At 46.0% G+C, this 214,433-nt stretch overlaps 2 protein-coding genes across 8 annotated transcripts; one reads left to right on the forward strand and one right to left on the reverse strand.

Annotated features, from left to right (window-relative positions):
* Positions 1–10,229: 10,229 nt before the first annotated feature.
* LOC145348241 (cilia- and flagella-associated protein 45-like) lies at positions 10,230–123,143 on the reverse strand. Its single transcript, XM_080196442.1, has 12 exons — positions 123,102–123,143; positions 120,878–121,084; positions 110,763–110,902; positions 110,397–110,541; positions 95,678–95,848; positions 79,130–79,308; positions 78,530–78,659; positions 55,805–55,951; positions 32,131–32,244; positions 25,887–26,080; positions 10,586–10,810; positions 10,230–10,339 (listed from the first exon to the last, which is right to left on the reverse strand). Exons 1-12 carry the CDS (start codon positions 123,141–123,143, stop codon positions 10,273–10,275), a joined length of 1,761 nt encoding a protein of 586 aa, XP_080052568.1. The 3' UTR covers positions 10,230–10,272.
* A 659-nt stretch (positions 123,144–123,802) lies between these two features.
* Positions 123,803–198,230, forward strand: henmt1 (HEN methyltransferase 1). 7 transcript variants are annotated; one of them, XM_080195059.1, is made up of 8 exons: positions 123,803–123,871; positions 135,071–135,139; positions 135,628–135,981; positions 142,637–142,749; positions 149,907–150,041; positions 165,368–165,550; positions 171,064–171,235; positions 197,495–198,230. In XM_080195059.1, exons 3-8 carry the CDS (start codon positions 135,895–135,897, stop codon positions 197,930–197,932), a joined length of 1,128 nt encoding a protein of 375 aa, XP_080051185.1. In that variant the 5' UTR covers positions 123,803–123,871; positions 135,071–135,139; positions 135,628–135,894; the 3' UTR covers positions 197,933–198,230. The 7 variants fall into 7 exon arrangements, with proteins under 7 accessions (XP_080051185.1, XP_080051184.1, XP_080051188.1 ...); XM_080195058.1 differs by having other exon boundaries at positions 135,865–135,981; XM_080195062.1 differs by lacking the exon at positions 135,628–135,981.
* Positions 198,231–214,433: the final 16,203 nt, after the last annotated feature.

Here is a 214,433-nt window from a genome sequence, read left to right on the forward strand (position 1 = left end):
GGACTCTCGCTAGTATTCCGGAAACACAGCAGGCCATGACATTGGGGCTTGATAACTTAGCCCAGGCTCAGAGGGCTACTGCTGGGGGGCTGCAGAGCCTGGCTGGCTCACAGAATGCTGTAGTGGAACAGCTCCAGAGCTCAGCCAAGTCTCAGAAATGTGGAGATGCCAGCGTTGAACTGGGGTAAGCACAGTAAGAATTCTCACAACACCAGGTTAAAGTCCAACAGATTTATCTGGTAAGAACACAATAAACTGTTAATTGTTCCAGCTGTGAGTAATGTGTCTCTCACATTACCCTGCACCTCACCCTTACCCACCCCCCACTCACACCACCAACGGTCTGAGTGGTCCTTATTCCCATTCACAGAGGTTCTGTCTGTTGTGTCTTGGGAGACTCAGCCATATGTTGGGGAGTACCTGCCCTACCTTCCCCAATGCCCATCAGACCCTTGGTGCAAGTGCCCCCTCTGCCTCTACATCCACCCCCCAACCTCACCCTCTATTAGCCAAAGAATATGTGTCCCCAACCCTTGCAGCTACATGGGCCAGGGTGGCAGTGTGCATTCAGAGTGCAGGTAGGGGCAAGATCCCAGGTGCACAGTAGCGAGTCTTCATTATCCTCCAGTCTTCAACCAAGACTTGCAACCATTGCCAGCCCAGGCACATTAACAGGTTTGGACAGTAGCGCAGTGGTTAGCACTGCTTATTCACAGCTCCAGGGACTTGGGTTTGATTCCCTGCTTGGATCACTGTCGGTTGGAGTTTGTACATTCTCCTGGTGTCTGCGTGGGTTTCCTCTGGGTGCTTCAGTTTCCTCTCACAGTCCAAAGATGTGTGGATTAGGTTGATTGGCCATGCTAAAAATTGCCCTTAGTGTCCTGAGATGCATACGTTAGAGGGATTAGTGGGTAAATATATAAGGATATGGGGGTGAGCCTGGGTGGGATTGTGGTCAGTGCAGACTCCATGAACCAAATGGCCTCTTTTTATACTGTAGGCTTTCTATGATTTCTAGGATGTTTCTGGAGGATAGGGTAGTGGGATGAGAGAGGCTAGGGAAGAGTGATGTGGTGGTTTGATGGTCCAGGTTGGTTTGGAGGGGGAATAGCGGCTGCACTTGCTCCTAGGGTGTGGTTGATGTGTGGTGGTTGTAGCCTCCTCACTGCACAGCACCGCTAGGTGAAGCAGACTGCAATCCAGGCATCCCTCACTGCCCTTCTCTGCTGGACACCTGCCATTTTCCTCCAGTTCTTCATATGGTGGGGCGCCCACCTCACCTCCTCACTGCTCCTGCTCCAGCTAGTCTCCCCACTGCTGGGCAATGTGCAGAACGCAGCAAATGGTGACAATGTGTAAATGACAGGGTCATACTGGAGGCCCCCACTCATCCTACCTCCACAGCGGTCCAAGCAGCGGAACCTCATTTTCAGCGGCTGAAGCACTTCTCGAGGTGGACTGGGTGGCTGCATGACACCTCTTGTAACAGGTCTCTGCCTTGATCTGGGTCCTCCGCATAGGTGTCATCGGCCATGACCTTAGCATGTAGTCCTTGTCACCAGTAGCCATCTTGGGAGCCTGGGCTGGTCTTCAAAGAGCCCAGGGATGTCTGACTGCCTGAGCACAAAGCTGTCATGGACACTCCCTGCAGAAGGCAGAGAGTGGTTGTGGATGGGTCTTTTTCTGAATGGAGGTCGGTCACCAGTGGAGTGCCCCAGGGATCTGTTCTAGGGCCCTTGCTGTTTGTCATTTGCATAAATGACCTGGATGAGGAAGTGGATGGATGGGTTAGTAAGTTCGCCGACGACACAAAGGTTGGCAGTGCTGTGGATGGTCTGGAGGGATGTCAGAAGTTGTAGCATGACCGATAGGATGCAAGACTGGGCGGAGAAGTGGCAGATGGACTTCAACGCAGATAAATGTGTAGTGGTCCATTTTGGCAGGTCCAATGGGATGAAGGAGTACAATATCAAGGATAGGAGTCTTAGCTGTGTTGAAGAGCAGAAGGATCTTGGGGTCCGGGTCCACAGGACTCTTAAACCAACCTCGCAGGTGGGGGATGTAGTCAAGAAGGCGTATGGTGTACTGGCCTTCATTAATCAAGGAATTGAGTTTAGGAGTCGGGAGATAATGCTGCAGCTGTTTAAGACCCTTGTCAGACCCCACTTGGAGTACTGTGCTCAGTTCTGGTCACCTCACTACAGGAAGGATATGGGAGCCATTGAACGGGTGCAGAGGAGATGTACAAGGATGTTGCCTGGATTGGGTGGCATGCCTTATGAGGATAGGTTGAGAGAGCTCGGCTTATTCTCCTTGGAGAGAAAGATGAGAGGTGACCTGATGGAAGTGTATAAGATGTTGAGAGGTATTGATCAAGTGGATTCTCGGAGGCTATTTCCCAGGGCTGAAATGGTTGCTACGAGAGGACACAGGTTTAAGGTGCTGGGGAGCAAGTACAGAGGAGACGTTAAGGGGTAAGTTTTTCACTCAGAGGGTGGTGAGTGAGTGGAATTGGCTGCCGCCGGTGGCGGTAGAGGCGAACTCACTGGGGTCTTTTAAAAGACTTCTGGATGAGTATATGGGATCTAATGCCATTGGGAGTTACAGATAGTTCTATGGCTTGGTAGGTATAGATGTGATCGGTGCAACTTGTGGGCCGAAGGGCCTGTTTGTGCTGTAGTGTTCTATGTTCTGATCGCCTTACTACTGGAAGGACGTGGAGACCCTGGAGAGAGTGCAGAGGAGGTTTACCAGGATGCTGCCTGGTATGGAAGGACTGGGTTATGTGGAGAGATTGGGCAAATTGGGGCTGTTCTCCATAGAAAGGCAGAGAATAAGGGGAGATCTAATAGAGGTGTATAAGATTATGAAGGGTATAGATAGAGTGAACAGAGGTAAGCTTTTCCCTAGGTTGGATACAAAAATTACGAGGGGCCACGGGCTTAGGGTGAGGGGGGCGAGGTATAATTCAGATGTTAGAGGGAGGCTTTTCACACAGAGGGTGGTGGGGGCCTGGAATGCACTGGCAAGTAGGGTGGTGGAGGCAGGCACGCTGGGGTTGTTTAAGGCTTACTTAGACAGGCACATGAGCGGACTAGAGATGGAGGGATACAGGAGACCATTCTAAATAAGGATCAAGAGCCTTGGGATGTCCCTGGGAATCAATTGACTCTTATGGACCTTCCAACATATTTCATGGCTCACTTGTCTTACTTCTGAGCTTCTGGGGATTCCGTAAATGTCTGTTTAAGTTTTGTATGTTTATTGATGTCTTTTCTTTTACTTCACAGGTGATTCGGTCCGCCTTGTTGTCCAACAAGGGGCATACACGCGGTGGATCGTGCGAGGGCTGCTCTTGGATGTTGCTTCGAGAGTTGCCTAGTGCTTCATGTCGTTAATGTACGCTTAAACTGGACCAACTGACAGGCAACATGACAGCTCAGTGACTATCACTGTTTGCTGTGCAGATACGTGGACCTGGGTCGGATCTCCGACTTGGGTCGGTGTCTGTGGGAGTTTGCACATTCTCCCTGTGATTGCGTGAGTTTTCTCCGGGTGCTCCGGTTTCCTCCCACATCCCAAAAACGTGCTCTCAGGCTGATTGGTGTAACAAATTGTCCCTAATTTAGTCTTCCCTCAATCTTCCCCAATAGGCATAGACAAAGGTCATGGGTAAAGGGGGGTACTCATAATGTTAAAATGGCGGCGCGGGCTCATTGGGCTGAAGGGCCTGTTTCCCATGCTGTGTTGTTCTTTGTTCTTTATTTGTCAAGAAGCCCCTGAAAATTCACTACCGTATCTGCTTCCACTACCTCCCCCGGCAGTGAGCTCCAGGCACCCACCACCCTCTGTGTAAAAAAAACTTGCCTCATACATCTCTTTTAAACCTTGCTCCTCGCAACTAAAACCTGTGCCCCCTAGTAATTGCCTCTTCTATCCTGGGAAAAGCTTCTGACTATCCATTCTGTCCATGCCCCTCATAATCTTGTAGATTTCTATTGGGTCGCTCCTCAACCTCCGTTGTTCCAAAGAGAGCAAACCAGGTTTTTCCAACCCTCCCTCAAAGCTAATGCTCTCCATACCAGACAACATCCTGGTAAATATCTGATAGAGGTGTATAAGATGTTGAGAGGTATTTGTCGAGTAGATTCTCAGAGGCATTTTCCCAAGGCTGGAATGGCTGCCACAAGAGGACACAGGTTTAGGGTGTTGGGGAGTAGTGCAGAGGAGATGTCAGGGGTAAGTTTTTCACTCAGAGGGTGGTGGGTGAGTGGAATCAGCTGCTGTCGGTGGTGGTGGAGGCGGATTTGATAGGGTCTTTTAAGACACTTTTGGAAGAGTACATGGGATTTAGTAAGATAGAGGGTTTTAGGTAAGCCTAGTAGGTAGGGGTACATTCAGCGCAACTTTCAGACCTGGGACACCAGTCCAATTTATGGAAAGGGAAAAAAAACTACCCAAGTCCCTTTGCAAACTGCTTCCGGTTTCCGGTATAAAATTTAAAGAGAAAACTAGCAAAGTTAGCTTTAAAAATCGCTTTAACTTACCCTCAAGCTCTCCTCTTACAAATCGCTGCCTCTCTTCAGTGCTCCCAAGGAACAATGAGGTCGATTCCCTGAGGTGAGTAACTTTTAAATGGGGGGAAAAAAAAACTACCCAAGTCCCCTTTGCAAACTGCTTCCAGTTTCCGGTATAAAATTTAAAGAAAAAAAAACTAGCAAAGTTAGCTTTAAAAATCGCTTTAACTTACCCTCAAGCTCTCCTCTTACAAATCGCTGCCTCTCTTCAGTGCTCCCAAGGAACAATGAGCAGAAGAAAGACCAAGGAACAAACAGAACTGGACGCAGTACTCCAAATGCGGGCGAATCAACGTTCTATACAACTGCAACATTAGACGCCAGCTTTTATACTCTATACCCCTCCCTATAAAGGCAAGCATACCATAGGCCTTCTTCACCACCTTCTCCTACTGTACTGCCACCTTCACGGACTTGTGTACTTGCACCCCCAGGTCCCTCTGCATTTCTATACTCTTAATAGGCCTACCATTTATTGTGTAACTCCCCCCTACATTATTTCTTCCAAAACGCATCACCTTGCATTTATCTGGATTAAATTCCATCTACCATTTATCTGCCCAAAATACCAGCCTATCTATATCCTGCTGTATTGCCTGACACTGCTCCTCACTATCAGCAAGTCCAGCCATCTTCGTGTCATCTGCAAACTTGCTGATCACACCACGTACGCCCTCTTCCACGTCATTTATGTATATTACAAATAGCAAAGGTCCCAGTACTGAGCCCTGAGGCACACCACTAATTACAGACCTCCAGCTAGAAAAGGACCCTCCCACTATTACTCTCTGTCTCCTGTTACCAGGCATGATGTGGGTATGCCGGCGTTCGACTGGCGTAAACACAGTAAAAAGTCTGACAACACCAGGTTTTAGTCCAACCTATTTATTTGATAATATACTCACAAGCTTTCGAGGGGACTGCCTCTTCGTCAGGTGAATGGAGAGTTCTGGCCTCAGACAGAGCATATAAAGCACAGACAGTTTAGAGATTACTGATTAAAATGTGAATCCTTACACCTAACCTGCTGTTCAAGACCTGAAGTGGCTGATAATGTGAGTGGAAGGAGCACTGATCACAGTTTAAAGAGATGTGTATTGTCTCCAGACAGTACAGTAAGTGAGGTTTTGCAAACCCAGGCAAGTCACGGGGGTTACATGTCGCACTATCTGTAACCCCCGTGACTTGCCTGGGTTTGCAAAACCTCACTTACTGTACTGTCTGGAGACAATACACATCTCTTTAAACTGTGATCAGTGCTCCTTCCACTCACATTATCAGCCACTTCAGGTCTTGAACAGCAGGTTAGGTGTAAGGATTCGCATTTTAATCAGTAATCTCTAAACTGTCTGTGCTTTATATGCTCTGTCTGAGGCCAGAACTCTCCATTCACCTGACGAAGAGGCAGTCCCCTCGAAAGCTTGTGAGTGTATTATCAAATAAATAGGTTGGACTAAAACCTGGTGTTGTCAGACTTTATCCTGTTACCAGGCCAGTTCTCAATCCATCTAGACATCTGTCCTTGTATCCCATGAGCCTTAACCTTTTCCACCAACTTACCATGAGGGACTTTGTCAAACGCCTTACTGAAATCCATGTAAACGACATCCACGGCTCATCCTTCGTCGACCGTTTTTGTCACCTCCTCAAAAAATTTTACCAGATCCGTAAGGCACAACCTCCTCTTAACAAATCCATGCTGCCTATCACTAATCAAATTGCCCCACTCTAAATGCGTATACATCCTATCTCTAAGAATCCTTTCCAACAACTTCCCTACCACTGACGTCAAACTCACCAGCCTATAATTACCTGGGTTATCCCTCATACCCTTTTTAAACAACAGTACCATGTTCGCTATCCTCCAGTTCTCTGGGACCTCACCTGTGTCCAAAGAAGAGACAGAGATTTGTGTCAGAGGCCCAGCAATTTCCTCTCTCGTCTCCCTAAGCAGCCTAGGATAAATGCCATCAGGCCCCGGAGATTTATCAGTTTTAATACTACCTTTAAACCCTAACATTTCCTCCCTCGTAATAGATATTTCCTCCAACGGGTCTACAACTCCCTCCAAGACAGTACCGGACAACAAGTCCCTCTCCTTCGTGAATACTGACGCAAAGTATTCATTCAGGATCTCCCCCATTCCCTCAGAGTCTAAGCATAGTTCCCCTCCTCTGTCCCTAACAGGACCGATTTTTCCTCTAACCACTCTTTTGTTCCTAACATAGGAGTAAAATGTCTTTGGATTTTCCTTAATCCTGTCTGCCAAGGCCATTTCATGCCCCCTTTTCACCCTTCTAACTCCCCGTTTGAGCTCCTTCCTTCTCTCTCTGTATTCCTCCAATGCTCTCTCCGTTCCCAGTTGCTTAGACCTAACATACGCATCTTTTTTCTTCCTGACCAAGTCCTCAATCTCCCTAGTTATCCACGGCTCTCTAATCCTACCTTTCCCATCCTTCCTCTTAACCGGCACATGTCTTTCCTGCAACCTTTTCAGTTGTCCCTTAAGACTCCCACATGCCAAATGTGGACTTACCCTCAAACAGCCTCTCCCAATCAGTATCTATAAGTTCCTGCCTAATCACCCTCCCCTTTGGACAGCACTCACCTTCTTCCATTAGTATCCTGAAGTAGACAGAATTGTGGTCACTTTTTGCCACATGTTCCCCTACTGCAACCTCGACCACCTGACCAGGCTCATTTCCCAGAACTAAATCCAGTATAGTCCCCTCTCTAGTCGGGCTAGCTACATACTGCTCCAAAGAGCCTTTCAGTACACAGTTTACAAATTCCTCCCTGTCCGGACCCCCAGCCTTAGGCACCTTCCAATCCACCCCCGGGAGATTAAAGTCTCCCACTACAACAACCTTATTTTTTCTACACCTATCCAGGATTTCTTTACATATACTTTCTTCCACTTCCAGTGGGCTGTTGGGTGGCCTATAGTATACCCCTAGCATAGTGATCGCTCCCTTCCTATTCCTGAACTCCACTCACAGCGACTCAATTCCCGACTCCTCTAAATTATCCTTCCTCTGCACCACTGTAATGTGTTCCCTAACAACGCCATTCCCCCTCCTCTTTCTAACCCTCCTCTGTCGTGCCTGAAACACTTATACTCAGGAATATTTAGCTGCCAGTCCTGCCCTTCTTTTAACCACATCTCCGTCACTGCAACCACATCTAAATATGGTTGTGTGGGTTTCCTCCGAGTGCTCCGGTTTCCTCCCACACCCCAAAGATGTGCTCTTAGGCTGATTGGTGTACCAAATTGACCCTACACTATTCTCCCCTGAATCTGGTTACAATAGGGGTACCATTAGCATACACACGGGTCAAGGTAGGTGTAGGAAAATGCTTTTTAAGATGGCGGTGCAGGCTCGTTGGGCCGAAGGGCCTGTTTCCTGTGCTGGGTTGTTCTTTGTTCTTTGTTCTAAATTCCTTGCAAACATTAAGGCCTTAAGTTCATCCGTTTTACTCATTACGCTCCTCGCGTTAAAACAGATGCACTCCAGACCTCCAGGCCCACTCGGGTCCTCCTTCTCCCGGATGATTTTCCTCTCGTCTAATCGTACCCTGTCACCCAACTCGCTCCCAATCCCAGTGCCTACTGAGCTTTCGGTTTCATCCCCACCCCCCCCCCCCACATTAGTTTAAACCCTGCTAACCTCCCAGCCAAGATATTTGTGCCCTTCCCATTTATGTGTTCCCCATCCTTCCTATACAGGTGCCCTTCTCTCACGAATACTTCCCAATGATTTACAAATGTAAAACCCTCTGTCTTGCACCAATCCTTCAGCCACGCATTCAGTTGAAGGATCTCAGTATTCCTAGCCCCACCATTACTAGGCACTGGTAGCAGCCCAGAGATTGCCACCCTGGAGGCCTTGTTCTTCAGCCTGGCACCCAACTCCCTAAACTGCCTACGTATTTCGCCCCTGCTCTTCCTTCCTACTTCCTTCTCACCTATATGCACAATTACATCAGCTTGGTTCCCTTCGCCCTTCAATATTCCTTCTACCCTCTCTGAAACATCCTGTACCCCTGCTCCAGAGAGGCAGACTACCATCCTGGAGTCTTGCTTTTGCCCACAGAACCGCCTATCTATTCCTTTAACCCTCCCATCCCCCACCACTATCTCACTTCTAGTCCTCTTCCTTCCCTCTAAGGCAACCCGCTCCTCCTGTCTTCCCTCTGGAAGATCCCCTCCCCCATTTGTTACCCATGAGTACTACATGAATAGGATGGGAATAGAGGGATATGGTCCCCGGAAGGATAGGGGGTTTTAGTTCAGACAGGCAGCATGGTCGGTGCAGGCTTGGAGGGCTGAAGGGCCTATTCCTGCCCTGCAATTTTCTTTGGTCTTTGAAATCACTACCTTTGAGGTCCTACTTTTCACCTTGCTTCCTAGCTTCTTATATTCTGCTTTTGGAACCTCATCCTTTTTTTACTGATGCCATTTGTACCAAAGTCTACTATAACCATTGGCTGTTCGCCATCCCTTTTCAGAATGTCCTGCAACATCTTTGAAACATCCTTGACCCGAGCACCAGAGAGGCAACATACCATCCTACAGTCTGGTTTACAGCCACCTGACTGTACCCTTCACAATTGAATCCCCTATAACTATTGCATTCCTAACTTTTTACCCCTCCCCTCTGCAGCAGAACCACCCATGGTGCAACAAGTTTGGCTGCCGCTGTTTCCTCTAAGAGGCCATTCCCCTTAACAGTATCCAAAGCGGTATAACTGTTTTGCAGGGGAATGGCCACAGGATATTCCTGCATTACTTGCCTGTCTCTCTAGCTCTGCCTGGCAGTCACCCATTCCCTTTATGTCTGTGGAATCTGAGCCTGTGACCAAATCTCTATATGTGCTATCCACGATACTATCTGATTTACAGATGCGCCACAGTGTCCCCAGCTGCCACTCCAGCTCTGAAATGTGAGCACATGCTGGCTCCAGGCATTTGAAATGTTCCCAGCCTCCCACAGGGAGATGAAGATCTGACCATGGCTAAGAGATCTCCTGTCATGTCTTACCTCTTTGAATTAAACTTCTGAAAGATGTTCTGTTTCAGATTATGTCCAATTCTCTTTCCTGTTTCTCGTTACTACTGAATATAAAACATATAAGATGATTAGAGGTTTAGATAGGGTGGATAGTGATAGCCTTTTTCCTCTGATGGAGAAATCTAGCACGAGGGGGCATGGCTTTAAATTAAGGGGGGGTAGTTATAGGACGGATGTCAGGGGCAGGTTCTTTACCCAGAGGGTGGTGAGGGACTGGAATGCCCTGCCTGCTGCAGTTGTAAATGCGCCTAGTTTGGGGGCGTTTAAGAGATCCGTGGATAGGTTTATGGACGAAAAGGGATTGGTTTAGATTAGTGGGTCATTGTTTTTTAACTGGTCGGCGCAACATCGTGGGCCGAAGGGCCTGTTCTGCACTGTAATGTTCTATGTTCTATAACCTTTACAAACTATAAACCACAGAAATGACCTCTGAGATTACAAATGCTAGTATTATTAAATACTTACCTGACTTTCCATTTACCAAGCAGATTAAGACATTTTGCTAATTTTGAGAATGACAATGAGTCATATGATGTTTGATTTTTTTTACATGTTTTAATGACAAAATTACATATCAAGCGCCAAATCTCTGAGTGTAGCCATCATGTTAATGAAACTTGTCCCTACGCTGTGACAGCTGCCAATCTGCGCTCAATCTCCCGACAATACTTCTCAGGAAGGCCGACAGTTCTGCAAAAGAGCATCAGAAGAGATACAGAGACTGAAACTGAGGCTGATTCAGGATCAAAGCACTTCCCGCTCACTCCCGCACATATCCAATCCCTTCCTATTCACTCCCACTTACGCAATCTCAATAAACCTAATTTATTCCATTGTATGTGATCCCAATGGATCAACCACCTTCCGCTCCGAATCCAATGGAGCCAAAACCCTTACCCATTCATTCCCACTGTACATTATTCGCATGAGCCTGACCTGAGCTCCTCGAGTTTCTTGCGTTTTATTTGGTCGAGTCGAAGCCGTCGTTGATAAGCTTCCTCCTTCAGACGCTTGCCTTCCTCAAAGAATGCCGCCCTCTCTGCAATGTGCTTCCGCTCCCTCTCACCAATCTGCTCCCGAAGGTCAGTGGCATACTTGGTCCTTCCATGTTGCTTGTCGTCCTCCTCCTTCTTCTCCCTCTCGATCTGCTCTTTCTGTATCCTGTGAAATTAATCCCATTCATTTCTGTGACAACCTATAAAGTCCCTTATTTTGATTTCTTCCCCTATACAATTGACAATCTATATAAAATACAAAGAACAAAGAACAGTACAGTAAAGGAACAGGCCCTTCAGCCCTCCAAGCCTACACCGATTATAATACCTGCCTAAAACCGTATGCACTTACAGATTCCATATCCTTCCATTCCCATCCTATTCATGTATTCATCTAGTTACCCCTTAAATGTTGCTTTTCATACCTGCTCCCACCACCTCCCTAGACAGTGCATTTCAGACATTCACCACCCTCTGTGTAAAAAACCTGCCTCGCACAGTTCCTCTGAACTTTTCCCCACGCACCTTAAAATTATGTCCCCTAGTACTTGACTTTTTACCCTGGGAAAGAGCATCTGACTATCCAATATCCAGTAACTCCTTTGGTTAACATCTGCAGAACCTGCCAACAAGAAGAAGATCCAAAGGAGCAAGGACACTAATGGACAAACTATGAACGCCTGCCCACCACCCCCCTCAACACAGAGTGCTAACTGTAGAGAGTGAAACATTGAGAGTTACACAGAAACATTGAAACTAGCAACAAGTGTAGGTCATTCAGCCCTTCGAGCCCGCTCCGCCATTCATTCTGATCGTGGTTGATCATCAAATTCAATATCCTGATTCCATCTTCCCCCCATATCTCTTGATTCCTTTAGCCCCAAGAATTATATCTCATTTCTTTTTGAAATCAGACAATGTTTTGACCTCAACTATTTCATCTGGTGGTGAATTCCACACATTCACCAGTCTCTGGGTGAAGAGATTTCTTTTCATCTCAGTCCAAAAAGGTTTATTCCTTACCCTCAAACTATGACCCCTAGTTCTGGACTTCCCCACCATTGGGAACATAAGAACACAAGAACATAAGAAATAGGAGCAGGAGTAGGCCATCTAGCCCTTCGAGCCTGCCCCGTCATTCAATAAGATCATGGCTGATCTGAAGTGGATCAGTTCCACTTTCCCGCTTTCTCCCCATAACCCTTAATTCCCCTGTCTATCAGAAACCTATCTACCCGTGACTTAAATATATTCAGCGAGGCAGCCTCCACCACTTCAACGAGCAGAGAATTCCAGAGATTCACCACCCTTTGAGTGAAGAAGTTCCTCCTCAACTCTGATCTAAACTGCCCCACCCTTATCTTGAGGCTGTGCCCTCTAGTCCTGCTATCCTTTCTAAGCAGGAAGAATCTTTCTACCTCTACCCTATCTATCCCCTTCATTATCTTATACGTCTCTGTAAGATCCCCCCACAGCCTTCTAAACTCCAATGAGTTCAGTCTCTCTTCATAGGCTAACCCCCTCATCTCCAGTATCAGCCTAGTGAACCTTCTCTGTACTCCCTCCAAGGCCAATATATCCTTCCGCAAGTGCGGCAACCAAAACTGCACACAGTACTCCAGCTGCAGCCTCACCAATATCCTGTACAGTTGCTTTTATATTCTATCCCCCTCGCTATAAAGGCCAGCATCCCATTCGCCTTCTTGATCACCTGCTGCACCTGCAGACTGGGTTTTTGCAATTCATGCACAAGGACCCCCAGGTCCCTCTGCACCGTAGCATGCTGCAGCTTTTCGCCTTTTAAATAATAATCCCTCCTACTATTATTTCTACCAAAGTGGATAACCTCACACTTGCTAACATTATACTCCATCTGCCAGGTCCTCGCCCACTCGCTCAGCCTATCCAGATCCCTCTGCAGACTTTCCACACCCTCCACACAATTTGCATTTCCACTCATCTTTGTCTCATCAGCAAATTTCGTCACCAGATATTCAGCCCCCTCCTCTATATCATCTATGTAAATGTTAAACAGTTGAGGCCCCAGCGCCGATCCCTGCGGCACTCCATTAGTCACCGTCCACCAACCAGAATAGTACCCATTGATTCCAATGAACATTCTTTCTGAATCTATAAGTTTCCATGAGGTCACCTTTCACTCTTCTAAACCACAGTGAATATAATCCTAACCAATTTAGTTTCCCCACGTATGACACACCTGCCAGGAATTAGCCTGGTAAACCCTCGCTGTACTCCCTCTACAGCAAGAACACCCTTCCTCAGATAAGGACACCAAAACTGCACCCAATATTCCAGGCATGGCTTCACCAATGCCCGATACAGCAAAACACCCCTATCCCTACACTAAAATTCTCTCGCTATGAAGGCCAACATACCATTTGCCTTCTTTATTGCCTGCTATACCTGTTTGCCTACTTTCAGCGACTGATGCACAAGGACACAAAGCTCCCTCAATTTAAACCCATTCAAGTAATAATCCGTCTTCCTATTATTGCTCCAAAAGTGGATAACCTCACATTTATCCACATTATACTGCATCTGCCAATCATTTGCCCACACACTCAGCCTGTCCAAATCACGCTGAAGCATTTCCGTGTCCTCCTCATAGCTCACACTCCCATCCAATTTTGTATCATCTGCAAATTGGAGATAATGTATTTAGTTCCCTCTCCCAAATCATTAATAGGTAAAATGAATAGTTGGGTCCTAGCACAAAACCCTGTGGTACTCCACTAATCACTGACTGCCAATCAGAAAAAGACCCATTTATGCCAACTCAGCTATTTACCATTTATATAGATGATCTGGAGGAGGGAACCGAGTGCAGGGTGTCAAAATTTGCTGATGACACCAAGATTGGGGGAAAGGCAAATTGTGCGGAGGGTGTGGAGAGTCTGCAGAAGGATCTAGATAGGCTGGGCGAATGGGCCAGGAAATGGCAAATGGAATTTAATGTTGGCAAGTGTGAGGTGGTTCACTTTGGTAGGAAGAATGGTAGGAAGGACTATTACTTACGTGGCGAAAAACTGCAGCAGGCGACGGTGCAGAGGGACCTCGGGGTCCTTGTGCATGAGTCGCAAAAACCCAGCTTGCAGGTGCAGCAGGTGGTCAGGAAGGCGAATGGGATGCTGGCCTTCATAGCGAGGGGGATTGAATATAAAAGTAGGGAGGTCTTGCTGCAGCTGTATAGGGCATTGGTGAGGCCGCAGCTGGAGTACTGTGTGCAGTTTTGGGCGCCACACCTGCGCAAGGATATTTTGGCCCTGGAGGGAGTGCAGAGGAGGTTTACTAGGCTGATACCGGAGTTGAGGGGATTGAGCTATGAGGAGAGGCTGAATAAACTAGGCTTGTACTCGTTAGAGTTTAGAAGAATGAGGGGAGATCTCATTGAGACGTATAAGATGATGAATGGGATGGATAGGATAGAGGTGGAGAGACTCTTCCCGCTCAGAAAGGACAGTAGGACTAGGGGGCACAGCCTCAAGATAAAGGGGAGGCGGTTTAGAACGGAGTTGAGGAGGAACTTCTTCACTCAAAGGGTGGTGAATCTCTGGAATTCTCTGCCCGTTGAAGTGGTGGAGGCTGCCTCGCTAAATATTTTTAAGAAGCGGGTTGATGGGTTTTTGATAAGAGAGGGGATTAAGGGTTATGGGGAGAGGGCGGGAAAGTGGAACTGAGCCACGACAGATCAGCCATGATCTTATTGAATGGCGGGGCAGGCTCGAAGGGCTAGATGGCCTACTCCTGCTCCTATTTCTTATGTTCTTATGTTCTTATGTTCTAACTTTGCTTCCCATCTGCTAACCAGCTTCCTGCCATCTCAAGTCACTATCTGCAATCTCATACGCTTTAACTTTACGTGGTGTTCCGCTATGTGAGATATTATCGAAAGCCTTTTGAAAGTCTAAATAAACCACATCCACTGTTTCTCAAAGAACAAAGGGACCAAAGAACAGTACAAACAGAAACAGGCCCTTCAGCTGTCCAAGTCTGTGCCAATCTTGATGCCTTAACTAAACTAAAAAAGAACCTGCCCTTACTCGGACTGTATCCCACTATTCCCTCCCAATTCATGCACCCATCTAAATAGAACATAGAACACTACAGCCCTTCGGCCCACAAGTTGTGCCAACCATATCTCTACCTACCAGGCCTATCCATAACCCTCAATCCCATTAAATCCCATATACTCATCCAGAAGTCTCTTAAAAGACTCCAGCGAGTTCGCCTCCACCACCACCGACGGCAGCCGATTCCAATCACTCACCACCCTCTGAGTGAAAAACTTACCCCTGACATCTCCTCTGTACCTACTCCCCAGCACCTTAAACCTGTGTCCTCTGGTGGGGACCATTTGCCTCTTAAATCTTGCCTCTTAAATCTTGGTCAACTCAACTAGTTACATCCCCAAAAAATTCCAATAGATTCATCAAGCATGATTTCTCATTTGTAAATCCATGCTGACTTTGTCTGATTAGACAACTGCCTTCTCAATGTATTCAGCAGGAATTTCTCATTCAGTATGTGATGGCCCGACTAGAGAGGGGGCAAATCTTGAACTCCTCTTGGGAAATAAGGAAGGGCTGAGAAGGTGACCAAAGAGGTGGATAGGGGTAAAGCAGTTGATGTGGTGCATATGGATTTTAGCAAAGCGGTTAATAAGGTTCCCCATGGTAAGATACTGCAGAAAATACAGATGCATGGGATTGAGGGTGATTTAGCAGTTTGGATCAGGAATTGGCTAGCTGATAGAAGACGGAGGATGGTGGTTGATGAGAAATATTCAACCTGGAGTTCAGTTACAAGTGATGTACCTCAGGGATCTGTTCTGGGGCCATTGCTGTTTGTCATTTTTATAAATGAACTAGATGAGGGTGTAGAAGGATGGGTTAGTAAATTTGCGGATGACACTAAAGTCAGAGGAGTTGTAGACAGTGAGAATGGATGTTACATAGAACATAGAACATAGAACATAGAACACTACAGCACAAACAGGCCCTTCGGCCCACGAGTTGCGCCGATCACATCAACACCTATCTATAACCCCCAATCCCATAAAACCCCATATACTCATCCAGAAGTCTTTTAAAAGACCCCAGCGAGTTCGCCTCCACCACCACTGACGGCAGCCGATTCCATTCACTCACCACCCTCTGAGTGAAAAACTTACCCCTAACATCACTTCTGTACTTTCCTCCCCGCACCTTAAACCTGTGTCCTCTCGTAGCGAGTTTGCAGAGGGACATAGATAAGCTGCAGAGCTGGGCTGAGAGGTGGCAAATGGAGTTTAATGCGGAAAAGTGTGAGGTAATTCACTTTGGAAAGAGTAACAGGAGTACAGAATATAGGGCTAATGGAAGGACTCTTGGTAGTGTCGGTGAGCAGAGAGATCTCAGAGAGATCTCATGTGCATAGATCCCTGAAAGTTGGCACCCAGATTGATAAGGTTGTTAAGAAGGCATACGGTGTGTTAGCTTTTATTGATAGAGGGATTGAATTTCGGAGCCGTGAGGTCATGTTGCAGCTGTACAAAACTCTGGTGCGGCCGCACTTGGAGTATTGCGTACAGTTCTGGTCGCCGCATTACAAGAAGGATGTGGAGGCATTGGAAAGGGCGCAGTGGAGGTTTACCAGGATGTTGCCTGGTATGGTGGGAAGGTCTTATGAGGAAAGGCTGAGGGACTTGAGGTTGTTTTCGTTACATAGAAGAAGGTTAAGAGGTGACCTAAATGAGGCATACAAGATGATCAGAGGATTGGATAGGGTGGACAGTGAGAGCCTTTTACCTCGGATGGTGATGGCTAACACAAGGGGACATAGCTTTAAAATGAGGGGTGATAATTATAGGACGGATGTCAGAGGTAGGTTCTTTACTCAGAGGGTAGTAAGGGCATGGAATGCCCTGCCTGCAGCAGTTGTGGACTCACCACCTTTAAGGGCTTTCAAATGGTCAGTGGATAGGCATATGGATAACATTGGAATAGTTTAGGTTAGAGGGTCATTAGATTGGTTCCACTGGTTGGCGCAACATCGAGGGCTGAAGGGCTTGTACTGCGCTGTAATGTTCAATGTTTCATGTTCTACTTTAGGACGAGTGACCATAATCTCATTAGTTTAAAGATAGTTATGGAGAATGATAGGTCTGGCCCAAAAGTTAAAATTCTAAACTGGGGCAAGGCCAATTTTGATGGTATCAGGCAGGAATTTTCAACAGTTAATTGGGGGAGTCTGTGGGAAGGCAAAAGGATGTCTGATAAGTGGGAGACTTGCAAAAGTGTCTTAACCAGGTTTCACCGTGGAACCCCTGGATGAACCAATATCTGGAGTAACAATTGCAGATGTCAGAGCAGCTTTCTCAAAGGTCAACCCACGAAAGGCAACTGGCCTGGATGGGGTACCTGGACATGCACTTGGACCCTGTGTGGATCAGCTGGTGGGGATATTTACAGACATCTTCAATCTCTTTTTTTACGACAATCTGAGGTCCCTATCTGCTTCAAGAAGACAACCATCATTCCAGTACCTAAGAAAAGCTAAGCAGTGTGTCTTAATGACTATTGGCCGGTGGCTCTGACATATCATCATGAACTGCTTTGAAAGACTAGTCATGGCACGAATCAATTCCAGCCTCCCACTATGGCTTGCTTACCACTTCAACAGGTCCACAGCAGACGCCATCTCCCTGGCCCTGCACTAAATCCTGGAACACCTAGATAACAAGGATTATTTATTGACTACAGCTTAGCCTTCAACACCATTATTCCCACAAAACTCATCTCCAAACTCTGTGGCCTGGGCCTCAGCACCTCTCCTTGCGACTGGATCCTGAACTTCCTAACTCATAGACCACAAACACTAAGGATCGGCAACAACTCTCCTCCATGATCATCCTCAACATTGGTGCCCCACAAAGCTGTGTTCTCAGCCCCACTACTATACTCCTTATACACCTATGACTGTGCAGCCAAATTCCTCTCCAATTCCATTTTCAAGGTTTCTGCTAACACCACCGTAGTGAGTTGGATCTCAATTATGAGATAGAGCACAGCAATGAGATAGAGAATCTGGTGAACTGGTGCAGCAACAATAATCTCTCCCTCAATGTCAACAAAATGAAGAACAACATCATTGACTTCAGGAAGCGTAGAGGAGAATGTGCCCCTGTCTACTTCAACAGGGATGAGGTAAAAAGGGTCAAGACCTTCAAGTTGTTAGGTATCCAGGTCATCAACAATTTGTCCTGATCTTCCCATGCTAACACTATAATTAAGAAAGCCCACCAAGACATCTACTTTCTCAGAAGAAATTTGACATGTCAGATATGATTCTCACCAACTTTCACAGATGCACCATAGAAAGCGTTCTTTCTGGTTGTATCACAGCTTGGTATGGGCTCCTGCTCTGCCCAAGACTGCAAGGAACTACAAAAGGTCGTTGATATTGCACAATCCATCACACAAACTAATCTCCCATCCATTGACTCTGTCTACACTTCCCACTGCCTTGGCAAAGCAGCCTGCCTAATTTAGGACCCCACACACCCCGGACACCACTTCTTCCATTGGGATAAAGATACAAAAGTCTAAGGTCGCATACCAACCAACTCAAGGACAGCTTCTTCCCTACTGCTGTCAGACTTTTGAATGGATTAACCTTGCATTAAGTTGATCTTTCTCTACACCCTAGCTATGAATGTAACACTACATTCTGCACTTTCTCGTTTCTTTCTCTACGAACGATGTGCTTTGTCTGTATAGTGCACAAGAAACAACACTTTTCACTATGTTAATACATGTGACAGTAATAAATGAAATAAAATCAACAGATGTGTTGAGTATAGGGCTAACGGGAGGACTTTGAATAGTGTGGATGAACAGAGGGATCTAGGTGTATGTGTACATAGATCCCTGAAAGTTGGGAATCAAGTAGATAAGGTTGTTAAGAAGGCATACGGTGTCTTGGCGTTTATTGGTAGGGGGATTGAATTTAGGAGTCGCAGCGTCATGTTGCAACTGTACAAAACTCTGGTGCGGCCGCACTTGGAGTATTGTGTGCAGTTCTGGTCCTCACATTACAGGAAGGATGTGGAGGCTTTGGAGAGGGTGCAGAGGAGGTTTACCAGGATGTTGCCTGGTATGGAGGGGAGGTCCTATGAGGAGAGACTGAGGGATTTGGGGTTGTTTTCGCTGGAAAGAAGGCGGCTACGAGGGGGCCTTATTGAAACATATAAGATGATTAGAGGTTTAGATAGGGTGGACAGTGATAGCCTTTTTCCTCGGATGGAGAAAGCTAGCACGAGGGGGCATGGCTTTAAATTAAGCGGGGGTAGTTATAGGATGGATGTCAGGGGTAGGTTCTTTACCCAGAGGGTGGTGAGGGATTGGAATGCCCTGCCTGCTGCGGTTGTAAATGCGCCTAGTTTGGGGGCGTTTAAGAGATCCGTGGATAGGCTTATGGACGAAAAGGGATTGGTTTAGGTTAGTGGGTCATTGCTTTTTAACTGGTCGGCACAACATCATGGGCCGAAGGGCCTGTTCTGCGCTGTAATGTTCTATGTTCTATGTTCTAACTCAGGGTAAGCACATTCCTCTTAGAGTGAACATAAAACATAACAGCGCAGTACAGGCCCTTCAGCCCTCGATGTTGCGCCGACCAGTGGAACCAATCTAATGACCCTCTAACCTAAACTATTCCAATGTTATCCATATGCCTATCCACTGACCATTTGAATGCCCTTAATGTTGGCGAGTCCACAACTGCTGCAGGCAGGGTATTCCACGACCTTACTACCCTCTGAGTAAAGAACCTACCTCTGACACCCGTCCTATAATTACCACCCCTTAATTTAAAGCTATGTCCCCTCATGTTAGCCATCACCATCCGAGGTAAAAGGCTCTCACTGTCCACCCTATCCAATCCTTTGATCATCTTGTATGCCTCAATTAGGTCACCTCGTAACCTTATTCTCTCTAATGAAAATAACCTCAAGTCCCTCAGCCTTTCCTCGTTAGACCTTCCCACCATACCAGGCAACATCCTGGTAAACCTCCTCTGCACCCTTTCCAATGCCCCCACATCTTTCTTATAATGCGGCGACCAGAACTGTACGCAATACTCCAAGTGCGGCCGCACCAGAGTTTTGTACAGTTGTAACATGACCTCATGGCTCTGAAATTCAATCCCTCTACCAATAAAAGCTAACACACCGTATGCCTTCTTAACAACCTTATCAACCTGGGTGCCAACTTTCAGGGATCTATGCACATGTACCCCAAGATCTCTCTGCTCGTCAACACTACTAAGATTCCTTCCATTAGCCCTATATTCTGTACTCCTGTTACTCTTACCAAAGTGAATCACCTCACACTTTTCCCTATTAAACTCCAACTGCCACCTCTCAGCCCAGCTCTGCAGCTTATCTATGTCCCTCTGCAAACTGTAACATCCATCCTCACTGTCTACAACTCCTCCGACTTTGGTGTCATCAGCAAATTTACTAATCCATCTTTCTACACCCTCATCAAGGTCATTTATAAAAATGACAAACAGCAATGGCCCTAAAACAGATCCCTGAGGTACACCACTTGTAACTGAACTCCAGGCTGAATATTTCCCATCAACCACCACCCTCTGTCTTCTATCAGCGAGCCAATTCCTGATCCAAACTGCTAAATCACCCTCAATCCCATGCATCTGCATTTTCTACAATAGCCTACCAGGGGGAACCTTATCAAACGCTTTGCTAAAATCCATATGCACCACGTCAACTGCCTTACCCTTATCCACCTCTTTGGTCACCTTTTCAAAAAACTCGATAAGGTTTGTGAGGCAAGACCTTCCCTTCACAAAACCGTGTTGACTATCCCTAATCAATTTATTTCCCTCTAGATGATTATAAATCCTATCCCTTAGAATTCTTTCCAAAACTTTGCCCACAACATAAGTAAGGCTCACCGCTCTATAATTCCCAGGATGGTCTCTACTCCCCTTCTTGAATAAGGGGACAACATTTGCTATCCTCCAGTCTTCTGGCACTATACCTGAAGCCAATGATGACATGACGATCAATGCCAAAGGCTCTGCAATCTCCTCTCTAGCCTCCCATAGAATCATAGGGTAAATCCCATCCGGCCCAGGGGACTTATCTATTTTCATACTCTCAAGAATTGCCAACACCTCCTCCTTATGTACCTCAATCCCATCTAGTCTACTACCTGGTATCGCAGTATTCTCCACGACTACACTGACTTTTTCCTGCGTGAATACTGACGAAAAATACTCATTCAGTGCCTCTCCTATCTCTTCAGGCTCCACGCACAACTTCCCACTATTGTCTCTGACTGGCCCTAAACTTGCACTAACCAATCTTTTATTCTTGACATTGAAGGGCAAGGCTGGTAGAAGTAGGGAACCCCGGATGACTTGAGATATTGAGGCTCTGGTCACGAAGAAAAAGAAGGCACATGACATGCCTAGGCAGATGGGATCAAGTGGATCCCTTGAAGGGTATAGAGGATATAGGAGTAGAGGTAAGAGAGAAATCAGGAGGCCAAAAATGGGACATGAGATTGTTTTGGCAGATAAGCAAAGGACAATGCAAAGAGCTTTTATAAATACATAAAGAGGAAAAGAGTAACTAGGGAGAGAGTAGGGCCTCTTAAGGATCAACAAGGTCATCTATAAGCCGATCCCAAGAGATAGGTGAGGTCCTAAATTAATATTTCTCTTCAGTGTTCACTTTTGAGGAAAGCATGAATGCTAGGGAGCTTTGGAAAATAGACAGTGATGTCTTGAGGAGTGTACACATAACAGAGAAGGAAGTGGAGGGATGGTTTAATAAGTTTGCCGATGACACGAAGGTTGGTGGTGTTGTGGGTAGTCTGGAGGGATGTCAGAAGTTGCAGCGAGACATAGATAGGATGCAAGACTGGGCAGAGAAGTGGCAGATGGACTTCAACGTGGATAAATGTGTAGTGGTCCATTTTGGCAGGTCCAATGGGATGAAGAAATACAATATCAAGGGTAGGACTCTTAGCAGTGTTGAGGAGCAGAAGGACCTTGGGGTCCGGGTCCACAGGACTCTTAAATCAGCCTCGCAGGTGGCGGATGTGGTCAAGAAGGCATATGGTGTACTGGCCTTCATTAATCGAGGGATTGAGTTTAGGAGTTGGGAGGTAATGCTGCAACTTTTCAAGACCCTTGTCAGACCCCACTTGGAGTACTGTGTGCAGTTCTGGTCGCCTCACTACAAGAAGGATGTGGAAGGTATTGGGAAGGTGCAGAGGAGATTTACAAGGATGTTGCCTGGATTGGGAGGCATGCCTTATGAAGATAGGTTGAGGGAGCTAGGTCTCTTCTCCCTGGAGAGACGAAGATTGAGAGGCAACCTGATAGAGGTTTATAAAATGTTGAGAGGAATAGATAGGGTGGGTTCTCGGAGGCTTTTTCCCAGGGCTGAAATGGTCGCTACAAAAGGACACAGGTTTAAGGTGCTGGGAAGCAAGTACAGAGGAGATGTTAGGGGTAAATTTTTCACTCAGAGGGTGGTGAGTGAGTGGAATCGGCTGCCGTCGGTGGTGGTAGAGGCAAAGTCATTGGGGTCTTTTAAAAGACTTCTGGATGATTACATGGGATTTAATGGGATTGAGAGTTATAGATAGGCTTGGTAGGCATGGATATGATCGGCGCAACTTGTGGGCCGAAGGGCTTGTTTGTGCTGTAGTGTTCTATGTTCTATGTTGTCTGTCTCTACATCCTTCTGGTAGTGTGGCGACCAGAATTGATCAGTGCTGTGTCCACTGTTATTTATCATTTATATTAATGATTTGGCTGAGAACTTAGGAGGTATGGTTAGTAAGTTTACAGATGACACCAAGATTGGTAACATAGTGAACAGTGAAGAAGGTTATCCAGGATTGTAACAGGATCTTGATCAATTGGGCCAGAGAGCTGACGAATGGCAAATATAGTTTAATTTAGGTAAATGCGAGGTGCTGCATTTTTTCACACAGTGGGTGGTGAGTGTCTGGAACAAGCTATACAATACAATCTATTTTAGTGTCATCTGCAAGCTCACTGACCATGCCTTGTACATTCTCATCCAAATCGCTGATATAGATAACAAATAGTAATGGGCCCAGCACTGACCTGTGAAGCATACCACTAGTCACAGGCCTCTAGTCCGACAAGCATTCTTGCACCATTACCCTCTGCTTCCTACCATCAAGCCAATTGTGTATCCGGTTTGCCAGCTCCCACTGATTCCATGTGATCTAACCTTCCAGAGAATCCTACCATGTGGAAATTTATCAAAGGCCTTACTGAAATCCGTATAGACTACGTCTACCACCCTGTCCTCATCAACCTTCCTGGTCACATCATCAAAGAGCTCTAACAAGTTTATAAGGCATGATCTCCAATGCACAAAGCCGTGCTGACTGCACAAGTCCTGGTAGCATCCTGGTAAATCTTTTCTGCACTTTTTCTAGTTTAATAATATCCTTTCTATAATAGGATGACCAGAACTGTACACAGTATTCCAAGTGTGGCCTTACCAATGTCTTGTACAACTTCAACAAGACATCCCAACTTCTGTATTCAATGTTCTGACCAATGAAAGCAAGCATGCCGAATGCCTTCTTCACCACTCTGTCCACCTGTGACTCCACTTTCAAGGAGCTATGAACATGTACCCCTAAAACCCTTTGTTCTGTAACTCTCCCTAGTGCCTTACTATTAACTGAGTAAGTCTTGCCCTGGTTCAATCTACCAAAATGCATCACCTCACATTTATCTAAATTAAAGGTTAAGAGAGGTTGGAGAAACTTGGTTTGTTCTCGCTGGAATGACGGAGGCTGAGGGGCAACCTGATAGAGGTCTACAAGATTATGGGGGGCATGGACAGAGTGGATAATCAGAATTCTCCCAGGGTCAATTACTAGGGGACATAGGTCTAAGATGCGAGGGGCAAGATTTAAAGGAGATATACAAGGCAAGTTTTTTTTAACAGAGGATGGTAGGTGCCTAGAACTTGCTGCCAGGGGTGGTAGTGGAAGCAGATACAATAGTGGCTTTTAAAGGGTGTTGGACAAGTATGTGAAGAGCAAGAGGATAAGACGTGAAGGCACAGGACCTATCAAGTGTGATGGTGGGAAAGTTTGTATGGAACCGATAGAAATAGCAGGGGTACTCAATGAATACTTTACTTCAGTATTCACAGTGGAAAAGAATCTTGGTGGTTGTAGTGCAGACTTGCAGTGGACTGAAAAGCTGCAGCATGTAGACATTAAGAAAGAGGATGTGTTGAAGCTCTTAAAAAGCATTGAGTTAGATGAATCGCCGGGACCAGATGGGATGTACCCTAGGTTACTATGGAAGGCAAGGGAAGAGATTGCTGAGCCTCTGGCAATGATCTTTGCACCATCAATGGAGATAGGAGAGGTTCCAGAGGATTGGAGAATTGCGGATGTTGTTCCTTTATTCAAGAAAGGGAGAAGAGATAGCCCAGGAAATTATAGACCAGTGAGTCTAACCTCAGTGGTTGGTAAGTTGATGGAGAAGATCCTGAGAGGTAGGATTTATGAACATTTGGAGAGGTATAGTATGATCAAAAATAGGCAGCACGGCTTTGTCAAAGGCAGGTCGTGCCTTACGAGCCTGATTGAATTTTTTGAGAATGTGTCTAAACACATTGACGAAGGAAGAGCAGTAGATGTGGTTTATATGGACTTCAGCAAGGCGTTTGATAAGGTGCCCCATGTAAGGCTTATTGAGAAAATGAGGGGGCATGGGATCCAAGGGGACATTGCTTTGTGGATCCAGAACTGGCTTGCCCACAGAAGGCAGAGAGTGGTTGTGGATGGGTCTTTTTCTGCATGGAGGTCGGTCACCAGTGGAGTGCCCCAGGGATCTGTTCTGGGACCCTTGTTCTTTGTGATTTTTATAAATGACCTGGATGAGGAAGTGGAGGGATGGGTTGGTAAGTTTGCTGATGACACAAAGGTTGGAGGTGTTGTGGATGGTGTGGAGGGATGTCAGAAGTTGCAGTGAGACATTGATGGGGTGCAAGACTGGGCGGAAAGTGGCAGATGGACTTCAATCCAGATACGTGTGTGGTGATTCATTTTGGCAGGTCAAATAGGATGACAGATTATAATATTAAAGGGTAAGGCTCTTGGCAGTGTGGGAGATCAGAAGGATCTTGGCGTCCGGGTTCATAGGACACTCAAAGCAGCTTCGCAGGTAGAGATTGTGGTTAAGAACTTGTGGGCCGAAGGGCCTGTTTGTGCTGTAGTTTTTCTATGTTTCTATGGACAAATACATGAACAGGATAGGAATAGAGGATTATGGGCCCCAGAAAGGTTGGGGGTTTTAGTTCAGTCAGTGCAGGCTTGGAGGGCCGAAGGGCCTGTTCCTGTGCTGTAATTTGCTTTGTTCTTAAACTCCATCTGCCATTGTCAGTCCACCGGCCCAATTGATCAAGAACCTGTTGCAATCAGAGATAACTTTCTTCACTGTCCACAATGTCACCAATCTGGGTGTCATCTGCAAACTTACTAACCATGCCTCTTATATTCCACTCCAAATTATTAATATAAATGACAAATAACAGTGGACCCAGCACTAATCCCCGAGGCACACCGCTGGTCATAGGCTTCCAGTTTGAAAAACGATCCTCGATAACCACCCTCTGGCTTATCGTGGTGAATGTGTGGAATTCACTCCCACAGAATGTAGTTGAGGCCAAAACATTGCTTGATTTCATGAAGAAATTAGATATAGCTCTTGGAGCTAAAGGGACCAAGGGATTTGGGGGACAGGGGGATCAGAATATTGAATCTGATGATCAGCCATGGTCAAAATGAATGACGGAGCAGGGTCAATAGGCTGAATGCCCACCCCTCCTTCTAGTTTCGATGTTTCCATGTGTCTATGTCCCTGACCATCCGAGGGCGATTGGTACCTCCACACCACCAGAAAGCTCATCAATTCTGGGGCAGGAAAAATTTCAAATTCAGATCTCACTGGCTCAAATCGCATTTTTGACTGCTCATGGGATTTAGTGGCCAATACAGATTTGCACCCATATTCAATGGGACCGCTAAATTGCAGCCAATGGCCTGAATGGTCTCATTGTCTACCTTACAATCCTAGGTACACGGTGAAAAATGGAGGCCCCAGCTTGCATTTGAAGCCCAGGGCCCAGAACATTAGTGACATACTTGAGGATTCTCTCAAATTCCTGTCGTTCTTTGGTTGCCTGCACTGCCAGGAAATGTTGCTTTTGCCGGATTTGATCTGACCGAGATTTCTTCAGCATCGCTGCCACCTCCGACTTCTTACGCTCGTCCTCCAGTTCCTTCCGGCGCCATTCACGCTCCGCAGCCTCCTGGCTCCTTTTTGCCCGTAGCGCATCCTGCAAAAGAAAGGGAAAGGAGAAGCATGGGTTGAACCAGTCTCTGGGTGAAAGATCTGTGCATTGACTGGTGCCTCTCTGTTCCCCACCCGTCCCCTTGTTCCCTCCCCCTCCCCGTTCCTCCCCCTCCCTCTCTCAGGGAGGTATCTGTACACTGAGTGTACAGAGCCTCTCTGTAACCACCCACACCCCCCCTTCCCCCAGCCACCGTCGCACCCCGCCCACCGCCCCCCCCACCACCGCCCGCCCCCCTCGCCCCTCCCCTGTCTCCCCCCAGGGAGATACCTGTACACTGACTGGTGTCTCTCTGGCCTTCTCTCTCACGGAGATACTTAAGGCCCTTTTAGATAAGTAGATGAATATGCAAGGAAGAGAGGGATATGGACTAATCGCAGGCAGATGGAATTAGTTCCATTTGCGCCATGTTCAGCACAACATAATGAGTCAAAGGGCCTGTTCCTGCGTTGTATTGTTCTATATTCTTTGTTCTAAGATCACCTCTCAATCTTATAAAGTGCAATGGATACAGTCCCAGTCTGTCCAACCTTTCTTCCATACATTAGCAATGAGGACTTCGCAGTGGATAGGTTGCAATGCAAAAGATGCAGACACAAACTAAGGGCTAATGGAGCTTGGGTAATATATTAGGTTGGACAGAGGATTGATAATGGACAGGAAGCAAAGAGTAGCATTAAACAAGACAGCTTCAAGAGCACATGGAATGTTGTAAGAATTGGTGCTTAGGCGTGCATTCACATACTGGGATATGTTGTATTGTCTTATGAGAGATTGAGTAAATTGAATCTATATTCATCAAATTATGGAATTGTTACAGGACTGAAAAAGGTCATTTGGCCCATTGTGTCGAGCTGGCCAATTTTCTGGAGTTCCGAAAAATGACCGGTGTATTTTATTGAATCATGCAAGATTCCAAAGGTAAAATAAGAAAAATACAGCAGATATTAGAATCTGAAACAAGAAGAGAGAATGCTGGAAAATCTCAGCATCCCTGGCAGCATCCCTAGGGAGGGAAAACAGAGTTAATGTTTTGAATTTGTTTGGCCCTTCATCAGAACTGACCACAACCTTCCTGTTGTTCTCCTGCATACATGCTGTCCTAGGCCTGCTGTAATGCTCCAGCGAAACTCAATGCAATCTGGAGGATCAGCATCTCATCCTGCGATTCAGTATGTTACAGCCCTCAGGACTCCTCATTGAGTTTAGCAACTTTAGCCTGCAACCCTTCTTCTCTATCTCAAGCCCAATTTTAAATATCCTATACATAGAACATAGAACACTACAGCACAAACAGGCCCTTCGGCCCACAAGTTGCGCCGATCACATCCATACCTACCAAGCTATAGAACTATCTGTAACTCCCAATCTCATTAAATCCCATATACTCATCCAGAAGTCTTTTAAAAGACCCCAGCGAGTTCGCCTCTACCACCACCGACGGCAGCCGATTCCACTCACTCACCACCCTCTGAGTGAAAAACTTACCCCTGACATCTCCTCTGTACCTGCTCCCCAGCACCTTAAACCTGTGTCCTTTTGTAGCGACCATTTCAGCCCTGGGAAATAGCCTCCGAGAATCCACCATATCTATTCCTCTCAACATCTTATAAACCTCTATCAGGTCTATCATACATTTATTGTCTCAATGCAAACTCCAACTTATCTCTCCCCTCAACCCCTCCACCAGCCTATTTGTTATTTGTTCTTAAGGTTGCTACATCTTGTTAATAAGAACATAAGAGCTAGAAACAGGAATAGGCCGTCTGGCCCCTCGAGCCTGCTCCGCCATTCAATAAGATCATGGCTGATATTTTTGTGGACTCAGCTCCACTTACCTGCCCGCTCACCATAACCCTTAATTCCTTTACTGTTCAAAAATAGGTCAGCTAGTTTAACGTCTGTAGTTGGAAAAATGCTTAAATCCGTCATCAAAGAAGAAATAGCGAGGCACCTAGAAAAGAATGGTTTGATAGAGTAGACGCAGCACGGATTCGTTAAGGGGAAGTCGTGTTTGACAAATTCATTGGATTTCTATGAGGATGTGACTAGTGCGGTAGACAGAGGGGAACCGGTGGATGTGGTGTTTCTAGATTTTCAAAAAGCGTTTGATAAGGTGCCTCATAAAAGGTTGCTTCAGAAGGTTAGGGATCATGGAGTTGGGGGTAAGGTGTTAGCGTGGATAGAGGGTTGGTTGTCTAATAGGAAGCAGAGAGTTGGTATCAATAGGTGCTATTCTGATTGGCGGTTGGTGACTAGTGGAGTGCCGCAGGGATCAGTGCTGGGGCCTCAGCTATTTACCATTTATATAGATGATCTGGAGGAGGGGGCTGAGTGTAGGGGAAATTTGCTGATGACACGAAGATGAGTGGTAAAGCAAATTGCGTGGAGGGTGTGGAAAGTCTGCAGAGGGATCTGGATAGGCTGAGCGAGTGGGTGAGGACCTGGCAGATGGAGTACAATGTTAGCAAGTGTGAGGTTATCCACTTTGGCAGAAATAATAGCAGGAGGGATTACTATTTAAAGGGCGAAAAGCTGCAGCATGCTACAGTGCAGAGGGACCTGGGGGTCCTTGTGCATGAGTGGCAAAACCCCAGTCTGCAGGTGCAGCAGGTGATCAAGAAGGCGAATGGGATGCTGGCCTTTATAGCAAGGGGGATAGAATATAAAAGTAGGGAGGTCTTGCTGCAACCGTACAGGGCACTGGTGAAGCCGCAGCTGGAGTACTGTGTGCAGTTTTGGTCGCCGCACTTGCGGAAGGATATTTTGGCCTTGGAGGGAGTGCAGAGGAGGTTCACTAGGCTGATACCGGAGATGAGGGGGTTGGACTATGAAGAGAGACTAAATAGACTGGGTCTGTACTCGTTGGAGTTTAGAAGGATGAGGGGGGATCTTATAGAGACGTATAAGATAATGAAAGGGATGGATAGGGTAGAGGTGGAGAGATTCTTCCTGCTTAGAAAGGATAGCAGGACTAGAGGACACAGCCTCAAGATAAGTGGGGGGGCAGTTTAGATCAGAGTTGAGGAGGAACTTCTTCACTCAAAGGGTGGTGAATCTCTGGAATTCTCTGCCCGTTGAAGTGGTGGAGGCTGCCTCGCTGAATATATTTAAGTCACGGGTAGATAGGTTTTTGGTAGACAAGGGGATTAAGGGTTATGGGGAGAAAGCGGGAAAGTGGAACTGATCCACTTCAGATCAGCCATGATCTTATTGAATGGCGGGGCAGGCTCGAAGGGCTAGATGGCCTACTCCTGCTCCTATTTCTTATGTTCTTAAAAATGTATCTATCCTTGCCTAAAAATCATTCGATGAGGGAGCCTCAACTGTTTCACTGGGCAGGGAATTCCACAGATTCACAATCCTTTGTGTGAAGAAGTTCCTCCTCAACTCAGTCCTAAATCTGCTTCCCCTTATTTTGAGGCCATGCCTCCTAGTTCTAGTTTCACCCGCCATTGGAAATGACTTCCCTGCTTCTATCTCATCCATTCCCTTCATAATCCTATATGTTTCGATAAAATCTCCCTCATTCTTCTGAATTCCAATGAGTATAGCCCGGGTCTACTCAATCTCTTCTCTTGAACCAACCCTCTCAACTCTGGAATCAACCTAGTGAATCTCCTTTGCATCCCCTCCAGTGCCAGTATATCCTTTCTCAAGTAAGGAGACCAAAACTGTACACAGTAACTCCAGATGTGACCTCACCAGCACCTTATACAGCTGCAACATAACCTCGCTGTTTTTAAACTCCATCCCTCCAGCAATGAAGGACAAAATTCCATTTGCCTTCTTAATTACCTGCTGTACCTGCAAACCAACTGCTTGAGATTCCTGTACAAGGACACCCAGGTCCCTCTGCACAGCAGCATGCTGCAATGTTTTATCATTTAAATAATAGCCCATTTTGCTGTTATTCCTACCAAAATGGATGACCTCACATTTACCAACATTGTACTCCATCTGCCAGACTCCTGCCCACTCACTTAGACTATCTATATCCCTTTGCAGATTTTCAGCGTCCTCTGCACACTTTGCTCTGCCACCCATCCTAGTGTCATCTGTGAATTTTGACACATTACACTTGGTCCCCAACTCCAAATCATCGATGTACATCGTAAACAATTGCAGTCCCAACACTGATCCCTGAGGCACACCATTAGTCACTGATCGCCAACCAGAAAAACACTCATTTACCCCCACTCTTTCCTTTCTGTTCGTTAACCAATCCTCTAACCATCCTAATACGTTACCCGTAACACTGTGCACCTTTATTTTATGTAGCAGTCTTTGGTGAGGCACCTTGTCAAATGTCTTCTGGAAATCCAGATACACCACATCCACAGGTTCCCCATTGTCCTCTGCACATATAATGTTCTCAAAGAATTCCACCAGATTAGTCAAACATGACCTGCTCTTCATGAACCCATGCTGCATCTTATCAATGGGACAATTTATATCCAGATGGCTCGCTATTTCTTCCTTGATGATAGATTCAAGCATTTTCCCTACTACAGACGTTAAGCTAACCAGCCTATAGTTACCTGCCTTTTGTTTACCTCCTTTTTTAAACAGTGGTGTCACATTTGCTGTTTTCCAATCTGCAGGAACCACTCCAGATTCCAGCGAATTTTGGTAAATTACCATTAGTGCATTTGCTATTTCTCCCGCCATCTCTTTTAGTACCCTGGGATGTATTCCATCAGGACCAGGAGTCTTAGAACATAGAACATAGAACATAGAACATTACAGCGCAGAACAGGCCCTTCGGCCCACGATGTTGCGCCGACCAGTTAAAAAACAATGACCCACTAACCTAAACCAATCCCTTTTCGTCCATAAACCTATCCACGGATCTCTTAAACGCCCCCAAACTAGGCGCATTTACAACTGCAGCAGGCAGGGCATTCCAATCCCTCACCACCCTCTGGGTAAAGAACCTACCCCTGACATCCGTCCTATAACTACCCCCTCTTAATTTAAAGCCATGCCCCCTCGTGCTAGATTTCTCCATCAGAGGAAAAAGGCTATCACTGTCCACCCTATCCAAACCTCTGATCATCTTATATGTTTCAATAAGGTCCCCTCGCAGCCGCCTTCTTTCTAATGAAAACAACCTCAAATCCCTCAGTCTCTCCTCATAGGACCTCCCCTCCATACCAGGCAACATCCTGGTAAACCTCCTCTGCACCCTCTCCAAAGCCTCCACATCCTTCCTATAGTGTGGGGACCAGAACTGCACACAATACTCCAAGTGCGGCCGCACCAGAGTTTTGTACAGTTGCAACATGACGCTGCGGCTCTTAAATTCAATCCCCCTACCAATAAACGCCAAGACACCGTATGCCTTCCCAACAACCCTATCTACTTGATTCCCAACTTTCAGGGATCTATGTGCACATACACCTAGATCCCTCTGTTCATCCACACTATTCAGAGTCCTACCGTTAGCCCTATACTCTACACGTCCATTATTCCTGCCAAAGTGAATTACCTGACACTTTTCCGCATTAAACTCCATCCGCCACCTCTCGGCCCAGCTCTGCAACTTGACCAAGTCTCCCTGTAGACTAAGACACCCTTCCTCACTATCTACCACACCTCCAACTTTGGTGTCATCAGCAAATATCTTCACTGACTACTGTCATAGTCCCTGCTTATCAATACACTGACTGCTGTTGTTGCTCATCACAATCTTGCAGTACTGCCTTGTCCCTTCTTGTTAACTTTCTAAATCTCCAGTCAGATAAGCCCTCTCACACTGCTATTTAGTTTAAAGGCCTCGTAACAGTGCTTTATGCTATGTCAGGCTACAATCAGTGGAGGGTTTTCACCCTTAATTTTAATTGACTTCAGTTTTGCTAGAGCTCCTTGACATCACACAGTCAAAAGCTATCTAGGTGTCAAAGGTAATCCCTGTCAACTTACCTCTGTGCACAGACTGGTGTCTCTGATGCCCTCCCTCCTCTCCCATGAAATATCAGTTCAATGACTGATGTATCTCAGCCCTCTTCAACAGGGAAATATCGCTCACCCACCTGTTCTGCCTTGTGATCATGGGCTCGTTCTTGCAGAGCCTGTAATCGAGCCACTTCGATAGCTTTTTCTCGTTTCAAGTGATTCTGCCGTTCCTCAAACTCAGCTTCTCTTTTCTGGGAAGAAAAATACAGGTACAGCACGGTTAGTTACTGAGTAAAGTTCTCTCCCCTCTTGCTCCCTAACCCTGCCAATCCCTCCCACTCTACCATCTCTCTTCCTCCTTCTTGTTCCCTCTCTCTCTCCCCCTCTCTAATTTTCTGCTTCTCTCTTCCCCCTTTCTCTTCCACTCCTCCCACCCCCTAGAATTTGAGGATCTGGATCAACTTGGATAAAATATGTCTTTAAGACAGAAAGGGGCAATTTATTTTTCAGACTGGAGGATGGTGGGTCCCATGAGTGAGTATCAGAATCATTCTTTCTTTTGATATTGTGAGGGGAACTTACCCTGTATGTTTTTCTTATAAAATATGCACAGATCTACACTCATTATTCTCTCTAAAATTTTAATCTGGAAAAGACCTTAAAATGGTTGAATCCATGTCTATCTGTAACCCCGGAACAAAAGGAGCTACCTGGCGGAATAAGAGAAACTTGTATCTCAAATCCCTGAAGATATTCAAATGACTCATCTGTGTGATGCACAGAACAAATTCAAAACCAGCATACATTTCATAATCCAGGGTGGCCATCCAGAGTCTACTGATCTGCTAGGGCAAAGGGCTCCACAACCCTCTCCTTTCAATTCTTAATGCATGAGGCATTTAACTATTTTGAGGATCCAGACACAAGACACGCATCCTTTGTCAAAGACAGCAGAAAGAGGTGGGAGTCAAAGAACAAAGTGCAAAGAACAGTACAGCACAGGTCCTTCGGTCCACCAAGTCTGTGTTGACACACGACGCCTGGTTTTGTGAAGGGGAGGTTGTGTCTCACTTACTTCATCGAATTTTTCGAGGAAATGATGAAGATGATTGATGAGGGTAGGGCAGTGGATGTTGTCTACGTGGATCTCAGCAAGGCCTTTGACAGGGTCCCACATGGCAGACTGGTACAGAAGGTGAAGTTGCATGGGATCAGGTGTGAGCTGGCAAGGTGGATACAGCCAGAGTCTACTCAGTCTCTCCTCATAAGCCAATCCTCTGAACTCTGGAATCAACCTAGTGAATCTCCTCTGCATCCCCTCCAGTGCCAGTATATCTTTCTCAAGTAAGGATGTTGCAGCTTTATAGAACCTTAGTTAGGCCGCACTTGGAGTATAGTGTTTAATTCTGGTTGCCACACTACCAGAAGGATGTAGAGGCTTTGGAGAGGGTACAGAAAAGATTTACCAGGATGTTGCCTGGTATGGAGGGCATTAGCTATAGGAGAGGTTGGAGAACCTTGGTTTGTTCTCAATGGAATGACGGAGGTTGAGGGGCGACCTGCTGGAAGTCTACAAGATATGAGGGGCATAGACAGAGTGAATAGTCATAGAACATAGAACATTACAGCACAGTACAGGCCCTTCAGCCCTCGATGTTGCGCCGACCAGTGGAACCAATCTAATGACCCTCTAACCTAAACTATTCCAATGTTATCAATATGCCGATCCACTGACCATTTGAACGCCCTTAAAGTTGGCGAGTCCACAACTGCTGCAGGCAGGGCATTCCATGACCGTACTACCCTCTGAGTAAAGAACCTACCTCTGACACCCGTCCTATAATTACCAAACCCTTAATTTAAAACTATGTCCCCTCGTGTTAGCCATCACCATCCGAGGTAAGAGGCTCTCACTGTCCACCCTAGCCAATCCTTTGATCATCTTGTATGCCTCAATCAGGTCACCTCGTAACCTTCTTCTCTACAATGAAAATAACCTCAAGTCCCTCAGCCTTTCCTCAAAAGACCTTCCCACCATACCAGGCAACATCCTGGTAAACCTCCTCTGCACCCTTTCCAATGCCTCCACATCTTTCTTATAATGCGGCGACCAGAACTGTACGCAATACTCCAAGTGTGGCCGCACCAGAGTTTTGTACAGTTGTAACATGACCTCACGGCTCTGAAATTCAATCCCTCTACCAATAAAAGCTAACACACCGTACGCCTTCTTAACAACCTTATCAACCTGGGTGCCAACTTTCAGGGAGCTATGCACATGTACCCCGAGATCTCTCTGCTCGTCAACACTACTAAGAGTCCTTCCATTAGCCCTATATTCTGTACTCCTGTTACTCTTACCAAAGTGAATCACCTCACACTTTTCCATATTAAACTCCATTTGCTACCTCTCAGCCCAGCTCTGCAGCTTATCTATGTCCCTCTGCAAACTGTAACATCCATCCTCACTGTCTACAACTCCTCCAACTTTGGTGTCGTCAGCAAATTTACTAATCCATCCTTCTACACCCTCATCTAGTTCATTTATAAAAGTCAGAAGCTTTTTCTCAGGGTGGAAGAGTCAATTACTTGGAACATAGTTTTAAGGTGGGAGAGGCAAGGTTTAAAGGACATGTATGAGGCAAGTTTTTTACACAGAGGATGGTGGGTGCCTGGAACTCGCTGCCGGGGGTGGTATTGGAAGTAGATATGATAGTGACTTTTAAGGGGCTTCTTGACAAATACATGAATAGGATGGGAATAGAGGGATATGGTCCCTGGAAGGGTAGGAGGTTTTAGTTCAATTGGACAGCATTGTTGGTGCAGGCTTGGAGGGCTGAAGGGCCTGTTCCTGTGCAATAACTTTCTTTGTTCTTTGTTCCAAACTAAAGAACTTTTGCTATATGCAGGCCATATCCCTCTATTCCCTGCCTCTTCATGTATTTGTCAAGATGTCTCTTAAACATTGCTATTGTAACATTTTCCACCACCTTCTCTGGCACAGCTCAAGTTACTTTCACTCCTATCCAGAATCAGGATAGCAGGGTAGCAGGACTCGAGGGCACAGCCTCAAGATAGGAGTGGGGGGTGGGGGGGTGCAGTTTAGATCAGAGTTGAGGAGGAACTTCTTCACTCAAAGGGTGGTGAATCTCTGGAATTCTCTGCCCGTTGAAGTGGTGGAGGCTGCCTCGCTAAATATATTTAAGTCACGGGTAGATAGGTTTTTGATAGATAAGGGAATTAAGGATTATGGGGAGAGAGCGGGAAAGTGGAACTGATCCACTTCAGATCAGCCATGATCTTATTGAATGGCGGGGCAGGCTCGAAGGGCTAGATGGCCTACTCCTGCTCCTATTTCTTATGTCCTTATGTAATCATCTTTGCAATTGTTTCCTCTGTATCTCTGGAACTTTTCGGAGGCCTGTAGAAAACTCCCAACAGGGTGACTTCTCCTTTCCTGTTTCTAACTTCTGCCCATACTACCTCAGTAGACGAGTCCTCATTAAACATCCTTTCTGCCACCATAATACTGTCCCTGACTAACAATGCCACACCTGCCCCTCTTTTACCATCTTCACTGATCTTACTGAAACATCTAAACCCTGGAATCTGCAACAACCATTCCTGTCACTGCTCTATCCATGTCTCTGAAATGGCCACAACATCGAAATCCCAGGTACCGACCCATGCTGCAAGTTCACCCACTTTATTCAGGATGCTCCTGGCATTGAAGTAGGCACACCTCAAACCACCCTCCTGCCTTCCGGTGCACTCCTGCAACCTTGAAACCCTATTCATGACCTCACTACTCTCAACCTCCTGTCTATGGAGCTACAATTCAGGTTCCCATCCCCCTGCTGAATTAGCTTAAACCCGCCTGAAGAGCAGTAGCAAATTTCCCCTCCAGGATATTGGTACCCCTCTGGTTCAAGTGTAGACCATCTGTTTATGGAGGTCTCACCTACCCCAGAATGTCTTCCAATTATCCAGGTACCTGAATCCCTCCCTTCTGCACCACCCCTGTTGCCAGATGTTCAACTGCTCTCTCTCGCTATTCGTCTCCTCACTGGCACGCAGCACGGGTAACAAGCCAGAGATAACAACTCTGTTTGTTCTAGCTCGAAGCTTCCATCCTAACTCCCTGAATTTCTGCCTTACATCCCTATCCCTTTTCCTACCTATGTCTTTGGTACTTAAGTGGACCCCAACTTGGGACTGGTCCCCCTCCCCGTTAAGGATCCCGAAAACACGATCCGAGACATCACAGACCCTAGCAACTGGGAGGCAACACACCAAGCCAGATTCTCTCTCGTTCCCACATAATCTCCTATCTGCCCCCTAAGTATGGAGTCCCCAATGACTAATACTTTACTCCTCTTCCCCCTTCCCTTCTGAGTAACAGGGACAGACTCTGTGCTAGAGACCTGTACCCCATGGCTTACCCCTCGTGAGTCTTCCCCCCCGAACAGTATCCAAAACAGTATACTTGTTAAACAGAGAAATGGCCACAGGGGATCACTGCACTGATTGCTTCTTACCCCTTCTAACAGTCACCCAAGTATAAGAACATAAGAACATGAGGATCCAAAGTATCCTCATTTCTAAGAGTTACTACTTCCGTATGGCTTTTTTCTATAACTGTCTCTGTCTCCCAAATGATCCTGAGTTCATCCAGTTCCAGCTCCTGTTCCCTAATACAGACTTCATTTCTATGATTTCTATGATTCTATGTTTCTAAATGGTTTTGACCTAATTGTTATGAGAGATATGATTACAAGCTGACCAAGGCTGGAAAATCTATATTGCAGGTTATGCAATATTTGAATAAGACAGACAGAATGCAGAGGGCTGATTGTAAAGGACATAAAGACATTAATGAGGAAGGGTTTTGACTGTGGAGGAGAATCAGTATGGTTAGAGATTAGGAATAGCAAGAGTCAGTATACACTGGTTTATAGACCAATTAACAGTAGCTATACTTTTAGACAGGACATTAAACAAGAAATTATTGGAACATTTAACAACAGCAATATAGTACTTGTGGGGGTGCTAGTCTTTGTCAGAAAACAGAGAATAGTGATAAATAGTTATTTTCAGATTGGAGGAAGATTTATAGTGGAATTCCTCAGCGATTAATGTTGGGACTTTTGCTCTTGCTGATATATATTAATGACTTCGGCCGAGGTGTGCAAGGCGTGATATTAAAATTTGTGGATAATATGAAGATTAGAAGTGTTGTCAACTATGATGAAGATTTTCTTGTGCTTCCAAAGGACACAGACATATGAGCTGATGGGGCAGACAAATGACAGTAAAGTTCAATGCAGAGAATTATGATGTCATTCGTTTTGACAGGAATAATGGAGACAATATAAAACAAAGGGAGAAACGAAAGAAGGTGCAGGAACACAGGAACCTTGGTGTATATGTATGTAAGTCAGTGAAGGTCGCAGGGCACTTTCAGAGAATAGCTGAGAGAGATAGTATTTAAGGTTTTATTAATATGGGCATTGGGCACAAGGGTAAGGAGATGATGTTGAACATGTATCAGTTAGGCCTCATCTGAAGAATGCGTCCAGTCCTGGGCATTATATTTGAGGCTGGCATAGTGGTACAGTGGTTAGCACTGCTGTCTCACAGCGCCAGAGACCTAGGCTTGATTCCCGGCTTGGGTCATTGTCTGTGCAGAGTCTGCATGTTCTCCCCATTTCTGCCTGGGTTTCCTTCAGGTGTTCCAGTTTCTTCCCACAGTCTGAAATACGTACTGGTTAGGTGCATTGGCCATGCTAAATTTTCCTTCAATGTACCTGAACAGGTGCTGGAGTGTGGCGACTGAGCATTTTCACAGTATCTTCATTCCAGTGTTAATGTAAGCCTACTTTTGACATTTAAATAAATTTAAACTTAACTACTAATCCAGAAATTCAGCTAATGTTTTGGGGACCCAATTTCAAACCCTGCCATGGCAAATGATGGCATTTGAATTCAATAAAAATCTGGAATTAAGAATTTACTGACGATCATGAAATCATTGTCAATTGTTTGTAAAAAAAAATCTAACGTCCTTTAGGGAAGGAAATCTCCGTCCTTACCTGGTCTGGCTTACATATGACTCCAAAGCCACAGCAATGTGGTTAACTCTCAACTTCCCTCAGGAAACTAGGGATGGGCAACAGTGACACTCATATCCCATGAAAGAATTTAAAAAAGTGAGGATTTCTTAACTTGTACTTTCCCTCTCTCAGTAGACTATTAAAAACATGGCATCTCCTTTGAGATCCAGAATTCTCTCAACATTGACTGTTGAACTTTCTCGCAACTTATCTAAGAGTTTTAGACATAATTTTGTCAACTATCTGCTATTATGTCCAATTAGAGAGATTTAAACTGTCCCATTCACCTTAGGGCATAATCATCAATTAAAAACTTTTGTTCTCTCCTTACAGAATATAGAACATAGAACACTACAGCACAAACAGGCCCTTCGGCCCACAAGTTGCGCCGATCACATCAACACCTACCAAGCCATAGAACTATCTGTAACTTCCAGTGCCATTAGATCCCATATACTCATCCAGAAGTCTTTTAAAAGACCCCAGCGAGTTCGCCTCTACCACCACCGACGGCAGCCGATTCCACTCACTCACCACCCTCTGAGTGAAAAACTTACCCCTGACATCTCCTCTGTACTTGCTTCCCAGCACCTTAAACCTGTGTCCTCTCATAGCAACCATTTCAGTCCTGGGAAATAGCCTCTGAGAATCCACCCTATCTATTCCTCTCAACATTTTATAAACCTCTATCAGGTCACCTCTCAACCTTTGTCTCTCCAGGGAGAAGAGTCCTAGCTCTCTCAACCTATCTTCATAAGACATGCCTCCCAATCCAGGCAACATCCTTGTAAATCTCCTCTGCACCCTCTCAATAGCTTCCACTTCCTTCCTGTAGTGAGGCGACCAGAACTGCGCACAGTACTCCAAGTGGGGTCTGACAAGGGTCCTATAAAGTTGCAGCATTACCTCCCGACTCCTAAACTCAATCCCTCGATTAATGAAGGCCAGTACACCATACACCTTCTTGACCACATCCTCCACCTGCGAGGCCGATTTAAGAGTCCTGTGGACCCAGACCCCAGGATCCTTCTGCTCTTCAATCCAGCTAAGACTCCTACCCTTGATATTGTACTCCTGCATCCCGTTGGTCCTGCCAAAATGGACCACTACACATTTATCCGTGTTGAAGTCCATCTGCCACTTCTCCGCCCAGTCTTGCATCCTATTTATGTCACGCTGCAACTTCTGACATCCCTCTAGACTATCCATGACACCACCAACCTTCATATCGTCGGCAAACTTACTAACCCATCCCTCCACTTCCTCATCCAGGTCATTTATGAAAATGACAAACAGCAAGGGTCCCAGAACAGATCCCTGGGGCACTCCACTGGTGACTGACCTCCATGCAGAAAAAGACCCATCCACAACCACTCTCTGCCTTCTGCAGGCAAGCCAGTTCTGGATCCACAAGGCCAAAGGCCCTTGGATCCCATGCCCTCTCACCTTCTCAAGAAGTCTTGCATGGGGGACCTTATCAAACACCTTGCTGAAGTCCATGTACACCACGTCCACCGCTCTTCCTTCGTCAATGTGTTCAGTCACATTTTCAAAGAACTCAACTAGGCTCGTAAGGCATGACCTGCCCTTGACAAAGCCGTGCTGACTATTCCTGATCATTCTAAACCACTCTAAATGCTCATAAATCTTGTCCCTCAGAATCCTCTCCAACAACTTACCAACCACTGAGGTCAGACTCACCGGTCGATAATTTCCCGGGCTATCCCTGTTCCCTTTCTTGAAAATAGGAACCACATCCGCAATCCTCCAATCCTCCGGAACCTCTCCCGTCTCCATCGACGATGCAAAGATCATTGCCAGGGGCTCTGCAATCACTTCCCTCACCTCCCACAGTAACCTGGGGTACATCCCATCCGGTCCCGGCGACTTATCTATATTGATAGAATTTAAAAGTTCCAACACATCCTCTTTCTTAACATCCACATACTCAATCTTTTCCGTCTGCTGCAAACCTGTAGTACAACCTCCCAGATCACTTTCCACTGTGAATACTGAGGCAGAGTACTCATTAAGCACCTCTGCCATTTCTTCCGGTTCCACACAGACTTTTCCCCCTTCACCTTTTATAGGTCCTATCCCTTCTCTTCTCATCCTTTTACTTTTCACATATTTGTAGAAGGCCTTGGGATTCTCCTTAATCTTACCCGCCAAGGCCTTCTCATGACCCCTTCTGGCTTTCCTAATTTCCTTTTTAAGCTCCTTCCTACAAGCCTTATACTCGTCTAGATCCTTAACATCTCCTAGCTCTCTGAACTTTTTGTACACCTTTCTTTTCTTCCTGACCAGGTTCACCACAACCTTTGTGCACCACAGTTCCCACGATCTACCAAAACCTCCTTGTCTCATTGGAATGTTGTCGTGCAGAGCTCCAATCAAACATTCCTTGAAAATCCGCCACCTTCCTTCAGTACTTTTCCCCAAGAACACCTCCTTCCAGTTTACTCGTCCAATTGTCTGCCTGATATCATCATACTTGCCCTTACTCCAGACAAACACCTTCCTAGCCTGCCTGATCCTATCTCTTTCCAATGCTATCGTGAAGGAGATAGAATTATGATCTCCATCCCCGAGATGCTCTCCCACCGAGAGATCCATCACCTGTCCTGGTTCATTAGCCAGCACCAGGTCAAGTACAGCCTCTCCTCTCGTAGGCTTATCCACATACTGTGTCAGGAGACCCTCCTGAACACACCTAACAAACTCCTCCCCATCCAAACCCCTTACCCTAGGGATATTCCAGTCGATGTTTGGGAAATTAAAGTCTCCCATCACGACAACTCTGTAGGATCTCTCTAGGATCTGTTTCCCTATCTGCACCTCAACTTCCCTGTCAAAGAAAGAACAAAGAGCAACACAGCCCGGGAAACAGGCCCTTCGGCCCAACGAGCCCACGCTGCCATCTTAACAATGTGTTTTTCCTCCTCCACCCTTGACCCATGTCTATGCCTATGGTACCCCCATTATGGTACCCCATTGGTACCAGATTAAGGGGAGAATAATTTAGGGACAATTTGTTACACCAATCAGCCTTAGAGCACATCTTTGGGGTGTGGGAGGAAACCGGAGCACCCGGAGGAAACCCACGCAACCACAGGGAGAATGTGCAAACTCCCGCAGACACTGGCCTAAATCCATGTATCTGCGCTGTTAACAGTGATAGTCACTGAGCTGTTGTGGTGCCCATCTGCTGCTCCAGTTTTGAGCAAACACAAATGACGCAAAGTCCTCGGCTACTCTCAAAACATCCAAGAGCAGCCCACACACAACCAACCGTGTACATGCCCCTCGTTAGACAACAAAAGAGAAAAACATCAACACATATAACAGTTGATTTCCAGGAACGTCCCGAGGCTCTGATCCTTATTTAAAACAGTCTCCTATAACCCTCCATCCTCGTCACTATTGGGCGGCCTATAGAAAACACCCAGCAAAGTTATCGATCCTTTGCTGTTCCTAACTTCTACCCACAGAGACTCCGTAGACAGTCCCTCCACGGCATCCATCTTCTCTGCAGCCATGACACTGTCCCTGACCAACAGTGCCACTCCACCACCTCTTTTGCCTCCCTCCCTGTCCTTCCTGAAGCATCTGAATCCTGGCACCTGAAGTATCCAGTCCTGTCCCTGAGACATCCAAGTCTCCGTAATGGCCACCACATCACATTCCCAAGCAGCAATCCACACCCTAAGCTCATCTCTTTGTTCACTACACTCCTGGCGTTAAAATAGACACACCTCTGACCCTCGGTCTGGGCATTTCTCTTCTCCATCACCCGTCTAACCTCCCTCTCATACTGTCTACAGTCCTTCCCTACCCGGGAGCTAACCTCCTTGGTCTCAGTCTCCTGATCTCGATTCCCTCCCCCCAACCTTTCTAGTTTAAAGTCCCCCCAGTAGCCCTAGCCAACTTTCCCGCCAAGATATTAGTCCCCCTGGGATTTAAGTGCCACCCGTCTTTACTGTACAGGTCACACCTGCCCCTAAAGAGGTCCCAATGATCCAGGAACCGGAATCCCTGCCCCCTGCTCCAGTCCCTCAGCCACGCATTCACCCTCCACCTCATTCTATTCCTGCTCTCACTCTCCCGCGGCGCAGGCAGCAATCCTGAGATTACTATCTTCGCGTTCCTCCTTCTCAGCTGTCTACCTAATTCCCTATAATCCCTTTTCATGACCCCTTCCCTCTTCCTGCCTATGTCAGCGGTACCTATATAAACCACAACCTCCGGCTCCTCACCCTCCCCTTTCAGGATGTCTGGGACGTGTCCAGAGACATCCCGGATCCCAGCTCCAGGGAGACAAACCACCATCCGCGACTCCCGTCTGTGTCCGCAAAAACGCCTGTCTGATCCCCTCACTATGGAGTCCCCTATTAACACTGCCTTGCTGCTCTCTTTTTTAGTTTTTTTGAAGTTCTGGGTCAGGCTCAGCTCCAGAGACCCGGCCACCGCTCCCTCCCCCAGGTGAGCTGTCCCCCCCAGCAGTACTCAGACAGGGGTACTTATTTTGAAGGGGGACATCTACCGGCGCGCTCTCCATCACGTGAGCTTTCCCCTTCCTAACCGTTACTCACTTGCCTTCCTCCCGTTGCCCCGGTGTGACCACTTGCCGGTAGCTCCTGTCAATTACCTCCTCATTCTCTCTAATGAGACGAAGGTCCTCGAGCTGCAGTTCCAATTCCTTAACCTGGTCCCTTAGGGACTGCAGCTCCACACACCCAGCACAGATATGGATGTCTGGGAGACCAGGAGCCTCCAGGACCTCCCACATATTGCATCGGCAACAACATATTGGCCTCACACTCGGAATTGCCCTTTTTAGAAATACAGAGAAAAAAGTAATAAAAACTTATAAACTTACCTTGCCTCACCCTTTTCGCTTAGGCCCTGTGAGTCAAAGCCCTTCCAGCTCACACACAAAAAAAACAAAAACAAACTTACCTGTTCTCACTCCGAGCCCCTCTCTCTCTCTCTCTCTCTCATTTTTAGGTTAGAGGAGGTGGGAGGGTGGGGTACTCTACCTGCGTAGAGTATCGGGATTCCTCACTAATCCAATTTATGGTAAGGAAAAAAACTACCCAAGTCCCTTTGCAGACTGCTTCCGGTTTCCGGTATAAGATTAAAAAAAAACTAGCAAAGTTAATTTTAAAAATCGCTTTAACTTATCCTCAAGCTCTCCTCTTACAAATCGCTGCCTCTCTTCAGTGCTCCCAAGGAACAATACAGCACAGTACAAGCCTTCGGTCCTGATTTTGTGCTGAGCTATGTCCGAATCCAAAATCAAGCTATCCCACTCCCTATCATTCTGGTGTGTTCCATGTTCCTATCCAATAACCACTTGAAAGTTCCTAAAGCGTCCGACTCCACTATCACAGCAGGCAGTGCATTCCACACCCCAACCACTCTCTGAGTAAAGGATCTACCTCAGGCATCCCTCCTCTATCTCCCACCATAAACCTTATAGTTATGCCCCTTAATAACAGCTACATCCACCCGAGGAAATAGTCTCTGAACGTCCACTCTATCTATCCTCCTCATCATCTTATAAACCTCTATTAAGTCACCTCTCATCCTCCTCCACTCTAAAGAGAAAAGCCCCAGCTCCCTCAACCTTTCCTCATAAGACCTACCCTCCAAACCAGGCAGCATCCTGGTAAATCTCCTCTGCACTCTCTCCAATGCTTCCACATCCTTCTTATAGTGAGGTGACCAGAACTGCACACAATATTCCAAATGTGGTCTCACCAAGGTCCAGTACAGTTGCAGCATAACCCCACGGCTCTTAAACTCAAACCCCCTGTTAATAAACACTAACACACTATAAGCCTTCTTCACGGCTCTATCCACTTGAGTGGCAATCTTCAGAGATCTATGGATATGAACCCCAAGTCTCACTGCTCCTCCACATTCCTCAGAACCCTGCCGTTGACCCTGTAATCCACATTCAAGTTTGTCCTACCAAAATGAATCGCCTCGCACTTATCAGGGTTGAACTCCATCTGCCACTTTTCAGCCCAGCTCTGCATCCTATCAACATCTCTCTGCAGCCTGCAAGAGCCCTCCACCGCATCCACTACTCCACCAATCTTAGTGTCAGCAGCAAATTTACTAACCCACCCGGGTACTCCAGTTTCCTCCCACATCCCGAAAAACGTGCTCTTAGGCTGATTGGTGTAACAAATTGTCCCTAAATTAGCCTTCTCTCAATCTTCCCCAATAGGTGTAGACAAAGGTCATGGGTAGAGGAGGGTACTCATAATGTTAAAATAGCGGCGTGGGCTCATTGGGCCGAAGGGCCTGTTTCCCATGCTGTGTTGTTCTTTGTTCTTTCTTTGTTCCTTCAGCCCCCTCTTCCAAGTCATTGATAAAAATCACAAATAGATATAGGACAGATGTCAGAGGTAAGTTCTTTACTCAGAGAGTTGTAAGAGCGTGGAATGCCCTGTGTGCAGCAGTAGTGGATTCGCCAATATTAAGGGCACTTAAATGGTCATTGGATAAACATATGGATGGCATTGGAACAGTGTAGGTTAGATGGGCTTTAAATGGGTTTCACAGGTCGGTGCAACATTGAAGGCAGAAGGGCCTGTATTGCGCTGTAATGTTCTATGTTTTATGTTCTAAATTAGAAGCACGACTAGGCCATTCAGCCCGTTGAGCCTGCTCCGCCATTCATTTTGATCATGGCTGATCATCGAATTCAATATCCTGATCGCTGAATATGGGATCCTCCCACATCCCTTGATCCCTTTAGCCCCAAGAGCTATTTCTAATTTCTTCTTGAAATTACCCAATGTTTATCTCTATTTGTGTTGCTTGTTTATCTATCTTATTGCTGGATTTGAACAAGGTTGACAAGGAAAATCAGTTCCCATTAGTTGATGGTATAAAGACTAGAGAACACAGATTTATGGTTTTGAAAAATAGAAAGATGGAAGGTAGCAGCAGGAGGAGGCCACTTGGCCCTTCGAGCCTGCTCCGCCATTCATTACGGTCATGGTTGATCGTCCAACTCAATAGTCCAAGAAAAATAGGGTGGTAGTAGTCGGAGATTTAAATTTTCCCAACATTGACTGGGGCAGCCATAGTATTAGAGGGTTGGATGGAGAGAAATTTGTTGAGTGTATTCAGGAGGAATTTCTCATTCAGTATGTGGATGGCCCAACTAGAGAGGGGGCAAAACTTGACCTCCTCTGGGAAATAAGGAAGGGCAGGTGACAGAAGTGTTAGTGAGGGATCACTTTGGGACCAGTGACCCTAATTCTATTAGTTTTAAAACAGCTGTGGAGAATGATAGGTCTGTCCCAAAAGTTAATATTCTAAATTGGAGCAAGACCAATTTTGATGGTGTCAGGCAGGAACTTTCAAAAGTTAATTGGGGGAGTCTGTGAGAAGGAAAAGGGACATCTGGTAAGTGGCACGCTTTCAAAAGAGTGTTAACCAGGGTTCAGGGTAAACACATTTCTCTTAGAGTGAAGGGCAAGGCTGGCAAAAGTTGGGATGCCTGGATGACTCGGGATATTGAGGCCCTGGTCAAGAAGAAGAAAGAGGCACATGACGTGCATAGGCAGCTGGGATCAAGTGAGTCTCTTGAAGAGGAGAGAGGGTGTAGGAGTAAAGTTAAAAGGGAAATCAGGAGGGCAAAAAGGGGACATGAAATAGTTTTGGCAGATAAGGCAAAGAAAAACCCAAAGAGCTTCTACAAATACATAAAGAGCAAAAGGGAGAGAACAGGGTCTCTTAAGGATCAACACGGTAATCTATGTGCGGATCCACAAGAGATGGGTGAGATCCTAAATGGATATTTCTCATTAGTATTTACTGTTGAGAAAAGCATAGATGTTAGGGAACTTGGGGAATTAAATATTGATGTCCTGAGGTGTGTACATATTACAGAGAAGGAGGTGCTGGAAGTCTCAGAGCACATCAAGGTAGATAAATCTGTAGGACCTGATGAGGTATATCCCAGGACGTTGGGGGAGGCTAGGGAGGAAATTGTGGCTCCCCTCGACGAGATATTCGAAGCATCGATAGGTCGGATGAGGTGCCTGAAGTCTGGAGAGTGGCAAATGTTGTGCTTTTGTTTAAAAAGGGCTGCAGGGAAAAGCCTGGGAACTACAGGCCAGTTAGTGTCACATCTGTGGTGGGTAAATTGTTGGAAGGTATTTTTACAGTCAGGATCTACAGGCATTTAGAGATGCAAGGACTGGTTAGGGACAGTCAGCATGGCTTTATGAGTGGAAAATCATGTCTTACAAATTTATTTGAGTTTTTTGAAGGAGTAACCAAGAAGGTTGATGAGGACAGTGCAGTTGATGTTGTCTGCATGGACTTTAGCAAGGCCTTTGACAAGGTACCACACGGTAGATTGTTGCATAAAGTTAAATCTCACGGAATCCAGGGTGAGGAATCTAAATGGATACAAAATTGGATTCTTGACAGAAGCCAGTGGGCGGTTGTAGAGAGTTGTTTTTTAAACTGGAGGCCTGTGACCAGCAGTGTGCCTCAGGGATCAGCACTGGGCCTACTGTTATTTGTCATTTATATCAATGATTTGGATGAGAATATAGGGGGTATGCTTAGTAAGTTTGCAGATGACCCCAAGATTGATGGCACGGTGGGCAGCGAGAAAGGTTACCTTCAACTGCAGCGAGATCTTGATCAAGTGGGTCAGTGGGCTGACGAATAGCAGATGGAGTTTAATTTAAACAAATGAGAGGTAATGCATTTTGGTAGATTGAACCAGGGCAGGACTTACTCAGTTAATGGTAGGGCACTGGGGAGAGTTACAGAACAAAGAGATCTAGGGGTACAGGTTCATAGCTCCTTGAAAGTGGAGTCACAGGTGGACAGAGTGGTGAGGAAGGCATTCGGCATGCTTGGTTTCATTGGTCAGAACATTGAATACAGGAGTTGGGACATCTTATTGAAGTTGTACAGGACATTGGTAAGGCCACACTTGGAAAATTGTGTGCAATTCTGCTCACCCCATTACAGAAAGGATATTATTGAGCTAGTAAGAGTGCAGAAAAGATTTACTCGGATTCTACCAGGACTTGATGGAAGGACTTGTAAGGAGTGGCTGAATAGATTGGAACTTTTTTCTCTGGAGCGTAGGAGGCTGAGGGGTGACCTCATAGAGGTCTATAAAATAAAGAGGGGCATAGACAAGATAGATAGCAAATATCTTTTTCCCAGAGGTAGGGGAGTCTAAAACTAGGGGGCATAGTTTTAAGCTGAGAGGGGAGAGATACAAAAGTGCCCAGAGGGGCAGTTTTTTCACACAGAGAGTGGTGATTGTCTGGAACAAGCTGCCAGAAGTAGTAGCAGCGGGTACAATTTTATCTTTTAAAAAGCATTAGATAGTTACATGGGTACGATGGATATAGACGGATATGGGCCAAATGTGGGCAATTGTGATTAGCTTAGGAGTTTTTAAAAAAGGGCCCGAAGGGCCTGTTTCCATGCTATAAACCTCTATGACTCTAGTCTAATCCTGCTTTTTTCCCATAACCTTTGATCCCATTCACCCCAAATGCCGTATCCAGCCCCTTCTTGAATACATTCAACGTTTTGGCATCAACTACTTCTTGTGGTAATGAATTCTACAGGTGAAGAAATGTCTCCTCACCTCTGTCTTCAATGGTCTACTCCGAATCCTCGGACTATGACCCCTGGTTCTCAACTCCACCATCATTAGGAACATCCTCCCTGCATCTACCCTGTCTAGCCCTGTTCGAATTTTAGAAGTTTCTGTGAGATCCCACGTCATTCATCTGAACTCTAGTGAAAACAATCCTAACCTACTCAATCTCTCTTCATACATCAGTGCCTCTATCCCTGGAATCAGCCTGGTGAACCTTTGTGGCTCTCTCTTGAGAGCAAGGACATCCTTCCTTAGAAAAGGAAACCCCAAAACTGCACATAATACTCTAGGTGCGGCCTCACGAAGGCCCTCTACAAAGGACAAAGAACAAAGAAAATTACAGCACAGGAACAGGCCCTTCAGCCCTCCAAACCTGCATCGACCATGCTGCCCGACTTAGCTAAAACCCTTTACCCTTCGGGGGATCATATATTCCCATCCTTGCATAATTGCAACAACACATTCCTACTCTGTACTCGAAACCTCTCGCAATGAAGGGCAACGTGCCATTTGCCTTTTTCATTGCCTGCTGCGCCTGCATGCTTACCTTCAGTGACTGGTGCACAAGGACACCCAGGTCCCGCTGCACACTCCCCTCTCCCAATTTACAGTTAGTCAGGGAGAAACTTGCCTTCTTGATTTTGCTTCCAAAGTGAATAACCTCACATTTAACCAAATTATGCTGTATCTGCCATTGATTTGCCTACTCACCCAAAATGCCCAGATCGTTCTGGAGGATTTCTGCATCTCATCACAGTTCACCCTCCCATCCAACTTGGTATCATCTGCAAACTTTGAGATGTTACATTTTGTTCCCTCACCAGCAGATGGGCACCACAACAGCTCAGTGACTATCACTGTTAGCTGTGCAGACACATGGATTTGGGCCTGTGTCTGTGGGAGTTTGCCTGTTCTCCCTGTAGTAGCGTGGGTTTCCTCCAGGTGCTCCAGTTTCCTCCCACACCCCAAAGATGTGTTCTTAGGCTGATTGGTGTAACAAATTGTCCCTAAACTATTCTCCCCTGAATCTGGTTACAGTAGGGGTACAATTCACATACACATGGGTCAAGGTAGGTGTAGGAAAATGCTTTGTTAAAATGGCGGCGCGGGATCATTGGGCCGAAGGGCCAGTTTCCCGTGCTGGGTTGTTCCTTTTTCTTTATACATTGTCAATAGCTGGGGTCCCAGCACCGATCCCTGTGATACCGCACTAATTACTGCCTGTCATTAATTCCTACTCCTTGTTTCCTTTCGCCAACCAGTTTTCTTTCTATTTCAATACACTTCCCCCAATCCCATGCGCTTTAATCTTGCACGATAATCTCTTGTTGTTGGACTTTGTCAAGTGCTTGCTGAAAGTCTCTTCTTTGGACACAGGTGAGGTCCCAGAGGACTGGAGGGTAGCTAATGTGGTACCGCTGTTTAAAAAGGGCAGTAGGGATAACCCTGGTAATTATAGGCCGGTGAGTTTGACGTCAGTGGTAGGAAAGTTGTTGGAAAAAATTCTTAGGGATAGGATGTATTTGGAGCGTTGCGATCTGATTAGGGATACGCAGCATGGCTTTGTTAAGGGGAGGTCTTGCCTTACGAATCTGGTAGAATTTTTTGAGGAGGTGACAAAAACGGTTGACGAAGGACGAGCCGTTGATGTCGTCTATATGGATTTCAGTAAGGCGTTTGACAAAGTCCCTCACGGTAGGTTGGTAAAAAAGGTTAAGGCTCAAGGGATACAGGGACAGGTATCTAGATGGATTGAAAACTGGCTGGGCAACAGGAGACAGAAAGTAGTAGTGGAAGGGTCCTTTTCTAGCTGGAGGTCTGTCACCAGTGGTGTGCCGCAGGGCTCAGTACTGGGACCCCTTCTATTCGTAATATATATAAATGACTTGGAAGAGGGCGTATGTGGTATGATCAGCAAGTTTGCAGATGACACAAAGATGGCAGGATTGGCGGATAGTGAGGAGGAGTGTCAGGTGACACAGCAGGATATAGATAGGCTGGTATTTGGGCAGATAAATGGCAGAGGGAATTTAATCCTGATAAATGCGAGGTGATGCATTTTGGAAGGAATAATGTAGAGGGGAGTTACATGATAAAGGGTAGACCGATTAAGAGTATAGAAATGCAGAGGGACCTGGGAGTGCAAGTACACAAGTCACTGAAGGTGGCAACATAGGTGGAGAAGGTTGCAACGAAAGCTTATGGAATGCTAGCCTTTGTAGGAAGGGGTATAGAGTACAAGAGCTGGTGTCTAATGCTACAGTTGTACAGAACGTTGATTAGACCACATTTGGAGTACTGCTTTCATTTCTGGTCACCTTACTACCGGAAGGACGTGGAGACCATGGAGAGAGTGCAGAGGAGGTTTACCAGGATGCTGCCTGGTATGGAAGGACTGGGTTATGAGGAAAGATTGGGTAAACTGGGGCTCTTTTCCTTAGAAAGACAGAGATTAAGGGGAGATCTGATAGAGGTGTATAAAATAATGAAGGGTATAGATAGAGTAAACAGTGGCAGGCTTTTTCCTAGATTGGAGACAAATATCACGAGGGGTCACGAGCTTAGGGTGGGGGGGGAGAAGTATAATTTGGATGCTAGAGGGAGGTTTTTCACACAGAGGGTCGTGGGGGTATGGAATGCACTGCCAAGTAAGGTGGTGGAGGCAGGCACGTTGGACTTGTTTAAGGTTTACTTAGATAGACACATGAGTGAAACAGGGATGGAGGGTTATAGGAGAATATTTTAAATAAGGATCAGAGCCTCGGGACGTTCCTGGAAATCTAATGTTACATGTGTTGATGTTTTTTCTCTTTTACTCCACAGGTGCATCGGTCCACCTTGCTGTCTAACGAAGGGCATGCACATGGTGGGTCGTGCGTGGGCTGCTCTTGGATGTTTCGAGAGTGGCCTAGTACTTGGTGTCGATGTGTGTGCTTAAACCTGGACCAGCAGATGGGCACCACAACAGCTCAGTGACTATCACTGTTTGCTGTGCAGATACATGGATTTGGGCCGGTGTCTGTGGGAGTTTGCGCATTCTCCCCGTGCTTGCGTGGGTTTCCTCCGGGTGCTCCGGTTTCCTCCCACACCCCAAAGATGTGCTCTTAGGCTGATTGGTGTAACAAATTGTCCCTAAATTATTCTCCCCTTAATCTGGTTTCCAATGGGGGTACCGTAAGTACAGACATGGGTCAAGGGTGGAGGAGGAAAAACACATTGCTAAGATGGCGGCGCAGGCTCGTTGGGCCGAAGGGCCTGTTTCCTGTGCTGTGTTCTTCTTTGTTCTCTTTGTTTATATTACATAGAACATAGAACATAGAAAAACTACAGCAGAAACAGGCCCTTCGGACCATAAGTTGTGCTGAACATATCTCTCTCTACTAGGCTTACCTATAACCCTTTATCTTACTAAGTCTCATGTACTCATCCAAAAGTCTCTGAAAAGACCCTATTGAATCTGCCTCCACCATCACCGCCGGCAGCCAATTCCACACATCCACCACCCTCTGAGTGAAAAACTTACCCCTGACATCTCCTCTGTACCTACTCCCCAGCACCCTAAACCTGTGTCCTCTTGTGGCAAAAAGCCTCTGACAATCCACTCGATCAATACCTCTCAACATCTTATACACCTCTATCAGGTCATCTCTCATCCTTCGTCTCTCCAAGGAGAAAAAACTGAGCTCTCTCAATCCTATCCTCATAAGGCATGCCACCCAATCTAGGCAACATCCTTGTAAATCTCCTCTGCACCCATTCAAAGGCTTCCACATCCTTCCTGTAATGAGAACAAAGAACAAAATCAGCCCAGGAAACAGGCCCTTCGGCCCAACGAGCCAGCGCCGCCATCTCAACACCACCAGCCCCCCTCTCCACCCACGACCCCTATCTAATGTTTTATGGCCATCCAGATTGAGGGAAACTGATTTAGGGACAATTTATTCCTGCCAATCAGCCTAACAGCACATCTTTGGGGTGTGGGAGGAAACCGGAGCACCCGGAGAAAACCCACGCAAGCACGGGGAGAATGCGCAAACTCCCACAGACACCGGCCCAAATCCATGTGTCTGCTCAGCAATCAGCGATAGTCACTGAGCTGTCGTCTTGCCCAGTATCTGGTCCAGTTTAGGCACACACTAATGACATGAAGCACTAGGCCAATCTCGAAAAACCAAGGCGACCAGAACTGAGCACAGTACTCCAAGTGGGGCCTGACCTGGGTCTTGTACAGCTGCAGCATTATCTCCTGACTCCTAAACTCAATTCCTTGATTGATGAAGGCCAGTACACCATACGCCTTCTTAACCACATCCTCTATCTGCGAAGCTGATTTGAGCGTCCTATGAACCCGGACCCCAAGCTCCTTCTGATCTTTCACATTGCTAAGAGTCTTACCCTTAATATTATATTCCATCATCCCATTTGACCTGCCAAAGTGAACCACCACATACTTATCCAGGTTGAAGCCCATCTGCCACGTCTCCGCCACGTCTTGCGTGCTATTTATGTCTTGTTGCAACTTCTGACATCCCTCCAAACTATCCACAACACCTCCAAGCTTTGTGTCATCGATTGGTTCCCCCTGGTCAACTCTACTAGTTACACCTTCAAAGAATTCCAACAGATTTGTCAAGCATAATTTCCCCTTCATAAATCTATGCTAACTCTGTCTGATCCTGCCACTGCTTTCTAAATGCTCTATGAAGCCCTTGATAACAGATTTGAGAATTTTCCCCACTATCGATGTTAAGCTTACTGGTCTACAATTCCATTTTCTCTCTAACCATTTTTTTGAATATTGGAGTGACATTAGCTACCATCCCATCTGCAGGTCTATGGAATCCTGGAAGGTGACCACCAATGATTCCAGTATTTCCAGAGCCACTTCCTTAACTACTCTGGGATGTAGATTATCAGGCCCTGGGGATTTATCCATCTTCAATCCCATCGATTTCCCAGCACCATTTCTCTACTAATTTTGATCTCCCTTAATTCTTTCCTCTCATTAAATTTTGAATTCTCCAACATTTCTGGTATCTGATTTGTGTCTTTTGTGAAGACAGAACCAAAGTATGTATTCAGTTGCTCAGCCATTTCTCTGTCTCCTCTTAAAGATTCCCCCGTTTCTGTCTGTAGGGGGCCTACATTTCTCTTCACTAACCTCTTTCTTTTCATGTTTCTATAGAAACTCTTAGTGTCCGTCTTTATGTTCCCTGCAAGCTTCCTTTTGTACTGTATTTTCCCCTTATTAATCAATCCCTTGGTCCTTCTTTGCTGAATTCTAAACTGCTCCCAATCCTCAGACCTAATATTTTTCTTGGCCAATCTTTCTTACATTGGATACTCTAATTTCCTTTGTAAGCCATGGATTGGCTTATAAAAATAGATACAGCAGTAATGTATGGAAGAACTTCATCACAGGGAGTCATCGTAGCTTGGAACCCACTACCGTTCCATTTTATAAGCAGAAACAATTCAGAGACAATCTAATTTCCTCATGGATATCCGTCATTGCTCCACAGAGAGCTGCCATTAATTTGATAGGCTGAATGGTCTCCTTCTGTGGGCTAAATGATTCAATGACACCTCCCCTGCTTTCCTGGCCATCTCATAGAACATTGAACGTAGAACACTACAGCACAAACAGGCCCTTTGGCCCACAAGTTGCACCGATCATATACATACCTACCAGGCCACAGAACTATCTGTAACTCCCAATCCCATTAAATCCCATATACTCATCCAGAAGTTTTTTAAAAGACCCCGGCGGGTTCGCCTCTACCACCACCGACGGCAGCCGATTCCACTCACTCACCACCCTCTGAGTGAAAAACTTACCCCTAACATCTCCTCTGTACTTGCTTCCCAGCACCTTAAACCTGTGTCCTCTTGTAGTGACCATTTCAGCCCTGGGAAATAGCTTCCGAGAATCCACCCTATCTATTCCTCTCAACATTTTATAAACCTCTATCAGGTCGCCTCTCAACCTTTGTCTCTCCAGGGAGAAGAGACCTAGCTCTCTCAACCTATCTTCATAAGACATGCCTCCCAATCCAGGCAACATCCTTGTAAATCTCCTCTGCACCCTCTCAAAAGCTTCCACATCCTTCCTGTAGTGAGGCGACCAGAACTGCGCACAGTACTCCAAGTGGGGTCTGACAAGGGTCCTATAAAGTTGCAGCATTACCTCCCGTCTCCTAAACTCAATCCCTCGATTAATGAAGGCCAGTGCACCATACGCCTTCTTGAGCACATCCTCCACCTGTGAGGCCGATTTAAGAGTCCTATGGACCCAGACCCCAAGGTCCTTCTGCTTCTCAACACAGCTAAGACTCCTACCCTTCATATGGTACCCCTTCATCCCATTGGACCTACCAAAATGGACCACTACACATTTCTCCGGGTTGAAGTCCATCTGCCACTTCTCCACCCAGTCTTGCATCCTATCTATATCACACTGCAACTTCTGACATCCCTCCAGATTATCCATAACACCACCAACCTTCATGTTGTCCGCGAATTACCAACACATCCCTCCACTTCCTCATCCAGGTCATTTATGAAAATGACAAACAGCAAGGGTCCCAGAACAGATCCCTGGGGCACTCCACTGGTGACCGAACTCCATGCAGAAAAAGACCCATCCACAACCACTCTCTGCCTTCTGCAGGCAAGCCAGTTCTGGATCCACAAGGCCAAAGGCCCTTGGATCCCATGCCCTCTCACCTTCTCAAGAAGTCTTGCATGGGGGACCTTATCAAACGCCTTGCTGAAGTCCATGTAAACCACATCCACCGCTCTTCCTTCATGTGTTCAGTCACATTTTCAAAGAACTCAACTAGGCTCGTAAGGCACAACCAGCCCTTGACAAAGCCGTGCTGACTATTTCTGATCATTCTAAACTTCTCTAAATGCTCATAAATCTTGTCCCTCAGAATCCTCTCCATCAACTTACCAACCACTGAGGTCAGACTCACCGGTCGGTAATTTCCCGGGCTATCCCTGTTCCCTTTCTTGAAAATAGGAACCACATCCGCAATCCTCCAATCCTCTGGAACCTCTCCTGTCTCCATCGACGATGCAAAGATCATTACCAGGGGCTCTGCAATCACTTCCCTCACCTCCCACAGTAACCTGGGGTACATCCCATCCAGTCCCAGCAACTTATCTATCTTGATAGAATTTAAAAGCTCCAACACATCCTCTTTCTTAACGTCCACATACTCAATCTTTTCAGTCCACTGCAAACCTGCAGTACAACCTCCCAGATCACTTTCCACCGTGAATACCGAGGCAAAGTACTCATTAAGCACCTCTGCCATTTCTTCCGGTTCCACACAGACTTTTCCCCCTTCACTTTTTATAGGTCCTATCCCTTCTCTTCTCATCCTTTTACTCTTCACATATTTGTAGAAGGCCTTGGGATTCTCCTTAATATTACCCGCCAAGGCCTTCTCATGACCCCTTCTGGCTCTTCTAATTTCCTTTTTAAGCTCCTTTCTACAAGCCGTATACTCGTCTAGATCCTTAACATCTCCTAGCTCTCTGAACCTTTTGTATGTCTTTCTTTTCTTCCTGACTAGGTTCATCACAACCTTTGTGCACCACGGTTCCCGTGACCTACCAAAACCTCCCTGTCTCATCGGAACGTTGTCGCGCAGAGCTCCAGACAAACATTCCTTCAATATTCGCCACCTTCCTTCTGTACTTTTCCCCAAGAACACCTCCTTCCAGTTTACTCATCCAATTTTCTGCCTGATGTTTTCATATTTCCCCTTACTCCAGACAAACACCTTCCTAGCCTGCCTGATCCTATCTCTGTCCAATGCTATCGTGAAGGAGATAGAATTATGATCGCCATCCCCGAGGTGCTCTCCCACCGAGAGATCCGACACCTGTCCTGGTTCATTAGCCAGCACCAGGTCAAGTACAGCCTCTCCTCTCGTAGGCTTATCTCTCTCTCCCTCTCTCTGTGGCTCTCGTGTTCTCACAGTCCTAAGCCCCTCTCCCTTCCCCACTGTCATGGCCTTTTACCATCTTGGATTCCTGGAACTCCCGCACTTTCTGATCAGCTTCCTGGTCTTGCTTTTGCATCATCTCCCGATGTCGCTGCACCTTTTCATTCGATTCTTTGATCTCCTGGTGCCTCCTCCTCTGTTGTCGACGCTTCTCCTGCAGGTTCTGTACATGGGAGAGGTTATTGAGGAGTTGGAAAGAGGGAAGCAGCAGATCATGAGAGACAAAGGGTCAGATATCGAAGTGTGAAATGGAGGAGGGGCAAATGATGAAAGAAGAACATTGTTGAAAGAGGAGGAGATAGGGAAGAGGGAATGAGTTAAGAGGGAAGGGTGGGGAAGAGTATGGTGGTATAGAGAGGCTGAGAAAGGAGGTAAGGAAGCAAAGATGGGGATAGGGGAGAAATGTAGAGTGTGCATGGACAGGAGCAGGGGGGGAGTATAGGGAAGAGCGCAAGAGTCCAAAGAGGGTCATAGGGAGAGGAAATGGAGAGGTGAGAGGGTTAGATGGAGGGATGAGGTAGAGGGAAGGGAAAGTTAAAGGTGAGTAGAAGGACAGAGAGAAGGAGGGGAGAGAAGGGGAGGGGGGATGGTGGTGTGGAAAATAGGAGGGATTGGAAATATTTTTCAGGCAGAGCTAGGAAGATTCTTGATTAACAAGGGGATGAAAGCTTATCACAGATGGCTAGGAATGTGGGGCTGAAGATCCAGTCAGATCAGCTATGACCTTATTGAATGGCAGAGCAGATTCATGGAGTCAAGTGGGCCACTCTTGTTCCTAATTCATGTGTTCATGAGAAGTAGAAGGAGAGGGTTGAGAGCAGAGATCGTGATTAAAGAGTTGGTGGAGAGGGTGGAATGAGGGAAATGGTGAGCCAGAGTGTGAGAGGAGGGAGGGGGGAGTGGGAGAGAGGGTGGGATTGGGGAGAAGGAAGAAGAGGAAAGGGGAGAGAGAGTGGGAGGGGAGTGGTGGAGAGGGACAGATGAGGGTGTGAATAGGAGAGGGGGAGAGTGAGACAAGAGAAGATAGGAAGAGGAGAGAGAACGGGGGGAAGTGTGGGAAAGGGGAGAATGGGAGAGAAGAGGGACAGGGAGACAGAGCATGAGGAGAATGGGAAGATGCAGAATGGGGACAGCGTAAGAGGACAGTTGGAGGATGATGCTGGACAGCAGGAAGACAATGAAATGGGGCGAGGAGCAGAGAGAGAGAAAATCATGGGAAAGAGAGAGGACTGAGTTGGAACAGAAAAGGACGGGTTAAGTGGTGGCAGGATAGCGAGTTACGATTTGATACCTCTTCGCAACAGTTACAAACATAGAACATAGAACATTACAGCGCAGAACAGGCCCTTCGGCCCACGATGTTGCGCCGACCAGTTACAAAAACAATGACCCACTAGCCTATACCAATCCCTTTTCGTCCATAAACCTATCCAGAGATCTCTTAAACGCCCCCAAACTAGACGCATCTACAACTGCAGCAGGCAGGGCATTCCAATCCCTCACCACCCGCTGGGTAAAGAACCTACCCCTGACATCCGTCCTGTAGCTACCCCCCCTTAATTTAAAGTCATGCCCCCTCGTGCTAGCTTTCTCCATCCGAGGAAAAAGGCTATCACTATCCACCCTATCTAAACCCCTAATCATCTTATATGTTTCAATAAGATCCCCTCTTAGCCGCCTTCTTCCCAACGAAAACAACCCTAGATCCCTCAGTCTCTCCTCATAGGACCTCCCCACCATACCAGGCAACATCCTAGTAAACCTCCTCTGCACCCTCTCCAACGCCTCCACATCCTTCTTGTAATGCGGGGACCAGAACTGCACACAGTACTCCAAGTGCGGCCGCACTAGAGTAGTGTACAGTTGCAACATTACAAGTTCTCCCAAGTTAATTCTCATGCTCACACATGCTCTCTCTTCCTCTTCTTCTATCTCTTACACTCATGCTCTGACTTGCATTCTCTCACTCTTGTTCTCACTCACTCACTCTCACTCCCTATTGCTACTTGCTTACTCACAGATCAAGATTTTCCTCCTGTGTTATTCGGCAAGAGCAGTGAGGGAGAGAAAAGGCCAAAGTCGTGTTTTACATCAGCAGGAAGGCTTCCAGTGATTGCCCTCTCTCTCCGTCAGTGGTGGGCCATGTTTCCCACCATGCAACATTGGGAACCTAATTTCCATTAGATCTCTTTGCAGGAATCATATCCCCCCGTCAAAAAGTCCATCCACGGCAGCATGATGTCACAGCGGTACAACCACAACTGTTTTCAAAAGACATGGGCCTGGTGAACAGATCTCCAAGGGGAATTTGGAGGGAAGTACAGGGCTCATGAATTGGCTCTGCACATTCATGGGAGGGAGGAGTTGGCACCAAGAAATGGGGTGAGGTGGCATGACCCTGGGGTACCAGCATAGGGCTCAGGGGTGAAGAGGAATGGCTTGAGGGAGGCTGGGATAAACCTGGAAGACTATCGGGGTCAAAGTGGAAAGTTACTGGTATAAAACTGGAAGGCTAGCAGGAGAAAGACTCCTGACTACCAGGGTGATGATTGCCAAGTGTGACTATCACCGTTCCTGAGGCTGCCTCCTGCTGCTAGGCCCTGAGCTTCTTGGGAGGACTTCACAGAGGGAAGGAAAGCCTGGGGGGTGTGGTGAGTGGATGGCCAGTCTTCAACGACTGATTCAAATCTGACAGGGGGAGTGGGTTCTGGAGGCTCATTACTGCAGCTGAGATTGTACAGATATAACTCAATTGACGCGCTCAGAATCTAACACCACACACAATTATGTTCACTAAATGACCATTTATGTGCGTGAGTTCCACTGACTCCCACTCAGCGTTTAACTCTTGGCACGTTGACCTCCAAAATCGCTAATTGAACAAAGAACAAAGACCAATAGAATACTGGAACAGCTCTTCGGCCCTCCAAGCCTGTGCCGATCAGTGTTCCTAACTAGACCATGCGATTGTATCGCTCTATTCCCAGTCAATTGCTTTGGTTTCCCTGTGCCACTGGCTAACTGGGCAAGCAAATACACACTCTTCGCAAGTTGGCAATAACATACTGCCTGAGGACAGCACTCCGAAACCTTGGTTGTATGGTGAGGTATGTTGTGGTACATGCCCCCCATGGTCTGGGTTGCTTGCAAGGCCTTGGAGCAAAGCTCTGGACAATGTAGGAGAGTGGCCAAAGCTATGGCAAAGGCAGTGTGGAGTGTTGCCCATTCAGCAAGTGATTGAAGGACTAGGCCTGATGCCATGGCCAAGACATGATTCACTGGTCTCTGGGAGGCAGCTCCTGATGATGATTGGGTAAAAAGTGGATCTTGTAAACCACATGACAACTATCAAGTCTCTTTCTTTGATGTTGCCGTGAGGAGACGAATGATGGAGCTTATTGAACTGGCAATCATTCATCTGGCTCATAGACAGGAGAGAAGAAGGCATCAATGGAGGTGTCTGGCTTGATGTGGAGATGCCGGCGTTGGACTGGGGTAAGCGCAGTAAGAAGCCCCTTCATCAGCTGAAGGGGCCATGCTCGGAAAGCTTGTGACTTGTGCTGCCAAATAAACCTGTTGAACTTTAACCTGGTGTTGTGAGACTTCTTACGGTGTCTTGACTTGCCAGATGCACTGGCAAATCCTGAGAAAGAGGTAGCTGGGTCTGCTCCACAGGCAGAGGAGGAACCCCAGTGAATGGTCACTCGGAGGTAGCTTGCTAGATCCAGGCTGAATATATACATTTCCTGAACTCGTGGCTGAGGGGATGGTGCAGGAGGGAGGGGTTCAAGTACTTGAGCAATTGGGGCTCGTTCTGGGGAAGGTGGGACCTCTATTAGAGGGATGGGCTACACCTGAACCAGAGGGGAACAAATATCCTGGGGGGTAAATTTGTGAAGGTTATGCGGAGTGGTTTAAACTGATTCAGAGGGGGGGTGGGATCCTGAGTAGAGGGGGTGAAAGTGATGGGGGCATAGATGGGGACTGCAATGCACGGCATTGTGGGGGTGGGGCGGAGCGAGGTTTGAAATGCGTATACTTTAATGCGAGGAGTATTCGCAATAAAGTGGATGAACTTGCAGCGTGGATCAGTACCTGGGACTTTGATGTTGTGGCCATTTCAGAGACATGGATAGAGCAGGGTCAGGAATGGTTGTTGCAGGTCCCGGGGTACAAATGCTTTAGCCGGAGTAGAGAAGGAGGTAGAAGGGGGGGTGGGGTAGCATTATTGGTCAAGGACTGTATCACAGTGTCAGAGAGGAACTTTGATGAGGACTTGTCTGTTGAGGTAGTATGGGCGGAGATTAGAAATAGGAGAGGAGAGGTCACCCTGTTGGGAGTCTTTTATAGACCTCCAAAAAGTTCTAGAGAGGTTGAGGAAAGGATTGCGGAGACGATCCTTGTTAGGAGTGAAAGTAATAGGGTAATTGTTATGGGGGACTTTAACTTTACTCATGTTGATTGGAATTGTTATAGCTCTAGCTCGTTAGAGGGGTCAGTTTTTGTTCAAAGTGTGCAGGAAGGTTTTTTGACTCAGTATGTAGATAGGCCGACTAGAGGTGAGGCTATATTGGATTTGGTGCTGGGTAATGAGCCAGACCAGGTGCTAGACTTGGAAGTTGGTGTGCATTTTGGGGATAGTGACCACAATTCGATTACGTTCACCTTAGTGATGGAAAGGGATAGGCATGAACCTCGGGTCAGTAGTTTCAGCTGGGGGAAGGGTAATTATGAGGCTATTAGGAAGCATTGGTTGGACTAGGAGATTACAGGGACTGGGAACGTCCGAGATGTGGAGATTTTTCAAGGAGCAGCTACTGCGGGTCTGTGATAGGTATATCCCTGTCAGGCAAGGAGGATTTGGTAGGCCCAGGGAACCGTGGTGCACTAAAAAAGTTGATTCGTTGGTTAGGAAGAAAAAGGAGGCTGATGTTCAGATGAGGCTTGAGGGCTCAGGTAGTGCATTAGAAAGTTTTAGATTGGCTAGGAGGGAGTTGAAGAGGGAGTTAAGAAGGGCTAAAAGAGGACATGAGATGACTTTGGCTGATAGGATTAAGGAGAACCCTAAGGCGTTTTACAGGTATGTCAAGAACAGAAGGTTGGTTAGGGCAAGATTAGGGCCAGTTACAGACAGTAGAGGGAAGTTGTGTGTGGAACCGGAGGAGATTGGAGAGGCGTTGAACCAATATTTCTCTTCGGTGTTCACGCAAGGGGACATGAATGTAGCTGAGGAGGACACTGGGTTGCAGGGGTGTAAAATAGATAGTATTGCAATTGATACGGGGGATGTGCTGGATATTCTAGAGGGTTTGAAAATAGATAAGTCCCCTGGTCCGGATGGGATTTACCCTAGGATTCTCTGGGAGGCAAGAGAGGTGATTGCGGAGCCTCTGGCTCTGATCTTCAGGTCGTCGTTGGTCTCTGGTATAGTACCGGAAGATTGGAGGACAGCAAATGTTGTCCCATTGTTTAAGAAGGGGAGCAGAGACTTCCCTGGGAATTATAGACCGGTGAGTCTTACTTCTGTGGTGGGTAAGGTTTTGGAAAGGATTATTAGAGACAGGATTTATAGTTATTTGGAGAGTAATGAATTGATTAGAGACAGTCAGCATGGTTTTGTAGCGGGTAGGTCGTGCCTTACTAACCTTATCGAGTTCTTTGAGAAAGTGACCAAAGAGGTGGATAGGGGTAAGGCAGTTGACGTGGTGTATATGGATTTTAGTAAGGCGTTTGATAAGGTTCACCATGGTAGGCTTCTGCAGAAAATGCAGATGTATGGGATTGGGGGTGATCTAGGTAATTGGATCAGGAATTGGCTAGCAGATAGGAGACAGAGGGTGGTGGTTGATGGTAAATATTCATCATGGAGTTCGGTTACGAGTGGTGTGCCTCAGGGATCTGTTTTGGGGCCACTGCTGTTTGTAATTTTTATTAATGATCTGGATGAGGGTATAGTTGGGTGGATTAGTAAGTTTGCTGATGACACCAAAGTCGGAGGTGTGGTATATTGTGAAGAAGGGTGTCATAGTTTGCAGGGTGACTTAGAAAGGTTGCAGAGCTGGGCCGCGAGGTGGCGGATGGAGTTTAATGTGGAGAAGTGTGAGGTAATTCATTTCGGTAGGAATAACAGATGTGTTGAGTATAGGGCTAACGGGAGGACTTTGAATAGTGTGGAGGAGCAGAGGGATCTAGGTGTATGTGTACATAGATCCCTGAAAGTTGGGAATCAAGTAGATAAGGTTGTTAAGAAGGCATACGGTGTCTTGGCGTTTATTGGTAGGGGGATTGAATTTAGGAGTCGCAGCGTCATGATGCAACTGTACACAACTCTGGTGCGGCCGCACTTGGAGTATTGTGTGCAGTTCTGGTCCCCACATTACAGGAAGGATGTAGAGGCTTTGGAGAGGGTGCAGAGGAGGTTTACCAGGATGTTGCCTGGTATGGAGGGGAGATCCTATGAGGAGAGACTGAGAGATTTGGGGTTGTTTTCGCTGGAAAGAAGGCGGCTAAGAGGGGACCTTATTGAAACATATAAGATGATTAGAGGTTTAGACAGGGTGGATAGTGATAGCCTTTTTCCTCGGATGGAGAAAGCTAGCACGAGGGGGCACGGCTTTAAATTAAGGGGGGGTTGTTATAGGACAGATGTCAGGGGTAGGTTCTTTACCCAGAGGGTGGTGAGGGACTGGAATGCCCTGCCAGTTGCAGTTGTAAATGCGCCTAGTTTGGGGGCGTTTAAGAGATCTGTGGATAGGTTTATGGACGAAATGGGATTGGTTTAGATTAGTGGGTTAGTGTTGTTTTTTTTTAAAAGCTGGTCGGCGCAACATCGTGGGCCGAAGGGCCTGTTCTGCGCTGTAATGTTCTATACCTGGAAATGTCTGAGAATCAGTGTCACTAAAGACATTACATGTCAAGGGAATTCCCACATCTGTTACTTTTGCAGGATTTCGCACCACAAGGACTTGGAGGGCATTCACTGCCAGCGGTGCCAGAAGTCACAAAGGTGATTTTAGACTTGTGGCTTTTTCCAGGGGTCTACAGATGATCTGTCTGTCATCTTGCAAGCCTCTGCAATATGCATCCAGACAAGTTACATAATCTTCCTGAGGGCACTCAGATTCATCCACTCTGATCAGTTATCAGGAAAGCCAGGAGGCAACAGTGATGGGCTTCATACAGATGGCTGGCTTTCAACAGGTGCAGGGTGCCATTAGCTTGCTCTCCTCTGGCACTGTGATCCCCAGAGCATCAAGAAGTGATCTACATGAACAGCAAGGCCTTCCACCCACTCAATGTTGTGCGCTTGGTTCCCTGAGAGTATGCATGACTTCTAAAATCTGAAATAGTCTCAGATCACCCTCATGTTTGGGGATCTGCAGCAGCTACAGGACTGGCTTCTCTGGAACAAGGGCTACCAACAAAAGACAGCATGATGAGTTAGGCAAAGGGCCTATTTCCGTGCTATATATCTCTATCTCTATGATGTGGCTGATGATGCCTGTGCGTAGGTTAGAGAGGAAAGCTGGGACAATGAGGCTTATGTTACTACTCGCACTTCGGTGGCGCAGACCATAAGTACACTGAAGCTATCGTTCTGATATCTGGACCAGTCTGGTGGAGTTCTGCAGCACAATCCACGGGGGGCATCACTCTGGTCACCTACTGCACCCTGAATGAGGGGAGGAACAGCCTGAAAATGAGATGGAGGAGTCACCCATTTCCTCCAATAAGGAGGATGTCAAAGTGGATGAGGAAGGGGAGGTCCTCAAGGGAGAGTACGTTAGCCCTGAGCCAGTGGCGATGGCTAGACAGGCTTGGGATGCACTCATAAACATCAGATTCATGGAAGGTGATGAGGTGACCCAGTGAGGACATCCCATTATTCTCACTTTACTTCTCTGACCACTGCTCCCCCATCTGACAGGTGGCAGTGCACACCCTCAGTGGTAAGGCTCCTGTCACTGGAAGATGGGGAGGGAGCAGCTGCCTTGTTTTTTTTTAATAGGTACTTACCTTGGAGGTTTCGACCTCATTGTTCCAGTGGAGGAGGCTTTGAGGCTATTCTGGTGAGGACAGCTGGTAGGTAAGAGTGTTGATTCTTAACTTTTTTTTTCTGAGTTTTTCCAGAGAACCAGAAGTACGTCCTAGGGAGACCTGGGAAGGTTTTCTTTTCTTTAAAAGGTACTTAGCTTTGAGGTTTCAACCTCATTGTTCCAGCAAGCAGGCAGTGAGGCAATTCTGGTGAAGAGAGCTGGTAGGTACAAATGTTGATGCTTAACTTACTTTTTTTCTGGAGTTTTTCTAGACTACCGGAAGTGGGCCCTAGGGAGACCTGGGAAGGTTTTTTGCTTTTGCCTAATAAATTTGAATGGGGAGGAAACCTGAGACACTACAGTGCAGAGTCTGCCACCCGCTCCCCTCCTTTAACCTAAAAAGAAGACTTGATGTGAGAGCAGGTAAGCTTTTTCCTTTCTTTTCTTCTTTTCTCTTTCACCGCTTAGTAAGGGAAGTTAGCAGGGATGGCAGTGCAGGCAGTGCAATGTTCCCCCTGTGGGATGTTTGAGGTGAGGGACACCATTAGTGTCCTCGCTGAGCACACCTGTAGGAAGTGCACCCAATTCCAGCTCCTTGAAGTCCGTGTTAGGGAACTGGAGCTGGAACTGGATGAGAAATAGAAGAATGACCAGGGTGAGGTTAGGGCCAATCAAGGATAGTAGTGGGAACTTGTGCATGGAATCGGAAGAGAGGCGCTAAATGAATACTTTTCTTTAGTGTTACATAGAATATTACAGTACAGTACAGGCCCTTCGGCCCTCAATATTGTGCTGAGCTATGTCCAATCCCAAGATCATGCTATCCCCTGCCTATAATTCTGGAGTGCTCCATGTGCCTATCCAATAACAGCTTGAAAGTTCCTAAAGTGTCCGACTCCACTATCACAGCAGGCAGTGCATTCCACACCCCAACCAGTCTCTGAGTAAAGAATCTCCCTCGGACATCCCTCCTATATCTCCCACCATATTCACTAAGGATAGGGCACATGTTTATGAGGATGAGTGCCTGATACAGGCTGATAGGATGGAGGAGGTAAATGTTCTGAGGGACGATGTATTAGCAATTTTGAAAAACCTGAGGGTCAATAAGTCCCCTGAACCAGATGGGATACATCCTAGGATACTTTGGGAGGCAAAGGATGAGATTGCGGAGCCTTTACCTTTGATCTTTGGGTCCTCAGTGTCCATGGGCATTGTGCCAGAGGATTGGAGGATGGTGAATGTTGTTCCTCTCCTCAAGAAAGGAAATAGGAATGACCCTGGTAACTATAAGCCAGTTAGTCTTACTTTGGTGGTCGGTAAGTTAATGGAAAGGGTCCTGAGAGATAGGATTTATGACCATTTGGAAAGATGCAGTTTAATCCGGGATAGTCAGCACGGATTCATGAGGGGTAAGTCCTGCCTCATAAATTTGATTGAATTCTTTGAGGAGGTAACTAAGTGTGTAGACGAAGGTAGAGCAGTTGATGACATATACGTGGATTTTAGTAAGGCGTTTGATAAGGTTCCCCATGGTAGGCTCATGAAGAAGATAAGGAGGTGTGGGATAGAAGGAAACTTGGCCGATTGGATAAGTAACTGGCTGTCTCATAGAAGACAGAGGGTGGTGGTGGAAGGAAAATTTTTCAGACTGGAGGCCAGTTACCAGCAGTGTACCACAGGGGTCAGTGCTGGATTCTCTGTTATTTGTGATTTCTATCAATGACTTGGAAGAGGGGGCTGAAGTGTGGGTTAGTAATGAGACAGCCAGGGTGCAGAGGAGATTTACCAGGATGTTGCCTGGTATGGTGGGATGGTCTTACGAGGGAAGGCTGAGGGACTTGAGGCTGTTTTCGTTAAAGAGAAGGTTAAGAGGTAACTTAATAGCAGCATATTAAGCAGGGAGGGAATTGTGATGGGGAAACTGGGACGGAGGAGGTTAGCTCCCAGGTAGGGGAGGACCGCAGGCAGTATGGGAGGGAGGTTAGACAGGGGGTGGAGAAGGGAAATGCCCAGACTGAGGGGGTGAAGTGTATATATTTTAATGCAAGGAGTGTAGTGAATAAGGTAGATGAGCTTAGGGCGTGGATTGCTGCTTGGGATTGTGATGTGGTGGCCATTACGGAGACTTGGATGTCTCAGGGACAGGACTGGGTACTTCAGGTGCCAGGAGTCAGATGCTTCAGGAAGGACAGGGAGGATGGCAGAAGAGGTGGTGGAGTGGCACTGTTGATCAGGGACAGTGTCATGGCTGCAGAGATAGAGGATGCCGTGGAGGGACTATCTACAGAGTCTCTGTGGGTGGAAGTTACGAACAGCAAAGGGTCAAAAACTTTGCTGGGTGTATTCTATAGGCCACCCAATAGTGACAGGGAAGTTGAAGTGCAGATAGGGAAACAGATCCTAGAGAGATGTAGTAGTAACAGAGTTGTCGTGATGGGAGACTTTAATTTCCCAAACATCGACTGGAATATCCCTAGGGTAAGGGGTTTGGATGGGGAGGAGTTTGTTAGGTGTGTTCAGGAAGTTTTCCTGACACAGTATGTGGATAAGCCTACGAGGGGAGAGGCTGTACTTGACCTGGTGCTGGCGAATGAACCAGGGCAGGTGATGGATCTCTCGGTAGGAGAGCATCTTGGGAATGGTGACCATAATTCTATCTCCTTCACAATTGCATTGGAACGAGATAGGATCAGGCAGGCTAGGAAGGTGTTTGTCTGGAGTAAGGGGAGATACGAAGAAGTCAGGAAGTTACTTGGACAAATAAACTGGAAGGAGGCGTTCTTAGGGAAAAGTACCGAAGGAAGGTGGCGGATATTCAAGGAATGTTTGTCTGGAGCTCTGCATGACAACGTTCTGATGAGACAAGGGGGTTTTGGTAGGTCGCGGGAACCGTGGTGCACGAAGGCTGTGTTGAACCTAGTCAGGAGGAAAGGGAAAGTGTACAAAAGGTTCAGGGAACTAGGAGAGGTTAAGGATCTTGAGGAGTATAAGGACTGTAGAAAGGAGCTTAAAAGGGAAATTAGGAGAGCCAGAAGGGGTCATGAGAAGACCTTGGCGGGTAAGATTAAGGAGAATCCCAAGGCCTTTTATAAATATGTGAAAGGTAAAAGGATGAGAAGAGAAGGGATAGGACCTATAAAAGGTGAAGGGGGTAAGGTCTGTGTGGAACCAGAAGAAATGGCAGAGGTGCTTAATGAGTACTTTGCCTCAGTATTCACGGTGGAAGCTGATCTGGGAGATTTTGCTACGGATTTGCAGCAGATGGAAAAGATTGAGTATGTGGATATTAAGGTGGAGGATGTATTAGAACTTTTGAATTCTATCAAGATTGATAAGTCGCCGGGACCAGATGGGATATACCCCAGGTTACTGTGGGAGGCAAGGGAAGTGATTGCAGAGCCCCTGGCGATGATCTTTGCGTCGTCAATGGAGACGGGAGAGGTTCCGGAAGATTGGAGGATTGCGGATGTAGTCCCTATTTTCAAGAAAGGGAACAGAGATAGCCCGGGAAATTACTGACCGGTGAGTCTGACCTCAGTGGTTGGTAAGCCGATGGAAAGGCTTCTGAGGGACAAGATTTACGACCATTTGGAGAGGTTTGACATGATCAGGAATAGTCAGCATGGATTTGTCAAGGGCAGGTCGTGCCTTACGAGCCTAGTTGAGTTCTTCGATAATGTGACTGAACACATTGACGAAGGAAGTGCCGTGGACGTGGTGTACATGGACTTCAGCAAGGCGTTTGATAAGGTCCCCCATGCAAGACTTCTTGAGAAGGTGAGAGGGCATGGGATCCAAGGGCCTTTGGCCTTGTGGATCAAGAACTGGCTTGCTTGCAGAAGGCAGAGAGTGGTTGTGGATGGGTCTTTTTCTGAATGGAGGTCAGTCACCAGTGGAGTGCCCCAGGGATCTGTTCTAGGACCCTTGCTGTTTGTCATTTTCATAAATGACCTGGATGAGGAAGTGGAGGGATGGGTAAGTAAGTTTGCTGATGACACAAAGGTCGGTGGTGTTGTGGATGGTCTGGAAGAACGGCAAAAGTTGCAGCAGGACATAAATAGGATTCAGGACTGGGCGGAGAAGTGGCAGATGGACTTCAACGCGGATAAATGTGTAGTCGTCCATTTTGGCAGAACCAACGGGATGAACGAGTACACTATCAAGGGCAGGAGTCTTGGTAGTGTTGAGGAGCAGAAGGATCTTGGGGTCCGGGTCCACAGGACTCTTAAATCGGCCTCGCAGGTGGAAGAGGTGGTCAAGAAGGCGTATGGTGTACTGGCCTTCATAAATCGAGGGATTGAGCTTAGGAGTCGGGAGGTAATGCTGCAACTTTATAAGACCCTTGTCAGGCCTCATTTGGAGTACTGTGCGCAGTTCTGGTCGCCTCACTATAGGAAAGACGTAGAAGGTATTGAAAGGGTACAGAGGAGATTTACAAGGATGTTGCCTGGACTGGGAGGCATGCCTTATGAAGTTAGGTTGAGGGAACTGGGTCTCTTTTCCCTGGAGAGACGTAGGTTGAGAGGCGACCTGATAGAGGTTTATAAAATGTTGAGAGGAATAGATAGGGTGGATTCTCAGAGGCTATTTCCCCGGGTTGAAATGGTCGCTACGAGAGGACACAGATTTAAGGTGCGGGGAGGAAAGTACAGAAGTGATGTTAGGGGTAAGTTTTTCACTCAGAGGGTGGTGAGTGAATGGAATCGGCTGCCGTCAGTGGTGGTGGAGGCAAACTCGCTGGGGTCTTTTAAAAGACTTCTGGATGAGTATATGGGGTTCTATGGGATTGGGGGTTATAGATAGGTGTTGATGTGATCGGTGCAACTCGTGGGCCGAAGGGCCTGTTTGTGCTGTAGTGTTCTATGTTCTATGTTCTATGTTCTATATAAGATGATCAGAGGATTTGATAGGTTGGATTGGGTGATACTTTTTTCTCGGATGGAGATGGCTAGCCCGAGGGGACGTAACTTTAAATTGAGGGGTGATAGATTTAGGACAGATGTCAGAAGTGGGTTCTTTACTCAGAGAGTAGTAAGAGCGTGGAATGTCCTACCTGCAACAGTAGTGGACTCGCCAACATTAAGGGCATTTAAATGGTCATTGGGTAAACATATGGATGATATTGGAATAGTGTAGGTTAGATGGGCTTTAGATTGGTTTCACAGGTTGGTGCAACATTACAGGCCCTTTGGCACTCACTGTGCTGTAATGTTCTATGTTCTACGTAGTTCCTTCATTGCAGGAGGATTGCCGTGGGATCAGTACATAAGATAGGAACAGAAGTAGGCCATTTAGCCCTTTGGACTTGATCTGCCATTTGTTGTGATCACAGCTGATCCTGCCTCTCCCCATATTCTTTGATCTCTTTCACCCCAAAAGTTATATCTAACTCCTTCTTGAAAACATGCATCTTTTTGGCCTGAACCACTCTCTTTAGTAACAAATTCCATAGGCTTACTATTCTCTGTGTAAAGAAATCTCATTTCAGTTCTATCCTTAAGACTATAACCCCTGATTGTAAACTGAGTTTACTATCAAATAAATCGGTTGGACTTAAACCTGGTGTTGTCAGACTTTTTACTGTGTAAACTCCCCCACCATTGGAGTCATCCATCCTGCATCTACCTGTCTATTCTTGCTAGTATTTGATAGATTCCTGTGTGATGCCCCTTCATTCATTGAACTTTTCACATGAGCAGTGTGATAGAGCACATCCTGAATGAGACACAGCCAGAGTGAGGACAGATTTTAGTAATTTGGAGCATAGTTGGACTTGGGTGCAGAGTAGAAAGAGGTGTTTTTGCTTTTCTTCTTTCCTTTATAACTTTCAAATAGTCGTCTTCCCCAGTTGCAGTAGTAGAGGCTACAATGGAGAGAGCTGATTGGTCAGTAGTCAGTAAGGTCGTGCCAATCAAGTGAGCTGCTTTGTCCTGGCTGGTGTTGAGCTTCTTGAGTGTTGTTGGAGCCGCACCCATCCAGACAAGTAGAGATTATTCCATCTTACTCCTGACTTGTGCCGTGTAGATGGTAGGCAAGCTCTGGGGAACAATTCCTAGCCTCTGGCCTGCTCTTGTAGCCACTGTGTTTATGTGGTGAGTCCAGTTGAGCTTCTGGTCAATGGCAACCCCAAAGATGTTGACAGTGGGGGATTCAGTGACACTATTGAATGTTAAGGGGAAGTGGGTACAGTGTCTCTTATTGGTTATGGCCATTGCCTGGCACTTGTGTGGCATGAATGTTATTTGCCACTTGTCAATCCCAGCCTGGATATTGTCCAGATCTTGTGCATTTGAACATGGACTACTTCAGTATCTGAGCAGTCACGAATGGTGCTGAACATTATGCAATCATTGGTGAACATCCCCACTTCTGACCTTATGATGCATGGGATTTGGGGTAGTGTATTGAGATGGATAGAAAACTGACAGGCAGACAGAAAACAAAGACTAAGAATAAACAGGTCATTTTCAAAATAGAACATAGAACATTACAGCGCAGTACAGGCCCTTCGGCCCTCGATGTTGCACCGACCAGTGGAACCAATGTAATGATCCTCTAACCTAAACTATTCCAATGTTATCCATATGCCTATCCACTGACCATTTGAACACCCTTAAAGTTGACGAGTCCACAACTGCTGCAGGCAGTAACTAATAGGATAGATCAGGGATCAGTGCTGGGGCCCCAGATATTCACTTTATATAATAATGATTTAGATGGGGGAGCTAAATGTAATATCTCCAAATTTGCAGATGACACAAAGCTCAGTGGGAGAGTGAGCTGTGAGGAGGATGCAAAGATATTTCAGTGTGATTTGGACAAATTGAGTAATTGGGCAAATGAATGGCACATGCAGTATAACACTGGTAAATGTGAAGTTAAGCACACTGGTAGCAAAAACAGGAAGGCAGACTACTATCTGAATGTCCATAAATTAGGAGAGGGGAATGTGCAACGAGGCCTGGGTGTCCTCACATGCCAATCACTAAAGGTAAGCATATAAGTACAGCAGGTAGTAAAAAAGGCAAATGATATGTTAGCAAGAGGATTTGAGTATAGAAGCAGGGATGTGTTGTTCCAATTACGCAGGGCCTTGGTGAGACCACACCTGGAATATTGTGTGCAATTTTGGTCTTCTTATCTGAGAAAGGATGTTCTTGCACTAGGGGGAATGCAGAGATGGTTTACCAGACTGATTCCTGGGATGGTGGGAGGAGAGAATGAGTTGGTTAGGATTGGATTTGCTGGTGTTCAAAAGAATGAGGGGGGAATCTCAAAGAAACCAATAAAATTCTAATAGGACTAGACAGGGTAGATGCAAGAAGTGGTGGGGGCTTGGCCAGGACCAGGGATCAGAGCCTGAGAATACAGGGTAGAGCGTTTAGGACAGAGGTGAGGAGAAGTGTCTTCACCCAGTGAGTGGTCAGCCTGTGTAATTCACTACCACAGAAAGCAGTTAAAATGTTGTGGGTTTTCAAGGAGCAGATAGATGTAGGACTTGAGGCAAAGGGAGGGCAGTTAGGCAGGATTAGGTTATTGAGTTGGATGGTCAGCCATGGTCATAATGGATGGCAGAACAGACTCAAAGGGCTGAATGCCCAACTCCCTATTTTCTATGTTTTTATGGTGATGCCATGCAGTGAGTTTCACCTCTCCTGATCTAAGGTTATCATTGGTGAGCTGTGTCCTTGAGGTGCAGCGTCATGCAGACTGAGACAACTGAAATAGGCCAACAGCAGGTCAATGGTTGCAGAAAGCACATATAGGAAATGATTGGAACGTCCGATGCAAGCCTTGTAGGAGACATCCTCATTTCCAAGAGAAACAGATATGAATGATGTGTTAAGTCACTGAGAAGGGGTATCACCAATGTGCTGGTAATCTTGAGAAAGCACATGGAGGAATCACTGGACTGAGCATCTTGTCTTTTCCTGGTCCAGGAGTCCAATGTAATGATGGGGACCATAAACACAGATCAGAAAGAACCATAAAAAGGGTCCAATCAGTGAGAGTTTATTTACAGAGGTGAACACTATCTACAAGTGCTTCACACCCATGTCCATGCTGCGCAACTGGAGCTTCTTAACCTTTCTAAGCCTGCCATTATATCCTGCCACATTTCCATGGTCCATGGCGGAGATGGAGGCAGCCTTCTGTCTGCTACATCTTATTGTCTGTGATGATCGTGGTGGCCATTTTCTGGAGGGCCAAGACCCAGGTGTGTACCGACCTGCAGTGCCACCCTCCTCGGCTTCTGGAACTGCAGCTGATGTGATCACAGGAAGAGGGGTTCTGATGGGCTGGACACGAATGTCAAATGGGTAGATGGTTCTGGGGTGTGCACCAGCTGCTCCTCCTCTCTATGGATGTTTGTGTGTCCCTGGCTTCCTCCTTGGGATGGAAGGGCAGCTGGATGAAGCTCAGGAAGCCTAGCTGTCCTCTGGCGATGGCATTTATGGAACCCGACAAGTGCCTGCACCATGAGGTGCATGTGCTGCTGCAGCCTCCATGGCGACTGTCACTCACACTGTGTTAACCTCATTTCATTGAAGCTCCGGCACAATTATCTCAGATAGAAGGCATTAGAATTCCTCCCTGTTGTCTCTCACTCTGAAGAGTGTAGCTGACATCCATAGAACTATAAAACTATAGAACATTACAGCTCTGAAACAGGCCTTTTGGCCCTTCTTGTCTGTGCCAAACCATTTTTCTGCCTAGTTCCACTGACCTGCACCAGGACCATATCCCTCCACACCCCTCTCATCCATGTACCTGTCCAAGTCTTTCTTAAATGTTAAAAGTGAGCCTGCATTTACCACTTTATCCGGCAGCTCATTCCACACTCCCACCACTCTCTGTGTGAAGAAGCCCCCCCTAATATTCCCTTTCAACTTTTCCCCCTTCACCCTTAACCCATGCCCTCTGGTTTTTTTTTCCTCTAGCCTCAGTGGAAAAAGTCTGCTTGCATTCACTCTATCTATACCCATCATAATTTTATACACTTCTATCAAAATTCCCCTCATTCTTCTACGCTCCAGGGAATAAAGTTGTAATCTATTCAACCTTTCTGTGTAACTCAGTTTCTCAAGTCCTGGCAACATCCTTGTAAACCTTCTCTGCACTCTTTCAATTTTATTAATATCCTTCCTGTAATTAGGTGACCAAAACTGCACACAATACTCTAAATTCGGCCTCACCAATGTCTTATACAACCTCACCATAATATTCCAACTCTTATACTTAATACTTTGATTTATAAAGGCCAATGTACCAAAAGCACTCTTTACGACCCTATCTATCTGTGACGCCACTTTTAAGGAATTATTTAAGGAACACATTGACGAAGGAAGAGCAGTGGATGTGGTTTACATGGACTTCAGCAAGGCGTTTGATAAGGTCCCCCATGCAAGACTTCTTGAGAAGGTGAGAGGGCATGGGATCCAAGGGCCTTTGGCCTTGTGGATCCAGAACTGGCTTGCCTGCAGAAGGCAGAGAGTAGTTGTGGATGGGTCTTTTTCTGCATGGAGGTCGGTCACCAGTGGAGTGCCCCAGGGATCTGTTCTAGGACCCTTGCTGTTTGTCATTTTCATAAATGACCTGGATGAGGAAGTGGAGGGATGGGTTAGTAAGTTCGCCGATGACACGAAGGTCGGTGGTGTTGTGGATAGTCTGGAGGGATGTCAGAAGTTGCAGTAGGACATAAATAGGATGCAAGACTGGGCGGAGAAGTGGCAGATGGACTTCAACGCGGATAAATGTGTAGTGGTCCATTTTGGCAGAACCAACGGGATGAACGAGTACACTATCAAGGGCAGGAGTCTAAGCAGTGTTGAAGAGCAAAAGGATCTTGGGGTCCGGGTCCATAGGACTCTTAAATCAGCCTCGCAGGTGGAGGATGTGGTCAAGAAGGCGTATGGTGTACTGGCCTTCATTAATCGAGGGATTGAGTTTAGGAGTCGGGAGGTAATGCTGAAACTTTATAAGTCCCTTGTCAGGCCCCACTTGGAGTACTGTGCGCAGTTCTGGTCGCCTCACTATAGGAAGGACGTAGAAGCTATTGAAAGGGTACAGAGGAGATTTACAAGGATGTTGCCTGGACTGGGAGGCATGCCTTATGAAGTTAGGTTGAGGGAGCTGGGACTCTTTTCCCTGGAGAGACGAAGGTTGAGAGGTGACCTGATAGAAGTTTATAAAATGTTGAGAGGAATAGATAGGGTGGATTCTCAGAGGCTATTTCGCCGGGTTGAAATGGTCGCTACGAGAGGACACAGATTTAAGGTGCAGGGAAGCAAGTACAGAGGTGATGTTAGGGGTAAGTTTTTCACTCAGAGGGTGGTGAGTGAATGGAATCGGCTGCCGTCAGTGGTGGTGGAGGCAAACTCGCTGGGGTCTTTTAAAAGACTTCTGGATGAGTATATGGGATTTAATGGGATTGGGGGTTATAGATAGGTCTATGGATTGGTAGGTATTGATGTGATCAGCGCAACTTGTGGGCCGAAGGGCCTGTTTGTGCTGTAGTGTTCTATGTTCTATGTTGTTCTATGATTCCTGTGTTCTACTGCACTCTTCAGTGTCCTACCATTTACCTTGTATGTTCTACATTGATTTGTCCTCCAAAGTGCCTGATATTCTCAACTTTGCCTTTGGAGCTCCAGTAACTTGAGCTATGAGGAGAGGCTGAATAAACTAGGCTTGTACTCGTTAGAGTTTAGAAGAATGAGGGGAGATCTCATTGAGACGTATAAGATGATGAATGGGATGGATAGGATAGAGGTGGAGAGACTCTTCCTGCTCAAAAAAGACAGTAGGACTAGGGGGCACAGCCTCAAGATAAAGGGGGGGCGGTTTAGAACGGAGTTGAGGAGGAACTTCTTCACTCAAAGGGTGGTGAATCTCTGGAATTCTCTGCCCGTTGAAGTGGTGGAGGCTGCCTCGCTAAATATTTTTAAGACGCGGGTTGATGGGTTTTTGATAGGAGAGGGGATTAAGGGTTATGGGGAGAGGGCGGGAAAGTGGAACTGAGCCACGACAGATCAGCCATGATCTTATTGAATGGCGGGGCAGGCTCAAAGGGCTAGATGGCCTACTCCTGCTCCTATTTCTTATGTTCTTATGTTCTTATGTAACTGAGGCATGACCAGGTCCAGATGCATGTCACCTGACTGGGGCTCAGATTCCTGGCCCCCAGCAATCCTACATGTGCTGGCAGCCTGGGATGTCTCTGCCTCCACCTGGTGTTGATTAGAAAAAGTGAGATGCTCACCAGATTTTGGCTTCTCTAAAACTGAGTCCCAAAAGATATGTGTCTCTGTGTCTCTGTGCTAGTGGAGGGTGTGAGTGAAAGTTGTGGTGACTCTTCAATCTCAGCATCTGAGAAATCATCTATGCTGGTGGAAGAACTGGCCTGGCTAGAGGACACTCTGGGCTGCTTTAAACTTGCCTACAAAAGAAAGGAGATTTCATTTGTGCATGGCAGGGACCTTTAGAAACAAGAGCCAACATTGGTAGCAGAGGAAAACCTATCATAACTTGGTGTTTGTTTTTGAAGAATTACTATAACAACTGTAGAAGGTAGAAGTAAACTGGTGGGATTGGATTGTCCCCCTGTCATTTCAGATGCCAAACCATATCAACAATGGAAGGCAGAGGTGGAAATGTGGACCCCTGTCACCACAATACCGAAAAAAAAGACAAGTATGGCATTTGCTGTGTCATTTGCAATTAGGAGCAAGATAAGGAGCAAAGTATTTTCCAATTGGACAGCAGATGCTCTAAATAGAGAAGAAGGGCTACAGTTCCTGCTGCAATACTTAGATAAGTTTTACCAGAAAGATAAGCTCTTGGAGAATTATGAAGAATGGATGATTTTTGACAGGATGAGGAGACAAGATACTCAGTCCATGGAAGAGTATATCATGGATTTTGATAGGGCCGATAACAGGCTAATCTAGTATGAAGCTAATAGACAGCAAAACAGCATTTCTGTAAGACCAAACATTTCAGAGAAAAGTTTTTTGAGACCACCCAAGGAAGCAGGTAATACACAGGGACATTTGTGGAAATTGAACAAATGCGTAATGGGTTAAGTGATGCATCAAGGGTTTGGTATTTCTCTGTACGATCTGTATTGCTGAAGGCTGGCTGTGTCCAGTTAAATGCAGATCCAGCAATGTTTTACTGGGAGGCTAAAGGAAAATTAGCTGGAATTTTTGTGATGCATGTGGATGATTTCCTATGGGGTGGCACAGAATAATTTGAAAAAAAGGATAATAGAGAAGCTGATAACAGGATTTAAAGTAGGGAGTCAAACAGCTGGTGCTTTTCTATATCTTGGTCTTGATATCCAACATACATCTGGTATAACGATGACTCAACAGGGATAGCTAAACAGTATCAATCCCATTGCCATCATCAGAGAGAGGTCAATGGAAAAAGAGGAACAGGCCAACAAAAAAGAAACAGAATTGTTGAGGAATATGATAGGACAGCTAAATTGGCTGTGCACACAGACAAGACCAAATGGGAGCTCAAACATCCTAGAGCTCAGTAATATGTTGAAGAGAGATCCTGAGGGCTAATAAAACATTTAAAAGTTAAGATTAGAAGAGTGTGTAATTAAATTCCCAGCACTAGGAGAACAGGAAGATATGAAATTGGTTGTGTTTAATAATGCTTCACATGCCAATCTCGCAAATGGATATTCAAGTGGGGCCAGATTCATAATATTCCTGGTAGGTAAGGAAGGAAAATGTTGCTCTTTGTCTAGGAAGAAAGAAAATATAAAGGGTGATCAAAAGCACATTAGCGTCTGAGACCCTAGTGTTAGTGGAGGCATTGGATATGGGGATATATTTGTCAGACACATTAACAGAATTATTTTTTATGGGCACATCGGGTAAGAAAGTTCCAGTTGAGTCTTATATGGACAACCGGTCTTTATAGGACAATGTTTACTCAACAAAAAATGAAACAGAGAAATGACTAAGAATTAATTTGGTCAGCATTAAACAAATGCTGGAAAACAAGAAAGTTTCCAAACTTAACTGAGTTGGTGCAAATCTACAGGTAAAAGGGGCACAGGTACTGGAAAGTTATTAAGAATACTGGAGGATGGTTGTCTTAAAATATTTTGAGAAAAAGGGAATCTGTTAGAATGTAAACTGATGACAACTTTGTATCCGATGTAAGGTGACCAGTGGTAACATGCTGTAAGAGTCAGCTGACCCAGTAAACCATGGAACCAATTACAGAAGTATGTGATGGTCAGCTGACCAGTTGACTTATTGCAAATAAGAACCTATTGGGAATTATGTGGAGTGGCCCAGGGCGAGGCCTCAAGTTTGAAGAATGAAGTTTCTTCATGAAACCTTTTATTTGATTTATAAATTGGAGTAAGTTTTGCTACATTTTCATTGCTGCATTTGCAGAGTTCCTTCTGAAGATCCATGGTGGGTTGTTGGTTGAAAGTAATGAGAAGGTTAACTTATCTTGGCAGAATGGAGATCATTCATCCTTTTGGGGCACTTGAAGCCTATCCTCTGCATTGGGTTCTTTCCCACATTGCTACCACCACCACTCTTATTGGGTTGGTGTGCCTGCGAGATGGTCTCCTCCCTGTGTGCAGGTACAGAACATCATGCCACATCACCATTGCATCCAATAGGAAGGAGGCATCTGAGAACTTGGGGGCAGCTTTCCTTCCAGCCATCACTTGCCACCAACTAACGAGAAGTGGCTGGTGAGCAGTAGGTTGGCCTTTTAATGTAGCACCCCCCATCATTAACGTGCTGAAGTTGTGGCGGGGCGAGCGAATCAAAGACCATTCGTGCACCCTTTCTGGCCTGAATCCAGTGGCCTCATTTTTTTTCTCTAGGTGGCGCACAGTATGTTGGGAAAAGCCACCACTGCTTTTGGTAAGCTAAATACCGCTTTTACTACCCACTATTAGCCTTTGCTGATATCCAGCAAAATCTCGCCCATGGGATAGAACTTTATGAGATTTTTTTCAGTGTCTAGCAAATCTGAAAATGGGAAAGTTATTGATCCGGTTTTTGGGCGGGTTTCAGGTCCAATCTTATGCAATCTGTCTCTGAAATTTTGGGCAAGTCAATTTCAAGCCAGAGATGCTGTGGGTGGGGCTTAATTCACCAGCCAGCCTGTAGAGGGAGATATTGCACATGTGCAGATCTCTAATGCTGCACATGCGCAATAACAGTGGCAGGGGTCTGACAGAGAGAGAGCTGTTGGGCCCCTGCTACTGCAGGTAGCCTCAAATAGCTCCCCCACCCCAGTTCCACCTTCAAGGCCAACACGACTGTTCCACATTTGTGGGGAGCAGGTGTTTTCCTCACCAGAGAAACTTCTCCCAGCAAGGTTACAAAGGCCAGCGAGCCCAGACGATTGAGCGCTGGGCTCACAAAGCAGATGCAAAACAGCATCTGCATAAATTTCAATAAATTAATCAGCTTCTGGCCCATTTCCAGTGAGAAGCTGACCGCGTTAGAAATCCGGGTGCCGTAAATTGGGCACCATTCCCTCTAGCTGTTTTACGCCCAATTTTACAACATTTTCCCACCACAAAATGGGTGTAAAAAGGTCATAAAATTCCGCCCATGGTCTCTGACTCTGGCTCTTGCTCACTCACTCTATTTCTCTTCCTCTCACTGTCAGTCTCATTCTCTCAGTCTGTCTTTCTGTCTTACCTCCAGATCTTCCTGTTGCATTTTCTCCATTGCCTGAACTCTCTCTATTGCCTTCAATGCTTTATGTTCCAATTGCAACATCCGTTCTTGTTCTCTCTCCTCAATCTGCTGAATGATGTGAGCTTTGGCCCTGGGACAGCAAATGGTGGAATTAGACACAATCACTCCATCCTGTCATCTCTCTTTCCCATCCTCCTCCTCCCTCTCTGTGTCTGTCTCCCTCTTTCTCATGTTCCCTGCCCTTTCTCAATCCATGTCAGTCTATCTCTATCTCTTACCCTTTCTCTGTCTGTCTGCCTGTTTTACTCTGTCTCATTCCCTCTGTCTATCTCACTCCCTTTATCTGTTGGCTCACTCTCTGTCTGGTTTTCTCATCCTGCCCTGAGCCCATGCCTCAGCTTCTGTCTTGTTCTCAGTGTCGCAATCCATGCCTCTCTCTCCCTCTTTCTCATTCCTTCTCTGTCTTGCTTACTCTCTTTTGTTCCTTATCTGTTCTGCTCCTGTTTGTTCTGTTGTGCTCTTGTCTTCTCTCAGTCCAAGTCTTGCCCTTTGATTTCCTCTCTCAAAAGAAAGATTGTTCTTTCTTTTGCTCTCTCTTACCTCAACCTATTTTCTTTCCTGATACGTTCAAGCTCATCCTGCATCTTGATGGCTTTCTGACGATCCACCTCCATCATCTTATCCAGTCGTGCCTCCTCCTCCATCATTTCTTTCTCAATCTGCTCTTTCTCCAGAATCTGGGCATCTCGGATTGCATGACACCTGGCATCTGTGATAGTCTATAAAAATACAGGGCCATGATCAGAAATACTTTCTCTATATTGTCAAATTAAAAACTTTTTATTCTTTCATGAAATGTGAGCATCATTGGTCAGGCCCACATTTATTATCCTTTCCTAATTGCTCTTCTGAAAGTAGTTGTGAGTCACTTTGTTGAATTGCTACACTTCATTTGTTATAGGTTACACCCACATTGCTGTTAGGAAGGGAGTTCTAGGATTTCAACCAGTGACAGTTGGTAAAGTGAAAGAACTGCAACGTAATCCTGAGTCAGGATGACATGTTGCTTGAAGGGGGAGCTAAATGGTAGCACAGGTTTTTGAAGATTTGACAGAGTTAAATACAAGCTTTGATTCTTGGCAAGCAGCAAAAGAGAGCAATTTGTATGAAAGTGAAATAACCATCAAATCTGACCTTAGGTGAATTATTCTACAGCTCTCACAATTCTACACATAACACACCACGCCTTTAGAGTCATAGACTCATAAAAGTTTACAGCAAGGAAACAGGCCCTTTGGCCCAACTTATCCACACTGCCCAGTTTTTACCACTAAGCTAGTTCCAATTACCTGCATTTGGCCCATATCCCTCTAAACCATCTAATCCATGTAACTGATATGGGAACCATCCAAAGTCCAGTGAATTATGGTTAATTACCACTCGTGCATTCGCTATTTCTCCCGCTATCTGTTTTAGTACCTTGGGGTGCATTCCATCAGGACGAGGAGGCCCTAACCCTAACCCTAACCCTTCCTGTCATCAATTATTGGCATGTTATTTGTGTCTCCCACTGTGAATATCTGCTCAATGCCTCAGGCATTTTCTCATTTCCAAGTATTACATAGAACATTACAGCACAGTACAGACCCTTGATGTTGTGCCGACCTGTGAAACCAATCTAAAACCCTTCTAACCTACACTATTCCAATATTATCCATATGTTTATCCAATGACCATTTAAATGCCCTTAATGTTGGCGGATCCACTACTGTTGCAGGCACGGCATTCTAAGCTCTTACTACTCTCTGAGTAAAGAACCTATCTCTGACATCTGTCCTATATCTGTCACCTCTCAATTTAAAGCTATGTCCCTTTGTGCTAACCATCTCCAAACAAGGAAAAAGGCTCTTATTGTCCACCCTATCTAATCCTCTGATCATCTTGTATGCCTCAATTAAGTCACCTCTTAACCTTCTTCTCTCTAACAAAAACAACCTCAAGTCCCTCAGCCTTTCCTCATAAGACCTTCCCCTCCATGCCAGGCAACATCCTGGTAAACCTCCTCTGCACCCTTTCCAATGCTTCCACATCTTTCCTATAATGTAGCGACCAGAACTGTACACAATACTCCGAGTGCGGCCGCACCAGAGTTTTGTGCAGCTGCAACATGACTTCATGGCTCCTAAACTCAATCCCTCTACCAATAAAAGCTAACACACCGGGAATTTAATCCAGATAAATGCGAAGTGATGCATTTTGGAAGAACTAATGTAGGGGGGAGTTATACAATTAATGGCAGAACCATCAAGAGTATCGGCACACAAAGGGACCTGGGTGTGCAAGTCCACAGATCCTTGAAAGTGGCAGCACAGGTGGAGAAGGTATTGAAGAAGGCTTATGGGATGCTTGCCTTTATAGGATGGGGCATAGAGTATAAAAACTGGAGTCTGATATTACAGCTATATAGAATGTTGATTAGGCCACATTTGGAATACTGCGTCCAGTTCTGGTCGCCACACTACCAGAAGGACGTGGAGGCTTTGGAGAGAGTACAGAGAAGGTTTACCAGGATGTTCCCTGGTATGGAGGGTCTTAGCTATGAGGAGAGATTGGGTAAACTGGGGTTGTTCTCCCTGGAAAGACAGAGAATGAGAGGAGACCTCATAGAGATGTATAAAATTATGAGGGGTATGGATAGGGTGAACAGTGGGAAGCTTTTTCCCAGGTCGGAGGTGACAATCACGAGGGGTCACAGGTTCAAGGTGAGGGGGGGCGAGGTTTAACTCAGATATCAGAGGGACGTTTTTTACACAGAGGGTGGTGGCGGCGGACACGTTGGGATGGTTTAAGACTTATCTGGAAAGTCACATGAGCAGACTGGGAATGGAGGGATACAAACAAATGGTCTAGTTGGACCAATGAGCGGTGCAGGCTTGGAGAGCCGAAGGGCCTGTTTCCTGTGCTGTACTGTTCATTGTTCTTTGTACACTGTACGCCTTCTTAACAACACTATCAACCTGGATGCCAACTTTCAGGGATCTATGCACATGGACACTGAGGTCGGCGCAACATTGAGGGCCGACCTGCGCTGTAATGTTCTATGTTCTATCTCTCTGCTCATCCACACTACTAAGTATCTTACCATTAGCCCAGTACTCTGTATTCCGGTTACTCCTTCCAAAGTGAATCACCTCACACTTTTCCGCATTAAACTCCATTTGCCACCTCTCAGCCCAGCTCTGCAGCTTATCTATGTCCCTCTGTAACCTGCAACATCCTTCTGCACTGTCTACAACTCCAACGACTTTAGTGACATCTGCAAATTTACTAACCCATACTTCTACACCCTCATGCAGGTCATTTATAAAAATGACAAACAGCAGTGGCCCCAAAACAGATCCTTGAGGTACACCCCTAGTAACTGAACTCCAGGTTGAATATTTCCCATCAACCACTACCCTCTGTCTTCTATCAGCTAGCCAATTTCTGATCCAAACCGTTAAATCACCCTCAACCCCATGCCTCCATATCTTCTGCAACAGCTTACTGTGGGGAACCTTATCAAATGTTTTATTGAAATCCATATACACCACATCTACTGCTTTACCCTCATCCACCTCTTTGGTCACTTTCTCAAAGAACTCAATTAGGTTTGTGAGGCACGACCTACCCTTCACAAAACCACGTTGACTATCCCTAATCAAATTATTTCTTTCTAGATGATTATAAATCCTATCTCTTATAATTCTACATTGCATCTCCCTTCTGGTTATCTAAAGGACCAATGTTTACTTTAGCCACTCTTTTTCACTTTATATATTTATAGAAACATTTATAGAACATAGAACACTACAGCACAAACAGGCCCTTCGGCCAACAAGTTGAGCTGATCATATCCCTATCTACCAGGCCTATCTATAACCCTCAAACCCATTAAATCCCATGTACTCATCCAGAAGTCTCTTAAAAGACCCCAACGAGTTCACCTCCACCACCACCGACAGCAGCCGATTCCACTCACTCACCACCCTCTGAATGAAAAGATTTGCTATCCGTTTTTATATTCTGAGTTAGTTTATTCTCATAATCCATCTTACTCTTCTTTATACCTTTTCTCGTGGCTTTCTGCCGACTTTTAAAGATTTCCCAATCTGCTAGGTTCCCATTAATCTTTGCCACTTTATATGCATTTTCTTTCAAGTTGATCCCCTCCTTTATTTCCTTAGATAGCCCTGGCTGATTATCTCTTTTTCTACAGTCCTTCCTTATCACTGGTTTTTTTTTGCTGAGCACTGTGAAAGATCACTTTGAGAGTCCTCCACTGTTCCTCAATTGTCCCACCATAAAGTCTTTGCTCCAGTCTACCTTAGCCAACTCCTCCCTCATCTCTTTACATACCTGATATATACCTTATATATCTCTATACCTGATAGAGATATATATATAAGATGTTGAGAGGTATTGATCGAGTGGATTTTCAGAGGCTTTTTCCCAGGGCTGAAACGGCTGCCACAAGAGGACACAGGTTTAAGATGCTGGAGAGTAGGTACAGAGGAGATGTCAGGGGTAACTTTTTCACTCAGAGGGTGGTGAGTGAGTGGAATCGGCTGCCGTCGGTGGTGGTGGAGGCGAACTCATTGGGGTCTTTTAAGAGACTTCTGGATGAGTACATGGGATTTAATGGGATTGAGAGTTATAGATAGGCCTAGTAGGTAGGGATATGATCGGTGCAACTTGTGGGCCAAAGGGCCTGTTTGTGCTGTAGTTTTCTATGTTCTATAAATATACCTTTGCTTCTGAATAGACCATCGATGATGAAAGCACATGTAAAACTGGATATGGAAAACGATAAGGCAGCAGTTTTTGGAAAAACATTTACACAGTTGGGACACTATCGTATTCTGTTAATGAAAATAATTTTTTGGGTACAGAGGTTAAGGAAGTGTTATAGCATCCAGAAATGGAACTTTAGTTGATAAAAGGATCATTGTGTTGAAGCTGCATCAACAAATTGTGCATCCGTCTCCTCTGAGGCTGAAAATTTTATTAAAGGATGCAGACGTAAGATTTGAAGACAACACTATATACTAAGCTTATGGGACAGGTCAGTGATCAGGGTGAGGTTAGAACATAGAACGTAGAACATTACAGTGCAGAACAGGCCCTTCGGCCCATGATGTTGCGCCGACCAGTTAAAAAGCAATGACCCTCTAACCTAAACCAATCCCTTTCCATCCATAAACCTATCCACGGATCTCTTAAACGCCCCCAAACTAGGCGCATTTACAACTGCAGCAGGCAGGGCATTCCAATCCCTCACCACCCTCTGGGTAAAGAACCTACCCCTGACATCCGTCCTATAACTACCACCCCTCAATTTAAAGCTATGCCCCCTCGTGCTAGCTTTCTCCATCCGAGGAAAAAGGCTATCACTGTCCACCCTATCTAAACCTCTAATCATCTTATATGTTTCAATAAGGTCCCTTCTTAGCCACCTTCTTTCTAATGAAAACAACCTCAAATCCCTCAGTCTCTTCTCATAGGACCTCCCCTCCATACCAGGCAACATCCTGGTAAACCTCCTCTGCACCCTCTCCAAAGCCTCCACATCCTTCCTATAATGTGGGGACCAGAACTGCACACACTACTCCAAGTGCGGCCACACCAGAGTTTTGTACAGTTGCAACATGACGCTGCGGCTCCTAAATTCAATCCCCCTACCAATAAACGCCAAGACACCGTATGCCTTCTTAACAACCTTATCTACTTGATTCCCAACTTTCAGGGATCTATGTACACATACACCTAGATCCCTCTGTTCATCCACACTATTCAGAGTCCTACCGTTAGCCCTATACTCTACATATCTGTTATTCCTGCCAAAGTGAATTACCTCACACTTTTCTACATTAAACTCCATCCGCCACCTCTCGGCCCAGCTCTGCAACTTGTCCAAGTCCCCCTGTAAACTAAGACACCCTTCCTCACTATCTACCACACCTCCGACTTTGGTGTCATCAGCAAATTTACTAATCCACCCAACTATACCCTCATCCAGATCATTTATAAAAATTACAAACAGCAGTGGCCCCAAAACAGATCCCTGAGGCACACCACTCGTAACTGAACTCCATGACGAATACTTACCATCAACCACCACCCTCTGTCTCCTATCCGCCAGCCAATTCCTGATCCAATTACCTAAATCACCCTCAATCCCATACATCTGCATTTTCTGCAGAAGCCTTCCATGGTGAACCTTATCAAACACCTTACTAAAGTCCATATATACCATGTCAACTGCCTTACCCCCATCCACCTCTTTGGTCACTTTCTCAAAAAACTCAATAAGTTTTTAATAATCAAAAAAAAATAGGTTGGTAGGGAATACAGGAGGAAAGCATCACGACTGATAGTAACTCTACCTTTGGCCAGAGATTATAACAATGTTGTGGCAATGGTCTTTAAGATCTGGGATAAGGTAAACAATATATTCATTTTGCACTTTGTAGATTTAGTGACCAGATTTAGTCAATCAACAGTTCTCTGTAATAAAGAGAGTAATCCTGGATCAGATCATGGAAAACTGGAAAGGGACAGAAATGGGGCCAACGGCAAAGTTCCCTACAGACAATTGCTAACAATGAGTTTAAGGGTATGTGTGAAAACATGAATATTGTAGTCATAAATGCTGCTGCAGAAAGCCAATTTAGTAGTGGGGTGTGTGAGAGGAACCGTTCGATAAGGTTCACCATGGTAGGCTTCTGCAGAAAATGCAGATGTATGGGATTGTGGGTAATCTAGGAAGTTGGATCAGGAATTGGCTATCAGATAGGAGACAGAGGGTGGTGGTGGATGGTAAATATTCATCATGGAGTACAGTTACGAGTGGTGTGCCTCAGGGATCTGTTTTGGGGCCACTGTTGTTTGTAATTTTTATTAATGATCTGGATGAGGGTATAGTTGGGTGGATTAGTAAATTTGCTGATGACACCAAAGTTGGAGGTGTGGTAGATTGTGAGGAAGGGTGTCATAGTCTGCAGGGAGACTTAGATAGGTTGCAGAGCTGGGCCGAGAGGTGGCGGATGGAATTTAATGCGGAGAAGTGTGAGGTAATTCACTTTGGTAGGAGCAACAGATGTGTCGAGTATAGGGCGAACGGGAGGACTTTGAATAGTGTGGATGAACAGAGGGATCTAGGTGTATGTGTACATAGATCCCTGAAAGTTGGGAATCAAGTAGATAAGGTTGTTAAGAAGGCGTACGGTGTCTTGGCGTTTATTGGTAGGGGGATTGAATTTAGGAGTCGCAGTGTAATGTTGCAACTGTACACTACTCTAGTGCGGCCGCACTTGGAGTACTGTGTGCAGTTCTGGTCCCCGCATTACAAGAAGGATGTGGAGGCGTTGGAGAGGGTGCAGAGGAGGTTTACTAGGATGTTGCCTGGTATGGTGGGGAGGTCCTATGAGGAGAGACTGAGGGATTTAGGGTTGTTTTCGTTGGAAAGAAGGCGGCTAAGAGGGGATCTTATTGAAACATATAAGATGATTAGAGGTTTAGATAGGGTGGATAGTGATAGCCTTTTTCCTCGGATGGAGAAAGCTAGCATGAGGGGGCATGGCTTTAAATTAAGGGGGGGTAGCTACAGGACGGATGTCAGGGGTAGGTTCTTTACCCAGCGGGTGGTGAGGGATTGGAATGCCCTGCCTGCTGCAGTTGTAAATGCGTCTAGTTTGGGGGCGTTTAAGAGATCTCTGGATAGGTTTATGGACGAAAAGGGATTGGTATAGGCTAGTGGGTCATTGTTTTTGTAACTGGTCGGCGCAACATCGTGGGCCGAAGGGCCTGTTCTGCGCTGTTATGTTCTATGTTCTATGTGGTAATAGATGAGATTCTCCGGAAAATTCTGGCAGACAGACCAAATTGCAAGTTAATTTCAGCTCTAGCATGGGTGGTACCTGCAAAGCTTTCATTGCAGATGGTTGGGGACTATAGTTCATGTCAATTAGTATTTGGTAGAAATGCTAAAATTTTGTCCATTTTGAATGACTAGCCTCCAGCTTGGGAAAGGACAACAATTAGCTCTGTCTTTTCTGAGCATTTAAATCCATTGCTTATAAGTAGAAGAGCATTTTTAGAATCAGAAGTCTCTAAAAGAATTCGCGGAGCATTAAGGTATAATGTATGACCATCAACACTTTTTTCCAGCAAAGGGACAAAGTATACAATAAAAGAGACAATTTTAATGAATGGAAAGGTCCAGGGAAGGTTATAGGTATAGAGGACAAAACAATTGTTTTGCAACATGGTAATCAGACTGTTAGGATACACTCATCAAGGATAATGGGTACAGATTACAAACTTGCGAATTTAGAAAAAGTAGAAACATAGAAACCGAGAAAATAGGAGCAGGAGGAGGCCATTTGGCTCTTTGAGCCTACTCCGTCATTCATCAAGATCACGGCTGATCATCCAACTCAATAGCCTAATTCTGCTTTTTCCCCATAACCTTTGACCCATTTACCCCAAGTGCTATATCCAGCTGCCTCTTGAATGCATTCAATGTTTTGGCATCAGCTACTTCCTGTGGTAATGAATTCCACAGGTTCACCACTCTTTGGTGAAGAAATGTCTCTTCACCTCCGTCCTAAATGGTCTACCCTGAATCCTCCGACTGTGACCCCTGGTTCTAGACTCCCCCACCATTGGAAACATCCTTCCTGCATCTACCCTGTCCAGTCCTGTTAGAATTTTATAAGTCTCTATGAGATCCTCCTCATTCGTCTGAACTCCAACAAAAACAATCCTAACCTAGTCAATCTTTCCTCATACATCTGTCCCGCCATCTCCAGAATCAGCCTGGTAAACCTTCACTGCACTCTTGGGAGCAAGAACATCCTTCCTCAGAAAAGGAGACCAAAATTGCACACTATACTCTAGGTGTGGCCTCACCAAGGCCCTGTATTGTTGTAAGAACACATCCCTGTTCCTGTACTCGAAACCTCACGCAATGAAGGCCAACATGCCATTTGCCTTCTTTACCACCTGCTGCACCTGCACGCTGCACACTCCCCTCTCCCAATTTACAGCCATTCAGGTAGTAATCTGCCTTCTTATTTTTGCTTCCAAAGTAAATAACCTCACACTTGCTCAAATTATACTGTATCTGCCATTGATCAGCTCACTCATCCAACCTGTCCAGATCATTCTGAAGGATCTCTGCATCCTTGTCACAGTTCACCCTCCCACCCAATTTGGTATCATCTGCAAGTAGATTAAGACGATAAGGAACTGGGGTCATCTGATACTCACATAATGCAGAATTGTAAGGGCCAGTTAGCTGAAATAGACAGGGTATCTGTAGGGGAACACAATACTTCTAGGAAGCATGGTCAGTAAGTTTGCAGATGACATTAAGATTGGTGGAATGGTGGACAGTGAAGAAAGTTATTTCCGATTGCAATGGGATCTTGATCAATTGGGCCAGTGGGCTGACGAATGGCAGATGGAATTTAATTGAGACACATGTGAGGTGATGCATTTTGGTAGATTGAACCAGGGCAGGACTTACTCAGTTAATGGTAGGGCATTGGGGAAAGTTACAGAACAAAGAGATCGAGGAGTACATGTTCATAGCTCCTTGAAAGTGGATTCACAGGTAGACAGAGTGGTGAAGAAGGCATTCGGCATGCTTGGTTTCATCGTTCAGAACATTGAATACAGGAGTTGGAATGTCTTATTGAAGTTGTACAAGACATTAGAACATAGATAGAACACAGAACATTACAGTGCAGTGCAGGTCCTTCGGCCCTCGATGTTGCGCCGACCAGTGGAACCAATCTAATGACCCTCTAACTTCAACTATTCCAGTGTTATCCATATGCCTATCCACTGACCATTTGAACACCCTTAAAGTTGGCGAGTCCACAACTGCTGCAGGCAGGGCACTCAACGCCCTTACTACCCTCTGTCATATAATTACCACCCCTTAATTTAGAGCTATGTCCCCTCATGTTAGCCATCACCATCCGAGGAAAAAGGCTCTCACTGTCCACCCTATCTAATCCTCTGATCATCTTGTATGCCTCAATTAGGTCACCTCTTAACCTTCTTCTCTGTAACAAAAATAACCTCAAGTCCCTCAGCCTTTCCTCATAAGACCTTCCCACCATACCAGGCAACATCCTGGTAAACCTCCTCTGCACCCTTTCCAATGCTTCCACATCTTTCTTATAATGCGGTGACCAGAACTGTACGCAATACTCCAAGTGCGGCGCACAGAGTTTTGAACAGTTGCAACTTGATCTCATGGCTCCGAAATTCAATCCCTCTACCAATAAAAGCTAACACACCGTACGCCTTCTTAACAACCTTATCAACCTGAGTGCCAACTTTCAGGGATCTATGCACATGTACACCGAGATCTCTCTGCTCGTCGACACTACCAAGAGTCCTTAAATTAGCCCTATATTCTGTACTCCTGTTACTCTTACCAAAGTGAATCACCTCACACTTTTCCGCAGGTGAGAGGACATGGGATCCAAGGGGCTTTGGCCTTGTGGATCCAGAACTGGCTTGCCTGCAGAAGGCAGAGAGTGGTTGTGGATGGGTCTTTTTCTGCATGGAGGTCGGTCACCAGTGGAGTGCCCCAGGGATCTGTTCTAGGACCCTTGCTGTTTGTCATTTTCATAAATGACCTGGATGAGGAAGTGGAGGGATGGGTTAGTAAGTTCACCGACGACACGAAGGTTGGTGGCATTGTGGATAGTCTGGAGGGATGTCAGAAGTTGCAGCATGACATAGATAGGATGCAAGACTGGGCGGAGAAGTGGCAGATGGACTTCAACATGGATAAATGTGTAGTGGTCCGTTTTGGCAGGTCCAATGGGATGAAGGAATACAATATCAAGGGTAGGAGTCTTAGCTGTGTTGAAGAGCAGAAGGATCTTGGGGTCCAGGTCCGTAGGACTCTTAAATCGGCCTCGCAGGTGGAGGATGTGCTCAAGAAGGCATATGGTGTACTGGCCTTCATTAATCGAGGGATTGAGTTTAGGAGTCAGGAGGTAATGCTGCAACTTTATAAGACCCTTGTCAGACCCCACTTGGCGTACTGTGCGCAGTTCTGGTCGACTCACTACAGGAAGGATGTGGAAGCTATTGAGAGGGTGCAGAGGAGATTTACAAGAATGTTGCCTGGATTGGGAGGCATGCCTTATGAAGATAGGTTGAGGGAGCTGGGACTCTTCTCCCTGGAGAGACGAAGGTTGAGAGGCGACCTGATAGAGGTTTATAAGATGTTGAGAGGAATAGATAGGGTGGATTCTCAGAGGCTATTTCCCAGGGCTGAAATGGTCGCTATGAGAGGACACAGGTTTAAGGTGCTGGGGAACAGGTACAGAGGAGATGTTAGGGGTAAGTTTTCCACTCAGAGGGTGGTGAGTGAGTGGAATCGGCTGCCACTGGTGGTGGTAGAGGCGAACTCGCTGGGGTCTTTTAAAAGACTTCTGGATGAGTACATGGGATTTAATGGGATTGGGAGTTACAGATAGCTCTATGGCCTGGTAGGTATGGATATGATCGGCGCAACATGTGGGCCGAAGGGCCTGTTTGTGCTGTGGTGTTCTATGTTCTATGTTCTAAACTCCATCTGCCACCTCTCAGCCCAGCTCTGCAGCTTATCTATGTCCCTCTGCAAACTGTAACATCCATCCTCACTGTCTACAACTCCTCCAACTTTGGTGTCGTCAGCAAATTTGCTAATCCATCCTACTACACCCTCATCTAGGTCATTTATAAAAATGACAAACAGCAGTGGCCCCAAAACAGATCCTTGAGGTACACCACTTGTAACTGAACTCCAGGTTGAATATTTCCCGTCAACCACCACCCTCTGTCTTCTATCAGCTCGCCAATTCCTGATCCAAACTGCTAAATCACCCTCAATCCCATGCATCTGCATTTTCTGCAGTAGCCTACCATGGGGAACCTTATCAAACGCTTTGCTAAAATCCATATACACCACGTCAACTGCCTTACCCTTATCCACCTCTTTGGTCACCTTTTCAAAAAACTCGATAAGGTTTGTGAGGCATGACCTACCCTTCACAAAACCGTGTTGACTATCGCTAATCAAATTATTTCTCTCTCGATGATTATAAATCCTATCTCTTATAATTCTTTCCAAAACTTTGCCCACAACAGAAGTAAGGCTCACCCTTCTATAATTTCCAGGATGGTCTCTACTCCCCTTCTTGAACAAGGGGACAACATTTGCTATCCTCCAGTCTTCCGGCACTATACCTGAAGCCAATGACGACATGAAGATCAAAGCCAAAGGGTCTGCAATCTCCTCCCTAGCCTCCCAGAGAATCCGAGGGTAAATCCCATCCGGCCCAGGGGACTTATCTATTTTCACACTCTCAAGAATTGCTAACACCTCCTCCTTATGTACCTCAATCCCATGTAGTCTAAAAGCCTGAATCTCAGTATTCTCCTCGACTACATTGACTTTTTCCTGCATGAATACTGATGAAAAATATTCATTTAGTGAGGTAAGGCCACACTTGGAATACTGTGTGCAATTCTGGTCACCCTATTATAGAAAGGATATTATTAAACTAGAAAGAGTGCAGAAAAGATTTGCCTGGATGCTACCACAACTTGATGGTTTGAATTATAAGGAGAGGCTGGATAGACTGGGACTTTTTCCTCTGCAGTGTAGAAGATTGAGTGGTTATCTTATAGGGAATGACAAAATAATGAGGGGCACATATCAGCTAGATAGTCAATATCTTTTCCCAAAGGTAGGGGATCTAAAACTAGAGGGCATAGATTTTCGATGAGAGGGGAGAGATGCAGAAGTGTCCAGAAGGGCAATTTTTTCACACAGAGGATGGTGAGTGTCTGGAACAGGCTGCCAGACGTAGTAGTAGAGGCGGATACAATTTTGTCTTTTAAAAAGCATTTAGATAGTTACATGGATAAGATGGAAATAGAGGGATTTGGCAATATCCCTCTATGGCAATTGGGATTATCTTAGGGGTTTAAAAAAAAAGGGCAGCATGGACAAGTTGGGCCGAAGGGCCTGTTTCCATGATGTAAACCTCTATGACTCTATGTCTTCTGATGAACGAGAACAGGCCATTTTTCTGAAAGGACAACTGCCAAAAACTGGTACAAAAGTGACATACTTGCCTGAAGGGTCCAGTCAATGAAAGGTTGCAACTGTCATTAGAGCAGGGAAGGCGACTGCAAAGTATAAACCTTTCTTGATTGTACAGAATAAAGAATACCTTCCAAGGCAGTGCATTCCAGACCCTCCCCGCCCTCTGGGTAAAAAGGTTTTTCCTCCCATCCCTGCTAAACCTACTGTCCCTCACCTTGAACCTACGTCCCCTTATGACTGACCCTTCAACTAAGGGGAACAGTTGCTCCTCATCTATTCTGTCCATGTCTCTCATAATCTTGTAAATCTCAATCAGGTCACCTCTCAGTTTTTTCTGCTCTAATGAAAACAACCCAAGCCTATCCAACCTTTCTTCATAACTTAAATGTTCCATCCCAGGCAGCATCCTAGTGAATCTCCTCTACACCCCCTCCAATAAAATCACACCCTTCTTGTAATGTGATGACTCCAACATGACTACCCTGCTTTTGTAATCTATGCCTCGATTGATAAAGTCAGAAGTCTCACAACACCAGGTTAAAGTCAAACAGATTTATTTGGAATCACAAGCTTTCAGAGTGCTACTCCTTTATTAGGTGAGTGGAGAGTTGGGTTCACAAACATGGCATATATAGACAGAATGGCAATTGCAAGATAATGTCGACTGACAAAGCCAAGTGTCCCATATGCCTTTTTCATCACCCTACGAACATGTCCTTTTGCTTTAAGAGATCTGTGGACAACCACAGAACTTCCTAGTGTCCTACCATTTATTGAATACTTTCTTGTCAAATTAGTCCTTCCAAAGTGTATTACCTCACACTTTTCGGGGTTAAATTCCAACAGCCACTTATCTTTCCATTTGACCATTCCATCTATATCTTCTTGTAGTCCAAGACACTCTGCTGCACTTTTAACCACTCGTCCAATCTTTGTGTCATCCACAAGCTTACTCATCCTACTTCCCACATAGTCATCAATATCATTTATATAAATGGATAATAGGGAGCCCAACACACATCCTTGAGGTGCGACACTGGATATTTGCTCCCAGTCACTAAAGCAGCCTTCTGTCATGACCTTCTGTCTCTGACAACGGAGCCAATTTTGAATCCACTTTATCAAATTACCCTGTATCCCACGTGAATTTACCTTCTTTCCCATGTGGGAACTTGTCAAAGGCTTTGCTGAAATCCATATAAACTACATCAACCACACTACCCTCATCTACACACCTGGTCAGCTCCTCGAAAGATTCAATCAAGTTTGTTAGGCATGACCTCCCTCTGATGAATCCATGCCGTCTATCCCTGATCACTCTTTGCCTCTCCAAGTGGAGGTAGATGCTCTCCTTCAGATGTTTCTCTAATAGTTTCCCTGCCACTGACATGAGACTCACTGATCTATAGTTCCCTGGTTTACCTCTACAAGCCTTCTTAAGTAGCAGAATCACATTAGCTGTTCTCCAGTCGGCTGGCACCTCTGGCAAAAACTATTTTTAAAAATTGCAGGCTGAGTCCTGGTGAGGAAATATCTCTAGGGAATTCACCAGGGACTGCCTTTCCCTTTTATCCTCCTCCTTGTTTTATAAAGCTATCCCCCAGGCCAAACAAGGGTTTCCACTGGCAGGCCACTCCCATTTAGCTGACAGGCTGGCCACATGATAAAAAGTAGCATAAAACTGCCCCTAATTGGATCTTTATTTATCAAAATTGACAACCTACCTCTTTGGGACTCTCCACCTGTGCAATTTCAGTCCTGTTGTTGGTAAAATACTCCAATGGCGGGACAGGGTCAGGCAGTAGAATTTACTCAGCTTTCCCAATGTTACTGTCTTCCATGCCACCTTCTGAGGGCTTATAAAATTCACCTCTTCCACTCTCTCTCACTCTCAGGGTAGAACTTTCTGACAGTTCACACCAGTGGGCATACCCATGTCACAGGTTTCCTGCTGGTGCGGGAAGCATTCAACTGGAAACCCCATTGAGAAGGGTGGGGACAGATTTCACCGTCAGCCAATAGCAGACCACCATGAAATACACAGCGGGTTGCACAGAAAATCTTGTCCTCTCTCTTTCGCTTCTCTCACTCCACTTAGAACCATAGAACCATAGAACACTACAGCTCAGAAACAGGCCTTTTGGCCCTTCTTGTCTGTGCCAAACCATTTTTTTGCCTAGTCCCACTGACCTGCACTTGGACCATATCCCTCCACACCCCTCTCATCCATGTACCTGTCCAAGTTTTTGTTAAATGTCAAAAGTGACCTCGCATTCACCACTTCATCTGGCAGTTCATTCCACACTCCCACCACTCTCTGCGTGAAGAATCCCCCCCCCTCAATATTCCCTTTAAACTTTTCCCCCGTTGCCTTTAACCCATGCCCTCTCGCTTTTTTTCTCCTCTAGCCTCAGTGGAAAAAACCTGCTTGCATTCACTCTATCTATACCCATCATAATTTTATACACCTCTATTAAAATTCCCCTTATTCTTCTGCGCTCCAGGGAATAAAGTCCGAACCTATTCAACCTTTCTCTGTAACTCAGTTTCTTAAGTCCTGGCAACATCCTTGTAAACCTTCTCTGCACTCTTTCAAGCTTAGTAATATCCTTCTTATAATTAGGTGACCAAAACTGCACACAATACACTAAATTCGGTGTCACCAATGTCTTATACAACCTCACCATTCCAACAACAACATTCCAATTCTTACACTCAATACTTTGATTTATAAAGGCCAATGTTTCAAAAGCACTCTTTATGACCCTATCTACTTGTGATGCTACTCTTAGGGAATTATGTATTTGTATTCCCAGATCCCTCTGTTCTCCTACACTCTTCGGTGTCCGACCATTTACCCTGTACGTTCTACCTTGGTTTGTCCTTCCAAAGTGCAATACCTCACACTTGTCTGCGTTAAATTCCATCTGCCATTTTCCAGCCCATTTTTCTAGTTGGTCCAAATCCCTCTGCAAACTTTGAAAACCTTCCTCACTGTCCATTACACATCCAATCTTTGTATCATCAGCAAATTTGCTGATCCAATTTACCACATTATCATCCAGATCATTGATATAGACGACAAACAACAATGGACCCAACACCGATCCCTGTGGCACCCCGCTAGTCACAGGCCTCCACTCAGAGAAGCAATCCTCCACAACCACTGTCTGGCTTCTTCCATTGAGCCAATGTCTTATCCAGTTTACTACCTCCCCATGTATACCTGGCAACTGAACCTTCCTAACTAACCTCCCATGTGAGACTTTGTCAAAGGTCTTACTGAAATCCATGTAGACAACATCCACTGCCTTCCCTTCATCCACTTTCCTGGTAACCTCCTCGAAAAACTTGAATAGATTGGTTAAACATGACCTACCACACACAAAACCATGTTGACTCTCCCTAATAAGTCCCTGTCCATCCAAGTATTTGTAGATCCTATCCTTTAGTACTCCTTCCAATAATTTACCTACTACAGATGTCAAGCTTACTGACCTATAATTTCCCGGATTACTTTTTGAACCTTTTTTAAAAACAGAACAACATGAGCTATCCTCCAATCATTTGGCACCTCACCCGTGGATACCGACATTTTAAATATATCTGCCAGGGGCCCCTGTAATTTCTACACTAGTCTCCTTCAAGGTCCGAGGGAATATCCTGTCCGGTCCTGGGGATTTATCTATTCTGATTTGCCTCAAGACAACAAGCACCTCCTCGGCTTTAATCTGTAAAGGTTCCATCACCTCCCTACTTGTTTGCCTTATTTCCATAGACTCCATGCCAGTTTCCTTAGTAAATACAGATGCAAAAAACCCATTTAATATCTCCCCCATTTCTTCCATACATTTCATACAAAGCCGACCACTCTGATCTTCAATAGGACCAATTTTATCCCTTACTATCCTTTTGCTCTTAATATACCTGTAGAAGCTCTTAGGATTATCCTTCACCTTGACTGCCAAAGCAACTTCTCTCACCTCATTAATCTGTTTAATTTCATCCTCCTGCTCTAGGCGTAAGGCATTTGCTTTTTCCAGCAGATACAATGCCCTGTCCCGTGCTGCCTCTTCCACCTCATTAAGCTTTTCATTCTTGCGTCTCTGCAGCTCTTTTGTTCTTATGAAGCTTTTCCGTTCACTGGCCATTTCCTGAAATGAGAATGTGTTGATATATGAGATAGATAGATACAAAATCAGACAGGAAGAGACCAGGAGAGAGGGGTACAGGAAGAGAAAGAAGAACAGGGAGTGAGGGAGGCAGAAAGAGTTGGAGAGACAGAGTCCAAGAGAGAGTCTGAGAGAGGGAAAGACAAAGACTGAGAGGGATGGAAGGACAGAAAAAGAGACAGAGGGATGGAGAGCAAGAGATACAAGGGAGCTAAGGGTTATGGATGCAGGAAAGTGAAATTAACACCATAATCAGATCTTACTGGATGGTGTCACAGGTTGAAGGGGCCGAATGGCTAATTCCTGCTCCGATTTCATATGAGTCAATAAACTTCCAAAGATACAGAGAGAGAGAGAGAGATAGGGAGAGAGAAAGAGCACAGGTTGGAGAGGAAGAGATAGAGAATGAGAAAGATTAAGAGGGCAGCATTTTCTTTCCATCCCGTGACATTATGCGGCAGCAGAGGCAGCTCACCATTAGCCAGTGACAGGACCTTCAGGTGCCACCAATGTCAATGTACTTTTCCATGGCTTGAACCGTACACCATCAGTGTGACCAGAGGCCCCGTCATCATGGGATGGCTGGTACACACTGAATTGGCAAGATATTAAGAATCAAATTGTCGTACAAAATAACCCAAAGTATACTGATAACACTGATAAAGAGGAAGAGAGAGTTGTATGAAATGTACAGACAGCAACGAACACATCAGATCTCGAGGAGTATAAAAAATGCAAGAAGCTACTTAAGAGGGAAACCAGGAGGGCTAAAAGAAGACATGAAGTTGCTTTGGCAGACAGAGTGAAGGAAAATCCAAAAAGCTTCTATAGGTATGTTAGGAGCAAAAGGATAGTGAGGGATAAAATTGGTCCTCTTGAAGACCAGAGTGGTAGACTGTGTATAGAACCAAAAGAACAAAGAACAACCCGACACGGGAAACAGGCCCTTCGGCCCAACGAGCCCGCATCGCCATTTTAAAGCATTTTCCTACACCTACCTTGCCCCGTGTGTATGTGAATGGTACCCCTACTGTAGCCAGATTCAGGGGAGAATAGTGTAGGGTCAATTTGTTACACCAATCAGCCTAAGAGCACATCTTTGGAGTGTGGGAGGAAACCGGAGCACCCGGAGGAAACCCACGCAACCACAGGGAGAATGCACAAACTCCCACAGACACCGGCCCAAATCCATGGATCTGCACAGCTAGCAGTGATAGTCACTGAGCTGTTGTGGTGCCTGTCTGCTGGTCCAGGATTAAGCACACACAACGACACAAAGTACTAGGCCACTCTCGAAACCTCCAAGAGCAGCCCATGCACGACCCACCGTGTGCATGCCCCTTGTTTAACAAGGAGGTGGACCGACACCTGTGGATTAAAAGAGACAAAAACATTAACATGTAATACTACATTTCCAGTGTCGTCCCGAGGCTCTGACCCTTTTTAAAACCGTCTTATATAACCCTCCATCCCTGTTTCGCTCATGCGTCTATCTAAGTAAACCTTAAACAAGTCCAGCGTGCCTGCCTCCACCACCTTACTTGGTAGTGTGTTCCATACCCCCACGACCCTCTGCGTGAAAAACCTCCCTCTAGTATCCAAATTATACTTCTCCCCCCTCACCCTTAGATCATGACCTCTCATGATAGCTGTCCCCAATCTAGGGAAAAGCCTGCCACTGTGGACTCTATCTATACCCTTCATTATTTTATACACCTCTATCAGATCCCCCCTTAATCTCCGTCTTTCTAAGAAGAGCCCCAGTTTTCCCAATCTTTCCTCATAACCCATAAGAGATGGGGGAGATACTAAATAGGTTTTTTGCATCTGTATTTGCTGAGGAAACGGGCATGGAGTCTATGGAAATAAGGCAAACAGGTAGGGAGGCCATGGAACCTTTACAGATTAAAGAGGAGGAGGTGCTGGCTGTCTTGAGGCAAATCAGAGTGGATAAATCCCCAGGACGAGAAAGGGTATTCCCACGGACCATGAGGGAGGCTAGTGTTGAACTTGCAGGGGCCCTGGCAGACATATTTAAAATGTCAGTATTCACGGGGGAGGTGCTGGATGATTGGAGGGTGGCTCATGTTGTTCCGTTGTTTAAAAAAGGTTCCAAAAGGAATCCAGGAAATTACAGGCCAGTAAGTTTGACGTCGGTGGTGGGCAAGTTATTGGAAGGTGTGATAAGGGATAAGGTCTACAAATATTTGGATAGACAGGGACTTATTAGGGAGAGTCAACATGGATTTGTGCGTGGTAGGTCATGTTTGACCAATCTATTAGAGTTTTTCGAGGAGCTTACCAGGAAAGTGGATGAAGGGAAGGCGGTGGATGTTGTCTACCTGGATTTCAGCAAGGCCTTTGACAAGGTCCCTCATGGGAGGTTAGTTAGGAAGGTTCAGTCGCTAGGTATACATGGGGAGGTAGTAAACTGGATTAGACACTGGCTCAATGGAAGAAGTCAGAGAGTGGTTGTGGAGGATTGCTTCTCTGAGTGGAAGCCTGTGACGAGTGGAGTGCCGCAGAGATCGGTGTTGGGTCCATTGTTGTTTGTCATCTGTATCAATGATCTGGATGATAATGTGGTAAATTGGATCAGCAAATTTGCTGATGATACAAAGATTGGAGGTGGAGTGGACAGTGAGGAAGGTTTTCAAAGCTTGCAGAGGGATTTGGACCAACTAGAAAAATGGGCTGAAAAATGGCAAATGGAATTTAACGCAGGCAAGTGTGAGGTATTGCACTTTGGAAGGACAAACCAAAGTAGAACGTACAGGGTAAATGGTAGGACTCTGAAGAGTGCAGTTGAACAGAGGGATCTGGGAATACAGGTACAGAATTCCCTAAAAGTGACGTCACAGGTGGATAGGGTCGTAAAGAGTGCTTTTGGAACATTGGCCTTTATAAATCAGAGTATAGAGTATAAAAGTTGGAGTGTTATGGTAAGGTTATGTAAGGCATTGGTGAGGCCAAATTTAGAGTATTGTGTACAGTTTTGGTCACCTAGTTACAGGAAGGATGTAAATAAGGTTGAAAGAGTGCAGAGAAGGTTCACAAGGATGTTGCCGGGACTTGAGAAGCTGAGTTACAGAGAGAGATTGAATAGATTAGGACTTTATTCCCTGGAGTGTAGAAGAATGAGGGGAATGGGTTAAGGGTCAAGGGGGAAAAGTTTAAAGGGAATATTAGGGGGGGCTTCTTCACACAGAGAGTGATGGGAGTGTGGAATGAGTTGCCAGATAAAGTGGTAAATGTGGGGTCACTTTTAACATTTAAGAAAATCTTGGACAGGTTCATGGATGAGAGGGGTGTGTAGGGATATGTTCCAAATGTGGGTCAGTGGGACTAGGGAAAAAATGGTTCGGCACAGACAAGAAGGACCAAAGTGCCTGTTTCTGAGCTGTAATTTTCTATGGTTCTATAGTTCTATAAAAGCAAGTAAAAAAAGAGAAGGAAACCTGGGAGCTTATTAAAGGATGAAGTAGTGTATAATAGGAGACATCCTGTGCCCTGAAAGGAGTGAAATAACTCCATGGAGGTGAAGGTCCCATCACCCAATGCTTCTTTATTTACAACAATATTACATAACAGAGCTCTCTCTCCTTGTTGCTTCCTGCTACAGCAGGCAGAGAGTTGGAAGATCCTGAGCCGGCACTCAAGCAGAGGAAAAAACCCCTTAGGAAAGTAAACCGAGAGGATTCCTCAGATTTTGGGGGAGGAGAGTTGCTGTTTAATTTCCTCGAAGGTCCCGTCTTGGTGCGCTGACTATTCCCAGACTTACCCCTTTTTTAGCAACTGGTGCAGAGGATCCAGAATGGGACCGTGTTCTGTATGAATCTGACAACACCAGGTTTAAGTCCAACCGATTTATTTGATAGTAAACTCACAAGTTTTCGAGGTTTGCCTCTTCGTCAGGAACTTTCCATTCACCTGACGAAGGGGGAACCTCGAAAGCTTGTGAGTTTATTATCAAATAAATCGGTTGGACTTAAACCTGGTGTTGTCAGGCTTCTTACTGTGTTTACCCCAGTCCAACACCGGCATCTCCACATCACTGTATGAATTTTCCATAGCATGTCACCAATCCTAAAAATGACCGTAACTCCTGGATGGTGGTGGGGGCCAGCGCATCTTTTATTGTTCACACCCGATCCTCCAGAGGATGTAGGCCTGACTTATCTACTTTGTACCCGAGATAGGTTACTTGCGGTGCTAAAAAGACACATTTCTCTCTTTTCAAATGCACTCCCACTGCTGCGAATCTCTTGACAACTTCCTCCAGGTTCTGTAGATGTTCTGCTTTTTATTTTCCGGAATGAGGACATTGTCTAGGTAAATGGCAACCTCAGGCAACCCCTGTAGGATGCTCTCCATGGTCCTCTGAAACATTGCACAAGCTGATGGAACCCCAAAAGATAATCTTTTATACTGGAAGAGGCCTTTCAGAGTATTTATCGTGGCGAATTTTTGCGAATCCTCGTTCAGCCATAGTTGCAGGTATGCATGGTTCATGTCCAGTTTTGTGAATAAGAGTCCTCCTACCAGCTTTGCATACAGGTCCTCAATCCTGGGGATTGGGTATTTGTCTAGCTGACAGTAATGATTTATCGTCTGTTTGAAATCACCACCAAGACACAGCAAGCCATCCGGCTTTAAGATAGGCACCATGGGTGCTGCCCATTCTATGAACTGGACCATTTTTATTATTCTTTTATGCTGTGATCTTTTAATTTCTGCGTCAACCTTTCCCTTAAAGCAAGTGGTACTGGCCAGGCTTAGCAAAACTTTGGAACTGCCTCTGAGTCAACATGCAATTTCGCTTTAACTCCTTTGTTCTCAGGCCTTCCCAAAAACACCTCCGGAGATTTGCTCAGGGCTTCACCCAGGTGACCATTTCCCAGATGAAAATCGCAAGTAACCTATCTCGGGTACAAAGTAGATAAGTCAGGCCTACATCCTCTGGTTGTAGGTAAAATGTTAGAATCCGTGAACAAGGAGAAAATAGCGAGGCATCTTGAGGAGAATTGTTTGATAGAGCAGACGCAGCACGGTTTCGTTAAGGGGAAGTCGTATCTGACGAATTTATTGGAGTTCTATGAGGATGTGTCTAGGGCGGTGGATAGGGGAGAGCTGGTGGATGTGGTCTTTCTTGATTTTCAGAAGGCGTTTGACAAGGTGCCTCACAAGAGGTTATTGCAGAAGGTCAGGGGGCATGGAGTTGGGGGTAGGGTGTTAGCGTGGATAGGGGATTGGCTGTCAAATAGGAGGCAGAGAGTGGGGGTCAATGGGTGCTATTCGGATTGGCGGTTGGTGACTAGTGGAGTGCCCCAGGGATCGGTGCTGGGGCCTCAGCTATTTACCATTTATATAGATGATCTGGAGGAGGGAACCGAGTGTATGGTGTCGAAATTTGCTGATGACACCAAGATTGGTGGAACGGCAAATTGTGCGAAGGGTGTGGAGAGTCTGCAGAAGGATCTAGATAGGCTGGGCGAATGGGCCAGGAACTGGCAAATGGAATTTACTGTTGGCAAATGTGATGTTGTCCACTTTGGTAGGAATAATGGTAGGAAGGACTATTACTTACATGGCGAAAAACTGCAGCATGCGACGGTGCAGAGGGACCTCGGGGTCCTTGTGCATGAGTCGCAAAAACCCAGCCTACAGGTGCAGCAGGTGGTCAGGAAGGCGAATGGGATGCTGGCCTTCATAGCGAGGGGGATTGAATATAAAAGTAGGGAGGTCTTGCTGCAGCTGTACAGGGCATTGGTGAGGCCGCAGCTGGAGTACTGTGCGCAGTTTTGGTCGCTGCACTTACGCAAGGATATTTTGGCCTTGGAGGGAGTGCAGAGGAGGTTTACTAGGCTGATACCGGAGTTGAGGGGGTTGAGCTATGAGGAGAGGCTGAATAAACTAGGCTTATACTCGTTAGAGTTTAGAAGAATGAGGGGAGATCTCATTGAGACGTATAAGATGATGAATGGGATGGATAGGATAGAGGTGGAGAGACTCTTCCCGCTCAGAAAGGACAGTAGGACTAGGGGGCACAGCCTCAAGATAAAGGGGGGGCGGTTTAGAACAGAGTTGAGGAGGAACTTCTTCACTCAAAGGGTGGTGAATCTCTGGAATTCTCTGCCCGTTGAAGTGGTGGAGGCTGCCTCGCTAAATATTTTTAAGACGCGGGTTGATAGGTTTTTGATAGGCAAGGGGATTAAGGGTTATGGGGACAGGGTGGGAATGTGGAACTGAGACATGACAGATCAGCCATGATCTTGTTGAATGGCAGGGCAGGCTCGAGGGGCTAGATGGCCTACTCCTGCTCCTATTTCTTATGTTCTTATGAAAAATATTTGTCCAATCTAGCTGGATCTCTAATAGGCTCGGTCCTGAACCTTCCACTACCATCAATGGGAGCCTAACCAGTTGTTTCCCAAAAGCAACTGGCACATGTGTTGTACCCATCACTTTCAGTAGTTTCCCCTGTATAGGTCTTCAGCCTTGCTGAAGTCTTCATCAGGGCTAAGGGTTGGAGTCCAGTGCGTATCTTATTAAACACTGTTTCCCCGTGACTGACATGGCTGTACCTCTGTCGACCGCCATTAAAATTGGACGTCTGTTTGGTCTCACTGACAATTTGATGGGTTCTGATTTTGTCATTACTATGCACAGTAACTGTTCCTCTTTGGAGGTAGGGGGAACTTCCAGGTTGTGCATTCTCCTGTCCCTCAGACAGGAGAAATGTTGGTTTGGAACCTTGCTTTTCCTCTGTGCCTCCTGACACTGGCAACCATCGCAATGTCATTTTGGGCGGGACACTACAGGAACTGCTGTCATTCTGGGCTTAACCTGACCTTGTCTAGGGGCGGTTCTATAATGGACCTCGGCTCCCTCATATCTGAATCCTTCCTGAGGGCCGCTATGTAGTGGCTTGCCCCGCATGACAGTCCCCTAACCCAGTCTCTCTGATGTTGGCCTCTACCTCCATCAGATACCTTCGAGCTCATGCCTCTGCTTGCTGCCTTTTCTAATGACAAGGCCAGCTGTAATGCCTATTTACACTCCAGCTGGGCCGCTACCAACAGGCATTTCTGTAAAGTTATATCATTAATTCTGCATATCAATCTGTCTCAGAGCATCTCATTTAATGTCTCCCCAAGTTCGCAAGTCTCTGCCAAACGTCTTAGCCTTTCAGGAAACTGTGAATGGCACCCCCATCTCTCGGAATGTGGAGTAAAACTGCTACCTTCACAGGATCAGAGATGGCTTAGGGTCATAATATTCTTGTATTAAGTCTGACAACTCTTGGGAGGACTTTATGCCTGGTGCCCCTGGGAAAATTAAACTGCGCATAATAGCAAAAGCTGCTGGTCCACACACAATCAGCAGGATAATCCTTTGCTTCTCATCTAAGGTTATGTCGTTTGCCCTGAAGAAATACTTCATTCTTTCCACATATTGGGCCCAGTCCTCCACTGCAAGGTCAAAAGAGTCCAACTTCCCGAACAGCGGCTTGTTTGTCCAACAATGGCTTACCATCAATATGTGCGGTGGTTAAGCAAGTTCCTTTAGGTCACTCCTTTTACCTCGTCGCCACTGAAATAACTCACAGAGGCGAAGGTCCCATCACCCAGTGCTTCTTTATTTACAACAATATTACATAACAGAGCTCTCTCTCCTTGTTGCTTTCTGCTACAGCAGGCAAAGAGACTGATACACCTGCTTTAAATAGGGAGAATGAGGCTCCCTGATTGAACCATCAATTAGGACTCATCAGGGACATCTTTTGATGCCAACCAAATAAACAAAATCAAATTAGCTTCAGGACAATTCAAAAGGGGCAGCTCCCTAAAAGGAGGAACCAGGTTAAGGAGCTGCAAATGCAGCTCGAGGACCTTTGGCTCATTCGAGAGAGTGAGGAGGTTATAGATAGGAGCTACCAGCAAGTAGTCACACCAGGGCAACAGGAAGAAGGCACTTGGGTAACTATTAGGAAGGGGAAACCTCGGGTGATGGAGAGCACTCCGGTGGATGTCCCCCTTCAAAATAAGTACTCCGGCTTGAGTACTACTTGGGGGGACAGCTCATCTGGAGGAGGAAGCGGTGGCCAGGTCTCTGGAGCTGAGCCAGTAAGTCAAAAAATTAAAAAAGAGAGCAGAAAGGTAGTGTTAATAGGGGACTCCACAGTGAGGGGCGCGGACAGGCGTTTTTGTGGACGTAGATGTGAGTCGCAGATGGTGGTTTGTCTCCCTGGGGCTGGGATCCGGGATGTCTCTGGGCGTGTCCCAGACATCCTGAAAGGGGAGGGTGAGGAACCGGAGGTTGTAGTGCATATTGGTACGACTGACGTAGGCAAGAAGAGGGAGGCACTCGTGAAAAGGGACTATAGGGAACTGGGTAGGCAGCTGAGGAAGAGGAAAGCGAAGGTAGTAATCTCAGGATTGCTGCCCGTGCCACGGGAGAACGAGGGAAGGAATGGAATGAGGTGGAGGGTGAATGCGTGGCTGAGGGACTGGTGCAGAGGGCAGAGATTTCGGTTCCTAGATCATTGGGACCTCTTTAGGGGCAGGTGTGACCCGTACAGTAAAGACGGGAGGCACTTAAATCCCACGGGGACTAATATCTTGGTGGGAAGACTGGCTAAGGCTACCGGGGGGACTTTAAACTAGAAAGGATGGGGGGAGGGAATTGTGATGGGGAGACTGGGACGGAGGAGGTTAGCTCCCAGGTAGGAGAGGACTGCAGGCAGTATGAGAGGGAGGTTAGACAGGGGGCAGAGAAGGGAAATGCCCAGACTGAGGGGCTGAAGTGTATATATTTTAACGCCAGGAGTGTAGCGAATAAGGTAGATGAGCTTAGGGCGTGGATTGCTGCTTGGGAATGTGATGTGGTGGCCATTACGGAGACTTGGATGTCTCAGGGACAGGACTGGGTACTTCAGGTGCCAGGATTCAGATGCTTCAGGAAGGAAAGGGAGGGTGGCAGAAGAGGTGGTGGAGTGGCACTGTTGATCAGGGACAGTGTCATGGCTGCAGAGAAGGAGGATGCCGTGGAGGGACTATCTACTGAGTCTCTGTGGGTGGAAGTTAGGAACAGCAAAGGGTCGAAAACTTTGCTGGGTGTATTCTATAGGCTGCCCAATAGTGACAAGGAAGTTGAGGTGCAGATAGGGAAACGGATTCTTGAGAGATGTAGTAATAACAGAGTTGTCGTGATGGGAGACTTCAATTTCCCAAACATCGACTGGAATATCCCTAAGGTAAGGGGTTTGGATGGGGAGGAGTTTGTTAGGTGTGTTCAGGAAGGTTTCCTGACACAGTATGTGGATAAGCCTACGAGGGGAGAGGCTGTACTTGACCTGGTACTGGCGAATGAACCAGGGCAGGTGATGGATCTCTCGGTAGGAGAGCATCTTGGGAATGGTGACCATAATTCTATCTCCTTCACAATTGCATTGGAACGAGATAGGATCAGGCAGGCTAGGAAGGTGTTTGTCTGGAGTAAGGGGAGATACGAAGAAGTCAGGAAGTTACTTGGACAAATAAACTGGAAGGAGGCGTTCTTAGGGAAAAGTACCGAAGGAAGGTGGCAGATGTTCAAGGAATGTTTGTCTGGAGCTCTGCATGACAACGTTCCGATGAGACAAGGGGGTTTTGGTAGGTCACGGGAACCGTGGTGCACGAAGGCTGTGGTGAACCTAGTAAGGAGGAAAAGAAAGGTGTACAAAAGGTTCAGGGAACTAGGAGATGTTAAGGATCTTGAGGAGTATAAGGATTGTAGAAGGGAGCTTAAAAGGGAAATTAGGAGAGCCAGAAGGGGTCATGAGAAGGCCTTGGCGGGTAAGATTAAGGAGAATCCCAAGGCCTTCTATAAATATGTGAAAAGTAAAAGGATGAGAAGGGATAGGACCTATAAAAGGTGAAGGGGGAAAGGACTGTGTGGAACCAGAGGAAATGGCAGAGGTGCTTAATGAGTACTTTGCCTCAGTATTCACGGTGGAAGCTGATCTGGGAGATTTTGCTACGGTTTTGCAGCAGATGGAAAAGATTGAGTATGTGGATATTAAGGAGGAGGATGTGTTAGAACTTTTGAATTCTATCAAGATAGATAAGTCACCAGGACCAGATGGGATATACCCCAGGATACTGTGGGAGGCGAGGGAAGTGATTGCAGAGCCCCTGGCGATGATCTTTGCGTCGTCAATGGAGACGGGAGAGGTTCCGGAAGATTGGAGGATTGCGGATGTAGTTCCTATTTTCAAGAAAGGGAACAGAGATAGCCCGGGAAATTACCGACCGGTGAGTCTAACCTCAGTGGTTGGTAAGCTGATGGAGAGGCTTCTGACGGACAAGATTTACGAGCATTTGGAGAGGTTTGACATGATCAGAAATAGCATGGTTTTGTCAAGGGCAGGTCATAAGAACATAAGAAATAGGAGCAGGAGTAGGCCATCTAGCCCTTCGAGCCTGCCCCGCCATTCAATAAGATCATGGCTGATCTGTCGTGGCTCAGTTCCACATTCCCGCCCCCTCCCCATAACCCTTAATCCCCTCGCTTATCAAAAACCCATCAACCCGCTTCTCAAAAATATTTAGCGAGGCAGCCTCCACCACCCCAACGAGCAGAGAATTCCAGAGATTCACCACCCTTTGAGTGAAGAAGTTCCTCCTCAACTCCGTTCTAAACCGCCCCCCCTTTATCTTGAGGCTGTGCACCCTAGTCCTACTGTCCTTTCTGAGCGGGAAGAGTCTCTCCACCTCTATCCTATCCATCCCATTCATCGTCTTATATGTCTCAATGAGATCTCCCCTCATTCTTCTAAACTCTAACGAGTACAAGCCTAGTTTCCAGTCTGGATGGTTTGTTAACATAATGTGGAGATGCCGATGTTGGTCTTTGGTCAGAGGCCCAAAAGCTAGTGGCTTTTGCTACCAAATAAACCTGTTAGACTTTAACCTGGTGTTGTGCCTTACGAGCCTGGTTGAGTTCTTCGAAAATGTGACTGAACACATTGACGAAGGAGGTACAGTGGACGTGGTGTACATGGACTTCAGCAAGGCGTTTGATAAGGTCCCCCATGCAAGACTTCTTGCAAAGGTGAGAGGGCATGGGATCCAAGGGCCTTTGGCCTTGTGGATCAAGAACTGGCTTGCCTGCAGAAGGCAGAGAGTGGTTGTGGATGGGTCTTTTTCTGAATGGAGGTCAGTCACCAGTGGAGTGCCCCAGGGATCTGTTCTAGGACCCTTGCTGTTTGTCATTTTCATAAATGACCTGGATGAGGAAGAGGAGGGATGGGTAAGTAAGTTCGCTGATGACACGAAGGTCGGTGGTGTTGTGGATGGTCTGGAAGGATGTCAAAAGTTGCAGCAGGACATAAATAGGATGCAGGACTGGGCGGAGAAGTGGCAGATGGACTTCAACACGGATAAATGTGTAGTCGTCCATTTTGGCAGAACCAACGGGATGAACGAGTACACTATCAAGGGCAGGAGTCTTAGTAGTGTTAAAGAGCAGAAGGATCTTGGGGTCCGGGTCCACAGGACTCTTAAATCGGCCTCGCAGGTGGAGGATGTGGTCAAGAAGGCGTATGGTGTACTGGCCTTCATTAATCGAGGGATTGAGTTTAGGAATCGGGAGGTAATGCTGCAACTTTATAAGACCCTTGTCAGGCCTCATTTGGAGTACTGTGCGCAGTTCTGGTCGCCTCACTATAGGAAGGACGTAGAAGCTATTGAAAGGGTACAGAGGAGATTTACAAGGATGTTGCCTGGACTGGGAGGCATGCCTTATGAAGTTAGGTTGAGGGAGCTGGGACTCTTTTCCCTGGAGAGACGAAGTTTGAGAGGCGACCTGATAGAAGTTTATAAAATGTTGAGAGGAATAGATAGGGTGGATTCTCAGAGGCTATTTCCCCGGGTTGAAATGGTCGCTACGAGAGGACACAGATTTAAGGTGCGGGGAGGCAAGTACAGAAGTGATGTTAGGGGTAAGTTTTTCACTCAGAGGGTGGTGAGTGAATGGAATCGGCTGCCGTCAGTGGTGGTGGAGGCGAACTCGCTGGGGTCTTTTAAAAGGCTTCTGGATGAGTATATGGGGTTTAATGGGATTGGGGGTTATAGATAGGTCTATAGATTGGTAGGTGTTGATGTGATCGGCGCAACTCGTGGGCCGAAGGGCCTGTTTGTGCTGTAGTGTTCTATGTTCTATGTTCTATGTTCTAACTGCCCAAAACAAAAGACAAAGCGGAAAAGAACTCCCAGGGAGTTCATACTCTAGCAGGCCAACCTCATTAGCTTGACTAAAGTCATCACAGGGAAGTAGAGAGAAAACAGGGAACTATAGATCAGGGAGCCTAAAGTTGGTACTGAAGAATTTGCTAGTATTTATTATCAAGGATTTCATAACTCGACATTTGGAAGACAAAATCAGCATGGATTTATAAATATAAAATAATGCTTGGCAAATCTGTTGGAATTCTTTGAGGATCTGCAGGTGGCACAGTGGTGCAGCTGTTAGCACTGCTGTCTCACGGATCCAGGGACCTGGGTTCAATTCCTGGCTTGGAGTTTGCACATTCTTCCCATATCTGCGTGTGTTTCCCCTGGGTGCTCCAGTTTCCTCCTACAGTCCAAAGATGAATGAGTTAGGTTGACTGGCCATTCTAAATTGCCCCATAGTGTCCCAGAATGCGTAGGTTAGAGTGATTAGTGGGGTAAATGTGTCAGGTTACAGGGATAGGGCCTGAGTGGAATTGTTGTCGGTGCAGAAGTGGTGGGCTGAATGGTCTCCTTTTGCACTGTAGGGTTTCTATGATTCTATGTAATGAGTAGAGTTGACTGAGGAGAACTAGTGGGTGTGGTTTATTTAGACTTTCAGAAGGCTTTCGACAAGAACATAAGAACATAAGAAATAGGAGCAGGAGTAGGCCATCCAGCCCTTAATAATCCATTCAATAAGATCAAGGTCTCACATAACAGACTACTATGTAAAGTTAAAACACATGGGATTGCAGATAATGTCTTGAGATGGATAGAAAGCTGGTTAGTAGATATGAAGCAAAGTGTTGGCAAAAATGGGTCTTTTTCTGATTGATAGTCAGTGACTAGTGGAGTTCCACAGGGATCATTGTTAGGACCCCAACTGTTCAATTACATATTAATGATTTGGAAGAGGGAATTGAATCTATTAGCTCCAAATTTGCAGATGATACAAACTTGGGTGGAAGAGTGAGTTGTGAGGGAGATGCAGAGGTACTTCAGCTTGATTTGGACAGTCTGAGTGTGTGAGCACCTGCCTGGCAGATGAAGTATAATGTGGATAAATGTGAGGTTATCCACTTTGGTAGCAATGATAGGAAGACAGATTGTTACTTGAATTGATGTAAATTGAGAGAAATGAATACTCAGCAAGACCCTGGTGTCCTCGTGCATTAGTTACTGAAAGTAAGCGTGCAGGTACAGCAGGCAGTAAAGAAGGCAAATGGTATGTTGGCCTTCTATGCAAGAAGATATGAATATAGGAATAGGGATGTTTTATTCCAATTGTAGAGGGTGTTGGTGATGCCACACCTGGAGAATTGTGTGCAGTTGTGGCCTCCTTATCTGAGGAAGGGTGTCCTTACTATAGAGGGAGTACAGCGATGTTTACCAGGCTGATTCCTGGGATGGCAGGTCTGTCATATGAGGAGAGACTAGTTCGGTTAGGATTATATCCATTGGACTTTAGAAGAGTGAGAGCGGATCACACAGAAACTTGTAAAATTCTAACAGGGTTAGACAGGGAAGATTCAGAAAGAATGTCTCCAATGGTGGGGGAGTCCAGAACTAGGGGTCATAGTTTGAGGATAAATGGTAAACCTTTTAGAAGTGAGGTAAAGAAAAATTTCTTCACCCAGGGGGTGCTGAATGTGTAGAATTGGCTACCACAGTAAGTAGTCGAGGCCAAAACTTTGTGTGATTTCAAGAAGAAATTAGATATTGGGGCTAAAAGGATCAAGGTTCTGGGGGAAGCAGGGTCAGGATACTGAAGTTGACAATCAGCCTTGGTCAAAATGAATAGTGAAGCAGGTTCTAAGGGTTGAATGACCCACTCATGCTCCTAGTTTCCTAGTAGTTGGACAGAATACATACTTACATGCATCACTAACTGTTGATAATATTCCACTTATAAACTCTGATAAATTTAGAAAGATACAAACATAAATTGCTTTTTATACTGAATTCAAAGAATAAATTGACTTATTATTACCTGATTTCAGTTCTTCTCAAGTTAAAATACAGAATTTTGTATTTTAACAACACTCTATCAATCGGCAAGCACAAAGTAGGTAGGACCTGGGAGGGGTGAGGAAATTGGCAGCAGGGGTAGGGTTACTGGCATGAAAAGAAGCTGTTGGGATCATGGCAGAAAAGAGGTTCATGCATCAATCAGCAAACAACGAGTCACCAGGGCAATTGATCCCCAAGTGATCATTGTCGGCAAGGATGCATTTATCCCCAGGAGGACATTGACCAGATACGCAACATTGACCTACCGCAGCCTGCATTCTCTCTGCATTTTTCGCCAAACGATTGACTTCACGCTCTTCTTCACTGAGCACATGGGAAGCCTGTTTGATCCGTTCAAACTCATCAGTGCTCATGATCAGAGTCTTGCCTGAGGGATCCTCTGTGGGAATACTGAGGAAGAGAAAGAAAGTAAGTGAATGATTAAGACAGAGCAAGAAATTATAGTGTGGGGGAGATGAAGTCAGACATTGAATGAAAGACAGATAGAGAAAGAGATAATGTGTGTGATGAGAGAGACAAAGCAGGATATGGAAAGACAGAAAGAGACTGTCTCTCACACCCTACCCTTACCCTCACTAGGTTTCCGTGTGCACTGAGTGAAGATCACTTACAGCAGATCTCGGATGGTATCCTTAGTAATGAGTCTGATGCTCTTCTTGGGCTTGCTTTTGTCAGTGGTGGGATACAGCAATTTCCCGAGGGCTTCATCTGAACATGGATCCAATTCTGCATCAACCTGGGTGGCAGATTTCTGAAAGATCATGAGAGTGGACATTAATATATCATCTGTTGCTGCTCCTCACGCCACAGAATACTGTCACAGAGGGTCGATTTTGAAGTTATGGGTTGGATTTTAGGCAATACTCTGTGGAAGGTTGAAATCGCTGTCAGGATCTAATTACAGGATTCCCAACCCCATTCCTGGGGTTCTCAATTTTCAGCATTGCTTTTTATAAAGTTTATTTATTAGTTGCAAGTAAGGCTTACATTACCACTGCAATGAAGTTACTGTGAAATTCCCCGAGTCGCCACAATCGGTGCCAGTATGTCTTTCAGATTGTGGGGGGAAACGGAAGGAAACTCACACAGACACAGGGAGAATGGGCAAACTCCACGCAGACAATGACCCAAGCCAGGAATTGAACACGGGCGCTGATGTTGTGAAGCACTAATCACTGTGCCACAGTGCCACCCGAATTTTAAAGGTGTGGGCCAAATCAGTTCATAAGCCCCTATTCTGCACTCCCTAGCATGTCCTCTTTTGGTGCAATTTTAATGGAGTCAAGTCAGTTTTACAAACAGTCTGAATTCATGGCAACTTAAAAGGTGTTGTGAACCATAGTCTGCGTAAAGGAACGGTAATAAACATTGGTGATTTTAAATCTACATAGACTGGATTAATCGAATTGGCAAGAGTGGAGAGTTCATTGAATGAATCAGAGATTGTTTCTTGGAGCATTATGTTATAGAACCAACCAGAGAGAAAACTATTCTGGATTCTGTATTGTAATGAACAGGAGTTAATTAATGACCTCATTGTTAAGGATCCACGGGGGAAAAGTAATCACAGTAAGAAGAGTTCAAAATTCAGTTTCTCACCCTCAAAAAACTGAATTCTTTGAAGATGTAATGAATAGAGTTGACAAAGGGGAGCCAGTCGATGTGGTATATTTGAACTTTCAGAAAGCATTTGATAAAGTCCCGCAAAAGAGATTATCGTGCAAGATTAAAGAGTGTGGGTTTGGGGGAAATGTATTGAGATGGATACAAAACTGGTTGGCAGAGAGGAAATAAAGAGTAGGAATTAATGGGTGTTTTTCAAATTGGCAGGCAGTAACTAGTGGGATGCTACAGGGATCGGTAGTAGGACTCCAGCAATTCACAATATATATCAATGATTTGGGTGAGGGGACATCTCAAAGTTTGTAGATGATACCAAGTTGCGTGGGAGGGTGAACTGTAACAAGGATGCAGTGATTATTCAGCATGTTGTGTGAGTGGGCAAATCAATGGCAGATGCAGTATAATTTGGATAAATGTGAGATGATTCACTTTGGAAGTAAAAACAAGAAGGCAGATTATTACCTGAATGGCTGTAAACTGAGAGAGGGGATGTGCAGCAGGACTTGGATGTCCTTGTGCACCAGTCACTGAAGGCAAGCGTGCAGGTGCAGCAGGCAGTAAAGAAGGCAAATGTTATGTTGCTCTTCATTGCGAGAGGTTTCAAGTACAGGAGCAGGGATGTGTTCTTGAATTATGATGTGGAGATGCCAGCATTGGACTGGGGTAAATACAGTAAGAAGTCTCACAATACAAGGTTAAAGTCCAACAGGTTTATTTGGTAGCAAAAGCCACTAGCTTTCGAACCGCTGCTCCATCAGGTGAGTGGGATTTCAGTTCACAAACAGGACATATAAAGACACAAACTCAATTTACAAAATAATGGTTGCAAATAAGCAAGTCTTGCTTATATGCGAGTCTTAAGTATATGTGCTGTGTACCACCAAGTACACGGTATATACACTTGTAACTTGGCCAACGTTGTCTACCTGATACGCTACAGGAAAGGATGTCCTGGGGCATGGTACATTGGGGAGACCATGCAAACGCTACGACAATGGATGAATGAACACCACTCGACAATCACCAGGCAAGACTGTTTTCTTCCTGTTAGAACCATAGAACCATAGAACATTATAGCACACAAACAGGTCTTTTGGCCCTTCTTGTCTGTGCCAAATCATTTTCTGCCTAGTACCACTGACCTGCACCTGGACCATATCCCTCCACACCCCTCTCATCCATGTACCTGTCCAAGTTTTTCTTAAATGTTAAAAGTGAGCCCACATTTACCACTTCATCTGGCAGCTCATTCCACACTCCCACCACTCTCTGTGTGAAGAATCCCCCCTAATATTCCCTTTAAACTTTTCCCCCTTTGCCTTTAACCCATGCCCTCTTGTTTTTTGCACAAGGACCCCCAGGTCCCTCTGCACCGTAGCATGCTGCAGCTTTTTGCCCTTTAAATAGTAATCCCTCCTACTATTATTTCTGCCAAAGTGGATAACCTCACACTTGCTAACATTGTACTCCATCTGTAGTGTAGTGTCCATGTAGTGGACAGTAAGGAAGGTTTTCAAAGTTTTTTTCTCCCCTAGCCTCAGTGGAAAAAGCCTGCTTGCATTCATTCTATCTATACCCATCATGATTTTTTACACCTCTATCAAACCTCTCCTCATTCTTCTATGCTCCAGGGAATAAAGTCTTAACCTATTCAACTCAGTTTCTCAAGTCCCGGCAACATCTTTGTAAACCTCCTCTGCACTGTTTCAACTTTATTAATATCCTTCCAGTAATTAGGTACCAAAACTGCACACAATACACTAAATTCGGCCTCACCAATGTCTTATACAACCTCATGATAACATTCCAACTCTTACACTCAATACTTTGATTTCTAAAGGCCAATGTTCCAAAAGCACTCTTTACGACCCTATCTACCTGTGATATCACTTTTAGGGAATTATGTATCTGTACTCCCAAATCCTTCTATTCTACTACATTCTTCAGTGTCCTACCACTTAACTTGTAAATTCTACCTTGGTTTGTTCTTTCCAAAGTGCAATACCTCACACTTGTCTACATTAAATTCCATCTGCCATTTTCCAGCCCATTTTTCTAGCCGGTCCAAATCCCTCTGCAAACTTTGAAAACCTTCCTTACTGTCCACTACATGGACACTATACTACAGATGGAGTACAATGTTAGCAAGTGTGAGGTTATCCACTTTGGCAGAAATAATAGTAGGAGGGATTACTATTTAAAGGGCGAAAAGCTGCAGCATGCTACGGTGCAGAGGGACCTGGGGGTCCTTGTGCATGAGTCGCTAAAACCCAGTCTGCAGGTGCAGCAGGTGATCAAGAAGGCGAATGGGATGCTGGCCTTTATAGCGAGGGGGATAGAATATAAAAGCAGGGAGGTCTTGCTGCAACCGTACAGGGCACTGGTGAGGCCGCAGCTGGAATACTGTGTGCAGTTTTGGTCGTCGCACTTACACAAGGATATATTGGCCTTGGAGGGAGTGCAGAGGAGGTTCACTAGGCTGACACCGGAGATGAGGGGGTTAGCCTATGAAGAGAGACTAAATAGACTGGGTCTGTACTCATTGGAGTTTAGAAGGATGAGGGGGGGATCTTATAGAGACTTATTAGATAATGAAAGGGATGGATTGGGTAGAGGTAGAGAGATTCTTCCCGCTCAGAAAGGATAGCAGGACTAGAGGGCACAGCCTCAAGATAAGGGGGGGGCGGTTTAGAACGGAGTTGAGGAGGAACTTCTTCACTCAAAGGGTGGTGAATCTCTGGAATTCTCTGCCCGTTGAAGTTGTGGAGGCTACCTCGCTAAATATATTTAAGTCACGGGTAGATAGGTTTTTGACAGACAAGGGAATTAAGGGTTATGGGGAGAAAGCGGGAAAGTGGAACTGATCCACTTCAAATCAGCCATGATCTTATTGAATGGCGGGGCAGGCTTGAAGGGCTAGATGGCCTACTCCTGCTCCTATTTCTTAAGTTCTTATTTTCTTACACCTCCAATCTTTGTATCATCAGCAAATTTGCTGATCCAATTTACCACACTTTCATTCAGATCATTGATATAGATGAGAAACAACAATGGAACCAGCACTGATCCCTGCGGTACACCACTAGTCACAGGCCTCCACTTAGAGAAGCAATCCTCCACTACCACTCGCTGGCTTCTTCCATTGATGTGGAGATGCCGGTGTTGGACTGGGGTAAACACAGTAAGAAGTCTGACAACACCAGGTTTAAGTCCAACCAATTTATTTGATAGTAAATTCACAAACTTTCAAGGTTAACCTCTTCGTTAGGTGATTCACGAAGCGGTTAAACTCGAAAGCTTGTGAGTTTACTATCAAATAAATCAGTTGGACTTAAACCTGGTGTTGTCAAACTTCTTACTGTGTTCTTCCATTGAGCCAATGTCTAATCGAATTTACTACCTCTCCATGTACAACTAGCTACTGAATCTTCCTAACCTCCCATGTGGGACCTTGTCAAAGGCCTTAATGAAGTCCATGTAGACAACATCCACCACCTTCCCTTCATCTACTTTCCTGGTAACCTCCTTGAAAAACTCTAATAGATTGGTTAAACATGACCTACCACACACAAAGCCAAGTTGACTCTCCCTAATAAGTCCCTGTCCATCCAAATATTTGTAGATCCTATCTCTTAGTACTCCTTCCAATAATTTACCTACTACTGATGTCAAGCTTACTGGCCTATAATTTCCAGGATTACTTTTTGAGTCTTTTTTAAACAACGGAACTTACGCAAGGATATTTTGGCCTTGGAGGGAGTGCAGAGGAGGTTTACTAGGCTGATATCGGAGTTGAGGGGGTTGAGCTATGAGGAGAGGCTGAATAAACTAGGCTTGTACTCGTTAGAGTTTAGAAGAATGAGGGGAGATCTCATTGAGACGTATAAGATGATGAATGGGATGGATAGGATAGAGGTGGAGAGACTCTTCCCACTCAGAAAGGACAGTAGGGCTAGGGGGCACAGCCTCAAGATAAAGGGGGGGCGGTTTAGAACGGAGTTGAGGAGGAACTTCTTCGCTCAAAGGGTGGTGAATCCCTGGAATTCTCTGCCCGTTGAAGTGGCGGAGGCTGCCTCGCTAAATATTTTTAAGACGCGGGTTGATGGGATTTTGATAAGCGAGAGAATTAAGGGTTATGGGGAGAAAGCGGGAAAGTGGAACTGAGCCACGACAGATCAGCCATGATCTTATTGAATGGCGGGGCAGGCTCGAAGGGCTAGATGGCCTACTCCTGCTCCTATTTCTTATGTTCTTATGAGCTATTCTCCAATCACCTGGCACCTCACCCATGGACACTGACATTTTAAATGTACCTGCCAGGGACCCTGCAATTTCAACACTAGTCTCTTCAAGGTCCGAGGGAATACCCTGTCTGGTCCTGGGGATTTATCTACTCTGATTTGCCTCAAGACAACAAGCACCTCCTCCCCTTTAATCTGTATAGGTTCCACAACCTCCCTACTTGTTTGCCTTATTTCCATAGACTCCATGACAGTTTCCTTAGTAAATACGATGCAAAAAACCCATTTAATATCTCCCCCATTTCTTTTGGTTCCATACAAAGCCGACCACTCTGATCTTCAAGGGGACCAATTTTATCCCTTACTATCCTTTTGCTCTTTATATATCTGTAGAAGCTCTTAGGCCACTGATCTTTGGGTAAGTGTTCTCCAAGGTGGCTTTCACGACACACAATGGTGTAGAGTCACTGAGCAGGGACTGCTAGCCAAGTTCCGCACACGTCAGGACAGCCTCAGCTAGGATTTTGGGTTCATGTTACACTATCTGTAACCCCCATGATTTGCCTGGGCTTGCAAAATCTCACTAACTGTCCCGGCTGGAGACAATACACATCTTTTTAACCTGTGCTTAACCCTCTCTCCACTCACATTGTCTGTACTTTTATGACTTGATTACTTGTAAAGGCTCGCATTCCAACTATTATTTTGTAATTTGAGTTTGTATCTTTATATGCCCTGTTTGTGAACAGAACTTCTACTTACCTGATGAAGGAGCTGTGCTTCAAAAACTACTGGCTTTTGCTACCAAATAAACCTGTTGGATTTTAACCTGGTATTAGAACGTAGTAAAAAGTCTGACAACACCAGGTTTTAGTCCAACTGATTTATTTGATAGCAAACTCACAAGCTTTCGAGGGGACTCCCTCTTCATCAGGTGAATGGAGAGTTCTGGCCTCGGACAGAGCATATAAAGCACAGACAGTTTAGAGATTACTGATTAGAATGCGAATCTTTACACCTAACCTGCTGTTCAAGTCCTAAAGTGGCTGACAATGTGTGTGGAAGGAGCACTGATCACAGTTTAAAGAGATGTGTATTGTCTCCAGACAGCACAGTGAGTGAGGTTTTGCAAACCCAGGCAAGTCATGGGGGTTACAGATAGTGCAACATGAACCCAAGATCCCTGTTTACTGTGTTTACCCCAGTCCAATGCCAGCACATCCACGTCATGATTAGAACATAGAACATAGAACAGTACAGCACAGTACACGCCCTTCGGCCCTCAATGTTGTGCCGAGCTATGTCCACACCAAAGATCAAGCTATCTTACTCCTTATAATTCTGGTGTGCCCCATGTGCCTATCCAATAACTGCTTGAAAGTTCCTAAAGATCCTTCTGTAGACTCTCCCCACCCTCCGCACAATTTGCCTTTCCACCAATTTTGGTGTCATCAGCAAATTTTGACACCATACACTCGGTTCCCTCCTCCAGATCATCTATATAAATGGTAAATAGCTGAGGCCCCAGCACCGACCCCTCGGGCACTCCACTAGTCACCAACCGCCAATCCGAATAGCACCCATTGACCCCCACTCTCTGCCTCCTATTTGACAACCAATCCTCTATCCACGCTAACACCCTACCCCCAACTCCATGCCCCCTGACCTTCTGCAATAACCTCTTGTGAGGTACCTTGTCAAACGCCTTCTGAAAATCAAGAAAGACCACATCCACCAGCTCTCCTCTATCCACTGCCCTAGACACATCCTCATAGAACTCCAGTAAATTTGTCAGACACGACTTCCCTTTAACGAAACCGTGCTGCGTCTGCTCTATCAAGCAGTTTCCCTCAAGATGCCTCGCTATTTCCTCCTTGATGACGGATTCTAACATTTTACCTACAACAGACGTTAAACTAACCGGCCTATAATTCCCCGCCTTTTGCCTGGCACCCTTCTTAAACAACGGCGTAACATTAGCCGCTTTCCAATCTTCCGGCACTTCCCCGGAATCCAGCGACGTTTGGAAAATAACCACCAAGGCATCCACTATCACCTCCGCCATTTCTTTCAGGACCCTCGGATGCATTCCATCCGGTCCTGGGGACTTGTCCACAATCAGCCCCTCCAGTCTGTCAAGCACCACCTCTCTAGTAACAGTAATGTCATCGAGACCCTCCAGTCCTACCACCTTTCCATCTCTAACATCCGGCAAATTATTCACGTCCTCCTCCGTGAAGACCGAAACAAAAAAGTTATTCAAGACCTCAGCCATATCCCCATCCCCTACCACTAAGTCCCCCTTCTCATCCTCTAAGGGACCAACGTTCACCCTAGCCAGCCTCTTCCTTTTTATAAAAACTCTTGCTGTCCTTTTTTATATTAAGCGCTAGCCCAGCTTCATAGTTTCTCGTACCCTTCTTTATCAACTTCTTTGTCAATCTTTGTTGACATTTAAACCTCTCCCAATCCTCTTCTCGCCCACTACTCTTAGCTACTCTAAACGCCTCCGCTTTTAATTTAACACTTTCCTTCACCTCCTTCGTTATCCATGGCTTATTACCTCTCCTCCTACGGTCCTTGTTGACCATCGGAATAAATTCCTGCTGAGCACCAAGAAAGATCTCCTTAAAGATCCTCCACTGCTCCTCAGCAGACCTACCTTCCAACGCGTTCCCCCAGTCCACATTCGCCAATTCTTCTCTCATCCTACCGTACTCCCCTCTGTTCAAACAAAGGACGCGTGCCCGGGAACCCACTTTCTTCTCCTCCATCTGCACCAGAAACTCCACCATACAATGATCACTCTCCCCAAGAGGATCCTTCACCGCAAGGTCCCTAATTCTACCTGCCTCATTACATAACACCAGATCCAAGATAGCTCGCTCCCTCGTCGGCTCCAACACACACTGTTCCAGGAAACTATCCCGGCAGCATTCCAAGAACTCCTCCTCAAGCCCACCGCGTCCAACATGGGTCGACCAATCAATATGCAGATTGAAATCCCCCATAACTACGGCTGTCCCATTCCTGCATGCCGCACTTATTTGCGCGTTAACAGCCCGCCCCACCTCCAGATCATTATTCGGGGGCCTATAGACGACACCCACCAGCGTCTTCCTCCCTTTGCTGTTCCTAATCTCTACCCACAACGATTCCACGTTCTGCTCCTTGGCTCCAATATCATCCCTTGCTACCACCCCGATGTTATCCTTAATCAGCAGAGCTACGCCCCCCCACTTTTTCCTCCCGCCTATCCTTCCTAAACACTTGATACCCCTGGACATTCAGCTCCCAGTCCCTGTCACCCTGCAGCCACGTCTCTGTAATGGCCACCGGATCATATCCATTTGTGTCGATCTGCACCACCAACTCATCCACTTTATTCCTAATGCTTCGCGCATTCAGATAAAGCACCTTCATCCCAGCCTTCACCTGGACCTTATTTGCCGGAACGCCACCAACCATACTCACGCCCCTTACTCCCTCTATTATTTCCTGTAAGATAACTTATTGTTGGTTGAGTGTGTGCCTACTGATGGTATGGGCACAAAGAACTCCAAGTTGTCTTTTTTTTAACTGAGGGTGGGCCCGTATGCTGGTAACATTTGGCTTTGGATTGGTCATGGGGCCATGCTTAGGCCTGGCCCAGACCAAAAGTGGGGAGTGAAGTAGGGAAAATGTGAATGCATTTTGTACCTGAAGGGAAAGAGTTAATGTATTTTGTACCTAGAATATAACCCTTCATTATGACTGATCTCCTTTAGCTTATACTGATCCTGGCATGAATATAAGTTATTTGTTTGTGTCTTACATGCTTTAACTCTCATTTTTATAAAGACAGATAGTTTAATGTGGCTGTTATTTTGTAGACTTTGTAAATCTTACCTATTTGTGTTAGTTGGACATTGTTACACAGATGGTAGTTTACGATACTGGCTTTTGACAGCTGCTGATGGCAGATCACGATACCGGCTTTTAACAGGAAGAGTTCTGCTGGGACAGCCGCGATCGCACAAGTAACTTCAAAGACAGGGATGCCGGTACTGCTGCAGAAAGGTTTTGAATCGTGACCGTGTGTCATGACTGCAGCTGCCAGCTGGACTGTGAATCATGATTAAATCTGGGGCTGCATCACGACCAAGGGTGCAGAGGAGGTTTACCAGGATGTTGCGTGGTATGGAGGGGAGGTCCTATGAGGAGAGACTGAGGGATTTGAGGTTGTTCTCGTTAGAAAGAAGGCGGCTAAGAGGGGACCTTATTGATACATATAAGATGGTTAGAGGTTTAGATAGGGTGGACAGTGATAGCCTTTTTCCTCGGATGGAGAAAGCTAGCACGAGGGGGCATAGCTTTAAATTAAGGGGTGGTAGTTATAGGACGGATGTCAGAGGTAGGTTCTTTACCCAGAGGGTGGTGAGGGATTGGAATGCCCTGCCTGCTGCAGTTGTAAATGCGCCTAGTTTGGGGGCGTTTAAGAGATTCGTGGATAGGTTTATGGATGGAAAGGGATTGGTTTTGGTTAGAGGGTCATCGGCTTTTTAATTGGTCGGCGCAACATCGTGGGCCGAAGGGCCTGTTCTGCGCTGTAATGTTCTATGTTCTAAGGAAGGAAGACCCGGAGTTCTGGCCGGAATGGGAAACTTGGAATTGTGATTGACACAAAGACTCATGATGTATAAATGCCCACTTGTGTTTGTGTTCTATGAGAAGTCTGATAGTCCCACTTCTCCCAAAATTCTGGAATACCCAGAGATTTGAAATAAAAACCACTGTATTTTGACTCACTAACAGTATGAGGTATTATTTTACCGACAACAGGTCAGTACCAGATAGCATAGTATATACTTGATTGAAATTACCTGATGACGGTTCCCAAACAGACTCTCATCAACCTGAGAGTTTGAGGCCTTGATCCGATATCGACGTGAACGGCTGATATTCGTTGAAGAAGTTCCTTGAACCTCAGGGCTGCAAGTTCTGGGGCACGCTGACTGAAAGAACGTGGGAGAAATGAACTGCAAGTCTCTCACATCCACACAGCACAGAATTACATTGTATACACAACACTAAACAGGCTGCTTTGCCCATCTGATTTATGCCAGTATTTAAACATCATTGACCATCCTTCCCCCTCTCCTTCATCACACAATATAAGTATATCCTCCATTCCTTTCTCTTTTGTCTTTATCCAACTCCCCTTTAATATATCAAGGATATTAACCCCATCCAGTCCTTGTGATAGTAAGTTTCACATTCCCACTGCTTCTCAAGATAGGAAGCAGCAATAAATGCTGGCCTTGCATGAATAAATAAAAAGGAAAAATTTCTCCCAAATTCCCGATTGTATTTAATACTAACTATCTTCTACCGATGGACTCTAGTTCTCGTCTCGCTACAAGTGGAAAAATCTTGACTCCTACCCTATTGAAATCCTTTCATATTATTCCATTTTTGTATTATTCGTCTGGAGACCAGAATCATTCAGCATAATTTACGTGTGGTAACCATTTAAGAATTAAAATATAAGAGCTTGAGTTGGCTATTTGGCCTTTTGGCTCTGCTCCAACATTCAGCAAGGTCACGGCTGATTGTTTACCTCACCTGCATCTTCCTGCACTATCCTCATATTCTTTCTTTTCTTTAGTACCCAAAATTCTGTGCAGATTGCTGTCTTGAATATTCTTAATGATCAAACATCCACAACCCTCTAATGCAGAGAATTCTAAAAAGTCATAACACTCTGAATGAAGAAATTCCTGAAGAAAGTCATAAATGAACAATCCTTTATCCAGACACTTCCTCATATTTTACCTTCTCTGACCAGTGAAAATAACATTTCAGTGTCTACCCTGTCAAGAACCTTCATATTCAATGAGGTCTTTTCTCATCCATTGAATTTAGACCCAATTTACTCAGCCTCTCATCATTGGATAACCCAGCAACCCAGGAATCAGTTGAGTGAAGTTTGATACACTCTCTCTCTCGGAAATGTATATCTTTCCAAATACAAATATTTGAATTAAGAGCAGGAATATGCCGCTTAGCTTCTCAAGCCTGTCCATCATTTGATAAGTTCACGGGCGATCCGATTGTGGCCTCAACTCCGCTTTCCTGCCCAGCCTTTCTGCATTTTGACTCCTCATTAGTAAAGTATCTATTAACTTAGCAAAAATATATTCAGTAACTCTGCCTCCACCACTCTCTAGGGAAGCAGAATTCCACATTCCACCTCCTGAGAGAAAAAAAGGTCTTCTCATCTCTGTCTTAAATGGGAAATCCCTTGTTTTTATACTGTGGTCCCTAATTCTAGTTTCTCCCACAAACAGAAACATCTTCCCAGAATCCACCAAGCTGAGACCTCTCAGGATCTTACATGTTTCAATAAAATCATCTCTCAATCTTCTAAACTCCAATGGATATGGGACTTTATTGCCAGAATCAGTTTGGTGAACCTTCTCTGAGCCGATCTAATACATTTACATCTTTTCTTAAATCAGAAAACTGTACACAATATTCCTCATGTGATCTCTCCAAGGCTCTGTACAGTTGGAGTGACACTTCCCTACCTTTATAGCCCTTTATGACATTTACCTTCCTGACCATTTGCTGTACTTGCTGTTATATTTTTATTCATGCACCAGCAAATTCAGATTCCACTGTGCCACTAAATTCTGCAATCTCTCTCCATTTAGATGGTGCCCTGATTTTCTATCTCAAGTTCATACTTTCCCACTATATAATCCATCTGTCATTTTTAGCCCATTTTCTCATCCTAACCTATGTCCCTTTGAAGACTCCTTGTATCCTCTTCACAAGTTACTCTCCAACCTAGCCTGGTGTGCACAGCAGATATGGCAATCATACATTAGATACCATCATTCAAGTCATTTACACAATGAGGTCCCAGCACTGATCTCTGTGCCACTGCACGGGTCATATCTTGCTATTTGAAGAAGTCCCATGTGTGTCCAGTCTTTGTTAGCTAACCAATCCTCTGTCCTATGGTAAAGAAACTGAGTCACACACAGTGCTCCAGCTGCACTCCTCCAAAACCCAGCAATCCCACCTTCCCTCTCTACATACTGAGCCTCCGCCCTCCTCATCCCCAATATCTGCCCTCCCCATCCCCAGTATCTGCCCTACCCATTCCCAGTATCTGTCCTCCCCATACCCAGTATCTGCCCTCCCCATACCCAGTATCTGTCCTCCCCATACCCAATATCTGCCCTCCCCATACCCAATATCTGCCCTCCCCATACCCAATATCTGTCCTCCCCATACCCAGTATCTGCCCTCCCCATACCCAGTATCTGCCCTCCCCATACCCAATATCTGCCCTCCCCATACCCAGTATCTGCCCTCCCCATACCCAATATCTGCCCTCCCCATACCCAGTATCTGCCCATCCCATACCCAATATCTGACCTCCCCATACCCAATATCTGCCTACTCCATATCCCTCTTGCCCTGCTATATATGATATTTCACACAGATCTCTGCAAACTGAAGCTTCCCACCATCTTCTTTCCTTCCGCCAGTTGTTATTGTTATGCCGGTTGCTGTGGAAACTGTCGGCCTGGAAGCCGATGACGCGAACTCTCTGTTCCAATGGCGGATCCGTGTGGGCGGGGCTATCATACATCGGGGCCCGCCCCTATCCGTCATCAGCGGCCACGCCCGTCACTCACGAACAGGCCCCGCCCCACATTACATCACCCAAAAACAGGCCCGCCCCGTGCGTCACTCAGCAACAGGCCCCGCCCATTCGTCAGAAACAGGCCGCGTTCCTGTCCGCGAGTAATGGCGGTGAAGAGACTAATGTGGGAGTGAAATCAGAGCCGGAGCATTGCAGAGTGAGGCAGGGGGAGACACAGAGGGTGACAAAAAGGGCGGGGGTGGTGGAGGAGAGACACATAGGGGTGACAGAGAGGAATGGGGTGACGGGGGATGAGCGGCGAGGGGATTTGGGGGAGAGGAGACGGGGGGGGCGATGGTGGGACAGGGAGCTGGGGGAAAAGAGTAGAGGGGGGATTAGAGGAATGGGGGAATTGGGAGGGAGAGGGCTGGTGGGGGAGAGGAGTGATGGAGGGGATGGGGGGGGGGGGGGCGAGACGGTTCGGTGCCCTGGGGCAGGTGCAGTGGGTGGGGATGGTGTTTTGGGGCAGAAGGGGAGACTGAGACAAAAGGCCCCGAGGGAGCTGGAGCTGATGGGGAAAAGTCAGTAAAGGCAGCAGCTGTCAAACACTCAACATTCTCGGGTCACAGAGAGAGACAACAGCAAGGACTTGTTAAACTGATAGAAAACTTAGCTCAGTTTTTATTAACTAAATCCTGACAGAGTCTGCACTGACAATCCCATCTTTCCTATAATAGGGTGACCAGAACTGTATACAGTATTCCAAGTGTGGCCTTGCCAATGTCTTGTGCAACTTCAACAAGACGCCCCAACCCCTGTATTCAATGTTCTGACCAATGAAACCAAGCATGCCTTCTTCACCACTTGATTCACATGTGACTCCACTTTCAAGGAGCTATGAACATGTACCCCTAGATCTCTTTGTTCTGTAACTCTCCCCAACACCTTACCATTAACTGAGTAAATGCTGCCCTGGTTCAGTCTACCAAAATGCATCACCTCGCATTTATCTAAATTAAACTCCATCTGGCAGTACACAGTATCTGTATTGTGGCCCTTTTTGATTTTTGTCTTTGATTTCTCTGCCTTCCACTTTTCCTCTTATTGCCTTTTTTTTTTACCCTTTGATTTCCTGCATCGGTTCCTATCTCTCTGCCACATTAGTTTAAATCCACCTCAACAATGCTAGCAAACACTCTCCCACAGGAATGGGGAAATCATGTTGCAGTTGTACAAGACTTTGGTTAGGCTGCATTTGGAGTATTGTGTACAGTCCTGGTTGCCGGAAGGATGTTGATGCGTGGGAAAGAATGAAGAAGAGATTTACCAGGATGTTGCCTGGTTTGGAGATATGGACAGTTGAGAAAGGTTGAATGGACTTGGATTGTTTTCATTTGAGCATTGGAGGACGGTGGGGGGAGCTGATAGAGGTTTACAAGATTAAGACAGGCTTAGATACAGTGGATAGTCAGAGTCTTTTTCCCAGGGTCAAAAGGTCATTTACTCGGGCATAGGTTCAAAGTAAGGGGGGAATGTTTAAAACAGATGTGAGGGATAAGTTTTTCACATAGACGGTGGAGAATGTCTGGAACGTACTGCTGGAGGTGGAAGCAGATTCTGTAAATATTTCAAGAGGCGTCTGGATAGATACATGAATAGACAGGGAATAGAGGGATATGGACCATGTAGAAGCAAGAAAATATTAAATAGGCATGTGTCGGCACGGATCTGGTGGGCTAAAGGGCCTGTTCCTGTACTGCACTGTACTTTGTTATTTGATGAGGGCCAAAGGGCTTGTACTGTGCTGTAATGTGTCTAGGTGTGTAGATGAAGGTAGTGTAGATGAGGGTAGTTTATATGGATTTCAGCAAAGCCTTTGACAAGGTCTTAAGTGGGATCTTGTAAAGAAGGTAAATTCACATGGGATACATTGTAATTTGATAAAAGTGGATTCAAAATTGGCTCAGTTGTATCACAGTAAGAAGTTTCACAACACCAGGTTAAAGTCGAAAAGGTTTATTTGGTAGCAAACGCCACTAGCTTTCGGAGCGTGCTCCTTTGTCAGGTGATTGGGAGATCTGTTCACAAACAGGGCGTATAAAGACACAAACTCAATTTACAGTATAACGATTGGAATGCAATTCTTTACAGCTAATCAAGTCTTAAAGGTACAGACAATGTGAGTGGAGATAGCATTAAGCATAGGTTAAAGAGATGTGTATTGTCACCAGACAGGACAGTAAGTGAGATGTTGCAAGTTCAGGCAAGTCATGGGGGTTAAAGATAGTGCAACATGAACTCAAGATCCCGGTTAAGGCCGTCCTCGTGCGTGCAGAACTTGGCTATCAGTTTCTGTTCAGCAACTCTGCACTGTCGTATGTCATGAAGGCTGCCTTGGAGAACACTTACCCGAAGATCAGAAGCCGAATGCTGGTGACGACTGAAGTGTTCCCCAACAGGAAGGGAATAGTCATGCCTGGTGATTGTCGAGCGATGTTCATTCATCCGTTGTCATAGCGTCTAAGGCTGCCTTCAAGACAAAAGACAGCGCATTCTATGCTTAATGGACTATGGTGACTAGTGGAGTGCCCCAGGGGTCGGTGCTGGGGCCTCAGCTATTTACCATTTATATAGATGATCTGGAGGAGGGAACCGAGTGTAGGGTGTCGAAATTTGCTGATAACACCAAGATTGGTGGAACGGCAAATTGTGCGGAGGGTGTGGAGAGTCTACAGAAGGATTTTAGTAAGGCGTTTGATAAGGTTCACCATGGAAGGCTTCTGCAGAAAATGCAGATGTATGGCATTGGGGGTAATCTAGGTAATTGGATCAGGAATTGGCTAGCAGATAGGAGACAGAGGGTGGTGGTTGATGGTAAGTATTCGTCATGGAGTTCAGTTACGAGTGGTGTGCCTCAGGGATCTGTTTTGGGGCCACTGCTGTTTGTAATTTTTATTAATGATCTGGATTGTTGAGAGGAATGGATAGGGTGGATTCTCAGAGGCTATTTCCCCGGGTTGAAATGGTCGCTACGAGAGGACACAGATTTAAGGTGCGGGGAGGAAAGTACAGAAGTGATGTTAGGGGTAAGTTTTTCACTCAGAGGGTGGTGAGTGAGTGGAATCGGCTGCCGTCAGTGGTGGTGGAGGCGAACTCGCTGGGGTCTTTTAAAAGACTTCTGGATGAGTATATGGGGTTTTATGGGATTGGGGGTTATAGATAGGTGTTGATGTGATCGGCGCAACTCGTGGGCCGAAGGGCCTGTTTGTGCTGTAGTGTTCTATGTTCTATGGATGAGGGTATAGTTGGGTGGATTAGTAAATTTGCTGATGACACCAAAGTCGGAGGTGTGGTAGATAGTGAGGAAGGGTGTCATAGTTTGCAGGGAGACTTGGACAGGTTGCAGAGCTGGGCCGAGAGGTGGCGGATGGAGTTTAATGCGGAGAAGTGTGAGGTAATTCACTTTGGTAGGAATAACAGATGTCGAGTATAGGGCTAACGGGAGGACTCTGAATAGTGTGGATGAACAGAGGGATCTAGGTGTATGTGTACATAGATCCCTGAAAGCTGGGAATCAAGTAGATAAGGTTGTTAAGAAGGCATACGGAGTCTTGGCGTTTATTGGTAGGGGGATTGAATTTAGGAGTCGCAGCGTCATGTTGCAACTGTACACAACTCTGGTGCGGCCGCACTTGGATTATCGTGTGCAGTTCTGGTCCCCACATTATAGGAAGGATGTGGAGGCTTTGGAGAGGGTGCAGAGGAGGTTTACCAGGATGTTGCCTGGTATGGAGGGGAAGTCCTATGAGGAGAGACTGAGGGATTTGGGGTTGTTTTCGTTAGAAAGAAGGCGGCTAAGAGGGGACCTTATTGAAACATATAAGATGATTAGAGGTTTAGATAGGGTGGACAGTGATAGCCTTTTTCCTCGGATGGAGAAAGCTAGCACGAGGGGGCATAGCTTTAAATTAAGGGGGGGTAGTTATAGGACAGATGTCAGGGGTAGGTTCTTTACCTAGAGGGTGGTGAGGGATTGGAATGCCCTGCCTGCTGCAGTTGTAATTGCGCCTAGTTTGGGGGCGTTTAAGAGATCCGTGGATAGGTTTATGGATGGAAGGGGATTGGTTTAGGTTAGAGGGTCATTGTTTTTTAACTGGTCGGCGCAACATCGTGGGCCGAAGGGCCTGTTCTGCGCTGTTATGTTCTATGTTCTATCTAGATAGGCTGGGCGAATGGGCCAGGAAATGGCAAATGGAATTTAATGTTGGCAAGTGCGAGGTGGTCCACTTTGGTAGGAAGAATGGTAGGAAGGATTATTACTTACGTGGAGAAAAACTGCAGCAGGCGACGGTGCAGAGAGACCTCGGGGTCCTTGTGCACGAGTCGCAAAAATCCAGCTTGCAGGTGCAGCAGGTGGTCAGGAAGGTGAATGGGATGCTGGCCTTCATCGCGAGGGGGATTGAATATAAAAGTAGGGAGGTCTTGCTGTGGCTATACAGGGCATTGGTGAGGCCGCAGCTGGAGTACTGTGTGCAGTTTTGGGTGCCATACTTACGTAAGGATGTTTTGGCCTTGGAGGGAGTGCAGAGGAGGTTTACTAGGCTGATGCCGGAGTTGAGGGGGTTGAGCTATGAGGAGAGGCTGAATAAATTAGGCTTGTACTCGTTAGAGTTTAGAAGAATGAGGGGAGATCGCATTGAGACGTATAAGATGATGAATGGGATGGATAGGATAAAGGTGGAGAGACTCTTCCCGCTCAGAAAGGATAGTAGGACTAGGGGACACAGCCTCAAGATAAAGGGGGGGCGGTTTAGAACAGAGTTGAGGAGGAACTTCTTCACTCAAAGGGTGGTGAATCTCTGGAATTCTCTGCCCGTTGAAGTGGTGGAGGCTACCTCGCTAAATATTTTTAAGACGCGGGTTGATGGGTTTTTGATAAGAGAGGGGATTAAGGGTTATGGGGAGAGGGCGGGAATGTGGAACTGAGCCACGACAGATCAGCCATGATCTTATTGAATGGCGGGGCAGGCTCGAAGGGCTAGATGGCCTACTCCTGCTCCTATTTCTTATGTTCTTATGTTCTTAATGCTATCTCCACTCACATTGTCTGCACCTTTAAAACTTGAATAGCAGATCAGCTGTAAAGACTCGCATTCTAAGCAGTATTCTGTAAACTGTGTGTGCCTTTATATGCCTTGTTTGTGATCAGAACTCTTCACTCACCTGACGAACAGCATTCCGAAAGCGAGTGGTGTTTGCTACCAGATAAACCTGTCGGACTTCAACCTGGTGTTGTGAGTCTTCTTACTGTGTTTACCCCAGTCCAATGCCAGCATCTCCACATCAGTCGTAGGAGACAGAGGGTGATGACAAAAGGCGGCTTTAGTGATTGGAAGTCAGTGTCCAGTGGTGTACCACAATGATCTGTGTTGGACTCCCTTTCATTCATCATTTATATAAATTACACAGATGACCTTTTGGGGGGACTCTTTGCGGGGAGTAGGATTACTAAGTTTGCGGATGACACAAAGAATGGACAAGTGGTTAACAGTGAGGTGGTATGTCTTGGGCTACAAGAAAATATAGATGGAATGGTCAAATAGGCAGATAAGTGGCAGATGGAATTTAACCACGAAAAATATGAGGTGACACAGTTTGGAAGGAGTAATTTGAAAAGAAAGTACTCAATAAATAGTGGGAAACTAGGAAGTTCTATGGAATGATAATTATGGGGGATTTCAATCTGCATATTGATTGGTTGACCCGAGTCGGACGCGGTGGGCTTGAGGAAGAGTTCTTGGAATGCTGTAGGGATAGTTTCCTTGAACAGTGTGTGACGGAACCAACGAGGGAGTGAGCTATCTTAGATCTGGTGTTGTGTAACGAGGCAGGAAGAATTAGAGACCTTGTGAGGGATCCTCTTGGGATGAGCGATCGTTGTGTGGTTGAGTTTTTGATGCAGGTGGAGGATGAGAAAGTAGGGTCCCGAACCTGTGTCCTCTGTTTGAACAGAGGGGAGTACGATAGGATGAGAGAGGAATTGGCAAATGTAGATTGGGGATGCAGATTGGTTGGTAGGACTGCTGAGGAACAGTGGAGGATCATTTAAGGAGATCTTTTTCAATGCTCAGCAGAAATATATTCCAATGGTGAAGAAGGAATGTCGGAGGAGGGATAACCAGCCATGGTTATCGAAGGAAATAAAGGAGTGTATTAAATTTAAAAGCTGATGCGTTTAGAGTGGCTAAAAGTAGTGGGTGATTAGAAGATTGGGAGAGGTTTAAAAATCAACAAAGAATGTCTAAGAAGTTGATAAAGAAAGGAAGGATAGACTATGAAGTTAAACTACCACTAAATATAAAAAAGGACAATAAGAGTTTTTACAAATATATAAAAAAGAGGAGGCTGGCTAGAGTGAATGTTGGACCCTTAGAGGATGAGAGGAGGGATTTAGTGGTGGGAGATGAGGAAATGGCGGAGGCCTTAAATAAGTTTTTTGCCTCGGTCTTCACAGAGGAGGATGCGAATAGTTTGCCAGATATTAAAGATAGAAGGATGGTCGGAGTTGAGGGCCTGAATGCGATTACTGTCACTAGAGAGGTAGTGCTTGATAGACTAATGGGACTGATGGTAGACAAGTCCCAAGGACCGGATGGAATGCATCCCAGGGTTCTGAAGGAAATGGCAGAGGTGATAATAGATGCCTTAGTGATTAGTTACCAAATGTGTTGAGTATAGGGCTAACGGGAGGACTTTGAATAGTGTGGATGAACAGAGGGATCTAGGTGTATGTGTACATAGATCCCTGAAAGTTGGGAATCAAGTAGATAAGGTTGTTAAGAAGGCATACGGTGTCTTGGCGTTTATTGGTAGGGGGGTTGAATTTAGGAGTCGCAGCGTCATGTTGCAACTGTACACAACTCTGGTGCGGCCGCACTTGGAGTATTGTGTGCAGCTCTGGTCCCCACATTATGGGAAGGATGTGGAGGCTTTGGAGAGGGTGCAGAGGAGGTTTACCAGGATGTTGCCTGGTATAGAGGGGAGGTCCTATGAGGAGAGACTGAGGGATTTGGGGTTGTTTTCGCTAGAAAGAAGGCGGCTAAGAGGGGATCTTATTGAAACATATAAGATGATTAGAGGTTTAGATAGGGTGGATAGTGATAGCCTTTTTCCCCGGATGAAGAAAGCTAGCACGAGGGGGCATGGCTTTAAATTAAGGGGGGGTAATTATAGGACGGATGTCAGGGGTAGGTTCTTTACCCAGAGGGTGGTGAGAGATTGGAATGCCCTGCCTGCTGCGGTTGTAAATGCGCCTAGTTTGGGGGCGTTTAAGAGATCCGTGGATAGGTTTATGGACGAAAAGGGATTGGTTTAGATTAGTGGGTCATTGTTTTTTTTAAACTGGTCGGCGCAACTTCGTGGGCCGAAGGGCCTGTTCTGCGCTGTAATGTTCTATGTTCTATGTTTAAATTTCGCTGGATTCCGGGGAAGTGCCGGAAGATTGGAAAACGGCTAATGTTACGCTGCTGTTCAAAAAAGGTAGCAGGCAAAAGGCAGGGAATTATAGGTCAGTTAGCTTAACGTCTGTAGTTGGAAAAATGCTTGAATCCGTCATCAAAGAAGAAATAGCGAGGCACCTAGAAAAGAATGGTTTGATAGAGCAGACGCAGCACAAATTCGTTAAGGGGAAGCCGTGTTTGACAAATTTATTGGATTTTTATGAGGATATGACTAGTGCGGTAGACAGAGGGGAACCGGTGGATGTGGTGTTTCTCGATGTTCAAAAGGCGTTTGATAAGGTCCCGCACAAAAGGTTGCTTCAGAAGGTTAGGGGGCATGGAGTTGGGGGTAAGGTGTTAGCGTGGATAGAGGATTGGTTGTCTAATAGGAGGCAGAGAGTTGGTATCAATGGGTGCTATTCTGATTGGTGGTTGGTGACTAGTGGAGTGCCGCAGGGATCGGTGCTGGGGCCTCAGCTATTTACCATTTATATAGATGATCTGGAGGAGGGGGCTGAGTATATGGTGACGAAATTTGCTGATGAGACAAAGATGAGTGGAAAAGCAAATTGTGCGGAGGGTGTGGAAAGTCTGCAGAGGGTTCTAGATAGGCTGAGCGAGTGGGCGAGGACCTGGCAGATGGAGTACAATGTTAGCTAGTGTGAGGTTATCCACTTTGGCAGAAATAATAGTAGGAGGGATTACTATTTAAAGGGCGAAAAGCTGCAGCATGCTACGGTGCAGAGGGACCTGGGGGTCCTTGTGCATGAGTCACAAAAATCAGTCTGCAGGTGCAGCAGGTGATCAAGAAGGCGAATGGGATGCTGGCCTTTATAGCAAGGGGGATAGAATATAAAAGCAGCGAGGTCTTGCTGCAGCTGTACAAGGCACTGGTGAGGCCTTAGCTGGAGTAGTGTGTGCAGTTTTGGTCGCCGCACTTGTGCAAGGATATTTTGGCCTTGGAGGGAGTGCAGAGGAGGTTCACTAGGCTGATACCGGAGATGAGGGGGTTGGACTATGAAGAGAGAGTAAATAGACTGGATCTGCACTCGTTGGAGTTTAGAAGGATGAGGAGGGATCTTATAGAACATAGAACATAGAACATTACAGCGCAGAACAGGCCCTTCGGCCCACGATGTTGCGCCGACCAGTTACAAAAACAATGACCCACTAGCCTATACCAATCCCTTTTCGTCCATAAACCTATCCAGAGATCTCTTAAACGCCCCCAAACTAGACGCATTTACAACTGCAGCAGGCAGGGCATTCCAATCCCTCACCACCCGCTGGGTAAAGAACCTACCCCTGACATCCGTCCTGTAGCTACCCCCCCTTAATTTAAAGCCATGCCCCCTCGTGCTAGCTTTCTCCATCCGAGGAAAAAGGCTATCACTATCCACCCTATCTAAACCTCTAATCATCTTATATGTTTCAATAAGATCCCCTCTTAGCCGCCTTCTTTCCAACGAAAACAACCCTAGATCCCTCAGTCTCTCCTCATAGGACCTCCCCACCATACCAGGCAACATCCTAGTAAACCTCCTCTGCACCCTCTCCAATGCCTCCACATCCTTCTTGTAATGCGGGGACCAGAACTGCACACAGTACTCCAAGTGCGGCCGCACTAGAGTAGTGTACAGTTGCAACATTACACTGCGACTCCTAAATTCAATCCCCCTACCAATAAACGCCAAGACACCGTACGCCTTCTTGACAACCTTATCTACTTGATTCCCAACTTTCAGGGATCTATGTACACACACACCTAGATCCCTCTGTTCATCCACACTATTCAAAGTCCTCCCGTTAGCCCTATACTCGACACATCTGTTGCTCCTACCAAAGTGAATTACCTCACACTTCTCCGCATTAAATTCCATCCGCCACCTCTCGGCCCAGCTCTGCAACCTATCTAAGTCTCCCTGCAGACTATGACACCCTTCCTCACAATCTACCACACCTCCAACTTTGGTGTCATCAGCAAATTTACTAATCCACCCAACTATACCCTCATCCAGATCATTAATAAAAATTACAAACAACAGTGGCCCCAAAACAGATCCCTGAGGCACACCACTCGTAACTGCACTCCATGATGAATATTTACCATCCACCACCACCCTCTGTCTCCTATCTGATAGCCAATTCCTGATCCAACTTCCTAGATTACCCACAATCCCATACATCTGCATTTTCTGCAGAAGCCTACCATGGTGAACCTTATCGAACGCCTTACTAAAATCCATGTATACCACGTCAACTGCCTTACCCCCATCCACCTCTTTGGTCACTTTCTCAAAAAACTCAATAAGGTTAGTAAGGCACGACCTACCCGCTACAAAACCATGCTGACTATTTCTAATCAATTCATTACACTCCAAATAACTATAAATCCTATCCCTAATAATTTTTTCTAAAACCTTGCCCACAACAGAAATAAGACTCACCGGTCTATAATTCCCGGCAAAGTCTCTGTTCCCCTTCTTAAACAATGGGACAACATTCGCTATCCTCCAATCCTCCGGGACTACACCAGAGACCAATGACGACCTGAAGAGACGGATAAGATAATGAAAGGGATGGATAGGGTAGAGATAGATTCTTCCCGCTCAGAAAGGACAGCAGGACTAGAGGGCACAGCCTCAAGATAAGGGGGGTGGCAGTTTAGAACGGAGTTGAGGAGGAACTTCTTCACTCAAAGGGTGGTGAATCTCTGGAATTCTCTGCCCGTTGAAGTTGTGGAGGCTACCTCGCTAAATATATTTAAGTCATGGGCAGATAGGTTTTTGACAGACAAGGGAATTAAGGGTTATGGGGAGAAAGCGGGAAAGTGGAACTGATCCACTTCTGATCAGCCATGATCTTATTGAATGGCGGGGCAGGCTCAAAGGGCTAGTCAGCCTACTCCTGCTCCTATTTCTTATGTTCTTATGTAGGAACCTTGGCGTGTTTGACCACAGATCTCTGAAAGCAGAAGAGCACATTAGTAGGATGGTGAAAAGGGCATATGAGACACTTAGAAAATAGAACATAGAACATTACAGCGCAGAACAGGCCCTTCGGCCCACGATGTTGCGCCGACCAGTTACAAAACAATGACCCACTAACCTAAACCATTCCCTTCTCGTCCATAAACCTATCCACGGATCTCTTAAACGCCCCCTTTATCACTTGCCTTTATCAATCGAGGCATAGATTACAAAAGCAAGGAAGGCAACTATAATTTCTCCCTCCATGTCAACAAAATGAAAGAGATATTCATCAACTTCAGGAAGCATAGTGGAAGCCTTGTCTACTTCAGTGGGGATGAAGTAGAAATGGTCGAGAACTTCAGGTTTTAGGTGTTTAGATCACCAACAACCTGTTCTGGCCCCCCCATGCTGACACTAAGTTAAGAAAGCCCACAAACGCCTCAACTTTGAGAAGAGTAAGGAAATTTGGTATGTCTATTACAACTCACCAATTTTTATAGATGCACCATAGAAAACATTCTTTCTGGTTGTATCAGAGCTTGGTATGGCTCTTGCTCTATCCAAGACCGCAAGAAACTACAAAGGGTCATGAGTGAAGCCTAGTCCATCACTCAAAGCAGCCTTTCATCCATTGTCACTGTCTACACTTCCTGCTGTCTTGGAGAAGGTGGGAGTTCAGGTATTTCTAATGTGTCAGTGTGGACTCGATGGGCCGAAGGGCCTCTTCTGCAGCATATGGCTCTATGAGAACAATCTCACCTTCTTCAAGCTCTCCGCATAATGGAAGTCCTTCATCCCTGCTATTATTTTGCTTTGGTGGTTAGGTGCAGGCACCGAACCGACGATGGACAATGGCAGCTCAGGGACTTTCACAATAACTTCATTGCAGTGTTATTGTAAGCCTTACTTGTGACTGACAAATAAACTTTAAAACTTTAATTCTAGAAAATCTCCCGAGCAACCTCTCCAAGCCCTTGACATGCAGTTGAGGCTACCTCGTTGAATGTTTTTAAGGTAAGGATAGATAAAATTTTTGAACAGTGAAGGAATTAAGGGTCATGGTGAGTGAGTGGGTAAGTGGAGCTGAGTCCACAAAAAGATCAGCCATGATCTTATTGAATGGCAGATTTTCCCACAAGAAGCTGATCCCAGTCTATTTTGGCCAGATTCAGCTTCATTCTAATAACATCTGCCTTCCCCAGTTCAAAACCATTTTTTGCAGACCATTCTTTCCTTTTCCCTAACTAACAAATTACACTGTGGTGTGGTCGCTATCACTAAAATGTTCCCCACTGCCACATCAAATATCTGTCCAGCTTTGTTCTCCAGAATTAGATCCAGCACTGCACCATTCATTGTTGAACCTTTGACATTTTCCAAAATTCTTTGGCCTCTGGACTGGTTCCTACAGATTGGAGGGTACCTAATATAAGCTTTAGGGCATTTGGTGGTTGTGAAAGGCGGCATATAGAAATGTAGTTTTTTTTCAAGATGTGCATTAGATATGAATATGAGGAAGAACATTAGGCCTGCGAGGCTGGTGAAAGCAGACACATTAAACTATTTGAAAGGAAGTTGGATGGGCAGTTGTAGAAAGTAAACCTACAGGGATAGAATGGGAAAAAGGGACTAATTGGATTGCTCAACAGAGAGCTGGCACATATTTGATGGGCTGAATGGTTTTCTTCTGTGTCAAAATACTCTGACTCTCATTTACATATGGATATTTGGCTTGTGAGAGTGAACAGGTTTTCAACAGATGAGAATCAATGGAGACCATAATCTTCACACCACCGTTGTACAAACAGAGATACCAGCTGGTGCTTGAACTGGTGGAGAAATATAAAGCAAGAAAAGTAAGTAGATAGCCAAATACTTAATATCGATATAACGTGCATCAAAGAGTTATATTGGATATGTGAGTTGATTGGGGAAGTCTACTGACAGGCAAAAGGACAGCTGGTAAGTGGCATGCTTTCAAAAGTGTGTTAACCAGGGTTCAGAGTGAGAACATTCCTTTTAAAGTGAAGGGCAAGGCTGGTAGAAGGAGGGAACGCTGGATGACTTGGGACATTGAGGCCCTGGTCAAGAAGAAGCAGGAGGCACAAGACATGCATAGGCAGCAGGGATCAAGTGGATCCCTTGAAGAGTAAAAAGGGTGTAGGAGTAGAATTAAGAAAGAAATCAGGAGGGCATAAAGGGGACGTGAGATGCTTTGGCAGATAAGACAAAGAAGAATCCAAAGAGCTACAAATACATAAAGGGTGAAAGAGTAGGGCCTCTTAAGAATCAAGGTCATTTACGTTTGGATCCACAAGAAATGGGTGAGATCTTAAATGAATATTTCTCATCAGTATTTACTGTTGAGAAAAGCATGGATGTTAGGGAACTTGGGGAAATAGAGATGTCTTGAGGAGTGTACATATTACAGAGAAGGAGGTGCTGGAAGTCTTAAAGCGCATCAAGGTAGATACATTCCCAGGACCTGATGAAGTGTTGGTGTGTTGCCTCCTAGGTGCCAGGGTCCATGATGTCTTGGATTGTGTTTTTGGAATCTTTAAGGGGGAGGGGGACCAGCCCCAAGTCATGGTCCCCATAGGCACCAACGACATAAGTAGGAAAAGGGATGGAGATGTAAGGCAGTAATTCAGGGAGTTAGGGTCGAAGTTTAGAGCTAGAATAAACAGAGTTGTTATCTCTGGTTTGTTACCCGTGCCACGTGCTAGCGAGGAGAGGAATAGGGAGAGACAGCAGTTGAACATGTTGCTGAAGGATGATGCAGGAGGGAGGAATTCAGATACCTGGATAATTGGGGCTCATTCTGGGGTAGGTGGGACCTCTACAAATGGGATGGTCTACACCTGAACCAGAGGGGTACCAATATCCTGGGGTGGAAATTTGCTAATGCTCTTCAGGAGGTTTAAACTAATTCAGCAGGGTGATGGGAACCTGAATTGTAGCTCCAGTGTACAGGAGGTTTAGAGTAGTGAGGTCAATAAGGTTTCAAGTTCACAGGAGTGTACCAGCAGGCAGGAAGGTGGTTTGAAGTGTGTCTACTTCAATGCCAGGAGCATTCGGAATAAGGTGGGTGAGCATGCAGCATGGGTTGGTACCTGGGACTTTGATGTTGTGGCCATTTCGGAGACATGGATAGAGCAAGGACAGGAATGGTTGTTGCAGGTTCTGGGGTTTAGATGTTTCAGTAAGATCAGTGAAGGTTGTAAAAGAGGGGGAGGTGTGGCATTGTTAGTCAAGGACAGTAAGAAAGGACGTTTGATGTGGACTTGTCCACTGAAGTAGTATGGGCTGAAGTTAAAAACAGGAAAGGAGAGGTCACCCTGTTGGGAGTTTTCTGTAGGCCTCCAAAAAGTTCCGGAGATGTAGAGGAAAGGATTGCAAAGGTGATTCTGTATAGGAGCGAAAGTAACAGGGTAGTTGTTATGGGGGACTTTACAAATATTGACTGGAAACACTATAGTTCAAGTACTTTAGATGGGTCAGTTTTTGTCCATACTGTCAGGAGTGTTTCCTGACAGTATGTAGATAGGCCAACAAGAGGCAAGGCCACATTGGATTTGGTACTGGATAATGAACCAGGCCAGGTGTTAGATTTGGAGGTAGATAAACACTTTGGTGATAGTGACCACAATTTGTTTACGTTTATTTTAGCGATTGAAAGGGATAGGTATATACCACAGGGCAAGAGTTATGACTGGAGTAAAGGAAATTATAATGCCATTAGGGGAGATTTCGGATGCATAGGATGTGAAAGGAAACTGCAGGGGATGGGCACAATTGAAATGTGGAGCTTGTTCAAGAAACAGCTACTGCTTGTCCTTGATAAGTATGTACCTGTCATGCAGGGAGAAAGTGGTCGAGCGAGGGAATCGTGGCTTACTAAAGAAGTTGAATCTGTTGTGAAGAGGAAGAAGGAGACTTACGTAAAGATGAGACGTGAAGGCTCAGTTAGGGCACTTGAGAGTTACAAGTTAGCCAGGAAAGACCTAAAGAGAGAGCTAAGAAGAGCCGGGAGAGGACATGAGAAGTCTTTGGCAGGTAGGATCAAGGAAAACCTGAAAGGTTTTCTATAGGTATGTTGGGAATAAAAGAATGACTAGGGTAAGATTAGGGCCAGTCAAGGACAGTAGTGGGAAGTTGTGCATGGAGTCCGAAGAGATGAGAGAGACACTAAATGAGTATGTTTTGTCAGTATTCACACAGGGAAAAGACAATGTTGTTGAGGAGAATACTGAGATACAGGCTATTAGACTAGACGGGATTGAAATTCATAAGGAGGAGGTGTTAGCAATTCTGGAAAGTATGAAAATAGATAAGTCCCCTGGGCCGGATGGGATTTATCCTAGGATTGGGAGTTTCAGATAGTTCTATGGCCTGGTAGGTATGAAAATGATCGGCGCAACTTGTGGGCCGAAGGGCCTGTTTTGTGCTGTAGTGTTCTATGTTCAATACCTCTCAACACCTTATAAACCTCCATCAGGTTGCCTCTCAACCTTCGTCTCTCCAGGGAGAAAAGACCCAGCTCCCTCAACCTATCTAGGTACTAGGATTACTAACATTGCCTTTCCTATTTAATGTGCTCTCTTCTAACTTCTGTGCTGTCCTCAATCTTCTCTTCTGTTTCCCTATTGCTTTAGGTCCCACCCCCCTGCCAAACTAGTTTAAACCCCCCCGAGTGGTTCTAGCAAATCTCCCTGCCAGGATATTTGTCTCCGTCCAGTTCAGGTGTAACCCATTCCTCTTGAACAGGTTAGCCCTTCCCCAGAAGAGATCCCAATGATCCAAAAATCTAAATCTCTGCCCCCTGCACCAGATTTCAAGCCGCGCATTCATGTGCCTAATCTTTCTATTCCTACTCCCGCTAGCATGTGACACCGGCAGTAATCCAGAAATTACTACCTTCAAGGTCCTGTACTTTAGCCTTCTGCCTAACTGTCTCTGTTCAGACTTTAAGGCCTCATCCCTTTTCCTACTTATTCACTCAAAGGGTGGTGAATCTCTGGAATTCTCTGCCCGTTGAGGTGGTGGAGGCTGCCTCGCTAAATATTTTTAAGACGCGGGTTGATGGGTTTTTGATAAGAGAGGGGATTAAGGGTTATGGAGAGAGGGCGGGAATGTGGAACTGAGCCACGACAGATCAGCCATGATCTTATTGAATGGCGGGGCAGGCTCGAAGGGCCAGATGGCCTACTCCTGCTCCTATTTCTTATGTTCTTATGTTATGTCATTGGTACCAATGTGTACAATGACCCCTGGCTGCTCACCTTCTCCCTTAAGAATGTCCTTTAGCCATTTAGAGACGGCTTTGATCCTGGCACCAGAGAGATAATACACCAGCCTGGAGCCTCTATCGTGTCCACAGAAACACCTGTCTGTGCCTCTAACTAGCGAGCCCCCTAGTACCCCCATGTGAAGTTTGCACATTCTCCTCGTGTCTGCGTGGGTTTCCTCCGGGTGCTCCGGTTTCCTCCCACAGTCCAAAGATGTGCGTGTTAGGTTGATTGGCTGTGCTAAAATTGCCCCTTAGTGTCCTGGAATGCGTAGGTTAGAGAGATTAGCAGGTAAATGCATAGGGATATGAGGGTAGAGCCTGGGTGGGATTGTGGTCGGTGCAGACTCGATGGGTCGAAGGGCTTGTTTCTGCACTGTAGGGTTCTATGATCTGTGATCTATTATTGCTGGTTGTCTGACCCTGCTCTACAGCAGAACCAGGTGTGGTGCTACAGGCCTGGATGCTGCTGGTATCTCCCCTTGACAGGCCCTCCCCCTCAACAGTATCCAAAATGGTATATTTGTTTGAAAGGGGAATAGTCAGAGGAGGCTCCTGCACTACCTGCCTGCTGCTCCTGGCAGTCAGCCATCCACCTGACTTGAAATTTTGGCTCATTTCTCTCTTTACAGATGCTGTCAGACCTGTTGAGACTTTCCTGCATTTTCTGTTTTTGTTTCAGATTCCAGAATGTGCAGTAATATATCTTATAGCTATACTCATTGGAATTCATAAGAATGAAAGGAGATCTTGTGGAAACATATAAGATTATGAAGAGAAAAGATAAGGTAGAAGCAGAGGAGTTGTTTCCACTGGTGGGTGAAACTAGAACTAGGGGCCATAGTCCCAAAATAAGGGGAAGCAGATTTCGGATTTAGTTGAGGCTACCTCATTGAATGTTTTTAAGGCAAGATTAGATAAATTTTTGAACAGTAAAGGAATTAAGAGTTATGGTGAGTGGGTGGGTAAGTGGAGCTGAGTCCATGAAAAGATCAGCCACAATCTTATTGAATGGCGGAGCAGGCTCAAGGGGCCAGACGGCCTACTCCTTCTCCTACTTCTTATGTTCTTGTCTTTATTGTTATTAATGACATCCATGTGATTGGTCTGTTTTTAGATCTATTGTTTTTATGATTGTCCCTGATTTTGCTGATACTTTGGGGGCGATTCTCCCGGAAGACCACCCATCCTGCTAATTTTTTAGTGTGGCAGGTTGGAGAATCAAGTGTCGGCCTATTTGCGGGATTTGCGCATGCGTTCCTGCCACGTGTGCATCCCCCATCCCCTGGGAGTAGGCACCTTCTGACTTGCGCTGGAAACATGGGTAAATTATTTTTATCTAAGTTAAAGTAATGTAAATGTAATTATCGAGCCTGGACTGAATTCTGTGGGCCCGTTAGCATCTCCCGCCCTGCCAGAGTATTTCAATCTAAAGGGGTTCAGACTAGCTCACTTTCGGGGAACTCGGGGACGACCTCACTGTACTGCGGTGGGGGCAATTGGGGCAGTGGGGGGGGGGGGGGGGGGTGGTGCCCCCTGGGCATGGGGACCCTGGTAGTGCTGACCCCTCAATCCCTCTACTGCTGGCGGTGGGGGGAGGGGCGGGGTGGTTGGAGACCAGGATGGGGAAGGGGTTGGAGACTGGCCCACCAGTGGATGGGGGCTGCGATTGGGCCATGGAGGATTGGGGGGGGCAACACTGCGGGGACGCCAGACAAACTGCAGGCTGACAGGTGCAGAAGGCATTCAGCATGCTTGGTTTCATTGATCAGAACGTTGAATACAGAAGTTGGGACGTTTTGTTGAAGTTGTACGAAACATTGGTGAGGCCACACTTGGAATACTGTGGACAGTTCTGATCACCCTATTATAGAAAGGATATTATTAAACTAGAAAGAGCGCAGAAAAGATTTACTAGGATGCCCCAGGATTTGATGATTTGAGTTATAAGGAGAAGCTGAATAGATTGGAATTTTTTTCTCTGGAACGTAGAAGGCTGAGGGGTGACCTTAATAGAGGTCTATAAAATAATAAGGGGCATAGATCAGCTAAATAGTCAATATCTTTTCCCAAAGATAGGGGAGTCTAAAACTATAGGTTTAAGGTGAGAGGGGAGAGATACAAAAGTGTCCAGAGGAGCAATTTTTTCACACAGTGGGTGGTGAGTGTCTGGCACGAGCTGCCAGAGGTAGTAGTAGAGGTGGGTACAATTTTAAAAAGCATTTAGACAGTTACGTGGACAAGATGGGTATAGAGGGATATGGGCCAATTGCAGGCAACTAGGACTAGCTTCAGGGTTTTAAAAAAAAGGACAGCATGGACAATCTGAGCGGAAGGGCTTGTTTCCATGCTGTAAACTTCTATGACAGTTTGGGGCCATTGCGCATGGACAGAGACTCTGAACTTTCAGCCTATTGGATGGGAATAGGCCCCACCCCTGAAATCTAATGATATTCACGCTGGTGGCCTCTGTAATGCACAGAGTGTGGGAGATTAAACTGTGACCTCCCGCTGAAAAAAAGTGTGATTTATTTCTGTTTCCCATGAATTTGACAGTTAGAATTTTTTTGGGAAAAACGAGAATCAGAGGGCACAATTCAGGCTAAAGGAACGATCCTTTAAAACAAAGATGAAGAAGAATTCCTTCAGCCAGAGTGGTGAATCTCTGGAATTCTTTGCACAGAAGGATGTGGGGGCCAAGTCATTGAGTGTCTTTTAAACAGAGATCAATAGGTTCTTGATTGATAAGGGATTCAGGAGTTATGGGAAAAGGCAGGAGAATGAGAAAAATATCAGCTGTGATTGAATGGCAGAGCAGGCTCATTGGGCTGAGTGGCCTAAATCTGCTCTTATGTCTTATGGTCTTATTGTGCAGAAGCAAATGTTCAGAAACTGAAAAATGATGTTTTTTGACACTACTGAAATGTAGGCGTGCAGGAAGAAGATGCAAACCTTGTGTCCCCCCACTGTTTAACCGTTAAGGGAGACAATGACTATACGGGTCCTGGCACAAATTCAGATAGAAGAACCTACATTTATATCATATCTGTAACAGGAACAACTTGCATCCATGTCATACCTCTAATTTAGCAAAATAAATGACAGGAGAACTTGTTTTGCCTTTTAGAGTATTTGGATGAAATGATTGATCTAAAAGTTTGCTAGTTCTATAAAATGTCAATTATGGGCAGCCAATTAATAAGCTGTTTACTTATTGTTTCCAGGTAGCAGATTTGGGATGTGCCGAATGCACACTGCTATCACGCTTAAAATCCTGCAGTTGCATTGAAGTTCTCATTGGAGTGGATACAGACTTAGAAATGCTGAAGGAAAATATGTAATGTCTTTTTGATAAATACTGATTTAAAAGTTTCCAACATTGGAGAGTTGGTGCAAACCAAAAGGTCCAAATGGCTTCCTCCTAAACTATAACAACCTTGTGATTCAATGTGAGGATAGCCATTCTGTTAATTACGTTTGTCCTGTTTGGAAAATGCTTTGCATGGCTTAAACTTGATCTGTGAAAATTGCTTAAAGGGCTTGATAAGTCAGAGAATGATTTATGAAATTAGCAACTTTGGATTGGTAAGTTCTGTGTCAGAATGATGTAATAGAACATAGAACACTATAGCACAAACAGGCCCTTCGGCCCACAAGTTGCGCCGATCATGTCCATACCTACCAGGCCTGTGTATAACTCTCAATCCCATTAAATCCCATGTAGTCATCCAGAAGTCTCTTAAAAACTCCAGCAAGTTAGCCTCTACCACTGCCGATGGCAGCCGATTCCACTAACTCACCACCCTCTGAGTGAAAAACTTACCCCGACATCTCCTCTGTACCTGCTCCCCAGCACCTTAAACCTGTGTCCTCTCATTGCGACCATTTCAGCCCTGGGAAATAGCCTCCGAGAATCCACCCTATCTATACCTCTCAACATCTTATAAACCTCTATCAGGTCGCTTCTCAACCTTTGTCTCTCCAGGGAGAAAAGACCTAGTTCCCTCAACCTATCTTCATAAGGCATGCCTCCCAATCCAGGCAACATCCTTGTAAATCTCCTCTGCACCCTCTCAATAGCTTCCACATCCCTGTCGTGAGGCAACCAGAACTGCGCACAGTACTCCAAGTGGGGTCTGACAAGGGTCTTATAAAGTTGCAGCATTACCTCCCAACTCCTAAACTCAATCCCTCAATTAATGAAGGCTAGCGCACCATACACCTTCTTGACCACATCCTCTACCTGCGAGGCTGATTTAAGAGTCCTATGGACCTGGACCCCAAGATCCTTCTGCTCTTCAACACAGCTAAGAGTCCTAACCTTGATATTGTACTCCTTCACCCCATTGGACCTGCCAAAATGGACCACTACACATTTATCCGCGTTGAAGTCCATCTGCCACTTCTCCACCCAGTCTTGCAACCTATCTATGTCTCGCTGCACCTTCTGACATCCCTCCAGACTATCCATAACACCACCAACCTTCGTATCGTAAAATAGACCTCGGTCTGACTCAGCCATCTTATTGCACATTGACTTATTGTTTGAATATTTTGAATAAGTTACAAACATGACATTTGTAAGATCATTTTGTTTTCAGGTGTATCTTTTGGTTTACAAGATTGCTATATTTTGGGGCTGTAGTTTTAAACATAGGGTAGGTGACATGGGTCATGTGACCTGTGCTGGAAGTTGCCTTACAGTAGAAATCAGGAAGTCTCAGATTGTTTATTGAGGGAGTAGTGTTTGATGGGCACAGGAACGTGCTTTTTGGCCCTCCAAGCCTGTGCTGATCATGGTGCCTGCTGACACTAAAACTATATGCACTTATGGAGTCTGTATCCTTCCATTCCCATCCTATTTGTGTGTTCGTCTAGATGCCCCTTAAATGTCTTTATCCCACCACCTTCCCGGGCAGTGCGTTTCACACATTCACCACCCTCTGTGTAAAACATTTTGCCTTGCACATCTCTAAACTTTTTCCCATGCACCTTAAACCTATGTCCCCTAGTACTGGAGTTTTCTACCCAAGGAAAGAGCATCTGACTATCCACTCTATCCATGCCACTCATAATCTTGTAAACCTCCATCAGGTCACCCCTCAATCTCTGTCATTCCAGTGAAAACAAATCAAGTTTATCCAACCTTTGGAGTAAGGGGAAGTAGGAAGACATCAGGCAGAAAATTGGACGAGTAAACTAGAAGGAGGTGTCCTTGGGGAAAAGTACTGAAGGAAGGTGGCAGATTTTCAAGGAATGTTTGTTTGGAGTTCTGCACGACAATGTTCCGGTGAGACAGGGAGGTTTTGGTACGTCGCGGGAACCATGGTGCATGAAGGTTGTGATGAAACTCGTCAGGAAGAAAAGAAAGGCGTACAGAAGGTTCAGAGAGCTAGGAGATGTTAAGGATCGAGAGTAGTATATGGGTTGTAGGAAGGAGCTTAAAAAGGAAATTAGGAGAGCCAGAAGGGGTCATGAGAAGGCCTTGGCGGGTAAGATTAAGGAGAACCCCAAGGTGTTCTACAAATATGTGAAGAGTAAAAGGATGAGAAATGAAGGGATAGGACCTATAAAAAGTGAAGGGGGAAATGTCTGTGTGGAACCAGAAGAAATGGTAGAGGTGCTTAATGAGTTTTTGCCTTGGTATTCATGGTGGAAAGTGATCTGGGAGGTTGTACTACAGGTTTGCGGCAGACTGAAAAAACTGAGTATGTGGACGTTAAGAAAGAGGATGTGTTGGAACTTTTAAATTCTATCAAGATAGATAAGTCGCCGGGACCGGATGGGATGTACCTCGGGTTACTGTGGGAGGTGAGGGAAGAGATTGCAGAGCCCCTGGCAATGATCTTTGCATCGTCGATGGAGATGGGAGAGGTTCCGGAGGATTGAAGGATTGCGGATGTGGTTCCTATTTTCAAGAAAGGGAACCGAGATAGCCCGGGAAATTACCGACCAGTGAGTCTGACCTCAGTGGTTGGTAAGCTGATGGAGAGGATTCTGAGGGACAGGATTTATGAGCATTTAGAGAAGTTTAGCACAATCAGAAATAGCACGGCTTTGTCAAGGGTAGGTGGTACCTTACGAGCCTAATTGAGTTCTTTGAAAATGTGACTGAACACATTGACGAAGGAAGAGCAGTGGATGTGGTTTACATGGACTTCAGCAAGGCGTTTGATAAGGTCCCCCATGCAAGACTTCTTGAGAAGGTGAGAGGGCATGGGATCCAAGGGGCTGTTGCCTCGTGGATCCAGAACTGGCTTGCCTGCAGAAGGCAGAGAGTAGTTGTGGATGAGTCTTTTTCTGCATGGAGGTCGGTCACCATGGAGTGCCCCAGGGACCTGTTCTAGGACCCTTGCTGTTTGTCATTTTCATAAATGACCTGGATGAGGAAGTGGAGGGATGGGTTAGTAAGTTTGCCGATGACACGAAGGTTAGTGGTGTTGTGGATAGTCTGGAGGGATGTCAGAAGTTGCAGCATGACATAGATAGGATGAAAGACTGGGCAGAAAAGTGGCAGATGGGTTCAACCTGGATAAATGTGTAGTGGTCCATTTTGGCAGGTCCAATGGGATAGAGGAGTATAATATCAAGGGTAGGACTCTTAGCAGTGTAGAGGATCAGAAGGACCTGGGGGTCCGGGTCCACAGGACTCTTAAATCGCCCTCGCAGGTGGAGGATGTGGTCAAGAAGGCATATGGTGTACTGGCCTTCATTAATCGAGGGATTGAGTTTAGGAGTCGGGAGGTAATGCTGCAACTTTTTAAGACCCTTGTCAGACCCCACTTGGAGTACTGTGCGCAGTTCTGGTCGCCTCACTACAGGAAGGATGTGGAAGCTATTGAGAGGGTGCAGAGGAGATTTACAAGGATGCTGCTTGGATTGGGAGGCATGCCTTATGAGGATCGGTTGAGGGAGCTAGGTCTCTTCTCCCTGGAGAGACGAAGGTTGAGAGGTGATCTGATAGAGGTTTATAAGATGTTGAGAGGTATAGATAGGGTGGATTCTCAGAGGCTATTTCCCAGGGCTGAAATGGTCGCTATGAGAGGACACAGGTTTAAGGTGCTGGGGAGTAGGTACAGAGGAGATGTTAGGGGTAAGTTTTTCACTCAGAGGGTGGTGAGTGAGTGGAATTGGCTGCCGTCGGTGGTGGTAATAGAGGCGAACTCGCTGGGGTCTTTTAAAAGACTTCTGGATGAGTATATGGGATTTAATGGGATTGAGAGTTACAGATAGTCCTATGACTTGGTCGGTATGGATATGATCGGCACAACTTGTGCGCCGAAGGGCCTGTTTGTGCTGTAGTGTTCTGTGTTCTATGTTCCATTTGCCACATTTTGGCCCACTCTTCTAACGTATCTATATCCATTTGTAAGATTATTATTTCCTCATTGCAGCTTACTGTCCCACCAATTGCTTTGAGAGTAATTTACATGATTTGATGGTGATCCCGTTGGGATGTTGCATAGGCTGCTGTTTTAGTTTCTGTTTGTATTCTGTGCAGTGCAGAGAACAGCTTTTAAATAAATGTGTTGTGTATGACCTTGAGAAGCTGGTCCCAGTCTACTTTGGCCAGATTCTGCCTTATTCTAATAACATCTGCCCTCCCCAATCCAAAACCATTTTTGCAGACCATTTTTCCCTTTACTCCAACAATCTTAAATTGTATTATGTTGTGGTTGCTATCATTAAAATGCTCCCCCACTGCCACATAAAACAGCTGCATGGCTTTGTTCCCCAGAATTAGATCCAGCGCTGTCTCTTGGGCCTTGTACATTTTCCAAAATTCTTTGGACTCTAGGCTGGCCCCCACAGACTATAGGGTAGTCAATGCAAGCCTAGCACTCAAAAAGAGAGGCCGAGAGAAAACGGGGAACCGCAAGCCAGTAAGCCTAACACTAGCAACCAGGGAAGTCGCCAGAGTCCACTCAGAAATTGGCAGCTTCATTGGCTGAGAAAGGAGCTGCTGATGTGAACGTGCAGAGAGAGAGAGAAGTGAAGAAAAGTTGTTTTTTATATTTTTTAAACATAGCTCCCTACCTGTGAGCCTGGAGGGATAATCCATCGAGGGAATGGTGGTCAATTACAGCTGTGACTCTGCAGTTGTTATGAATCCTGAGGGTCCTTCGTATGATTTATTGTGGACCCTTTGACATGAGCCCACGACATGGTCCTTGCTAATGTGGGCTGCCCACTACCTTGAGCTGCCTTAATTGAAAATGACTCTGAATCGGGATAGTGGCAGGGAACCATCCTGGTTGCTGATGATGCCAAATTGCACATCAGCTTTGCCTCCCTTCTTGCTACTGATCCATTTAAAAATTCCTGCCCAAGGTTCTAGGACATAAAACATAGAACACTACAGCACAAAAACAGGCCCTTCGGCCCACAAGTTGCACCGATCATATCTATACCTACCAAGCCATAGAACTATCTGTAACTTCCAGTGCCATTAGATCCCATATACTCATCCAGAAGTCTTTTAGAAGACCCCAGCGAGTTTGCCTCTACCACCACCGATGGCAGCCGATTCCACTCACTCACCACCCTCTGAGTGAAAAACTTACTAAAAAGTCTGACAACACCAGGTTTAAGTCCAACTGATTTATTTGATAGTACACTCACTAGCTTTTGGGTTAGCCCCTTCGTCAGGTGAATGGAGAGTTCTGGCCTCAGACAGAGCGTATGAAGCACAGATAGTTTACAGATTACTGATTAGAATGCGAATCTTTACACCTAACCTGCTGTTCAACTCTTAAAGTGGCTGACAACGTGAGTGGAAGGAGCACTGATCACAGGTTAAAGAGATGTGTATTGTCTGCAGACAGTACAGTAAGTGAGGTTTTGCAAACCCAGGCAAGTCACAGGGGTTACAGATAGTGCGACATGAACCTAAGATCCTTGTTGAGACTGTCCTCGTGTGCGGAACTTGGCTGTCAGTCTCTGCTCAGTCTCTACCCTTCGTCGTCCAGTATTTCCCCGGAGCGGAGAAGCTACGACATCTTCTCCGGAGTCTTCAACATATTGATGAAGGTGAACATCTCGCCAGGGCCATCACCACACCCCCACCTCTTGCTTTCAGACAACCACTCAACCTCAAACAGACCATTGTTCGCAGCAAACTACCCAGCCTTCAGGAGAACAGTGACCACAATACCACACAACCCTGCCACAGCAACCTCTGCAAGACATGCCGGATCATCGACATGGATGCCATCATCTCACATGAGAATACCATCCACCAGGTACACGGTACATACTCTTGCAACTCGGCCAATGTTGTCTACCTGATACGTTGCAAGAAAGGATGTCCCGAAGCATGGTACATTGGGGAGACCATGCAGACGCTACGACAATGGATGAATGAACATCGCTTGACAATCACCAGGCAAGACTGTTTCCTTCCTGTTGGCGAACACTTCAGTGGTCACGGGCATTCAGCCTCTGACCTTCGGGTAAGCATTCCCCAAGGCAGCCTTCACGACACACGACAGCGCAGAGTCGCTGAGCAGAGACTGATAGCCAAGTTCCACACACGTGAGGACGGTCTCAACAGGGATCTTGGGTTTATGTCGCACTATCTGTAACCCCCGTGACTTGCCTGGGTTTGCAAAACCTCACTGTACTGTCTGGAGACAATACACATTTCTTTAACCTGTGATCAGTCTTCCTTCCACTCATGTTGTCAGCCACTTTAAGAGTTGAACAGCAGGTTAGGTGTAAAGATTTGCATTCTAATCAGTAATCTGTAAACTGTCTGTGCTTTATACGCTCTGTCTGAGGCCAGAACACTCCATTCACCTGACGAAGGGGCTAACCCAAAAGCTAGTGAGTTTACTATCAAATAAATCAGTTGGACTTAAACGTGTTGTTGTCAGACTTTTTACTGTGTTTACCCCAGTCCAACGCCGGCACATCCACATCATGAAAAACTTACCCCTGACATCTCCTCTGTACTTGCTTTCCAGCACCTTAAACCTGTGTCCTCTCGTAGCGACCATTTCAGCCCTGGGAAATAGCCTCCGAGAATCCACCCTATCTATTCCTCTCAACATTTTATAAACCTTTATCAGGTCGCCTCTCAACCTTCGTCTCTCCAGGGAGAAGAGACCTAGCTCCCTCAACCTATCTTCATAAGGCATGCCTCCCAATCCAGCAAACATCCTTGTAAATTTCCTCTGCACCCTCTCAATAGCTTCCACATCCTTCCTGTAGTGAGGCGACCAGAACTGCGCACAGTACTCCAAGTGGGGTCTGACAAGGGTCTTATAAAGACCCTTATAAAGTAGCAGCATTAACTTCTATTGGCCTTCCTCTTGAATAAACTCAACATTTAGCATTTATAGTTCCCTGGTGTGTAAAAATATTAGCGTTATTCATTTGTAATAGCAGAACAAACCTATTTGTTTAAAAATGGGATGTTATCTTTTACTGTCATTCCACCAATATCACTGAACGTGAATAACTGAGATTTACCTACACTTGCTAACTTGGCAGGTATCGCCTTTCTCCACTTCCATGCGAATACCTCCAACCCAGGCCTTCCATGTTAACTGTGATGTTGTACCATGGATCAGCAACTGTAAAGGACTCTCGTATGTTGGATTGTGACTTTATTTCCTGTGTTGAATTGTAAGTATTTATTGTAACAAAAGGAATAATTATCAAGTAAACTTGGTTTTACTTGCTATAAAGTTTAATGAAAGTTCATCAAACTGATTCCTGGGATTGAGGGATTATTCTATGAGGAAACGTTAAATCGACCCTCCTTTATTCTCTGGAATTTGAAAAATGAAAGGTGAACTCATTCAAAATGACAAAATTCTTACATGTCTCCACAGAGTAAATGCAGGGACGGTGGTTCTCCAGTCTTTGGTGGGAGCGGGTGCTTAAAACCAGGGGGCACAGTTTCAGAATAAGGGGCAGGCCATTTAGGAGTGGGCTGAGGAAGAATTTCTTCACTCAAAGTGTAGTGAACTTTTGGGATTTTCTGCCCAGATGCTCCGTTGTTGAATATGTTCTAGACCAAAATTGATATAAAACTCCAGTGCAGGAAAATGATGTTGAAGAAGATCTGTCGTCCTCATTGAATCAAGGAGCAGGCTTGAAGAGCTAAGTGGTCTACTCCTGCTCCTAGTTTTATGTTCTTGGTTTTAATTAATTTGTTTAGCAGCTGAAATGTATGGTGAGATGATTGTTTTACAAATATAGTGAATGATAGTAGTAGGAGACTCGATAGGCAGGGGCACAGACAGATGTTTCTGTGGCTGTGAACGAGACTCTCGGATAGTGTGTTGCTTCCCTGGTGCCAGGGTCCTGGATGTCTCTGAGCGTTCTGCTCAGGATGTGGGTATGCCGGCGTTGGACTGGCGTAAACACAGTAAAAAGTCTGACAACACCAAAGAGGCTGTCCCCTCGAAAGCTAGTGAGAATATTATCAAATAAATAGGTTGGACTAAAACCTGGTGTTGTCAGACTTTTTACTGCGTTCTGCTCAGAGCAGAGTGCTTTGTTATTAAATCTTTTATAATGGAGCCTAGCATTTATATCTCAACTGACTGGCAGACTGCACTTGAATTCTTTGTTTCCTCTCTGCTGTCCTTTTTAAACAGAAGAGTTACATTCGCTACCCTTCAATCTGTAGGAACTGATCCAGAACCATTAGAATTGTAGAAGATGACCACCAATGCATCCACTATTTCTAGAGCCACTTCCATAAGTTCTCTGGAATGTAGCTTATCGAGCCCTGGGATTTATCAGACTCAATCTCATCAATTTCCCTACACTTAGATTTCTGTTCTCTTAATTTTAGACTTCCTCAGACATTCTTTCTGGCCCAAATTCCTGGTTATCTGGACGGTATCTGGTTCTTTGGGAAGTCAGCCTCTTTGCACCTCCCTTGTCCTGTTCAGCTTGTCTCTTCCTGGCACAGTTAAGAGATGTTCACTCCCCAGTGTCTTCAACTGCAAATAAATTCAGCTAAAACTAAATTGAAAATCTTTTCTGTACCTGTCAGGGTCCTTGATAAATATGTACCTATCAGGCAGGGAGGAAGTGGTCGAGCGAGGGAACCGTGGTGTACTAAGGAAGTTGAATCTCTGGTGAAGAGGAAGAAGGAGGCTTATGTAAAGATTAGACGTGGAGGCTCATTTAGGGCACTGGAGAGTTATAAATTAGCCAGGAAGGAGCTACAGAGAGAGTCAAGAAGAGCTAGAAGAGGACATGAGAAGACTTTGGCAGATAGGATCAAGGAGAACCCTAAAGCTTTCTACAGGTATGTCAAGAATAAAAGATTGGTTAGGGCAAGATTAGGGCCAGCCAGAGGTAGCAGTGGGGAAGCCTGAAGAGATAGGAGAGGCACTGAATGAGTATTTTTCGTCAGTATTCATGCAGGAAAAAGTCAGTGACGGGATTGAGGTACATAAGGAGGAGGTGTTAGCAATTCTTGAGAGTATGAAAATAGATAAGTCCCCTGGGCCAGATGGGATTTACCCTAGGATTCTCTGAGAGGCTAGGGAGGAGATTGCAGACCTTTTGGCTTTGATCTTCATGTCGTTGTTGGCTACAGGTATAGTGCCGGAAGACTGGAGGATAGCAAATGTTGTCCCCTTGTTCAAGAAGGGGAGTAGAGACCATCCTGGGAATTATAGACCGATGAGCCTAACTTCTGTTGTGGACAAAGTTTTGGAAAGAATTCTAAGGGATAGGATTTATAATCATCTAGAGAGAAATAAATTGATTAGGGATAGTCAACACGGTTTTGTGAAGGGTAGGCCATGTCTCACAAATCTTATCGAGTTTTTTGAAAAGGTGACCAAAAAGGTGGATAAGGGTAAAGCAGTTGGTGTGGTGTATATGGATTTTAGCAAAGTGTTTGATAAGGTTCCTGCAGAAAATGCAGATGCATGGGATTAAGGGTGAGTTAGCAGTTTGGATCAGGAATTGGCTAGCTGATAGAAGACAGAGGGTGGTGGTTGACGGGAAATATTCAACCTGGAGTTCAGTTACAAGTGGTGTACCTCAAGGATCTGTATTGGGGCCACTGCTGTTTGTCATTTTTATAAATGACCTAGATGAGGGTGTAGAAGGATGGATTAGTAAATTTGCTGACGACACCAAAGTTGGAGGAGTTGTAGACAGTGAGGATGGATGTTACAGTTTGCAGAGGGACATAGATAAGCTGCAGAGCTGGGCTGAGAGGTGGCAAATGGAGTTCAATACGGAAAAGTGTGAGGTGATTCACTTTGGTAAGAGTAACAGGAGTACAGAATATAGGGCTAATGGAAGGACTCTTAGTAGTGTTGACGAGCAGAGAGATCTCGGTGTACATGTGCATAGCTCCCTGAAAGTTAGCACCCAGGTTAATAAGGTTGTTAAGAAGGCGTACGGTGTGTTAGCTTTTATTGGTAGAGGGATTGAATTTAGGAGCCTTGAGGTCATGTTACAACTGTACAAAACTCTGGTGCGGCCGCACTTGGAGTGTGGTGTACGGCTCTGGTCACTGCATTATAAGGAAGATGTGGGGCCATTGGAAAGGGTGCAGAGGAGGTTTACCAGGATGTTGCCTGGTATCGTGGGAAGGTCTTATGAGGAAAGTCTGAGGGACTTGAGGCTATTTTCATTAGAAGAAGGTTACGAGGTGACCTAATTGAGGCATACAAGATGATCAGAGGATTGGATAGGATGGACAGTGAGAGCCTTTTTCCTCGGATGATGATGGCTAACACGAGGGGACATAGCTTTAAATTAAGGGGTGATAGTTATAGGACAGATGTCGGAGGTAGGTTCTTTACTCAGAGGGTAGTAAGGTCACAGATTGCCCTGCCTGCAGCAGTTGTGGACTTGCCAACTTTAAGAGCATTCAAATAGTCAGTGGATAGGCATATGGATAACATTGGAATACTTTAGGTTAGAGGATCATTACATTGGTTCCACTGGTCAGCGCAACATTGAGGGTCAAAGGGCCTGTACTGCGCTGTTATGTTCTATTTTCTATCTCAAAAGGGTTCCCAGTTGCTAAGCAACTTCTGTTAGATTATTTCCTTTTCACACTGTCACCCTCTCTATGCATAATAGAAGCACAATTAGAATTAGATCAGTCCCCACACATACAAACACCTTTGTCCATCATGAAGCATGAGTTTTTACCCTTTCACACAAACATTAAATTAAATCCACTTAAAACTGGATCTTATTTTTAATATTTACTGTTGCAAATCCCTTAAAACAACCTTTGTTCTCCCAACACAATGTTGCTGTCGGCAAGGTGTATCATAGGACCTCTCTATTGCACTCTGCTGTGGAAATTCAAGAAACTTCAGAATCAAAACCCAAAATATAAAAAACTTGCATGTTCTCCCGATTTCCCCCACTTCTGAGTCAAATTAAAATAAATAACCTTTCCTTGTTTATTTATGACATTCTCCAAATTGTAAAACCTTTTACTCCTCTTTGAAATCTAATTGAAATACAAGCTCTTTCCTTCTCGATGCAAACTTCTAGCCAAAGCTTATTTACTTATAGAGATCCACTTCACCATACTCCCATTAAAGTAAGTGCCTTTTAGCACCTACACTCTGATGTCCTAAACCTCACAGGCGAATTTGCGTGAAAACTGGAGTAATTCACATTGTTTTTCTCAGTGAGAGTTCAGACAAGAATCTCCATACTCTGTGCAATGCAGAGCCCACCAGTGTGAATATCATTAGATTTTGAGGGGGTGGTTTGGGAGGGGCTATCCATGCTGGAGAGGCTGAAATGGCGGATCTCTGCATGCACAGCAACCCGGAGAGTCAACCTCTGCCGGCCAGCTCAATTGCTATCCAGCCCGGGATCCCTGTAATGCTGCCCCAACAACTGCCCCGCGGCTTGATTGCAGCCCCCATCCATTGCAGGCCATGCCCGAAACACTCCTCCCTCCCCCAAATCCTCCCGCCCCGGCCTGCCTGATGTCCAGATCTTCCCCCCGCCCCCCCCTTTCCCAAGCAGTGACAATCCCCCCATTCCCCCACAGGCAGACGCCCCCCCCCCCCCCCCCCCCCAAGATCCCTGGCATACCCCTCCCCACCCAGTCTGCCCTAATCGCTGGCCTCCCTCCAGCCCCCATCAATCCCCATGCAGAGTGGCAGTGGATCCTCCACCAACCATCCCCTTGGCCCTGCCCCTACCCCCCCCCCCCCCCCCCCCCCCCCAATTGGACCTTGCCTCCTTGGCACTGCCCAGTGCCTGATGGGCAGTGCCAGAGTGCTAACTGGCATGTGCACTTTACCCTTGAGCAGTGCTATGGGGCACAGGCTGGCATTGCCAGGGTGCCCATGCCCAGGGGGCATCCCTCCCCAGTGCCTGACCCTCTGGAGGGCCCCAGTTTCCCCTCTTCACTCCAAGGAGGCGGGGTCAGGCTGCCACCTCCCAGAAATTGGGGAGCTACTCTCAATGTGTTCTGACTGAACACATTGACGAAGGAAGTGCCGTGGACGTGGTGTACATGGACTTCAGCAAGGCGTTTGATAAGGTCCCCCATGCAAGACTTCTTGAGAAGGTGAGAGGGCATGGGATCCAAGGGCCTTTGGCCTTGTGGATCCAGAACTGGCTTGCCTGCAGAAGGCAGAGAGTGGTTGTGGATGGGTCTTTTTCAGCATGGAGGTCAGTCACCAGTGGAGTGCCCCAGGGATCTGTTCTAGGACCCTTGCTGTTCGTCATTTTCATAAGTGACCTGGATGAGGAAGTGGAGGGATGGGTAAGTAAGTTCGCTGATGACACGAAGGTCGGTGGTGTTGTGGATGGTCTGGAAGGATGTCAAAAGTTGCAGCAGGACATAAATAGGATGCAGGACTGGGCGGAGAAGTGGCAGATGGACTTCAACACGGATAAATGTGTAGTGGTCCATTTTGGCAGAACCAACGGGATGAACGAGTACACTATCAAGGGCAGGAGTCTTAGTAGTGTTGAAGAGCAGAAGGATCTTGGGGTCCGGGTCCACAGGACTCTTAAATCGGCCTCGCAGGTGGAGGAGGTGGTCAAGAAGGTGTATGGTGTACTGGCCTTCATTAATCGAGGGATTGAGTTTAGGAGTCGGGAGGTAATGCTGCAACTTTATAAGACCCTTGTCAGGCCTCATTTGGAGTACTGTGCGCAGTTCTGGTTGCCTCACTATAGGAAAGACGTAGAAGCTATTGAAAGGGTACAGAGGAGATTTACAAGGATGTTGCCTGGACTGGGAGGCATGCCTTATGAAGTTAGGTTGAGGGAGCTGGGACTCTTTTCCCTGGAGAGACGAAGGTTGAGAGGCGACCTGATAGAAGTTTATAAAATGTTGAGAGGAATAGATAGGGTGGATTCTCAGAGGCTATTTCCCCGGGTTGAAATGGTCGCTACGAGAGGTCACAGATTGAAGGTGCGGGGAGGCAAGTACAGAAGTGATGTTAGGGGTAAGTTTTTCACTCAGAGGGTGGTGAGTGAATGGAATCAGCTGCCGTCAGTGGTGGTGGAGGCGAACTCGCTGGGGTCTTTTAAAAGGCTTCTGGATGAGTATATGGGCTTTTATGGGATTGGGGGTTATAGATAGGTCTATAGATTGGTAGGTGTTGATGTGATCGGCGCAACTCGTGGGCCGAAGGGCCTGTTTGTGCTGTAGTATTCTATGTTCTATGTTCTAAATCCCGCTGGAGTGAAACACCCTGGTGGGGTGGGAGCTCAGAACATTGGAACGTTCGAACTCAGTATGAGTAGGCCGTCTGGCCCTTCGAGCCTGCTCCACCATTCAATAAGATCATGGCTGATCTTTTTGTGGACTCAGCTCCACTTACCCGCCCATTCACCATAACCCTTAATTCCTTTACTGTTCAGAAATTTATCTATCCTTGCCTTAAAAACATTCAATGAGGTAGCCCCAAGTGCTTCACAGGGCAAAGAATTCCATAGATTCACAACCCTTTATGTGAAGAAGTTCCTCCTCAACTCCATCCTAAATCTGCTTACCCTTATTTTGAGGCCTTGCAACTTAGTTCTAGTTTCACCGTAAACAATTTCCCTGCTTCTATCTTATCTATTCCCTTCATAATCTTAGATGTTTCTATAAGATCTCCCCTCATTCTTCTGAATTCCAATGAGTATAGCCCCAGTCTACTGAGTCTCTCCTTATAAGTAAGGACTAGAGGGCACAGCCTCAAGATAAGTGGGGGGGCAGTCTAGAACGGCGTTGAGGAGGAACTTCTTCACTCAAAGGGTGGTGAATCTCTGGAATTCTCTGCCCGTTGAAGTGGTTGAGGCTACCTCGCTAAATATATTTAAGACGCCGGTAGATTGGGTTTTGGTAGGCAAGGGGATTAAGGGTTATGGGGAGAAAGCGGGAAAGTGGAACTGAGCCACTTCAGATCAGCCGTGATCTTGTTGAATGGCGCGGCAGGCTCGAAGGGCTAGATGGCCTACTCCTGCTTCTATTTCTTATGTTCTTATGTTCAACCTTCCCAACTCCACAATCAACCTAGTGAATCTCTTCTGCACCCCTTCCAGTGCCAGTATATCCTTTCTCAAGGAAGGAGACCAAAACTGTACACAATACTCCAAGTGTGGCCTCACCAGCACCCTTTTTAGCTGCAACATAACCTCCCTGTTTTTAAACTCCATCCCTCTAGCAATGAAGGACAGAATTCCATTTGCCCTCTTAATTACCTGCTGCACCAACTCCTTGTGATTCTTGCACAGGGACACCCAAGTCCTTCTGCACAGCAGCATGCTGTAATTTTTTACTATTTAAACAATAGTCCATTTTGCTGTTATTCCTACCAAAATGGATTACCTCACGTTTTCCAATATTGTACTCCATCTGCCAGACCCTTGCCCACTCACTAAGACTATCTATATTCCTTTGCAGACTTTCAGCGTACTCTGCACACTTTGCTCTGCCTCTCATCTTAGTGTCATCTGCAAATTTTCACACACTACACTTGGTCCCCAACTCCAAATCATCTATATAAATCGTAAACAATTGCGGTCCCAAAGCTGATCCCTGAGGCACACTACTAATCACTGATCACCAACCAGAAAAATACTCATTTACCCCCGCTCTTTGCTTTCTGTTAGTTAACCAATCCTCTTTTCATGCTAATACATTACCCGTAACACTGTGCATCTTTATGTTATGTAGCAGCCTTTGGTGCAGCACCTTGTCAAATGTCTTCTAGAACTCCAGATACATCACATCCACAGGTTCCCCATTGTCCACTGCACATGTAATGTTCTCAAAGAATTCCACTAAATCAGTCAAACATGACCTGCCTTCCATTAACTCATGCTGCATCTTACCAATGGGACAATTTATATCCAGATGTCTCACTATTTCTTCCTCGATAGATTCAAGCATTTTCCCTATTACAGAAGTTAAGCAAACAGGCCTACAGTTAACTGTCTTTTGTCTACCTGCTTTTTTAAACAGTGGCATCACATTTGCTGTTTTCCAATCTGCGGGAATCACCCCAGAGTCCGGTGAATTTTGGTAAATTATCACCAGTCATTTGCTATTTCTCCCTCCGTCTCTTTCAGTACCCTGGGATGCATTTGAACAGGATTAGGAGACTTGTCTACCTTTAGCCTCATTAGCTTGCCCAATACAACCTCTTTCATGATAATGATAACTTCTAGATCCTCACCTGCCATAGCCTTCTTGTCATCAATCGTTGGCCTGTTATTTGTGTTTTCCACTGTGAAGACCGACACAAAATACCTGTTCAATGCCTCAGCCATTTTCTCATTTCCAGTTATTCCATCCCCCTCCTCATCCTCTAAAGGACCAATATTTACTTCCACTGTTCTTTTTCCTTTTATACATTTGTAGAAACGTTTGCTATCTGTTTTTATATTCTGAGCTAGTTTACTCCCATAATCCATCTTACTTTTCTTGATAGCCTTTATCATGGCTTCCTGTTGATCTTTGTAGATGGGCGATTCCTCTCAGGGCTATGTATCACCATGAAAACTAATACAAAGACTCAAAATACAATGTACTGATGTTGAAGACATGAGAATGATATACAGAAGCCCAGAACTCCAAGTATAGAATGCAGGCAGCCGGATATCAGTCTGAAGAACAATGCCCCTGTGGAGACAATTGTAAATTCACAAAATCATATTGCCCACCTTTCCATGAGCATTATCCTGTAAACATTAATACAAATCAATCAATAGTCATCCTGTCATTAACTCCAGCCAATATCAATACACATCCTGACCTAATGAGATTTCATTCATTATTAAATTATAGACGTTACCTCCCTTCTGTTGCCCAGCAATATGGGATGCTGGACAGTGAAATGATTCCCACTGAATTGAATCCATGTGATTCTCGTCCAACCCTGAGGAATTCTCCATGTCTGCTCGCCACCTGCGTTCTCTCTGAGTTGTATGACGCTATTCATAAGGCTAGCATTAGTAGCCATCTTGTTCCTGACCCTGCTGATAGTATTACTGCTTTCAGTAAATCTATTATTCCTTTCGACTCCCTGTATTTTGTCACTGACTGAAGTTTCTTAAAATATAACCAAAAGCACACTGAGTGTATGCTTTTATATGCCCTGTTTATGATCAGAACTCCCCACTCACCTGACGAAGGGGCAAAGCCCCAAAAGCTAGTGGCATTTGCTACCAAATAAACCTGTTGGACTTTAACCTGGTGTTGTGAGACTTCTTACCCTGGAGACTAGCCAGAGGATTATACTGGGTGATGGCCGAGTGGTACTATCGCTTAACTATTAACCCAGAAACTCTGCTAATCTTCTGGGGTCCAGATAGGAAGGAAACTGGTCTGGCCTACATGTGACTCCAAAGAAACAGCAATGTGGTTGACTCTTAATTGCCCTTCAAGGGCACAAAGACATAAGAACATAAGAAATAGGAGCAGGAGTAGGCCACCTAGCCGTTGAAGCCTGCCCCGCCATTCAATAAGATCATGGCTGATCTGAAGTGGATCAGTTCCACTTTCCCGCTTTCTCTCCATAACCCTTAATTCCCTTGTATATCAGAAATCTATCTACCCGTGACTTAAATAAATTCAGCGAGGTAGCCTCCACCACTTCAATGGGCAGAGAATTCCAGAGATTCACCACCCTTTGACTGAAGAAGTTCCTCCTCAACTCTGATCTAAACTGCTCCCCCCCCACTTATTTTGAGGCTGTGCCCTCTAGTTCCGTTATCCTTTCTAAGCGGGAAGAATCTCTCTCCCTCTACCCTATCTAGCCCCTTCATTATCTTGTAAGTCTCGGTAAGATCCCCCCTCAGCCTTCTAAACTCTAACAAGTACAGACCAGTCTATTCAATCTCTCTTCGTACGCTAACCCCCTTATCTCCGGTATCAGCCTGATAAACCTTCTCTGTACTCCCTCCACACATCCTTTCGCAAATGCGGTGACCAAACCTGCACACAGTACTCCAGTTGCGGCCTCACCAGTACCCTGTACAGTTGCAGCAAAACCTCCCTGCTTTTATATTCTATCCCCCTCGCTATAAAGGCCAACATCCCATTCGCCTTCTTGATCACCTGCTGCCCCTGCAGGCTGGGTTTTTGCAACTCGTGCACAAGGACCCCCAGGTCCCTCTGCACTGTAGCATGCTGCAGCTTTTTGCCTTTTAAATAATAATCCCTCCTATTATTATTTCTGCCAAAGTGGATAACCTCACACTTGCCAACATTATACTCCATCTGCCAGGTCCTCGCCCACTCGCTTAGCCTATCCAGATCCCTCTGCAGACTTCCTGCACCTTCCACACAATTTGCTTTTCCACTCATCTTCGTGTCATCAGCAAATTTCGTCACCCTTCTACTCAGCCCCCTCCTCCAGATCGTCTATATAAATGGTAAATAGCTGAGGCTCCAGCACCGATCCCTGCAGCACTCCACTAGTCACCAACCGCCAATCAGAACAGCACCCATTAATACCAACTCTCTGCTTCCTATGAGACAGCCAAACCTCTATCCATGCTAACACCTTACCCCCAACTCCCTGCACCCTAACCTTCTGTAGCAACCTTTTATGAGGCACCTTATCAAACGCCTTTTGGAAATCTATAAACACCACATCCACTGGTTCCCCTCTGTCTACTGCACTAGTCACATCCTCATAGAAATCCAATAAATTCGTCAAAACACGACTTCCCCTTAACGAATCTGTGCTGCATCTGCTCTATCAAACCATTCTTTTCTAGACAATGTTGGCTGAGTTGCAAGAGTATGTATCGTGTACCTGGTGGATGGTATTCTCATGTGAGATGATGGCATCCGTGTTGATGATCCAGTATGTCTTGCAGAGGTTGCTGTGGCAGGGTTGTGTGGTGCCGTGGTCACTGTTCTCCTGAAGGCTGGGTAGTTTGCTGCGGACAATGGTCTGTTTGAAGGCAAGAAGTTGGGGTGTGGGAACGGCCTTGGCAAGTTATTGAAGGCTACGGAGAAGATGTAGCTTCTCCACTCCAGGGAAGTACTGGACGACAAAGGGTACTCTGTCCACCGTGTGCCATGTTTGTCTTGTGAGGAGGTCGGTGCGGTTTTATCGGACAAATGTCAGAGGTAGGTTCTTTACTCAGAGGGTTGTAAGGGCGTGGAATACCCTGCCTGCAGCAATAGTGGACTCGTCAACTTTAAGGGCATTCAAATGGTCATTGGATAGACATATGGATAATATTGGACTAGTTTAGGTTAGAGGGTCATTAGATTGGTTCCACTGGTCGGCGCAACATCGAGGGTCGAAGGGCCTGTACTGCGCTGTAGTGTTCTATGTTGTTTGCTGTGGCGTGTCGGAACTGTCGATCGATGAGTCAAGCGTCATATCCTGTTCTTATGAGGGCATCTTTCAGCGTCTGGAGGTGTCTGTTGCGATCCTCCTCATCTGAGCAGATCCTGTGTATACGGAAGGCTTGTCCGTGGGGCATGGCTTCTTTAACGTGTTTGGGGTGGAAGCTGGAGAAGGAGCATCGTGAGGTTATCCGTGGGCTTACGGTACAGTGAGGTACTGAGGTGACCGTCCTTAATGGCGATCCGTGTGCCCAAGAATGTAACCGGTTCTGGAAAGTAGCCCATAATGAGTCTGATGGTGGGATGGAAATTGTTAATGTCGATATATAATTGTTTGTGATTGTTCACCATGAGTCCAAAGGAAGAAAATGTCATTGATGTATCTAGTATATAGCATCAGTTGAAGGTCCTGTGTGGTGACGAAGTCTTGTTCAAACCTGTGCAAGAAGATGTCGGCATATTGAGGTGTGAATTTGGTTCCCATGGCTGTTCCATGTGTCTGGATGAAGAACTGGTTGTTGAAGGTGAAGACATTGTGGTCCAGGATGAAGCTGATGAATTGTAAAATTGCATCTGGAAACTGGCGGTTGTCGGTGTTGAGTACTGGGGCAGTTGCAGCAATGCCATCATCGTGGGGGATGCTTGCCAACTTTAAGGGCGTTCAAGTGGTCAGTGGATAGGCATATGGATAACATTGGAGTAGTTTAAGTTAGAGGGTCATTAGATTGGTTCCACTGGTCGGCACAACATCGAGGGCCGAAGGGCCTGTACTGCACTGTAATGTTCTATGTTCCTATGTTTGTTGACCTCACGAAAGCCTTCGACACTGTCAGCCGACAAGGCCTGTGGAGAATCATATCAAAGTTCGGCTGCCCCCCCAAATTTATTCAGATGGTACACCAGTTCCATGATGGCCAGAGGACTGGATGGCAAAGAATCCTCTCAGCATTCCCAGTCACTAGTGGCGTCAAATATGGCTGTGTGCTCGCGCCCACACTGTTCAGCATGATGTTTACCCTGCCACAGCAACCTCTGCAAGACATGCCGGTTCGTTGACACGGATGCCACCATCTCACGTGAGAACGCCATCCACTAGGTACACGGTACATACTCTTGCAACTCAGCCAACGTTGTCTACCTGATACGCTGCAGGAAAGTATGTCCCGAGGCGTGGCACATCGGTGAGACCATGCAGACGCTACAACAATGGATGAATGAACACCGCTAGACAATCACTAGGCAAGACTGTTCTCCTCTTGTTGGCGAACACTTTAGTCGTCACGGGCAATCGGCCTCTGATCTTTGGGTAAGTGTTCTCCAAGGTGGCCTTCACAACACACGACAGTGCAGAGTCGCTGAGCAGAAACTGATAGCCAAGTTCCGCACACATGAGGACAGCCTCAACTGGGATCTTGGGTTCATGTCACACTATCTGTAACCCCCATGACTTGCCTGGACTTGCAATATCTCACTAACTGTCCTGTCTGGAAACAATACACATCTTTTTGACCATTGCTTAATGCTCTCTCCACTCACATTGTCTGTACCTTTAAGACTCGATTAGCTATAAAGACTCTCATTCCAATGATTAATCATGTAAATTGAGTTTGTGTTTTTATATGCCCTGTTTGTGATCAGAACACCCACCCACCTGACGAAGGAACAGTCAGTTCCGAAAGCTACTGGCATTTGCTACAAATAAACCTGTTGGACTTTAACCTGGTGTTGTGAGATTTCTTACTGTGTTTACCCCAGTCCAACGCTGCTATCCCCACATCATTTCCACATGGTAGCCAGGTACACAAGCCCTTGTGAGTGTTGGTAGTGACATACCTTCAGGGTGACTCATGCTGCAAGTTAAGTGTGACTCCTATCTTGCTTAGGAAACATTAAAACTGCCAGCTAATTTGGTGTATAGATACTCATTTTGGATATGGGATATCAGACTCATTTTGCTGCTCGATTGATCGACCGTTTGTAATCCTCACTAATGCAGACTGACTTGTCTGGTTTCTGGACAGGAACGATAGAGTTGGCCTAGTTGCACTAGTTTTCTGATACCTAGATTTCAAAGTGATCAAATTCTGCTTCTGCCTTTTCCAACAAGGAAGAAGCGGCTAATGTTGCCATTTACTATTTTGGCATGGCTTAAGGGTCTACATTTATCTTAACCAGGAGTCCCTTTATTTTTCCTAGTTCATCTTGGAAAACCTCAGGATATCTTCAGATGACTTTATGTTGTCCTCCCTCATTCAATTAATTATCTCCATTCAGTTCAACTTGATATATTGGAGCCAGTCCCTCCCATCAGAATTGGTCCTTGTCTGAATATGATGACAAGTGGAGTTGGGCAGACTGTTTCCGTAAGCTACCGTAACTTAAACCCTTCGATTAGAAGTGCCTCTCCCGAATAAATGACTAACCTGGCCACAGTGTTTTCCAACTTCAGTTGTTGGACCGCATCCTGTGAGTAATGGTAAGTTGGTTCCCAGTGATGATTGCCCCGGTATCCACCACCATTTTCAAATTCCGCATTGCTTCACTCTCCCCGCCGCTCTCTCCATTGTTCTCTTGCTCCCCGTTACTCCACTCTATCTCTCTCTGTCTCTCTCTCTCTCTCTACTCTCACTGTTGCTCCACTCTCTGGGCTCACTCCACTCACTCTCTGTTCTCCCCATTGCTCTGCTCTCCCCATTACTCTACTTTCTGGGCTCTCGCCGCTCTCTGTACTCTCTCTGCTCTCTTTATTGCTCCACTTCGTGCTCTCTCTGGTCTCCTCATCGGTCCGCTCTCTGCACTCTTGCTCGCTCCCTATTGCTCTGTCTGCTCTTCCCATCGCACTCCCTGTTACTTCGCTCTCTGCTCTCCCAATTGTGCCACTCTCTGCGCTCTCTCTCACTCACTGTTACTCCACATTCTGTGCTCTCTCGCTCCCCTGTTGCTCCATTCTCTGCGCTCTCTCTCACTCCCTGCACTCTGTCTCTCTTCACCGTTGCTTCAGTCTCTGCTCTCTCTCACTCCCCTGTCACCCACTCTCTATGCTCTCTTCCTCTGCCCATCATTCCATTCTCTAAGCTCTCTCTTGCTCACAGTCACTCCACCCTCTGCGCTTTCTCTTGCTCCCCATCACTCCACGCTCTGTGCTATCTCTCATTCCCCTGTTGCTCTGCTCTCTGCCCTCTCTCTCATTCCTCTATTGTTCCACTCTTTGTGCTCGCTCACATTCCCTGTCACTGCACTCTCTGTGCTCTCCCTGTCGCTTGGTTCTCTGCGTGCTCTCTGCTGTCCCCGTCACTCCACTCTCTGCACTCTCTCGGCTGTTCCCATCGCTCCACTCTACGCTCTCTCTTGCTCCCTGTCGCTCTGCTCTCTGTGCCCTCTCTCGCTCCCCAGTTCTTCCGCTCTCTGCGCTCTCTCTGCTCTCCCCGTCGCTCTACTCTCTGCGCTCTTTCTGGCTCTCCCTGTCGATCCGCTGCCTGCACTCTCTCTCTCTTGTTCCCCTGTCGTTCCGCTTTCTGTGCTCTCTCTTGCTCCCCTGTCGTTCCGTTCTCTCTCTTTCTCCCATCGCTCTACTATTTATGCTCTCTCTGCTCCCCCATTGATCTGCTCTCTCTCTTACTCCCTTGTCACTCCGCTCTTCTGTTGCTCCGCTCTCCTGTCTCTTTCTGTCGCCCCGCTATCACTCCACTCTCTGTGCTCTGTCTCACTGTCCTTCTGTTGCATAGATCAGCCTGTCCTGCCTTGGAACCCAGTTTGGAAATCCCTGACCTAAAGGATGCACTGCAGCAACTCGTACAGACTCCTTCAACCCCTTCCAAACCTCTACTACTTTGAAGCTCAAAGCCAGCACGATTGATGGGAGCACCACCAACTTGCAAATTCCCTCCAAACTATATTCCACCCTGACTCAGAAATATATCGCTGAACCTTCACTTTTGCTGGGTTGAAATTCTGGAACACACTCCCTAACAGCACTATGGGTGTACCTACACCAGATGGACTTCAGCAGTTCAAGAAGTGGCTCACCGCTACCTTCTCAAGGGCAACTAGGGAAAAACAGTAAATATTGGCCTTGAAATAATGCTCACATTGCATGAAGGATTAAAGAATACATTACTTAAACTACATTAAAAATACATTTCATTAATCTGTCTTTGTTTATCGCCTGTTTCCATTTCAGAATCGAACATCTCGATGCACCTGAACTGGAGAGGTTCCCAGAGGTGGTGTTTGGATATATGAATCCTGCAGTCATTGTAATTACAACTCCAAATTCAGATTTCAACCCTTTATTTCCAGGATTAATGCGATTCAGACACTGGGATCATAGGTTTGAATGGAGCAGAGCAGAATTTCAATCTTGGTAAGTGCAGCAAACCATTATTGTAAATTATAGAGAATTTGGCAGAACATGCAGGGGAAATCTATGAAGGGGCAAAGAGAGAACCTGTGAATATGTCAGCAACTGACATGAAAGCTCTAGATGGCACTTACTTCTTCTATAGACACACTAGTTTACAATTGGATATGGATAGGTTAAGTGAATAGGGCAAAATTAGGCAAATGGAGTTTAACTTGTATTAGTGTGAAGTTATCCGTTTTGGCAGGAAAAATACGAAGGCAAATTCTTATCTAAATGGTGGGAAACTTCAGAATGGTTTGGAGGTGGATGCCCCAAGCATGAATCGCAGAAATCTAGTTTGCAGGAACAGCAGGCAAATATAGAATCTAGGAGCAGGAGTGAACCATTCGGCCCTTCGACCCTGATCTGCCCTTCATTCTGATCGTGGCAGATCATCAAATTCAATATTCTGATCACCCCCCCCCCCCCCCCCCCCAAGTATCCCTTGATCCCTTTAGGCCTAAGAACTATATCTGATTTCATCCTGAAATCTCACATCATTTTGGCCTCAACTACTTTTTATGGTAGTGAATTCCACTGATTCATAGTACAGGCCCTTTGATCCTCGATGTTGTGCCAAGCTTTGTCCAAAACCAAGATCAAGCTATCCCACTCTCTACCATTCTGGTGTGCTCTGTGTCTATCCAGTAAACACTTGAAAGTCCCTAAAGTGTCCGACTCCACTATCACAGCAGCCATTCCATTCCACACCCCAACCACTCTGAGTAAAGAACCTACCTCGGACATCCCTCCTATATCTCCCACCATGAACCTTATGCCCCCTAATAACAGCTTCATCCACTCAAGGAAATAGTTTCTGAACGTCCACTCTTATCTATCCCCCTCATCATCTTATAAACCTCTATTAAGTCGCCTCTCATCCTCCTCTGCTCTAAAAAGAAAACCCTAGCTCCTTCAATCTTTCCTCATGAGACCTACCCTCCAAACCAGGCAGCATCCTGGTAAATCTCCTCTGCACTCTCTCCAATGCTTCCACATCCTTCTTATAGTGAGATGACCAGAACTGCACACAGTATTCCAAATGTGGTCCTCTAAGTTGCAGCATAACCCCACGGCTCTTAAACTCAAACCCCCTGTTAATAAACGCTAACACGTTATAGGCCCTCTTCATGGCTCTATCTACTTGAGTGGCAATCTTCAGAGATCTGTGGATATGAACCCCAAGATCTCTCTGTTCCTCCACATTCCTCAGAACCCTGCCGTTGACCCTGTAATCCGCATTCAAATTTGTCCTACCAAAATGAATCACCTCGCACTTATCAGGGTTAAACGCCATCTGCCACTTTTCAGCCCAGCTCTGCATCCTATCAATGTCTCTTTGCAGCCTACAACAGCCCTCCAACTCATCTACTACTCCATCAACCTTGGTGTCATCAGCAAATTTACTGACCCACCCTTCAGTCTCCTCCTCCAAGTTATTGATAAAAATCACAAATAGCAGAGAACCCAGCACTGATCCCTGTGATACACCGCTAGTGACTGGTCTCCAGTCTGAAAATTTCCCATCCATCACCACTCTGTCTTCTATGAGACAGCCAATTACTTATCCAATCGGCCAAGTTTCCCTCTGTCCCACACCTCCTTACTTTCTTCATGAGCTTACTGTGGGGAACCTTATCAAATGCCTTACTAAAATCCATGTATACGACATCAACTGTTCTACCTTCATCTACACATTTAGTTACCTCCTTAAAGAATTCAGCCAAATCTGTGAGGCAAGACTTAACCGTCACAAATCTGTGCTGACTATCCCCGATTAAGCTGCATCTTTCCAAATGGTCATAAATCCTGTCCCTCAGGATTAATTTACCGACCACTGAAGTAAGACTAACCGGCCTATAATTACCAGGGTCATTCATGTTTTCTTTCTTGAACAGAAGAACAACATTTGTCACTCTCCAGTCCTCTTGCACTATCCCTGTGGACTGCGAGGACCCAAAGATCAAAGCCAAAGGCTCTGCAATCTCATCCCTTACCTCTCAAAGAATCCTAGGATGTATCCCATCTGGCCCAAGGACTTATCAACCTCAGGTTTTTCACAGTTACCAATACGCCTTCCCTCAGAACATCTACGTCCTCTAGCTTATCAGCCTGTATCACACTCTCAGCCTCAAAAACATGGCCCCTCTCCTTGGTAAGCACTGAAGAAAAGTATTCATTCATCACCTCACCTATCTCTTCTGACTCCATGCACAAGTTCCCCACTACTATCCTTGACCAGCCCTAACCTCACCCTGGTCATTCTTTTATTTCTCTTTTTTTTCTTTCTCAAATTAACTAAGTGATTTTGTAGCAAAACACTTGGAAGTGGCAGGATCAGATGGAGTCAGCATGGATCTATGAAAGGAAATCATGCTTGACAAATCTACTGGAATTCTTTGAGTAACTAGTAGAGTTGAAGAGATGGAACCAGTGGATGTGATTTATTTGAATTTTCAGAAGGTTTTTGACAAAGGCCAACACATAAGAGATTAATGTTAAAATGAAAGCACAAGGGATTAGGGAAAGTATTATTGAGATGGATAGAAATCTGATTGATAGACAGGAAACAGAGTAAGGATAAATGGGTCATTTTCCAAATGGCAGGTGGCGACTACTGGGGTACTGCTGGAATTTGTGCTGGGGACCCCACTATTCACTATATATACTGATGATTTACATGTGGGAACTAAATGTAATATCTCCAAAGTTGGAGGTGACACAAAGCTCAGTGGGAGGGTGAGCTGTGAGGAGGATGCAGAGATGCTTCAGTGCGATTTGGACAAGTTGAATGAGTGGGCATCTGCATGGCAGATGCAGTAAAATGTGGGTACATGTGAGGTTATCCACTTTGGTAGCAAAAATGGGAAGGCAGATTACTATCTGACCATAAATTAGGAGAGAGAAATGTACAAGACCTGGGTAACCTCATACACCAGTCGCTCAAGATGCAGCAGGTAGTTAAAAGGGCAAATGGTATGTTGAGCTTCATTGTGAGAGGAATTGAGTACAGGAGCAGAGATGTCTTGCTGCAATTATACATTGCCTTGATGAGGCTACATATGGATATTATTTTGCAGTTTTGGTCATGTTATCTGAGGAAGGATGTTCTTGCTGTGGAGGGAGTGCAAGAAAGTTTACCAGTCTGATTCCTGGGGTGGCAGAGCTGATGTATGAGGGGAGGTTGGGTTGGTTAGGATCGTATTCACTGGAGTTCAGGAGAATGAGAGGGGAATCTCAGAGACTTATACAATTCTAACAGGACCAGACAGGGTAGATGCAGGAAGGATGTTCCCAATGGTGGAAGAGTCCAGAATTAGGGGTCGCAGTCTGAGAATACTCAGTAGACCATTTAGGACAGAGGTGAGGAGAAATTTCTTCACCCAGAGAGTGGTGAACCTGTGGAATTTGCTCCCATAGGAAGCGTTTGAGGCCAAAACATTGAATGTTTTCAAGAAGCAGTTAGATGTAACTCTTGGTGCGAAAGGGATCAATGGATATGGGGGGAAGGGGGAGATCATATCCCCAACGGATATGAGGGAAGGTGGGGTTTATGATCAGACATAACCATAATGAATTGAAGGGTTGAATGGCCTCCTCCTCCTATTTTCTGTGTTTCTATTATAATTAATGGCAAAGCAGGCTCAAAGGGCTGAATGGCCTACTCCTGCTTCTATTTTCTTTGTATGTTTCTTTACATAATGCAATGAGCCTTCCTCTCTTCCACCCTGTCTCCCATCACACCTGAAATCTCTATACCCTGGAATTTTGAGTTGCCAGTCCTGCTGGGTTTGTACTCTCTATCCCTTCCTGCTACACTCTGGTTATCTTTACCCAAGTTGCTACCCTGATTTACCACATCTCATACAATTCCTTCCCCACTATTTAGTTTAAAGCCCTCTCCACCACCCTAAATACACTGGTCCCAGCATGATTCAATTGAAGATAATCTCAAAGTTACAGTTGCCACTTTCCCCAGTACTGGCGTCAGTGCTCCATGAACCAAAACCCATTTCTCTTAAACTGGCCTAAGCCACACATTCATCTCTCTAATCTTATTTACCCTACACCAATTTGCTTATGGCTCAAATAATAATTGTTCCCTTTAATGTTATGCTACTTAATTAAGCTCCTAGTTGCTCATAATCCCTAAGCAGTATCACTTTCCTAGTACCTATATGAACCCTGACAACTGGATTCTCTCTCTAATTGCAAGTTCCTTTCTAACCAAACTTGGCTGAAGAGAACTGTGTCTATCCTTCCGGCTGTACTCTCCCTTATTATACCTACGTTTCTGTTAAGTTCCCCCCTCTTAAAAGGCTTCCTGTAGCAGTGCCATGTCAGTTTGCACATCCACCCTGCAGCAGAGTGGTTAGCACTTCTGCCTCACAATGTCAGGGACCTGAGTTTGATTCCAGCCTTGGATGTTTGTGTGGAGTTTGTACATTCCAGTTTCCTCCCACAGTCCGTAGATGTAGAGGATAGATGGATTGGCCGCCTAAAGTACCCCTTAATGTCCAAAAATGTGTAGGTTAGTGGGATTAGCCTTGATCAATGTGCAAGGTTTCAGTGAAAGGATGGGCTTGGGTGCAATGGAGTTTAATGTGGAAAAGTGTGAGGTAATTCACTTTGGCAGGAATAACGGATGTGTAGAGTATAGGGCTAACGGTAGGACTCTGAATAGTGTGGATGAACAGAGGGATCTAGGTGTATGTGTGCATAGATCCCTGAAAGTTGGGAAACGAGTAGATAGGGTTGTTAGGAAGGCATACAGTGTCTTGGCGTTTATTGGTAGGGGGATTGAATTTAGGAGCTGCAGCGTCATGTTGCAACTGTACAAAACTCTGGTGCGGCTGCACTTGGGAGTATTGTGTGCAGTTCTGGTCCCCACATTATGGGAAGGATGTGGAGGCTTTGGAGAGTGTGCAGAGGAGGTTTACCAGGATGTTGCCTGGTATGGAGGGGAGGTCCTATGAGGAGAGTCTGAGGGATTTGAGGCTGTTTTCGTTAGAAAGAAGGCGGCTACGAGGGGACCTTATTGAAACATATAAGATGATTAGAGGTTTAGATAGGGTGGACAGTGAGAGCCTTTTTCCTCGGATGGAGAAAGCTAGCACGAGGGGGCATAGCTTTAAATTAAGGGGTGGTGGTTATAGGACGGATGTCAGGGGTAGGTTCTTTACCCAGAGGGTGGTGAGGGATTGGAATGCCCTGCCTGCTGCAGTTGTAAATGCGCCTAGTTTGGGGGCGTTTAAGAGATCCGTGGATAGGTTTATGGACGGAAAGGGTTTGGTTTAGGTTAGAGGGTCATTGTTTTATAACTGGTCGGCGCAACATCGTGGGCCGAAGGGCCTGTTCTGCGCTGTAATGTTCTATGTTCTATGTAATGTTCTACGTTCTATGTTAACCTTTAATGGATCAGAAATGAGAACTTTTTGTTACACTATAATTAAAACTTTTTGTTTCGCATTCAGGTCTTTGAACATTGGAAATAAATATGGTTACAGAGTCGAATTCACTGGCGTAGGCAAAGGGCCTCCAGGGACAGAGCAATTGGGATTCTGCACACAAATATCGATATTTCTGAGAGAGCTTTCAAAAACAATTCAAACTGAGGCACAAAATTCAGACACGTTATATAAACTGGTGAGTGTTTTCATACAGAAAAATCACATTATTGAGAAATCAGTCTCCAAATTTTCTGTCACAAAGAAAAAAGAAAATTACAGCACAGGAACAGGCCCTCCAAGCCTGCACTGACCATGCAGCCCAACTTAACTAAACCCCCCTAACCTTCTGGGGACCATATCCCTCTATTCCAATCCTATTCATGTATTTGTCAAGATGCTTCATAAAAGCCACTACTGCATCTGCTTCCACTACCTCCCCCAGCAATGAATTGCAGGCACCCACTACTCTCTTGTGTAAAACATCTGCCTCGTACATCTCCTTTAAACCTTTTACCCTCACACCTTAAACCTATGCCCCCTAGTAATTGACTCTTCCACTCTGGGAAAAAGCTTCTGACTATCCACTCTGTCCATGCCTCTCAATCTTGTAGACTTCTCAGGTCTTCCCTCAACCTCTGTCGCTCCAGTGAGAACAAAACAAGTTTCTCCAATCTCTCATCATAGCTAATGCCCTCCATACCAGGCAACATTCTGGTAAACCTTTTCTGTACCCTTTCCAAAGCCTCCACATCCTCCTGGTTGTGTGGTGACCAAAATCGAACACTATATTCAAGTGTGACCTAACTAAGGTTCTATCAAGCTGCAACATGACTTGCCAATTTTTAAACTCAGTACCCTGGCCGATGAAGGTAAGCATGCCATACACCTTCTTGATAACCTTCTCCACCTGCATTGCTGCTTTGAGTGACCTGTCTCCCTCTATACCCTGATCTCTTTGCCTATCCATACTCTTAAGAGTTCTGCCTCATGTTAAGTTGTTTTCAGGCAGCTGTGTGGATCATTTGGTATATAGAATATATCTTTTAGCAAAATGCTGGTTCATTACCCTCTTCATGGATTAGAGTCATTGAGGGTATCCCTCAGTCCTTGGAGGAAACTAATGTTGAAATTGCAGGGGCCCTGGCAGATATATTTGAAATGTCAGAATCCATGGGTGGGGTGCCGAATGATTGGAGAATAGCTCATGTTGTTCTGTTGCTTAAAAAAGGCTCAAAAAGTAATCTGGGAAATTATAGGTCAGTGACCTTGACGTCAGTAGTAGGTAAATTATTGGAAGGAGTACTAAGAGATAGGATCTACAAATACTTGGATGGACAGGGACTTATTAGGGAGAGTCAACGTGGCTTTGTGTGTGGTAGGTCATGTTTAACCCATCTATTAGGATTTCTTTAGATTACCGGGAAAGTGGATGAAGGGAAGGCAGTGGATGTTGTCTACATGGACTTCAGTAAGGCCTTTGACAAGGTCCCTCATGGGAGGTTAGTTAGGAAGGTTCAGTCACTAGGTATACATGGAGAGGCAGTAAATTGGATTAGACGTTAGCTCATTGAAAGAAGCCAGCGAGTGGTCATGGAGGATTGCTGCTGTGAGTGGAGGCCTGTGACTAGTGGTGTGCACAGTAAGAAGTAATCAGGAGACAGCTCACCTGGGGGAGGCAGCGGTGGCTGGGTCTCTGGAGTTGAGCCCGACCCGGTAGTTCAAAAAAGTAAGGAAAAGAGGAGGAGGGCAGTGTTAATAGGGGACTTCATAGTGAGGGGGTCAGGCAGGCGTTTTTGCGGACGCAGACGGGAGTCGTGGATGGTGGTTTGCCTCCCTGGTGCTGGGATCTGGGATGTCTCTGGACGCGTCCCAGACATCCCGAAAGGGGAGGGTGAGGAGCCGGAGGTTGTGGTTTATATAGGTACTGCTGACGTAGGCAGGAAGAGGAAAGGGGTCATGAAAAGGGATTATAGGGAATTAGGTAGACAGCTGAGAAAGAGGAACGCGGAGGTAGTAATCTCGGAATTGCTGCCTGCACTGAGGGAGAGTGAGAACAGGAATGGAATGAGGTGGAGGATGAATGCGTGGCTGAGGGACTGGAGCAGGGGGCAGGGATTCAGGTTCCTGGATCATTGGGACCTCTTTATTGTACAGGTCGCACTTGCCCCTAAAGATGGGTGGCACTTGAATCCCAGGGGGACAAATATCTTGGTGGGAAGGTTGGCTAGGGCTACTGGGGGGACTTTAAACTAGAAAGGTTGGGGGGAGGGAATCGAGATGAGGTGACTGAGAGCGAGGAGGTTAGCTCCCAAGTAGAGAAGGACTGCAGACAGTATGTAAGGGAGGTTAGATGGGTGGTGGAGAAGGGAAGTGCCCAGACCGAGGGTCTGAGGTGTGTCTATTTTAACGCCAGGAGTGTAGTGAATAAAGTGGTTGAGCTTACGGTGTGGATTGCTGCTTGGGAATGTGATGTGGTGGCCATTATGGAGACTTGGATGTCTCAGGGACAGGACTGGGTACTTCAGGTGCTCGGATTCAGATGTTTCAGGAAGGACTTGGTCAGGAAGAAGAGGGAGGCATATGTTAGGTCGAAACAACTGGGAACGGAGAGTGCACTGGAGGAATATAGAGAGAGTAGGAGGGAGCTTAAAAGGGGAGTTAGAAGGGCGAAAAGAGGGCATGAAATGGCTTTGGCCGATTGGATTTTCCTTAATCCTAAGGCATTTTACTCTTATATTAGGAGCAAGAGAGTGGTTAGAGTGAAAATTGGTCCTCTTAGGGACAAAGGAGGGGAGCTATGCATCGAGTCTGAGGGAATGGGGGAGATCCTGAATAATACTTTGCGTCGGTATTCATGAAGGAGAGGGGGTTGGTGTCGTGCAATGTCTTGGAGGGATCTGTAGGTCAGTGGAAGGAAATATCCATTACGAGGGAGGAAGTGCTAGGGTTTTTAGGTAGCATAAAGACTGATAAAGCTCCGGGGCCTGATGGTATTTATCCCAGGCTGCTTAGGGAGGTGAGAGATGAAATTGCTGGGCCTCTGACGCAAATCTTTGTCTCTTCATTGGACACAGGTGAGGTCCCAGAGGACTGGAGGGTAGCTAATGTGGTACTGTTGTTTAAAAAGGGCAGTAGGGATAACCCTGGTAATTATAGACCAGTGAGTTTGACATCGGTGGTAGGAAAATTATTGGAAAAAATTCTTAGGGATAGGATGTATGTGCATTTGGAGCGCTGTGATCTGATTAGGGATACGCGACATGGCTTTGTTCATGGGAGGTCTTGCCTTACGAATCTGGTAGAATTTTTTGAGGAGGTGACAAAAACGGTTGACGATGGGCGAGTTGTTGATGTCATCTGTATGGATTTCAGTAAGGCGTTTGACAAAGTCCCTCACGGTAGGCTGGTAGAAAAGGTTAAGGCACATGGGATACAAGGACAGGTATCTAGATGGATTGAAAACTGGCTGGGCAATAGGAGACATAGAACATAGAACATTACAGCGCAGAACAGGCCCTTCGGCCCACGATGTTGCGCTGACCAGCTTTTTAAAAAAAAACACTAACCCACTAATCTAAACCAATCCCATTTCGTCCATAAACCTATCCACAGATCTCTTAAACGCCCCCAAACTAGACGCATTTACAACTGCAGCTGGCAGGGCATTCCAGTCCCTCACCACCCTCTGGGTAAAGAACCTACCCCTGACATCAGTCCTATAACTACCCCCCCTTAATTTAAAGCCGTGCCCCCTCGTGCTAGCTTTCTCCATCCTAGGAAAAAGGCTATCACTATCCACCCTGTCTAAACCTCTAATCATCTTATATGTTTCAATAAGGTCCCCTCTTAGCCGCCTTCTTTCCAGCGAAAACAACCCCAAATCTCTCAGTCTCTCCTCATAGGATCTCCCCTCCATACCAGGCAACATCCTGGTAAACCTCCTCTGCACCCTCTCCAAAGCCTCTACATCCTTCCTGTAATGTGGGGACCAGAACTGCACACAATACTCCAAGTGCGGCCGCACCAGAGTTGTGTACAGTTGCATCATGACGCTGCGACTCCTAAATTCAATCCCCCTACCAATAAACGTCAAGACACCATATGCCTTCTTAACAACCTTATCTACTTGATTCCCAACTTTCAGGGATCTATGTACACATACACCTAGATCCCTCTGCTCCTCCACACTATTCAGAGTCCTCCCGTTAGCCCTATACTCAACACATCTGTTATTCCTACCAAAATGAATTACCTCACACTTCTCCACATTAAACTCCATCCGCCACCTCACGGCCCAGCTCTGCAACCTTTCTAAGTCACCCTGCAAACTATGACACCCTTCCTCACAATCTACCACACCTCCGACTTTGGTGTCATCAGCAAATTTACTAATCCACCCAACTATACCCTCATCCAGATCATTAATAACAGAGAGAGAGTAGTAGTGGAAGGGTCCTTTTCTGGCTGGAGGTTGGTCACCAGTGGTGTGCCGCAGGGCTCAGTACTGGGACCTCTCCTCTTTGTATTATATATAAACGACTTGGAAGAGGGCGTACGTGGTGTGATCAGCAAGTTTGCAGATGACACCAAGATGGCAGGATTGGCAGATACTGAGGAAGACTGTCAGGTGACACAACAGGATATAGATAGGTTGGTATACTGGGCAGATAGATGGCAGATGGAATTTAATCCTGACAAATGCGAGGTGATGCATTTTGGAAGGAATAATGCAGGGAGGAGTTACATGATAAAAGGTAGACCGATTAAGAGTATAGAAATACAGAGGGACCTGGGAGTGCAGGTGCACAAGTCTCTGAAGGAGTCAACACAGGTAGGGAAGGTTGTGAAGAAAGCTTATGGAATGCTAGCCTTTATAGGAAGGGGTATAGAGTATAAGAGCTGTTGTCTAATGCTTCAGTTGTACAGAACGTTGGTTAGGCCGCATTTGGAGTACTGCGTCCAGTTCTGGTCACCTTACTACCGGAAGGACGTGGAGACCCTGGAGAGGGTGCAGAGGAGGTTTACCAGGATGTTGCCTGGCATGGAAGGACTGAGTTACGAGGAAAGGTTGGAAAAACTGGGGCTCTTCTCCTTAGAAAGATGGAGATTAAGGGGGGATCTGATAGAGGTGTATAAAATAATGAAGGGAATAGATAGAGTCAACAGTGGTAGGCTTTTCCCTAGATTGGGGACAACTATTAGGAGAGGTCACGATCTAAGGGTGAGGGGGGAGAGGTATAATTTGGATACTAGAGGAAGGTTTTTCACGCAGAGGGTCGTGGGGGTATGGAACACGCTACCAAGTAAGGTGGTGGAGGCAGGCACGCTGGACTTGTTTAAGGTTTACTTGGATTAACACATGAGCGAAACAGGGATGGAGGGTTATATAAGACGGTTTTAAAAAGGGTCAGAGCCTCGGGACGACACTGGAAATGTAGTATTACATGTTAATGTTTTTGTCTCTTTTAATCCACAGGTGTCAGTCCACCTCCTTGTTAAACAAGGGGCATGCACACGGTGGGTCGTGCATGGGCTGCTCTTGGAGGTTTCGAGAGTGGCCTAGTACTTCGTGTCGCTGTGTGTGCTTAATCCTGGACCAGCAGACAGGCACCACAACAGCTCAGTGACTAGCACTGCTAGCTGTGCAGACACATGGATTTGGGCCGGTGTCTGTGGGAGTTTGCCCGTTCTCCCTGTAGTAGCGTGGGTTTCCTCCGGGTGCTCCAGTTTCCTCCCACACCCCAAAGATGTGCTCTTAGGCTGATTGGTGTAACAAATTGACCCTACACTATTCTGCCCTGAATCTGGCTACATTAGGGGTACCATTCACATACACACGGGGCAGGGTAGGTGTAGGAAAATGCTCTGTTGAAATGGCAGCGTGGGTTCGTTGGGCCGAAGGGCCTGTTTCCTGTGCTGGGTTGTTCTTTGTTCTTTGACAGGGAGGGAGGCAAAAGAGGTGGCGGAGTGGCACTATTGATCAGGGACAGTGTCACGGCTGTAGAGAAGGTGGATGCCATGGAGGGACTGTCTACGGAGTCTCTGTGGGTGGAAGTTAGGAACAGCAAGGGGTCGATAAAACCCAAGTCGCAAGGAGTTGCAAAACCCAGTCTGCAGGTGCAGCAGGTGATCAAGAAGGCAAATAGGATGCTGGCCTTTATAGCGAGGGGGATAGAATATAAAAGTAGGGAGGTTTTGCTGCAACTGTACAGGGCACTGGTGAGGCCGCAGCTGGAGTACTGTGTGCAGTTTTGGTCACCGCACTTGTGCAAGGATATTTTGGCCTTGGAGGGAGTGCAGAGGAGGTTTACTAGGCTGATACCGGAGATGAGGGGGTTGGACTATGAAGAGAGACTAAATAGACTGGGTCTGTACTCGTTGGACTTTAGAAGGATTGGGGGGATCTTATAGAGACATATAAGATAATGAAAGGGATGAATGGGGTAGAGGTAGAGATCAGCCATGATCTTATTGAATGGCGGGGCAGGCTCGAAGGGCTAGATGGCCTACTCCTGCTCCTATTTCTTATGTTCTTGTGTAGAGAGATTCTTCCTGCTCAGAAAGGACAGCAGGATTAGAGGGCACAGCCTCAAGATAAGGGGGTGGCAGTTTAGAATGGAGTTGAGGAGGAACTTCTTCACTCAAAGGGTGGTGAATCTCTGGAATTCTCTGCCCGCTGAAGTGGTAGAGGCTACCTCGCTAAATATATTTAAGACACGGGTAGATAGGTTTTTGGCAGACAAAGGAATTAAGGGTTATGGGGAGAAAGCGGGAAAGTGGAACTGATCCACTTCAGATCAGCCATGATCTTATTGAATGACGGGGCAGGCTCGAAGGGCTAGATGGCCTACTCCTGCTCCTACTTCTTATGTTATGTTCTTATGTTATGATAACTTTGCTGGGTGTTTTCTATAGGCCGCCAAATAGTGACAGGGAAGTTGAGGTGCAGATAGGGAAACATCTGAGAGAGATGTAATAATAAGAGTTGTCGTGATGGGAGACTTTAATTTAGAACATAGAACACTGCAGCACAAACAGGCCCTTCGGCCCACGAGTTGCGCCGATCACATCAACACCTACCAATCTATCGACCTATCTATAACCCCCAATCCCAATTTCCCAAACATCGACTGGAATATCCCTAGGGTAAGGGGTTTGGATGGGGAGGAGATTGTTAGTGTGTTCAGGAGGGTTTCCTGACACAGAACGTGGATAAGCCTACAAGAGGAGAGGTGCTGGTGCTGGCTAATGAACCAGGACAGGTGTCGGATCTCTCAGTGGGAGAGCATCTCGGGGATAGCGATCATAATTCTATCTTCTTCACGATAGCATTGGAAAGAGATAGGATCAGGCAGGCTAGGAAGGTGTTTATGTGGAGTAAGGGGAAATATGAAGACATCAGGCAGAAAATTGGACGATTAAACTGGAAGGAGGTGTTCTTGGGAAAAAGTACTAAAGGAAGGTGGTGGATTTTCAAGGAATGTTTGTCTGGATCTCTGCGCAACAACATTCCGATGAGATAGGGAGGTTTTGGTAGAACATAGACATAGAACATAGAACATTCCAGCGCAGTACAGGCCCTTCAGCCTTCGATGTTGCGCCGACCAGTGGAACCAATCTAATGACCCTCCAACCTAAACTATTCCAGTGTTATCCATATGCCTATCAACTGACCATTTGAATGCCCTTAAAGTTGGCGAGTCCACAACTGCTGCAGGCAGCGTATTCCACGACCTTACTACCCTCTGAGTAAAGAACCTACTTCTAACATCCGTCCTATAATTACCACCCCTTAATTTAAAGCTATGTCCCCTTGTGTTAGCCATCACCATCTGAGGTAAAAGGCTCTCACTGTCCACCCTATCCAATCCTTTGATCATTTTGTATGCCTCAATTAGGTCATCTCGTAACCTTCTTCTCTCTAATGAAAATAACCTCAAGTCCCTTAGCCTTTCCTCGTAAGACCTTCCCACCATACCAGGCAACCTCCTGGTAAACCTCCTCTGCACCCTTTCGAATGCCTCCACATCTTTCTTATAATGCGGCGACCAGAACTGTACACAATACTCCAAGTGTGGCCGCACCAGAGTCTTGTACAGTTGTAACGTGACCTCTCAGCTCCGAAATTCAATCCCTCTACTAATAAAAGCTAACACACCGTACGCCTTCTTAACAACCTTATCAACCTGAGTGCCAGTTTTCAGGGAGCTATGCACATGTACACCGAGATCTCTCTGCTCGTCAACACTAAGAGTCCTTCCATTAGCCCTATATTCTGTACTCCTATTAGTCTTACCAAAGTCAATCACCTCACACTTTTCCGTATTAAACTCCCAGCTTTGCAGCTTATCTATGTCCCTCTGCAAACTGTAACATCCATCCTCACTGTCTACAACTCCTCCAACTTTGGTGTCGTCAGCAAATTTACTAATCCATCCTTCTACACTCTCATCTAGGTCATTTATAAAAGTGACAAACAGCAGTGACCCCAAAACAGATCCTTGAGGTTCACCACTTGTAACTGAACTCCAGGTTTAATATTTCCCATCAACCAGCATCCTCTGTCTGTCTGACAAATTTATTGGAGTTCTATGAGGATGTGTCTAGGGCGGTGGGTAGAGGAGAGCCGGTGGATGTGGTCTTTCTTGATTTTCAGAAGGCGTTTGACAAGGTACCTCAAGAGGTTATTGTAGAAGGTAAGGGGGCATGGAGTTGGGGGTAGGGTGTTAGCGTGGATAGAGGATTGGTTGTCAAATAGGAGGCAGAGAGTGGGGATTAATGGGTGCTATTCGGATTGGCGGTTGGTGACTAGTGGAGTGCCCCAGGGGTCGGTGCTGGGGCCTCGGCTATTTACCATTTATATAGATGATCTGGAGGAGGGAACCGAGTGTATGGTGTCGAAATTTGCTGATGACACCAAGATTGGTGGAACGGCAAATTGCGCGGAGGGTGTGGAGAGTCTGCAGAAGGATCTAGATAGGCTGGGCGAATGGGCCAGGAACCGGCAAATGGAATTTAATGTTGGCAAGTGCAAGGTGGTCCACTTTGGTAGGAATAATGGTAGGAAGGACTGTTACTTACATGGCGAAAAACTGCAGCAGGCAACGGTGCAGAGGGACCTCGGGGTCCTTGTGCATGAGTCGCAAAAACCCAGCCTGCAGGTGCAGCAGGTGGTCAGGAAGGCAAATGGGATGCTGGCCTTCATAGCGAGGGGGATTGAATATAAAAGTAGGGAGGTCTTGCTGCAGCTGTATAGGTCATTGGTGAGGCCGCAGCTGGAGTACTGTGTGCAGTTTTGGGCGCCGCACCTGCGCAAAAATATTTTGGCATTGGAGGGAGTGCAGAGGAGGTTTACTAGGCTGATACCGGAGTTGAGGGGGTTGAGCTATGAGGAGAGGCTGAATAAACTAGGCTTGTACTCGTTAGAGTTTAGAAGAATGAGGGGAGATCTCATTGAGACATATAAGATGATGAATGGGATAGATAGGATAGAGGTGGAGAGACTCTTCACGCTCAGAAAGGACAGTAGGACTAGGGGGCACAGCCTCAAGATAAAGGGGGGGCGGTTTAGAACGGAGTTGAGGAGGAACTTCTTCACTCAAAGGGTGGTGAATCTCTGGAATTCTCTGCCCGTTGAAGTGGTGGAGGCTGCCTCGCTAAATATTTTTAAGACGTGGGTTGATGGGTTTTTGATAAGCGAGGGGATTAAGGGTTATGGGGAGAGGGCGGGAATGTGGAACTGAGCCACGACAGATCAGCCATGATCTTATTGAATGGCGGGGCAGGCTCGAAGGGCTAGATGGCCTACTCCTGCTCCTATTTCTTATGTTCTTACGTCTTCTATCAGCTAGCCAATTCCTGATCCAAACTGCTAAATCACCCTCGATCCCATGCGTCTGCATTTTCTGCAGTAGCCTACCATGGGGAACCGTATCAAACGCTTTGCTAAAATCCATATACACCACGTCAACTGCCTTACCCTTATCCACCTCTTTGGTTACCTTTTCAAAAAACTCGATAAGGTTTGTGAGGCACGACCTACCCTTCACAGAACCAAAAACGTAGGTTGCGGGAACCATGGTGCACAAAGGTTGTGATGAACCTAGTCAGGAAGAAAAGAAAGGAGTACAAAAGCTTCAGAGAGCTAGGAGATGTTAAGGATCAGAGGAGTATACTGTTTGTACAAAGGAGCTTGAAAAGGAAATTAGGAGAGCCAGAAGGAGACATGAGAAGGCCTTGGCATGTAAGATTATGGAGATTCCCAAGGCGTTCTACAAATATGTGAAGAGTAAAAGGATGACAAGTGAAGGGATAGGACCTATAAAAGGTGAAGGGGGAAAAGTCTGTGTGGGACTGGAAGAAATGACAGAGGTGCTTAATGAGCACTTTGCCTCGGTATTCACGGTGGAAAGTGATCTGGGAGATTGTACTACAGGTTTGCGGCAGACTGAAAAGATTGAGTATGTGGATATTAAGAAAGAGGATGTGTTAGAACTTTTAAATTCTATCAAGATAAGATAAGTCGCTGGGACCGGATGGGATGTACCCCAGGTTACTGTGGGAGGTGAGGGAAGTGATTGCAGAGCCCCTGGCGATGATCATTGCGTTGTCGATGGAGACGGGAGAGGTTCCGGAGGATTGCGGATGTGGTTCCTATTTTCAAGAAAGGGAAGAGGGATAGCCTGGGAAGTTACCGACTGCTGAGTCTGACCTCAGTGGTTGGTAAGTTGATGGAGAGGATTCTGAGGGACAAGATTTATGAGCATTTGGAGAAGTTTAGAATGATCAGGAATAGTCAGCATGGCTTTGTCAAGGGCAGGTTGTGCCTTACGAGCCTAGTTGAGTTCTTTGACAATGTGACTGAAAAACAGTAAAAAGTCTGACAACACCAGGTTTTAGTCCAACCTATTTATTTGATAATATTCTCACAAGCTTTCGAGGGGTTACCCTCTTCGTCAGGTGAATGGAGAGTTCTGGCCTCACAGAGCATATAAAGCACAGACAGTTTAGAGATTACTGATTAAAATGCGAATCCTTACACCTAACCTGCTGTTCAAGACCTGAAGTGGCTGACAATGTGAGTGGTAGGAGCACTGATCACAGTTTAAAGAGATGTGTATTGTCTCCAGACAGTACAGTAAGTGAGGTTTTGCAAACCCAGGCAAGTCACGGGGGTTACAGATAGTGCGACATGAACCCAAGATCCCTGTTGAGACTCTGCGCAGAGTCGCTGAGCAGAGACTGATAGCCAAGTTCCGCACACATGAGGACGGTCTCAACAGGGATCTTGGGTTCATGTCGCACTATCTGTAACCCCCGTGACTTGCCTGGGTTTGCAAAACCTCACTTACTGTACTGTCTGGAGACAATACACATCTCTTTAAACTGTGATCAGTGCTCCTACCACTCACATTGTCAGCCACTTCAGGTCTTGAACAGCAGGTTAGGTGTAAGGATTCGCATTTTAATCAGTAATCTCTAAACTGTCTGTGCTTTATATGCTCTGTCTGAGGCCAGAACTCTCCATTCACCTGACGAAGAGGGTAACCCCTCGAAAGCTTGTGAGAATATTATCAAATAAATAGGTTGGACTAAAACCTGGTGTTGTCAGACTTTTTACTGTGTTTACGCCAGTCCAACGCCGGCATACCCACACAATGTGACTGAACACATTGACGAAGGAAGAGCGGTGGATGTGGTTTACATGGACTTCAGCAAGGTGTTTGATAAGGTCCCCCATGCAAGACTTCTTGAGCAGGTGAGAGGGCATGGGATCCAAGGGGCTTTGGCCTTGTGGATCCAGAACTGGTTTGCCTGCAGAAGGCAGAGAGTGGTTGTGGATGGGTCTTTTTCTGCATGGAGGTCGGTCACCAGTGGAGTGCCCCAGGGATCTGACCTAGGACCCTTGCTGTTTGTCATTTTCAGAAATGATCTGGATGAGGAAGTGGAGGGATGGGTTAGTAAGTTTGCTGACGATCCGAAGGTTGGTGGTGTTGTGGGTAGTCTGGAGGGATGTCAGAAGTTGCAGCGAGACATAGATAGGATGCAAGACTGGGCGGAGAACTGGCAGATGGACTTCAACGCGGATAAATATGTAGTGGTCCATTTTGGCAGGTCAAATGGGATGATAGAACATAGAACACTACAGCACAAAACAGGCCCTTCGGCCCACAAGTTGTGCCGATCATATCCATACCTACCAGGCCATAGAACTATCTGTAACTCCCAATCCCATTAAATCCCATGTACTCATCCAGAAGTCTTTTAAAAGACCCCAGCAAGTTCGCCTCCACCACCACCGACAGCAGCCGATTCCACTCACTCACCACCCTCTGAGTGAAAAACTTACCCGTAACATCTCCTCTGTACTTGCTCCCCAGCACCTTAAATATCAAGGGTAGGACTCTTAGCAGTGTTGAGGAGTAGAAGGACCTTGGGGTCCGGGTCCATCGGACTCTTAAATCGGCCTTGCAGGTGGAGATGTGGTCAAGAAGGCGTATGGTGTGCTAGCCTTCATTAATCGAAGGATTGAGTTTAGGAGTCGGGAGGTAATGCTGCAACTTTATAAGACCCTTGTCAGACCCCACTTGGAGTACTGTGTGCAGTTCTGGCCGCCTCACTACAAGAAGGATGTGGAAGCCATTGAGAGGGTGCAGAGGAGATTTACAAGGATGTTGCCTGGATTGGGTGGCATGCCTTATGAAGATAGTTTGAGGGAGCTCGGTCTCTTCTCCCTGGAGAGACAAAGATTGAGAGGCAACCTGTTAGAGGTTTATAAGATGTTGAGAGGTATAGATAGGGTGGATTCTCAGAGTCTATTTCCCAGGGCTGAAATGGTAGGTACGAGAGGACACAGGTTTAAGGTGCTGGGGAGCAGGTATAGAGGAGATGTCAGGGGTAAGTTTTTCACTCAGGGTGGTGAGTGAGTGGAATCGGCTGCTGTCGGTGGTGGTAGAGGCAAACTCGCTGGGGTCTTTTAAGAGACTTCTGGATGAGTAGAGGGGATTTAATGGGATTGAGAGTTATAGATAGGCCTGGTAGGTATGGATATAATCGGTGCAACATGTGGGCCGAAGGGCCTGTTTGTGCTGTAGTGTTCTATGTTCTCAGTCTCTCAACACCAGGTTAAAGTCCAACAGGTTTATTCAAAAGTAAACACCACTAGCTTTTGGAATGCTGTTCCTTCGTCAGGTGAGTGGAGAGTTCTGATCAGAACAGGGCATATAAAGGCACACACAATTTACAGAATACTGATTAGAATGCAAGTCTTTACAGCTAACCTGCTATTCAGGTCTTAAAGGTGCAGACAATGTGAGTGGAGATAGCATTAAGCATAGCTTAAAGAGATGTGTATTGTCTCCAGAAGGACATTAAGTGAGATGTTGCAAGCCCAGGCAAGTCACAGGGGTTACAGATAGTGTGGCATGAACCCAAGATCCCGGTTGAGGCCATCCTCGTGTGCGGAACTTGGCTATCAGTTCCTGCTCGGCAACTCTGCACTGTCATATGTTGTGGTGGCCGCCTCTGAGGCCGAATGCATGCTGAGACATCTCTCCAGGGCCATCCCCACACCTCCACTACTTGCCTTCAAACAACTGCACAACCTCAAACAGACCATTGTCCGCAGCAGACTACCCAGCCTTCAGGAGAACAGTGACCACAACACCACACAACCCTGCCACAGCATCCTCTGCAAGACATGCCGGATCATTGACATGGATGCCATCATCTCATGTGAGAATACCATCCACCAGGTACATAGAACATAGAATCCTACAGTGCAGAAACAGGCCTTTTGGCCCATCGAGTCTGCACTGACCACAATCCCACCCAGGGCCTATCCCATATCCCTACACATTTACCCGCTAATCCCTCCAACTTACACATCCCAGAACACTAAGGGGTAATTTTCGCATGGCCAATCAACCTAACCCGCACATCTTTGGACTGTGGGAGGAAACCGGAGCACCCGGAGGAAACCCACACAGACGAGGAGAATGTGCAAACTCCACACAGACAGTGACCCGAGCCGGGAATCGAACCCAGGTCCCTGGAGCTGTGAAGCAGCAGTGCTAACCACTGTGCTACCGTGCCGCCCCAATACACAGTACATTTGCAACTCGGCCAACGTTGTCAACCTGATACGCTGCTGGAAACGATGTCACGAAGCATGCTGCGCTGGGGAGACTGTGCAGACGTTACAACAATGGATGAATGAACACCGCTCGACAATCACCAGGCAAGAATGTTCTCTTTCTGTTGGAGAACACTTCAGCGGTCACGGGCATTCGGCCTCTGATCTTCAGGTAAGTGTTCTCCAAGGCGGTCTTCATGACACACAATGCAGAGTTGCTGAGCAGAGACTGCTAGCCAAATTCCGCACATGAGGATGGCCTCAACCGTGATTTTGGCTTCATGTCACACTACCTGTAACCCCCCACGACTTGTCTGGACTTGCAAAACCTCACTAATTGTCCTGGCTGGAGACAATACACATCTCTTTAACCTGTGCTTAATCCTCTCTCCACTCACCTTGTCTCTATCTGTATGACTTGATTACTTGTAAAGACTCGCATTCCAACCATTATTTTGTAAATTGAGTTTGTGTCTTTATATGCCCTGTTTGTGAATAGAACTCCCATTTACCTCATGAAGGAGCAGCACTTTGAAGGCTAGTGGCTTCTGCTACCAAATAAACCTGTTGGACTTTAACCTGGTGTTGTGAGACTTCTTACTGTGTTTACCCCAGTCCAATGCCAGCATCTCCATATCATGACCTCTTTCTACTCTTATGTGAGAAATAAAAAAATGATCAGGCTGAGGTTAGGGCCAGTCAAGGATAGTTGTGGGAACTTGTGCATGGAGGCAGAAAATATAGGTGAGGGGTTGAATGACTACTTTTTTTCAGTGCTCACTAAGGAATGGGGCCATGTTTTTGAGGACGAGAGCGTGATACAGGCTAATAGGATGGAGGAGGTGGATGTTCTGAGGGAAGACGTATTAGCAATTTTGAAAAACCTGAGGGTGGATAAGTCCCCTGGGCCAGATGGGATACATCCTAGGATACTTTGGGAGGCAAGGGATGAGATTGCGGAGCCTTTAGCTTTGATCTTTGGGTCCTCACTGTCCACAGGGATTGTGCCAGAGGATTGGAGAGTGGTGAATGTTTCTCTCTTCAAGAAAGGAAATAGGAATGACCCTGGTAATTATAGGCCAGTTAGTCTTTCTTCGGTGGTCGATAAGTTAATGGAAAGGGTCCTGAGAAATAGGATTTATGACCATTTGGAAAGATGCAGTTTAATCTGTTTTAGTCAGCACAATTTTGTGAGGGGTAAGTCCTGCTTCACAAATTTGATTAAATTTTTTGAGGAGGTAACTAAACGTGTGGACAAAGGTAGAGCAGTTGATGCTGTATACACGGATTTTAGTAAGGTGTTTGATAAGGTTCCCCATGGTAGGCTCATGAAGAACATAAGGATGTATGGGACAGAAGGAAATTTGGCTGATTGGATAAGTAAGTGGCTGTATCATAGAAGACAGAAGGTGGTGGTGGAAGGAAAATTTTCAGACTGGAGGCCAGTTACCAGCGGTGTACCACAGGGGTCAGTGCTGGGTCCTCTGCTATTTGTGATTTTTATCAATGACTTGGAAGAGGGGGCTGAAGGGTGGGTTAGTAAATTTGATGATGACACTAAGATTGGTGGAGTAGTGGATGAGCTGGAGGCTCTTGCAGGCTGCAAAGAGACATTGAAAGGATGCAGAGCTGGGCCAAAAAGTGGCAGATGGAGTTTAACCCTGATAAGTGCAAGGTGATTCATTTTGGTAAGACAAACTTGAATGCGGATTACAGGGTCAACAGCAGGGTTCTTAGGAATGTGGAGGAACAGAGATATGGTTCATGTCCACAGATCTCTGAAGGTTGCCACTCAAGTGGATAGAGCTGTGAAAAAGGCTTATAGTGTGTTAAGAGTTTATTAACAGGGGGTTTGAGTTTAAGAGCTGTGCGGTTATGCTGCAACTGTACTGGACGTTGGTGACACCACATTTGGAATATTGTGTTCAGTTCTGGTCAAAGAACAAAGAACAACACAGCACGGGAAACAGGCCCTTCGGCCCAACGAGCCCGCGCCGCCGTCCCACTGTCTCAGTGACCTATTCATGATTTTAGTCTACGCCTGATCAGGGAGGTCCAATTTAGGGACAATTTAGTACCCCAATCAATCAGCCTAAAAGCACATCTTTGGGGATGTGGGAGGAAACCGGAGCACCCGGAGGAAACCCACGCAACCACGGGGAGAACGTGCAAACTCCCACAGACACAGGCCCAAATCCATGTGTCCGCACAGTAACAGAGATAGTCTCTGAGCTGTCATGTTGCCCTTGAGATGGTCCAGTTTAAGCACACTAACGACATGAAGCAATAGGCAACTCCCGAAGCAACGTCCAAGAGCAGCCCACTACAACCTGCCGCATGCATGCCCCTTGCTGGACTTAAATGCCTGTGGAGACAAAAAAATTCATTATTAAACAGGCAAAGACTAACATCCCTGAGGCAAAACGTATTCCCAAGCCTACAATGTTTAGTAAGGCCTACTATATCCCCCTATATGTAGCCCGCTCATGTGGCTGTCTAAGTGACTCTTAAACAACCCTAGCGTGCCTGCTTCCACCACCTTACTCGGCAGTGCATTCCACACCCCCACTACCCTTTGCGTGAAAAACTGCCCTCTAATATTTGTCTTATACCTAGCCCCCCTCACCCTAAGCCCGTGACCCCTCGTTCTATCCATTTCTAATAGCGGAAAAAGCTTACCACCATTTACTCTATCTATCCCCTTCATAATCTTATAAACCTCTATTAGATCCCCCCTCAGCCGACGTCTCTCAAGGGAAAACAGCCCAAGTTCGTTCAATCTTTCCTCGTAAGACAGCCCTTCCATACCAGGCAGCATCCTGGTAAATCTCCTCTGCACTCTCTCCAGGATCTCTACATCCTTCCGGTAGTACGGCGACCAGAACTGGACGCAGTACTCCAAGTGAGGCCTAACCAACGTTCTATACAACTGCAACATCAGACTCCTACTCTTATATTCTATACCTCTTCCTATGAAGGCTAACATACCATACGCTTTCCTCATCACATTCTGCACCTGCACCGACACCTTCAGGGACTTGTGCACTTGCACCCCCAGGTCTCTCTGCGTATCTATACTCCGGATAGTTCTACCTTTTATCGTATAACTCCCCTCCACATTATTCCGGCCAAAGTGCATCACCTCGCATTTCTCCGGATTAAATTCCATTTGCCATCTATCTGCCCAATCTACCAGCCTGTCTATATCCTGTTGCATTGCCAGGCACTGCTCCTCAGTACCTGCCAATCCAACCATCTTAGTGTCATCAGCAAATTTTCTGATCACACCACCTACCCCGTCTTCCAAGTCATTAATATATACTACAAATAGAAGAGGTCCTAGTACCGAGCCCTGCGGCACACCACTGGTGACAGACCTCCAATTGGAAAAGGAGCCTTCCACTACTACTCGCTGTCTCCTCCTCCCAAGCCAGTTCTCCACCCATCTACATACCTGGCCTTGTATCCCATGAGCCTTCACCTTTTCTATCAGCCTACCATGAGGGACCTTGTCAAACGCCTTACTGAAATCCATATAGACGACATCAACGGCTTGTCCTTCGTCAACCGTTTTTGTCACCTCTTCAAAAAATTCCACTAGATTCGTAAGGCACGACCTCCCTGTAACGAAGCCATGCTGCGTATCCCTGATCAGATTGCAGCGCTCCAGATGTTCATACATCCTATCCTTGAGGATCCTCTCCATTAACTTGCCTATAACTGAAGTCAAGCTCACCGGCCTATAATTCCCTGGGTTATCCCTCTGACCCTTCTTAAACAACGGTACTACATTTGCAATCCGCCAATCCTCTGGGACCTCACCTGTGTCCAAAGAAGAGACAAAGATTTGCGTCACCTCACTATAAGAAGGATGTGGAAGCATTGGAGAGAGTGCAGAGGAGATTTACCAGGATGCTGCCTGGTTTGGAGGGTAGGTCTTATGAGGAAAGGTTGAGGGAGCTGGGGTTTTTCTCTTTGGAGTGGAGGAGAATGAGAGGTGACTTAATAGAGGTTTATAAAATGATAAGAACATAAGAAATAGGAGCAGGAGTAGGCCATCTAGCCCTTCGAGCCTGCCCAGCCATTCAGTAAGATCATGGCTGATCTGTCGTGGCTCAGTTCCACATTCCCGCCCTCTCCCCATAACCCTTAATCCCCTCGCTTATCAAAAACCCATCAACCCACGTCTTAAAAATATTTAGCGAGGCAGCCTCCACCACTTCTATGATGAGAGGGATTGATAGAGTGGACGTGCAGAGACTATTTCCTCGGGTGAATGTAGCTGTTACTAGGGGGCATGACTATAAGGTTCATGGTGGGAGATAGAGGAGGGATGTCTGAGGTAGATTCTTTACTCAGAGAGTGGTTAGGGTGCGGAATGCACTGCCTGCTATGATAGTGGAGTCGGACACTTTAGGAACTTTCAAGCGGTTATTGGATAGGCACATGGAGCACACCAGAATTATAGGGCGTGGGATAGCTTGATCTTGGGATTGGACATAGCTCGGCACAACATTGAGGGCCGAAGGGCCTGTACTGTGCTGTAACGTGGAGGCTACCTCGCTAAATATTTTTAAGACATGGGTCGATGGGTTTTTGATAAGAGAGGGGATTAAGGGTTATGGGGAGAGGGCGGGAATGTGGAACTGAGCCACGACAGATCAGCCATGATCTTATTGAATGGCGGGGCAGGCTCGAAGGGCTAGATGGCCTACTCCTGCTCCTATTTCTTATGTTCTTATGTTCTATGTTCTATGACCTGCCTTATAGCCAGTGAGGATATAAAGATTTCTCTCAAGGCCCCAGCAATTTCCTCGCTTGCCTTTCTCAGTATTCTGGTATATATTCCATCAGGCCCTGGAGACTTGTCTACCTTAATGTTTCTCAAGAACCCCAATACCACCTCCTTTTTGATCTCAACGTGACTCAAACTATCTACACATCCTTTCCCAGATTCATCATCCACCAAGTCCTTCTCTTTGGTGAATACTGTTGCAAAGTACTCATTTAATATCTCGCCCATTTCGTCTGGCTCCTCTCATAGACTGTCTCCCTTGACCTTGAGTGGGCCAACAGTTTCCCTGGCTACCCTCTTGCTCTTTATATATGTCTAAAAAAAACATTGGGATTTTCTTAATCCTGCTAGCCAATGCTTTCTCGTGACCCCTTTTAACCCTCCCGATTCCATGCTTAAGTTTCTACTTTCCTTGTATTCTACACTTGCTTTGTGTGTTCCCAGCCTCCCAACTTTGACAAATGCCTGCTTCTTCTCTTTGACTAGGCTCAATATCTCTCATGATCGTTGTTCACCACATTTTCCTCCATTGCAACTTGGATGACTTGGCCGGGCTTGTTCCCTAGTAACAGGTCCCATATAGCCTCTTCTCTAGCCGGATTATCCGGATATTGTTCCTGAGAATCTGAACACACTTAACAAATTCCTCACCATCCGGATATCTGGATACAAAATTGGTTTCTTGACAGACCAGAGGATGGTTGTCAAGGGTTGTTTTTCAAACTGGAGGCCTGTGACCAGCAGTGTGGCTCAGGGATCAGTGCTGGGTCCACTGTTATTTGTCATTTATATTAATGATTTGGATGAGACTATTGGAGGCCTGGTTAGTAGGTTTGCAGTTGACACCAAAATTGGTGGCATAGAAATTTCCTACAAAAATTATCTCCGATTGCAACAGGATCTTGATCAATTGGGCTCGTGGGCTGATGAATGCAAGATGATGCATTTTGGTGGATTGAACTAGGGCAGAACTTAATCAGTTAATGGTAGGGCACTGGGGAGAGTTACAGAACAAAGAGATATAGGGTTCATAGTTCCTTGAAAGTGGAGGGCCTGTGCTGTAATGTTCTATGTTTCTATGTAAACATAGGGTGGTGGTTGATGGTAAGTATTCGTCATGGAGTTCAGTTACGAGTGGTGTGCCTCAGGGATCTGTTTTGGGGCCACTGCTGTTTGTAATTTTTATAAATGATCTGGATGAGGGTATAGTTGGGTGGATTAGTAAATTTGCTGATGACACCAAAGTCGGAGGTGTGGTAGATAGTGAGAAAGGGTGTCATAGTTTACAGAGAGACTTGGACAAGTTGCAGAGCTGGGCCGAGAGGTGGCGGATGGAGTTTAATGCGGGAAAGTGTGAGGTAATTCACTTTGGCAGGAATAACAGATGTGTAGAGTATAGGGCTAACGGTAGGACTCTGAATAGTGTGGATGAACAGAGGGATCTAGGTGTATGTGTACATAGATCCCTGAAAGTTGGGAATCAAGTAGATAAGGTTGTTAAGAAGGCATACGGTGTCTTGGCGTTTATTGGTAGGGGGATTGAATTTAGGAGCTGCAGCGTCATGTTGCAACTGTACAAAACTCTGGTGCGGCCGCACTTGGAGTATTGTGTGCAGTTCTGGTCCCCACATTATAGGAAGGATGTGGAGGCTTTGGAGAGGGTGCAGAGGAGGTTTACCAGGATGTTGCCTGGTATGGAGGGGAGGTCCTATGAGGAGAGACTGAGGGATTTGGGGTTGTTTTCGTTAGAAAGAAGGCGGCTAAGAGGGGACCTTATTGAAACATATAAGATGATTAGAGGTTTAGATAGGGTGGACAGTGATAGCCTTTTTCCTCGGATGGAGAAAGCTAGCACGAGGGGGCATGGCTTTAAATTAAGGGGGGGTAGTTATAGGACGGATGTCAGAGGTAGGTTCTTTACCCAGAGGGTGGTGAGGGATTGGAATGCCCTGCCTGCTGCAGTTGTAAATGCGCCTAGTTTGGGGACATTTAAGAGATCCGTGGATAGGTTTATGGATGGAAAGAGATTGGTTTAGGTTAGAGGGTCATTGCTTTTTAATTGGTCGGTGCAACATCGTGGGCCGAAGGTCCTGTTCTGCGCTGTAATGTTCTATGTTCTAAACTTGAAGCTCTCGACCCTTCCTACTTCATTGATGTATACAGGGGCATGTTCTCCTTTACGCTTTCTGAAATCAATGACAATTTCCTTCATTTTGTTCACATTGAGGGAGAGGTTGTTGTTGCTGCACCAGTTCACCAGATTCTCTATCTCGTTCCTGTACTCTGTCTCGTCATTGCTTGAGATCCGACCCACTACTGTGGTGTCGTGAGCAAACTTGAAAATCAAATTGGAGGGGAATTAGGCCATATAGTTGTAGGTGTATAAGGAGTATCGCAGGGGGCTGAGAATGCAGCCGTATGGGGTATTCATGTTGAGAGTGATCGTGGAGAAGGTGCTGTTGTTTATCCTTACTGATTGTGGTCTGAGACTTAGGAAGTTCAGGATCCAGTCGCAGAGGAACGAGCTGAGGCCCAGGCCTCGTGGGAATAATGGTGTTGAAGGCTGAGCTGTAGTCAATAAATAGGAGTCTTGACATAGCAATCCCTGTTATCCAGGTGTTCCAGAGTTGAGTGCAGGGCCAGGGAAATGGCGTCTGCTGTGGACCTGTTGCAGTAATAGGCTAATTAGTGAATCCAGGTAGTCCAAGAGGCTGGAATTGATGTGTGCCATGACTAGCTTTTCGAAGCACTTCATAATGATGAATGTCAGAGTGACAGGACGATAGTCAATAAAGCGTGCTGCTTGGTTTTTCTTAGGTACGGGTGATGGTCGCCTTCTTGAAGCAGATAGGGACCTCAGATTGTTGTAAAGAGAGGTGACGATGTCTGTGATCCACGCAGGTGCTCGTGGATCTGGTGAACTGAGTGCTCGTCTGGGTACCCCATCTGGGCCAGTCGCTTTCCGTGGGTTGACCTTCAAGAAAGCTGCTCTGACATCTGCAGTGGTGATCTCGGATACAGGTTCATCCATATTTGGACTTTCAGAAAGTGTTTGACAAAGTCCCACACACGAGATTATCGTGCACTATTAAAGCGCATGGGATTGGAGGAAGTGTATTGAGAGGGATAGAAAACTGGTTGAGAGAGGAAACAAAGAGTAGAAATTAATGGGTGCTTTTCAAATTGGTAGGCAGTAACTAGTCGGGTGTCACAGGAATCGGAGTTGGGACCCCAGCTATTGACAATATATATTAATTATTTGGATGAGACTTTGGTAGGAATAATGGTAGGAAGGATTATTACTTACGGGGCGAAAAACTGCAGCATGCTACGGTGCAGAGGGACCTCGGGGTCCTTGTGCATGAGTCGCAAAAACCCAGCTTGCAGGTGCAGCAGGTGGTCAGGAAGGTGAATGGGATGCTGGCCTTCATAGCGAGGGGGATTGAATATAAAAGTAGGGAGGTCTTGCTGCGGCTGTATAGGGCATTGGTGAGGCCGCAGCTGGAGTACTGTGTGCAGTTTTGGGCGCCGTACTTATGCGAGGATATTTTGGCCTTGGAGGGAGTGCAGAGGAGGTTCACTAGGCTGATACCAGAGTTGAGGGGGTTGAGCTATGAGGAGAGGCTGAATAAACTAGGCTTGTACTCGTTAGAGTTTAGAAGAATGAGGGGAGATCTCATTGAGACGTATAAGATGATGAATGGGATGGATAGGATAGAGGTGGAGAGACTCTTCCCGCTCAGAAAGGATAGTAGGACTAGGGGGCACAGCCTCAAGATAAAGGGGGGGGCGGTTTAGAACGGAGTTAAGGAGGAACTTCTTCACTCAAAGGGTGGTGAATCTCTGGAATTCTCTGCCTGTTGAAGTGGTGGAGGCTACCTCACTAAATATTTTTAAGACGCGGGTTGATGGGTTTTTGATAAGAGAGGGGATTAAGGGTTATGGGGAGAGGGCGGGAATGTGGAACTGAGCCACGACAGATCAGCCATGATCTTATTGAATGGCGGGGCAGGCTCGAAGGGCTAGGTGGCCTACTGCTGCTCCTATTTCTTATGTTCTAATGTTACATTTTGTTCCCTCAAAGTTTGCAGATGATACCAAGTAGGCTGGGAGGATGAACTGTGATAAGGATGCAGAGACGTTTCAGAATGATCTGGACAGGTGGCACGGTAGCACAGTGGTTAGCGCTGCTGCTTCACAGTGCCAGGGACCAGCTGGTTTGATTACCAGCTTGGGTCACTGTGTGGAGTTCGTACATTCTCCCCGTGTCTGAGTGGGTTTGCTCCTGGTGCTCCAGTTTCCTCCCACATTCTGAAAGACGTGCTGGTTAAGTACATTGACCCAAACGAGCACTGAATTGTGGTGACTAGGGGAATTTCACAGTAACTTCATTGCAGTGTTAATATAAACTTGCCCCGTGATTAATAAACAAACTTTAAAAACTTTAACAGAATGGGTGAGTCGGCTAATTAATGACAGATGCAGTATAATTTGGATAAGTATGAGATTATTCACTTTGGAAGCAAAAACAAGAAGGCAGATTACTACCTGAATGGCTGTAAATTGGGAGAGGGGAGTGTGCAGAGGGACCTGGGTGTCCTTATGCACCACTCACTGAAGGTAAGCATGCAGATGCAGCAGGTGGTAAAGAAGGCAAATGGTATGTTGGCCTTCATTGTGAGAGGTTTGGAGTACAGGAGCAGGGATGTGTTGTTGTGATTATACAGGGTCTTGGTGAGGCCACACCTAGAGTATTGTGTGCAGTTTTAGTCTCCTTTTCTGAGGAAGGATGTTCTTGCTCTTGAGGGAGTGCAGCAAAGGTTTACCAGACTGAATCTAGGGATGGTGGGATGACGCATGAGGAGAGATTGACCAGGTTAGGATTGTTTTCACTGGAGTTCAGACGCATTGGAGCAGGGGGTTTCTCGTAGAGACTTATAAAATTCTAACAGGACTAGATAGGGTAGATGTAGAGAGGACATTCTCGATGGTGGGGGAATCCAAAACCTGGGGTCACAGTCGGAGGATTCAGGGTAGACCATTTAGGAGGTGAGGAGACATTTCTCTACCCAAAGAGTGGTGAACCTGTGGAATTCATTATCATAGGAAGCAGTTGATGACAAAACATTGAATTTATTCAAGAGGCAGCTGGATATAGCACTTGGGGCAAATGGGATCACAGGTTATGGGGAAAAAGCAGGATTAGGCTATTGAGTTGGATGATCAGCCATGATCATAATGAATGGCTCGAAGGGTCAAATGGCCTCCTCCTGCTACTATCTTCTATGTTTCTATGTTAATTCGGAAAGCTAATAGAATGTTATCATTTAATGTGAGGGGAATTGAGGGAGGTTAAGCTTCAGGTGTACGGGGCATTGATGAGACCACATCTGAAGTATTGTATATAGTTTTGGTCTCCTTATTTAAAGATGTTCACTACGACTCTCTCCAACTTCTACAGATGCACCATAGAAAGCATTCTTTCTGGTTGTATCACAGCTTGGTATGGCTCCTGCACTGCCCAAGACCGTAAGGAACTACAAAAGGTCATAAGTGTAGCCCAATCCATCATGCAAACCAGCCTTTCATCCATTGACTTTGTCCACACTTCCTGATACCTCGGCAAAGCAGTCAACATAATTAAGGATCCCACGCACCCCAGACATTCTCTCTTCCATCTTCTCCCACTGGGAAAAAGATACAAAAGTCTGAGTTCATGTCCCAGCTGATTCAAGAACAGCTTCTTCCCTGCAACTGTCAGACTTTTGAATGGACCTACTTGCATTAAGTTGATCTTTCTCTATAGCCTAGCTGTGACTGTAACACTACATTTTTCACTCTCACATTTCTTTCTCTGTTTTGTGTGTATAGCGTGCAAGAAACAATACTTTTCACTGTATGTTAATACATGTGACAACGATAAATTAAATCAAAAACATAACTGCCTCAACCATCTCACTTGGCAGTGCATTCCAGGCCCCCAGCACCCCCTATGTAAAAAAAACTTTCCCCGCACATCTCCACTGAACCTTTCCCCTCTTTCCTTGAACTTGTGCAACCTTGTAATTGTCATTTCTGCTCTGGGAAAAAGCTTCCAACTATTCATCCTATCCACATCCCTCATAATTTTATAAACTTCTATCAGGTCACCTCTCCGCTTCTGTCTTTCCCGGAGAATAATCCCAGTTTATTCTATCTCTCCTCGTAGCTAATACCCTCCATACCAGGCAATATCCTGGTAAATCTTTTCTGTACTCTCTCCAAAGCCTCCATATCCTTCTGGTAGTGTGGAGACCAGAATTGGACACAGTATTCCAAATGAGGCCTAACCAAAGTTTTATACAACTGTAACATAATTTGCCAATTTTTATACTCAATGCTATGTCTGATGAAAGCAAGCATGTCACATGTAAGTCAGATAATAATCCAGGTATTCTGCTTCTTAATTTGGTGCGTATCTCCTCAAACTAACTATGCAGAATCTCTGTCCTTATCCTGTCTCTGTCATTGATGCCTTCATGGAACGTGAGTACTGAATTCTCCACCTCCCACTGCAAGTTGCTTTCCAGACCTCATTGCTAGTTTGTGTACTATTTTAGTAATAGAGTCAATGTTAAACACTTACTGGGTACTCACTAAACACAAGCTTCTTCCTGTAGTAAAGAACCAATTCCTACAAAGTGAAAAAGTTAGAAAAAGCCTCCTCATCAAACTCCCTTGATCAGCCAATTCCCAGCACTTGTGCTATTAAGTTGTGTGCTACTACTGAGAGGCCTGTATTTATATCCTTCCAAAACAAAGGAATTAGCTGACACCAGTTAGAGAAAAGCTGATTTAAATTGTTTCCTTAATCAACTTTCTTCAGCTGCTCTACCAGTGACACCTGACAATTCTGCTTAAGGCTGGGAAATTTTGAATTGAAACAGTTTCAGTTGGGTGACACAGTGGTTAGTACTGCTGCCTCACAGAGCCAGGGACCCGGGTTCGATTGCCAGCTTGGGTTGCTGTCTGTGTGGAGTTTGCACATTCTGCCCATGTCTGTGTGAGTTTGCTCCGGTTTCCTCCCACAGTCTGAAAGACGTGCTGGTTAGGTGCATTGCTCCGAACAGGCACCAAAGTGTGGCAACTGGGGGAATTTCACAGTAACTTCATTGAAGTGTTAGTGTGAATCTTACTTGTGACTAATAAATAAACTTTACTTTTCTAAAGAGGTTAAAACTTTCTTATTTAGCCAAATTGCAAGCAATCAATTCTCCATGAATCAATCCCATGTTTATCCTGAATTTATTAATCAATCCCAAACAAAAAACAATGTGGGACACCACAATCAATGAAAAATCAACAATAGTTCCCAGTGGTCATTCATGATCTGTTTCAGAAATCAGAAATTCCTCATTTCCCCAGCTGTTCAGAATAAATAATTTTCTTAAACTCAGATGAATGTAGCTGAGGGCTGCCTTTATGCATTTATACTGTATAATTCTGCTAGATTTTGTATCAAATTATACATTTCTTTTATTTCCAAGGTCTGTGAAATTGTTTATCCAAGTCTGAAAGATAAGAAAATCCTACAGGATCTTGTACTTAATGAAGTGATTTATGCAGCGGAATGTGAGCGAAGGCATCTCATCAACAGTCGTGGTGATAACGAGCATGAAGCTGAGAATTGCAGCCAGAATGAAGGAAAGTCTCTGGAAACTGAGGATGGTAAACCTACAAAACTCAGTTTTAAGCCAAAGATTAGTGAGAGACTGAAAGTGTGCAGAATTGGCAATAAACTTCATATTCCTTTGATCAATTTATTCTCCATACCCAAAGTGCAGCAACTTAGTGGTTCACTCCAGCAGCTGCAGGAGATCCTACAGACCACCGATCGAGTCATGCTTAGTGCATGTGGGGCCTCAGTCCTATATCCTGCCTATGACGACAACAATGATGACCAACTGATGGAATCTCACTATTAGTGGATAGCAGCCAAACTATCACAAAAATGAATCATGAACATATTCAACTCCAAGTGCAGAGTAAGTGCAGTGTGCAGGAACAAAGTTGCAGCTTTGAATAAAGGATCCAGACAATCAATAAAAACATTGACAAGTTATTCAGAGTTCTTGTAAAATAGTGCATTATTTTGCCTGTTGCATAGATAAGACTTGTTTGTGTCTATCTAGTACCATGGTTTTCTTGAATGTTGATTCTGTTAGATAGTAAAATAGAACAGTAATGACACCTCACTGTTGATGCAATTAAACCTTAATTTAACCACATGTTTGTCAAATTTGTATCATTGGAAAGTAATAAAAGATGGTTGAGTGAAGGATATAGACAGGAATGGGAGTGGTTAGGGGTTACAATAATAGGGACAGGATTGGGTAAACAAAACTAATATTTCAGCAACGTCTTGAATGTAATAAAATATCCCAAGGCCCTTTGCAGGAATATTATGGAGCTATGATGGATGACCATATGGGGGGCATGGTTAGTAATTTTGCAGATGACACCAAGAGTGGTGGCATGGTGGACAGTGAAGAACGTTATCTCCAATTGCAGTGGGATCTTGATCAATTGGGCCAGTGAGCTGACGAATGGTAGATGGAGTTTAATTTAGACAAATGCAAGGTAATGCATTTTGGTTGATTGAACCAGGGCAGGTCTTACTCAGTTAATAGTAGGGCGTTGGGGAGAGTTACAGAACAAAGAGATCTAGTTCATAGCTCCTTGAAAATGGAGTCACAGGTGGACAGAGTGGTGAAGAAGGCACTTGGCATTCTTGGTTTCATCGGTCAGAACATTGAATATTTGAGTTAGAACGCCTTGTTAAAGTTGTACAAGACATTGATAAGGCCATACTTGGAATACTGTGTGCAATTCTGGTCACCCTATTGTAGAAAGGATATTATTAAACTACAAAGAGTGCAGAAAAGATTTACTAGGATGCTACCAGGACATGATGGATTGAGTTATAAGGAGAGGCTGAGTAGACTGGGACTTTTTTCTCTGGAGCATAGGAGGCTGAGGGGTGACCTTATGGAGGTCTATAAAATAATGATGGGCATAGACAAGGTAGATAGTCAATATCTTTTCCCAAAGGTAGGAAAGTCTAAAATTAGAGGGCATAAGTTTAAGGTGAGAGGGGAGAGATACAAAAGTGGCCAGAGGGGCAATTTTTTTCACACAGTATGGTGAATGTCTGGAACAAGCTGCCCGAGGTGGTAGTAGTAGGGGCGGGTACAATTTTGTCTTTTAAAAAGCCTTTACATAGTTACATGGGTACGATGGGTATGGAGGAATATGAACCAAATGAGGGCAATTGGGATTCGTTTAGGGATTTAAAACAAAAAGGGCAGCGTGTACAAGTTGGGCCAAAGGGCCTGTTTCCACGCTGTAAACCTCTATGACCATATGACTCTATGAACCATTTTAGATGGTCAAGTGTTCAGCTGAAAGGTTTGGTTTTAAGGAGTATCTGAAAGGATACTGAAAGAAATAGTGTTCAATTCTGGTTGCCACACTACCAGAAGGATGTGGAGGCTTTGGAGAGAGTACTGAAAAGATTTACCAGGTTGTTGCTGGCTATGGAGGGCATTAGGTATGAGGAGAGGTTGGAGAAACTTGGTTTGTTCTCACTGGAACGACAGAGGTTGAGAGGCGACATGATAGAAGTTTACAAGATTATGAGAAACATGAACAGAGTGGATAGTCAGAAGCTTTTTCCCAGGGTGGAAGAGTCAATTACTAGGGGGCACAGATTTAAGGTGCAAAGGGCAAGGTTTAAAGGAGATGTACGAGAGATTTTTTTACACAGAGGGTGGTGGGTGCCTGGAACTCGTTGCCGGGGGAGGTAGTGGAAATGGATACGGTAATGACTTTTAAGGGGCGTCTTGACAAATACATGAATAGGATGGGAGTGGAGGGATATGGTGCCCGGAAAGGTAGGGGGTTTTAGTTAAGTCAGGCAGCATGGTCGGTGGAGGCTTGGAGAGCGAAGGGCCTGTTCCTGTGCTGTAATTTTCTTTGTTCTTTGATGAGAGAATAGAGATTTAGGGAGGGAATTCCAGAGTTTAGGACCCGGATAGCTGAAGCCGTGACCAGTAATTTTGGAGTAATTTCAAAAATCTACTGATTTCAGGCTTAAAAGTACTCAATGATTGAGAATCCACAGTCCTCTGCGGTAGACAATACCAAACCATGGCCAGCATATCCTTCCTTAGGAACAATGACCAAAACTACATAGTTCTCCAGACGTGGTCTCACCAAAACTCGGTACACTTGCAACATGACATAAGAACATAAGAAATAGGAGCAGGAGTTGGCCATCTAGCCCTTCGAGCCTGCCCCACCATTCAATAAGATCATGGCTGATCTGTCGTGGCTCAGTTCCACATTCCCGCCCTCTCCCCATAACCCTTAATCCCCTCTCTTATCAAAAACCCATCAACCCGCGTCTTAAAAATATTTAGCGAGGTAGCCTCCACCACTTCAACGGGCAGAGAATTCCAGAGATTCACCACCCTTTGAGTGAAGAAGTTCCTCCTCAACTCCGTTCTAAACCGCCCCCCCTTTATCTTGAGGCTGTGCCCCCTAGTCCTACTGTCCTTTCTGAGCGTGAAGAGTCTCTCCACCTCTATCCTATCAAAGAACAACAAAGAACAACCCAGCACGGGAAACAGGCCCTTCGGCCCAACGAGCCCACGCCGCCGCATCACCCTACACCTATTCTACTTTGCATGTCTACGAATGGAACCCCTAACAGCCAGATTCAGGGGAGAATAGTGTCAATTTGGTAAAACCAATCAGCCTAAGAGCACATCTTTGGGGTGTGGGAGGAAACCGGAGCGCCCGGAGGAAACCCACGCAACCACAGGGAGAATGCACAAACTCCCACAGACACAGGCCCAAATCCATGTATCTGCACAGCTAGCAGTGATAGTCACCGAGCTGTTGCGGCGCCTGTCTACCGGTCCAGGATCAAGCACACACACCGACACGAAGTACTAGGCCACTCCCGGAACTTCCAAGAGCAGCCCACGCACGACCCACCGTGTGCATGCCCCTCGTTTGACACGAGGTGGACCTCCGCCTGCGGAATAAAAAGACAAAAACGTTAATCTTACAAGCCTGCTTTTCCAGTGTCTCCCGAGGTTCTAACCTTATTTAATAGCCCCTACCATAACCCTCCATCCTCGTTTCACTCATGTGTCTATCTAACTGAACCTTAAACAAGTCCAACGTTCCTGCCTCCACCACCCCACTCGGTAGCGCGTTCCATACCCCCACAACTCTCTGCGTAAAGAACCTTCCTCTCACTTCCAAATTATACCTCTCCCCCCTCACTCTTAAATCATGACCTCTCGTGTTTGTACCCAGTCTAGGGAGCAGTCTCTCACTACTAACTCTATCTATTCCCTTCAGTATCTTATATACCTCTATCATGTCCCCCCTCAATCTCCGTCTTTCCAAGGAGAAAAGTCCCAGTTTCTCCAACCTTTCCTCATAACCCAGCCCCTCCATGCCAGGCAACATCCTGGTAAACCTCCTCTGCACCCTGTCCAGAGACTCCACGTCCTTCCGGTAGTAAGGTGACCAGAACTGGACGCAGTACTCCAAATGCGGTCTAACCAACGTTCTGTACAACTGAAGCATTAGACGGCAGCTCTTATACTCTATCCCCCTTCCTATAAAGGCTAACATTCCATACGCCTTCCTAACAACCTTCTCCACTTGTGACGCAACCTTCATGGATTTGTGAACCTGCACTCCCAGGTCCCTCTGTATGTCTATACTCCTAATCTGTCTACCTTTTATCACATTGCTCCTGTCTGCATTATTCCTTCCAAAATGCATCACCTCGCATTTGTCAGGATTAAATTCCATCTGCCACCTATCTGCCCAATGCACCAACCTATCTATATCCTGTTGTATCACCTGACAATCCAGTTCCGTACCCGCCAACCCTGCCATCTTGGTGTCATCAGCAAACTTGCTGATCACACCACCTACGCTCTCTTCCAAGTTATTTATGTATACTACAAAGAGGAGAGGTCCCAGTACTGAGCCCTGCGGCACACCACTGGTCACTGGCCTCCAGCTCGACAAGGTCCCCTCCACAACTACCCTCTGTCTCCTATTACCCAGCCAGCTCTCAATCCACCTAGCTACCTGGCCTCTTATCCCATGCGCCTTAACCTTTTCTACCAGCCTACCATGAGGGACTTTGTCAAACGCCTTACTGAAATCCATATAGATGACATCAACGGCTCTCCCATCGTCAACCGTTTTTGTCACCTCAAAGAATTCCACCAGATTCGTAAGGCAAGACCTCCCTCTAACAAAGCCATGTTGCGTATCCCTAATCAGATCGCAACGCTCCAAATGCTCATACATCCTACCCCTAAGTATTTTTTCCATTAATTTCCCTACCACCGATGTCAAACTCACCCATCCCATTCATCATCTTATATGTCTCAATGAGATCTCCCCTCATTCTTCTAAACTCTAATGAGTACAAGCCTAATTTATTCAGCCTCTCCTCATAGCTCAACCCCCTCAACTCCGGTATTAGCCTAGTAAACCTCCTCTGCACTCCCTCCAAGGCCAAAATATCCTTGCGTAAGTGCAGCGACCAAAACTGCACACAGTACTCCAGCTGCGGCCTCACCAATGCCCTATACAGCTGCAGCAAGACCTCCCTACTTTTATATTCAATCCCCCTCGCTATGAAGGCCAGCATCCCATTCGCCTTCCTGACCACCTGCTGCACCTGCAGGCTGGGTTTTTGCAACTCATGCACAAGGACCCCGAGGTCCCTCTGCACCGTCGCCTGCTGCAGTTTTTCGCCCCGTAAGTAATAGTCCTTCCTACCATTATTCCTACCAAAGTGGACCACCTCGCACTTACCAACATTAAATTCCATTTGCCATTTCTTCCATTTGACTTATTCTTGTATTCTGTTATTCGCCATCTGCCATCTTCTTGCCCACTCACTTAACTTGTATAGTTATAATCCAGGTCAGAAACTCCAAGATACTTCATGAAGTCAGCCTAGACCACAAGTTTTAGACTTTGAGTCTGGCTAGGGAAAGAACAATGAACAAAGAACAGTACTGCAAGCCAGTGCTGATCACGTTTACTTATATAATTCAATCTTCTATATCCTCTGGGTGAGAAAGTTAGAACATAGAACACTACAGCACAAACAGGCCCTTCGGCCCACGAGTTGCGCCGATCACATCAACACCTACCAATCTATAGACCTATCTATAACCCCCAATCCCATTAAACCCCATATACTCATCCAGAAGTCTTTTAAAAGACCCCAGCGAGTTTGCCTCCACCACCACTGACAGCAGCCGATTCCATTCACTCACCACCCTCTGAGTGAAAAACTTACCCCTAACATCACTTCTGTACTTGCCTCCCCGCACCTTCAATCTGTGTCCTCTCGTAGCGACCATTTCAACCTGGGGAAATAGCCTCTGAGAATCCACCCTATCTATTCCACTCAACATTTTATAAACTTCAATCAGGTCACCTCTCAACCTTCGTCTCTCCAGGGAAAAGAGTCCCAGCTCCCTCAACCTAACTTCATAAGGCATGCCTCCCAGTCCAGGCAACATCCTTGTAAATCTCCTCTGTACCCTTTCAATAGCTTCTACGTCTTTCCTATAGTGAGGCAACCAGAACTGCGCACAGTACTCCAAATGAGGCCTGACAAGGGTCTTATAAAGTTGCAGCATTACCTCCCGACTCCTAAACTCAATCCCTCGATTAATGAAGGCCAGTACACCATACGCCTTCTTGACCACATCCTCCACCTGCGAGGCCGATTTAAGAGTCCTGTGGACCCGGACCCCAAGATCCTTCTGCTCTTCAACACTACTAAGACTCCTGCCCTTGATAGTGTACTCGTTCATCCCGTTGGTTCTGCCAAAATGGACGACTACACATTTATCCATGTTGAAGTCCATCTGCCACTTCTCCGCCCAGTCCTGCATCCTATTTATGTCCTGCTGCAACTTTTGACATCCTTCCAGACCATCCACAACACCACCGACCTTCGTGTCATCAGCGAACTTACTTACCCATCCCTCCACTTCCTCATCCAGGTCATTTATGAAAATGACGAACAGCAAGGGTCCTAGAACAGATCCCTGGGGCACTCCACTGGTGACTGACCTCCATGCCGAAAAAGACCCATCCACAACCACTCTCTGCCTTCTGCAGGCAAGCCAGTTCTGGATCCACAAGGCCAAAGGCCCTTGGATCCCATGCCCTCTCACCTTCGCAAGAAGTCTTGCATGGGGGACCTTATCAAACGCCTTGCTGATGTCCATGTACACCACGTCCACTGTACTTCCTTCGTCAATGTGTTCAGTCACATTTTCGAAGAACTCAACCAGGCTCGTAAGGCACGACCTGCCCTTGACAAAACCATGCTGACTATTCCTGATCATGTCAAACCTCTCCAAATGCTCGTAAATCTTGTCCCTCAGAAGCCTCTCCATCAGCTTACCAACCACTGAGGTCAGACTCACCGGTCAGTAATTTCCCGGGCTATCTCTGTTCCCTTTCTTGAAAATAGGAACTACATCCGCAATCCTCCAATCTTCCGGAACCTCTCCCATCTCCATTGACGACGCAAAGATCATCGCCAGGGGCTCTGCAATCACCTGCCTCACCTCCCACAGTATCCTGGGGTACATCCCATCTGGTCCCGGCGACTTATCTACCTTGATAGAATTCAAAAGTTCTAACACATCCTCCTCCTTAATATCCACATACTCAATCTTTTCCATCTGCTGCAAAACCATAGCAAAATCTCCTAGATCAGCTTCCACTGTGAATACTGAGGCAAAGTACTCATGAAGCACCTCTGCCATTTCTTCTGGTTTCACACAGTCCTTTCCCCCTTCACCTTTTATAGGTCCTATCCCTTCTCATCCTTTTACTTTTCACATATTTATAGAAGGCCTTGGGATTCTCCTTAATCTTACCCGCCAAGGCCTTCTCATGACCCCTTCTGGCTCTCCTAATTTCCCTTTTAAGCTCCTTTCTACAATCCTTATACTCCTCAAGATCCTTAACATCTCCTAGTTCCCTGAACCTTTTGTACACCTTTCCTTTTCCTCCTTACTAGGTTCACCACAGCCTTCGTGCACCACGGTTCCCGTGACCTACCAAAACCCCCTTGTCTCATCGGAACGTTGTCATGCAGAGCTCCAGACAAACATTCCTTGAACATCCGTCACCTTCCTTCGGTACTTTTCCCTAAGAATGCCTCCTTCCAGTTTATTTGTCCAAGTAACTTCCTGACTTCTTTGTATTTCTCATTTTATCCCTAATTGACCCCTATTCTAGACTCTGGGGCGGCACAGTGGTTAGCTTTGCTGCCTCAGAGCGCCAGGGACCCGAGTTCAATTCACGATTTGGGTCACTGTTCGGAGTCTGCATGTTTGAATGTGGTACCGTTGTTTAAAAAGGGTAGTAGGGATAACCTGGGTAATTATAGGCCGGTGAGCTTGACATCAGTGGTAGGGAAGTTGTTGGAGAGGATTCTTAGAGATAGGATGTATGTGCATTTAGAACATGGCAATCTGATCAGTGACAGGCAACATGGCTTTGTAAAGGGGAGGTCGTGCCTTACGAATTTGATGGAATTTTTTGAGGAGGTGACAAAAACGGTCGACGAAGGACGAGCCGTGGATGTCGTCTATATGGATTTCAGTAAGGCGTTTGACAAAGTCCCTCATGGTAGGTTGGTGGAAAAGGTTAAGGCTCATGGGATACAAGGACAGGTGCCTAGATGGATTGAGAACTGGCTTGGTCACAGGAGACAGAGGGTAGCAGTGGGAGGGTCTTTTTCTAGCTGGAGGTCTGTCACCAGTGGTGTGCCGCAGGGCTCAGTACTGGGACCTTTGCTATTTGTGATATATATAAATGATTTGGAAGAAGGAGTAACTGGTGTGATCAGCAAGTTTGCAGATGACACGAAGATGGCTGGACTTGCTGATAGTGATGAGCAGTGTTGGACAATACAGCAGGATACAGATAGGCTGGTAAACTGGGCAGAGAAATGGCAGATGGAATTTAATCCAGATAAATGCGAGGTGATGCATTTTGGAAGAAATAATGTAGGGGGGAGTTATACAATAGATGGTAGGACTATTAAGAGTATAGAAACACAGAGGGAGCTAGGCGTGCAAGTCTACAAGTCCTTGAAGGTGGCAGTACAGGTGGAGAAGGTGACAAAGAAGGCATATATTATGCTTGCCTTTATAGGAAGGGGTATAGAGTATAAAAGCTGGCATCTAATGTTGCAGTTGTATAGAACGTTGGTTAGACCACATTTGGAGTACTGCGTCCAGTTCTGGTCGCTGCACTACCGGAAGGACTTGGAGACCCTGGAGACAGTGCAGAGGAGGTTTACCAGGATGCTGCCTGGTGTGGAAGGTCTTAGCTATGAGGAGAGATTGGGCAAATTGGGGCTGTTTTCCCTGGAAAGACGGAGACTGAGGAGAGACCTAATACAGATGTATAAGATTATGAAGGGTATAGATAGAGTGAATAGTGGGAAGCATTTTCCCAGGTTGGATACGAATATCACGAGGGGCCACGGGCTTAGGGTGAGAGGGGCGAGGTATAATTCAGATGTTAAAGGGAGGTTTTTCACACAGAGGGTGGTGGGGGCCTGGAATGCACTGCCAAGTAGGGTGGTGGAGGCAGACACACTAGAGTTGTTTAAGGCTTACCTAGATAGGCACATGAGCAGATGAGAGATGGAGGGGTACAAAAGATTGTTCTAGTTAAGGATCAAGAGCCTCAGGACGTTCCTGGGAATCAATAGATTCCTATGGACGGTCCAACATACTTCATGGCTCACCTGTCTCTTACGTTTGAGCTTCTGGGGATCTTCCGTGAATGTCTGTATAAGCTGTGTATGTTTATTAATGTCTTTTTTTTAACATCCACAGGTGATTCGGTCCGCCTTGTTGGCCAACAAGGGACATACACGTGATGGGTCGTGCGAGGGCTGCTCTTGGATGTTGCTTCAAGAGTTGCCTAGCACTTCACGTCGTTAGTGTTCGCTTAAACTGGACCAACTGACTGGCAACACGACAGCTCAGTGACTATCACTGTTCGCTGTGCAGATACGTGGACCTGGGTCGGATCTCCGACTTGGGTCGGTGTCTGTGGGAGTTTGCACATTCTCCCCGTGCTTGCGTGGGTTTTCTCCGGGTGCTCCGGTTTCCTCCCACACCCCCAAAACCTGCTTTAGGCTGATTGGTGTTAACAAATTGTCCCTAAATTAGACATCCCTTAATCTGGCGCACATATAATTCTCTAAATTTGCATCCTTTTATTGGAGTCCAAGAGGCGTGGACAAGAGTCGTAGGTAGAAGAAGGATTGGAATGAGGCACTCACTGAATGTTAAAATGGGCAGCATGGGCTTGTAGGGCTGAAGGGCCTGTTTCCTGTGCTGTGTTGTTCTTTGTCCTCCTTATGTCTGCATATGTTTCCTCCCACAGTCTGAAAAATGCGCTGGTTAGGTGCACCGGCCACGCCAAATTCTCCCTCTGTGTACCTGAACAGGCGCTGGATGTGGCAACAAGGGGAATTTCACAGTAACTTCATTGCACTGTTAGTGTCAGCCTTACTTGTGACTAATAAATAAACTTTACTTTCTAGACTCTCTAGCCAGGGACAACACTCTCTTAGTATCTATCGTATCAAGCCCCCTCAACATTTTATATGTTTCATAATTTCACTTCTCGTTCATCTAAACTCCATAGAATTTGGCTTTCCGTCTCAGTCTCGCCTGTAGATTTTCCCTGTCATCCGAGGATTCAGTCTCATGAACATCTTTTAAACCCTCACCACGGCCAGCATATCCTTCCTTAGGAAGAATGACCAAAACTACATAGTTCTCCAGATGTGACCTCGCCAAAACCCAGTACACTTGCAACATGACTTATTCTTGTATTCTGTTATTCTCCATCTGCCATCTTCTTGCCCAATCACTTAACTTGTATTGTTATAATCCAGGTCAGAAACTCCAAGATATTTTATGAAGTCAGCCTAGACCACAACTTTTGCACTTTGAATCTGGCTATAGAACATAGAACATTCCAGCACAGTCCAGGCCCTTTGGCCCTCGATGTTTGCAACGACCAGTGGAACCAATCTAATGACCCTCTAACCTAGACTATTCCAATGTTATCCATATGCCTATCCACTGACCATTTGAACACCCTTAAAGTTGGCGAGTCCACAACTGTTGCAGGCAGGGTATTCCACAACCTTACTACCCTCTGAGTAAAGAACCTACCTCTGACATCCGTCCTATAATCCGGAGCAGTGTACTTGGAGAGTGCTGGTGGCTGTGGTGAGTTTCGACTTTAAATTTAGTTTTTTTCTCTCTATTGTTGGTTTGCGGGGTTTTTGTTTGTTTTTTTCTTTCCGTAGCAGAAGCTAGGCACGGCGGCAGTTGGGAAGGGAGCGCGGGAGTATAAAAAGAAGGCCGCAGTAGACAGCAGGCAGTGTCGGGAGCGGGCAGTGGAGTGAGGTAGGTGCAGAGTAAGAGCTGTAAGGGCTTAGGCTCACTGGACTGAGGTGAGGCAGGCTTAGGCACGGTGAGTTACTGGTTCCTTTCTTTTTTCCATTTCTGTGTCCATAACTCCAAGGGTGGTCAGGTAAATGGCAGGGTCCATGGGGAGATGCTTCTGCTGCGTTAGGTGTAATATGTGGGAGTTCCTGGAGACAACACGTCTCCCAAAAGTCCACATCTGCACTAAGTGTTTGGAGTTGCAGCGTCTGAGGGCCCAGGTCAGGCAATTAGAGCTGCGTCTTGAAGATTTCTTTTAGTCAGGGAGAACGAGGCAATAATAAATAGGAATGAACAGGATGTTTTGGAGTGGGTAGAGGGAATTTTGAAGGGCGAAGGGAACCAGGCTGATGTAATTGTACACACAGGAGAGAAGGACATAGGAAGGAAGAGCAGGGGGGATATACGTAGGCAGTTCTGGGAGTTGTGGGCCAGGCTGAAGAGCAGGGCCTCCAGGGTGGCGATCTCTAAAAGGTGAAGGGGGAAAAGTCTGTGTGGAACCGGAAGAAATGACAGAGGTGCTTAATGAGTACTTTGCCTCGGTATTCACGGTGGAAAGTGATCTGGGAGATTGTACTACAGGTTTGCGGCAGACTGAAAAGATTGAGTATGTGGATATTAAGAAAGAGGATGTGTTGGAGCTTTTAAACTCTATCAAGATAGATAAGTCTCCGGGACCGGATGGGATGTACCCCAGGTTACTGTGGGAGGTGAGGGAAGTGATTGCAGAGCCCCTGGCGATGATCTTTGCATCGTCGATGGAGACGGGAGAGGTTCCGGAGGATTGGAGGATTGCGGATGTGGTTCCTATTTTCAAGAAAGGGAACAGGGATAGCCCGGGAAATTACCGACCGGTGAGTCTGACCTCAGTGGTTGGTAAGTTGATGGAGAGGATTCTGAGGGACAAGATTTATGAACATTTGGAGAAGGTTAGAATGATCAGGAATAGTCAGCACGGCTTTGTCAAGGGCAGGTCGTGCCTTACGAGCCTAGTTGAGTTCTTTGAAAATGTGACTGAACACATTGACGAAGGAAGAGCGGTGGATGTGGTTTACATGGACTTCAGCAAGGCATTTGATAAGGTCCCCCATGCAAGACTTCTTGAGAAGGTGAGAGGGCATGGGATCCAAGGGGCTTTGGCCTTGTGGATCCAGAACTGGCTTGCCTGTAGAAGGCAGAGAGTGGTTGTGGATGGGTCTTTTTCTGCATGGAGGTCAGTCACCAGTGGAGTGCCCCAGGGATCTGTTCTAGGACCCTTGCTGTTTGTCATTTTCATAAATGACCTAGATGAGGAAGTGGAGGGATGGGTTAGTAAGTTCGCCGACGATACGAAGGTCGGTGGTGTTGTGGATAGTCTGGAGGGATGTCAGAAGTTGCAATGTGACGTAGATAGGATGCAAGACTGGGTGGAGAAGTGGCAGATGGACTTCAACACGGATAAATGTGTAGTGGTCCATTTTGGCAGGTCCAATGGGATGCAGGAGTACAATATCAAGGGTAGGAGTCTTAGCTGTGTTGAAGAGCAGAAGGATCTTGGGGTCCGGGTCCACAGGACTCTTAAATCGGCCTCTCAGGTGGAGGATGTGGTCAAGAAGGCGTATGGTGTACTGGCCTTCATTAATCAAGGGATTGAGTTTAGGAATCGGGAGGTAATGCTGCAACTTTATAAGACCCTTGTCAGACCCCACTTGGAGTATTGTGCGCAGTCCTTGTCATCTCACTACAGGAAGGATGTGGAAGCTATTGAGAGGGTGCAGAGGAGATTTACAAGGATGTTGCCTGGATTGGGAGGCATGCCTTATGAAGATAGGTTGAGGGAGCTGGGACTCTTCTCCCTGGAGAGACGAAGGTTGAGAGGCGACCTGATAGAGGTTTATAAGATGTTGAGAGGAATAGATAGGGTGGATTCTCAGAGGCTATTTCCCAGGGCTGAAATGGTCGCTATGAGAGGACACGGGTTTAAGGTGCAGGGAAGCAAGTACAGAGGAGATGTTAGGGGTAAGTTTTTCACTCAGAGGGTGTTGAGTGAGTGGAATTGGCTGCCGGCGGTGGTGGTAGAGGCGAACTCGCTGGGGTCTTTTAAAAGACTTCTGGGTGAGTATATGGGGTTTAATGGGATTGGGAGTTACAGATAGTTCTGCGGCTTGGTAGGTATAGATGTGATCGGCGCAACTTGTGGGCTGAAGGGCCTGTTTGTGCTGTAGTGTTCTATGTTCTATGTCCTCTGGGCTGCTGCCAGTGCCGAGTAATAGTGGGATTAGGAATAATGAGATCCCACAGCTGAATGCGTGGCTGAAGGATTGGTGCAAGACAGAGGGTTTTACTTTTGTAGACCATTGGGAAGTCTTTGTGAGGGAAGGGCACCTGTACAGGAGGCATGGGGAACATTTAAATGGGAAAGACACAAATATTTTAGCTGAGAGGTTAGCTGGAGTGTTTCGGCAAGGTTTAAACTAATATGGAGGGGGTGGTGGGGATGAGACCGATAGCTCAGTAGGCACTGAGATTGGGAGTGAGTTGGGTGACAGGGTAAGTTTGGATGGGAGGAAAATTCCCTGAGAGAAAGAGGATCCGAGTGGGCCTGGGGGTCTGGAGTGCCTCTGTTTTAATGCGAGGAGTGTGACGGGTAAAACAGATGAACTTAAGGCCTTAATGTTCGCGAGGAATTTAGATGTGGTGGCAGTGACAGAGACATGGTTAAAGGAAGGGCAGGACTGGCAGCTAAATATTCCTGGGTATAAGTGTTTTAGGCATGACAGAGGAGGATCAGAAAGAGGAGGGGGAGTGGCGCTGTTAGTTAGGGAGCAGATCACAGCTGTGCAGAGGGAGGATAATATAGAGGAGTTAGGAGTTGAGTCGCTGTGGGTGGAGTTGAGGAATAGGAAGGGAGTGATTACTATGCTAGGGATGTACTACAGACCACCCAACAGCCCGAGGGCAGTGGAAGAAGGTACATGTAGAGACATTTTGGATAGGTGTAGGAAGAATAGGGTTGCTGTGGTGGGAGATTTTAATCTCCCTGGGGTGGATTGGAAGGTGCCTAGAGCTGGGGATTCGGACGGGGAGGAATTCGTAAGATGTGTATTGGAAGGGTACACGTGGTGAGTGAGTGGAATCGGCTGCCGTCAGTGGTGGTGGAGGCGAACTCGCTGGGGTCTTTTAAAAGACTTCTGGATGAGTATATGGGGTTTAATGGGATTGGGGGTTATAGATAGGTCTATAGATTGGTAGGTGTTGATGTGATCGGCGCAACTCGTGGGCCGAAGGGCCTGTTTGTGCTGTAGTGTTCTATGTTCTATGTTCTACGTCTTGGAGCAGTATGTAGATAGCCCGGCTAGAGAGGGGGCGATACTGGATTTAGTTCTGGGAAATGAGCCGGGTCAGGTGGTTGAGGTTGCTGTAGGTGAACATGTGGCTAATAGTGACCACAACTCTGTCTACTTTAGGATATTAATGGAAAAAGATGAGTGCTGTCCTAAGGGGAGGGTGCTAAATTGGGGGAAGGCTAGATACAGCCGGATTAGGCAGGAGCTTAGGGATACAGACTGGGACAGGCTGTTGGAAGGCAAGACCACGTTAGGCATGTGGGAGTCTTTCAAGGGAAAACTGAAATGGGTGCAGGAAAGGCGTGTGCCGGTTAGGAGAAAGGATGGGAAAGGTAGGATTAGAGAGCCGTCGATTACTAGGGATATTGAGAACTTGGTTAGGAAGAAATGAGAGGCGTATGTTAGGTCTAAGCGACTGGGAACGGAGAGAACATTGGAGGAATACAGAGGGAGTAGGAGGGATCTCAAACGGGGAGTTAGAAAGGCGAAAAGGGGGCATGAAATGGCTTTGGCAGACAGGATTAAGGAAAATCCAAAGGCATTTTACTCATATGTCAGGAACAAGAGGGTGGTTAGAGGAAAAATCGGTCCTCTCAGGGACAGAGGAGGGGAACTGTGCTTAGAGTCCGAGGAAATGGGGGAGATCCTGAATGAATACTTTGTGTCGGTATTCACGAAGGAGAGGGGCTTGCTGTCTGGTACAGTCTTGGAGGGAACTGTAGACCAGTTGAAGGAACTATCCATTACGGGGGAGGAAGTGTTAGGGCTTTTAGGTGGCATTAAAACTGATAAATCTCCGGGGCCCGATGGCATTTATCCTAGGCTGCTTAGGGAGGCGAGAGATGAAATTGCTGGGCCTCTGGCGCAAATCTTTGTCTCTTCTTTGGACACAGGTGAGGTCCCAGAGGACTGGAGGACAGCGAATGTGGTACCGTTGTTTAAAAAGGGTTGGAGGGATAACCCTGGTAACTATCGGCCAGTGAGTTTGACGTCAGTGGTAGGCAAGTTGATGGAGAGGATTCTTAGGGATAGGATGTATGAGCACTTACAGCGTTGCGATCTGATTAGAGATACGCAGCATGGCTTTGTTAAGGGGAAGCCTTGCCTTATGAATCTGGCAGAATTTTTTGAGGAGGTGATAAAAACGGTTGACGAAGGACGAGCCGTTGATGCCGTCTATATGGATTTCAGTAAGACATTTGTCAAAGTGTCATGGTAGGTAGGTTGAAAAGGTTAAGGCTCATGGAATACAAGGCCAGGTATCTAGAAGGATTGATAACTGGCTTGGTAAGAGGAGACAGAGTAGTGGAAGGGTCCTTTTCTAGCTGGAGGTCTGTCACTAGGGCTCAGTACTGGGACCTCTTCTATTTGTAATATACATAAATGACTTGGAAGACGGAGTAAGTGGTGTGATCAGCAAATTTGCAGATGACACTAAGATGGCTGGATTGGTGGGCAGTGTCAGGCACTACAACAGGATATTGATAGGCTGGTATATTGGGCAGATACACGGCAAATGGAGTTTAATCCAGATAAATGTGAGGTGATGCATTTTGGCCGGAATAATGTAGGGGGGAGTTATATGATAAAGGGTAAGCCCATAAAGAGTATAGAAACGCGGCGAGACCTGGGGGTGCAAGTGCACAAGTCTTTGAAGGTGGCAGTACAAGTAGAGAAGGCTGTGAAGAAAGCTTATGTTATGTTAGCCTTTATAGGAAGGGGTATAGAATATAAGAGCTGGAGTCTAATGTTGCAGTTGTATAGAACGTTGGTTAGGCCGCATTTGGAGTACTGCATCCAGTTCTGGTCGCCTTACTACCGGAAGGACGTGGAGACTCTGCAAAGAGTGCAGAGGAGGTTTACCAGGATGTTGCCTGGTATGGAAGGACTGGGGTATGAGGAAAGATTGAAGAAATTGGGGCTCTTTTCCCTTGAAAGACTGCGATTGAGGGGGGATCTAATGGAGGTATATAAGATTATGAAGGGTATAGATAGAGTAAACAGAGGTAAGCTATTTCCTAGGCTGGAAATGCACATTATGAGGGGCCACGGGCTCAGGGTGAGGGGGGGTGAGATATAATTCAGATGTTAGAGGGAGGTTTTTCACACAGAGGGTAGTGGGGGTATGGAATGCTCTGCCAAACAAGGTGGTGGAGGCAGGCACGCTGGAGTTGTTTAAGAGTTACTTAGGCACGTGAGCGGGATGGAGATGGAGGGATATAGGAGACTGTATTAAATAAGGTTCATGAGCCTTGGGACGTTCCTGGGAATGTATAAGGATGTGGATGATACTGATGTTTTTCTCTTTTAATGCACAGGTGCTTTGGTCCGACTTCTTGTCCAACAAGGCGTTTGATAAGGTCCCCCATGCAAGACTTCTTGAGAAGGTGAGAGAGCATGGGATCCAGGAGGCTTTGGCCTTGTGGATCCAGAACTGGCTTGCCTGCAGAAGGCAGAGAGTGGTTGTGGATGGGTCTTTTCCTGCATGGAGGTCAGTCACCAGTGGAGTGCCCCAGGGATCTGTTCTAGGACCCTTG

This window comes from Carcharhinus amblyrhynchos, chromosome 9 (assembly GCF_965287045.1).
Source record: "Carcharhinus amblyrhynchos chromosome 9, sCarAmb.v2.hapA, whole genome shotgun sequence".
NCBI classification, from domain to species: Eukaryota; Metazoa; Chordata; class Chondrichthyes; order Carcharhiniformes; family Carcharhinidae; genus Carcharhinus; species Carcharhinus amblyrhynchos.

Bases quoted from the DNA above. Each gene is read 5' to 3' on its own strand.
- henmt1 (XM_080195059.1), top strand. From the start codon at position 135,895: ATGGAGACCATAATCTTCACACCACCGTTGTACAAACAGAGATACCAG. The intron at 142,750-149,906 runs GTAATGTCTTTT...CTAACTTGGCAG, and splicing joins GAAATGCTGAAGGAAAATAT to GTATCGCCTTTCTCCACTTC. The intron at 150,042-165,367 runs GTAAGTATTTAT...TTTCCATTTCAG, and splicing joins TTTATTTCCTGTGTTGAATT to AATCGAACATCTCGATGCAC.
- LOC145348241 (XM_080196442.1), bottom strand. From the start codon at position 123,143: ATGGGGAGGGCAGATATTGGGGATGAGGAGGGCGGAGGCTCA. The intron at 79,309-95,677 runs GTGAGAGAAGTT...GTATTTTTATAG, and splicing joins AAATTAAACAGATTAATGAG to ACTATCACAGATGCCAGGTG. The intron at 78,660-79,129 runs GTAAGAGAGAGC...TTGCTGTCCCAG, and splicing joins AGGAAAGAAAATAGGTTGAG to GGCCAAAGCTCACATCATTC.